The sequence below is a fragment of the Bos indicus x Bos taurus genome, chromosome 7 (assembly GCF_003369695.1).
Source record: "Bos indicus x Bos taurus breed Angus x Brahman F1 hybrid chromosome 7, Bos_hybrid_MaternalHap_v2.0, whole genome shotgun sequence".
NCBI lineage: Eukaryota > Metazoa > Chordata > Mammalia > Artiodactyla > Bovidae > Bos > Bos indicus x Bos taurus.
In genome coordinates, this window is record NC_040082.1 from 86,780,081 (window position 1) to 87,068,438 (window position 288,358).

The 288,358-nt window shown below is 37.4% G+C and overlaps 1 pseudogene; it reads right to left on the reverse strand.

Moving 5' to 3' along the window:
- Nucleotides 1-348: 348 nt before the first annotated feature.
- Nucleotides 349-189,007, reverse strand: LOC113896330 (annotated as a pseudogene).
- Between the last annotated feature and the right edge of the window lie 99,351 nt (nt 189,008-288,358).

Genomic DNA, 288,358 nt, shown 5'->3' on the forward strand with positions numbered 1-288,358 from the left:
AATCTGCATGCCAATTGCTAAGGAACATAAAATACTCAGATGATGCCTGAATTCAAAGTTCTGGCTACTAAAGATTCTGGTTTTGGTTGGTAGGTAGCAGAGTTTGTAAGAGCAAAATTGATAGAGAACCAATAAATTTCAGGAGTTGGATTGTCAGAGAGATCTGAGGCAGGCATCCAAGGCTTCTGATTGCTCAATATCTCTGCTGTTTTTTAGGCCATAAACCAGGCAGCAACAACATCTGGACTGCTGAACTGGCATGGTCACCAGCAGCGGTAGTCTTTATAGTATACCTCTCTCTAGTATCAGAAAGAGATATTTATAGGAAGCAGAGCAAGAGGCAGCCAGTTAGGCAGAATAAGTAACTTGTACTACTTCCAGAGTAGGAAACCTCTGCTTCTCGGGCCCATCTGGATATGATGTAAATCCTGGACCCAAATCACTACTACCAGAACCTATTCCTCCATTTCTAAATGAGAACTTCTCAATCTTTCCTCCCATTGTGGTTTGAATTAACGGGATCCTAAGAAACCATTTCTGAATCTGTTCAATTAGAGATCCTGAATTTGGAACTGGGGAGAAGGCAGTGGCACCCCACTCCAGTACTCTTGCCTGGAAAATCCCATGGATGGAGGAGCCTGGTAGGCTGCAGTCCATGGGGTCGCTGAGGATCGGACACGACTGAGCTACTTCACTTTCACTTTTCACTTTCATGCATTGGAGAAGGCAATGGCAACCCACTCCATTGTTCTTGCCTGGAGAATCCCAGGGGCTGGGGAGCCTAGTGGGCTGCCGTCTATGGAGTCGCACAGAGTCGGACACAACTGAAGCGACTTAGCAGCAGCAGAGGAACATGTGTTATTGGATAATAACTAGATACAACTGGATAGAGAAACTGGTTGTTACCCTTTGATGGGGGAATAACTGTACTTTCATTCATACATTGAAGTTAGTTGGGACATTTTTGAAATTACAAGTATGCCTGTAAGGTTCAAGGAGGAAAGAGAAATTGAAAAGACACAATTTAGACAGTTCAACATTTCCAGAAACAATCAGAACCCACACACAAATTAAGAAAATGGAATCAAAATCATATCAGTTCTTTCTCATATCATGCATCAGTGGAATTCAAATTTAAATTCCATTAGAGATTACAATGAAACTTGACCAGCTGATTTTAAAAAAGAAAATAGTAAACTGTAAGAATGCCAAATTTTTCGCCATTAAAAAAGTTAATAGCTTTATTTAAATATATTGACATATGATAAATTGCAAATTTGAAGTGCATATTTTGATACATTTTGACATAGGTACATACCTGTGAAATAACCACCATCAAGACAATGAACATATTCATCATCCACAAAGGTTTCTCTCCTTTCTGTAGTTTGTCTCCCTCCCAAACCTCCCTGCCCCTTGCTAAGTATAGATTTCTATTAATAAGTTGATTTTTTTTTTTAGTACTTCAAAGATGTTGCTCCACTATGACCAGATTCATATTGCTTCAGATAAGAAATATTTTGTCATCCTTATCTCTATTCATTTGTATGTAATGTGTCTTTTTTCTCTGGCTGCTTTTAATATTTTTGCCTTTATCACTGGTTTTGAGCAGTTTGATCATGATATGCTCTGGTGCCATTTTTAAAATGTTTCTTTTGCCTTTGTAAAACTTCATGCTGTGCACTATACTTTTCATAAAATTAGTAAAAAATTGAGCCATTATTCTTCATATGTTTTTTCTGTACCCCCTGTTTCTTCTCTACTTCTGGGATTTTAATCACACATACATTAGGTTGCTTGAAGTTGTCACATAGCTCGCTAATTCTCCTCATCATTATTTTAGACTTTCTGCTCTCTATTTCATATTTTGTAATCTCTGTTGCTATGTCTTCAAGTTCATCAATTATTTGTGCTGCAATATCCAGTCAGCCATCAATCGCATCCAGAGGATTTTTCATTTCTGACATAATTTTAAGCTCTGGGATTTTGGTTTGGAGTTTTTTGGATCTTTTTTATATTTTCCATGTCTCTATTCAACATGCTCAGTTTTTTACTGAACTTATTAACCATGTGGAATATAGTTATGACAACCAACTTTATATCACTGTTAATTTTAATATCTGTTTTCTTATTTGCTTTTTTTTTTTAAGGCAGAGGTTGCATCCATTTGTTTCACTTTTATTTTTTTCTCTGTGAATGGGTGAAGGGATAGAAGAAGAAGTATGCTGGTGAACAGAAGTAGGTTCAGCAGCTTTGGAAAGATGAGGACATCTTCCTCCATCTGGGTAATGGCCATCTGGTTAGACATGCCCTCAGTTTTGTGTTCTGCGTTAGAGTTGGAAGGTTCCATAGGCAAGTGGAGAAGCTGCAGGAAAGAGCCCAGTCCTTCCACTAAGAGGGCCTCACTGGGTACGGCAAAGATGTGTCATCCCCTTTGGAGGACCCAAAGCAGGATGCCTGCTTCCCCTGCTTTACAACCTGTAGGCTCACCGGAATATCCAAAGATATTATAGCAATCTCCATACCACAGGAGGAGCTCTTGGTTCTGGTAGGTCTCCTTACAGCTTTCATAAAAGATCTGCCCTTGACATAGTCTGGCCACAAGGTTCTTCTCTAGCTGGAAATGGGCACAGCTGACATAGGATGTCCAGTTCCTTGCACCTCCTTTTCCATCAATACAGTGGCTCAAATGACCATCTTCAAAGATCTCCCATGTATTAAGGACTTGTGTCTTGACTTCACTGGTGTTGACCACTTTATGCTGAAAGGTCCCAAACCTGATTCCTTTGGCCCCCAAGCTACTATAGAATACCCCTAAATCTGTGACTTCACCGAACTTCCATCTGCTGGAGGTGGAGACCTTCTGGTAGCTGAAGGGAGTCGTTATTCAGAGTCTGAGGAGGAAAATCAGACCTGGAGCTGTCGGTGGGGATCAGGAGGCTGGAAATTGCATGGTGCAGGTGAGCTGAAAGCTGCGGGCTGGGGATGACCCAGTATAGACCTACGTGCAGGTCTTCCTGGGTAAAGTGGTAGCGGTGAGATGCCCTCCCCTCAGTTCACGAGTTTGGGGCTGGAGAATTCCATCAACAGAGGAGCCTGGTGGGCTACAGTCCATGCGATCACAAAACTAGACCTAAGGACTGCACAGCTAACACTTTGACTTTCCAGAGCTCACTGGGGGACTCAGGTAACAGCAGGGAGGGCTTTGGCCTCTCAGGTAATAGCAAAGCATCCCTGGGCGGCAGCAAAATGAAAATTTCAGGTTCACTGTCCACCATCACAGTGGCCGCCAGTGTGTCCCAAGTCTTCGCTGGTGGTGACTGCCATTCTGGAAGTGTGCCACCTCCTTGGGGAGGTGAGGAATTGGGTACCAAGTTGGCAGCTTGCTGTACCAGGGCAGGTCATAGAGTGGCTCCCTTGGCAAGGTCAGGCCAGTGCACACAGCAAGGAAGATGCTGTCCAGAAGCCTATGTGGACAGGGACTGCAACTGTGAGAAAGGTTGGAAACCCTCCTCTTTGGGGGTCAGGGCGTACCTGTAGTGGCCATAGTTGGGGGTGGACGGTAAAGGTGCATAGTATGCAGCTAGGTGTTGGGAGCTTCTCTGGAGCCAGTCAGGCAGGAAGCACCCCTTGTCCTAGGGTCCAGCCTCCCCTGGTGGCCACAAGGCCACCCTAGACCACCCCAGCATGGCGAGTCCCTGCCCGGAAAGCTTGCCACCTCAGGTGTGCTGGGCTTTTCAGACCTTGTTGTTTGCTTTTTATTAGTATTATTTTTCGCCCCTAATTTGGGGTTGTCTTTTCCTGGGTTTCCCCAATGTCAGACATTGAGAATTTTGCCTTAAGTGCTGGACATTTTTGCATTGATAACGTGTATGATTGAGCTTTGTTCTGAGATGAGATTAAGTTACTTGGAATAGTTTCTACTTTTGAGACTTGTTAGTAACAGAGTAGTGTTTGGGCTAACTATAGCCACTCAGTTCCCATTTCTACCATCTCAGGTCAGGAAATCGCCCAGGCTCTGCCTGGGTTTTTCCTCCCTGTTCTGTTGCCTGGAACATTCAAGGTCATAAACCTGTGACAGTGGTAAGCCTAAATTTGTTTCCTTTCTCTCAGTGATCATTTTCCTTTTTCAATGTCTTAAAGACTATTGTTTGTGTATTTTGTCCAGTATTTCTTCTGGAAGAGTAAATCCAGTCTCTGTTCTAGCTCAGTTTAAAGTAGAAAGCAACTGAGATGATTTACAGCGAAATGTTTGAGACAATTTTCTCTAATATAAAATAATTAAAGCACTGGTTATTTGGTACAGATGTAAAAAACTGATCATTTTGACAGAAAGTGACCTATCTATATGGAAAGTTAGTTATAAAAATAATTTTAACTCTTTTGAATTGACAGAGAACCTTTAAGCTACCTAAAGGTAGTGCTGAAAATTCTGATAAGTATTTGGCAAAACCACAGTTAAAGATCTTCTTCACTTGAGTCGTAAAAATAAATTCTAGTTGAATTAAAGTTCTGAAACATAAAATTACTTTTAAAGAAAATAAATCAAAATAATCTGGGGACTGTGGGTTATGGAAGCTCTCTGTAAACCAAAATTAGAAGCCATAAAGTTAAATTGATAAATTTGACTATATAACATTTTTAAAGTCTCTGCAACCAATACACTTCACTATAAGCAGTGTTAGAAAGCAAGATGTTAGAAAGCAAGATGGAAAAGAATATACAAACAGTGAACACTGGATTAATAGTAAAATATGTAAATGGTAGCCAAATAATGAAAATCACAGACTAATGGAAAACAGGGAAGAAAATATAAACACAATTTATACAATTTCTTGTTATACACCCAGTTTTAATACTATACTCAGAAGAAGGAATAAATGAGTATTTTCATTGCAGTATTGTTTATTACTGTAAAATTGGAAGCAGCCTGTATGTCCATTAGTGGGAAAATAAACTGCAAATAGATTATGGTATATACAGCCATGACATACTATATATCAGGTTTGAAAATGACATGGCAAACTCTCCAAGGGACTTATTGTGGTGGGCGAGAGGGAGAGGGATGGAAGCAATTTTTATATTACATGAAGTGTGACTTTTCTGTGAAAAACACAAAGATATACATGCATGCATCAACATTGTATGTTTCTCTAAAAACTTAAGTGTGTATGTGTATTTAAAGAAAAAAAAAAAAAAGAGCCTGTAGTTATAATCTGATAAACTGGTATAAAAGCAGGGATTGCTTGTGGTAGTTGAGGTAGGTTTTTACTTTCATCTATTTCACCTCCTAACACTGAGAGTGCATTCTTCATTCCTTGTAATAATTGTGTAAATAATGCTGAACAAACACTTAAATGAATTGTATATTTGGAAGGAAGTATGTATATAGCAGTTTGTGTGTGCATGCAAGGGCGCCGGTCAGTGGAACGCAGTGGGTACCTGCTGTTACTGTAGCACAGTATCCCTTCTTTTTCCAGTTTATAGAGTCTTTTAGTTCCCTTTTTGTTTTATTTTTGTTTTACTTAAACTAGTTGAAATTGAGTTTGTATCACTTGCAACTGAACGAATTCTTGATTTTCTCACAAGGGCATTTTTTTGTTCTATTGTTCATTTTGTTTTAAAAAGTACATAAAAACAGCATGTTACTGTATAAACTCCTGCTTCTCTTCAGGAAATGAGTCACTAACCATGTATGGGACATAATTTTAATATCATGGAATTAGAAGGGTAGATTGGGGAAGGAATGGTGCTTTGGAAATTTGCTTTTAGAAATGTATTCATTATACAGAGTGAAGTAAGCCAGAAAGAAAAACACCAATACAGTATACTAACGCATATATATGGAATTTAGAAAGATGGTAACAATAACCCTGTGTACAAGACAGCAAAAGAGACACTGATGTATAGATCAGTCTTATGGACTCTGTGGGAGAGGGAGAGGGTGGGGAGATTTGGGAGAATAGCAGTGAAACATGTATAATATCATGTATGAAACGAGTTGCCAATCCAGGTTCGATGCACGATACTGGATGCTTGGGGCTGGTGCACTGGGACGACCCAGAGGGAGGGTATGGGGAGGGAGGAGGGAGGAGGGTTCAGGATGGGGAACACAGGTATACCTGTGGTGGATTCATTTCGATATTTGGCAAAACTAATACAATATTGTAAAGTTTAAAAATAAAATTTAAAAAAAAGAAATGTATTCATGATTAAATAAGAAGATTTTGTTTCTATATTATGTGGGTGAGGCTACAGATCTGAGCCATATGGAATTAAAATGATATATTAATAAATTTAAAGGTGTTAGGTAGTTAGAATAGGAAAAAGGAGTCCAAAATGGTGGTGACTAAAAGACAAAGAAGGGAGAAGCCTGCAAAAATGGAACAAAGGAAGGTCCGAGGACCAGAGTGAGAACTTCAGGCAAAACAAACACACCCGCTTCTTGGCCAGCCCAGTTTGCATAGGGCAGGCTCAAGGGGTGATGGGGAGGAGACAAACATATAAAAAGAAGGAAGCCAAGATGGATTGAGGCCTCTTTTGGGTCGGTCCGCCCTCATGCCTAAGGTTGTATTTTCCTTTGCTTGCCAAATAAAACCGAGCTGTAACACTGGTCTGCTGCTTCAAGTTTTTGCTGCAGTGAGACCGAACCAAGGAAATTACACACTCCCCCAACATATCTGGTGCCATGACTCAGATTTAACCTGGCTGAAACAACCTCGGTTTGGCCCCTACGAGGCAGAGGCCAAGCACAGCAGAAGCCCAACTTTGTGAAAGCTCCTGCAGTGGAAGCTGATCGCAAAGAAAACCCAGTGCAGTGAAAGTGAGAAGAAGCCCAGCATGCGGGGAACCAGGACTGCAATAACAAATTTGACATCAAGCTCACACAGCTCAGTCTCAGATTCCAGTAGACCTCCGGTTAAGGTAGGAGGTCCTTGCTCATATGGCTGGGAGGACATATGGCTAGCAAAATCTTAATTCCTTTACAATCTCTTGATTCTTGTTTCTTGAAACCCCTGCAGACAGGTGAGTGGCAGTGGGTGCAGTGAGGGACTCTGGCAGGGGTTACTCCCCAATGTGTCCCAAAGGCTCTACTATCTGCTGCTCCTTAGTAGCTGTTGCCCAAGTGCGTGAGGGTTCCTCTTTCCTTAATCTTTGTGCCAAGGATCAGGCCAATGAAAATTGTGAGCACAGGTCAGGTACTTAGCAGATTTTCTGGCAGATTATGAAGGGGTTTCCTCGGCATGTTTTTCTCACTGCATTTTCCTTCAGTCCTTCAGCTCCTCTCTCCATCTATGCCACTGCTTACAAAATATTGGGCAGGTCATCATCTCTCCTGAAGGGGAAAAGTTGTGTTTGAAACTGTTTACCTAAGATTAGGACCCAAACCCACGTGGCAGGGACTCTGTGCTATGCTTAGCCACTTAGTTGTATTCTGCTGGGTCTTGAGCCCAGCCAAAACCCTGGGTGCCTGATTTTAGGATCTAATGAAGCTCAGGTTCTTGATGTCTCATTGCAAAAAAAATTCAGTGAGAAACACAGCAATAGGTAAGAGGTGGATTTGTTCGGATTCAGAGAGAAGCACACTCCAAGAGTGTGGGCCATCACTGAGGGCGAGTGCGATGGACATGGAATGTGGTGAGGTTGGTTTTTTATGGGCTGGGTGATTTCATATGCTAATGAGTGGGAGGTTCATTCCAACTCCTTTTGACAGTGTCTTGGAACTGTCCTGGCACCTCTGGTTGTGTCATTTAGCTTGCAGATTGAGGATCAAGGTTTAGTTGAATTTGCCTGGTCATCTTGGGCCCATTTGATTTTAATCTGTTTATGTTATGCCCTTGGGCTATGTCATTCTTTCAAAAGTTGTGCCCTGCCCTCTTCCCTCCTATTTCATGCTCTTTTCCTGAGCCCCTTCCTGGCCCACAGTGTTTCCTCTACAATCTTCTGGAGGGACAAACATAAAATAGCTGGCCCTTGGGAGGGAAATACTGTATAATATCCAATCCTTCTAGATATTCAGGCCTTCATCTTCCATGTTTCCTACAACATGTGCAACAACAGTATCTCTCAGTGAACCCTCTAGGGCGGGTGTCAGGCACACAGTGCTAGAAGTCCATCTGTTGGTGGCATCCCTTCAAGGGCAATTGGGCTTCCAGGGATAATTTTTGCCACTTGGGAATTAGCCCTGCAGGCCATTTGGGCCCAAACCCTTACTAACCTTCTCCTAAAGTCACAAACATACCCCTCGGATCAAATCGCCACTCCACTTTTATTGAACATCTGGTCTGTTGTCTCTTACTGATTTGTTCCTAAACCACTTCCTAACTCCTACAACCAGGACCCTGCTCCCTTGTAGACAACATCGCTCCACCCTGCTTATTATTAAATACTCTTAATGCCCCTAACAGGACCAAATAACCCACTCCTTTGTCATTACATCTGTTATTACCTAAAGTGGATCTATGACAATAAAATGTTTACCATTGGAAACACCCTAAACTGCTTTTGTGGAGGACTAGGGAAGAAATCAGTTACCTACATTCCCTCAGAGCAATAAGAGGATAAGGCTTATGGCTGTTGCACCAGGTTCCCAGTCTCAGGGCACAGGCTTGGATTGCTTTACATCATGGTTTCTATTCCCATCCATGGTGGACAAACTAGCAATGAGTAAGATTGCTGCTGCTACTGCTGCTAAGTCGCTTCAGTCGTGTCCGACTCTGTGTGACCCCATAGACAGCAGCCTACCAGGCTTCCCCGTCCCTGGGATTCTCCAGGCAAGAACACTGGAGTGGGTTGCCATTTCCTTCTCCAATGCATGAAAGTGAAAAGTGAAAGTGAAGTCACTCAGTCGTGTCTGACTCTAGCGACCTCATGGACTGCAGCCTACCAGGCTCCTCCGTCCATGGGATTTTCTAGGCAAAAGTACTGGAGTGGGGTGCCATTGCCTTCTCCGATGAGTAAGATTACAATCCCTTAATTCTGCCCAGCACTAGTCACACTGGAGACCTTGGGGATGCCCAACTCCAGCGTGGGGGTCCCAGGAGGTCGACCTGCCTTGACCTGTCTAGGGATCTGGTCCTCAGGTGGTTGTCATGCCTCAACCTGCTTGGGGATCCACCTGCCCAGGGGTCCCAGGAGGTCAGCATGCCTTGACCTGCCTAGGGACCCAATTCTCAGGAGGCTGACCTGCCTCAACCTGCCTGGGGATTCGATCTCCAGATAATTGTGATGCCTCAACCTGTCTGGGGATCTGCATCCTGATTCAGGGACACCCAGCTCTCAGGTTGCAATAGTACTGGGTAGGATAAGCTTCAGAAAGACTCACCCCTAAGGAAGCCCACCCATGGAAATAGAAGGATGCCTATTAGTTGTGGGACTGTGCCTGGTCTCAGCAGTAACTCAGAAGCCCAATGAGAATCCCATTGCCTTTCTGGAACATCTAAAAAGGGCCCTTCAAAAGTTTACCAATCTGAACTTAGACTCTTATTAGGGACAGCTGATTTTAAAGGACAAATTCCTATCCCAATGTGCATCAGACATCAGGATAAACTTACAACAGCTACAGCAGCAGGACCCTGCTGCTTCTTTAGATGAGATGGTCCAGACAGCCACCAATACCTTTTATAACAAAGAACAGGAGAGGGAGGCCAAGGGCCCAGGAAAGGGAGAGAATGAAAGAGACGAGGCATGCCCAGATGCTGGCCGCCTTCCAGGGAAGTCCTATGGCAAACCCCAAGTCCTCAAAGGACAGGCACAAGGCAAATGTCTAATCTGTATACAGGCCAAAGAGTGTCCAAACCATGGCTGCTGCTGCTGCTAAGTCACTTCAGTTGTGTCCGACTCTGTGCGACCCCAGAGGCAGCCCACCAGGCTCCCCCGTCCCTGGGATTCTCCAGGCAAGGACACTGGAGTGGGTTGCCATTTCCTTCTCCAATGCATGAAAGTGAAAAGTGAAAGTGAAGTTGCTCAGTTGTGTCCGACTCTTAGCGACCCGATGGACTGCAGCCCACCAGGCTCCTCCGTCCATGGGATTTTCCAGGCAAGAGTGCTGGAGTGGGGTGCCGTTGCCTTCTCTGCCAAACCATAGCAAGTCTCCTTAAATGGCTTGCTACAAATGCCATCAACTGGGACATTGGGCGGCACTCTGCCCTTGGGGCCCAAAAGCCTCAAGGTCAAGCACCAAGCCTTCCCTCACAGTGGTTCAACAGGACTGAAGTGGCCCACTCCAGCCAACCCAACTGTCACAGATAACCATCACAGGGCTGGAGCCAAGGGTACAACTGCTTGTGGCAGGTAGATCCGAGAATTTCTTGTTTGATACAGGGGCTACCTACTGTGTCCTGACCTCCTTCTCCAGAGCCTTCTCCTCCCAAACCTGTACCATTTTGGGTGCTACAGGAGAGACAATTACAAAAAGATGCGCCAGAGCACTTTGTTGTTGGGATGGACAAATATTTTCCCACCAGTTTCTGGTGGTCCCTGAGTGTCCTACTCCCTTATTAGGAAGCGATCTTTCCCTGCCTTCAAAATCTTGCAGCTATTGTGGTCCTGATAGAAGATGCTTTAAAACTCTCTGGGGGCAAACTATTTTTGCCAGCCACCAAGTAAAACAACTCCTGAATCAGAGAGGCCATTTATGGATGTCTGATCAAAGGATTCTCAGATATCAAGTAGTGCTGATGGAAAATCCAGGCCTGACTGTATCCCCTTGTGAGGTTCTTAACCCAGCTATGTTCCTGCCTACCCCTGAGGGGTCTCTCCCCTTTTACTCTTGCCTAGAAACTTTAGGCCACTGTACAAAACCCCGAGAGGGATTGTCAAAAGATCCTCTGACCAATCCTGAGGAAATCTGGTACACTGATGGAAGCAGTTTTGTCCTGGATAGAAAAAGAAGAGCTGGATATGCAGTAGTCTCTAACTTTGAGACCATAGAGGCTAAACATTTGCCACCAGGTACTTCAGCCCAATTGGCTGAGCTCACAGCCCTGACTCGAGCTTTAGAGCTGGGAAAAGGAAAAAGAGTAGCCATTTACACTGACTCCAAGTATGCCTTTCTGGTGCTACATGCACATGCTGCTATTTGGAAAGAAAAGGGCCACTTGACCATGTGAGGGTCCCCGGTCAAATATGGTGATCAAAGCCTTAGGCTCTTGGAGGCAGTCCATCTGCCCGCCGAGGTTTCAGTCTCCCATTGTAAAGGACACCAAAAAGGGAGCACGGAAGTGGCACGAGGGAACCAAGTAGCTGATCAGGCAGCTGAGAGAGCAGCAGTACAGAACAATGACCTAATAGGGTTTGCCACCTTAGTTCCACAGACTAATTTGCTAGAAACTCCTTCATATACTGAAGGTGAGACTCTTAAAGCTATGAGTGAGGGCTTTCAAGAAGATCATATGGGGTGTTCCAAAAGGAGGGACTCCCTTTTCTGCCTGGGAACCTCCAATGGAAGTTGGTTAACTCCTTACATGCCACCACTCCAAAAATTACTAGAAAGGTCCTTCAGAGGAACAAGCCTCCAAATGATTATAAGGCAAATGGTCTCCTCTTTTTCCACTTTCCAGTTAAACAACCTCCAAGGAGCTCGGGAACCCCAGCTAGCCCAGCCCATCCAATGGCATGGACCCAACCCAGGAAAGGACTGGCAGATGGACTTCACCCAGATGCCAGTTTCTCAAGGGTATAAATACGTACCAGTCATGATAGATACATTCACAGGATGGACTGAAGGCTTTCCCACTCAGACTGAGAAGGCTGAGGAGGTGGTAAAAAAAAACTGCTCCATGAAATCATTCCAAGATTTGGTCTGCCCAAGTCGTTATAAAGTGACAATGGGACATCATTTACTTCTAAGGTCACCCAAGGGGTCTCTAAAGCATTGGGCATTCCTTATTGTTTCCAATTGTCTGGAGGCCTCAGTCTTCAGGAAAAGTAGAAAGAGCCAACCAATTCTTAAAATCAGCGATAAAAAAGATAACCCAGGAGACCTCCCTGGGATAGAAGAAGGCTTTACCAACAGCTCTCCTCTTCACCCGTATTGCCCCTAAGGAACAGGTTGGTCTTAGTCCTTATGAGATGCTATATGGGAGACCTGTGGTTTGTGTCAGTGACCTCTTCCTAGATCCAGAGGCTCAGACCCTCTGGTCTTAAACCATGGCCATTGGGCAATTCCAACAGGATATATGCTTGTGTAATGTCAACCAGGACTCAAAAGATTCTAAAGAGCCACCACTATATGCTCCAGGGACTCAAGTCCTAATTAAAGTCTGGAAAGACGGGTCCCCAAAGGCTCAACTCCAGCTCGTGTGGAAGGGCCCCTACCCTGCAATACTTTCTACCCCCACATCAGTCAAGGTACCAGGACACAATTCCTGGATTCACTATTCATGAGTCCAGCCATGGAAGAAAACAGAAGAGGACACTCTACACCTGTGAGCCCCTGGGAGAGCCAAATGCCTGTTCAGAACCAAAAATGAGTGCTATTCTAATGAACACCCCCAAAATTAAGTTTCTAGGGATAGGATTCCTCAGGATAGCTCTAAAGAGCCAACGCAACTTGGCAGGGGTTGCCCTCCAAAATAGGAGATAGATCTGCTGATTCCTAAACAAGGAGGGACTTGAGCCATCATGAATAAGACGTGTTGTTTCTGGATAAATACCTCCAGCTAAGTTAAAGAAAGTCTCACAGTCCTCAAGAAAAACATTTAGATCCTATGGGATCTCAAAGAATGAGCTGGAGAGTTCTCAGTGTGGGAAAACCAATAAATCACACCCTTTTTTGGCTCCATCTTGAATTTAGAACCAATTGAGAAATAAGACATGGAAGAGAGAATGACAGAGATCAAATACTGGTTTTAGTATTAATAAAGCTAATTAGAGGCTATGACTTTCATTTGCTGACCAAAAGATTTGCTAAAACTTACCAAGGGAAACTTTGAGTTAACCAGATATACTGACCCGGGATAACTGTCCTGAGTGGGAAAAAAAGAAAATTAATCCCCAGAGCCCATAGATGTTTAATAGATGAGCTCTGCTAATTAAAATACATGAATCAATGCCCTTGCCCAGTCAACCACAAACACTTCTTCTGTATGAGGTAGAATAAAGGAAGGGATGAGCAAAGAGGATTGGGTATACAGGGATGAAGAAAGAAGACTGGGTATTATAGGGTTATTGTCACTCTGTATGGAAAAACAAAACCAGAGGAATGGAGGTTCCTTCCTAATACTGCATATTAGTCATTACATGAAACCTCTTTAGAGATGAAGTGCCTATCTAAATGTTGCTGTACGCTATAATCAAGATAGTTTTAACTTAGTGGTCAAAAATCTGTGATAATCACTTGTGCCTATATAGAAAGTGGTATAATCATCCTTAGAATATAAAAAATGAACTATTAAGACACATTAATCAGCCGTTTGGTGGTCTGTATAAGCATTGAAGTATTAATCATGTCTGCCTTTCAAATAGACTTTATTTAATAATCTGATCCCAAACTTCCAAAAATGTGCATTTCTCCTACAGTTAATACTGAGTAACTCTAAGGTACTATGCAGAAACAACAACCAAAAAAAGCAGTTCTGATATGTACACTCTGCAAACAAGAAAACTTGGCCTTTTTTCCAGGCTAAAATTTAAAATATATTATTTTAAGGTTGATATGTGAGCAATTGGGAAAGGAAACAGGATCATTAAAGCCAGCATGGCCTCATTAAAACAAGTTATATCAGAGTAACTACAGTTTGTTTTCCTTTTTTTTTTCCTGACAATGTTACAATTGGTTATAGAACTGCTAAGGACAATAATAATAGAAATAATAATTGGAAAGAAAACAATAAAAATTGCAATGTTCACTTTTCTTTGAGTTCTTGTCACATAAATTAATAGATTTAAGCTCGAGAAAAATGCTGCCTAATACATAATAACACCCGGAATAAAATAAGCTATTTTATGACTGTTGCCATTGTTTTAAAAGAAGCTTTAGATAAAATATCCTGGGTGTTTCCCAGGTGGCACAGTGGTAAAAGAATCCGTCTGCCAGTGTAGGAGATGTAAGAGACTCGGATTTGATTCCTGGGCCGGGAAGATCCCCTGGAGTGGAAAATGACAACCCGCTCCAGTATTCTTGCCTGGAAAATTCCAGGACAGAGGAGCTTGGGTGACTACAGTACATGGGATTGCAAAGAGTCAGACATGACTGAGCAACTGAGCACATATACACAGGGTGCTATAGGCTAAATATTTTTGTGCCCCTGAAGTTCAAACATTGAAATCCTACTGCCCAATGTTATAGTTAGTATTAGGGGTCGGCACATTTGAGAGGTGATTAAATCATGGGGGCAGATCCCTCATGAATGAAATAAATGCACTTTGAAAATGAGTTCCCTTGCCTGTTCTGCCAAGTGAAGACAGAGGGAAAAGTTGATAGTCTACAAACTGGAAGGGGGCTTTCACCAGGTACAGAATGTGCCAGCTCCCTGATCTTGGACATCCCAACCTCCACAACTGTAAGAAATAAATTTATGTTGATTATAAGTTACCCAGTTTATGATATTTTGTTATAGTTGTCCAAACTATCACATTTTGGAAAGTTTTCAATATTGTCTAAACTGATTAAATGGTGAATTTGTAACTGAGTTGATATCAGAAGAATTTAGTGTAAAGAAATGTTTTCAGTGACATAGAAAATGTCTGTGATCTAGATTTTTTTTATTAAACATTTTCATTAATGATTTTCTGAAGGCACATCTATATTCATTACTAGAAGAAGTAAAACAGAAGGGTAGCAGATCAGGACCCCAAAGATTTTGTCATTCTAGAATAGGCTAAATGGAATGAAATCAAATACAATAGGTATATTGAAGAATAGTATGCTCAAGTGAAAAAGACACACAGAACACTGTCCATGTGCATTAAGGGGGGAAGCGTTAGTTAGCATCAGTGTCAGAGGCTTAGATACTAGATGAAAAGAAAGCTTATTATGAGTCAAAGTGTCAGATGACTTGTCAGTAAAACAAAGCAGCCCTGTGTTTCACCAAATTCGAATTTGTTATATATGTTAGAGGTACAGAATGAGCATCAGTTGAAAGAGGTTGAGGGAAAACCAATTTTTGCTCAGTCACTAAAATTGATCTTTCTAATGATCAGTTGGAGCTAACCAAAAGGGGATGCTCAGCCTTGAGAAATAGTTTAGTCTCAATGTTTGAAGTATTTTCAGCAATAGCTTGAGATCCTGTAGAATCAGAGTTTCATAATCAGAGATAACAAACAGAAGGGGAGGTTGTTTAGAAAATATGAGTGGCTAGAACCCTCTCCTTTATAATCTGACCCAACAAGCATGGGATGAACCCAGGCATCTCATCTGGATTTTCTTTTTTTATTTTCTCACTTTTCTTCTTTTTTCAACAGTGTTCCTGCTGATAACCCAGGCTTGAGTATTTGATCTTGACTATGGATCAAACACGACTTTCCTAAAGCATTTAACACTCTTGATTGAGATCTGAAACATAAGTATTAAAGAGGAGTAAGACAACTGTTCCAGGCTGATGGAGTAGCACACACTAAAGCTTCGTGATGCAAAAAGCAGAATAGGGCAAGTAATTCAGTGAAAGCCAGGGTGGCCAGAAATTGGAGCATGAAGGAGAAAATAGTGAGATGAAACTGAAGAGGTATATAGGAATAAGACCACCTATGGCCTTGTAGCTCTTAGTAATTTTTATATTTGTCTAACAGTGGGAAGCCACTGAACATTACCAAATAGCAGAGCGACATGATTCTATTATAGTTTTGAATGGATTATTCATATCTTCAGGGTGGTAAGAAGATGAGAGAGGGACAAAAGATGATACCAGAAATTCAGGTAGGAGGCTGTCTCAGAGTCAGAGATTCTTAATCTCAGTTAAGAGATTAATGTTATCTGGCAAGGTAATAGAGGGAATGGGAAGAAGTAGATATATTCAAAAGATATTTATAAACTAATACCACCAGGATTATTCAACATTAAAACAGTAAACAACAGTAAAAGGTTGAATATAGGATTGGAATAGTAGGAAATTTCAAGAATGTGTTCATTTATTTATGGAGTCACTACCATTTGCTGGGCATTCTTCAGTAGCTGAGGATATACCAGTGAACAGGATCGACAAGGTCTCTGCTCTTGTGAAGCTTACAGTCCATTGGAAGAGACAAATAGATAAACAAGAAATGAATAAAATATATGAAAATGATATTTATTTTGAGGAAAATAAAATACAGTGATAATAGTGCCTGAAGAAATATTTTTACTTAGAAGTGTCTAGGGAGTAGGTAAGAGTTAAGTTGACGTATTAATGACAAAAATGACCCAGTCACAAGAAATAGAGTTGGAGTATTCCAGATCACAATAAAAAAGCCAGTGAAGATGCTGTAATTAAAAAAAAAAAAGAAAGAAAACACCTAATATCATCAAGTAAATAAAGGCCACTTTGTCTGGAAACTGGTGAACAAAAGGGTAATAGAAGAAATGAAGTTGGAGAGGCAGGCATGGCTAAATTGTGTCAGACCTGGTGTACCAAGTTCAACAGTTTACATTTTATGCAGTGCCTAGGAAAAGGCATAAAATTGTTTTGAAAAGCAAGGTGATTAGATTCCATTTGCAGATGGAAGATGATGGTCGTGACTAGTATGTCATTGATGAAGATGGAGAAAACAAATACACATTTCGGGTTGTTTTTGAGGTAAACAAGGAAGGATTTACTGTTGGATTAGATATTATCAAGAAAGAGATCCCTCTCTATTTTTGGTTGAACAACTGCATAGGTCATGTTCTTAGATGGAAGAAATAGACCTGGGGAGGAATAGATTTTCCAAGGATAGAAGGGAGAGAAAAGAATTTTTGATCATCCAAAATTGGGTTTGTTGTTTTAAGATACCTATTCAATATCCATGTGTACATGCAATTTTAATGAAGGTTGGGAATATTCTGTCGTTTGCACATCTACATAGATAGTGGTTCCATTTATTCAGAAAAGAAATTCTGTCTAAAGTTTAACTGAATGACAACTTGTGGTCCAGTGGGGTGAAAGTGTTAGCGGCTTAGTCACGTCTGCCTCTTAGTGACCCCGTGGACTGTAGCCCACCAGGCTCCTCTGTCCATGGAATTCTCCAGGCAAGAATACTGGAGTGGGTTGCCATTCCCTTCTGCAGGGGATCTTCCTGACCCAGGGATTGAACTCTGTTCTCCTGCATTGCAGGGAGATTCTTTACCATCTGAGCCACTGGGGAAGCCTAGTCCAATGTGACAGTAAGTAACAAAAGCAAAGTATTATAAGCTACTGAATTCATCAGCCACAGCCCTCCTATAGTGCTTTCCTGGAGAAAGAAGACTACTGTTCCTTTGGAGATGTTAACTTACTGTTTCTATTAATTAATTTCTCCTCTAACCTTTATTAGGGCTTCTCAAGTGGCAGAGAATCCACCTGCCAATGCAGGAGACACAAGAAATGCGGGTTTGATCCATGGGTTGGGAAGATACCCAGAGGAGGAAGTGGCAACCCTCTCGAGTATTCTTGCCTGAAAATTCCATGGACAGAGGTGGGCTACAGTCCATGGGATCACAAAGTCAGATGGCGGAGCACACACACACTCACACTCACATACACACACACACACACACACACACACCCTTTATTATTTCTTTCCTTCTGCTTACTTTAGTCTCTTTGGTTTCTTAGTGTCTTACGTAGAAGTTTAGGTTATTGATTTGGATCTTCCTTAACATAGGCATATAGCTATACATTTCTTTCTAAGCAATGTATTTGTTGTGTCTTGTTTTCGTTTATCTCAGTGTATTTTCTGATTTCCCTTTTGAGTTCTTTTTTAACCCATTGGTTATTTAGGAGTGTGTTGTTTAAACATATTAATGAGTTTTCCAAATTTTCTCTTACTACTGATTTCTAATTCCGTTCCATTGTGGTAGGAGAACACATTTTGTATTGTTCTAGCCTTTTAAGTTTATTGAGTTTTGGATTATGGCCTAGCATATAGATTATCCTGGAGAATATTAAATCTGCATATATCCTCTTGCTGTTGTGTGGAGTGCTAAATAAATATCTGTTAGATCTAGCTGGCTCAGAGTTGCTAAAGTCTTTTATTTTCTTGTGGGATCTTCTGTCTAGTTGTTTTGGCCTAGTTGTCTGTAGTTATAAGAGAGAACTCTTATAAATTACCCAGCCTACTGGTTTGAAAGTGAAAGTGAAAGTTGCTCAGTCGTGTCCCACTATTTGAGACCCTATGGAATACACAGTCCATGGAATTCTCCACGCCAGAATACTGGAGTGGGTAGCCTTTCCCTTCTCCAAGGGGTCTTCCCAACCCAGGGATTGAACCCAGGTCTCCCGCATTGCAGACGGATTCTTTACTAACTGAGCCGCAAAGGAAGCCTAAGGATACTGGGGTGGGTAGCCTATACTGCCTCCAGTGGATCTTCCTGACCCAGGAATCAAACCCAGGTCTCCTGCATTCCAGGCGGATTCTTTATCAACTGAGCTTAAATTTCCTCCCAGTTGCCTTTCACTGCAACTTCCACAGATTTTGAGAATGCCCTTAGGCTTGATTTTCTCCAGCGAAATCAGTTCAGGAAGTGATTCGGTGATTCAGAGCTGTTTTACAGTTTGTCCACCCCAGGCAAAATCTCTAACCTTGGGCTCAAGAGTTAAACTGTGAACAGTGGTATGCTTCTCTTTGAGTGACCCTTCTCCCTCTAGGATTGGAATCCTAAGAAGTCAGGGTAGAGGAGACAGAAGTCCTCAGGTGCTTATCTCACCTAACATGGGACTACTGCTTCATGAACCAGGGCAAAGATAAAAAGAGCCTCCACTTTCAGGCTGACAGTATCATGTAGTAAAGACTTTGTACCATGAGTGAGGGCTGCCCCTCAATGACATTCATCCAGGATATAGCCTCAACAACAGGTAGCTAGGGGGTGGGGTGAAATGTCTTACTCTACCCTGAGGGGAAATTGCTTTGTGACAGGGAGCTGGGGACAAGGAGCCCTGTGTTCGAAGCTGCAGCAGTTTGGAATGGAGTCCCCACCTTGCTCATTTGGGAGGTGTAGTAGTGAGTACTCTTCTTCGAATACCACAAACTCTTGTACTTTCATTTAAACCAAAATTTCAAAATTTTCTTTAGTTGATGTTTCTTCATTTACTGTTTGCCTTTAGGTCCATTTCCATAGTTTCGTTTTTTTAAAAAATGTTTTTGTTCAATATAGTTTTCACTATATTCAATGGGGAGCAGGTCAGCACAGCTTCTCAGTTGTCATGTAGACAGTCAATCTCCAATAATCTCCAAGGTTTTAAGCCCTTTTTAACTGTGGTGTTCAATGTTTATGGCTATAATTCTGTAGGAGTTGTCTGAATAAATGTTGCTTGGCCCTCAGATGAAATAAGAATTCTCTTCTTGGTTAAACAAAGTTAAATTGAATTTGTTTTCAGTCATTTAGCATAAGTCTGGGGTGGTTCATATTATTTGAATTTCTGCCTCATCACCTTAATGGAACTGACACGTATGTGCTTTCTTTCAGTCTTGGTATATTGGCTGGAAAGAGATTTGCAAATTGCAGCCAAAACAGACCTTTCCTTCCTTGATCTAAAATTCTTGCTAAAATTGACTTCTCTTTCTAGATTTTTGTAGTTGATTCTTGCCAAGTGTTTTATTGAGAAAAATAATGCTAAAGTAGGCAAGTTTCTTCTACTTTAGTCCTTGACCATAAACCCGAGGAGTCAATTAAGAATATGTTTGGCTTATTGATAATCAATTGCCCCTACCAAAAATGTGGCTGAATTGCAGGCTCATCTTGCAGGGAGTTAATAGTAGTGTCTTCAAAAAGAAGCCAGCAGCACAATGTCAGAATCATCATGATCACTTGTCCTCTGTCAGGGAGAGTCTCCTCCATACAAGGACCATTGTCACTGAATACATGAGAATGACATCCTGGCTTCAGAGATTGTACAACATAGTAGAGAGAACACTGGAAATCTGTGTTTTCACTCTACATTTGAAATTAACTCTGTGACCTCTAGAAAGTCATTCAAACTTGTAGATCTGTTTCTTCATCTTTGATGTGAAGGTGTTGAGTGAGAGGATCCTGTCAGCCCAGTAGTTTATGATCACATGTAACGTTAGTTGCTGTGGTGGAGCACTGGAAAATAGTACCAATGGCCCCTAAGCACAGACTGGAAAGATATAATATGATAACAAAAGAATATTTAAACATACAAGGGAGTATGGTACATGTTAAATAAACATTATAGAAAATAATTCTCTCATGGACAATTAATTATGTCCTGGATGTAAATCACCTATAAGCTCCAGTTCTCTGTTTAGCTTTCATTACTAACAACTAGTTAAATTATCAGAGAAGTCACTTTCCCAATTACAAAATGTGAGGTCTGAGGAAATCCCCAATTTAGGGGGACAGAGAGTCCTGATAAGGCATAACATTTCAGAATATGCAAGTAAACTGAGGTATGTAATTGTAGTGACTTAGAAGCAGAATTTTAATTCAAGAATCTAAATGCAGTGAAACACCTAGCTACGGCATCATTCAATACCAACACCTTAGCCAATAACACATTTAAAATGAAGCAGCAAAAAGAATTGATTTCTAACTGCAACTACCTTGGGTTTCTCTTTGATTGGTTTAGTGGAGCAGGTACCACAGAATCAAACAGATAATTGCCGACATCCTCAATGAGCAGCTTCCTGTACCTCCAAGCTGTCAGAAGTGGAAATAGTTGCTCTTATGGGTAATGGCATATATGGAACCATTTGATGCTTTGAAAGCTTTATGAATCATTTTCAAGTGCTTTCCTTGATACTTTGTGATACCGGCTATTACAGCTCTTCTCTCCTTGTTGACTTCCTTTTCTGTGCTCATTTTAACATGCGACTAAGTGTACTAAGTGTGCCATACTAAGTCACTTTTCATAATTAGGTTAAGAGGAAACCATTTTAGTGCTTTTCCTGTAATTTATTTTCTGAATAATATGAGAGAGAGATTTGAATGTGGTACAAATTTTTTAGATGTTAAAAGCCAGTGTAGTTGACTCATGCAGTTAGAGGAATTTGATGCTAAGATCTAATATAAAACTTTTTATTGCATGTATACTATAATTTACATAACAAAAACATTTTTGTGGAACTATTATCTATCTTATAATACCCTAAGAGCTTATAAGCAATTAAACAAGGACAGAAATAAATGAGCTAGAAACAATGAGTAAAGCCTATCTTTTAAAATAGAAACTTGCCAACATCTATATTTTGTTTTGAGTATCTGCCCTATATGCTGCAGGAAAAATATCCCACTCATTTGGAAGTAGAATCCTGAGTCAAGTTGATTATTCACTGTATATGTTTTTTTAATAGTACTTTTATTTTTTTTTTAAGTTAATAGTTTGAATTCAGTTAAGTTAGTATGTTCTGAGTATGAAAAAAGAAAGAGAATGAAAGTGAAGTCACTCAGTCGTGTCCAACTCTTTGAGACCCCATGGACTGTAGCCTGGCAGGCTCCTCTGTCCATGGGATTTTCCAGGCTAGAATACTGGAGTGGGTTGCCATTTCCTTCTCCAGGGGATCTTCCCAACCAAGGAATCAAACCCAGGTCTCCAGCATTGGAGGCAGGCTCTACTATCTGAGCCACCAGGGAATCCCATTCTGAGTATGAAGGCACACTTTTTTGTGTCCGCAGAAATTCAAAATATATAGACTAATGTAAAGATACAGTTCCATTGGCCTATAAGATCAAATGTCTAAAAATGGAGTTTTAACATGTTTTATAATAAAGCTCTAGACTGCCTTACTGCAGGCAACTCATTCTAGATGCTTTCAGGAAATTCAGTTCATTTCAAGGATTTCTTGGCCAAATTTAAATTCAGTCCTTCTTCTGTTAAATTTATTCCTACGTCTTTTATTGTTTCTGATGCTGTTGTAAATAGAATAGTTTCCCTAATTGTTATTTTTATTATTCTGGGAGTCATTCTTGGTGGTCTTAGACCCAACTCATTCAGTTCTTTGAATGTTAATTTGATTATTTTCATTAAACCCCTTCCTTTTTAAATACCTTGAGTGATATCTATTCCCAGCAGTGAATTCTAAATGATAAATGATGGCATTGTTGTGTTGTAATTCATGAGTGATATTAGATTAATCTGTAATATTGAGAAGATGTTGACTTGTAGGAATTTGGATTCTATCTCACTTAAGACAATGGGAAAATAACAGCCCATTGATTTCATGCATATGTGTTAAGTATTGCCTGGAAGATGTGACGTGAAGAAACTTATTTCAAGATGCAGACAGTATCATATCATATCAAACCAGTGGTAAAATTCATTTAAATGTTTTTAAATGGACCTATGTTGGAAGAATTTAATCATGTGGCAACTATTCTCATATGTCCTGTGAATACAAGGAATGTTTATACTCTTTGATGTTTAGGAAAAGACTGGATGCTGTAAATTGAAGACACTTGATCTTATAAATAAGCTTAGGAAAGCTGAACTTACTTGAAGATGAAACAGCTGTTTGGCTATATAGGATAATTTCAAATCTTTCACTTTATACTAAGAGAAAAATATAGAATGAAAGGTTAGAAATCCAAAGCTGTATTTTATTTAGTTAAAACATTTTACAGGCCAGATAATTTTAAGCTAAAAAGTTGGATCACATTGTGCTCAGGAGCTTTCCCTACCATGCTTCAGGAGTTTTTATAAGATATCTAGTAGATTTAATGACAGGCTTCCCTTGCAGCTCAGATAGTAAAGAATCTGCCTGTAATGCAGGAGAACTGAGTTCAATCTCTGGGTCAGGAAGATCGCCTGGAGAAGGGAATGGCAATGTACACTCCAGGATTCTTGCCTAGAGAATTCCATGGACAGACAAGCCTGACAGGCTACAGTCCACAGGGTCCCAAAGAATCAGACATGACTGACTATTACTTACACATATGTTTATCCTTAAAATGTGGAAACTGTCAGATTTCATTTTCTTGGGCTGCAAAATCAATGTGGATGGTGACTGTAGCCACAAAATTAAATGATGCTAGCTCCTTGGAAGAATAGCTATGACAAACCTAGACAGTGTATTAAAAAGCAGAGACATCACTTTGCCAACAAAGTTCCATACAGTCAAAGCTACAGTTTTTCCAATAGCTGTGTATGGATGTGAGAGTTAGACCATAAAGAAGGCTGAGCACCAAAGAACTGATCCTTTTGAACTGTGGTGTTGGAGAAGACTCTTGAGAGTCCCTTGGACTGCAAGATCAAACCAGTCAATCCTAAAGGAAATCAACCCTGAATATTCATTGGAAGGACTGATGTTGAAGCTGAAGCTCCAATACTGTGGCCACCTGATATGAAGAGCCGACTCACTGGAAAAGATCCTAATGCTAGGAAAGATTGAGTACAAGAGAAGGGGATGGCAGAGGATGAGATGGTTGGATTCCATCACTTACTCAATGGAAATGAGTTTGAGCAAACTGCGGGAGATGGTGAAGGACAGGGATGCTGCAGTTCATGGAGTCACAGTCAGACATGACTTAACAACTGAACAACAACCAGTTATCCTCTGGTTATAGTCTTCTTTTATTTTTTTTTAATCCTGTCTTCTCATTCATGTACAAATGTTGATAAGATTGGTGAGGTTATCATTTATGTTGCATACTAAAGTTTCTATTAACATACTTTTTAAAGCAAAAAATAACAGTCAAATATCAGTTTTAGGATCTCAGATGTTTCTCAAAGGGAAAGAATTGTATTAAATCTTAAGACAGTTTTTAAAAAGTACTAACTAAAATGGTATGAATATTAGCTTGATTTTTATACCACTTATGACCTGTAAAAGATTTGATTAACCTGCCTTTTTTAACGTGAATCAGAAAAGCAGAGAACATAAACTGTAAATATGTTTGTGTTTACAGAGAACATAATCATGTAAACATGATTTACAGTGTTGTGTTAGTTTCAGGTGTATAGAAAAGTGATTCAGTTTTCATATTATTTTCCCTTATTGTTTATTTCAGAATATTGAGTATGGTTCCCTATGCTATGTAGTAGGTCCTTGTTTGTTATCTATTTTATATATAGTAATATGTATATATTAATCCCAAACTCCTAATGTATTCATCCCCTCTTCTCTCTTTCGTAACTATAAGTTTGTTTTCTCTATCTATGGGTCTATTTCTGTTTTGTATATAAGTTCGTTTTTATGTTTTTTAATATTCCACATGGAAAAGGTATCATGGTATTTGTCCTTGGCTTACTTTACTTAATATGATCGTCTCTAGGTTCATCCATGCTGCAAATGGCAGTATTTCGTTTAGTTTAATGGCTGAGTAATATTCCATTGTGTAAATACACCACATCGCCTTTATTCACCCCTTGAGGGTCATTTAGGTTGTTTCCACATCTTGGCTATTGTAAATAGTGCTGCAGTGAACACTGAGGTGCATGTATCTTTTCAAATTACAGTTTTATCCAGATTCATGCTTGAAGGATCACAGGGTAACTCTAATTTTAGTTTTTAAGGAAGCTCCATACTATTTTCCATAGTGGCTATAGCAATTTATATTCCCATGAACAGCATGAGGAGTTTTCTCTGATACATGTTATGAGATCCTGGTTAAGGACCTGTAAAACTTGCAAAAATGTGGACCCCCCCAACCCCCCAATACTGAGTCCTCCTGGACTTCTAAACTATAAAACTTGTCCACTCTGAGCCTCTCGCAATTTGTCGGCTACAGTTATTTTCCTATCAGAAACTGGTTCCCAGAGAGGTTTCAGCTCATGAGTTCTACTCATGTGAGTTGTGATTCTCTGTATGTTCTTGTTAGTCTCTCCAGTTTTGAGAGCAGCAGTTTGCCTGGTGACCTCACTTCTCTTATGGCTCTAAGAATAAGTTTTGAATTTTCAGTGTTCATCTTTTTACTTCTTATAATGGAGTGGCAAGTTCTAAACTCACTACATGAGAAATCAGAGCCTGTATCATATTTGAAATCCTCAGATTTGGGATCTTTTTGTGAAGATTTGATTGATAGAGTGAGCTCCTGATAAGGTAGTTTTGTTAACCGTAGCCTAAGTTTCCAGGGGAAAAAAAAAGGAAAAAAGAAGCCAAGAAGCAGTGAACAATTATGTCAAGCAGGAAAGGCGTTGCTAGTTTTCAGAATGGCAGAAGGAGTGTGAAGTTTGGGGTTCTCTGAGTAATCCGCATACACCTGCATGTCTCCATTTTAATACCAAGGATGCCACTCTTCCAACCATCGTTCTGATTCTCCCATAAGATCCCAGGTGATATTTCAAATTAAGTTGATATAATTTAGCAGTTTACAAAAAAATATGATTTTTTTGTTTTTGTTTTTATTTACTTAAGCACTGTGAAAGAAAGAAATTCGGAGGTTTGTTTCTTATCGCTCTATTTGTCAGTGTGTTTCTGTACTCTCTCCAGTATAGAGAGGAAGAGCCTTGTTCCTTTTTTACTGTTCATAGGTAGCAATTACAAGGTCTAAAAGTCTTATTACGGGTTGCCAGAGTTGCATGACCAAGTGTTAATTCTCATTTCCTTCAAGTTCTGCTTTCTTCTGAAACTCTTGGTACCAATTACTACATAAGTGAATTTTCTTAATTTCAAATGGCACAACCTGTTATAGGTAGTTCAAATGGAAAATAATGTCATTTTCAGATCAGGCTATATGTCAGGACTGAACAGTTAGATTTGGAGGCATTGTAAGGAGCAGCATGGACAAATTATTTCATGGAGGAAATCCTGCTATCCCATTGAACACAATGTGATATCAGTTGGAGCCTTCCTGCTATCACATAAGAATACAGTCACCAGAGTGTGTCTTTGTATTCTCAGCTCTTGATGTTTAAACTTCTGCTTTTTCTCTCACTGAAGACTGGTGAAGACTGGTCTTCTCTGCCAGCCTATTAGAAGGTTTTGACTGCTTCTGCACATTGTCTATTTCCAGGTCTTATAAGGCTGTATCTGTATGGCAGAGCCTGCATCACATACATGGCTGAAAGGGAGTGAGTTGGGGATTTCTGCTTTGGGGATACAGATTCAGAGACAAAAAACTCTCCAAGCATAAAAGGGATGTACAAAAGGTTTAAAGCAGTTGAAAAGCATAATATTTGTCTCCTGTGTGTACCATTTTCTAACATAAAATTAACTACTCAGGATATTATTCTTCATCATGACTTTCTTGTACAGCTCTCCCCATTCTGCACCCCTGTAGTTTGTAGATGGTGAGAAGAGGAAGATAAGAGTTATCCTCCTTTTTTTCTTGATGAGAAGAGGATAAGAATTTATCTCTAAGACTGTTCACCATATACATCTAATTATTTGTTGCAGTAACTCTACTTTCTTTTTAAAGTATTCTTAAAATTTAAGACTTCCCTCATCGATTTTGGACCAATTATTTTTCAGGCTTATTGCCCAGCTGTCTTTCCTCACATTTCTTCCATTTGCTCTTGTGGTCCTGTGTCTGTCATGTTCCTTTCTGTCCTATCCTGTATCTGTCCTGTTTCTTGGATTTTGTATACCTTCTATCTTGGATATCTGCTTTTATAGAATGTACTCAATAAGTTTCCTCAAAGAGTACTTGGGAGGGAAACTTTCTGAATTCTTAATATGTCTTGAAATAATTTCATTTTTCCCTTTAACTTGATTAAAAATTTGTCTTTTTATAAAATTCTAGATACAAAATTCTTTTCCCTCAGAGCTGCTAGAGAAGAGAGACAACATAAATTATATACATTTATATACACATACATACCTATATATACATATACATATTTATCACAGGTAATTGGCTTACATAATCAGACTGGTTAAATAGTCTTTTTAAAATGGTATCTGTCTTCACATCTATTACTGGAGCTTGAAGTTCATAGTCAGGCAGTTAGGAAGGGAAAATCACAAGTGTGAGGTGGAACCCGGTGAAAAAGTGCTGAAACCCCTGGAAGATGGACTGAAACTCATGTCCATTCTTGTTGTCTCTGATGTTAGTGAAAATTGTATCCTGCAGAAGGGATTATAGAGCTAAATACACACCTGGCCAAAACCCAGAAAAAAACTGAAGATGAATCCAGAAAAAGTAGAGAATTGGAGGTTAAATTCCTGCCTTGTACCTTTGAGATGAACCAGCCAATCAGCTATATGAGTAAGTTACAAAATAGCTGCCTGTGTTCCTAGTTCTTTCCAGTCTTGAAAGAGTCTTCTTCTGGTTTGCCCTAATAGGAAACTTACAAAAAGGAGAATTCTGGGTAATACAGTTTTCATCTTAGCCAAGTGACCCATTACATAGCCATCACAGTTTCCCCCAAAAGATAAATAATTTATCCTGAACTTTTATCCACCACAGGTAGAAAAAAGAACTTAGCAAAAGGCCATTAATATGATTTCTCCACATGTCTAGCTGAATAGTTAATGCCAAAGTTTTCTGTATGGATTTGTTTAATTCTGGCTTTTAAAATATTCATCAATGGAAATCTTTTTTGTTGAATCCTTTTTTGTATCAGTAACTTTTGAATTATACAGCTTCCATTGGTTCAAAACCTTGAGCAAAACCAGGTTGTTAGCATACAAAATTTTTCTGCTTTTTATTTGCTGTGGTAGAAGAGCCATCTTTTGATCTATCTAAAAGTGTCATCACATTATTATCAGATAATTTAAAATCACATTAAATTACAATCTCTTTAGTTAAGATACTAGTCCTGATTTTTCCTGCTCTGATGGTGTCATAAGCACCAAGACTTTGTAGAAGTATTGATAATTAGACTCACAGCTGGGTCTTGTCAACACAATCAAAGACTAATAAAAGTGAATTAAAGCCGAAAGCAATGGTTGGAATGGTTCTGGAATCATTCTGCTACTGCTCATATAGCCAAAACCATTACGTGGTGCTCCAAATGTGTAGTCCAAAATGGAAGGGAAATGAGACTCAGCTGGTTTTCAAGACACACGGGGGGCTTGGTGAAAGCATTGTAAACGAACCAGTGGACTAGTGGAGTCTATCACAAAATGTAAGACATTTTTTACTAAAACAAAGGACCTGGCAGAGGAAGTGCCAAAATTGCTGTTCTTTAATAATGAGATGGAGCTGATAGTTTGTTCAATTTACACATCAATTTGTTCAAAAGCATTTTCTGAAAGGCAAGAATGTTTGAATACTAATCACTACTATTTGGAAGGTGCCTAAATCTTCAGTCAGAGTGTACTGTGAGGAGATTAAAATGTTCTTAATTTGGTAAAGGCTGAATTTACATTAGTGGATTTGGAAAATAAAATGTATTCTCCTATGGATAAGGCTGTCATTGAAATATCAACATGATTATTTTAAGGCCTTGACTTGTCACCTCTTGTGTTGGTTTTGATGCCAAAAAAAATTTAAAAAAAAACAAATTTGAGTTACCCCTTGCCCTGTAGGTTCTAGATAAATTTAATTGTACAAAAAATAACTTGTATGCTTTTACAAAAGTGATTTTATGGCTCATTCTCTCAAGAGAACTATTTTAGTTGGTATTATGAAGCTAAATTTCTTGGAAAGTCTCTGACTATGCTAACATAGTAACTAATACATTTGTTTAGGGGGAAATAGAGCAAACCAGGTGTTAAGCTACATTCAAAATAGCTAGTGGAGAATGGGAACTTTAGTATATTTACCCTCACCAGACTAATTAGAAACTATATTTTATTTATTTCAGTATTTTTATGGGTAACTCTTTTCTTATAAATTTATGATTCAGATGGATGGAGTGTCTCTAGAGGGGGTTCAGGATGTCACCAAATCAATTTGAATTTTATAAATACATTTATACTATTAAAGGTATAATTTAAAACATAAATGTGCTATGTAGCATGGTTTAGCATATTAAAGATGATCAGTATGCTAATTTTATGATAGATTTATTCATATTTATGCAGTTTTCAAGGACAAAAATCTTTTCTTGCCAATTCTTCTTAACTGAAGAATATCCTAAGATTTCAAGATAGATGATTGAAAACATTGTACCATAACCATCCATTTGCCCATGTGAGTAAGTCCAAATTTTAAATGCCTGTGTTCATCAAAAACTCACCTTGTCATTTCATTTACTTTCTGAATAAGTAAGTAGTATCGATATATCCTACATTGTTAAATAATATTAATAAAATTTTGCTTTTTTCTCTTGATTTTTGGGATCCCACTCAACATTTTTTCTAAAATAGGATTTATGCTGGTGGGGACTGAAAATTTATATTTCAAACTCTGTTAATGTTGAGTAAGTCACTTATTCCTTTTTGCGCTCTGGACAAGAAAAAGCCTCTCTTCCTGATTCCTTATGCCTTCATGGCACTGGTTATACCCTCCATAATAAACTATAGCCCTTTACATCCTTTATAGCTATACAGTAGTAGGCCAGCTAACCAGGGCTAGCAAATCAGTTTTGAATAACTGAGAGTGTTAGTGAAGAGGGGAGGCCATATTAACCTGAGAGCTCTTTTGCGTAGGCATAGGCATCCATCCAGTGCCCACAGAAAAGTCAGGAGACTGGAAATTGCCCTCTCTACCATGCAGGTATGCAAATGATTATCAGTTGCCACTTGAGTCACACAAAATATCAACTGCTTTTCTAAATACTACTTTCACATAAATGAAACCATAAGGGCCTTGAGAGAGGATTTCCTCATACCTTTCCAACCCCAGGACCTAGATGAAAAAATACTGCTTCCACGGAACGGCAGATCAGAAGACTTCTGGTTGAGGGAGAAGGAGGAAAATCACTTGGTTTCAGGCTCTGCCATAAACAAAAAAGAAATCTGTTCAATTAGAGCAGGAAATCTTGTGTCCAAAACCCAGCACAAATACAAGAGCTCAGTTCAGTTCAGTTCAGTTCAGTCACTCAGTCGTGTCCGACTCTTTGCGACCCCATGAATCGCAGCATGCCAGGCCTCCCTGTCCATCACCAACTCCCGGAGTTCACTCAGACTCATATCCATCAAGTGAGTAATGCCATCCAGCCATCCCATCCTCTGTCATCTCCTTCTCCTCCTGCCCCCAATCCCTCGCAGCATCAGAGTTTTTTTCCAGTGAGTCAACTCTTCGCATGAGGTGGCCAAAGTACTGGAGTTTCAGCTTTAGCATCATTCCTTCCAAAGAAATCCCAGGGCTGACCTTCAGAATGAACTGGATGGATCTCCTTGCAGTCCAAGGGACTCTCAAGAGTCTTCTCCAACACCACAGTTCAAAAGCATCAATTCTTTGGTGCTCAGCTTTCTTCACAGTCCAACTCTCACATCCATACAAGACCAATGGAAAAACCATAGCCTTGACTAGACGGACCTTTGTTGGCAAAGTAATGTCTCTGCTTTTGAATATGCTGTCTAGGTTGGTCATAACTTTCCTTCCAAGGAGTAAGCATCTTTTAATTTCATGGCTGCAGTCACCATCTGCAGTGATTTTGGAGCCCCCAAAAATAAAGTCTGACACTGTTTCCACTGTTTCCCCATCTATTTGCCATGAAGTGATGGGACCAGATGCCATGATCTTAGTTTTCTGAATGTTGAGCTTTAAGCCAACTTTTTCACTCTCCTCTTTCACTTTCATCAAGAGGCTTTTTAGTTCCTCTTCACTTTCTGCCATAAGGGTGGTGTCATCTGCATATCTGAGGTGATTGATATTTCTCCCGGCAATCTTGATTCCAGCTTGTGCTTCTTCCAGCCCAGCATTTCTCATGATGTACTCTGCATAGAAGTTAAGTAAGCAGGGTGACAATATATAGCATTGACATACTCCTCTTCTATTTGGAACCAGTCTGTTGTTCCATATCTAGTTCTAACTGTTGCTTCCTGACCTGCATATAGGTTTCTCAAGAGGCAGGTCAGGTGGTCTGTTATTCCCATCTCTTTCAGAATTTTCCACAGTTTATTGTGATCCACACAGTCAAAGGCTTTGGCATAGTCAATAAAGCAGAAATAGATGTTTTTTCTGGAACTCTCTTGCTTTTTCCATGATCCAGCGGATGTTGGCAATTTGATCTCTGGTTCCTCTGCCTTTTCTAAAACCAGGTTGAACATCTGGAAGTTCACGGTTCACGTATTGCTGAAGACTGGCTTAGAGAATTTTGAGCATTATGTTACTTGTAGTTTTAGCATTCTTTGGCATTGCCTTTCTTTGGGATTAGAATGAAAACTGACCTTTTCCAGTCCTGTGGCCACTGCTAGTTTTTCCAAATTTGCTGGCATATTGAGTGCAGGACTTTCACAGCATCATCTTTCAGGATTTGAAATAGCTCAACTGGAATTATATCACCTCCACTAGCTTTGTTAGTAGTGATGCTTCCTAAGGCCCACTTGACTTCACATTCCAGGATGTCTGGCTCTAGGTGAGTGATCACACCATTGTGATTATCTGGGTCATGAAGATCTTTTTGTACAGTTCTTCTGTGTATTCTTGCCACCTCTTCTTAATATCTTCTGCTTCTGTTAGATCCATACCATTTCTGTCCTTTATTGTGCCCATCTTTGCATGAAATGTTCCCTTGGTATCTCTAATTTTCTTGAAAATATCTCTAGTATTTCCCTCTATTGTTTCCCTCTATTTCTTTGCATTGATTGCTGAGGAAGGCTTTCTTATCTCTCCTTGCTATTCTTTGGAATTCTGCATTCAGATGGGTATATCTTTCCTTTTCTCCTTTGCTTTTCGCTTCCCTTCTTTTCACAGCTATTTGTAAGGCCTCCTCAGACATCCATTTTGCCTTTTTGCATTTCTTTTTCTTGGGGATGTTCTTGATTCCTGTCTCCTGTATAATGCCACGAACCTCCATCCATAGTTCATCAGGCACTCTATCATATCTAGTCCCTTAAATCTAGTTCTCCCTTCCACTGTATAATCATAAGGGATTTGATTTAGGTCATACCTGAATGGTCTAGTCGTTTTCTCCATTTTCTTCAATTTCAGTCTGAATTTGGCAATAAGGAGTTCATGATCTGAGCCATAGTCAGCTCCTGGTCTTGTTTTTGCTGACTGTATAGAGCTTCTCCATTTTTGGCTGCAAAGAATATAATCAATCTGATTTCGGTGTTGACCATCTGGTGATGTCCATGTGTAGAGTCTTCTCTTGTGTTGTTGGAAGGGAGTGTTTTCTATGACCAGTGTATCCTCTTGGCAGAACTCTATATAGAACTGTTGAAACACAGGCCTTAATGACTCATTAAAGCAGATGGGTTTAATTGACATTTACAGAGCATTCCATCCAAAAGCAGCAGAATACAATATTCTTTTCAAGTGCACGTGAAACATTCTCTAGGATAGATCACATGCTGAGCCATAAAGCAAGCTTAGGTAAATTTAAGAAAACTGAAATCACATCAAGTATCTTTACTGACCACAGTGCTATGAGATCAGAAATTACAACTGTACTTTAAAAACAAAAAACAGAAACACATGGAGGCTAAACAGTATGCTACTAAAACAACAAATAGATCACTGAAGAAATCAAAAAATAACCTAGAGACAAATGAAAATGGAAACATAATGATCCAAAATCTGTGGGATGCAGCAAAAGCAGTGCTAAGAAGGGAGTTTATAGCAATATGATCTTAGGAAATAAGAAAAAATTCCAAATAAAAAACTAACCTTATACCTAAAGCAACTAGAGAAAGACGACCAAACAAAACACACAGTTTACAGAAGGAAAGAAATCATAAAGATCAGAGCAAGGAAAAATAAATGAAATAAGAGACAAAACAGTAGAAAAAGATCAATGAAACTAAAAGGTAGTTCATTGAAAAGATAGACAAAACAGATAAAACTTTAGCAGGTTCATCAAGAAAGCACTAGGGAAGATAAAATCAAGGTAAATATAAAAGACATTTTTCTTCTCATTACTGTGAAAGGTAATTAACAATTTAAAAGTTTAAAAAGAACAATGTATGTGAGGGCTATGTAATGACAGTGAATGGGTATTTTGTTTAGTAGCAAGATTATTAATATGTTAGCTGGTTGCTCCACCTCATGTAATTGCCCCAGATTTCAAATCCTCAGTGAGCCTTTGAATAGTTAAAATTTTATTGGATTTTAGTTGATTTTCAATGTTGCATTACCTTCAGGTATACAGCAAGTGGGTCAGTTACACATATACTTATATCCACTTTTTGATTCTGTTCGCATATAACTCATTACAGACTATCAGGTACAGTTTCCTGTGCTCTATCAGTTCTTATCAGGTAACCTGTTTTATATATAGTAGTGGGTAGGTTTATCAACCAATCTTTATTTGTCATATGAATAATTACAGCCTTAACTACTCTTTGTAGCACTTCTTCCCCTAAAAATTTTGTTATTAAGATATCTTCAATATAGTGTGTTGAATTGTTTTGGATAATTATCAATTGCAAATTGTTGCCTACTTGATTATGATAGCATACTGATAAAGTCAAATAACCCTGTGGCAAAACATACATGTATATTGAACACCATTTAATAAAAATCCATATTGTGTTTGGAGGGACTCTGAGATAGAAATGGAAAAAAAAAGATAATTGTCAAACCTGCTTAGTATATCTACCAACTTGCCCTGTTGTGCTTCTTTTGTAGTCTTTATTATGTGACTACAACTGAATTAACAGGAACCACTGTGATTCATCCCTGTAGTCTACCTCCTGTCTCCAGAAGGTGCCTTGAGTTCCGACAATACAGGACTGTTAGAGAGTTTTTGGAATCAGTATTCTACTTCCAGGCATTTTCCCAGTTAGGGCAGTTATCTGTTCTCATCTGAAAATCCATATTTCGTACACAAGGAACTTGGAATAAAGTCATTAGCATGTTTCTAAGGAGATCAAGTGCCCCTTCTCCATTTGCTACTGTGGAGTAATGCACATATCTCTGCTTTATCCTTGCTTCCTTCCTCCATGTCTCCCCTCTTTACCCCTTCTTCACCTTAATCTTTCCTTTTCTCTCTCTACTCTCTCTCGTTTGCTCTTTCCTCTCTGTGTCTCATCATTCTAGTACAGTGGGTAAACTTTGAGATACCAGTCTGAAGATCCCTGGCAGACACAGGGAAATCTCACCAGTTCCCCCCCACCCCGCCCCGCCCCATATCCAGCTGTTGTACATGCATGAAGCTATGGCTTTGTCCTTCATTCTCTCCTTTTCATCTGTAACTAGAAGGATGAAACCAAATGATGTATTTTTCATATAACAAGGGTACAAATGTTTTTTTTTTTTTTTCCTTTTTCTTTCTCTTTGCCAAACACTAACACCTTTCCTACATGCTAGTGTAATTTTCTTTGGCAAGTTTAAGCTCTGGTTTGCACTTAGCTGCACACTTTCAGATGTATTTTTGTCACGGAAGTGTGGTTTCGCTTTAGAGAGACCATCCATCCTAGTGATCAGGAGCTGAGGCCGGGACCCCGTTTTTCTATTCCAGCTCTTTCTGGAGCATTTTCAGCAGTTTTATTCCTCACTTATTATTTGTCTGCATTCTGCCAAGAGTTTTAGAAACTATTGTCAAAAATTTATTTAACTCCCAGGACACCATAGAACATAGTCTGTGTTGTGATGTCCATTTTGTACTTGGATGAGTTAAGTAAGTTGCTGAAGATCACACAGTCAATAGAAGATTTTAGGGGAAATGGCATTTTTGTCCCCGAAAATCCATTTACCTCTCTCTAGTAATCGAATTTAACTTTCAGATCATGTAATTTTTAAGCTCTGTAAGCCTGTCATCTTCATGGCTGGATTTTACTCTTGGGAGAATATGGAGCTTTAACCATTTTCCAGCAAATAAACAAAATCATAGTGGGAAAGAGAGAGAAACATGCCAAATGGTGAAGAAAATTCAGTCTTGTTAACCCTATTTGATCCCTGAATTCAGCTGACCCTAACTCCCTCCGGGACTTGTTTTTAGCTTTTTGAATATAACTGACAAATGAAAATTGTTTATATTTAACATGTGTAAACATGTTTTGATACACATATCTATCATCTCACATAGGTACCTTTTTTGTTGTTTTTGAGCATTAAAATGTCTTAGGAAATTTCAAGTATATAATACAGTACAGTTAACTATGGTCACCATGCTGTACATTAGATCTCCTAAATTTATTCATTTTGCAGCCAAAACTGTGAAAATATGGTAAATATGCAATGGAATATTATTCAACTTAAAAAAAGAAGGAAATCCTACCATTTGTAAGAATATGGGTGAACCTGAAGGACATTATGCCTAGTAAGATAAGACTGAGGAAGACAAATACCGTATGACTTCATTTATATGTAGAATCTTAAAAAAAAAAAAAAAGCCAGAAAGAAAAACACCAATACAGTATACTAATGCATATATATGGAATTTAGAAAGATAGTAATGACAACCCTGTATGTGAGACAGCAAAAGAGACACAGATGTATAGAACAGTCTTTTGGACTCTGTGGGAGAGGGCGAGGGTGGGATGATTTGGGAGAATGGCATTGAAACATGTATAATACCATATAAGAAATGAATCGCCAGTCCAGGTTCAATGCAGGATAGAAGTTGCTTGGGGCTGGTGCACTGGTATGACCCAGAGGGATGGTACAGGGAGGGAGGTGGGAGGGGGGTTCAGGCTGGGGAGCACGTGTACACCCGTGGCGAATTCATGTTGATGTATGGCAAAACCAATACAATATTGTAAAGTAATTAACTTCCAATTAAATAAATTTAATTTAAAAAATCAAATTCATAGAAGCAGAAAGTAGAACATGCATGCCAGGGCCTAGGGGAGGGGGTGAGGGGTGGAATAAATGTTGACCAAAGGGAATAAAGTTTCAGCTATGCTAAATTTTTAAAAATTATTTGCGCAAAGAGATTTTTTTTTTTAATTATTTATTTTATTTTTATTTATTTTTTTTTGAGTTTATTTATTTATTTTTTTTTTTAAATTTCAGGTATACACGTGCTCCCCATCCTGAACCCTCCTCCCTCCCCCCTCCCCATACCATCCCCCTGGGCCGTCCCAGCACACCAGCCCCAAGCATCCAGCATCGTGCACTGAACCTGGACTGGCATCTCGTTTCATACATGACATTTCACATGTTTCAATGCCATTCTCCCAAATCTTCCCACCCTCTCCCTCTCCCACAGAGTCCATAAGACTGTTCTATACATCAGTGTCTCTTTTGCTGTCTCGTATACAGGGTTATCGTTACCATCTTTCTAAATTCCATATATATGCGTTAGTATACTATATTTATGTTTTTCCTTCTGGCTTACTTCACTCTGTATAATAGGCTCCAGTTTCATCCACCTCATTAGAACTGATTCAAATGTATTCTTTTTAATGGCTGAGTAATACTCCATTGTGTATATGTACCATGGCTTTCTTATCCATTCATCTGCTGATGGACATCTAGGTTGCTTCCATGTCCTGGCTATTATAAACAGTGCTGCGATGAACATTGGGGTACACGTGTCTCTTTCCCTTCTGGTTTCCTCAGTGTGTATGCCCAGCAGTGGGATTGCTGGACCATAAGGCAGTTCTATTTCCAGTTTTTTAAGGAATCTCCACACTGTTCTCCATAGTGGCTGTACTAGTTTGCATTCCCACCAACAGTGTAAGAGGGTTCCCTTTTCTCCACACCCTCTCCAGCATTTATTATTTGTAGACTTTTGGATCGCAGCCATTCTGACTGGTGTGAAATGGTACCTCATAGTGGTTTTGATTTGCATTTCTCTGATAATGAGTGATGTTGAGCATCTTTTCATGTGTTTGTTAGCCATCTGTATGTCTTCTTTGGAGAAATGTCTATTTAGATCTTTGGTCCATTTTTTGATTGGGTCATTTATTTTTCTGGAGTTGAGCTGTAGGAGTTGCTTGTATATTTTTGAGATTAGTTGTTTGTCAGTTGCTTCATTTGCTATTATTTTCTCCCATTCTGAAGGCTGTCTTTTCACCTTGCTAATAGTTTCCTTTGATGTGCAGAAGCTTTTAAGTTTAATTACGTCCCATTTGTTTATTTTTGCTTTTATTTCCAATATTCTGGGAGGTGGGTCATAGAAGATCCTGCTGTGATGTATGTCAGAGAGTGTTTTGCCTATGTTCTCCTCTAGGAGTTTTATAGTTTCTGGTCTTACGTTGAGATCTTTAATCCATTTTGAGTTTATTTTTGTATATGGTGTTAGAAAGTGTTCTAGTTTCATTCTTTTACAAGTGGTTGACCAGATTTCCCAGCACCACTTGTTAAAGAGATTGTCTTTAATCCACTGTACATTCTTGCCTCCTTTGTCAAAGATAAGGTGTCCATATGTGCGTGGATTTATCTCTGGGCTTTCTATTTTGTTCCATTGATCTATATTTCTGTCTTTGTGCCAGTACCATACTGTCTTGATAACTGTGGCTTTGTAGTAGAGCCTGAAGTCAGGTAGGTTGATTCCTCCAGTTCCATTTTTCTTTCTCAAGATCGCTTTGGCTATTCGAGGTTTTTTGTATTTCCATACAAATTGTGAAATTATTTGTTCTAGCTCTGTGAAGAATACTGTTGGTAGCTTGATAGGGATTGCATTGAATCTATAAATTGCTTTGGGTAGTATACTCATTTTCACTATATTGATTCTTCCAATCCATGAACATGGTATATTTCTCCATCTATTAGTGTCCTCTTTGATTTCTTTCACCAGTGTTTTATAGTTTTCTATATATAGGTCTTTAGTTTCTTTAGGTAGATATATTCCTAAGTATTTTATTCTTTTCATTGCAATGGTGAATGGAATTGTTTCCTTAATTTCTCTTTCTGTTTTCTCATTATTAGTGTATAGGAATGCAAGGGATTTCTGTGTGTTGATTTTATATCCTGCAACTTTACTATAATCATTGATTAGTTCTAGTAATTTTCTGGTGGAATCTTTAGGGTTTTCTATGTAGAGGATCATGTCATCTGCAAATAGTGAGAGTTTTACTTCTTCTTTTCCAATTTGGATTCCTTTTATTTCTTTTTCTGCTCTGATTGCTGTAGCCAAAACTTCCAAAACTATGTTGAATAGTAATGGTGAAAGTGGGCACCCTTGTCTTGTTCCTGACTTTAGAGGGAATGCTTTCAATTTTTCACCATTGAGGATAATGTTTGCTGTGGGTTTGTCATATATAGCTTTTATTATGTTGAGGTATGTTCCTTCTATTCCTGCTTTCTGGAGAGTTTTTATCATAAACGCATGTTGAATTTTGTCAAAGGCTTTCTCTGCATCTATTGAGATAATCATATGGTTTTTGTTTTTCAATTTGTTAATGTGGTGTATTACATTGATTGATTTGCGGATATTGAAGAATCCTTGCATCCCTGGGATAAAGCCCACTTGGTCATGGTGTATGATCTTTTTAATGTGTTGCTGGATTCTGATTGCTAGAATTTTGTTTAGGATTTTTGCATCTATGTTCATCAGTGATATTGGCCTGTAGTTTTCTTTTTTTGTGGCATCTTTGTCAGGTTTTGGTATTAGGGTGATGGTGGCCTCATAGAATGAGTTTGGAAGTTTACCTTCCTCTGCAATTTTCTGGAAGAGTTTGAGCAGGATAGGTGTTAGCTCTTCTCTAAATTTTTGGTAGAATTCAGCTGTGAAGCCGTCTGGACCTGGGCTTTTGTTTGCTGGAAGATTTTGATTACAGTTTCAATTTCCGTGCTTGTGATGGGTCTGTTAAGGTTTTCTATTTCTTCCTGGTCGAGTTTTGGAAAGTTGTACTTTTCTAAGAATTTGTCCATTTCTTCCTCGTTGTCCATTTTATTGGCATATAATTGTTGATAATAGTCTCTTATGATCCTTTGTATTTCTATGTTGTCTGTTGTGATCTCTCCACTGTCATTTCTAATTTTATTGATTTGATTTTTCTCTCTTTGTTTCTTGATGAGTCTGGCTAATGGTTTGTCAATTTTATTTATCCTTTCAAAGAACCAGCTTTTGGCTTTGTTGATTTTTGCTATGGTCTCTTTTGTTTCTTTTGCATTTATTTCTGCTCTAATTTTTAAGATTTCTTTCCTTCTACTAACCCTGGGGTTCTTCATTTCTTCCTTTTCTAGTTGCTTTAGGTGTAGAGTTAGGTTATTTATTTGACTTTTTTCTTGTTTCTTGAGGTGTGCCTGTATTGCTATGAACTTTCCCCTTAGGACTGCTTTTACTGTGTCCCACAGGTTTTGGGTTGTTGTGTTTTCATTTTCATTCGTTTCTATGCAAATTTTGATTTCTTTTTTGATTTCTTCTGTGATTTGTTGGTTATTCAGCAGCGTGTTGTTCAGCCTCCATATGTTGGCATTTTTAATAGTTTTTCTCCTGTAATTGAGATCTAATCTTACTGCATTGTGGTCAGAAAAGATGCTTGGAATGATTTCTATTTTTTTGAATTTACCAAGGCTAGCTTTATGGCCCAGGATGTGATCTATCCTGGAGAAGGTTCCATGTGCGCTTGAGAAAAAGGTGAAATTCATTGTTTTGGGATGAAATGTCCTATAGATATCAATTAGGTCTAACTGGTCTATTGTATCGTTTAAAGTTTGTGTTTCCTTGTTAATTTTCTGTTTAGTTGATCTATCCATAGGTGTGAGTGGGGTATTAAAGTCTCCCACTATTATTGTGTTATTGTTAATTTCTCCTTTCATACTTGTTAGCATTTGTCTTACATACTGTGGTGCTCCCGTGTTGGGTGCATATATATTTATAATTGTTATATCTTCTTCTTGGATTGATCCTTTGATCATTATGTAGTGACCTTCTTTGTCTCTTTTCACAGCCTTTGTTTTAAAGTCTATTTTATCTGATATGAGTATTGCTACTCCTGCTTTCTTTTGGTCCCTATTTGCATGGAAAATCTTTTTCCAGCCCTTCACTTTCAGTCTGTATGTGTCCCCTGTTTTGAGGTGGGTCTCCTGTAGACAACATATGTAGGGGTCTTGTTTTTGTATCCATTCAGCCAGTCTTTGTCTTTTGGTTGGGGCATTCAACCCATTTACGTTTAAGGTAATTACTGATAAGTGTGATCCCATTGCCATTTACTTTATTGTTTGGGGTTCGAATTTATACACCATTTTTGTGTTTCCTGTCTAGAGAATATCCTTTAGTATTTGTTGTAGAGCTGGTTTGGTGGTGCAGAATTCTCTCAGCTTTTGCTTGTCTGAGAAGCTTTTGATTTCTCCTTCATACTTGAATGAAATCCTTGCTGGGTACAATAATCTGGGCTGTAGGTTATTTTCTTTCATCATTTTAAGTATGTCTTGCCATTCCCTCCTGGCTTGAAGAGTTTCTATTGAAAGATCAGCTGTTATCCTTATGGGAATTCCCTTGTGTGTTATTTGTTGTTTTTCCCTTGCTGCTTTTAATATTTGTTCTTTATGTTTGATCTTTGTTAATTTGATTAATATGTGTCTTGGGGTGTTTCGCCTTGGGTTTATCCTGTTTGGGATTCTCTGGGTTTCTTGGACTTGGGTGTTTATTTCCTTCCCCAATTTAGGGAAGTTTTCAACTATTATCTCCTCAAGTATTTTCTCATGGTCTTTCTTTTTGTCTTCTTCTTCTGGAACCCCTATGATTCGAATGTTGTAGCGTTTAATATTGTCCTGGAGGTCTCTGAGATTGTCCTCATTTCTTTTAATTCGTTTTTCTTTTATTCTCTCTGATTGATTTATTTCTACCATTCTATCTTCTAATTCACTAATCCTATCTTCTGCCTCTGTTATTCTACTATTTGTTGCCTCCAGAGTGTCTTTAATTTCATTTATTGCATTATTCATTATATATTGACTCTTTTTTATTTCTTCTAGGTCCTTGTTAAACCTTTCTTGCATCTTCTCAATCCTTGTCTCCAGGCTGTTTATCTGTGATTCCATTTTAATTTCAAGATTTTGGATCAATTTCACTATCATTATTCGGAATTCTTTATCAGGTAGATTCCCTATCTCTTCCTCTTTTGTTTGGTTTGGTGGGCATTTATCCTGTTCCTTTATCTGCTGGCTATTCCTCTGTCTCTTCATCTTGTTTAAATTGCTGAGTTTGGGGTGTCCTTTCTGTATTCTGGCAGTTTGTGGAGTTCTCTTTATTGTGGCTTTTCCTCGCTGTGTGTGGGTTTGTACAGGTGGCTTGTCAAGGTTTCCTGGTTAGGGAAGCTTGTGTCAGTGTTCTGATGGGTGGAACTGTATTTCTTCTCTTTGTTCAGTCGCGCTGTGGGGAGGGAGGGAGGGAGGGATGCTGCAAACAAATAACACTGGCGTGCGCTCGCAGTGCCTCAGCCACACTGGGTCTGCCCCCGCTCACGGCGCGTGTAGCCTCCCTGCCCACACTGCTCGGGTTCTAGGTTGTTCCGCCGGGAACAATCCGAGGCTGGCCCTGGGTTGCATGTACCTCCCAGGTCCAAGCCACTCAGGTTCAGGCACTCGGATAGTCCTCAGAGGCGCAGACTCAGTTGGGCCTGAGTATTGTGCTCTTCCCAGGTCCGAGCAGCTCAAGTGATGAGGTGTTTGGCGAGTGCCAATGCTGCGACTTATCGCCTCCCCGCCACTCGGTTATCTGGGCGTAAAACCGGCGCACCTTCTTAGGCAGATGTTAACCGTCCAGACCCCCAAGAAGTTTTAGTTAGCAAAGAAGCCTGCTTACAGTTTTATAGATAATGTCTCTCTGGGGCTGCGATTGCCCCCCTCCGGCTCTGGCTGCCTGTCACCGGAGGGGGAAGGTCTTCAGCCGGCTATCTCTGTTCAATTCTTTGTTCCGTGCGCGGGCCTGGCGGTGTCTTAGGTTGGGGCTGGCTTTTCGCGTGGTAGATATCCCACAGTCTGGTTTGCTAGCCCAAATTATTTCGCTCAGATAGTGCTCAGGGTATTCAGGCCAGATTCTTACTCTAAGCGATGCAGCCCGCGCTGCGCCTCCCTGCCCAGCCCCCGCTTGTTAATGGCGCGTGCAGGCGTCTGCGCTTCTTCTCCGCTGGGGGAGTTACCGTAGGACTCGCAATCTTCGAGTTTTAATTGTTTATTTATTTTTTCTTCCTGTTATGTTGCCCTCTGTGCTTCCAAAGCTCGGCACAGATTCGGCAGTGAGAAGGTTTCCTGGTGTTTGGAAACTTCTCTCTTTTTAAGACTCCCTTCCCGGGACGGAACTCCATCCCTCCCTCTTTTGTCTCTTTTTTTGTCTTTTATATTTTTTCCTACCTCCTTTCAAAGAGTTGGATTGCTTTTCTGGGTGCCTGATGTCCTCTGCCGGCATTCAGAAGTTGTTTTGTGGAATTTACTCGACGTTTAAATGCTCTTTTGATGAATTTGTGGGGGAGAAAGTGTTCTCCCTGTCCTACTCCTCCGCCATCTTGGCTCCTCCGCGCAAAGAGATTTTTAAAAATTGCTTGAGACAGTGCACTAAGTCATGTCTGACTCTTGCGACCCCATGGACTGTAGCCTGCCAGGCTCCTCTGTCTGTGGGATTCTCCAGGCAAGAATCCTGGAGTGGGTTGCCATTTCCTTCTCCAGGGGATCTTCCCAACCCAGGAATCGAACCCAGGTCTCCAGCATTGCAGGCAGATTCTTTACCGACTGGGGTGGTGGGGGTGGTGTAAGAACAAGAAAGCAAATAGAACAGGGTGGGCAAAGAGTGGAATGATTAAGATTAATGGGGGCTCTAACTGGATCCATTCTGCCATGGCTCCCTGGCCCTTGCAGGCTCTCAACAATCACATGAGATTTTAGGAATGCACCACACAGAACTGATTAGTGAAAGGATATACCACATAGAACTGATTTGTTAAATATCAGCCCTCCCTTACCCCCTGCCTCCAACATACTCCCTAGAGTACTACAGGCAGGGAAGACCTAAACTATTGGGAGGAATCCCTAACACTTTTCCAGAGTAGAATTCGGCTAAATCCAAAAAGCGTCCTTCTTTGAAGGGTTTTGGGAAACTAGACACTGCAATTTTATTAGTATCGGCGACGTTTGTTTGGATCAAATTCAGCTCCAGGAGCTGCACGGTTGAATGCAGGAGGGGTTCCACCAATTGCCCCAATTCCTGCTTAGACTCGTTTAAACTGTATTTTCTTTCGCTTGTAATGATCCAGTATTGGAGCCAGAATTTGAACCCAGATCTGCATGGCTCCAAACTTTTACTATAATCCATATGCTATAATACCTCTCAATGAGTGTTATACTGAGGACACTGGAAGTTCAAGGGAATCTTTGCCAATATCTTGCGACTTAAAAGTGAAAGATACTCTATAGTTTCCTTCACTATTAAAGAGAATTTTGTCTTGTACAAATTCAAATGCATCCAGTGTGACAATATGTTGAGGAAGTACAAAATAAGATCTTTCTCAGAGAGAGATGAGTGAATTTTTCATTATGAATGCCATTATAAATTTTCTGTAGATTTGAGGTATATTTTACTTTAAAAGCCTTCCATGAAGAGAGATCTCAGTGTCCTTCTCATCTTTTCCCCAAAAGAATCCTCTGAAATGTCACCATTTTTCCCTAGGTCAAATTATATAAATGTTTCTTAAAAAGAGTTACACATATGGCCCATTTGTTTTACTTCTTTTTTGTAATGCCAAATCAATATATTCTAGTGATGGGACAAATGACTCTAGTGTATCTAGGAAGGTCGTCTTTGTTAATTCACAACAAATAAAAACACACGCCATGACCAGTCAGCACTTATAAAGTCTAAGTAATTGCAAATAAAATTACTGCTTAGCTGAATACTTAGGCCATTTTGGATTGCTGGAGTGAATCAAAGAATACTTACAATGTAAGCTCATTTGGTTCACAAGAGAGGTGAGCTGATTTAATTCGAGTGTTCTCCGATTCATTTAAACCTCATTCTCCTTTTCTTACTTTGGATTACTAGATGCTATTACTAATTCCATTTGGTAAACTGCATCTAGTTTTGTAAATTAACTTTTTTTGTGAACTGTATCTTCTATTAAAAAATCTGTTAACTATAAATCCACTTGAATCTTGGGAAATCATTAAAAATGTTTGGTCCTTAGAAGTATTTCTTATCTCTATCTACAATATCTCACAATCTACAAAATAAGTTAGAAACTTCTGTATGATTTTAACCATTATGATGGTTTATATATGATAGCTTACATGTGATTTTTATATTTGATTATAAAATATGATAAAATTCATTGCAGGGTTAATAGATACCATGACTGAGTTTTAATTTTATAGTTTGGGACTTTTAAGGGAGACAGAAAAAACTTTAATTTCTTATTCTGCCATATAATGTTTCCCTTATTGTGACAAAATATATTATTTTGTATTACAAACACTGCCCTAAGAAGGAGTTTCTCTTTTTTCTATAAAATATATCTAAGTTTTCACAAGGAATGTTGGTTATTACATATGTATCTCCTGGCTTTAAGATTTTCAGTTCCAGAATCCCGTGATTACTCTATCTAAACCCATTTGGGAAAAATACCTAAATCTCCATTTAAGAAATTACTTAGGACTTTACACTAAATGACATTATGGCAGTGTGTTAACTTTACCACTTACCTTACTTCTGTTCTCTTAGATCATAGTTGTGAATGTAGACTGGGATTTTGAGCTCGTTGTTTAGGCGGATACAAGTCATGATCCACCTCTCCTCATTTTGTCTGCCCCTGCCATGCTGAAACCGTGACCAGGTGGTGCAGTAGTAAAGAATCTGCCTGCCAGTGTAGGAGATAAAGAAGGTGCAGGTTCAGTCCCTGATTCAGGGAGGAGTCCCTGAAGGAGGAAATGGCAAGCCACTTTAATATTCTTGCCTAGAGAATCCCATGGACAGAGGAGCCTGGCAGGCTATAGTCCGTGGGGTCTCAAAGAGTCAGCTATTACTAAATGACTGAGCATATACAGACACACCCCCCAAGAGCTTGGTGGCCAACACTTCATGGGTCATTGAATTTGCTACTGCTAAGCAGAGATGCTCTAGAGTGTCATGAGTAGTAACTTAGCATGGTTTACATGTTCTTTTTAATATAGAGGAATAAGAAATATATTATTTTGTGTCCTGAAATTTTTGATTCATATCAAGTAGAAAAATCACAATGAGGTTTGTCCCAGAATGAGGAGCAGTTTTGAAACAGAAAGATTAAAATCCAAAATGTCTTTCTATAATGTAATTCTTTCACAACATCATTTTTTAGGATTTGAAATAGCTCAACTGGAATTCCATCACCTCCACTAGCTTTGTTCACAGTGATGCTTCCTAAGGCCCACTTGACTTCATATTCCAGGATGTCTGGCTCTAGGTGAGTGATCGCACCATCGTGATTATCTGAGTTATGAAGATCTGTTTTGTACAGTTCTTCTGTGTATTCTTACCACCTCTTCTTATATCTTCTGCTTCTATCAGGTCCATACCATTTCTGTCATTTATTGAGCCCAACTTTTCATGAAATGTTCCCTTGGTATCTCTAATTTTCTTGAAGAGATCTCTAGTCTTTCCCATTTTATTGTTTTCCTCTATTTCTTTGCACTGATCACTGAAGAAGGCTTTCTTATCTCTCCTTGCTATTCTTTGAAACTCTGCATTCAGATGGGTATATCTTTCCTTTTCTCCTTTGCTTTTCGCTTCTCTTCTTTTCACAGCTATTAGTAACACCTCCGCAGACAACCATTTTGCTTTTTTTGCATTTCTTTTTCTTGGGGATGGTTTTGATCCCTGTTTCCTGTACAATAACACAAACCTGCGACCATATTTCATCAGGCACTATATCAGATCTAGTCCCTTAAATCTATTTCTCACTTCCACTGTATAATCATAAGGGATTTGATTTAGGTCATACCTGAATGGTCTAGTGGTTTTCCCTACTTTCTTCAATTTCGCTAACTATATAGAGCTTCTCCATCTTTGGCTGCAAAGAATATAATCAATCTAATTTTGGTGTTGACCATCTGGTGATGTCCATGTGTAGAGTCTTCTCTTGTGTTGTTGAAAGAAGGTGTTTGCTATGACCAATGCATTCTTATGGCAGAAATCTGTTAGCCTTTGCCGTTCTTCATTCTGTACTCCAAGGCCAAATTTGCCTGTTACTCCAGGTGTTTCATGACTTCCTACTTTTGCATTCCAGTACCCTGTAATGAAAAGGACATCTTTTGGGGGTGTTAGTTCTAGAAGTTCTTGTAAGTCTTCATAGAACCATTCAACTTCAGCTTCTTCAGCATTACTGGTCAGGGCATAGACTTGGATTACTGTGATATTGAATGGTTTCTGGAAATGAACAGAGATCATTCAGTCATTTTTGAGACTGCATCCAAGCACTGTATTTCAGACTCTTTTGTTTATTGTGATGGCTACTCCATGTCTTCTAAGGGATTCTTGCCCACAGTAGTAGATATAATGGTCATCTGAGTTAAATTTACCCATTCCAGTCCATTTTAGTTGGCTGATTCCTAAAATATCTACATTTACTCTTGCCATCTCCTGTTTGAAACTTCCAATTTGCCTTGATTCATGGACCTAACATTCCAGGTTCCTATGCAATATTGCTCTTTATAGCATCGGACCTTGCTTCCATCACCAGTCACATCCACAACTGGATATTGTTTTTGCTTTGGCTCCGTCTCTTCATTCTTTCTAGGGCTTCCCTCATAGCTAAGTCGGTAAAGAATCTGCCTGCAATGCAGGAGACCTGGGTTCAATTCCTGGGTTGGGAAGATCCCCTGCGGAAGGAAATGGAAATCCACTCCAGTATTCTTGCCTGGAAAATCTCATGGACAGAGGAGCCTGGCGGGCTACAGTCCATGGGGTCACAAGAGTCGGACACGACTTAACGACTTCACCACCGCCACCACTTTCATTCTTTCTGGAGTTATTTCTCCACTGTTCTCCAATAGTGTATTGGGCACCTACTGAATTGGGGAGTTTATCTTTCATTGTCCTATCTTTTTGTCTTTTCATACTGTTCATGGGGTTCTCAAGGCAGGAATACTGAAGTGATTTGGTATTCCCTTCTTCAGTGGACCACATTTTGTCAGAACTCTCCACCATGACCTGTCCATCTTGAGTGATCCTACGTTGAATGGCTCAGTTTCCTTAGACAAGGCTGTGGTCCATGTGATTAGATCGGTTAGTTTTCTGTGATAGTGGTTTTCAATCTGTCTACCCTCTGATGGAGAAGGATAAGAGGCTTATGAAAGCTTCCTGATGGAATAGACTGACTGAGGGGGATACTGGGTCTTCTTCTGATGGGTGGGGCCATGCTCAGTAAATTTTTAATCCAATTTTCTGTTGATGGGTGGAGCTGTGTTCCCTCCCTACTATTTACCTGGGGCCAAACTATGGTGGAGGTTAATGAAGATAAGGTGATCACCCTCAAAAGATCCCATGCATGTACTGCTAGAGTCCATGCCCCCAACCTTGCAGCAGGCCACCACAGACCCACGCCTCCGTCGGAGACTCCCGGACAAACCACACGCAAGTCTGGGACTGTCTCCTGTGGGGTCACTGTTCCTTTCTCCTGGGTCCTGGTGCACAAGGTTCTGTTGTGCCCTCCAAGAGTCTATTCCCAGTCCTGTGTAAGTTTTGGCAGCTCTATGGTGGGGTAAATGGCGACCTCCTCCAAGAGGACTTATGCCATACCCACAGCCAGAGCCCCTGGCCCTGTGGCAGTCCACTGCTGACCCATACCTCCACAGGAGATGATCAAACACAGTTCTGTGTTAGTCTCTGTGGGGTCCCTGGGTCCTGGTGCACACAAGATTGGTTTGAGCCCTGTGAGTGTCTCTGGCAGGAAAGGAGTTTGATTCTAAATGCAAATTCGCCCCTCCTGCCATCTTGCTGGGGCTTCTCCATTGCCCTTGGATGTGGGGTATCTCCTCACAGCCACTCCAGCACCTACCATCTTAGTGGAGTTTCTCTAATCTTGGACATGGGGTATTTCCACATGGCTGGTCCAGCGAAGTGCAGCCGCCCGCTCCTGTTCTTGGAAGAGGAATATCTATTCACGGCTGCTCCAGTGAAGCGCAGGCACTGCTCCTGACCTTGGATGTGGGGTATCTCCTGACGGCCGCTGCTCCTGATCTTGGACACGGGGTATCTTCTCTCAGCTGCTTGCCGCTCCAGGTCGGGAAGCAACAGTGAGAACTGGACATGGAACAACAGACTGGTCCCAAATAGGAAAAGGAGTACGTCAAGGCTGTATATTGTCACCCTGCTTATTTAACTTACATGCAGAGTACATCATGAGAAACGCTGGGCTGGAGGAAGCACAAGGTGGAGTCAAAATTGCTGGGATAAATATCAATAACCTCAGATATGCAGATGACATGACCCTTATGGCAGAAAGTGAAGAACTAAAGAGCCTCTTGATGAAAGTGAAAGAGGAGAGTGAAAAAGTTGGCTTAAAGCTCAGCATTCAAAAACAAAGATCATGACATCCGGTCCCTTCACTTCATGGCAAATAGATGAGGAAACAGTGGAAACAGTGGCAGACTTTATCTTTCGGGGCTCTAAAATCACTGCAGATAGTGAATGTATGAAAATAAAAGATGCTTGTTCCTTGGAAGAAAAGCTATGACCAACTTAGTATAAAGCAGAGACATTGCCAGTTTTCTCAAGAGAAGACTCTTGAGAGTCCCCTGGACTGCAAGGAGATCCAACCAGTCCATCCTAAAGGAAATCAGTCCTGAATGTTCATTGGAAGGAGTGATGTTGAAGTTGAAACTCCAATACTTTGGCGACCTAATGAGAAGAGCTGACTCATTTGAAAAGACCCTGATGCTGGGAAAGAGTGAAGGCCGGAGGAGAAGGGGACAACAGAGGATGAGATGGTTGGACGGCATCACCGACTCAATGGACGTGAGTTTGAGCAAGCTCCGGAAGTTGGTGATGGACAGGGAGGCCTAGCGTGCTGCAGTCCATGGGGTCACAGAGAGCTGGACATGACTGAGCAACTGAATTGAATGTAATTTTTTTTATTATAAACACTACTTTGCCTCATAATAATACAATTGTTTGCTAGGTTCTATAGAAGAGAAAAAAATAAATGTGTAAATGTTAAGATGTATCGCATTTCATACCTTGTCTAGAATGATTTGTTCTCACGTGTTTTTGCTGGCACTCTTTCCCCAGGAGATTGAATTGTAGAGGTAGCACTGATTGGAATGAATTTCCATTTTAACTTAAGGACAGATTCTTCTATCTTGTAATTAATAACTGCCCAGTATGCACTGAGTCTACCCCAAAAATGAAAAAAAAAGGATTTAGACTTAAAATTCTTTCCGTTTCTATCACCTGAAATTTTTATCCAGAAGAAAAATCTTATTAAGACCTGAGTTATATTTGATCTATTGTGTTTTTTAATTTAACCCAAAACCAAACTATGAAAAATAAGCATGTCTAGAGTAGCTTTTACTTTTCTCAGAAATTTTGACTATTCTTTCATGAGATTGGAAAAATTTGAAATACTCTTTCACACCTCATTTCAAAAATGAGCAAATGCTATTTACAAACATATTTTTGATCAATAATCCACTGGCAAATAGAAGTCACTTTTAAATTATGAGGTTAAATGTGAAATTAATAGATGAAATTTTATATTGCAAGCAGTTCATTTTTCTGAAATTAATTGTAAAGATCAACCGAGTTTGAAAGTAGCAAGTGTCTTTTGCCATCTAAGGATTGACATTTTGGAAACCTTTGTTCTTATCTGGTATATCAGAGATTACTAAGGTCTGCAGAGTAGTGTTATATTGAATTATATATTACCTTCACCATTTTCCAGAATTATTGAGATATAATTGACAAGTAAAAATATATATTTGAATTATACAACTTGATGTTTTGGTATATGTAAACATTGTGAAATAATTCCCACAATCAAGTTAATTAGTATGTCCATCACATCAAATAGTTACTATTTTTTGTGGTGAGAATACTTAAGATCAATTTTCTTAGCACGTGGTGCTCATGGTAAAGAACCTGCCTGCCGGTGCAGGAGACATAAGAGATGCAGATTCAGTCCCTGGGTCAGGATGATCCTCTGGAGAAGGAAATGGCAACCCACTCGAGTATTCTTGCCTGGAGAATCCCGTGGACAGAGGAACCTGGCAGGCTACAGTCCATAGGATGGCAAAGAGTGAGACATGGCTGAAGTGACTTAGCACAGCACAGGTTTTCTTAGAAAATTTCAAGTATACAATAGAGTATTATTAATATTCACTGTAGTCACCATGCTATATCTTAGATCCCCAGAATTTGCTCATCTTTTGAACAGTATCTCCCCATTTCCCAATACCCTGCAGCCCCTGACAATCACAATTCTATTCTTTGGTCCTGTAAATTCAGCTCTTTAAGATTCCACATATAAATGAGATGATACAATGTTTGTCTTTCTATGGTTGGCTTATTTCACTTAACATAATGTCTGCCAGGGTCATCTGTGTTGTCACAAATGGCAAGATATTTCTCTGTCTGAATAATATTCCTCTGTGTGTGTGTGTGTGCATGCATGTGCCAGATTTTCCTGTCCCTATTTTTCATTCATCTTTCCAGGGATGCTGATGTTTGCACATCTTGGCTATTGCAAGTGATGTTGAAATGAACCTGGTAATGTAGATATTTTTTGAGATACTCATTTCGTTTCCTTTGATTATATACCCAGAAGTAGGATTGCTAGACCATATGGTGGTTTTGTTTTCAAGTTTTTGAGAAATACTCATACTGTTTTTCATTATGGTCATTCCAATTTACCATCACCATTGAACTTAAAATTGTATTGATTGATTCTTTCTTTGTTTAAATACTAATACTTATATTCCAACTTGTCTGAATATTATTTTAAGAGGAAACATTAATATCAGTATGATTTACATTAAAGTATTTTTTCAAAGTACTTCAGAGGGCTATATATTGGTAAATGTACCCCAAATCTGCTTATTTGATAACAAATATTACTTGAGTACCTATTATGTTCCAGGAACCATGCTAGTTGAAGTAAATGTAGTAGTGAATCAAAAAGGAGTGGTTCCTGTTCTCACAGAATATAAGAAAAAGCATAGTAGCTAGCAAATGAAAGAGACTTTATAAATTGTGGTAAATACTATGAAAGCGATAAAAAAAATGGGTATGGGGTGAAACGGTTACTTATATGCGAAAAAAACTTATTTGAGAAGTGCATGTTTAAACTGAAAATTAAATAGTTAGAAGGTGATAGTCATGTGAAAACTGGAGTGGATGACAACAAAAGAACTCAGGAAAGAAAACTGTGGCAGGAGCATAGTGATCAGGGAAGGTGTATTAAATGATAAGGATGGAGAAATAAATCAGGGTGAATGCAGGAAGGATCAGGAGGTGCAGGAAGTCATTGGAATTTTTATTCCAAGTGTGATGGAAGCCTTTAAGGGGTTTCAAGTAACAAATGAGCAGGATCTTCTTTACATTTTAAGATAATATAGGGAAAGATTACTAGTCACAAAGGGAGCAGCTGAGGGGTGGCTGCAAAAATTCAGATTAGAGATACGATTGATAGATGCCATAGGTATGGACATAGGAAGGTAGAGTTACTCATATTTTCAAGGTAGATTAAAACTTGATGGAAAATTGGATGTAAAAGTAAGCAGGGGTTGACAACCAACTGGACAAAAGTAGACTTCTGCCTTAAAAAACTAGATATATGGTGGAACATTTACTGATATGTGGATATTTGAATGAAAATGAAGGGTTCTCTTATACATATTGAGTTTGACAAATTTGAGGCATTAAATTATAAATAAATGCTAAGAATTCATGTAGAAATTACAATTTCGAACTCAGGAATGATTTGGGCTACAAAAACATTGTTTGGTATAGTAGTAAGTAAGTTGCTTTTTCAGAATTACCTGTTTTCTTTATTTCCAAACAATATTATTATCTCCTGTATCCCACTGTCAACTGATTTAATCAGATAATTGGCTAATATTTGGTTCTCATGAGTTAAAATGTCATCTCAAAGCAGGTATTTGCTTGTTCTGATCTGCATGGCTCCAGTTGTGTTACCTCATATAGGCAACCATGATCCACCTCAAGCCCTGAGTCCTCCAAAGTTCTCTCTACCTTTTACTTATTTAAATCCAGCTTTCAAGACCCACACAAGCATTTACCCTTCCTGAAACCAAATTGAAGCCAAATTGTACTTATGTCCTTCTTCCTAAATTTTCCAAGGCCCTTGCTGAGTACTTATTTAATTATTGCTCCTTTATGTTTTCCTAAATGTGTTTGATTTAATTTTCTAGGAAATCTTTATAATTTGGATAATGACTTCCAACTCATTATTTCTCTTGGAACCTACATAACAAGCACAGTATGAGTTTAGAAAGATGTTCAACAAAGAGTAACTGAACAGAACTTTAACAGATGCTCATTACAAATATTAAATGGAGTGATATTTAGGCAGAAAGTTCACATTATTGTAATTGGTAGAAATAAATATGTAGCAGTTGATAGGCTTCTTGACACTTTTTTCATTAAAACTGTGTTTGTGGTTACTTAACATTTTCACAAGGACAGTTTTACACAGAATTATACAGAATAATGCAAGGCACTGTTTGACGCAAAACAGTACAAGATACGCAAAAATGAAGTTTTTCCATTATTTTTTATGGTAGATAATGAAATTATGCTACCCAGTATAAAGTCTCTATAGAATAGCCTGAAAGATAAACTTCCATTACACCATTGCTTTTTTTTCTGTTATCAAGTATCTTCTTGATTCTGAGGACTTGTTGAGTTCAATAATTAATCAGAATTTTTGGAATTATTAATTTTATCTTAATCTAGCCATATTTTTCTTTTCCCTTGTACTCATATGCCAGTTGAACAAATAAGAGTATCATACCAAGAAAACTCTCAATTATTCTGTAAAACATATTTAGAATAGCAGCTTTCTGTAACAAGGATACTACACAATAAATTTATTTGGGTCACTCACTAATCAGCTGAAATGAGAGTCTTAAATTTTGTTTAGATAATATGTGATCACTATTTAGATCAAAAGAAATCATTAACATCTGTCACGTGATACTTTAGTATATGCATAGGGAAAGGCATGAGGGATACAGAAATGGAATAAAATATTTTATCAGCACTCAAGAGCTCAAAGGGAAAACAGATAAGCAAACAACTGTAGTATCATATAAGTGCAATAATAGAAACATGTATAAATTAAGAAATAAGCAGTATGCCCAGGAAGCTAGCCTTGAAAAGTAAGTCAGAATTCACCAGGAGAATAAGGAGAACTGCAGATGGGGAGCAACATGAGCAAATGTGTAGATATGGCCACATAAGAAAAGCTGCTCCTGGGCCCACTTTCCTTCTTTTCCCTCCCGCACCTATACAACCTTATCCAGCTCCATTCTTTCATACGGTGTCTCTTCCTTAGTCATTCCTATAACCTAAGGATGACCACACTGGAGATGTGATCTACATTCTGGAAGGTGGGCCTGGGGAGCGCTTGGTACAGGCCTTGGATATAGGCTTGGCACCATTTGGGCAGGGTATTCCAGCATCTCAGGCACCAAAAACATGGTGAAGAAGTGGGGAAACATACAGTATCACAGTGAACTTGTCCCTTGGCCTCCTAGCTCTTTGCCCTTATGGCAAGATGAAAGGAAGACAAGGGACGGGCCTTCTCAAGTGCTGTATCCAGGCCTGGGACCCCTCTTGAATTGGTTCAAGGATTGTACTGGCTACAATCATCTATGTATTCTCTGCTTATGGGAAGTGTCTGTGTAAATGCAAATCGTCACCCTGAAGACATTTTCCCAGGTTCTGTCATTGGTATTATTGTATTCTCCAAAACAGTATGGTCAGTAATGGATAGCTTAGTGAGACAGTGAAAAATGAACAAAGTTACTTGAAATAAGTGAAGAAAATGTAGCCCTGCCAGTAGTTTATCTTAATTTTGTAGACTATGTTTAGTTTTCTCTTGTAACTTAATAGGACTAAATAAAATTTCCAAATAGTGAGAGTGTGACACTTTTCTCTAAAATTTCTGATAGTTAATAATACTGTCTGTGACCTTCGTTACAGGAAAACAGTTCAATTAACTGCTGTATTGAAAAGTCATTTGCTGTGCAAAGATAGTCCTCATCTTGATTCCATCCCATTTTCATAATTCTTTGTAGCACCTTACACATAATGGAAAACAAATAAATACACCAGACAATTTACTGAACCAAACAGGAGTTCATCCTCTTTCCTGTCATATATTTATCTTGCCATTCCTGCTTGAACATTTTATCCCTTGGGTGAATGCTTTATTTTTAAATTATTTTGAGGAAAGCTTAACAGAGATAGGAATAATCCAATTAAAATACTCTTGCTCCTGTAACTTTGTTACCTATTGTAGAAATGTAATTCTTGTATAACTTTGGTGGATAAACACATTAATATGAGATTTTACTGAGAAAAATGAAAGCTTATGGAAGAGATATTCCCTATACACAATAGCCTTCTCTATAAATGATAATTTTTTACAATTTGCTTCATGAAAATTCTAACATGTCCCCAATAATTAAATTCTATGGCTCTCTAATAAAATATTTTATCTTTGCTTTAATATGAATTACTAGAGAGGCTCAGCATACTTCTTACCCTTTGAGCTAACGTTTAGTTTTCAGATAATGGCATCTTTTATTATTGGTTTTAAATATCTGAGCATTGTTACACATTGACAGTTAACTAACAATAACAATTAATTGACATTAACTAATGTTTACTGTCCAAATCATTATTTATAAAATTTATTTCTATGTGAAATAGAATTTTTAGATACACTCACTGATTTTTACCTTTGACCACTGATAGTACGATGAAAATGATATACATATCTTGAAAAACTGTGCTGACACCTTTTAATATAAACAGCAAGCACAGGAAGCAGACACACGTGAACCACAAACATGCAGAGGACAGGCTGTCCAAACCAGAAAGTTACCTGGATGTGATTGCTTCTTAAGAATATTTTTGCTGCATTCTTTTGATTTCAGCTATTCATGTGAAAGGCCCAGAGCTGCTGGTAATAATATTCTCTGAGTAGTTGCTGTTATTTAATATAAAGTTGTTGAACCATCCATGAGCTGTATCCTGGCAAAACACACTGTGAGGAACACCTAGTTTATATTTCTTTGGAGTTGTTCCCATATCCTTGATGGAGATCTGCCCATGATTATCAAACTTCATCTGGGGAAATGAACTCTATTTTCAGTTCACATTGTGATGGATTTGGAGAATGAACAAATCTGGAAGGATTTATAAACAGATTCTGTTTTAAATCACGGGCATGTAGCGGGGGATAAAGTGGCAATAAATTCTAAGCTTCGGCATCACATTTGGCATGATTGTGAAAGCTAAAGCAGAAGGAAAGTTTAACATTTCTCAGAGAAGGCAAAGAGAAACAGAAGGCAGAAAACCCAAGGATTAACACCATGTAAAGGACAGGCTGAAAAAGCTCTAGGAGGGCACCAAGACTGAGGGAGGAGAGGTTTATGTGAAGGAAGGCGTGGTGACTGGTGTGAAATGCCATTGAATGATTGAAGAAGAAGGATGGAAGATTTTCCTCTTTGTTTATGAATTTGGAAATTTGAGTGACTTTTTAAAGATATTTCAGTGGAGTGATAAGCCACAAATATAGAATAACTAAGGGCCTCAAATGAGATAAGAGAGAGCCCACAGTCAAAAGACTAGCTTTAAGTTTGAAAAAATTAACTCTTTGAATGAATTAGTTTCATCTTTTTAACACTGACTCTATTATAGGACTTTACATTTTTAACAGAAAATTTTAATTTTTACATGAATTTTACTAGATGTTATATACTTTTTAAAAAGTTATACTGTAAATAGACAACTACTCTTTGTTTCTTTTTCAATTTGCATGATGAAGTTATTTAGCAAAACTTTACTGACACACATACCTTATCTAATTTAACACCACATCTAATTAATTTTATATTTTTGAGTAGGATCTAGCTCTGATTCAAATGTTTTATGATTTGTTTGTTTGCTTACTACAATGGGCTTCCCTCGTAGCTCAGACAGTAAAGAATCCGCCTGCAATGTGGAAGACCTAAGTTCAATCACTGGGTTGGGAAGATCCCATGGAGAAGGGAACAGCTACTCCCTCCAGTATTCTTGTCTGGAGAGTTCCATGGACGGAGGAGCCTGGCAGGTACAGTCTATGGAGTCGGAAAGAGTTGGACACAACTGAGAAATTTTCACTTTTCTTAGAGTAGTATTAGTATAGTAAATATCCTGAAAAATAAGAAAAATGTGTGTCTGGCTAAATCATACTTTTTGGTGTGGAATGTACTTAGAATTGTAGACATCAGTGATCTCTATAAACTCATTAGTGTATCACTTTTAAAAAGATAAAGATGGGTATCAGAGTTTTTCCCATGCCCTCAATGCCAAAATCTCCTACAATTTGATTCTAATGATGTATTATAATTCACACTTTAATTCTGATACTTTTGTCTTAATTTATAACAGTGAAAAAAGCATTGTTCTAAAGCATAAGCTAGACCTTAGGTACCAAACTATTTGTTGGCTCCCATTATAAGCCTCATTCAAATTTCCAGAAATTAAATGATTATTTGATAAAGTTAAGGGCCATACAGTCTTACTTGGTCATTATTGATGTCAGTGATCTGAAAGGTGGAAGGGGAAGGAGGAATCTGTGAATTCATTCAGTCTGTACATGTCTGAGCCCAGAGAGTCTTAGGAGAAAAAAAAAAGTCACTAACCTTCAAAGCAAAGAACCCCAAGTTTTTCAATAACAAGAGTCATCTCTTATTCTGTCAGTGTATCAGATGAGGAAGGAAGCCAGAGAATCAAGATCTGCCATTTTGCATATAAGAATTTGGATAACAAAGTGTTGAAAAGATTTTGAGAGAAATTCCTCATTAAAAAAAATATAAATCCTCAGTCTGTTGCCTGAGGAGCTAGAGCAGACAAAGTCTTGGATTTGTGATGAGTGGACATTGGATTGAGGCTATATGGACAAAATAGAATGCAGATTGCTTGCATTTGAACAGTATTCTGAATAAAAATATGAAAAATAAGTATCTAGGCAAAGCTAAACAGGTACAGGGTTCCTCAGGTATCCTGATTTTAGGTGAAAGAAGGTCAATCCTAGCTCCAGTTCGTCCTAAGTCAAACAGTGCACTCACCAAATGGCATTGATTCTTATGTGACCAGTAGAGCTATGGGATTTTCCAAGGGGGCTTTATATTACATTTCTATATGTTTTAGGACTAATTTTGCTCACACTATCTCTTAGTTTTTTATATGCAACATAAATAGTGCTAGCCACTGTTTGTTACTTCCTACTGATTTTTGTCATTATTTCATCTAACCTAAATGTTTATACCAGTGAAAAAAAGAAGCTGTATCATATGGGGATGAAATGAGAGAACCTCTATATGATGAATGATATGTGTTCTTTAGAAAATATGTGTGTTCATAGAATTTCTAAACTAACAACTTGGTAAGCTTCCTAGAATTTGACTCTGACAACCATATTGAAAATTGTAATTTTATCAGTATTTATTGCTCTTTTTTCCCCTGTTAATTTATCAGAGTGGCATAAAACACTAGTGCCAACTGGTTTTTTTTTTCTTTTTAAATTTTTTTAATGTATTTTATTTATTTTTTGGCTGTGCTGCGTCTTCGGTGCTGTGTGCGGGCTTTCTCTAGTGGTGAGTGGGGGCTACTCTGGTTGCAGTGCACAGGCTTCTCTTATTATGGAGCGCAGACTCTAGGGCATATGGGCTTCAGTAGCTGTGGCTTTTGGGCTCTAGAGTATGGGCTCAGTAGTTGCAGCACACTGGCTTAGTTGCCCTGTGGCATGTGGGATCTTTCCAGACCAGGGGTCAAACCAGTGTGCCCTGCGTTGCAAGGCAGAGTCTTAACCACTGGACCACCAGGGAAGCCCTGTTTTGGCTTTTTTAAAGCCTGTACAAGCAAGATTAAAAAAAAAACAAATGCAGTGCATATGGCTTTGTGTTTCTCTCATTTTTAAGCCTGGATTTATTGTGATACTTCTTAATCTGTCCCCCAAATTAGGACCCTGCTACTTATCATATACTGAAATTTATATAAATAGAACATACAGACTAGTTCTCAATGTTACATCTCCATTTAATAGCAACAGATCATGTGGAAGCTCAAAGCACTGAGTTGTGAAAGAGATGACGTGTTTACCGACAGTGGTGACAAGACCAGTGCTTGGAAAACCATGTGCATGTATTCTTCACATACTTTGTAAGAAAATGAGGATTTAAGTGCCATTATTGTTAGTGTTTTAATTAGAGCAAAGTCTTGGCCTTTTAGTATGCCCTCCTTTCTTTTATACAGAAGAAACAAACTTTTTGCTTTTATTCTCTTTGAAGAAAATTCACTGTAGGAAACCTGTGGAAAATTAAATTTGTTCTCATATACTAAGCTCTCTTATAGTTGTTCATGTCATTCTCCTGAGCATAGCCCAGTGTCCTGTGTACAAACAAGATGATTTTTAAATTTTAAGTAAAGGATGTGATGAGATAGTGTTTTGCATTGAAGATGGGTGGAAATCTAGTTGTAAGTGTGCCTAGGGCTTAGACAACTGGTAGCAGATGTAAGAACATTGACATACTGAGAATTTCTATAGAGTTTATTTTAACTGCTGGTTCTGGTATAACTTCTTATGATGGAAGGAGAAAGTCGCTCAGTCGTATCCAACTCTTTGTGACTGCATGGATTATACTCCCATGAAATTCTCCAGGCCAGAATACTGGAGTGGGTAGCCGTTCCCTTCTCCAGGGAATCTTCCCAACCCAGGGACTGAACCCAGGTCTCTTGCACTTCAGATGGATTCTTTACCCGTTGATTTATAAAGGAAGCCCAAGAATACTGGAGTCAGTAGCTATCTCTTTTCCAGCAAATCTCCCTGACCCAGGAGTCAAACCCAGGTCTCCTGCATAGCAGCCGGATTCTACCTATTTTTACCTATTCCCCCAAAATATAATCTTTATTTTTAAATTAAATAATCTGAAACTTGTTAGGAATAAGAAAATAATGCAAATTCTAATCACTCACATAAAATAATTTATCTTGTCTCAGTACTACTGGTTGATTTCCTAGACCCTCCCCAACTTGCCCAGTAAGCATGTGGTTTCTTCAGCAGGTGTGGTCAATAATCATAATATAAGAATCTACAAAAAAAAAAAAGAATCTACAAAAATAATCCACTGCTCAGAGAAATGCTCCCTGTACTCAGTTTTAAAGTATAATTCCAAAAGGTTTAAACCATTGCACAGCATCAACTTTGCCTAATGAAAAAGAAAGAAGTCAGGAAACTAGATTCTTATGCTTGAAGGAAGCATATTAAGTTGCAATCTAGGGAAATGTTTCTTTTATTTTTAGTGATCATATAGCTATTTCTTTTAAAGTATTTAACTTTTTACTTGATTATGGTTTGTTCTTTACCAGCTATGTTCCAGAAACCTGGTAATATATTGGACATAGTAGAGATTTATTATATATCTCCAAATTCATGTTAAAAGTGTTGTCCTTTTAATAATGGGCTTCCCTGGTGTCTCAGTGGTAAAGAATCTACCTTCCAATGTAGGAGACATGGTTTCAATCCCTGGATCAGGGAGATCCCCTGGAGGAGGAAATGGAAACCCACTCCAATATTCTTGACTGGGAAATTCCATGGACAGAGGAGCCTGGTGGGCTACAGTTCATAGGTTCACAAAGAGTTGGACATGACTTAGTGACTAAACAACAACTACCTTTTAATAATATAATTATCAAGTAAACTTTGTAAGATATTTCAAAGTACAGCTATGTTTATTTTTTTCAGGGAATAACTTCCATATGAGTAAAGATATTTTCTTTAAACGATTTAACATTTAAGGGAAAAAATGGGCCATAAAATTTAACTGATATGCAACTTTAATCTTGAAACATTGTGATCAAATAAGTTGTGATATATGAAGTAAGAGTAAATAGTGAAAATATGGTCACCATATTTGTTGCAGTTGAGTTTTTGGTTTTTTCCCAAAACATTTTTTATGATGGCTCTTCCAGGACATTTTAAGCTATTCTGTCCAGGTGGTGGTATTGGTAAAGAATCTGCTTATCAAAGCAGGAGACACAAGAGATGTGGGTTTGATCCCTGGGTTGGAAAGATCCCCGGGAGTAGAAAATGGCAACCCATTCCAGTATTCTTGCCTGGGCAGAGGGACCTGGCAGGCTACAGTCTATGGGATCGCAAAGAGTCAGACATGACGGAGCACACACACACACACACAACAACAACACACACACACACACCCCAACACACACACACATCTGAAAATACTGATTTCTGGGGTATAGTAATGGTTGTTTAGTAGAGGAATCTGAACTGCCACCTTCATTTTCCACTGAGACATTCATCAAAATGCACATACGTATGTAACATCACTTGGAGAAGGCACTGGCACCCCACTCCAGTACTCTTGCCTGGAAAATCCCATGGACCGAGGAGCCTGGTAGGCTGCAGTCCATTGGGTCGCTAAGAGTCGGACACGACTGAGCGACTTCACTTTCACTTTTCACTTTCATGCATTGGAGAAGGAAATGGCAACCCACTCCAGTGTTCTTGCCTGGAGAATCCTGGGGACGGGGAGCCTGGTGGGCTGCTGTCTGTGGGGTTGCACAGAGTCGGACACGACTGAAACGAAATGACTTAGCAGTAGCATGTAACATCACTAAAGTTCTAAAAATTCAGTTTAATTATCTGCAAAATTTAAAAGGAATTTTTACGCATCAAATCACAAAAGGGCTTCAACCATAGGAAGAAATAGGAGAATATTTCCACTACCCCTTGCAGAGGGGCTTTCAGGAATCAAAAACTTAGATCCTTCCAAATGGAACGTCTGGGTACAAGAGCCAGAAAATCTAGTAACAAAACCTCATAAACAAAGTTTATATATATAAACAGAAAGCTTATATATATAAACATAAAGGTAACAAATAATGGTAAGATATATTATCTGTATATAAAATCCCAGATTTTATTAATGAAATGTAGAGCTGAATGGGTGAGTGAGGTTGAGTAAAATGATGCCTGATTCCTTATCTTATTGAAATAAAATGTAAATGAATAAGTTATTCTTTACATTACTGACTGATAAAATTTATGTATTTTTAAAAAATAAAACCTCTGCTAGGAATTAAGATTTTAAAATATTTATACATACATGCATAGAAACTTAGCTTTGATTTAAATATGAAATCTTAATAAATGTTGTTTCCTGAGGAAAAACTGCATTTAAAAATTGAGCATCAAAAGATGTGCATGAAAAGGCAGAAATTGGAGGACTTTGTAAAAAAACCTCTTCTAAGATAATTATTAGTTTGTTATTTTAATTTAAACATTCTTAATGTAAAACTTAGGATTTCCTGGTAGGAATACTGAAATATCCTTCATTAGTAGTTTTCTACTATAAAAATATGATGTCACAGACCACGTGGTCATGATTCTCTAGTCACTCCAAACAAATGGGGAAAAAAAAACCTCCTTAGGAATTAGGTATTATATATTATGTCATCCTTTTTTCTCCCCCTACCCCCATAACTTGAAAACATTTAGCCAGAAGAAAATGTTTTTATTATTAAAGAAAACAACATAATTATTAAGAGGAACATATCCTCAGTTGTTGCAATTGGGTGCTAGATTTTATTGTATAAAATCAAGAAATATATCTAATATTTCCTTTTGATAAAAGTTTATATGTTTTTCGAAATGAACTTGCATTCCTATATCTTCTTCATGATAAGGCATGCAAATATAGTCAAGAATAGATAAAAATATCCCGTCAAAGTACTTACTATTCATCTTTGTCAAGAGAAAAGAAGTAATGCTCATTCAAATAATTTCAAGGACATAGAGATCCAACTGAGAAATTAAAAGGGCCTTGAATATAACTTGCAGTGATGCACATTAATAAGGTTTAGCTTCAGATTTTTCATGCTACAGTAGAAAAAGCAATATTCTAAATGAGAATTTTGGAATGCTTTTTTGGAAGCAGAAGACAAATTGTTCTACCTTTCCTCTTTCCCTGGTCTCTATTCCAAAGTTGCATGATACAGTGTAGCTCCAAAGAATTATATTTGATTAAAAGTTAAGATTTTCAGTGAAATCTACCATAAGGAAAATTTATAAGCTGATACAAATATGCCATCATGTAGTAGTAAAAACAGTTTAAGGAAATGATATGATCATTCATTTGCAGGAAATTAAGAACTAAAGTACATAAGGTCTTGTGAAAAAATGCCAGATGGTAATATCAACTGTATTTGAGATTCACTGTTAATTTTTGAAAAAGAATAAGTAAGGACTGTTTAGTTACTATAATAAGTATCACATAAAATAAAGACCAAAAAAAGAAAGAAATCTTGAAATTGAAAATAAAGAAAATGTACCTGTAGTATACAGACTGCCAAACTGTGTCCCACAGCCACAGTCCAGCCCACCTCATGGTTTTGAAGTGAAATTTTGTGGTAACGGATCCACTCATGTGTTTTGTCTAGGACTTCGTTCCTACTGCAACTTTAGAATTGAGTGGTTGTTACAGAAACTGGCCCACGCCTACATATTTTTGCTGTATGGTCGTTCATAGAAAAAGCTTCTTGATATCTGGTATAGAAAAAGTCAAAGCCAAAATATTAATTAATGCCATACTAAAATATAACCAGCTGACTCTTACTTTGATCAATGTCTTTAGGCTTAAGTATAAATAAATAAAAACCTCTTATGATTAAGATATTTTGATTAAGATCACCAATTTGGATCCCTAATATGTTAGTAAAATAGTGATTCCTTAGAGATGTAGATGTGGAACAAAAGTGAATTGTATATCATTTTTGTCCCACATTTACAACAGTTTTTCATGCCTCATTTTATTTAAATCATTAAAAGTCAGAAGATTTTACATTATGCGTGGTATAAGATTGGTCTACTTCATAGAAGTTTCATAGTCATAAATTACAGTGAAAATGCATTTTTTTAATTACAAAGTCTTCACTGTTATTTTTTCTCCCATAGAGAAGCCTTCCATTCAGGCAGAATCCTGGTATTTTTAGTGCCTAGCCTGGCATTTAGCAGATGCCCTATACATATAAGTTAAATAAATTTCTTTTGATAAAATTTTATAACCTTTGTCTCATCATCTATGAAGGGAAGATTTTGGTAGCTATTCAGCAGACAGCATTTGGCAAGGAAATAAAAACAAGCCATGTAAATTCTATTAATCATAGCACACAATTTCCAGAGATTGCCTTTCACTTGGAGATAATGAAACAGCCATGGCTGGTTAGCTTTTGATTTACTTGAAGTTTCTATGGCTGACCTTTCTATTTAAATAGATTTGTGAGTCTCTTCCTTAGATATTGAATTTATCCAGAAACACTCTCTCTTTCCATGATATAAAATTAATATTGATTTTTCTTTTAGTTTTAAAAGCCATCAATTGAGTTTTAAAATGTATCAGTGATTATGATGAGAATTAAGTAGCACAAGTAAAATGACCAACTTTAATTAATCTGGTTGAGCAGTTAATGACCACATCTTTCATATGAAGCTCTGTTCCCTTGTTTAGTTAGTCCAGCAGTATTTTGTCAGGAAGAAGTGCTCTTGAAATAGTACAGACTGTCTGCATAAGGAGCTTAACATAGGGACTCTGTAACTAATCTTTTCAGAAGCTGAAAGAATAGAATCAAGGAAGAATGAAGACAGTGGGTTTCCCCTTAAAAATAATTTATAATTCAGGAGGTAAAAAATTAGGTTCTTTGTCTTCCTATCCCAGAGTTTTTACATTTGAAAACTAAAAGGAAATACTAACCAGTCCTTGAGGGAGGTGTCATAATTATTTCCATTTAAAAAATGAAACAACAGTGGATTTTTTTTGTTTGGTTGGTTTTTTAAATTTTATTTTTATTTTTTAACACCAAAAACATTTTGCATTGGCGTATAGCCAATTAACAATGTTGTGACAGTTTCAGGTAAACAACAGAGGGACTCAGCCATACATACACATGCATGCATTCCCCCAAATCCTCCTTCCATACAAGCTGGCACATAACACTGAGCAGAGCTCCATGTGCTATACAATAGGTTTTTGTTATTATCCATTTAAACTTTGCAGACATCCCTTACATGTAAAATCTAAAAAGAAATGGTACAAATGAACTTACTTACAAAACAGAAGGAGACTCATAGACTGAGAAAACCAACACGGTTGCCATGGGAAAGGGATAGTTAAGAACAGTGGATTGTTAATTTTACTTTATTTTCTTATACTTGCTATTATTGATATATTCAAATAATTACCTGTACTTTTCCCCTGAGAATCAGTGTTTCTTGCCTTTTCATTTATTTAAGCATGAAAATCGGTCCATTAAGAGCTTTAAGGGCTTTTATTCCAAAATCTAGTTGAAATCAGATCAAGTCATAGGTGCAAATATCAGACTCTTGACAAGACCCTGATAATTTGAGGTGGCCCTTATAGCTTCTCCGCTAGCAAAGGGGTTCAAAAAGTTAATGCATTCCCTTATAACCTTGCCTTTTCAGCCAGAAGTAGAAATAATCATGGATTAAAGATATATACAAGTGTGGCTGTAATCTAATAGAGTGGATTATAATCTAATATAGAGAAAGTCAACAAAACATTTAAAGGATTTGCTGTATTTTGGACTGAAAAGGATAGAGATTATTGAAAATGAAAAGAGGACTCAGCCCTCAGCCATCTAAGGGGAGGAAGCAGTACTATAGAACTGCTCAGATGGAAATATAAGCCATTTCTCATAGAATAAGAATGAGTCAGAGGACCCAAGATTACAGAGACCAGAGTTAAAAACTCTGGGGAACTAGTCTCGAGAAGCCAAACTAGATTCTAATCAACATTTCCTACCTCCAGCATGGTGGTAGTTGCAAAAAAAAGCATTTGCTTTCAATATATGATTCCATATATAATACAAATAGAACAAACAGTAAATTAGAAATAGATGGGAATTTCCAAAGCCTAATATAACTTTATCAAACATCATCTTAAATAAAATAACAGTAGAAGTAACCCCTTAAAAATAACGTATAAGTCAGATATGTCCCTTACCACCACATCTATTCTGTGTTTTATTGGAGGCCCTAGATAGTATAAAAAGAAAAAAAATATGTTAGGGCATAGGCTAGGAATTTTAAAAAGTTATTTGGAGATAATTTTTATCATTCACATAGAAAATGTAAATAGCTTTGTAACCCTTTTTTAGATTCTACACAAAGCGATATCCTATGATACTTCTCTTTCTCTGACTTACTTCACTCAGTATGACAATCTCTAGGTTCATCCATGCTGCTTCAAATGGCAGTATTTCATTTTTATGTCTGATTAATATTCCATCGTATTGAAGTAAAATACATACGGTGAAATACACAGATTTTTAAGTGTTCGGTTTTGAGCTTAACAAACACATACGCTCATGTAATCACCATCCCAGTAAGAATACAGAATATTTCCATTGCACCAAAAATTTCCATTGTCCCTTTGTCCAGACAGTGTCTTACCCCGTAGAAACAATAGCTTGATTCCCGTCACCACTGATTAGTTTTGCCTGATTTCAACTTTATTCAGATGCAATCATGTGATATTGACAGCATGTACTGTTTTGTATCTTGTTTCTTTCTCTCAGCATAATGTTTTGGGGATGCATGCATTGGTAACTCGATCCCTTGTATTACTTGGTACTATTTTTTAACTCTATAAAGATTTCGTGAATTATCAAATATCTTGTTGAAGGACATTTTACTTGTTTCTAATTTGGTGCTGATTTTAATAAAGCTGCCAGAAACAGTATTGTGAAAGGCTTTGTGAGGGTATATGTTTTTATCCCCTTGGGTAAATATCCAAGAGTTAAATTTCTAAATTACAGAATAAATGTGGGTTTAAATTTATAGGAAAATGCCAAATAATTTTCCAAAGTGTTGTTCCACTTTATACAACCACCAGGAATGTATAAAAATTTCTGTCACCCCATATTCTTACTAACATTTCATTTTGTCTGACTTCTAAGTTTTAGCTTTTATAATGGGTTTAAAAGTACTGTCATTGTGGTTTAAAAAATGTTTTCCCTGAAAATTAAAAATGATAAACAACTTTTGGCGTACTATAAATAGCAAATCTTTATAACTTACAAGTTGATATCTTTGTTGCATATATGCACCCATGAGATCTCAACAACAATCAATATAATGAACGTTTTATTTTTCAGTTGCTCAGTCACGTCCGCACTTTGCAACCCAATGGACTGCAGTGTGCCAGGCTTCCCTGCCCTTCACCATCTCCCACAGTTTGCTCAAACTCATGTCCACTGTGTTAGTAATGCCATCCAGCCATTTCATCCTCTTTTGCCCCCTTCTCTTTCTGCCTTCACTCTTTCCCAGCATCAGGGTCTTTTCCAATGAGTCGGCTCTTCACATTAGGAGGTGGAACTTCAGCTTCAGCATCAGTTCTTCCAATGAATATTCAGGACTGATTTCCTTTAGGATTGACTGGTTTGATCTCCTTGCAGTCCAAGGGGCTCTCAAGAGTCTTCTCCAGCACCAAAGTTTGAAAGCATCAATTCTTTGGTGCTCAATCTTCTTTATGATTCAACTCTCACATCCATTCATGACTACTGGAAAAGCCATAGCTTTCACTATATGGTTGTTTGTTAGCAAAGTGATGTCTCTGCTTTTTAATGTGCTGTCTAGATTTGTCATAGCTTTTCTTCCGAAGAGCAAGTGTCTTTTAATTCCATGGCTACAGTCACCATCCACAGTGATTTTGGAACCCAAGAAAATAAATTCTGTCACTGTTTCCATTTTTTCTCTTTCTATTTGCCATGAAGTGATGGTACCAGATGCCATGATACTTGTTTTTTGAGTGTTGAGCTTTAAGCCAGCTTTTTCACTCTCCTCTTTTTCCTTCGTGAAGAGACTCTTTAGTTCCTCTTCTCTTTCTGCCATTAGGATGGTGTTAATCTGCATATCTGAGGTTATTGAAATTTCTCCTGGCAATCTTGATTCTAGCTGTGAGTCATCCAGCCTCGCATTTCATGTGATGTATAGAAGTTAAATTAGCAGGGTGACAATGCACAGCCTTGACGTACTCCCTTCCCAATTTTGCACCCGTCCATTGTTCCATGTCTGGTTCTAACTGTTGCTTCTTGACCTAAATACAGATTTCTCAGGAGGCAGCTATGGTAGTCTGGCATTCAATCCATCTCTTGAATTTTCCACAGTTTGTTGTGATCCACACAGTCAAAAGCTTTAGCATAGTCAATGAAGCAGAAGTAGATTTTTTTCTGGAATTCCCTTGCCTTTTCTATGATCCAGCCAATGTTGGCAATTTGATCCCTGGTCCATCTGCCTTTTCTAAATCCAGCTTGTAAATCTGGAATTTCTTGCTTCATGTACTGTTAAAGCCTAGCTTGAAGGACTTTGAGCTTACCTGGCTAACGTGAAATGAGCACAATTGTACAGTAGTTTGAACATTCTTTGGCATTCACCTTCTTTGGGATTGGAATGAAAACTGACTTCTTCCAGATTCTGTAGAACCTATCAAATCAAGGCACTAAGATTGCAGAACTGAGAGCTTTGAATTGCCTCATAATGAATAAGAACCAGACATGTGAGCCAAAAGATAGAAATATAATTTCATGACTTATGTTTCACAAAAATGCCAATACTTCATGTATATTATATTGGAATTTCAAAATTACAGCTTTTGTGAACTTTCCTAATTGTTTCAGAATATCTTCATTCAAGTTTATAGTAAAAAAGTACAGTTTATGAATGAAAAGCCAGAGAATATGATTTTGTTGAATCTGTGGCAGCAATGCTATTATCTCTCAAATAAATCAGATGACAGCTTCTTCATTAGCATCTAGGATGTCAGTATTTAAAACTCTTTCATTCTTGGGCCCATGGAGATACCACCCCTTTCTATGATATCATGACTTGTAACCTTGGAAGTAAGATATGTGTATTTTGGTCTTCATTGCAAGAACAATTAGTTACTAGGCAAGTGGTCACATTTGGACTGTTGTTAAAGATGGAAAAGTAAATTCTGCATGCTTTTTGCTTTAGAAATACCAAATGCAAAAGTGTGAATGAAAACAGCAAACTCCATTACCTACGAAAAAATGGAATAGCCATGCTTCCAATCCATCATCTTTGAAATGCTTTTGTCAAAAGGGTAAAAAAGGTAAAGTTGGGGAAGAGCTAACCCAGTAGGATCTTCTTTGAATTCATAGAAGAACTTAATCATTAAAGAAAATAATAATTCTTCCATCATTAAGTCCCTGTGAAGTCAAACCCAGAGATTTAGAATTCTATTAGTCAACAGCCAACCTTTAAACCAGATTTCTGTTGTGCTAAATATGGTATGTTTGACTGCCTTTTTTCCCCTTGTATTTTGTCTTAAGGCATTACTTGGATTCTTGACTCCATAAATGCATTGGTCATGCTTCATACCCATTAATAAAATTACTACTACTATAAAATACAATGTATAAGGTCTCATGTATTATCACTGATCTTCTTGGCCTTCCTATTTCAACTTGCAAAATTGTATGTGGCCACTTCACATGGCTGTATTTTAACTATCTAAAGGAAATTTCTAATAGCTCATATCACTGTCTTCCAATTTAAAATTTTAAGAGATTGACTCTTAAGATTGAATCTCAATTTTAAGAGATTGATTCTCAAGGGGTTCTTGGATCCAGTTTCCTTTGGGGAAAATAACTTAATAGATTGTGGATCCAAGATTTATCATTTGAAATGCATTCTTTTTAATAAGGGTTGACTTTGACTTCTGAGAGCTAAAGTTGCCTCTGAATCATCTCCATTTTTAATTTTGCCACCTAATAATCTTCCAGTTTGCACTCTTATTTTCTGAATTTCAGTTGTATCCTGAGATTAGTCTTTATTCATGTAAAATAATATTTGAGCTCTCTTCCTACTATACTAATCCCTGCTAATCAAAATACTATCCTTAGATTGACATTGTCAGTATTATATGGGCATTTGTTAGAAATTAAAATTTTCAGATCTTTCAGATTAAACCTACTGAATTGGAACCTGAGCTTTTTAGCATGATCTCCAGGTGATTTGTATTTATATTAAAGTTTGAAAAGTACTGACCTAACCAAATCAATTCTAATATAATATTTAAATAATTTATAAGCTTAGTAATTGCTTTTCTATTTAAATTTATAATAATTTTATTCAGTGATTTCCTCCATCTCAGTCCAGTTGGTGGTCATAAATTACATGAGTCTTATAAGCATGTTTCTTACCTTGAGGAAGAAAGAGAAGAAGGAATGGAGATACTAGGACTTTCTGCTACTCCTGGAGTTAGGGCAAAATGCTTTTGAAGATTGCCAACTTTGATATCGGATGAGTGGATTAATACAAAATCTCTGGTAGATGGGGTTGCAATAAAAGTAATATACATTAAAATTGGCTGATTTTTTAGATATATAGGCATAGTACAGCACATCTATCAGCTTAGTAACACATTCACTCATTCTTTCCCCATCTTGTTAAATGATTACATCAGTGTGTGTTCTGAGTTCTTAGCTCCAAAGCAATTTTTAAGATAAATTTCTGAAGCTTGGTGAATCTATTGACACAAATTTCAGTTGTATTAAAATATTTTTAGGAATTTTGCAATAAGAGATGCTGCTGGGGACTTAATTATTAATATTCCCTTGTGCCTAAATCATTGGGTATAAAAATCCATCGTTAATAGGACATTATAAGTAACCTTCTTATCAAAGAAGTGAACAAGAAAAATAGTGTGCATTATAGCGTTAGAGAGAAGCACCTTTGGTTTGTACTTGGGCTTTTTAAATTTTTTTTTTCTGTAATATTTGTGTTTAAGTCAACATCAGTTACCCTGAAGTGAAGAAAGAGTGAGAGAAAAGAGATGGGAAGTACAGACAAATTTTGATGACTCCATTAGAAGTTTAATCTCCATTCAAAACCTTTATACCTTTTAGTAACATGTATAGTCTTGAGTTGGTGAGTCTGGATGAAATCAGAGTTGAAAAGATTTTGCAAGACTTATTGGTAACTCATAAATTATAGGTTAACCATTACATCTATAAACATATGTTCACATTTTTTCAAAAAAGACAAGTTTATACTCAGGCTGAGAAGTGGATCCTATTTTTGCATCTTAATCTTATTTTGAAGTAACTTTTATTGCATAGTTTTTGTGTTACCATCTAGTGTTAAACTTTTTACAAATCTATGTTATCTATATTTTATAGAAGTAATTTCTTATATTTGAGTGTTTAACTCTGGGCTAAGCACTGTTCATTTCATTCTCCTATAACTTTATAAGTTGCAGATAATACCATTAGCTTCCTTTTACAGGTGAGGGAACTGAAATAAAGAGGTTATATCACTTGACAGTACATGATTAAATAAAGATGTTTCAGTTCAGTTCAGTTCAGTCGCTCAGTCGTGTCCAACTCTTTGCGACCCCATGAACTGTAGCATGCCAGGCCTCCCTGTCCATCACCAACTCCCGGAGTTCACCCAAACTCATGTCCATTGAGTCAGTGATGCCATCCAGCCATCTCATCCTCTGTCATCCCCTTCTCCTCCTGCCCCCAATCCCTTCCAACATCAGAGTCTTTTCCAATGAGTCAACTCTTCGCATGAGGTGGCCAAAGTATTGGAGTTTCAGCTTCAGCATCAGTCCTTCGAATGGACACCCAGGACTGATCTCCTTTAGAATGGACTGGTTGGATCTCCTTGCAGTCCAAGGGACTCTCAAGAGTCTTCTCCAACACCACAGTTCAAAAGCATCAATTCCTCAGTGCTCAGCTTTCTTCACAGTCCAACTCTCACATCCACACATGACCACTGGAAAAACCATAGCCTTGACTAGACAGACCTTTGTTGGCAAAGTAATATCTCTGCTTTTCAATATACTGTCTAGGTTGGTCATAACTTTTCTTCCAAGGAGTAAGCGTCTTTTAATTTCATGGCTGCAATCACCATCTGCAGTGATTTTGGAGCCCCCAAAAATAAAGTCTGACACTGTTTCCACTGTTTCTCCATCTATTTCCCATGAAGTGATGGGACCAGATGCCATGATCTTAGTTTTCTGAATATTGAGCTTTAAGCCCACTTTTTCACTCTCCTCTTTCACCTTCATCAAGAGGCTTTTGAGTTCCTCTTCACTTTCTGCCATAAGGGTGGTGTCATCTGCATATCTGAGGTTATTAATATTTCTCCCAGAAATCTTGATTCCAGCTTGTGCTTCTTCCAGCCCAGCATTTCTCAACTAAGTTAATCTCAAGATATATGATATGTGCTATTATTAAAAATAAATTCAATTAAAAGAGAAGTGTAGTAAACTGAACAAATATTCTGTCATTTTCCTTTCCTCAATTCCATTTTCAGTAAGAGAAGTAGGCACTACTAGTTGTTTTGCCAATATTTTAGACCTTTTAAAAACATTTAGACATAACCATATTATAAACACAATTATATATATTAACATTTTCAAATATGATTGATTTTCTGTGATACATTAAATATTCCTGGGAAGCAACATGACACAGTCAGAATAGATGACCCATTTTGAATGTTTTGTATAAATACTAAATCACAAAAAAGTAAAAAAGCCATTTGTAAAATACATGTCAGGTTTAAAGAAACATCTTGGTACCCATACCCAGTTACTTTAAAAGACCATTACCAAAAACCTAGAGTTCCTTGTATCTTTCCCAGTCCCATTTTTCCTCTTCATAACCTAACCTAAATTTTGTGGGCTTTTTCCTTTTGGCTTTATTTATTTACTTTTTTTTTTTTTTTGTAATCTTATTTATTTTTCATTAAAGGATAATTGCTTTATAGAATTTTTCTGTTCTGTCAAACCTCAACATGAATCAGCTATAGTTATATACACACACATATATGCTTGACTTTATATGTTAACCATCCCTAAAATAATATTTAGTTTTGAATGTCCATGTACTGTATGTAAGCACAAAAATACAGTGTACATTTTTTCTGTGACTAGCTTTTCTAAATGATCCCTATGTTCCTGCAGTTCAGTCATATCATCTTTTTCATTTCTGAATATTAGTAGAAAATTCTTTATCCACTCTACTGGGTAAAGTTGAGTGGTTTGGAAATTGTTCCCATTATGAGGAGAGTCACTATAAACCTTTTTATGAATATCGTCCAAACTTATATATAAGATTTTATAGGTTTATAAGCTCTTTTAGGATTGATTAACTGATGAATATCAAGTTATTTTCATAGTGGTTACACCAGTTTATTCTCCCACAAGCAATGGACAAGAAATCTCTGCCCTGTGTAACTACTAACACTTGGTATTATTTGAAATTTTAGTTTTGCCAACTTGGTTGGTGTGAAGTGGTTTTCCATTTTATTTCAGTCAGTGTGTCCCTGATTATTAATTTAGTTCAGAAGTTTTTCTTGGTTATTCATAATTTTGATTTCCTCTTATGTGAAGTGTCTATTAAAATGTTTTACCCTTCTCTCTTTTTTGATGACTTGAAACTTTTATTACATTTAAGATACAAAATATATCTTAAGATACAATATATATTTTATTATTTTCTGAGCTATAAATATTCTCTCTTAGTTTTTGGATTATCTCTCAACTCATTTAATTGTGGCTTAGATAAACATGTTTTTTGTTTTAATGTAATTAACAGATTTTCTGTGTATATATTGATTTTTTGTGTGTAGAGTTTGAATTATCCTTCCTTTCCCCGAGTATCTAAGGATAATCTCCTATATTAATTTTTAAACTTTTACAAATACTGTTTCACAATTAGGTCTTTAATGTTCTCAGAATAGATTTTTGTGTATCCTATGTAGTATGGGATGTGATTTTATTTTTCCCCTATCGACTAACCATTGGTTGAGTAACATTTACTGAAATTTCTATTTTTCACTGATGTGCTTTACCAACTGCATTTGGTATTTGGTCTGCATTTACCCTTGATAAATGTTCTGTCCTTGACCAGACTCTAATCAGGCTCCTCAGAGCTCTTTTACAATTAGGTCCCATCTTTGGGTAACTAAAATGGACTGGAATGGGTGAATTTAACTCAGATGACCATTATATCTACTACTGCGGGCAGGAATCCCTCCAAAGAAATGGAGTAGCCATCATAGTCAACAAAAGAGTCCAAAGTGCAGTACTTGGATGCAATCTCAAAAACGACAGAATGATCTCTGTTCATTTTCAAGGCAAACCATTCAGTATCACAGTAATCCAAGTCTATGCCCCAACCAGTAATGCTGAAGAAGCTGAAGTTGAACGGTTTTATGAAGACCTACAAGACCTTTTAGAACTAACACCCAAAAAAGATGTCCTTTTCATTATAGGGGACTGGAATGCAAAAGTAGGAAGTCAAGAAGCACCTGGAGTAACAGGCAAATTTGGCCTTGGAATATGGAATGAAGCAGGACAAAGACTAATAGAGTTTTGCCAAGAAAATGCACTGGTCATAGCAAACACCCTCTTCCAACAACACAAGAGAAGACTCTACACATGGACATCACCAGATGGTCAACACCAAAATCAGATTGACTATATTCTTTGCAGCCAAAAATGGAGAAGCTCTATACAGTCAGCAAAAACAAGACCGGGAGCTGACTGTGGCTCAGATCATGAATTCCTTATTACCAAATTCAGACTGAAATTGAAGAAAGTAGAGAAAACCACTAGGCCATTCAGGTATGACCTAAATCAAATCCCTTATGATTATACAGTGGAAGTGAGAAATAGATTTAAGGGCCTAGATCTGATAGATAGAGTGCCTGATGAACTATGGAATGAGGTTCATGACATTGTACTGGAGACAGGGATCAAGACCATCCCCATGGAAAAGAAATGCAAAAAAGCAAAATGGCGGTCTGGGGAGGGCTTACAAATAGCTCTGAAAAGAAGAGAAGTGAAAAGCAAAGGAGAAAAGGAAGGATATAAACATCTGAATGCAGAGTTCCAAAGAATAGCAAGAAGAGATAAGAAAGCCTTCCTCAGTGATGAATGCAAAGAAAGAGGGAAAACAACAGAATGGGAAAGACTAGAGATCTCTTCAAGAAAATTAGAAATACCAAGGGGACATTTTATGCAAAGATGGGCTCGATAAAGGACAGAAATGGTATGGACCTAACAGAAGCAGAAGATATTAAGAAGAGGTGGCAAGAATACACAGAACTGTACAAAAAAGATCTTCACGACCCAGAAAATGATGATGGTGTGATCACTCACCTAGAGCCAGACATCCTGGAATGGGAAGTCAAGTGGGCCTTAGAAAGCATCACTATGAACAAAGCTAGTGGAAGTGATGGAATTCCAGTTGAGCTATTTCAAATCCTGAAAGATGATGCTGTGAAAGTGCTGCACTCAATATGCCAGCAAATTTGGACAACTTAGCAGTGGCCACAGGACTGGAAAAGGTCAGTTTTCATTCCAATCCCAAAGAAAAGGTCAGTTTTCATTCCAATCCCAAAGAAAGGCAATGCCAAAGAATGTTCAAACTACTACACAATTGTACTCATCTCACATACTAGTAAAGTAATGCTCAAAGTTCTCCAAGCCAGGCTTCAGAAATATGTGAACCGTGAACTTCCTGATATTCAAGCTGGTTTTAGAAAAAGCAGACGAACCAGAGGTCAAATTGCCAACATCCGCTGGATCATGGAAAAAGAAAGAGAGTTCCAGAAAAGCATCTATTTCTGCTTTATTGACTATGCCAAAGCCTTCGACTGTGTGGATCACAATAAACTGTGGAAAATTCTCAAAGAGATGGGAATACCAGGCCACCTGACTTGCCTCTTGAGAAATACGTATGCAGGTCAGGAAGCAACAGTTAGAACTGAACATGAAACAACAGACTGGTTCCAAATAGGAAAAGGAGTACATCAAGGCTGCATATTGTCACCCTCCTTATTTGACTTATATGCAGAGTACATCATGAGAAACACTGGACTGGAAGAAACACAAGCTGGAATCAAGATTGCCGGGAGAAATATCAATAACCTCAGAAATGCAGGTGACACCACCCTGATGGCAGAAAGTGAAGAGGAACTCAAAAGCCTCTTGATGAAGGTGAAGGATGAGAGTGAAAAAGTTGGCTTAAAGCTCAACATTCAGAAAACAAAGATCATGGCATCCGGTCCCATCACTTCATGGCAAATAGATGGGGAAATAGTGTCAGACTTTATTTTTTTGGGCTCCAAAATCACTGCAGATGGTGACTGCAGCCATGAAATTAAAAGACGCTTACTCCTTGGAAGGAAAGTTATGACCAACCTAGATAGCATATTCAAAAGCAGAGACATTACTTTGCCAACAATGGTCCGTCTAGTAAAGGCTATGGTTTTTCTTGTGGTCATGTATGGATGTGAGAGTTGGACTGTGAAGAAGGCTGAGTGCCGAAGAATTGATGCATTTGAACTGTGGTGTTGGAGAAGACTCTTGAGAGTCCCTTTGACTGCAAGGAAATCCAACCAGTCCATTCTGAAGGAGATCAGCCCTGGGATTTCTTTGGAGGGAATGATGCTGAAACTGAAACTCCAGTACTTTGGCCACCTCATGCGAAGAGTTGACTCATTGGAAAAGACTCTGATGCTGGGAGGGATTGGGGGCAGGAGGAGAAGGGGACGGCAGAGAATACGACTGTGGATGGCATCACCGACTCGATGGACGTGAGTCTGAGTGAACTCTGGGAGTTGGTGATGGACAGGGAGGCGTGGCATACTGCAATTCCTGGGGCATGAAGAGTCGGACACGACTGAGCGACTGAACTGAACTGAACTTGGGTATATCCTGAAGAGGCCTTTTCAGCAAGTATCCTGCTAAGTGAGTTTAGACAGAATCCCGCACTCTGGATATCTGATCACCCTCAGTGGCTGACCAAATTCTTCATCCCCCACCATCTCCCAGGTATTAGCCTGATGATGCTGGTCAGTCTTCAGCTAGAATCCTGTTAGATCAGCTTAGCCAGAAATCTCCCTTACTCCGTGTGTTCCCTCTTAGTAATTATCCACACTTACATACACTCCCCCATACAAATAGACAGACACACACACACACACACACATGCACATGTGTGTGCTCTGCACCTTAGGTGTGAATTTCCATTTTCCTTGTATAATATTTGAAGTTGAGCACAGTCTCTCTTCCCTGTTGCAAAACCCTGTTACAGTAGGTCTTATACCTATATTGCATGGTGGTCTTGAATAAAATCTGCCTTACTATTTTAATGTGTCACTGTAATTTTATCTTTAACATAATCTATGTAGTGTGAATTTCTATAGCAATGTATGTAAGGAGCAGCCTATGGTTATGAATTCTAAAAAGATACTTTTTTCCTGCTACACTCAGTGCCAGAATTTGAAACAGGCAATTTTCTTTAAGCGTAAAATTTAACCACTAAGTTGTAGATGTAACCTTAGGCATCTTGTTTTTAATTGCTATCTTCTTTTACACACCTCAATTTGGATGAGCCCTGGGCTTAGTCTAATAACCTTTGAATTCTGAAATGCTTCAAACTTCAGCTCAAATTAACCCCATCTTGATGAATGTCCTAAGGAGAAAAATCAGTTTTCATGTACACTTTTATCAGCAACATCTGATTATTACTTATATTTTGATCAGTTCTTAGCACATTAAGATGATTATAAAATATATTTTATTTTGCATTTTTAGTTACTTACAGTAGTTATGTCTGTCCAGAGAATGTACTGCCATATAATGGACAACCATCCATAATGATATCTTAACTTTGGACAGGACATTGTTTTATTGTTTGAGTCTTTGATGTAGGGAACATGGCTATAAGATTTATCTGAATACCAAATGTGTGACTCTGTAGTGCTTTGTATAAGTAAAATTTAATGTGATTTGATTACTCACATATATAGACCTTGTCTTTGCTTTTGCATCTCAAACTCTTTTTGTTTTTACCAGTGTCTTGGATATTTTAGTACTCTTAATCAACTCCATTCAAATATAAAGGGAAATAGGGAAGTGAAAGAGCAGCAAAGAGTAGCACTTGCCAGCTTAGACTCTAGGTGTCTTGGGTTTTCTACTTAATAGCTGTGAGATTTCAGAAGTTAGTCATCTGTATATACCTCATTTTCTTCATTTGCAAGAAAGAAAGAATGGAATACTAATGATATCTACGCCATAGGATTTTTCTAAGGATTAAGTAGGTTAATATGATTAATGTTTTCAGAACACTGTCTGGCACATAGTAAGTACTATGTAAATACAGAGTGTCATTACAAAGAAGAGCTATTTAACCCCCAAACATATTTTTCTAAACTTTAACAATAGAAAGGGAAAAAAATAAACTAACAAAGTTACTTATTTATTCTTAGATTTTATTATTCATGGCTTCTCTTCCCAATAATAAACATGATGAGAAAGTTAGCTGCTGGAAACTATCTTGCGTTTGTTTTTTGACTCTTCTCTGGTCATTAACATAAAGGGTCATCATGATTTTGTATTGGAGATGCTACTGGAGGTTATTTCATTATGGAGCTTCTAAATGTGGAGACTGCTTTCAGAACATCCCTGACAAATACTCCCTAAACCTCAGATTTGCTGTAACACTTGAAGAAATGGAAATAACTCTAATTTTAAGGCAGTCTGCACTGTTGTTGCTGGATGGCTGTAATTTTTATGAAGTTCTACTTTATATTGTATCAAAAATAATGCTCCCTTTAACTTCTATGCAGTGTATTTTGTTCTGCCACCTAAATAATGTGTCCACTACATCTTATATCAAAAAGGAAGCATACTACTTCCTTTACAAATACATGAATCAACTATTTTAAAAGCATTTATTTAGCAAAGCTCATTGGACAGAATAGGTATTTAAAATATTATTTTCCCATCATCAACTTTCTGCTTCTTTTTAAAATATGTCTTTCTGCTCATTGCTTTCTATCTCCTGCTCTCCTTTCCTCGTTTTCTTATTCCCATTGAAGTCCTTAGAAGGTATATATTACATACCTTAAAAACTTTCCTCTGTACAGTCTCCAAGCCCTTACCTTTATAGTGTGGTTTCATTACTAATTGCCATCCTGTCCTGACCTTTCCTTTCATCACTTGAATTTCCAATTATATCTTAACATGTAGCTCAAAGTACTATAGAAAGCACTCATCTCGTTTCCTCCATTGTGCTAGCCATATACAGTGATGCTGGACACCGTAAACCTTCACTTAGCTTTTATTTACCTAATTTAGGTTGTACAGTAAACTTGCGGTCCTTCAAAATCTGCAAGGGCTTTTACATCAATTGCTTTCATTTAAGGATTCCAACTTTCAGATTGCAGTTGTACAATTGAATATTTAGCCTAAAGTCAAGGCTTTGTATTTATTCCTATTGAATTTTAATCTTATTATTACTTCTGTCTATAATTTGGGCCTGTCAGGATATTTCCATCTTGATTTGACAATTCTTCCAAAGACATGCGGACAGGAAATTTGAAAAATCTGACTTCCATTTCTTTGTCCAAGTTATTGAGCAGGTTTTCCAAATACACTTTTAGAACCACTCTCAAAATCCCAACCTACTGATATACATTGTTTCAATATATTTATTTAAGCTATTATGCCTCTACAAACTCTGTTATTAATACTATGTGAAAACATTTTGCATGCTTTCAATTAGGATGTATTGAAAGGTTTTACATGTATGGCATTCATCTGACCTGCTAATCTGGAAGCTGCTTTCAAAAAGCAAAGTATTTAAATTTTCTGTGACATTCTAAGTCAATTTATTCCCATTCCTAGAAAATGTATCTTTATTTAAATGTTCACAAGCCATCTGTACAAAAATCTTTGCTAGAATTTTGCCAAAGTATAATTTAGAGGTATTTAGCAGTAGCATATGAAATCCCCCTTGCCATGTCTGAAAATCTGGAGCAACATGTGCTAGTGTTTAGCTATCTGGCAGATCGCCTATCCTCAGTAGATTCCCAAAACTTACTGAAAATGCTTTTATATTCATTCACATCTGATGAATATATTTTCTCAGGACCCTATTACTTAATTCCTCTGAATATAGGTGCTTTGAATTTGTTCAGGAAGGTACACCACCTCACTGTCTCATTTAGAAAGTCATGTTTTAATCAGTCTATAATCTTCATAAAATCTTTTCCCTTCTTCCAGTTTGAAGATAATTCTGCCAGATGGAGAAGATGAAAGCAAATGCATCTTACATAGTCGTATTTCTTTTTTTCTCATCTGTCTTTAACTTTATGAAAAATTGAGGTCATCCCTTCTATTTTTATTTTTTTTAACCTTACTCCCGTGTGTGTAAAATTGTTTTTAGTCTCCTTAGATTTTTCTTCAAAGCTTCAGTACATTGTGGCCACTGGTCTAGTGAACTTCGGCCTCTTAACATTGGTGTTGCTCTTTGATCACGTGCCCTCGGTTTCTCAGTAGCCATGTATGGATGTGAGAGTGGGACCCTAAAGAAGACTGAGCATCGAAGAATTGATGCTTTTGAATTGTGATGGTGGAGAAGACTCTTGAGAGTCCCTTGGACAGCAAGGAGATCAAACCACTCAATCCTAAAGGAAATTAGCTCTGAATATTCATTGGAAGGACTGATGCTGAAGCTCCAGTACTTAGGCCACCTGATGTGAAGAGCCAACTCACTGGGAAAGACCCTGCTGCTGGGAAAGATTGAGGGCAGGAGGAGAAGGGGGTGACAGAGGATGAGTTGGTTTGATGGCATCACTGACTCAATGGACATGAGTCTGAGCCAACTCTGAGAGATAGTGAAAGACAGGGAAGCCTGGCATGCTGCAATCCATGGGGTCGCAAAGAGTCAGACATGACTTAGCGACTGAACAACAACATCAGTTTTCTAATTCTTCAAATCTTAGTTTATTAGTAGTTTTCTTATTTGGGTAATTTTTAATTAATTGGCTACTTTTTATCCTCTATATTTTATAAAATTTTATTTGAAGACTTTCCCACATTCAGTCAAACTATAGAATTTCTTTTCTCATATTAAACATTCATCTGATTTCCTAAGGCCTGGCATCTGTGTACCTATCTGAATGTAATCAACTCAATTCCTTTATTATTAAAAACATTAAAATTATATCTTAATTTTCTTCCAGCTTTCTATACTTTATTATAAGCTATTTCTTCTTTAACTCCAGAAACAAGTCCAGATTAATAAAAACCCTTGATCCCCCTAACTTATGAGATCACTTTTGGCAGAATATTACTGTGTCCAGACAGTTGATATTTTTAAAATCACAGATTTGTTTTGCTGCTCTTCTTATTCTCTATATGTCTAGAATATCTGTAATCTATTAATTTCCTCCAAAGCACTATCCTTTCCACAGAATTAACTTGAATATAGCTTATGAGCCCCATTCATACTAAACCCTACAAGTCTTGAATTTTTGCACAGGTAAATGCAGTATTTTTCCTTTTCTAAGTGACTTTATTAAAAAGAAGAATGAACGTTTAATATAAATTTCTATAGAAATACTTATTTTACCTGACAGTGTGATTGTTTTTAACCTCCACTGCCTGTGTATTTTTGGTTCTTATATTCAAGCCATAAATAGTGTTGCAGAAGTCTCAGGTACACTCATGAGAACATATACATTTTTGTTGTTTTAGAAACAAGTGTATTTCACCTTCTACATTCTTTGCAGTGAGACACAGATATGTATGTATGACATAAGTATTGTGTGTATGCATATCTGTGGCACTCGTCTAACATGAACATACATGAGCATTGTTCCTGACCATCATCTTTAGTTTGCTCCTGATAATTACTGAAATCTTTTCCATAGATTTTTTTCCCTTTTTATCATACAACTTCGTCCTACATAGTATATAGTTGCTCAGTGTAATTTAGGATTGTGTGCTCTTGGTTTTAAATTTCACTTTGATGGTTTAAAAAAAAAGTTCACTCTATTGCCCACCAAGAATACTGATGCTAATTTTCAGAGGAGTACTTTCTGCTTGGCTATAGGCCACCATTTAATATTCATCTATGAAATAACCTTGTCTACAATATCAAATATATATTTTAAACACTACTAATTCAACAAACGATGGAGTAGTTTCTGGCGATGCAATGGTGTCAAGATTAACAGGGTTCCTACCCTCATGGAACTCATGCACCTGTGAGGGAGACATGTAGCAAATCACTATACATATAAAGCAGTTATTGGATTTGATCAGACCATAAAGGACATATGCAAGGTGATGTGAATGGAAGAAACTGAAAAAGGGCGAATTACATTAGATAAGGTTGGGACTGCCAGAATAGGTCTCAAGTAGAAAAAAAGGAGGAGAAAATTAGCGTTCTTATTCGACTCTTATTTCCTTCCAGGGATATTAAAGAGACTAGGGATACATTTGCTACCATGTAAGTCAGCTAAAGTCAGTGAGTTTCAAAATTTCAGACAGGGTTCTTGAATATATTAATAATAAAGACAGCAACCATCATTATTGTATCTACATCTACTTCCAGATCCATGTTAGAGACTCATAGGCAATGAAAACCCATCTTTTCTCCGTGGGGTTGTTAAAAGGATCTAACCATTTGCTTCTTGTTCATTTTAAGGTTATATTGGATGCTTGATGCTGTTATTTCCTCAAAACATTCCTACTTATTGCTCTACTCAGTGGGAAAATATAAAGTTCAAATAGTGTTACTTTCCTCCTCTTTTGTTCTATGTTATTATTTCCTTCATCAGTATCTTGATCCTGGCTTTGGCTTTCTTTTGTACCTTTAGATTCTTTTTCTTTTTTGTAAAATCTCTTCCCCTTTGTCTAATAAAATTCTTCATCTTTATTAAAGAGTGAAGGATAAATATGTGTACCTCAAGATCACTAATTATATGCACAGATAGTGAGTCTCATCTCAATCTAATATGGGAGGCTCACATAGAATCTGTACCTCTGCTTCTGTGCATTCCTACCCTCTGGAAAACAGCCAGTCGGGTAAAGGAATCAGGGCTAATATGGGTCTTTGAGTTCAAAGTTGCATGTTCTTTCCCACACACAACACAGTGTGAAGTGGAGATTTGGTAAGTTTCCAGTTTAGCAGACTGTGTAATGAAACTGGATGGTTAAGATCTCCTCAGTTCACGTTGGGTTCTTCTTCATTAGGTTGTAAACAGATGGATAAAGTACAGTGGGTGATTTCCAAACTTTATAAATTTTTTGCAACATGGAAGAAGTTCATGGCAAAAAAGGACACAACATGTAATGATTAAATGAATAAACTTGGGCATCTGATTAAAGTTCTGAAATTATGGTTCAACAAATTATGATGTCAAGCAGTTAATTATAAGTTAAAAGCCTTATTTTCTTAAGATGTCAACTCTTTTATTTATTCTTTCTTACCATGTATTTGTTAAATATTGCTGGAGGTCAATATGTCATGTGGACCTATGCATATCAAAGCCATGGTGATTTTTCAGTTTATTAATATTATAAAGAACTCTAAAAATTGAACTCAGGATATTTTAGTAGTCAGTTCAGTTCAGTTGCTAAGTCGTGTCCAACTCTTTGCGACCCCATGAACCACAGCACGCCAGGCCTCCCTGTCCATCACCAGATCCTGGAGTCCACCCAAACCCACATCCATTGAGTTGGTGATGCCATCCAACCATCTCATCCTCTGTCGTCCCTGTCTTCTCCCGCCCTCCATCTTTCCCATAATCAGGGTCTTTTCAAATGAGTCAGCTCTTCGCATCAGGTGGCCAAAGTTTTGGAGTTTCAACTTCAACATCAGTCCTTCCAATGAACATCAAGGACTGATCTCCTTTAGGATGGACTGGTTGGAACTCCTTGCAGTCCAAGGGACTCTCAAGAGTCTTCTCCAACACCACAGTTCAAAAGCATCAATTCTTTGGCACTCAGCTTTCTTTATAGTCCAACTCTCACATCCATACATGACCACTGGGAAAACCATAGCCTTGACTAGACGGACCTTTGTTGACAATGTCTCTGCTTTTAGTAGTAGAAATATGGAATTCTGTAGATCCTGAGACAATCATTTGTCCCCTGTAATAAACACTAGATAGATTTATCCTTTTATGGCTTTGGAGATCTGACATAAAAGTTTAATGGCTGTGGTATGTTTTTCTACGATGTATATTATTTTCTCAGGTTATGTTTCTAGATTACTTGTAGGGAATTTTAATCATAAATACAACTTGTAAGTGCAGTAATAAAATAGGTTATTATTGATATATTAGTAATAGAAAGTTAGAAAATTTAATGTTTCCCACCATGAAGAAAAAAGTTAATTATCCCATTAAAATTGTATTTTTTATTTTAATGATTTATTACTTTTGCCTAGAGGTTTCCCACCTTTTAAGAAAATTGGGCATTATTACAGGCAGATGTATGCCTGAAGAAAATTTGATTTATTATTAATATTTGTTTTATATGCCATTATTTTTTTATATCTCCCCATTTTAGAAAAATAAAACAGCACATCAGTATAACTAGTGTTCAAACTAAGTGCATGTCAGATTGTTCACTAGAAAAGAAGGTAACTGAAAACTCTTCTGTCATTTTGTGAAACAATATGCAGGCAATCTTTCTATAGCATGCTGTTTGCAAGTATGTAAGGGCACCTTGTGTGAACTCTAACTTACTTTCCTTGCTCTGCTTTTATTCGAATAAGTCCTACTGTCAGTCAAAAAGCACAAATGTGTTGGAATCACTGGGCCAGTTGATATACTGAACTATAAGGTTTCTTTCTGTGTACTGACAGTTTTCTCAATACTGAATCAAGTGTCAGTAAGAAACCACTTGTATGTATTAAGCTCCATAATCTTTAGAATGTTTTATTATTACATAATGAATGATTCATGTCCATTAAGGAAATTAGAAAATATTCTATAAACAAAATGAAAAAAATTAAAAGGATTATTGTTTTACCCATGAAATATACCATTTTGGTGTATATGCATTTTCATCATTCTATTTTTTTAACTTATGTATTTTTAATTGGAGGATAATTGCTTTACAATGTTGTGTTGGTTTCTGCCATACATCAACATGACTCAGTCCTAGGTATGCATACGTTCCTTCCCTACTGAAGCCCCCTCCCAGCCCATCCTACCCCTCTCGGTTGTCACAGAGCACCAGGTTGAGCTCCCTGTATTAATCAGCAACTTCCCATTAGCTGTCTGTTTTACAAACGGTAATATATACAGTTCACTGCTACTCTCTCAGTTCATCCCACCTCTCCTGCCCCTGCTATGTCCACAAGCCTGTTGTGTATGTCTGCGTCTCTATTCCTTCCCTGCAAATAGGTTCATCAGTACTATTTTTCTAGATTCCATATGTATGCGTTAATATATGATACTTGTTTTTCTCTTTCTGACTTATTTCACTCTGTATAACAGGTTCTAGGTTCATCCACCTCACTGGAACTGATTCAAATCCATCCCTTTTTGATGACAGAGTAATATTTCATTGTATATGTGTACCTCCACTTCTTTATCCATTCATCTGTTGATTGACATATAGGTTGCTTCCATGTCATGGCTATTGTAAATAGTGCTGCACTGAACATGGGGGTACATGTGTCTTTTTTAAATTATGGTTTTCTCAGAGTATATGCCCAGTAGTGGGATTGCCCCCCTCAGTGGTTCTTTTGAAGTTGCCTGGCTGGAGAAGGCGATGGCACCCCACTCCAGTACTCTTGCCTGGAAAATCCCATGGACAGAGGAGCCTGGTAGGCTGCAGTCCATGGGGTCGTGGGGAGTCGGACATGACTGTGTGACTTCACTTTCACTTTTCACTTTCATGCATTGGAGAAAGAAATGGCAACCCACTTCAGTGTTCTTGCCTGGAGAATCCCAGGGACGGGGGAGCCTGGTGGGATGGGGTCGCACAGAGTCGGACACTACTGAAGCGACTTAGCAGTGGGATTGCTAAGAACTATAAAAATGATAGTTTTATTCCTGGTTTTTAAGGAAATCTGCATACTCTTCTCCATAGTGGCTGTATCAATTTACATTTCCACCAGCAGTGCAAGAGAGCTCCCTTCCCTCTACACCCTCTCCAGCATTTATTGTTTGTAGGTTTTTTGATGATGGCCATTCTGACTGACGTGAGGTATCACCACAGTGATACTTCACTGTAGTTGTGATGTCTTTCCTCTAATAATAAGTGATGTTGAGCATTTTTTTTTCTTGTGTTTATTAGCCATACGTATACCTTCTTTGGAGAAATGTCTGTTTAGGTCATCTACCCATTTTTTTATTGGATTGTTTGTTTTTCTGATGTGGAGCTGCATCAGCTGCTTGCATTTTTGGAGATTGATCCTTTGTGAGCTGCTTAATTTGCGGTTATTTTCTCCCTTTCTGAGGGTTGTCTTTTCATCTTGTTTATGGTTTCCTTTGCTGTGCACAAGTTTTTAAGTTTAATTATGTCCCATTTGTTTATTTTTGTCTTTATTCCTTTACAGGGCTGGTCATAGACATTTTATTTTTTAAATATATTTAAAGTAATTTAGAATTTTTATCTTAGAGTACTTTTTCCCTTTATTTCAGTACTGCTCCTCTTTTTCTCTATCACCATCTCTTCCATGTACAAAGATTTTAAAATACCTGAATGCTGGTAAGAAAATGATGTTTAATGGTCAATGATAGAACTTAAAATATTTTTTGAAACTACATAATGGTGACAACATTTACTGAAAATATATTTAAGCATTGCTTTTTGGAAACTTCCTAGAAATAGGCGCCAAGCAAAAGGCCTTGTACTTATTCCTCATATTTGATTAAGTAACCTTAGGAACACAAAAGATGGTGGAGATGACTGTATATACAAGATGGCAGAGTAGAAGGACCTGTGTTCATCTTCTCTTGCGAGAATTCCAAAATTACAACTTGCTGCTGAACAGCTGTCGACAGGAGACTGTTTGATGTTGGTTTAGATGCTAAGTCATGTCCAACTCTTATGACACCATGGACTGCAGCCTGCCAGGCTCCTCTGTCCATGGGATTCTCCAGGCAAGAATACTGGAGTGGGTTGCCATTTCCTTTTCCAGAGGATCTTCCCGACCCAGAAGAATGCTGGATCCCACCAAAAAGAGATACCCGACGTCCAAGGGCAAAGGAGAAGCCCCGGCAAGACTGTAGGAATGGCAAAATCATGTTTAGAATCAAATCCCATACCCGCCAGAGACGCTTGGAGGGCTCAAACAAACGTGTGCACCAGGACCCAGAGACCCCACAGAGCCTGAGCCAGAACTGTATTTGAGTGTCTCCTGTGGAGGTACATATCAGCAGTGGCCTGCCACAGGAGCAGGGGCTCTGGGTGCAACAGAGGTGGGAATGGCATAAGCCCTCTTGGAGAAGGTCACCATTAACCCCACCATAGAGCCACCAGAGCTTACACAGGACTGGGGAAACAGACTCTTGGAGGGCACAAACAGAACCTTGTGCACATCAGGACCCAGGAGAAAGGAGCAGTGACCCCACAAAAGACTGACCCAGACTGGCCTGGGAGTGCCGGAGTCTCTAGTGGAGGCGTGGGTCAGTGGTGGCCTGCTTCAGGGTCAGGGGACTGAGTGTGGCAGCGCGTGCATGGGACCTTTTCAAGGAGGTTGCCATTATCTTCATTACTTCTACCATAGGTTGGCCTATCACAGCCCCGCCCATCAACAGAAAATTGGATTAAAGATTTACTGAGCATGGCCCTGCCCATCAGAACAAGACCCAGTTTCCCCCTCAGTGAGTCTCTCCCATCAGGAAGCTTCCATAAGCCTTTTATTCTTATCCATCAGAAGGCAGACAGAATGAAAACCGTAGTCACAGAAAACTGACCAAACTGATCACATGGACCACAGCCTTGTCTAACTAATGAGACTATGAGCCATGCTGTGTAGGGCCACCCAAGACGGGTCATGGTGGAGAGTTCTGACAAAATGTGGTCCACTGCAGAAGGGAATGGAAAACCACTTCAGTATTCTTGCCTTGAGAACGCCATCAACAGTATGAAAAGGCAAAAAGATAGGACACTGAAAGATGAACTCCCCAAGTCAGTAGGTACCCAATATACTATTGGAGATCAGTGGAGAAATAACTCCAGAAAGAATAAAGAGATGGAGCCAAAACAAAAACAACACCCAGTTGTGAATGTGACTGGTGATGGCAGTAAAGTCCAATGGTGTAAAGCACAATTTTGCATAGGAACCTGGAATGTTAGGTCCATGAATCAAGGCAAATTGGAAGTGGTCAAACAGGAGATGGCAAGAGTGAACATCAAAATTTTAGGAATCAGCAAACTAAAATGGACTGGAATGGGTGAAATTAAGTCAAATGACCGTTACATCTACAACTGTGGGCAAGAATCCCTTAGAAGAAATGGAGTAGCCATTATAGTCAATAAAAAGTCCAAAATGCAGCACTTGGATGCAATCTCAAAAATGGCAGAATGATCTCTGTTCGTTTCTCAGGCAAACCATTCAATATCACAGTAATCCAAGTGTATGCCCCAACCAGTAATGCTGAAGAAGCTGAAGTTGAATGGTTCTATGAAGAATTACAAGAACTTCTAGAACTAACACCCCCAAAAGATGTCCTTTTCATTACAGGGGACATGAATGCAAAAGTAGGAAGTCAAGAAACACCTGGAGTAACAGGCAAATTTGGATTGGAGTACAAAAAATCACTGCAGATGGTGACTGCAGCCATGAAATTAAAAGACACTTACTCCTTGGAAGGAACATTATGACCAACCTAGATAGCATATTCAAAAGCAGAGACATTACTTTGCCAACAAAGGTTCGTCTAGTCAAGGCTATGGTTTTTCCTGTGGTCATGTATGGATGTGAGAGTTGGACTGTGAAGGAGTCTGAGCGCCAAAGAATTGATGCTTTTGAACTGTGGTGTTGGAGAAGACTCTTGAGAGTCCCTTGGACTGCAAGGAGATCCAACCAGTCCATTCTAAATAAGATCAGTCCTGGGTGTTCTTTGGAAGGAATGATGCTAAAGCTGAAACTCCAGTACTTTGGCCACCTCATGCGAAAAGTTGACTCATTGGAAAAGACTCTGATGCTGGGAGGGGTTGGGGGCAGGAGGAGAAGGGGACAACAGAAGATGAGATGGTTGGATGGCATTACTGACTCGATGGATGTGAGTCTGAGTGAACTCCGGGAGTTGGTGATGGACAGGGAGGCCTGGCATGCTGCGAATCATGGGGTCGCAAAGAGCTGGACACGACTGAGTGACTGAACTGAACTGAACAAAAAAGCAGGGCAAAGGCTAATAGAGTTTTGCCAAGAGAACATACTGTTCATTGCAAACACACTATTCCAACAACACAAGAGAAGACTCTACACATGGACATCACCAGATGGTCAAACCAAAATCAGATTGATTATATTCTTTGCAGCCAAAGATGGAGAAGCTCTATACAGTCAGCAAAAACAAGACCAGGAGCTGATTGTGGCTCAGATCATGAACTCTTTATTGCCAAATTCAGACTTAAATCAAATTAGGGAAAACCACTACACCATTGAGGTATGACCTAAACAAATCCATTACAATTAAACAGTGGAAGTGACATATAGATTCAAGGGATTAGATCTGTTAGATAGAGTGCCTGAAGAACTATGGACAGAGGTTAATGACATTGTACAGGAGACAGGGCACGAGACCATCCCCAAGAAAAAGAAATGCAAAAAGGCAAAATGGTTGTCTGTGGAGGCCTTACAAATAGCTGAGAAAAGAAGAGAACCTAAAGGCACAGGAGAAAAGGAAAGATATACCCATCTGAATGCAGAGTTCCAAAGAATAGCAAGGAGAGATAAGAAAGCCTTCCTTAGTGATCAATGCAAAGAAATAGAGGAAAGCAATAGAATGGGAAAGACTAGAGATTTCTTCAAGAAAAGTAGAGATATAAAGGGAACATTTCATGCAAAGATGGGCATAATAAAGGACAGAAATGATATGGACCCAATAGAAACTTGGATATTAAAAAGAGTTGGCAAGAATACACAAAAAACTATATAAAAATGTTCTTCATGACCCAGATAACCATGATGGTGTGATCACTCACCTAGAGCCAGACATCCTGGAATGCGAAGTCAAGTGGGCCTTAGGAAGCATCACTACAAGAAAAGCTAGTGGAGGTGATGGAATTCCAGTTGAGCTATTCCAAATCCTGAAAGATGATGCTGTGAAAGTGCTGCACTCAATATGGCAGCAAATTTGGAAAACTCAGCAGAGGCCACAGGACTGGAAAAGGTCAGTGTTCATTCCAATCCCAAAGATAGGCAATGCCAAAGAATGTTCAAACTACCACACAATTGCACTCATCTCACATGCTAGCAAAGTAATGCTCAAAATCCTCCAAGCCAGGCTTCCAACAGTATGTGAACCGTGAACTTCCAGATGTTCAAACTGGATTTAGAAAAGGCAGAGGAACCAGAGATCAAATGGCCAACATCCGTTGGATCATCGAAAAAGCAGGAAAATTAAATAAAAAAAATCTACTTCTGCTTTATTGACTATGCCAAAGCCTTTGACTGTGTGGATCACAACAAACTGTAGAAAATTCTGAAAGAGACGGGAATACCAGACCACCTGACCTGCCTTCTGAGAAATGTGTATGCAAGTCAAGAAGCAACAGTTAGAACTGGACATGGAACAGCAGACTGGTTCCAAATAGGAAAAGGAGTATGTCAAGGCTGCATATTGACACCCTGCTTATTTAACTTATATGCAGAGTACATCATGCAAAATGCTGGGCTGGATGAAGCATAAATTGCAATCAAGATTGCTGGGAGAAATATCAGTAACCTCAGATATGCAGATGACACCACCCTTATGGCAGAAAGTGAAGAGGAACTAAAAAGCATCTTGATGAAAGAGAAAGAGGAGAGTGAAAAAGTTGACTTAAAACTCAACATTCAGAAAACTAAGGTCATGGCATCCCGTCCCATCACTTCATAACAAATAGATGGGTAAACAATGAAAATAGTGAGAGACTTTATTTTGGGGGGCTTCAAATCACTGCAGATGGTGACTGCAGCCTTGAAATTAAAAGACTCTTGCTCCTTGGAAGAAAAGCTATGACCAACCTAGATAGCATATTAAAAAGCAGAGACATTACTTTGCCAACAAAGGTCCATCTAGTCAAAGCTAAGGTGTTTCCAGTAGCCATGTATGGATGTGAGAGTTGGACTATAAAGGAAGCTGAGTGCCGAAGAATTGACGCTTTTGAACTGTGGTGTTGGAGAAGACTCTTGAGAGTCCCTTGGACTGCAAGGAGATCCAAGCAGTCCATCCTAAAGGAGGTCAGTACTGAATTTTCATTGGACAGACCGATGCTGAAGGCAAAACTCCCAATACTTTGGCCACCTGATGCGAAGAACTGACTCATTGGAAAAGACCCTGATGCTGGGAAAGATTGAAGACAGGAAAAGGGAATGACAGAGGGTGAGATGGTTGGATGGCATTACCGACTCTATGGACTTGAGATTGAGTAAGCTCCAGGGGTTGGTGATGGACAGAGAAGCCTGGCATCCTGCAGTCCATGGGGTATCAAAGAGTTGGACAAGCCTCAGTGACTGCACTGAACCTTAGGAAATCTTTCTGAAATTAATTTATCTTAGTCTTTAACATTTCAAATATATAAAATTTATGATGGTTATAATGGAAACAAATCATCCTCAATTGCACTAAGCATGAAATGTACATGGTTATGTAGTGTGCTCATTGCTGCTGCTGCTAAGTCACTTCAGTCGTGTCCGACTCTTGGAGACCCCATAGACGGCAGCCCACCAGGCTCCTCTGTCTCTGGAATCTCCAGGAAAGAATACTGGAGTGGGTTGCCATTTCCTTCTCCAATGTAGTATGCTTATTTTACTTATAAATAGTAAATGTGTTCCTTTTTAATATAATCATTTTTAGGGGGCCCTCCATTGCCCATTGAGTACACGAAAAGTTTTGTGACGTAGAAGGCAAAATAACCAATAATAGTTTGTGCTGGCCCCATTGCTTCGTGAACATTCAATCAATCTCCTCAAACCTCAGTAAGTTTGAGTTACCAGAATTATGAAAAATGGAACACATCCATGCATTTACAAACTAAATTTCGAAACAGAGAATTATCTATATTCCACAACCCTCACGTCTCTTCCTAGTCACTAATAGCCCTGCTCCATTTCTCAGGTTCATTCCTGTGTTTTGACATCTGATACCAAAGATTAGTTCTAAACTTTATACCAATAAAGTCATACGATATATATATTATCATCCTTCTTTTATTTATATGCATGTATTTTAAACAGATTGCTCCAAGTGGCAGTAGTCTATGCATTTCCATCAGTGAATCATATTCTCTTTTATGAATATAGAACAGTTTATTCATTCCAGTAGGAATAATGCTGTGTTGTATATTCTGGTATTTTTCTTTTCACCACACGTGTACCTGTTTCTTTTGGATATTTACCTAATAATCAAATTGTTGGACTATGAATTATGTTATGTGTTCAACTTTAAATTCTGTAAAACAGAATTGATAGTTAATCATATTAGTTTATGTTTCCAGCAGCAGTGTAGGAAAGATTCAGTTGCTTGATGTGTTTACTAGTATTCTTCAATATTTAAAAATTTTAGCCATTATGATAGATGTAAAGGAGTATTTCATTCAGATTTTAATTATAATTCCTAACAACTTGGTTGAGTACTCTTTCATTTGATCATGTTCTTTTGTAAAGTGTCTGTTCACATATTTTCCTATTCTTCTGTTGGCTTGTCCATCTTTTTTTCATATTAGCTGTAGGAATCTTTATATAGTTGGATAAAAGTTTACTGTGGGTTTTATGTTTTGCAGGTATTTTCTCCCATCATGCTGCTTGACTTTTCTTTCTTAAGGGTAGCTTTTTGATGAGCAGGTTTCCCTAATTTTAATGTAGTTCAGCTTATCAGTCATTATTGTGTGTTTTGTGCTTTGTGTGACCTATTTAAGAACATTTTAGTTATTTAAAAATCAAGAAGTTATTTGTATGTGTGATTTTCTAGATGCATTATAGTTTTATCTTTCTTATTTAGATATATAATCCCCCAGCAATTGACATATTTATGTAGTATAAGGAATGGGTAAAGTAATTTTTCTATTTAAAATATCCACTTGACCAAGGTTTTTGTTTAAAAAAATTACTTGCTTCATTTCTCTGCAATGCCAACTTTATCATAAATTGAATGTATATAAATATGTTAGTCACCAGAATCTATTCTGTTTCATTCGTCAGTCTGACCATCCTTACAGAAATACCAAAAAATTTAAAAATAATGTGGCTCTATTTTAGGACTAGCTATTCAGTAGCATACATCTTCAATTTTGTTCTCCTTCAAGAATGTCTTTGCTTAGCTTGCTAAATGGGAGAAGATGTTTCCAGATGATATATGTCATAAGGAGTTAATATTTATACAAACAACTCACACAATTCAGCATCAAAAAAACAATCTAATGAAATTTTGCCTTTTGTGACAACATGGATGGGCCTAGTGGTTATTATGCTAAGTGAAATAAGTCAGACAGAGAAAGGCAAATATTGTATGATATCACATGTGAAATCTAAAAAAACAAAACAGAAAGAGACTCACAGATACAGAGAACAAATTGTGGATGGATGGTGCCAGAAAGGAATGGGTTCAGTAGGTAGAGGGGATTTAAGCGGCACAAACCTCCAGACATAATACATACAATAAATAAAGATAGTAAGGCATAGGGCTATAATAAACAGCTTAAGGAATATGGCCATAGCATTGTAATAACTTTGTTTGGGGACAGGTTGTTACTAGACTTATCGTGGTAATCCTCACTTCATGATGTATGCAAATATCAAATCACTATAAGGTACACATAAAACTGATATATGTCAACTGTATTTTAATAAAAGCAAATAAATCATAAGTAAATACCTTTTTTAGCCTTAGCTCTTGGTATTTCCATCTAAATTTTAGAAATTTCATGTTAGTTTCCACAAAGAGCCTTGCTAAGATTTTAAATGTGATCTTATTAAACCTGTAGATAGTTTTGAGGTATTTTACAATCTTGAATCTTTTATTCCATGAACTAAGTAGTCTGTCAGGTAAAGCCTAAACATGTTACCTTTACTAATTTTCTGGGCAATCACCCTGCATTTCAGTAGGTGTTAATAATTGTCTTGTCAGAGACATATATCCTAATGATCAGGATTAAAAATATGGCATGCTGAAATGAAGCATCATAAAACTCATGTATTCAATATAATTGTGTTCTTCAGCAAATTTAAAAGAACAAATCTTTCATTCAATGGGGTAAAGGTTAGAGAGTTTTAGGCTTGGAATGACATCGTCATTTTCCCTGTATAAATTTCAAATGTTAAACGTATTTGAATAGTTCAAAGTGTTGAGCTATAAAAAAGCAAACATCACTATTAGGTAATCTGCTGTCTGATTACACAGAGCTTTTGCTCAAGAATTATGGACTCCGCCTTTCTACCACCATAAGCAGTATTATGAGTTCAGTGCCTCTTATCAACTTTGTCATCCATTAAAATGGATATACACAGACAAAGCCACTAAGAAAAAGCAGTCTTTTTTTCAAATGCAACATTTCCCTTAACATAGTTAGTCCCTAATCTTGAAGTTTCATTATTTCATTCATTTATTCATCAAATATTTATTGAACATGTACACCAGTTAGAGCAATATATCATATAATGAAAACATAGAAAAAAAAAAGAAAAGAAAACATTGTTACTGGCTTATAGTCTGGCTGAGAAAATAAAGTTCACAAACATGCTGCTGCTGCTAAGTCGCATCAGTCGTGTCCGACTCGGTGCGACCCCATAGACGGCAGCCCACCAGGCCCCCCCATCCCTGGGATTCTCCAGGCAAGAACACTGGAGTGGGTTGCCATTTCCTTCTCCAGTGCATGAAAGTGAAAAGTGAAAGTGAAGTTGCTCAGTCGTGTCCGACTCTGTGCGACCCCATGGACTGCAGCCTACCAGGCTCCTCCATCCATGGGATTTTCCAGGCGAGAGTACTGGAGTGGGGTGCCATTGCCTTCTCCGTCACAAACATGAACAAATAATAAAATATTTCTTTGATTAATTTACTTCACATTGTTCTCTCCATTTATTATCATTCAGACTTCTTTACCCACAGCCATAGAGGCATGTGGAAATCTTTTCTAGCTCTTGACTTGTATACAGTGCCTCTCATTTTTATTTCCAAAGTATAGCCTACTATCATCTGTGAAAGACCAAATTCAGTGAGTCCACTTACAAGTGTCCTTTTTGTTGAGTTCCATTTCCACATATCCTCATGCTTATCTGTTATCTCTACTGAGGAGTTCCACAGTGACTTTGAGCTCAATAAATGCTATGCTGAACTTCCTGTATTTTCTCTTAAGCCTTCTCACTTCTAATCTCAATGTTGCTAGATAAGAACATACTCCAAATAATTTTGCAAACCAGACTTGGAATTCAATCTGGATTCTTTGTATCTTCTCATTCCTATATCAATGGTTTAAATCTTCATCTTACTTCACTTTATTACTGAGTATTTTAATATGTGTAGACAGAAACTGACACAAGAACTAAAGAGAATCCTGACACCAATTTTTTTTAATAGCTTCTAGTTCCCATTCCTTCCAGAATCCAAACTGATTGTTTCATTTATGAACATTGGAGGTGTCAATCCTTCATTTTTAACCTAAGCTAGCTAAGGCTGATACCTAAAATTTAAAACCAAATGATCCTACCTCATCCATGTTCCAAATGGAATGAATTGCAGTCTTTCTCTATGACCTTATGTTTTTATGCAAATGCTTATAGCAACTATAAAAATGTTACCTTTTCCTTTTCTGTGTTTTTTTTTTTAATCCATAGTAAAATTCTACTGCGATTCTTGAGGACAAAGATTTCCTCTAATTTTTATGTCCCTTGTACCAGCCCCAGGTCTCAAGAAAATATTTCTTTAATTGATAAATGTGTGGATGAATATATAGATAAGTCATTCAATTCAAATTAGTTTTTTCTGGAAGTCTTCCTAACCTTGCCATTATGTTTTTCTCTCTAGTACTTTGAAGAGATGATATTTATTATCTGTGTTCTTCAACAAGTAATACTTTGAAACTTTTTATTATATTGCCTCTTAATTTTTATACTAATTCTGGAACAGATTTAAGCACAAAGTATTTCCATCTTTAAAGCAATTAATACAGTATTATACTCAGGGAAAATATATGGTATTTATAAAATCATTCTTAGGTTGTTAGATAAGAGTCACAGAACTGACATACATAAGCATATAGTTATACTTAATAGTTTTATAAATATTGACAGTGGATTCCAGAAAGTTTTTCAATGTCGTGTCCAAGGAAACAGGTCTGGCTTGTAGAGCTGAACCAACATTGACCATCAGCTAAATGAAGGCAAAACATAGGTTTTTTTTCCCTTAAAGTAGGTGAATTATTTTACATCTTCACCAACATTTTATGTGAATCCAGACACTCAGGAATCCATGTCAACAATCGCTGTTGCCATAGGGATGGTTGTGTAGTGCTAGCTCATTGTCTTTGAAGCATGGGCTTTTAAAATAACAATACTTTTGATATTGCTATACTTGACATTTTAACTAGTGCTTCATGTAAGCTATATCTGATATAACTTATGGCTTGATAGGATACATGAAGTTAAGGTGCTGCTGTTCTGGGGAAGATGGGAGATGATGAGTAGTACAACAATAAATTGCCTCAACTAACGTGAGGGATGGAGACAGAAGGAGAGTGGTGATGAAGGAGGAAACAGAACAGGCTCCCTCTTGAAATCAGTGAGCCGGACTGTGGACTTTGAGCTGTATGCCCAGTATCTATGCAAACGACATACCAACTGGAAAACCAGACCCCCTGGATGGAAGAGCCCAAGGACTCATACCTAGACTCTCCATCACCTAAAAGAATACCATAATTATCCATGTAACCAAATAGAATCACAAATTCTATTATGCTTATTGGGGTATGACCACAGGCCTATTGATAATTGTCCACTGTTAACTACCTAGGCTTAAGGCATACGAATCCCGGGTTAACTTTGTTCAGACTAGTTTCAGGGAATTTGGGGAGGTGGGCTTGGGCAAGTAACTTACAGTATATAAGGTTTTCACAAAAACTGGTTGGGGTCCTTGGCTAAGAGGAGACTCTGCCTTGGGCCCACCCGTGTAATAAACTGCACTGCACTATCTGCACTGTCCTGAGTGAGTTTGTTTCCTGGAACGCGTGGCTACGACAGTGTTTTTGGAGGGCAGAAATCAGAAAACCAAGGTAGAATTCACTAAGATAACAGGAAAAAAATCTCTATGAAATGAATTAAAAATGAGTAGTCCATGGAGATTTGGCAATGGCCAGATATCACTGATCAGCCATACTAGTTCTAGATAGGAGGAATTCAGAGGGTACTGAGGTTGCTGCTTATAAAAATTGAAGTGACTTTCCTAGAAATTAATTACAGTTCATAAATTAATGTAGCCTGTGGCTCAAAACAAGAAAACTTTAGGTCAGTGAGAGAGTTCAAACTGCAAACTTGAACAGTTTTCAATAATAATAGAAAATAGAGTTCGCGAAATGTAACCATTCTCTTTACTGTTGATGCTTGCTTGCTGCCAAATTATCTGTCATTTTTAAAGAACTGAATTTGTTTCTTTTTAAATGAAAGAATTTTTATTTTTTTACATGATGGAGGATAGATGTGTGAGCAAATTTAATTCTTCAAATATATTGAAAAGAAATAACTTCTTTTTAACATTTACTTTTATTTTTGGTATACTGAGTCTTTGTTGCTGCACTCAGGCTTTCTCCTGTGGCGGGGAGTAGGGGTGGCTCTTTGTTAGTATACTCAGCCTTCTCGTTGTGCTGGCTTCTCTTTGGGGCCAGGCTCTAGGTGCATAGGCTATAGTATTTTCAGCATTCAGGGCTCAGTAGTTGTCGCTCACAGGCCCTAGAGTGTGTGCGCTCCAGAAGTTGTGGTGCACGGGCTTTAGTGGAATCTTCCCAGACCAGGATCAAAATCATTTCCCCTGCGCTGGCAGGCAGATTCTTTTCCACTGTACCACCACGGACTGCATCCCTCCAGGCTCCTCTGTCCCTGGGGATTCTCCAGGCAAGAATACTGGAGTGGGTTGCCATGCCCTCCTCCAGGGGACCTTCCCAACCTAGGGGTTGAACCCAGGTCTCCTGCATTGCAGGCAGATTCTTTACCAAGTGAGACACCAGGTAAGCCCCTCATTATCTAGTCATCGAATATAAATTCCATGACAGTTTTGGGAATGTTCCCCTTGATCTTATTCTTTCCTGCATTTAGTAACATTTTTATTTCTTTGCTCACATACAAGAATGCATGCTTAATAGTTTCATTTGTATGAAGTTCAAAATAAGTCAAAAATTAACCTACTTAGAAAAACTAGAAACAAATTCCCAAATTAGGTCATGCAATATATACCTCTTTGCAACTTAACTTTTTCACTTAATAACTCTTAAATTCTTTCCATATTATTCTTTATAGAACTGCATAATTATTTTAATGTTTATTGAGCAATTATATAAAAGAAATCAACTAATTTCTTTTAATTTAAAGTGCACAATGTGGTTCGCTTGATAGAATGTCACTGGCCAAATTAGAGTTAATATTCTAAGAATTATCCAGTAAAATATTTCTCACTTTCATGTAATCACATTTATTTTTTCAGTTATCTCCTGTGATTTTTCTAAACCATACAACTTCTTGAAAAGCATATGTTAAATTTTTAATGTTTATAGTTTTACTTTCTTTTTAAAGTAATTTTTAATTTAAAAGTTTATCAAAGTAAAATAAACATCAAAGAGTACATAAATTGTAAGTATTCAAAGAAGTGACATTTTTGTGTTAATTTTTAAAATGTGAACATAATCATGAAAACTATTATTCCTATAAGAACTAGAATATTACTGGTGCTCCCAGGGCTCCTACCCAATCATCAGAAAGTTTACTTGAAAGTAAAAATACTAAATCAGCCATATCTTCAGTCATTTTTAATTTGAATAGCTGGGAATAGAAAGTAGAAGGAAGCTTCTGGCTGTATTTCTGTTTTGATAAACATGCATTTATTAATGAACAACTTTAATGATTGTCTGAAAGAATTATTCTCAGGGTTCCCTATAAAGTAGGAGAATTCACAGTAGCCAAAGGGACAGAGATATCAGACCCATGAAATACAACCAATGATACAATATTTTGGAAGCAAGAATAGGTATGTATCTAATGATTTTTAAACTATGTTAGTTGATGCATTGTCCTTCCAATGAGATGTATGAGTAGATTATATGAAGTCAGCTAGCTCAAGATGGTGTATAGGATACATCTGTCTCTAATTTCTTCTGAAATTATCTTAAAAATAATAAAAGAATCAAAAAGGATATTAAGAGTCAACTTTTTGGAAGTCTTTTCCTTATCTGCACAATGAGAGTTGTAATAGGTATTTTCTAATAGCCTACTTTGCTTTGGTACTGAATTTTGTTATTTTTTAAAACACTATATGATTTATATTTGCATCACTATGGAAAATAAGTGAGAATTATCTATATTATATGAATAGATTAAAGCATTAGTGACAAGAGGGTAAATATTGTGTTGAATCATTTTATGTGCATGGCCAGAAAAAAATCTTGATATAAATAAGTCTTCTATACATTTTAAAATCAAAATTAAATGCATCTACAGCTACCTGATAATAACGAAAAGATAATTTCTAACTTTAAAACTTCTCTGAATATGTCTAGCCATTTATCCATTAATAGCTGGAAAATTAATTTTAGTGTTCACTGTGTAGGTACTTATCAATTCAGAAAGGGAAGTGAAATGGAGGGTGAGAAGTAGATGAGAGGAAAGGAGGGAGGGAGGCAGGGACAGGGAAAAAGAGGATCCTCCCTAGAATCTGTTTTTCAAAGTTTGAACCAAACAATCTGTGGTTCATCATAGTGGGTGTGTCACAGTCTTAAAAATCCTAAGTCATTCTCTATGCAGTTTTTCCTTAATAAACATATACACTCACTGCTTTAGATGCATTATGTCAGTTTTTTATGGTAAGAGCCAATGAAAGAGGCCTTTGTGTTTTGAAATTGAAGAAGCTTAGGTTTGGAGAGGTTAAATCATTTCCCAGCATCATCAGGATGAAGTGGCAAAACTGAGGATGAAGTCCATGACTGACCTCTGAAGGTCACACTGCCGTCTGCCCTCGTATATGTCTCCTGTCTTCCCAGTTAACAGACCACTCCAAGTGATTACTGAGGAGGGTCAAAGTGAGACTATTTTACAGATACTTTAGGAAGAGATATGAAATACCAATGAAGTGATGTCAGTTATTTCTAATTTAAAGATTATTTCTCCCTGTACTGTATTCTTTTTGTGTTCTATTTGACAAACTAAAAAGTTGGGGAATTTTTCAAAATTAAAGCTATTAGTAATCAGTGATGTTCAAATAACCATAGCTCTCTATCAACTGCATTTGTTCTTTAGTATTTATTAAAAATACAGATTGGTCCAGAAAGATAACATTGCATACATTAATGTGTTTTGTGATTTATAATACCTCTTTAGTGTGAAATCTTTGTTTATAAAGCTTGTTACCCGAATGCAGTTTATTTTAGTGATTGTTATGTTAGTTGTGGTGAAAGTTAAAGGATGAAGTCTAATGGGACTGTTGTATTCTGTCCTGGGCGACCACCTTAAGGAGCAACGTCAGACCATCAGTAAACTTCCCACAGCAGCCTTGGCCTGTTTTCCCCCTTCTGTTTTCCTTTGCAGTGGGGAATTTCTTATCTACCAACACCCACAGTTTCCTTTTGTTTTGGATTATTTTATTGTTGTTATTGTTATTGGAAATAATATCCCTAGTGGCTCAGAGGTTAAAGGGTCTGCCTGCAATGCAGGAGACCTGGGTTCTATCCCTGGGTCAGGAATTGTTATTAGAGTGTATTTGCTGATTGGGTAGGATTCTTTGGACTTACACAGTGTTTTTATTGGATAGATATTTGGGTGTTTTTGTTTTTGAATGTTTTTGTTTTTACTAATTATGATTTTTGTAATATATTTTAAATTCTCCAAAGGCATTAAATGGTCTCTAACATAAAGCCTATGGTTGTTTTATTTATTTATTAAATTGATATTTATTAATGTTGATTTACAGTGTTGTTAGTTTCTACTGTATAGCAAACTGAAATATATATATATATATATATATATTTATCTCCACCCTTTTTTTAGATTCTATTCCCATATAGGTCATTAAGAGTATTGAGTAGAGTTCCCTATGTTATACAGTAGGTTCTTATTAATTATATATTTTATCATTATAGTGTGTATATGTCAATTCCAATTTATCCTCACCCTAGATTTCTCTCCTGGTAACCATAACTTGGTATTCTACATCTATGATTCTGTTTCTATTTGTGAATAAGTTTATTTGTACCACTGTGTTAGATTCCACATATAAACAATATCATATAATATTTGCCTATGGCTAACTTTGAGTGAAAGTAGCAAGATGCTAAATTAGTCCATAATTTCCCAAGGTGTTATAGAATTAATGGTGGTGCTCTGACTTAAATCCATGGCTGTCCTACTCTAAGTGGTCGTACTTTATCATGAGATAACGAGAGCTCCCAGGAGACAAAATCACCAGATGGGCCCCTTGAGTACTGGAGCCTGTGACTGGGGACAGTGTTTAAATTCAAAATCTCCTGTTTTTCTGAAAATGCTCTGAATATCTTTAATGGACTGTAGGTTTTTTGTTCTCAGTGCGGTAAGACAATTGAAAGTATGTTGCAAAGAAGATGATTTTATATCTTTTAGCTAAAACTGTCATACTGAGTCTGCCACATCTAGGATGTCCTGTGACAAAATACGTTGATAAATTCTGAAGAATCTGAAAGTGAGAATGATATCCACTGTCTTGCTTGATTACCTGGGTGACCTGAAGGAGGTCACAGACACTAAAGTAGGTCACAGTTTTCTAACACTTTTAAGAAAAAACTACAAATTTATAATTAACTTCTAAACATTTTTTTAAACTGCTTTCATTGGGTCAGATGCACACACACATAACATACACACTCACAACTACTTACACACACACACACACACAGTTTAATCCAAATTTAATGTATAATGATAGAAAGCAAATCAGTGGGTGCCTGGGGATAGAGGTGGGAATAAGAGAAGGATTACAAAGGAGTATGAGGAAACTTTTAGGGGTGATGAATATATTCATTATCTTGATTACAATGGTGAAGTCACAGATATATGCATATGTCACAACTTATCATATTGTACACTTTGAATATGTACAAAGTTTATCCTTTATCATTTATACCTCAGTAAACCTATTTTTAAAATATCCTTCAAAGATCACATTATATACACTCCCTTCTGGAACAACTACTCTATTTTTTCTCCTTTTAATGTTACCCTAGACCTTTTCATGGGGTCTCAAGGAGTCAGACATGACTGAGCGACTGAACTGAACTGGGACCTTTTCAATGCATGTATCGCAAGGAGTAAATATTGTGTTTTTTTTTGTTTTTGTTTTTGTTTTTTGAGGGGGGGTTAATGTATGAGAACATCTTAATATGCCCCAAATTATTTTTATTCTTTATTATTTTCTATCAACTAATCCTAACACAAATTCTGGCCTATTTTAACATGCTACTTATAGACCAGATAAGTGAAAATTACAGCATTTTCAATGGAAATTTAACCTAATGACTCCTCATAGAGAAGAGGGGAGATTTATAGAAGTTGTCCAATCATCTGACTTCTCACAACAGCTGCTTTTTTGATAAACCAAGTGTCTTGTCCGCTGTTCCTAGTTAAATGAGCAGCCTGCCTTTCATTTTCCCTCTAGCTTCACTCTGAATCTACCTGAGCAGAAAGTAATGCATTTGAGAAAACAGAACATCTAGAAAACAATTTCAGTTCTGTAATAAATTGTTGATCTCAGTAAAACTTTCTATCCCTGTGAGACTTGTTTTCCGTATAGGTAAAGTAGCAATAGTCAAACTTACTCCCTAACTACTTCACTGGTTTGATTTAAATGAAGGTACAAAGAGATAAAGTTTTCCTTCAGAGTTTTCTTCTCAGAGCATTAGGAAAGTCTGGACTCTGCTATTTCTGGCAAATGTATCTTGAGCATATTAATCTGCATTATAATTTCTTTTCTTCCTCCATAGGTAGGTATTTAACATGACTAAGGTTTGGTTATATCCTCTATAATTTTTTTCTTTAAGGCCACATAAACTTCCAGGACGTCTAATATCACTGCTGTACAGTTGAATTAAAGTCTAAAACTCAGACTGTCTAGAATTCTATTCATACTTTTCAGTGCTCTAGATTTTCCTTTGGATATCTTGGTGTCATTTAAATGTGACAAATAATGCATACTTCAACCTCGTTATTATTCTCGACATACTATTTCCACTTACAAAACATAATTTCTAATTACCCATTCTCAGCACCTCAATGTTAAGCATTGTATTAGGCCCGAAAAAGAGTCTCAGTAAGTATCTGTGAATGTTCCACACTTTTTGTCTTCCTTGGGAGCCTCAGCATGGTTTGTTTAGAGCACCACATCACTTTGGATAGAGCTAAAATGCTAAGGGAAATTAAGAGTGAAAATCATGAGTGTTGATGATAAAAGATTATGTCTATGGGAAAGCCTGCATCAATTAATGGAGACACTGGAATGTTGTGTCAGTGTAGACATTCTACAGAGTGGGCACAGTTGCAGAGACATAAATGTTATAGGTCTAGCTAATGTCCACTAAGTATAACTGAGAATTAGGAAGGGCACACTCAGCACTGTGTATTTCACATATTAGTTGCAGAGAAAAAGAGCAACAGACAGCTTAAGAGCAAAGCTGAGGGACTCAGAGAAAGTTGTCAGCTGCAGCAATAGGAAAAAGAAAGCTGAAGAAGTGTGGCTAGGTTTCTCAGAACATAGAAGAAGCTGGAACATCATTGAAGACTGTTAATCTGGCAGGCTAGATAAATTTTGTTAGTTCAAATGATTTTTTAAGGCTATTCATAAAGCTGACTCTTAATATACCTTATACCTTAATAGGGATTCATTAAGGAAATGGCTTGTTACCATTCATGTGTCTAATGATTATGGCTTATTTCCTTAACCAGACACGCAATTCATTGCTTTAAATACCCAGCACTACAAGACTGTTTCTGTACTTTGCTGCACGAGATAAGCTTTCTTTATAGAAATGTTTCTATTCACTGGGAAGTAATAATATTTAAACATCTATAGTTTATGAAATAAAAAGAGAAAGCACAAATTAAACACAGAGACAGTAACTTTTACTGTTAAAGCTATGATTTTTCAGTGGCCTTCTATTTCATTTCTTTATTAACTGATACATATGCATGTCCTGGTGGGAGATGACATAAAAAATTAATACAGACAAAATAAAGATTCAGAGACTTACCAAGGCTCGTCTATTTTTCTGTATTATTATTTTTCCCATCTTAGCTTTATTAATGGTTTTAGCCCTGGTGACTCCACCAGTGAGCCTGTGGTCAGTAGCAGACATCAAGTATTTTCAAACCCCCTGTATGTTATCTGGAACCATCTCCACATTACATGTTGACTTATTTGAGAAACATAAGTGCTAGAGAGAGGCATTGTCATGGAGTGAAAGAAACCTAGACTGGGATTCCAAAGATACCAGCTTTAGCTCCGCTTCTGCCACCTGAGTAGGTTTGGAAAATCACTAAAAACTACCTAAGCCTGTATTTTGCTACCTCTAATATAGAGATAACACTTTCACTATCTCACAGAGTTACTGTAAAAATCATATACATTCATTTTAGCCAGTATTTGTTCTCCTGTGCCTATCATAAGGTCTGGCACTCATGACAGCATATACGATATTTAGTATAAAATTTTAAATATTTTATGACATCATACAAGGTTTGCTGTTTTTGTTTACTTTTTAATTATACCATCTAGGGATCTGGCAGTCCCTTTAATTCTTTCTGGCCAATAAAGGATGTTAATATTTGCAAATCTAAGTTTCTCATGTTGTTCCAGTAGGACATAGGAAGATTGAAAGTAAAAATATGGAAAAAACACCAGACAAATATAAACAAAAATAAAACTGATCTAAATATGTTAATATAAAGAAAGCTTATTTTAAGGCAGAAAAATACGGCTAGAAATTAAGTATTACCATAAATTGTCAAAAGGTTTAATTAAATAGAATATGTAATAATGCTAAATTCATTAACACAGAAAACAAAGCATTACAGATACAAAGGGAAGTGGATAAATCCATTTATAAATAAGTTTGATATCTTCTTTGAAATTTTAAACCTATTTCTCTTGGTAAATGATAGATGGAGAAGACAAAATACTTGGTATGCATATATATTTGAAAATGTCTTCCTAAAAGAATATATAGAACCATGTACTGAATACTTCGAAAATAAAGAGTATTTCTCAAGGCCATATGGAACATTTATAAAAATTGAATAAATATTAGGAGATAAACACAGTGAAAAATAATTTCAAAGAAGCAATACTGTTGATTACATTGTTTTACAACAGTAAAGATGTAAATTGATAGCAAAATGATAATGACCTTTCATATATTTTGAAAAATAAAGTGCCGCATAAGTCCCAAGATTAAGAAAAATTATAAAAGAAATTTAAATTTATTTAAATTTATAAGGTAATTTAAAATATATAAGCATGTCAGCATTGCATTGAATATGTGTTCTGTGTCAGGCAGTGTTCTAGTACAGGGGAACAAAAGGGATAATTTTCCTGCTTTCTTGGAAGTTTACTTGTTGGTACAGAAGAACAGACAGTAAAGAAGATGCCAGAGGGGAGTAAGTGTTAAGGAAAAAAATTAAGTATGGTAGGTGGTGACAGAGTGCTGGAAAAGATGAGGGGAAGAAAACATTCCGTTTTAAATTGAGTGGTTAGAGAAAATGTGGCTGAGAATGTGACATTGAAGCCAAGTCCTAAAGGAGATGAAAGAGCAAACCATGCAGAAGTATGTGAGGGGAAAGTGATATCTGATACACGTGTGTATGTGCATGCACCTTTTTACTTCTGATTTAAATCAAATTTTCCTAGAAGCAGGATAAAGCTACGATGAAAGAGGTTAATTCCTACAATATGTCATGTCCATTTAAACTGAAAATGTCTTAAAGTCATAAATAGTTCACCTTTCTTCTCTTTTAGCATTCTGTGCATGATTCAGCTTATTAAAATGGAAATTTTTATGCATTTCCTATGATGCCGTTTTATCATTTCACATTTCTAAAATAGAATATGCCATTTACTTAACGTTTGAGTTAATATTGACTGGGAATAAAAAGCAGCAATTGTCTGGCTAGCTGCCAAAGCAAAAGCATAGTTAGAAAAGCAATAATTCGGGAATGTACTCATTGTTAAAGGGCATAACAATTTTTTATTAGTACAATTATCTTCTTCTTAATACACATTGTAAAGAACAAGTGAACTGCCTCTTTTGCATTTCATAAATGCAGAGTGTACAGTTTCTCAAATCAGACGTTTCTGTCCGTGGGAAAAAAAAAAGCCAAATACAAAAAATACATTTCACCAAGATCAGCTACTTTGACCCTGAATGTACTAGATTTTTAGCATTCAAGATAGAATTTTAATCTTCAATAGTGCCTATTTAAATATTATGGTGAAATTTAAGGTTATAAATAAAATCTAACTGAATTCTGGTGGTGTAAGAGAAAATTATGTAGGGTTGTTTTCTCTATATGTTACAATGTAGCTTTCTAAAATAAGGGACCTGCCAATGTAGAATTATTGCTACTTGAAAACAAATTAATATAGATTTTCACCTCAGAGAACTGAATCCTTACCATTAATTAGTGTTGTTATTTTAGGCAAATTACTGACTTCTCTTAAAGTCTGTTTCCCCTTCTGTAAAACTGGCATTATAGTACCTACTACTCAAAGATAAATATGAGGATTAAACATGAAAAATATACAGAATACTTAGCATATTATAACATATTCAATAAATGTTAGTGTAACATGTTTTTTTAAATGAACTGGGCTTAATAAAGTGCAAATAGAAAAAACATCTTTATTATTTGGGGTTTTTCAGAGAAACAGAACCACTGGGAGGTGTGTGTGTGTGTGTGTGTGTGTGTGTATGTAAAATTTATTATAAGGAATTGGCTTATGAAGTTTTGGAGGCTGAGAATTCCCAAGATCTATAGTTGGCAACCTGAAGATCCTGGAGAGGTGATGATGTACTGTTAGTCTGAGTCCAAAGGTCTGAGAAGCAAGAAAGGGAGTCATTTAAGTTTCAGTTCAGCTAAGAATAACACTTTGATTTAGGCTTGACTTTTCTGATACCTCTAAATGAACAAAATCCATGAGGTTTATATAAAATATTCAAAAGCAGGAAGGAGACATCACAGGAGGCACAAGGGCAGTATGGGTAAAAGGGATTATGATATTTAATTTTACATGTTAATTTGACTGGACCATGGGATACCCAGATAGTTGGTTAAACATTATCCTGGTGTTTCTGTGAATATGTTTGTGAATGAGATAATATTTGAATTGCGTAGACTGAGTAAAGCAGATTGCCATTCCTAGAGTAGGGATGCCGAATCAGTTGAAGGGCTGAATGGAATAAAAAACGCTTTAGTGAAAAGAGAACCTGGGCCTTTTTCACAATGTCATGCTCCTGGTGGTTGTAATATCCAACTCCTTTGGGTTAGACATGGGAATTAGAGAGAAAGGGTAACATGATTTTATTTTGCCTAATTGATACTGCTTATTGTTCTCTCTTGGTAGGCATCCAAGAAACCATAATGGTAAATATTATTGATACATTTAAATACATTAAAAATAAGTGATATGGATAACTCCCCAAAGAGCATGGACTTTATTTAAATAGCAAATGCCAAAGTAAATAAAAATATTTTTTTCATAATGCAGGAGAAATTTAATCTTTAACATTTAAAGGTTTTTAATATATGTACATATATATATTCATACACATATATATGTATATATAGGTGTGTGTGTATATAGGTATATGTGTGTTTGGTATTGTGTGTATGTATGATCGGTGTATATATTTTCGCTGGCTTTTTCTGCTGGGAAAGCCTAGAAGCAATGACATCCCAGTAAAGATAGGCACAACTAGCACACAGGAATTGTGTATCCCTATTGTAAATATTGGAGGAGGGCATGGCAACCCACTCCAGTGTTCTTGCCTGGAGAATCCCCATGTACAGAGAGGAGCCTGGAGGGCTGTAGTCCATGGGGTTTCACAGAGTCAGACACGACTGAAGCGAATAAGCAGCAGCACCATTGCAAATACTATTTTCCAGTAAAAGGAAACAAGACTTTTTAGATTAGTGGTTGAATCCAGGGCTGACAGAGAAAAAATACTTTATGAAACTGGAACATCTTGTGGGACCAGGAAGTAAGGAAACCCTCAGAACATGATAGGAGCATGTCAAAAGAGTATAGAAGCTGATTTGAACATGTGCCTGATGACCAAATTTGGAACAATTTAAGATAAAATGCAAAACAAAAATGATGAGTTATATCCCATCAAATAAAATAAATGCCCATGAGTCCATACTGATATAAATAATGTAATATATGAACAAATGAGAAGGGGTTGATCCTTCTTCACAGTGTAATTCCAATAAATATAGAAATGATGCTATGCTGAGTCTCTTCAGTCGTGTCCGACTCTGTGTGATCCCACAGACGGCAGCCCAACAGGCTCCCCCGTCCCTAGGATTCTCCAGGCAAGAACACTGGAGTGGGTTGCCATTTCCTTCTCCAGTGCATGAAAGTGAAAAGTGAAAGTGAAGTCGCTCAGTCGTGTCCAACTCCTAGCGACCCCATGGACTGCAGCCTACCAGGCTCCTGGATCCATGGGATTTTCCAGGCGAGAGTACTAGAGTGGAGTGCCATTGCCTTCTCCGATAGAAATGATGAGGAAACTTGAAAAATCACCATTTATCAAACACTACATCAGTTTGATTTTTTAGTGTTATAAGTTACATAAGGTTATTTATGGTTACATAAAATGCTGACATGGGGGACAGCTGGGTAGAGTATAAAGGAATTCTGAGTACAAAGAAAATTTTATTTTTGTAACATTTTTGAAAAGTTAATTCAAAATTGTTTCCCTGGTGGCTCAGATGGTAAAGAATCTGCCTGCAATTCAGGAGACCCAGGTTCAGTCCCTGGGTCAGGAAGATCCCGTAGAGAAGGAAATGGCAAGTCACTCCTGTTTTCTTGTCTGGAGAATGCCATGGGCAGAGGAGCCTAGCATGCTATAGTCCATGGGGTTGCAAAGAATTGGACACGACTGAGTGACTAACACTTTCACTTTAATTCAAAACTGAAGGAAGGATATGCAGGTGAGGAGAAAAAAGATATGCAGGGGGAGAAAGAATGAAAGAAACCACTGTAGGGTAGAGCTGAATTTTGAAGCCTGAGTAGGAGTTAATTTTGGACATGCTGTTTTGATTCAATAGATTCCTAGAGTGGAAAAGACTTGACAGCAGTTGCATATCAGCTGTTAGGATTAGAGACACCTTTAAGAGTCTTTGACTACCAGGAGATAATAGAAGCCACAAAGTCAGACAAAATCAACCAGGAAGATTGTATGCAAGTAGAAGCAAGGAAAACAGAGTCTTAGGGAATACAGACTGAGAAGAAATAGCAAGAAAAACAGTTTTAAAAACCAAGAGAAGTGGTATCAAAGAGCAGAGAATTTTGAGGAGGAGGAAGTTGTCTGCTTGCCAGTGGTTCAGTGTAAGAGGAGGAAAAGGAAGACGGAGGAAGAGGATAGAGGCATGCTCTTCAATATACCATGGCTAAATATTTCAATTTCAATAAGAACAAACAACTAAACATGCAACTCGTATATGATCTGGCAGTCATGTTCCTGGGCTTCTATCCCAGAGAAATGAAAACTTATATTCACACAAATTTTGTACACAAATGTACAGGGCAGCTTTATTTGCAAGAGCCCCAAATTATAAATAAATCATATGTCCTTGAGTGGAATGAATGCATAAATAAATTATGACATATCCCTACCAGAGGATACTTACTCAGCAAAAAAAAGAAACAAACTGTTGATATGTGGAACAACCTGGATGAGCCTCCAGAGATGTATGCTGAGTGAAAAAAGCAAATCCCAATAGGTTACATGCTGTAATATTTCACTTACATATTCTTGAAATGACAAAATTATATAAATTGAGATTAGTGGTTTCCAGGAGATATGGAAGTAGAGGGACAGGAAGGAATTGGGTGTGCCAACAAAGGGCAATTACAAGGAATCCTAGTGGTGATAGAACTATTTTTGTATTCTGCCTGTATCAATGTCAGTATACTATAATATTGCTCTGTAGTTCTGCAATATGTTACTGGTAGGAAAACTGGATAAAAGTTCAGATCTCTCTTATTTCTTATAGCTCCCTGATAATGTACAGTCATCTCAAAATAAAAAGTTTAATTAAAAGAGAAAAAAATAACAAATCACAGAAGAAATCAAAAAAGAAATCAAAATTTGCATAGAAATGAATGAAAATGAAAACACAACAACCCAAAACCTGTGGGACACTGTAAAAGCAATCCTATGGGGAAAGTTCATAGCAATACAAGCATACCTCAAGAAACAAGAAAAAAGTCAAATAAATAACCTAACTCTACACCTAAAGCAACTAGAAAAGGAAGAAATGAAGAACCCCAGGGTTAGTAGAAGGAAAGAAATCTTAAAAATTAGAGCAGAAATAAATGCAAAAGAAACAAAAGAGACCATAGCAAAAACCAACAAAGCCAAAAGCTGGTTCTTTGAAAGGACAAATAAAATTGACAAACCATTAGCCAGACTCATCAAGAAACAAAAGGAGAAAAATAAAATCAATAAAATTAGAAATGAAAATGAAGAGATCACAACAGACAACACAGAAATACAAAGGATCATAAGAGACTACTATCAGCAATTACATGCCAATAAAATGGACAACGTGGAGGAATGGAAAAATTCTTAGAAAAGTACAACTTTCCAAAACTGAACCAGGAAGAAATAGAAAATCTTAACAGACCCATCACAAGCACAGAAATTGAAACTGTAATCAGAAATCTTCCAGCAAACAAAAGCCCAGGTCCAGATGGCTTCACAGCTGAATTATACCAAAAATTTACAGAAGAGCTAACACCTATGCTCAAACTCTTTCAGAAAATTGCAGAGGAAGGTAAACTTCCAAACTCATTCTATGAGGCCACCATCACCCTAATACCAAAACCTGACAAAGATCCCACAAAAAAAGAAAACTACAGGCCAATATCCCTGATGAACATAGATGCAAAAATCCTTAACAAAATTCTAGCAATCAGAATCCAACAACACATTAAAAAGATCATACACCATGACCAAGTGGGCTTTATCCCAGAGATGCAAGGATTCTTCAATATCTGCAAATTAACACCACATTAACAAATTGAAAAATAAAAACCATATGATTATCTCAATAGATGCAGAGAAAGCCTTTGACAAAATTCAACATCCATTTATGATAAAAACTCTCCAGAAAGCAGGAATAGAAGGAACATACCTCAACATAATAAAAGCTATATATGATAAACCCACAGCAAACATTATCCTCAATGGTGAAAAATTGAAAGCATTTCCTCTAAAGTCAGGAACAAGACAAGGGTGCCCACTTTCACCACTACTATTCAACATAGTTTTGGAAGTTTTGGCCACAGCAATCAGAGCAGAAAAAGAAAAGGAATCCAAATTGGAAAAGAAGAAGTAAAACTCTCACTGTTTGCAGATGACGTGATCCTCTACATAGAAAACCCTAAAGACTCCACCAGAAAATTACTAGAAATAATCAATGACTATAGTAAAGTTGCGGGATATAAAATCAACACACAGAAATCCCTTGCATTCCTATACACTAATAATGAGAAAATAGAGAAATTAAGGAAACATATCCATTCACTATTGGAACGAAAAGAATAAAATACTTAGGAATATATCTACCTAAAGAAACTAAAGACCTATATATAGAAAACTATAAAACACTGGTGAAAGAAATCAAAAAGGACACTAATAGATGGAGAAGTATACCATGTTCATGGATTGGAAGAATCAATATAGTGAAAATGAGTATACTACCCAAAGCAATTTATAGATTCAGTGCAATCCCTATCAAGCTGCCAACGGTATTCTTCACAGAACTAGAACAAATAATTTCACAATTTGTATGGAAATACAAAAAACCTCGAATAGCCAAAGTAATCTTGAGAAAGAAGAATGGAACTGGAGGAATCAACCTGCCTGACTTCAGGCTCTACTACAAAGCCACAGTTATCAAGACAGTATGGTACTGGCACAAAGACAGAAATATAGATCAATGGAACAAAATAGAAAGCCCAGAGATAAATCCACGCACATATGGACACCTTATCTTTGACAAAGGAGGCAAGAATACACAATGGATTAAAAACAATCTCTTTAACAAGTGGTGCTGGGAAAACTGGTCAACCACTTGTAAAAGAATGAAACTAGAACACTTTCTAACACCATACACAAAAATAAACTCAAAATGGATTAAAGATCTAAATGTAAGACCAGAGACTATAAAACTCCTAGAGGATAACATAGGCAAAACACTCTCCGACATACATCACAGCAGGGTCCTCTATGACCCACCTCCCAGAATATTGGAAATAAAAGCAAAAATAAACAAATGGGACCTAATTAAACTTAAAAGCTTCTGCACAACAAAGGAAACTATAAGCAAGGTGAAAAGACAGCCTTCAGAATGGGAGAAAATAATAGCAAATGAAGCAACTGACAAAGAATTAATCTCAAAAATATACAAGCAACTCCTGCAGCTCAATTCCAGAAAAATAAATGACCCAATCAAAAAGTGGGCCAAAGAACTAAATAGACATTTCTCCAAAGAAGGCATACAGATGGCTAACAAATACATGAAAAGATGCTCAACATCACTCATTATCAGAGAAATGCAAATCAAAACCACTATGAGGTACCATTTCACACCAGTCAGAATGGCTGCTATCCAAAAGTCTACAAGCAATAAATGTTGGAGAGGGTGTGGAGAAAAGGGAACCCTCTTACACTGTTGGTGGGAATGGAAACTAGTACAGCCACTATGGAGAACAGTTTGGAGATTCCTTAAAAAACTGGAAATAGAACTGCCTTATGATCCAGCAATCCCACTGCTGGACATACACACTGAGGAAACCAGAATTGAAAGAGACACGTGTACCCCAATGTTCATCGCAGCACTGTTTATAATAGCCAGGACATGGAAGCAACCTAGATGTCCATCAGCAGATGAATGGATAAGAAAGCTGTGGTACATATACACAATGGAGTATTACTCAGCCATTAAAAAGAATACATTTGAATCAGTTCTAATGAGGTGGATGAAACTGGAGCCAGAGTGAAGTAAGCCAGAAAGAAAAACACCAATACAGTATACTAACGCATATATATGGAATTTAGAAAGATGGTAACAATAACCCTATGTACGAGACAGCAAAAGAGACTCTGATATATAGAACAGTCTTATGGACTCTGTTGGAGAGGGAGAGGGTGGGAAGATTTGGGAGAATGGCATTGAAACATGTATAATATCTTATATGAAACGAGTCGCCAGTCCAGGTTTGATGCACGATACTGGATGCTTGGGGCTGGTGCACTGGGACAACCCAGAGGGATGGTATGGGGAAGGAGGAGGGAGGAGGGTTCAGGATGGGGAACACATGTATACCTGTGGCAGATTCACTTTGATATATTGCAAAACCAATACAATATTGTAAAGTTAAAAAATGAAATAAAATTTAAAAAAAAAATAAAAAAGTAAAAAATAAAATAAAAAAATAAAATCATTTAAAAGGTTAAAAAAAAAAAGAAGAAGAATAAAATGATACAAGCATCCAGACAGAAACACTTTTTAAAAAAAAAACATTTAAGGTAAGGAATTTGTATCTTTGAAATATACGATGAAAGCTAAGATACTGGGTAATTATCTACAGATTATTGACAGCAAAGGATTGTATTTCAAGAAAACTGTATCCATCTGAGATACAATTTATCTGTCAAATAAAACATTTTGAGCATGAAAGAATTTAGAAGGTCTACCAGCCAAATTATGTATGTGAGAAAATGTTGAAGAAAACCTTGTAAACATTAAAAATTAAACACAGATCTAATGGGAAGACAGGTACAAAGTATGTGAAATAGAATTAGTTTTTTTTTTTTTTTTGCATTCAATTCTAAATGGATTGTAAAGTTAATAGAATTCTATAATACATGTGTTAATTATATGTGAAATTGAAAAATAGATGAAAGAAACAGAATAATACAGAATAATAATAGTATACAGCCAAAACTTCCATACTATCTCTAGAAAGCACAAGATTTGAATAAGGATGAGGATAAAGTGAAATCAAAACTTTCACTGTGAAGGAAGAGAGCAGAGGTACAGGAAGAATAAAACATCGTCTCAAGAGCAGTGCTATTCTCCTTTAATTACATACTTTTTATATAGTTACAGATTTTTAAAAAATTAAATGCCAGAGATGGGAAAATAATTATCAGTGGGACAGAAAATCTTTGTATTAGTGAGAAAGATAGGGACTTCCCTGGTGGTCCAGTGGTAAAGAATCTGCCTTCCAACGAAGGGGATGCAAGTTTGATTCCTCATCAGGGAATCAAGATTCCACATGCTACAGGGCAGGCAACCAAGCCTGCACACCATAACTGCTGAGCCTGTGCACTCTAGAGCAAGTGTGCTAGAGAAGCCCACACATGGATCAACTAGAGAGAAAATCCACGCACTGTAATGAAGACCCAACACAAACAAAATAAATACTTCTTAAAAAAAAGGAAAATAAAGAAAATTAAGATTTTCCCAACTTGGCAAAAATAAAAATGGAAGGAGATACTTAGAATTTGATAGCTTTATTTAATCCATTTCAAAATAAAACTAAAAATATAGATGTAGAAAATGAGTCTTCCCCTGAACAGCAAAAAAGCATTTTGAAGAACAGGGTACTTCTTTGAAATGATCAAAGTTAGATTTTTGTTTGCCCAAGGTCTTTGATGCTCTCAGTGAAGGCATATTTCTTATATTCCCCTGTCCTGTCGACTTTCTTATTCACCAAAACCATGTTATTTCCCATTCTAAGGAAATAAATATTTCCCATGGCTCAAATGTATCAAAAATAGTTATTTGGCTCATTTTCTGCTGCAAGATTACTTAGGATTAGACTTTTCCTGTTTTCAAATATAGACATCCTTTTTTGTATATCATTGCTTTGATTATTTCCCAAATACTGTCTCACATAAATCACTGGAGGTTGATCCTGTCCTTGCTCACTCAACTCCTGCCGTTCTGGTAGCCTGTTAATGGGTATAAGACTCTGTGGAGAGACTCTTCAGAAATGTGAGCTTGAAAGAAGTTTGAGATCTTCGTGATTCTGCTGCTTCTTTGAGGACAGAAGTTTTTATTAAAAATTTTAAAAATGCACATTTGGAAACATGTTGTCTTTGTAGAATATAAACAAGTAAATGTAAAACAAGACTTACACCTCAAACTAGTTATCAGCCCATTTCCCTCATAAATTCGATGCTAACTATCATGCTCATATAAATTTTGCCTAAGAGAAAAATTTTGCTTCTCTTCCTCCAATTTGAGTAGCCAGAACATCTCCGTAATTTCAGCATGTTGTTTTCACTTCACACTTAAAAACAGATATTTTCCCTTACGGAGCTAAAGGGAGCTTAACAGTCAGTTACTTCAGTCACCCTGTCATTCTAAAGCTAGGACTGCTTTGCTTCACACTCACCTATAATAAAGCCACGGATTGGGCATTTCAGCTCACTATTCCTCATATCAAGAAATCGTTCCATAAAATTAAGAGCTCCATGAGAGAAAGTATAATAGCATATTTCACTCAAGCTTCCATAAATTCACAGTGCTGGGCACAGTGCTTGGCAACAGAGAACAGTCAACAAATATTAATTGAATGGTTGAACAAGTTAATAAATGAATAAAGTAATCTTTATTTAATGTTTCCAATCAGAAATCAGTAAGAGCGAGAATAAAAAAAGAGTAATCATTTATAAAACTTTTTTCTTACAATTCTGGAGTCCGTAGTATTCTTGATTTACATTTTCAGTTTACTTTTTTTGGGGTGGGGTGGGGAGGATAAACTCATGATTTCAACTGCAGCCTTGAAAACTAATGTAAAACCTAAAAGTAATACCACTTTGACAGGAGAAATGGCAAAAAAAAAAAAAAAATTGAAAAGGCTATTTATCATACCGCTTGATATTTTCTTATTTTACTTCCTAAAATAGCAACCTTATTTTTCTAGGAAGAGATCATATCTGTTTATTTTGATTTAGTAAATTGTCTTTAAATATGAATCCCACTATATCTTTCCTTGAGGAATGATAAAAGGGATGCCTTGTTGAAGAGGGATTCCTCTTTGTACCCAATTAATTATTTCAGTAAAATTTCTTCACAAACAGCATCACTCATACTGACTGCTTATGAAGCCATTAAATCCTGGCTCTCGGTAACTTTTGGACATTATGCAGAAGTGTCATATCAATCTTCTCTTCTCACTGGGCTTGAAACAGTCCTTTGAAAACCATATAAACTTCAGTGTATTTTCCAAGGACGTGCTTGGATTTGATTAACGAAGAGCATAGAATTGAGATATACTATTTGGCATTGAAAGAACATTTAAAGTGAAAAATTCAAAGCTGAGGTGCCACAGAATGGGTACTATAAAGTCACTTATTGAATAGAAAGCTTAAAGGATTTTTTTCTCACTTATGCTAAGTTGACAAACAAATCTGTAGAGAACATACGCAGGAGAGTGGAGTTCTCCGTTTTTGAGCTTGTTAATTGTGTTCAACAGTGATTGGTGATAAGGTCTTAGCTCCACGGAAATATTGCAGTGTTGCTATTTTCTCTCATATACACAGTTCTTGGGCATTTATTTTGTATTAACCAAACCAAGAAGATAATGTTATTTTTGTTTTCTCTAATAAAAATCTCAAGTCTAATATTGTAGTTATTCCATAAGTAATATGGATAACCTTTCACAAGGATTAGGACAATGAGAGAAGCCTGACTGGTGAAGACAAATAACTATGTTGTTTATATGGACATTTAGTCAATACTTGGTAATAAACAGCATCCCCACAACCCAGACAACACAATGGCTTGGCGTGGAATCAGTGCAGTTGCCCACCTCATTGGTAACCTCCATGATCTGCCAGAGAAAGAGAATAAACTCATCATTCCATTGTGAAACGATGTTGTAAAAGTAACAGGTAATTAACATGTATTTTTATAATATTTTAGTTGCTTACTCAGCGGTTTGAGTACAAAATTTGCCTCAAAAAAGCTCAGCTATAATCTCAACAAATTATCCTGCTAAGTGATCAGATACACCTCTAAAATGCCATCAATTGAAAAACGCTCCAACCCACATGCTTCCCAGATGTGCCCAGGCAATATAATCCCCGAAGGGCTGTATTCTAACTTGTCCCAGAATACGAGCACAGCAGGCTTACCCCTAAAATGTGGAAATGCTACAAAAGCATGGTGAACTTAGTAACAGGGAATGACATGGAAGTAGAAAATGATGTAAGAATGGTGGGTTATGACTTAACTAGTTGTAAAATTTGATAGCAATAAAGTATGGTATTTTAGGAACAAGGAGACTGAGCCATAGCAGATGCCACCAGTTCTGGTACAGGCACGTGGAAGTATTGATAAATATGTATTAAAAGAAATAGAGGAACTTCCCTGGTGTTCCAGCCGTTGACTTCACACTTTCATTGCAGTGGGGCATGGGTTTGATCCCTAGTCAGGGAGCTAAGATCCTGCATGCCAAATATGTGAATGAATGAATGAAGTAGAAATTGCGTCTTCAGACCTATAACACTCCTAAGTGTACAGTTATACAGATTCAAGTATCATAAAGTGATACCTTTGAACTGTGGTGTTGGAGAAAGACTCTTGAGAGTCCCTTGGACTGCAAGGAGATCAAACCAGTCAATCCTAAAGGAAGTCAGTCCTGAATATTCATTGATAGGACTGATACTGAAGCTGAAACTCCAGTACTTTGGCCACCTGATGCAAAGAACTGACTCATTGGAAAAGACCTTGATGCTGGGAAGGATTGAAGATGGCAGGAGAAGGGGATGACAGAGGATGAGATGGTTGGATGGCATCACCGACTCAGTGGACATGAGTTTGAGCAAACTCTTGGAGTTGGTGATGGATAGGGAGGCCTGGCACGCTGCAGTCCATGGGATCACAAAGAGTCGGACATGACTGAGCAACTGAACTGAACTGAAGTATCATAAAGAGATAAAGCTTTATAAACTTGTCCTGGATCATCAAAAGCAGAAGTTGGTCCAAAGTGTTTCATAGTGACATTTTCAAATATAATTCACAGGGGATTACCACTGAATAGACATCTCTTATGGCAGATGAACTCACAATAATGCAAGACAATGAAAAATACTGAGGAAGGATCAACAGATTCAAGAGGACAAAAATTAGCATCCCCAAAAGTGAAAATAATAGGAAATTCTGGAAGAGGCTATGATATAAATATATTTCACATGATTAAAGAAATAAACTGAAAATATAAGTTCTTAACAGAATAAGTAGTTTTATAAAAATAAGGAAATAGAACTTTTTGATTTTTAAAATGTACTGAAATGAAAAGCTTGATAGATTAAGATAGCAACAAACTAGACACACCTAAAGAGATACTAGAGAAGTGGAAGATAGATACAAGGAAATCACACAGAGAAAACAGAACGTAATTAAGAGACATGAAAGACAAAATGAGTAGTTTAACATAAACAAACATACCTACCTTGTTTTGGGAGAAAATGTTGACTATGTGAGATAAAATTAAAGATGTAACATTTAGTAATTACCATTCCATGAAATTTATATACTAACATTTCTTCCATATGTGCACAAAAACAAACAAAAGACATATAAAAGGATGCTCATTGAATCTCTTAGAACAGAAAAAAATTAGAAATATAAGCATTTATTAACTGGGAAATACATAAAACTTAGTGTACATAATGAGTACATTATGACAATCCAAATGTATTTGAATTATATGTATATGTGCATTCAGTTCAGTTCACTCGCTCAGTCACGTCCAACTCTGCGACCCCATGAATCCCAGCATGCCAGCCCTCCCTGTCCATCACCAACTCCTAGAGTTTACCCAAACTCATGTCCGTTGAGTCGATGATGCCATCTAACCATCTCATCCGCTGTCTGTTCGCTTCTCCTACTGGCTTCAATTTTTTCCAACATCAGGGTCTTTTCAAATAAGTCAGCTCTTCACATCAGGTGGCCAAAATATTGGAGTTTCAGCTTCAACATCAGTCCTTCCAGTGAATATTCAGGACTGATTTCCTTTAGGATGGACTGGTTGGATCTCCTTGCAGTCCAAGGGACTCTCCAGAGTCTTCTCCAGCACCACAGTTCAAAAGCATCAATTCTTCTGTGCTCAGCTTTCCTTATAGGCCAACTCTCACATCCATATGTGACTACTGGAAAAACCACAGCATTGACTAGATGGACATTTGTTGACAAAGTAATGTTTTTTAATATGCTATCTAGGTTGGTCATAACTTTTCTTCCAAAGAGTAAGTGTCTTTTAATTTCATGGCTGCAATCACCATCTACAGTGATTTTGGAGCCCCCAAAAATAAAGTCAGCCACTGTTTCCACTGTTTGCCCATCTATTTGCCATGAAGTGATGGGACCAGATGCCATGATCTTAGTTTTCTGAATGTTGAGCTTTAAGCCAACTTTTTCACTGTCCTCTTTCACTTTCATCAAGAGGCTTTTTAGTTCTTCTTCACTTTCTACCATAAGGGTGGTGTCATCTACATATCTAAGGTTATTGAATTCTCCCAGCAATCTTGATTCCAGCTTGTGCTTCCTCCAGTCCAGCATTTCTCATGATGTACTCTATATGTATCAAAATAGACAATCTGTACACTTCACAGATGAGTTTTAAAAAGTGAATCACAAAAGGGTCAGTAAAAATTTGATAGTAACTATGTAATTGTAAAAAGCACAAAAAGTATTTTCTCATTATAAACATAAAATCATAGGAGGGAAATAAACAATGCAGGATACTCATTATACATCAGGGAAGAAGGCACGGAAAAAGGAACAGTCAGATTTCAAACTGTATTGTTATTTTATAAACAGACTTGAAGCAAATAAAAGAAGAATGTTAACTTTAGCAAAAAGGAAAATTGAGAGATAATTCTATGAGGCTTTATCCCCTATTGTTTTAATAAAGAATCCTGCAAAAAAGTCTACAGTAGATTCTAAATGGCAAATACAGTGGTTACCTTGGCAGCCATCTTCTTGACCTCTCAGCAGCAGTGGGCACATTTTACCATTTGCTACTTCTTGAGACTCTTGCTTGTGAGTGTTTTATGTTGCAGTAAACTTTGAAGAGTCGGACACGGCTGAGCGACTGAACTGAAACTTTGAAGTGACTTTCTTTCTGACCAATATATTGGGAAACTCCAGGGTATAGGGCTGTCTGCTCTTCTTTATGTATAATAATTCTTGGGTGATCTATTTACTATTGTGCCTTCAAATGCTGTATTCCCAGATGTACCTTCTAGTCTTGATCACTCCAGAACTCCTGATTCATGTGGTGCAATAGTTTACTCTACATGGGAAATTTTGTGTATCTCCGCCCATACTCCAGATGGCATGCAGAATAATGTAGTGTCATTTCAATGTGGAAATCTCTATTGTTGTACCCTGATGTTAAAACAAAATCTTAATTCCTTGCTATTTTTTCTTGGGCTTCAAATGCTTGGCCTCTAGCTACTTCTGCAAACAGCTACACAGCTGTCACAAATGCTCTTAAGATTTTTGTTAAGAGTAGTTTGTTCTGCCTAGACTTCTCCAAAGGTATTTTTAGTTTAAGCTTTTGCTTAAATATCATCTCTTCGAAGATGCAGTCTCTAATTACCATGTATGATTCTTTGTAGTCTGTACTCTTATGTTGCTTTATATTTTCTTCATTATCACTTTTAACCCAACATTTTATAAGTAATTTACTTGTACATTTTTGTATGTTTCCACTGTGAGAATGTAAGTTCTTCAAGTTCAGAGATTTTTGTCCATCTGGCTCACAGCCATGTACAGTATCCTGAGCAATCTCACACAAAGTTCATGCTCAATAAATATTTACTGATTGATGAATCAGGTATTTCTCTATGACTGTTTTTCACTATGTTTTAATTCTTCCATTAGGAAAGAAAATAGTTGTCTTAAATAGAAATAAGATTTGCTAGCACTTTTTTGATCAAAAATTGTTTTCCATAGTCATTTATTGAATATGTTTGTCTATAGACAGGTAACTTATCATTATACTCTCAATTCACCAATTTCAGCAAACTGTTGCATGAAAATGGGGAGGACATTGTACAGAACAGATGGCATTAATCTTCTTGGGAAAGACTGAGCAAACAGCATTCATCCTCCAAAGCAGTTGGATTATAATTTAATAAAAACCTGACAAATGTATCAAATATTACCTTAGTATATAAGACTTAGTTTAACTCTAAATGGGAAATACCATAGAAAGGGATGAAGAGTCTTTTTTTTTTTTTAGTTATCAATCACCCACGGTGTATGAGTAGCAAGTATTAAAAACAAGCTATACATGTAGGATTTACTTTAATAATCCAGAAAAATAACCAAAAAAGGAGAGGTAGAGTCCAAACAGTCTGATACGCTGGCTAGTAGCAAATTTGTATCTGTGAATGTCTAAAGAATGGTGACATTCAGAGTCAGCCTTAGGAACAATTTAAATGGAACCAGGAGAATTCCAAACCTTGATCCTCCACCCTCATTCTTAAAAACTTCTTGTGACACTCTGGGTATGCAATTATATAAACATGAGAAAATGCTTTTAATATACTAATTAGTTTAAAGCTAAAGGGACCTGTTGGAAATAATCTGTTAGAAGGAATGATTTAGCCAAAGGACAAATAAAAACAGATCCTTCAGAATTTTAATTGATGACAATAAGCATAAGATTAGAAAGGAGCAGTAGTGAATACACATACAGCTAATGTATGGCCGATTCTCAGATGCTAATCCTTGAGTCCCTTCTCTTGCCAAGTGGAAAAGGAGCCAGGAACCTAAAGGATAAAGGGGGCATTGCTGATTGGAGTGTGTGTAAAAGCAGTAACCAAAAAGATGCCATTTTCCTGGGTAAAACAAGTGTGAGTCATAATATGAGTTCTTAAAATCCTGTGTGGCTGAGGATACTGAGCACCTAGTCTGAACTATTGCAATTAAGGCTGTTATTTTTAAAGCTGTCAGTCTCGGTCTAGAACTCTGAAGGTGAAAAGCATGCTGCATTCAGAATTTTAGCAGCCTCCTCCCTCTGGAGACCAAGCATTGTTAATTTTTTTGTTCCTCTATTAAAGGAAAGATGCCATAATTACAGAGGGAAAGGACTACATGCCTGCTTGGATACAGATCTGTGTTTATGGACTTTGAGGTCCAATCAGTCAATTTCTGGCAGAGAAGCTAAAAGAGACTGCAGCTGAGAATTCTTAGTTGAAAACTGGTGGTAATTGTCACCAATTATAACATGCAGTTGCTAGTTATATTCATAAACAATGGTCCCACGTTTGGAGCATAACCAATAATGTCTTGTAGCTTTCCTTTAGCAAACTTCATTGTTAACCTTTAATACTATTTTGAAAGTTGCTAGGCTGCCACCTGACTGTATTTTGTTCATCTTATTAGTTACCTTAAAACAGATGATACATAGTAACATAAAGAAGGCTTTGTGTTATTATATTTCCTTTGTGCATAGCTTAGTGCTTGACTTTCTTCATACTGTTATTGTAGAACAATGTCACTGTACTTGAACATATGCATTCTCACTAGGAATCATTTCTTCTAGTCAGTCCTGGATGATGAATTTTTCTCTGTAAGTCATTTTAACTGAAAAGATTCTAAATATTTTGTTCATAATACATTGTGAATACTTTTCAAAGAGTTTAACAGAAGTGAAAATTTCAGGTAAAGCAATATATCTATTTTTTTATTAATTCTGATTAACAAAATAAGAAGTGTGTGTTCAATCAGTCAGGAGTCAACTAAAGTGAAGTTCTTGGAGGTAGGAGTGTTGCTATCATTTCACTGACTGTGCATAATTAACTGACCCACTTAATTGTGAGATGATTTGGTTAATCCCAGTAGGACTGTAGTGGATGTTATTCCATTGTGGTTAACTCCAGTCCGCCTATTGAAACTCAGAACTTTAAGAGTGCTACTTGATTTCCTGGCATTTCATCAAAGGCTGAAAATTGAATAAAACAAATACTTTCTTAGAAAAACTATGTTACATCTTAACTTCCCCAAAATGAATGCCTTAAAATACAAACAAATGAAGAAACCTAATATTCTAAGGAAAAGTGACTTAGAATAATCTGAGTACCAGCTCATTCAATTCTTAAAGCAAATCACTGAGAAAGGTAATTATTATCACTATTTTACAAATGAAGAAATAAATGCATAGAATTTAAGTGATTTTCCTGAGGTCACATAGGTAATAAGTGGCAAGGATGTGATTAAAACCTGGATCTAATTTGATCTCAGTGCCAAACAAGCAGTGACTGCATGAGAGAAGCAGAGCCATACGTGAAGCTCTAGGGTCTCATTGCCTGGAGGCAAACCCCAGCTTCACAACTGGCTACCCGTGTAACCTGAGGCAGTTCATTTATTTTCCTACCTCTAAAGAGCCTTCAGATGCAAAATAGACAAGATAATGATATAATTTATCTCACTGTGTTGTTCTGAAGCTGTATGAAAAAAGTATGTAAAGTGCTGAGCACCATATCCAGCACATCCTAAGTGATCAATGAATATTATTTATCCCAATGTGCCCAGAATTCGACATTTTCATAGGGAGGAGGGTTTCCTGGATCTTTCTGAGACAGTATTGGTGATAGGGTAAAGGAAGCTACAGTTGGAAAGTTTTTCCTTGAGAATTTAGTTAACATATATTCTGATCAATAATGCAACACATATTTATGGAAAATCTGATATTTTCCAGTTGACTTACAAATGACCTAGTGACACAAAAAAGAAAGAAATTGCATCTGTGTTCAAGTAAATCATGCCAGTTAGGTTGAAAGAGAGGCAAATAATAGAGAAAATTCAAAATAAAAGGTATTACTAAAGGAACTCCTGGATTTTAAACACTCCTGGGTGTTTTCTGAAAACACCCAAGAAAGGGTTTCTCATGGAACATAGACGATTACACATGACTTCTCAGAAGTTTACAGGTCATTTTATTTACTGGTGAGGGATCTGAGTTAGAGAAAGAATAGAAATGGCTGCTGCTGCTGCTGCTAAGTCGCTTCAGTCGTGTCCGACTCTGTGCGACCCCATAGACGGCAGCCCACCAGGCTCCCCCGTCCCTGGGATTCTCCAGGCAAGAACACTGCAGTGGGTTGCCATTTCCTTCTCCAGTGCATGAAAGTGAAAGTGAAGTTGCTCAGTTGTGTCCGACTCTTAGCTACCCCATGGACTGCAGGCTACCAGGCTCCTCCGTCCATGGGATTTTCCAGGCAAGAGTATTGGAGTGGGGTGCCATCGCCTTCTCTGGAAATAGCTGAGGGCATATGAAAGAGTCATCGAGAATAGTAAGTGGTCACCTAAAGAATTTCAATTTTATTTTCTAAGTAATAAGTACTCAATGAAGTATTTTAAGCAGGAGATGGACTCAGTTACATGCACAATTAGAAAGTACCTCTAAGGATGGAGATTTCATTGAAGATGTGCTGTATTATCTGAATTAAGTTTGGCTGCATTTTAAGTTTTCTGCAACAGAAATCATAAAAAAGCAGCAAAGTTCCAAGGTAGTCAGACATGAGATGGCATCGTGGCTCCACCATCATCAAGGATTGAGGATCTTTCTGTTGTCTTTTTTTTTTAGTACACGGCTAAAATCCTCAAGCTCACTTGAAGGGACAACTCGAGATTTACTTATATAACATCTACATTCTAGGCATCAAAAATAAAGGGAAAGGGGAAAAAATAAAGGATGAGCCAATTAGGTCAGCCCCTTTTAAAGAACTTGCCTTATTGGCAATATCACCTTATTGGCTACTCCAAAAGGGAGCAAATTGATTATATACTACTGTATTCAACAAGATAGGATCTCATTTACTGTTAAAAGGGGAAATTTACTGAGTAGTTAACCAAGAGTAACACTGTTAAATACTGTAAAAATAATTGAGTTCTAATAAAAACTTGTACAAAGATAGTATATGTAGAAGTACAAAGAAAATATATTCTTACATCTACTAATAAAACAATCTTTCTAAGAAAATAGCTATTTTCCCCATGTTTTCCTTATTCTTCCATATGAACTAAAATTATTTGTCTAATTCTTCTCCCCCTAAAATATCTTGTGGGAGTTCTATTTGAGATTGCATAAAATTTCTTTTCTAAGGAAAGAGTACTTTTATGATGGTAAGTCTTCTTATCTAAGAATATGATAGAGCATCTCTAAAACTTATTTTACAGTTTTTTTAATTTTTTATTTTCTTTAGTTAGCTCTGGTGGCTTAATATGATAATGTAACATTTCCTAATGTTTTCCTAATTTTCTTATATTCTAATCCAATCTTGCAAATTAACTTTCTCATTATGTTATCTAGGAGAATAGAGCTTTATATAAAGAAACAGTGTTAACTTTTTTATATTTACCTTGAATCCATCCACATTATTAAAATATACTGTTAATTCCAGCAGGGTATTTCTAAAGTCTCTTGGTTTTTCTTGGCATACAAGTACATCATAATAAAAGGAAATCTTCCAGCTCTTTGTTTCCTACATTTTTACTGTTATTTCTTTTTTGTCTTACTGTATTCACATGAACCTACAATACAGTGGTGAAATGTAGTGGGCATATCTGTCTGATGATTTCTGCTTTTTGTTCAAGTATTTTAGCATTTTAGTATTCAAAGTTTATATTGTTTTCTAATTAAAAAAAAAACACTGAATAATCCTTCATGAATATACTTTTTTCTGTTTCTTAGAGATATTCTTATAAGTAGCTGCTAAATTATCCTAAATACCTTAAAGCATTTATTGGATGGATTTCTCAGTTGGCTTGTAATTAAATTCATTACTTTGATGTATTTCTGATACTTAAGCTCTTCTTGCCTTTCTGTAGTAAATGCTGATAGATTATAGATTATTGTTCTTTTCATATATTGATGGACTTTTAACTTAAATTTCTAATCTATTTTCATATGGGATTTGGGGCCTATAGTTACTTTAAAGCTATCTTCACTGCATTTTGTTGTTATTTTACCTTATCAAGAAAACTGGGGAATTTTCTGTAACTTTCTATGACCTAGATTAGTTTAAATAACTCTATAGAGTTGTCTGTGTCTTATGGATTAAATTTGAAAATGGTGAACTGATCTAGTCTCCATGCCGTTTTCAGTGATAAATTTTAGTGATCTTTTCTCTATCTGTGTTCATTGAGCAATTCAAAGGTAAACAAGGGATGGAGCCATTGGGCTTTAAGGAACAAGTGGGCTTGGGCAAGTGAAGACCAGAGCTAGGAATGACTTCTCAAATATCTGTCACTACAAAGATATTTGGGATCTTTCAACCCAGTTGGGCAAAGGCATGGCCAAGAGTCCTAAAAATGGCTAAGATACAATTAATGTCTGTCAGTTTGGGCAGATATAAGGTCAGATTAAGTCAGACAAAGAAATGGTAAAAAGAAAAGTGACCATGTCCATTCTTGAATACTTAAGCTTGTGAAGTAATTTATATACCTGAATTCATTATTAACACTTACCTAAGTTAGATAACAGACTTACAGAACTCCTAACTTTAGTTCTGTCTGCTGAGCCAGAGTTTTTTCCATTTTTTATAAAACCACCACACCACAGACACAACAGCATGCATGCAGCCATACATACATGCTTTGTCAGTAATTCCATGTTATTTTGGAATCAAATTTCTGTTATTAGACCCTAAAGATTCCTAAATCAACAAACTAACATCTCATAATCCCTAAAATATATTGCCAGTGTCATACTTGAGAAATATTTTAAAACTTAGAAATAATAGCCTGTATCTATCTATTTTTTGGTTTCATCTCCTTATTTTAATTCGAATCTCATTTATTTCCTCAGATACTTCTAAAATATTTTCTGCTTGTTTACATTGATTATTACAAGATTTGTATGCATAGGCCATAAGAGACAAAGAATGGGTCTCCACTGTGAATATAACTAGTTTGCTCCAGTTTGTACCAATTGACGAATTGTTTGATTGAAACATAAAATCAGTTCAGTCAACTTGATTATGCATTCAAAGTGTTGAGTCTTTCTGAGAAGAATAAACCCTTACTTTACAGAAAATGGAAGAATTGTCACTGAATACCCCAGAGCTATATACTTCCTAGAAAAAAGTGACAGTGTTTTAAAGGCCTGTCACTACTGTAGCCTTAATGAGATTTTTGGAAATTGACACAGTGGCTGTAGGATCTCTCACAGACAGCAGAAGCCAAATTTTCTAATTTTTTTCCAAATCTAAATCCTTTGATGTAGTCATTAGTACCAAGTCTTATTTCTGTGAAGCATAGTAGTCATTTCTATTTAGGGAAGTTTTTACAACAGTCTCAAAATTAACATTCTTAAATACTCATATTGTGCCAAGAATTGTTCACAGCTTTACATTTATTGACTCTGAGCCCTTGCAAGAATTTTATGCAGCATATATATAATGTGTATTATTAGCATTATTAGTATTCATAATTTATAAACAACTTATAAGAAGATCATTTAGCAAGTGATTTGAACAAGAAGTCAAACCAACTAGTCTGTTTTGAGTGTGTGTGCTTGATCACTATGTTATCATGCTTATGTAGACACTAAGAACTGGTTGAATGACTAAAAGACCTACCAAAACTCAAAAGTTTCTGAAACCTTCCTTTGGATTAGCTGCTAATGTGTGCAATGAAGGCTTCCTTTGTGGCTCAGCTTGTAAAGAATCCACCTGCAATGAAGGAGACCTGGGTTTGATAACCCTGGAAGTCAAAATCTCTACTAAAACAGTAATAACAGCAGCAACAACCAAACCCTGGTATTATAAATGCTTAGTGACGTTGTAGGAAAAGGAGAAAAAAAGACATGCATGCCTAAACTGCTAGACACTTTGGCATAGTCTTGATTTTTCAAGGTGCCTGTTAGAGTTTACATTCTAGTGGGAGAGAATGATAATGAAGAAGTAGATAGACAGTTTAGTATAATGTGGTGGTAAGTGCCAAAAAGGAAAAGTTTGAGATAAAGGGATAGTGAATACTGAAGGGAAGACAGTTAGAAAGTGACTTGTAAGTAGAAACTCAAATTTAAGAAGTAAAGCAAAGATTTTGTAAAAAGCCATTCCAGAGGGACAGAATGACAAACATAAATCAGTTTTAAAATATGGGAATTTATCTAGCTGTACATCAAGTACAGCTGCTTTGAAGGGTACCTCAGCTGCAAAGAAGTAAGGGAGAAGAACAGTAAGAGACGAAGTCAGAGAGATTGTCAGAGACCAAACAGGTGTAGACTTGTGAGACCTGGTACAAATAAGGGTTTCATCCTTCAGTGTATCAGAAGAGTTTCAGTCAGTACCATGATTTGATTAATTTTTAATATGACTGCTATGCAAAGACAGAACCATACGGGACTGTAGGATGTGGGGGAGCAGTCAAGCCGGTGCAGGCATCCAGGCTGGAGATGAAGTTTTTGTACACAAGTGTTAGCGATAGAGGTGAGAAAAGTGGAAAATAATATATTTTAAGGTGGAGAAAATAGGACTTGCTGATGGGTTGAAAGTCTAGTGGGAAAGAAAGACCAAGGATGGTTTCTCTGCTTCTTTCAGTCTGTGTGGAGGATACAGGAAGAATAACCTGAAAGAACACTCAAACAGCCTAACTTCAGATTACATTTATTAGAGAACTGAAAATACAAGTAACTTGTAACCATCATACTGTCCATTTCCCATGAAGTTTTTATTTCCAAACAGGTTTTCAACAAGATTTCCATTGATTTCTCTTCTTTCAATTCAATAATTTCAATATAGTCTACTTGCTTGAGAAGTAACCTCTAGGCATTTGAATCTAACAGTAATTTTTCACTAGTCCATCTGATTTCTTCTTGCTAAAGTAATTTTTAAAACATTTGCTGAAGTGAACAATCTTAGTAATCTTTAATGCATTTCACCTTTTATTTTTCTTTAGCTGGGTGCCTTACCCAATCAAATTTTCCAAAGGATATTGTTAAAAATTTTGAGATTTTTATTATATAGTTGTTGATCTTTAGAAATAAACTGCTCCAATGGAAGAAAAAATCATCTAGAATAGTGAAATTCCTAAAGGAAGCGATAAAATAAGGGATGTGATTGTCTTTAATCCTGATCTCAGAACTGGACTTGTGATTCAGCTGAAGTGATAAGGTCATATCATTTAGTACATGTGACAGTTGAATGAAAACATGTGCCACCAGGAACCTGAGGCTGCCCTCAGACCTTTAATGTACTATTTATACTGTGCCAGAGACTTGGAACTTGTCATGTTTAATCATGCAGCTCAATTGTACTGAGAAGCTAAAGAGCATTTTGGTCTCTTGCATTGGCAGGCAGATTATTTACCACTGAGCCATCTGGACACAGGCTGGGAAGGAGAAGGTGGGACAAATTGAGAGCAGAGCATTGAAACATACCCATTACCATATGTACAACTACATGACCAGTAAAAGTTTGCTGTATGAAACAAGGAGCTCAGATCCGGGACTCTGTGACGACATAGAGGAATGGCATAGAGTGGGAGGTGGGAGATGGGAGGGAGGTTCAAGAGGGAAGGGACATATGTATACCTATGACTGATTCATATTGATAAATGGCAGAAACCACAATAATGTAAAGCAATTATCCTCCAATTATAATAAAAATAAATTTAAATTAAAAGCATATTGGTTTAAGCATGAAAACCTGTAAAACAATTTCAGTGATAATCTCAAAGCAGAGAGATGCTTCTAATATTAATGCAACTGCCTTTTGCATCTATGCCCAACAGTCTCTGCATATTGAATGGGTTTTTACTGCTCATCTCAAGTCAACCAGGGAATTAAGTATCAGATTCTTGTTGCTCAAACAAGGAATTCACTTCAGCTATGGGCTAGATTTCATTTTCTGGGAAGTAAAATCGATTTTTCTAAGTGGCACGACACTATAGCAACAAACAAGGCTGCTGTAGCTTCACATGGTACCTCAATACCTCTTTTAGCTTGTGAGAACTGCATTTCACAACCAGATGAAAGTTATTTACATTAGACACCCACCCCCCACCTCCACTGTTTAGTCTGGAGTCTGACCAATTTGGCCCTCGTCATCAGCTTCTCAAGCTTACTGACCTCATTGTAAGTCTCAAGTCTTCTAGATGTTTGTCTTACCTGACTTATTTCATAATTTTGGCCAAGATCTGCAAAGAAATTTTTTATTTATTAGGTAAGAATAAGGCTTGCAAACTGAGTGAATTTATCAGAAAAAAAGTGCCTCAATAAGGGCTTTATTGACGAAGAGAAATAATTTTGTGGTTTTCCATTACTTGGAGACTGTGTAAGAGCAAGATAGGAATTGCAGGAACAAACAAAGGGAAAGATGAAATAAAAAGAGGAGAAATTGTACCTAACACAAAGGAGAAATATCACCTGTCAAGTGTTTTGATAGTTTATGTACCTGGAGTGTACTTGAATAGCATTAATTGACAATGATGTATTTTATTAAAATAACTGTACAGACATGTACCATTATGCATACATTGTCAATTCAGTTATAAAGTTGCATTGGGATATCTGTTTGAATCCCTTTGTGCCTTATCTTCAAGAGAAGAAATGAAATAAAAATAAATGTATTTGTACTGTCGTCTTTGAATAATTTTAAACTGTGCTAAAATGTTATTATGTTATATATTTACATCAGATAAAAATTCTAAATGAAAATTTCACTTTATATATTAGAGGAAAAATTATTTTAAACAATTCAGTATATAGGTTTTTAATTGAGGTATAGTTGATTTACAACAGTTTATTAGTTTCAGATGTATAGCACAGTGCTTTGGTACTTTTGCAGGTTATACTCCATTAAAAGTTATTACAAGAATATAGCTGTAATTTCCTGTGTCATACAATATATCTTTGTTGCCTTTATATTTTATACGTAATCCCATGCTCCAATCTTACCCATCCCCTGGTCCCTCTCCTTACTGGTAACCACTGGTTTGCTCACTGTATATGTGAGTCTGTTTCATTTTTGTCATTTTCACAAGTTGTTTTATGTTTTTAGATTCTACATATATGTCATAGCATAGCATACTTGTCTTTGTAATTATTATTTCTCTAAAGATAATACCCTCTAGTTCCATCCATGTTGTCACAAATAGAAAAACTTTCATTCTTTTTTATGGCTGAGTAGTATTCCATTGTGTATGTGTGCACGCGAGGGTATGTGTGTGTGTGTGTGTGTGTGTGTCTATTAGTCGCTCAGTCATGTCCGACTCTTTGTGACCCCATGGGCTGTAGCCCCCCAGGCTCCTCTGTCCATGGAATTCTCCAGGTAAGAATACTGGAGTGGGCAGCCATTCCCTTCTGCAGGGCATCTTCCCAATCCAGGGATCAAACCCAGGTCTTCTGCATTGCAGGCAGATTCTTTACCATCTGTGGAGAAGGGAATGTTTACCTACTCCATGGAGTATGGAGTATTCCTGGAGAATTCCATGGACAGAGGAGTCTGAAGGGCTACGGTCCATGGGGTTGCAAAGAGTCAGACACGACTGATAGACTAACACTTTCACTTTTCTTTACCTTCTGAACCACCTGGGAAGCCCATATATATGTATATGTTAACACATACACACTACAGCTTCTTATCTGCTAATGGACACATTCTTTAATATCTTGGCTATTGTAAATAATGATACTATGAACACGGGGTACATGTATCTTTTTGAATTAGTGTTTTCATATTCCTTGGATATATACACAGGAGTGGAATTGCTAGAGCATATCATATAGTAGCTCTGTTTTAAGTTTTTGGGGAACCTCCACATTATTTTCTTTCGTGGCTATACCAATTTCAAGTTCTACCATCAGTGTGCTAGGGTTCCCTTTTATCCACTTCCTTGCCATCATTTGTTATTTATAGACATATTGTTGATAGCCATTGTGACATGTATGAGATTATACTTCATTGTTTGATTTGTAATTTTCTAATAAGCAACATTGTTAAGTGACTCTTCACGTGCCTGTTAACTTCTTTAGGGTAGAACTCTACTGTTAATATATTCCCACATTATTGTAAAATGTTTGCTTGGATGTTATCTAGGTTTGGAAATTAGTTCATAAATTCAAGGCAATTGCTTAGTGATATGAAAGGTGAATGTTCTTCACAGATGGTTTATCAGGTGTCATAAGAATATGGTAATCATGCTAATCATTTACATTCCCACCAACAGTGTACAAGGTTTCCCCTTTCTCCACATCCTTGCCAACGACTATTATTTGGGTTTTTTTTTTTTTTTAATGGTAGCCATTCTGACAAATATGAGGTGATATCTCTTTGTGGTTTTAACCTCTGATGATTAACAATGTTGGACATCTTTTCATGTATCTATAAGCCATCTGTATGTCTTCTTTGGAAGAAAACTATTCAGATTTTCTGCCCATTTTTTTATTTGGTTGTTTGCTTTTTTGATATTAAGTTGTATGAGCTATGTAATTTGGATATCAACCCCTTGTTGATCATATGCAAATATTTTCTCCCACTCTATAGGTTATCTTTTCATTTTTTTGGTTGCTTCCTTTGCTATGCAAAAGCTTTTAAGTTTAACTTGGTTTAATGGGACAAATAAGGTCCCATTTGTTTATTTTTCCTTTTGTTTCTTTTGCCTTAGTGGACAGATACAAAAAACTATTACTGTGACTAATGGCAAGAGTGTTCTGCCTATATTTTTTTCGAGGAGTTTTGTGGTTTCTGACCTTACATTTAGGTCTTTAATCCATTTTGAGTTTATTTTTGTGTATAGTGTTAGAGAATGTTCTAATTTCATTCTTTTACATGTTGCTGTCCAGTTTTCCAGGCACAACTTATTGAAGAGACTGTCTTTTCTTCATTGCCTATTCTTGCCTCTTTTGTCATAGATTAATTGATCATAGGCACATGGGTTTATTTCTTGGCTCTCCTTCCTGTTCCATTGACTTGTGTGTGTGCTTTTGTACCAATACCATGCTGTTTTGATTACTGTAGCTTTATAATATAGTCTAATATTTTGCTTCTTTTTAAATTGGTGAATAGGACGTGTTGAATACTAAAGTAACCATTATTTTCAGTCACTTAAAAGTAAGGATCCCTTTTAGAACAGAGTAAACACATAGGCTGGCATTTTTAGTAAGAGGATTAGTAAGCTTAGCTTGATAAAACCTGGGTAAGTATAAAACTAATGTGAATATAATAACCATTCATTCACATTTTATATTCTCTGGTAGATAGTAATATGAGTATCTATAAAATGTTTTAAGTTTAGTCTTCAGGGAGAATTGACTTCTAAGTATCAGGAACAAATCAATCTTGTGTATTCCCATTCTCTTGTACATGGTAATATAGCCCTGGTAGTATGTTTGCTCCACTTTGACATGCATGATGGAAGCGGTGATCATTCTGGATACCCAGATTTATATAAGAGTCCTTTCCCTTTACTGCTTCCTCTTTTTCCTATGGCCCTTACCTCTTTCCTGCCACAGTCTATCACTCTATCCTCCTCTTATTTTCCTTAATCTATTCCTCTCTCTCACTTTTATCACTTTGAGATGAAATACAGCATAGCAGCAATGAGTTCAAATAGAAACATGAATGTGTGCCATCAGAGCACTATGGACAGGGAGATTTTTTTTTTTCTGGATATGGGATTTGAGGTGTGCTTTGAGCTATCTTTAAAAAAAGAGGAGAAGTAGGAAATTTATAGGCAAAAGCAACACTTTTTACATTGATAGAGATGAACACAAGAACATGTTATTTGCTGGAACTGGCAAAGACGAGTATGTGTGTGAAGTCTGAGTTTCAGTGAATAGGGGATAGATTTTATATCATAATAATGTATTTGAATTTTTTGATGGTAACAGTGAACTGATGGAGTTTTGGGGTTTTGTTTTGTTTTTTGTCTTAGGTTGGAACTTAAGTAATCAGAGTTGCCATTGGGAAATATAACTCTGATGGTGGTTTAAAGGTATACAGGAGAGACAGTCCTGAGTGACACCTAGCATAATATATTAATATTTAGTGTACCAATTTATATCTGTTGCATAGATACTGAATATATGCGTGAATGGATACATAGTTCATTAAGGAAGTTATTGACACACTGAAATACTTAGCTCCTGTAGAAGAGAATATTCATATATTCCCAAATTATTGTAAAATATTTGTTTCTATACTATTTAGATTTTGAAATTAGCTCATAAATTTAAGATAATAAGTCATATGAAAGGTGGACATTTATCACGTAAAATCTAGCAAGTATTATAAACATGTGGTAATCATGGAGTATGAATCAAGTCAGAATATTTTCATGGCTCAGTGTCAGTAAGAGAGCATGTTAACCCACTGGAACCGCTTTGTTTAGAGTCAAGTCAGCTGTGGCCTGCAAGGAACTACTCACAGAGAAATTTTGAGGATTTCTTTATGTTGCTAAAGGTAGCAGTAGCATTAGTAAGGAATTCTCAAAGAAGCCTCCTGAAGTCCTACCGCCCCAGCATAGTTTCCTGGGCCACTCATGTAGTCAAAACTGTTATGCATTTTATAATACCTGGAGCTCCAGACAAGAATGTGACCTCCAGCCTAGGTGCACGGCCTCTCTATCAGATGTGGGTGCTACCTCATGGTGCCATTTGGATAGCCAGTAATGGCTACCATTTTGTAACCAGTAAGTGTCCATCAGCCTCCTTGTTAAGTGTGTGCTTAGCAAACCTATTTTTATTTGAACTTCACATTACTCTGTGAAATATCTATTACTACTCCCATCTTATTGAAGCTTGAAAAGGTTAAATGGCTTGATAATTGTTTCAGAGCAACAAAGAGGTGAAGTAGGAAATAAAAACCCAGGTCTAACCAATTCCAAGTGCCTTTCTTTTGGAGCACTCTTACAATATGATAGATGTGTAAATAAAATTTTAAATGTCAAATCTTGGGAGTGAAAGATATGCACATCTGGGCAGATAGGGTAAAGCATGAAAGTGTGAGCTATATCTCACCGTTCAAAATATGAAATAGCAATAAAATATATAACAGTACATTCCTACTTTGCCTGTCATTCCCCACCCACACTAAAAACACTCACATACGTTCCAGTAAAACATGTTTCATGTGCAGAAAGAAAGTCAGCCTTCAGGGTTTCACTGCTGATATGAAAATTTGTTTTGTGGGCATAACCATTACTCTGACAAGTGAAACTGCCCATATGATTACAAAGCAGGAGCTTCAGCAAACATCAGAAGAGATAATCTACTTGTTTAGGCTACAAAAATCCAGACCACACAAATTACTACTTGTAAAGCGATGGAAATTTTGTTTTTCTTTTAATATAGCATAGGAAACATTAAAAAGCAGGTGCATAGCAGCAAAATAACTCATAATTTTTTAAATGGTAGCCATATAAGAAAACCCTGTAGCTTATTCCAATATGTAGGAAGACTTCAGGAAAGCATATGGAAATTTATAGAACTTCTTTAACATTTCCTGCCTTTTAAAAAGTAAAGAAAATGTACTTTCAAAAAACATGATGACAGGCTAATGTTTTATAGATGACAAGTAGGTAAATACTTACTCAAGACTGTTTTGATGCTGAGAAGTGAGGCTACTATACAGAAACTCAAAAAGCTACTACAGAATTTATTTGTATATCTGTAAAGTAAAACGGAAAACTTTATTTTCCATGAATGTCATTTCAACTGACTAAAGCATCAAAGTGTTACAAGTAACCCCGTAGTTCTGGATAAACTTAGCAATCAGAAATTAGGAGTGTAAAAATCAGCAGTGAGATTAATTGATGGTAAGTAAGTGGTTTTATTGGTATTATTAGAATTAATATCCCATTAAAATGGCTTGTGATAGTCATACTCAGCTGTTTCCTTTTGTTTCCCAATAATAGTAAACACAATAAAATTTCTTCAATGATTTATTCAGCTTATATTTACTAAGTGCTTATCATGTGCCAGGCTTTTTTCTGGGTCAGGAATGTGGGTAAATCAGTGAATGTGAAAGAAAACTCATTGACCCCTTGTGGCTTACATTCTAACGAGAAAATACAGAAAAACACTTTTTATCAATAAATACTATGATAGGTGGAGATAAGTGCCATGGAGTAAAGAGGAGAAAGAGTATCAGGAGTGGGTGCCATTTGATATAAGATAGGCAAGGTGAGCTTCTCTGATAAGGTGATATTTGAAGAGAGGCCTGAATTAGGTGAAGAAGCAAGCAAGCTATGTAGATATCAGGGGAAAATATGCCAAGGAGAAAGAACAAAAAGCACAAAAGCCCTGATTCCTTAGTGAGTTCCAGAACGAGCAAGGGAATCAAGTGTTGCTGGAACACTATAAGTAAGGGAGCAATTAAATGAATGAAGTTGAAAAGGCAGTGGGGCAGATGTCATATATCCTCCTAGGTAATTGCAGAAGCTTTGGCTCTTACTCTGAGTTTAATAGGAAGCCAAAAGAAGTCTGGGCAGAGGGTTGATGGGATCTGAATTATGCTTTAAAAGGGCTTTCCAGCTACTCCTGTGTGGAGAATAAATTATATTGGAGCAGAGAGGCCAGGGAAAATGGCAGTAACCTGTATTACAGTTATAATGTTCTATGCTAAGGTAAGAGTCAAGGCAGTGAGAAGTGATTAGATTCTGGATATATCCTAAGGGCAGGGCCAGTGAGATTTGCAGATGTATTCAGTACTAGGGGTGAGCAACAGAAAGTATGATACTAAGCATTTTGGCCTGAGAAACTGGTTGAATGAAGTATCTATTTGCTGATACGGAGCAGACCATGTTGTGAAGGTAGGAATATCAGTGTTCAGTGTTGGGGATTTTAAGTTATGTCTTACACATTCAATTAGAGATGCTAAGTAGGCAGTTAGATATGTGAATCTGGAGTTCAGGAAAAGTCCAGAATGAAAATATGAATATGGAAATAATCAGGAAAATGGTGTTTAAAAGCAAGATATTAGATAAGGTCATAAAGGGAGTAAATATAGACTTTCATCTAAATTTATACATTCTTGTTATTAGAAATTTAGAGTATTACATATGAAGTGATACTCTGGATATTTACTCAAAGTTACTAATATTTAATATTGGTTTTGATAATATACTTAGTAAAAGTTACTTTTAATATTCAAACATTTTTATTACTTCTGCATGTCTTAGCTTAATGAATGAATTTTAAGATCCATTATGGTACTGTGATACCTGATTCTGCATCTTCCCATATGCTTAGTAAAATACTTAACATGAATTTCAATAATGTATTAAATTCATAAACTTAAGGATATGAAAAAAATCAAAGTAAGAACCCAGGTAATTTATTATAACAGACTTAAGCTTGGTGCTCTTATTAAAATACACATTTAAAAATATGATACCACCTGCACTATAGGAGTTTCTTGTTTCTTACAATCCATTGCAGATTCTATTTAAAAACAGAGTAATTCAGTTTCATGATAGAATTCCAGCTGCTGCTGTTGTTGCGACACTAAACTGCTGTTGCTGCTTCGTGTTAGTCTCCTAGTCATGTCTGACTCTTTGCGACCCCATGGACTGTAGCCTGCCAGGATCCTCTGTCCATGGATTTCTCCAGGCAAGAAAACTGGAGTGGGTAGCCATTCCCTTCTCCAGAGATTCTTCCTGACTCGGGAATCAAACCTGGGTCTCCTGCATTGCAGGCAGATTCTTTACCATCTGAGCCACCAGGGAAGCCAACCTTATAATTGAAGTGAACATTTACTGTGTATTTGATTTGCATCTTTTCTAATTTTTATAACAATCTAACAAGAAAGGTTGTATTAGGTCCATTTTACCATTTTAAATTTGAAAACTAAGAATAAAAGAAGGTAAATTATGTATGAAGACTAACAAAACTGCAGAGTCTGGATTCAAACCCAGATCTGTTGACCTAAGAGAACAGAATTTTATTTTCATTCTACCATCACTCTGATCTTAGCAGTCTGTATTTAAAACATATACTAATAGATGTGTGAGACTGTGATAGAAAACACATTTATTTTGAGGAAATTCAAGGGAAGAAACAAGAAAGAAATTCAACCATATAGACCATGTAGAAAGTTGTCCTGATTCTTGGAAACATGAGAAAAGCAGAGTGAAAAGATTTCCCTTTGTTCCTTAAGATTTTGGAGATGCCTCAAATTTATAATGGATTCCCTGATAGCTCAGTTGGTAAAGAATCTACCTGCAATGCAGGACACCCTAGTTCAATCCCTGAGTTGGGAAAATCCCCTGGAGAAGGGATAGGCTATCCACTCCAGTATTCTTGGGCTTCCCTTGTGGTTCAGCTGATAGAGAATCCACCTGCAATGAGGGAGACCTGGGTTCGATCCCTGGGTTGGGAAGATCCCCTGGAGAAGGGATAGGCTATCCACTCCAGTATTCTTGGGCTTCCCTTGTGGCTCAGCTGATAGAGAATCCACCTGCAATGAGGGAGACCTGGGTTCGATCCCTGGGTTGGGAAGATCCCCTGGAGAAGGGAAAGACTACTGATTCCAGTATTCTGGCCTGGAGAATTCCATGGACTGTATAGTCCATGGGGGTCACAAAGAGTCAGACACGACTGAGTGACTTTCACTTTGAAATTTATAATAGCCAGGTTTACAAAATGAAGTCAAGTCTTCGCTTTTATGATTCACATCTCACATATCGATTTAACATTTGCCAAATATCTAGTATGTAACCACCTCCAGTGCTGGATGCTGACAGCACAAATATATATAAGTCATGGTCCCTGTTCAGAAGGAGTTTCCATTTTATTGAGGGAGACAAATGAGTTAACAAAAATTATAATAAGCTGAGAAAAATGTTTATGTAGGAGGCATATGCAGTTATTATATTACATAGTAGAGGGAACTAACACTTCCTTGAAAAAAGTGAAAGTGAAAGTCACTCAGTCCTATCCAGCTCTTTGCTACCCCATGGACTATACAGTCCCTGGAATTCTCCAGACCAGAATACTGGAGTGGGTAGCCTTTCCCTTCTCCAGGGGATCTTCCCAAACCAGGGACTGAACCCAGGTCTCCTTCATTGCATGCAAATTCTTTACCAGCTAAGCCATAAGGGAAGCCCAAGAATACTGGAGTGGGTAGCCTATCCCTTCTCCAGGGGATCTTCCCAACCCAGGAATCAAACTGGGGTCTCCTGCATTGCAGACAAATTCTTTACCAACTGAGCTATGAGGGAAGTCCCTAGAAAAATGTGATGCCTGAGTTAAATCTTGAAGAATGAAAAGTGTTAGCCAGGCAGTCAAAATACTGCTGGAACAAGGATGCACAACCGAATATCTGCTCGGGTAACTATAAATGACTTACTCTGGCTGGACCAGACATCCAAGGAATAGGGCTAGGAGAGAGAGAGGGGGGAGTTGATGAGTAATCAGGAAAGGTACTGGACAAGTAAATAGGTGATAGATTATGAAGGTCTTTGCAATTTATGCTAAGGAACTTAGACTTTGACCCTGAAGAATTTCTAGCTTAGAAATGACATGATAAAATCCATACTTTAGAAAGCCACCCAGCTATAGTGTACAAAATTTATTGAAGAAAGGACAAGGCCCTTCATCAATAGGAGGACTATAGTCTACTGCAGTAATCCAGGTGAGCAAAGATGATGGTCTGCAGCAAAGGAAATGGAACTGCTCTTAACACTTAGAAAGTTTAGAATTGATCAGAATTGTTGACTTGGTGGGTATGACAGAAAGGATACAGATCATTTTCTAGACTTTGGGGAAAGGTGGTGCCATGCTGTAAAATAGGAGGTCCAGAAAAACAGCCATTTGGTAGGTAATGATGAGTTTCATTTTTGACATGTTCATATTGAATAATATATGAACTGATTGCATAAGGCCCTTAGCAATTGTATATAGAAGAGATATCTGAGCTAATACATATACTTGATAGTTGTAAGTATTTACATGGCATTTGAAACCATAAGAGTAGATGAGATCACCTCCTAAGGATGATCTGAAATCACCTTTTCTAAGAAGAGGAGAAAAAGAAGATGAAATGGAGAGGAAGGGAAAGGACAGTTAGTAAAAGGGAAGGAAAGAAAAGGAAAGGAAGAGAAAGGAGGAAGATGGAGACTTGGGAAGTCCCAAGTGGAAGCTGAATGCTAGAGGCCAGAGAAGGGAGGTTGGAATGATATATTTGAAAATTCAAAGTGTGGTGTCAGCAAATCTGGAGAGGAGATGATTTCAAAAAGATAAGAGAAAGGTGAGAGATATATTTTTCAAAGATTTATTAGTTCCTCAACTTCAGATTATATCAACTCATCCTTAAGAGCTGATAATATATGAAATTATCTATAGTAAGTTATATATACAATAAAATCTCTGGAGAGGAAGGCACATAGAGGAGTACTGAGTTCAAAAGATAGTTTGGACTGAATTCAGTAAGCCTCTGAAACATCTGAAAATCATGAATTTAAAGTTTCAAACCAGGTTCGATGCACGATACTGGATGCTTGGGGCTAGTGCACTGGGACGACCCAGAGGGATGGTATGGGGAGGGAGGAGGGAGGAGGGTTCAGGATGGGGAGCACATGTATACCTGTGGCGGATTCATTTTGATATTTGGCAAAACTAATACAATTATGTAAAGTTTAAAAATAAAATTAAAAAAAAATAAAATAAAGTTACAAACCAATTTGTTTTTAATAGAGCACTGAGGCTACTAGTTATTTCTGATAGTTTCCACTTCTTGAAGAACATTTTTCCATACTGACATTGATCATTGCTCTCAGTTTGGCCAAATTTTAAACCTCCACATTTTCACCTAGAAATATCCTAAAGTTTACATAGCATTTTTATATCAGAAATGGACTGACAGAAGAACATGTTGTTAAACTGGCATAAATTTTTAAGGGCAAGTTAACTCCTCCTGTTTTATCTTATGTTCTCAAAGATTTTTACATTTCTTTTCTCTTTCTCAGTGCTAGGGTGACCAACTCTTTAAGACTGTTCAGAATTTGACACTGAAAGTCTAGTGTGTCCTGGGAACCACTGAGCACCAAGGAAAGTAGGTGGTCACCCTAGTGGAGTGCTGATAAGCTATACCATAGCAGAAAATACCATGTCTAAACAATAGAAATCTGTACTGAACACTTAATTGAGTGAGCATAAAATTACCACCAAAATACAGTCCTCAACAAAGACAAGATTAAAAAATGAATGAATTAAAAAACAGGATTTCAAAAAATAGGATTTCATCATTTTATTTGGTGAGAGCCCATCATGCAATGAAGCTACTGCTAATTATACCAAATATTTGTCAAAATAAAGGTTAGAAAAGTAGAGATTTTTCCCACAAGAGAGTAAGAAAGTAGAATCAAGATTTATCGTGGTGTTTAGACTAATCTTTCCTTTGTAACATACATGTTTTTTTAATTCTTTTTCAGCTATTGGTATATCTTAAATGATTACTTCCATTCTCATGTCAAATGGTTATTTAATCTTTAAAATTCCCTTCAAATCTCAGTCAAGTGCTTCACATAATTTTATTAGTTTTCTAGTTTTCAACTCATATTCTAGGTGGGACAGTAGAATACAGTGATAAGACTTTCCTCATGTCACAAGGGACTTGGCCCAAGGTGCTCCTGCTGAGCTGGCAGGATAATTAGAGATACATCTCTTTCCTTTGAGGCTCTAGACACTACAATATAGACTAAGTATTTCCATTATAATAGTAAACAAATTGATTTTTCCCAAATGTTCATAACCTCTCAACACTTGACTTTAAATCTCTAACATTATAAGCAAAAAAATCATTTTTATTAAAAGATACTCAAAATTTTCAGGATGGGGAACACAGGTATACTTGTGGCGGATTCATTTTGATATTTGGCAAAACTAATACAATATTGTAAAGTTTAAAAACAAAATAAAATTTAAAATTTTTCAATGAATAGAAAATATCTTCTCAATCATCATGTATCAATAGTTTAATCTGATTCCTTTTAAGAATTATTATAAGATAACCCATAACTCCGTGTTTCCTTGGCCTACCTGAATGAGTGGCCTTAGCCTCCCTGTAAAGTGTTAGATTTCTTGATAAATGTTACAGAATACAGACACATTTCATTCCTTAAATTTATAGCTAAGTAGAAATGGAGTTGTTTGGGGTTTTTTTTTAATGTTCTTTCTGAGTGTTCATCCCTGGATTCTGACCATGGATTCATGATTCATTGTCTTCTAAAGTTGAGAGCCTAAATAATGTGCTAACAAATTGCTTTCCTGTAGCAGCTTGAATTACTGCCCAAACTTAAATTACCCCCTTTAAGTACATACAGATTTCTAGAATTAGCATCCAAAATTCAGTTTCTTGTTAATACAACTAATTAGACAAAGCACATACCAGAGTTTTAGGACAAAAACTATTAGAGGTGAAATTGTATTTCTACTTCAAGTTCTCCCAAATAAACTGAAATGTCGTTATTTTCATTTCCATCTTCCCTATGTCTGAGCTAATTTAATTGCATGTTCAGTTCAGTCTAGTCACACAGTCGTGTCCGACTCTTTGCAATCTGATGGACTGCAGCACGCCAGGCCTCCCTGTCCATCACCAACTCCCGGAGTTCACTCAAACTCATGCCTATTGCATCGGTGATGCCATCCAACCATCTCATCCTCTGTTGTCCTCTTCTCCTCCCTCCTTCAATCTTTCCCAGCATCAGGGTCTTTTCAAATGAGTCCAGCTCTTCACATCAGGTGGCAAAAGTATTAGAGTTTCAGCTTCAGCATCAGTCCTTCCAATGAACACCCAGGACTGATTTCCTTTAGGATGGACTGGTTGGATCTCCTTGCACGCCAAGAGACTCTCAAGAGTCTTCTCCAGCACCACAGTTCAAAAGCATCAATTCTTCAGCAGTCAGCTTTCTTTATAGTCCAACTCTCACATCCATACATGACTACTGGAAAAACCATAGTCTTGACTAGATGGACCTTTGCTGGCAAAGTTATGTCTCTGTTTTTTAATATGCTGTCTAGATTTGTCATTGCTTTTCTGCCAAGGAGTAAGCATCTTTTAATTTCATGGCTGCGGTCACCATCTGCAGTGATTTTGGAGCCCCCAAAAATAAAGTCTGACACTGTTTCCACTGTTTCTCCATCTATTTGCCATGAAGTGATGGGACTGGATGATCTTAGTTTTCTGAATATTGAGTTTTAATCCACCTTTTTCATTCTCCTTTTTCACTTTCATCAAGGGGCTCTTTAGTTCTTCTTCACTTTTTGCTATAAGGGTGGTGTCATCTGAATATCTGAGGTTATTGATATTTCTCCCAGCAATCTTGATTCCAGCTTGTGCTTCTTCCAGCCGAGTGTTTCTCATGATGTACTCTGCATATAAGTTAAATAAGCAGGGTGACAATATACAGCCTGACGTACTCCTTTTCCTATTTGGAACTAGTCTGTTGTTCCATGTCCAGTTCTAACTGTTGCTTCCTGACCTGCATCCACATTTCTCAAGAGGCAGGTTGGGTGGTCTGGTAATACCATCTCTTTTAGAATTTTCCACAGTTTGTTGTGATCCACACAGTCAAAGGCTTTGGCATAGTCAATAAAGCAGAAATAGATGTTTTTCTGGAACTCTCTTGCTTTATCGATGATCCAGTGAATGTTGGCAATTTGATCTCTGGTTCCTCTGCCTTTTCTAAAACCAGCTTGAACATCTGTAAGTTCATGGTTCATGTACTGTTGAAGCCTGGCTTGGAGAATTTTGAGGATTACTTTACTAGCGTGTGAGATGAGTGCAATTGTGCTGTAGTTTGAGCATTCTTTGGCATTGCCTTTCTTTGGGATTGGAATGAAAACTGACCTTTTCCAGTCCCGTGGTCACTGCTGAGTTTTCGAAATTTGCTTGCATATTGAGTGCAGCACTTTCACAGCATCAGCTTTTAAGATTTGAAATAGCTCAACTGGAATTAATTGCATGTAGTCAGGTTTTAATTCATCTTTTTGCTATACAGTCTTTATTCTTAATTTATGTCTGCTAACACAAGGTTTTAGAGCAGTAGTTCCACAATGAAAATCTTATATTTGGAACAATGGTTTCATGCTCATTTACTGAACATATATTTTTGGCATTGGGAATACAGTAATGAATAAAGATGACAAAATTTTATTCTCATTTTACTTGCATTTTTATGCATTTAGTGGTAGAAGGGTAAACAATAAGAAGCAAAGTATTAAATGAATAGTACAGATTGCAAAAAAGTGACCTGAAGAGAATAAAATTTCACTCTGTAGTAAAGATGAGAATCACTATATTGCTTGGTTGGAAAGACTGAGACCTAAAATGCCAGAAGGAACCAGCCATGCACCCATTTGTATGGTTAGAGAATTCCAGTTAGAGAGAAAAACAATTAAGCCATTCTTAAGTTTAGAACAACATTTATGTGTTTTTAGAAATAAAAGAGAATAAAGGATAGCCAGAGCATAATATGAGGATGCTGCTGCTGCTGCTAAGTCACTTCAGTCGTGTCCGACTCTGTGCAACCCCATAGACGGCAGCCCACCAGGCTCCCCCGTCCCTGGGATTCTCCAGGCAGGAACACTGCAGTGGGTTGCCATTGTGAGGATGAGAGGATAAGAATGAGCAAGATCCTCTCATCCTCCCTTAGCATTCTCTAGTTATCCTCTTTTTTTCTTCTATTTCTAAAACACATAAATGTTGTTCTAAACAAAGAATTTGGACATTATCCCAAGAGCAATGCAAAGTCATTGGGAGGAGACAGGAGAGAGGTCTAAAGAAAAGAATGACAAGAAGTAATTCAGATTTTAATGATTACTCCCAGTTGTGGTGTGGATATTGGACTGTAAGGAGCAAAAGGGGCACCAAGAAAATCATTCGGAAGATATTTTATAGCCAGGCAAAGACAGCTGTGGATAGAACTGTGGTGTTTTTAATGAAATCCAATAGATTCAGTATGGTGTATTTTTGGTTAGTGAGTAGTTTTGTTTTTGTGGTTTTCTTTCTTTTGGAAGGTGAAACCTGTAGAGTTTGCTGATGACTTGGGTAGAGGTGATTTTTCAAACAAGGAAAAAGGATTAGTCTCATTTTTCTGCCTGAGCAAGTGATGGAAAGTTGTCTTAGCAACAGAGATAAGGAAGTTGGGTAGAGACCAGAGAATCAGGATTTCTTCTTTGGGCCATTTCATTGTGAGCTGCCTAGTAGATGCCTGAGTAGAGGTGTCAAGTAAGCAGTTGGCTACATGATTTCTCACTTGAGTGAAGAGGGTGGGCTGGTGTTACAAAAAGAAGAGCAAAAAGAAGAAAATACTTCAAGTTGGAAGGAATGAATAACTTCTTGAAATTCTGCTGAAAGTTAGAAACACTGGGCACAGAGAAATATGCACTTTGGAAACTGGTTATCTTAACAAAAACATTTTCAGCGAGAGGTGGGGATGGAATCCTGATAGAGTGGATTGAAGGAAGAATAGAATTTGGGAAAACTGGTTTTAACTTGTGATTTCCTGACACTGAGTGTCTTTTCAAGTGCTTTTAATAATTTTTGTGAAGGATCTATTCAAATCTTTTGTTTGTTTTGAGGGGTTCAGTTCAGTTCATTTCAGTCGCTCAGTCGTGTCCAACTCTTTGCGACCCCATGAATCGCAGCATGCCAGGCCTCCCTGTCCATCACCAACTCCCGGAGTTCACCCAGACTCACGTCCATCGAGTCAGTGATGCCATCCAGCCATCTCATCCTCTGTCGTCCCCTTCTCCTACTGCCCCCAATCCCTCCCAGCATCAGAGTCTTTTCCAATGAGTCAACTCTTCGCATGAGGTGGCCAAAGTACTGGAGTTTCAGCTTCAGCATCATTCCTTCCAAAGAACACCCAGGGCTGATCTCCTTTAGAATGGACTGGTTGGATCTCCTTGCAGTCCAAGGGACTCTCAAGAGTCTTCTCCAACATTTCTCTTTATTACTGAATAGTTGGAGTTCTTTATATATTCTAGATACAAGTCCTTCATGAGATATGTTTTACAAATATTTTTCTAGAATTTGACCTTTTTATTTCACTAATGATGTGCTTTGAAGAACAAAATGTTTTATGTCAATGAAGTCCAATTATCAAATGTTTTCCTTTTATACTTTTTGTTATAACTGTCTAAGAAATCTCTCCTACTCTTAGTTCATAAAAATATTCTCCTGTTTTCTTCTAGGAAAAGTCCTATATTTCTCTCTCTATATACACACACACACACACACACACACACACACACACACACACACACGCATGCTAATTGTCTTATCCATTTATTTCCCTATTTCTTACGCTGTATATGTTCTTTGGTCATACAGTTCTTGAAACAATCAGACTTAACTTTCAAAAAGGAAGTTTGGGGGGCTGTAACCTACATGAACCGTGAACTTCCAGATGTTCAAGCTGGTTTTAGAAAAGGCAAAGGAACCAGAGATCAAGTTGCCAACATCTGCTGGATCATGGAAAAAAGAAGAGAGTTCCAGAAAAACATCTATTTCTGCTTTATTGACTATGCCAAAGCCATTGACTGTGTGGATCACAAAAAACTGTGGAAAATTCTAAAAGAGATGGTAATACCAGACTACCCAACCTGCCTCTTGAGAAATGTAGATGCAGGTCAGGAAGCAACAGTTAGAACTGGACATGGAACAACAGACTGGTTCCAAATAGGAAAAGGAGTACGTCAAGGCTGTATATTGTCACCCGGCTTATTTAACTTATATGCAGAGTACATCATGAGAAACGCTGGGCTGGAAGAAGCACAAGCTGGAATCAAAATTGCCAGGAGAAATATCAATAACCTCACATATTCAGATGATACCACCTTTATGGCAGAAAGTGAAGAGGAACTAAAAAGCCTCTTGATGAAAGTGAAAGAGGAGAGTGAAAAAGGTGGCTTAAAGCTCAACATTCAGAAAACTAATCATGGCATCTGGTCCCATCACTTCATGGGAATTAGATGGGGAAACAGTGTCAGACTTTATTTTTGGGGGCTCCAAAATCACTGCAGATGGTGACCGCAGCCATGAAATCAAAAGACACTTACTCCTTGGAAGGAAAGTTATGACCAATGTAGATAGCATATTAAAAAGCAGAGACATTACTTTGCCAACAAAGGTATGTCTAGTCAAGGCTTTGGTTTTTCCAGTGGTCATGTATGGATGTGAGAGTTGGACTGTGAAGAAAGCTGAGTGCCAAAGAATTGAAGCTTTTGAACTGTTGTGTTGGAGAGGACTCTTGAGAGTCCCTTGGACTGAAAGGAGATCCAACCAGTCCATTCTAAAGATAAGTCCTGGGTGTTCTTTGGAAGGACTGGTACTAAAGCTGAAACTCCAATACTTTGGCCACCTCATGCGAAGAGTTGACTCACTGGAAAAGACCCTGATGCTGGGAGGGATTGGGGGCAGTAGGAGAAGGGGACGACAGAGGATGAGATGGCTGGATGGCATCACCAACTCGATGGACAAGAGTTTGGGTGAACTCTGGGAGTTGGTGATGGACAGGGAGGCCTGGCATGATGCAATTCATGGGATTGCGAAGAGTCGGACATGACTGAGCGACTGAACTGAACTGAACCTCAATTCTTTACTAGCACTATTTTTCTATTCATGATATGGCTGGGATAGGTTAAACATGATAGTAAATAGTTCACTCTTTATATAGACCATTCAATTGATAAGGAAAAAAAAAATTTGTCTCAATATTTGCATCATTCTCCAACATAGGAACAATCATATATTAATCTTTCATACAGCACATCTTCCATTAATTATCTTCACTAATGTTCTTCTATTTTGTTGTGCCAGAGACCACTAGTTATTAACCAAACACTTATTCTGCTTCTTTCTTAGAATTAGAACTCATTGATTTTCAATATGTGCATGCATGCATTTAAAACCTATATTCTCCAGCTTCCTTAACAAATGAGGTAGCCAATGATACAGAAGCAGATACTACATTGTAAGCCGGTTTTTACAGGTTTTTGCAGAAACTTGTAAGCAGGTTTTTACAGAAAAGTTTTTAAAGAAAAGTTCTTTACCTTTACTCTTTCGTTCATGCTTCAAAGGAGAGATTACTGTCACTAGCATTCCTTAAAGCTATTTTGAGAAAAGAATAAAGGCAAACAAAAGAGAAGTTGGATAATTGTACTGTAATAGTATACTCTGAAGTTGCCAACAATAGCATCCAATTTGATTCTCAAAACTTCCTTTCACAGCTATCTACATTAATTATAAACGACTAACTCTGTGCATTTGCATAAACAAGTAAAGTTTATGTTTTGAAATATAAAAATTAAAAATGCATGTTATTCTAAAAAGATAGTTATGTTAATAATTTTGTTATTTAATGAGAAGTGCTAAATTATAATAGTTCATTTGTAATATAAAATCACAGTTAGTCTCGTTTTCTTCTTGGAACATATACATTGGCTTCAGGGTTTTAAAATTATTTTTGATTTGCCTATGTTCCAGAGAACACTTGGTTTACAAATGTAACATGTAACTACTTGCAAACCAGAAAGCAAGTTGTTTCCTTCTTTACTCTATTGTTTGCAGTATTGTCAGCATTTTCACTCCTGCTTGGTTTTTAGCTACTTGGTGTTAATCTTTGCCAAGGTTATATCTTATGATATATCAGACTTTGGGTAATGTAAACAAAATAAAACTATTAATATTTAAACTTGTGCAATAATCAATATTAGTGAGAATATTTTCCTTTTGCATTAAAAATTTGTGAACTTATTCTTTCAGGGACTTATAATTCTCCATAGTAGAATTTTGAACTATGTAAACTTCTTCCAATTCTCAAGTATTAGAAGAGTTAAGTCTCATTAATATTCATCCTTGGCTTGAGAAAATTAATACTGTTTAAATGTCCATACTACCCAAACTAACCTACAGGTCTAATACCGATGGCAAAATACTGTCAAAATACTCATGACATTTTTCAAAGAATTAGAACAAATAATCCTAATAGTCATAAGGAGCCACAAAGACCCTGAATTGCCAAAGCAGACTTAAGAAAAAAGAATGAAGCTGGAGGTATAATCTTCCCACATTTTAGACTATACTAGAAAGCTGCAAGAATCAAAACAGCATGGTACTTAACAGCATCCATTAAGTATATGGATGGTAAGTCCTGGTACCACATAAGTATAAAATTGCATTTTTATGAGTTTGACACCGTTATAATTCAATTGTTAAAATATAAAAACCAAAACTCATTGAGTTCATAGGTTTATTAAAAAAAAACTGTAATAAAATACCAGGGAAAAGAGATATATTAGAACAGAAGCAAAAAAATAACATTTTCCCCATTGCTCAAACAGTAAAATCATTCAATAAAGCCAATATCATCTTTTTTAAAAATATAAGTACAGTTTTTGCAAACTTAAGGAAAAAGGAGAAAAGAAAAATTGATGATAGCTCTAAAAAGGAAGTATAATACTAAGATGATAAAGGAAGATTATTGTAATAAAAATACCTACTTACAAAAATAAAATGGCAGAGACTATGAATAGTTATCAAAAGAGAAAATAAGTATGCCATGATGTTAGCCCAATGATGGATCAAGAATTATGTGAATAAACTCCAAAGTGAATTTAATAAAAATTGAAAATGTATACCAAGCCATTAAATATTATATAGTCATCAAAATGCTATACTGTTTAAGGATAGTTTTTAAAACAGGGAAAATACTTACAATATTAAAACATAAAAATTAGCAAATACATGATCTAAATATTTAAAAGTTATAGATAAAAAATAAAAAGCAAATATGCCTGAGTACTGACTAGATTCACTTTCAGTTGATAGGATCATTGGTACTTTTCCCCTTCTTCTTTATAAAATTTTGTTCTTTCTTTTTATATATTCAAAAATGTGTTGAAAATTCTAAGCCCTGTCTATACAGCATAAAGTCTTATTACTGTTAATTTTTTAACATTTTTATTATAACTTGTATAAAGTCATCAAGCTAATTAGAGCATATTATTGGTGGGGGAAGAGTTGTATGATTCAGACTCATCAAGTGTGATCCAGATGTTCATCTGTGAAATGATGTCCCAGATTAGCCACAAAATATATGACATGTTCATTACAAAGCATAATTAGTATAAGTAATGGAAAGTTCATCTTCTAGAACAGAGAACCACTTGTATTGAGCAGAAACTAAGCACTGGTACTCTGTGGTAGAGTTTTAAAAAACCTGTCATTGAAATAAAGACTCCTGCTCGATGACTAACCAGCTGTAATGAACTGTGTAATCACAGCTGGGAGCCACTGGTATAATGAATGACCAGCAATGCTGAAGAAGCTATTTTAAGGCAAGAGCAAACTGCTGTTCCATGAGCATGCAGACCATACTTACTTCATACTAAAGTTCCATAATCCTGAGAAATAGAGCTGGACAATAGACAAAAATAAAGCTACTTTGTCACAAAGTCAGGGTGAGTCACTGGAAGACGTGACATATATTTATGTTTTCTTACTCTGGAAAATTGCCCAACATTAGAAACTGCATATTAAAAGGGAACTTAGCCCATTTATTGGGAATATCACAATATCACATACTTGGTTTGTATGTGTGCATCTGTTCAAAACTAGTCAACCATTTGCTCCTTCAGGAATTGCTCTTCCCTTGATTTTTTTGGCTTTGCTTGATCTTGATTCTTTTGTCTTACTGTCAAACCATATTCATTTTCTTCACCGTATCCTCTTCTTCTGGCTATCCAATATGTCTATCCCTCCACAATAAAAAAAACATATCTTTACTCTTTTTCTCTCTCCATTCCCTTTCCTGCCCTAGCCTCATTTTTTTTTTGCCACCCCTCTTTTTTCCACATATTGTTTCAACTTATATCTGGGTTTATAAATATTTATTAGAGACTCATAGTATTCTCTTAATAAACATTTTTCTAAGTGCTTTATAAGTACTATAAATTTCATTATCTCACTTAACCCTCCCAGAAACCTTATGAAATAAGTATAATTATTTCCTCCTTTTTAAGTGAAGAAACAGACACAGAGGGATGAAGTTACTTGTTCAGGTTATAGAGCTGAGTTTAAGTGAGATACAAAACTGTGGACGAGTAACTTTCTTGTGGCAAAAATACATGGTTTTCTTTTCATCTGATTCTATGATTCTGATGTCAAAGGTAGTAATTAGTAGATTTTCTTTTCACAAGGAAAAAAAGTGCTGCAGATCTTTTCTTTTGATGTGTTTGGCTCCCTTATCTCCCATCCGTTGTCATGTTTTTTGGCCACAGGTCTGAAGTCAAGATCCTTAAGCTGGTTCAGTAGAGTCTCTTCAGTTTATAACTTAATCTGATGCAGCATCACTAATGTCCTTTATCACAGTACAGCAAGAATCCTTGCCACCTCTATAGAGATAAAGGGTTAGTATGCTAAACCGTGGGCTTCCCAGGTGGCACTGTTGGTAAAGAATCTGCCTGCCAATACAGGAGACATGAGAGATGGGTTCAATCCCTGGATCAGGAAAATCTCCTGGAGGAGGACATGGCAACCCACTCCAATATTTTTGCCTGGAAAATCCCATGGACAGAGGAACCTGGCAGGCTACAGTCCATAGGGGCACAAAGAGCTGGACATGACTGAAGCAACTTAGCACGTATGCCTAACCCATACTCTGCTTAGTTAAAGAACAGCTACAGTATATGACAGCGACTGTTTATGATCTATAAATTATTGATTCTAGTTTACCCTTTCGAACTTATAAGAGTTACTCATTTTCTAAACTTCAGCTTCCAAAAGCCTAATTTAGTTCACTTCAGTCACTCAGTCACGTTCGACTCTTTGTGACCCCATGGACTGCAGCACCCCAGGCCTCCCAGTCCATCACCAACTCCTGGAGTCCACCCAAACTTATGTCCATTGAGTTGGTGATGCCATCCAACCATCTCATCCTCTGTTGTCCCCTTCTCCTCCTGCCCTCAATCTTTCCCAGCATCAGGGTCTTTTCCAATGAGTCAGCTTTTCACATCAGGTGGCCAAAGTATTGGAGTTTCAGCTTCAACATCAGTCCTTCCAATGAATATTCCGGACTTATCTCCTTTAGGATGGACTGGTTGAATCTCCTTGCAGTCCAAGGGACTCTCAAGGGTCTCCTCCAACACCACAGTTCAAAAGCATCAATTCTTCGGTGCTTAGCTTTCCTTATAGGCCAACTCTCACATCCATACATGACCACTGGAAAAACCATAGCCTTGACTAGACAGACCTTTGTTGGCAAAGTAATGTCTCTGCTTTTTAATATGCTGTCTAGGTTGGTCATAACTTTCCTTCCAAGGAGCAAGTGTCTATTAATTTCATGGCTGCAGTCACCATCTGCAGTGATTTTGGAGCCCCCCAAAATAAAGTCAGCCACTGTTTCCCCATCTATTTGCCATGAAGTGATGGGACTGGATGCCATGATCTTAGTTTTCTGCATGTTGAACTTTAAGCCACCTTTTTCACTCTCCTCTTTCACTTTCATCAAGAGGCTCTTTAGTTCTTGTTCACTTTCTGCCATAAGGGTGGTGTCATCTGCATATCTGAGGTTATTGAAAAAGCCTAATTAGTCTGAATGTTATCTGCAGGCTGACTTTGCTAATTACTCGTGGAAAGAAAACAAGAGTAGAAAGCAATTCCTATCCATAGGCAATTTCTGTTTCTCAAAAGTTGGTATTGTATGTCTTTTTCAGTTTAGCCATCCTATTGGTTGTACATTTGTATCACATTGTAGTTTAAATTTTCGTTTGGTTTGTAACTAATGACAGCAAACACTGCATGTGTTTATTGCCATTCGAATATGTTCTTTTGTAAAAATATCTGTTTCAAACTTTTTCCTACTGAATATTTTAACTTACTGATTTCCATCATTTTGCATATTCTGGATATAATAAATAATTCAAACATCTTTATCCACCCTGTGGTGTGCCTTTTCACTCTGTTAAGAGTATCTTTTGCTAACAAGTTCATTAAAAACATAGGTTATTAAGTTTAATGTAGTCCAAATTGTGTTTCCTACTTGCTTAGTTGTTCTTATGTCCTATGTTTTAAAAATATAACTCCCAAACACAGTTAGTGTTTCGTTTCAATAACGTTACTGTTTTACCTTTTACTTTTAGATCTATACTCCTATAAAATTGATTCCCGTGTATGTTATAAAGAAAGGACTAAAGTTCCCTCCATATATTTATTGAGTTGAACCAACAAAATTTATTAAAAAGATTCTCCTTGCCTCTACAACACTACACTGTTGGATTTGTAATAACTCAAGTGTCTGTATGAGTGCCTTTCTACACCATCATTTCTATAATACTCTTGTTAAGAACACATAACTTCAAGCAAATAATGAGAAAGCATCAAACAAAAATTAAACAATGTTCTACAAAATAACTAACCAGTATGTTTCAAAAGTGTCACAAAAAAATAAGGGAATACTCAGTAACTATCAGGGCTTGCCTGGTGGCTCAAAGGTTAAAGCCTCTGCCTGCAATGCGGGAGACCTGGGTTTGATCTCTGGGTCAGGAAGATCCCCTGGAGAAGGAAATGGCAACCCACTCCAGTATTCTTGCCTGGAGAATCCCATGGACAGAGGAGCCTGGTGGGCTACAGTCCACGGGGTCACAAAGAGTCACACACAACTGAACGACTTCACTTCACTTCACTTCACTTCACTTCAGTAACTATCACAAATTGAGGGAAACTAAGGAAGGAGACGTAACTAAATGCCATGGGGGATCCTGAATTGGATCTGGAAACAGAAATGATGTTAGTAGAAAAGGCTGTGCTGTGCTGTGCTGTGCTGAGTCACTTGTCATGTCCAACTCTTTGTGACCCCCAAGGAGCCCACCAGGCTCCTCTGTCCATGGGATTTTCCAGGCGAGAATACTGGAGAGGGTTGCCATGCCTCCTCCAACATCTCCTGCATCTCCAGCATTGCAGGTGGATTCTTTACCCCACCAGAAGACTGTTACAATCTAAATTAAGTTTGTATTTAAATGAATGTATTGTACTGGTTTTAATTTTTTATTGTCAGAAGTTTGGAAACCCATTTTCCCTTTTTTCAGGGAAAGGAACAGGTGCAGATTATAGCAGGAGGTCTGAGCCTGTAGCATAACTTTAATGTTTTGTAGTTAATATGATTTTTTTTTCTGGAGGATACACATTCTACACACCTCTGGTAGTATTAAATATCTGGAGAATTTATCTGACTTTTTTCCTCTTCTAGTTTTTGTTGTTGTTGTTCAGTCACTAACTCGTGTCTGACTATTTGCGACCTCATGGACTGCAGCATCCCTGTCCTTCACCACCTCCCGGAGCCTGCTCAAACTCATGTACATTGCTTCGGTGATGCCATCCAACTATTTTGTCCTCTGTCATCCGCTTCTCCTCCTGCCTGCATTCTTTTCCAGCACCAGGGTCTTTTCCGATGAGTTGGCTCTTTGCATCAAATGGACAAAGTATTGGAGCTTCAGCCTCAACATCAGTCCCTCCAATGAATATTCAGAATTGATTTCCTTTAGAATTGACTTCTAGTTTTATTGAGATGTAATTGACATATGGCACTGTGTAGATTTAAGATGTACAACATAATGATTTGACATGTATACATTATGAAATGATTACCATAATAGGTTTAGTGAGCATCCATAATCTATCATATAGGTATAACATTAAAGAAATATAAAAATAAATATTTTTCCTGTGAGAACTCTTAGGATTTTCTGTCTTAGAAACTTTCATATATAATATACATCAATGTTAATTTTATTTATCATGTTGTACATTATATCCCTAATACTTATTTATCTTGTAACTGGAAGTTTAAACCTTTTGAGTACCTTCAACCAATTATCCTTCCCCAAACCCCCACCATTGGTAACAAAAAGTCTGATTTTTCATTCTATGAGTTTGCTTGTTTTTGAAGTATAATTGAACTATAATACTATATTGGTTACTGGTACAGAACACAGTCTTTCAGTATTTTTATACATTTCAAAATGATCAGCATGGTAAGTCTGGTTGTCATCTATCACTAACAAAGATATTACATAAATATTGGCTGTATTCCCCATAATGTACAATTTATACCTGTAAATCATTTACTTTGTAACCAAAAGCTGGTGCTTCTTAATCTCCCTCACCCATGTCTCTTCTCCTCCAATCCCTTTCCTCTCTGGCAACTACATGTTTATTCTGTTTCCATAAGTCTCTTTCTGATTTCTATTTTCTTGTTTTGTTTTTAGATTCCACCTAAAAGTGAAATCATACAGTATTTCTCTTATTCTGCTTGACTTATTTCGTTTACCATAATACCCTCTAGGTTCATCCATCTTGTCCCAAATGGCAAGATTTCGTTCCAGTTTATGGCTGAGTAGTAGTCCATGGTGTATATGCACTGCATCCTCTTTATCCATTCATCTGTTGATGGGCATTTAGGTTGCTTCCCTATCTTGGCTTTGGTAAACAATGCTGCAGTGAGCATAGGGATGCATATATCTTTTTGAATTAGTATTTTCACTTCCTTAATATAAATACCCAGGATTTGAATTGCTGGATTGTGTAGTGGTTCTGCTTTTATTTTATGGGGGAACCTCCATAGAGTTTTCCATAGTGCTTGCAGCAATTTACATTCCCACTCAAAGTGTGCCATTCCCTTTTCTCCACATCTTTGTAAGCACTTGTTGTTTGTCATCCTTTTGCTAATAGCCATTCTGACAGACGTGAAATGATACCTTATTGTGGTTCTGATTTACATATCCCTGATGGTTAGTGATAGCATCTTTTCATGTGCCTGTTAGCTATCTGTGTGTCTTTTTGAAAAATTTTATATTCAGATCCTTTATCTATTTTTAATTGGATTATTTGTTTTTTTTATGTTGAGTTGTGTCGGTTCTTTATATATTTTGGATATTAACTCCTTATCAGATACATCATTTGCAAATACCTTTTCCCATTCAGTAGACAGCCTTTTTGTTTTATTGATAGTTCCTTTCATTGTACAGAAGCATTTTCATTTTATGTAGTCTCATTTGTTTATTTCTATTTTTGTTTTCCTCCATTGAGGAGAGAGATTCAAACAGTGTTACTAAGACCAGTGTCAAACAGCATATTAACTGTGTTCCCTTCTAGAAGTTACGTGGTTTTAGGTCTGACATTTAAGTCATTAATCCATTCTGAGTTTACTCTTGTTTGTGGTGTAAAAAAGCAATCCACTTTCATTTTAGCTGCCCCAATTTTCCAGAAAGCCTTGCCAGGTAGAATGTTCTTGATTGTAGGTTTTCTGTTTCATCACTTTAAATAGATAGTCCCACTCTGTCTGGTCTTCAGTGTATCTGCTGAAAAGTCAGCTGATAGCCTAATGGGAATTTCTTTTTAGGTAGCTTGTGCTTTTCCCCTTTCTGCTTTTAATGTTCTCTGTTTATCTTTAATTTTTGACATTTTAATTACAGTGTGTCTTTGTCTGGGCCTTTTTGGGTCGATCCTCTATGGGAATCTGTGCTTCCTGGGCCTGGATGTCTGTTTCCTGTTCCAGGTTAGTGAAGTTTTCAGCTATTGTTGCTACTGCTGCTAAGTCGCTTCAGTCATGTCCGACTCTGTGTGACCCCACAGACGGCAGCCCACCAGGCTCCCCCGTCCCTGGGATTCTCCAGGCAAGAACACTGGAGTGGGTTGCCATTTCCTTCTCCAATGCATGAAAGTGAAAAGTGAAAGTGAAGTCCCTCAGTCGTGTCCGACTCTTCACAACCCCATGGACTGCAGCCTTCCAGGCTCCTCCATCCATGGGATTTTCCAGGCAAAAGTACTGGAGTGGGGTGCCATCGCCTTCTTCTCCGCAAATGTTCTCTACCCCTTTCTTTTCTCCTGGGACTTCTATAATGATAATGTTAGTGTGCTTGATATTGTTCTAGAGGTCTCTTAAACTGTCTTCTTTTTTATAATTTTTTTTTTCTGTTCAGTAAGTTATTTCCACTACTCTGTCTCCAAGTTTGCTGCTTTATCTGTATCATATAATCTACTGTTGATTCATCTTAGTGTATTTTTGGCTTCAGTTATTATATTATTCAGCCATTTGGCTCTTGATATTTTCCAATTTTGTTAAAGGCTTCTAACTTCTTACTCTGTTCATCCATTCTTTTCCCTAGTTCTTTGAGCATCTTTATGATCATTACCTTATGTGTTTAATCAGGTAGATTGCTTATCTCCACGTCACTTAATTCTCCTTTGGGGATTTTATCTCATTCTTTCATTTCAAACATATTCCTCCATCACTTCATTTTGTGTGATTCACTATTTTTATTTCTATATACTAGAAATAAATAAGGGAGTCATGGTCTTGGCGGTAGCCTACTGTTCGATGGAGTTGAGTCATGTGTGGTAGCTGTCTACAGAGCCCCAGGGGATCCTGGAACTAGTGTGGGCCCACTGGTATGCAGAGCTGGGTCCTGAGTTGGCTTGCTCTGAGACCAGGGTCCTAGAGCTAGTGTTGGCCTGCTGGTGGGCAAGACCATGGACTATGGGTGTCTGAGGGTTGTTGTTGGCCCAGTTGTGAGTGAGTTGGATCTAAGGACACCTGGCTGAAGGAGCCAAAGTGTCCTGGAGCTGGTGTTGCCCTGTTATTAGCACGATGAGGGCTCAGGATGATCCCAGCCTGCTGGTGGCCAGTTCAGTTTTAGACACAGCTGATTGCAGGTTTGTGATGATCCCCAGGGCTGGTGTTGGCCTGCTCTTGTATGGGGCTTGGGCCGTGGTATTCCAGGTCTGGTATTTGCCCACTAGTGGATGAGGCCAGGTCCTGGAATTTGTGCCTGTCTGCTAGTGAGTAGGGCTGGCTCCATCACCTGAGTGTGGGACCCCAGGGCTAGTGCAGACCCACTGGTGGATGGGGCTGGATCCTAGTCTCTCCGGTAGGCAGGGCTAGGTTATGGGTTGGCTAGAGGCTCAGATGTCTTATGGTAGCCAGCTCACTGGAAGGTGGATCTTTGTCCCCACCAACCTAGCTGGGTGTCCCAGGACTGGTGCTGAGCAGCTGGTGGGCAGGGTGAGGTTCCAGAACTAATAAGCCAGAGTGGGGATTCTAGAGTAGTGTTTGCCAGCCCCAGGGTCCTCGTGGTGGGATGAGCTCCCCATTATGGCTGCCAGTAGCTATCATCCCAGTGTGTGTTTCATTGTTTCTTGCATCTCCATGAGGCTTTCCAAGATCATCAAATGGATCTGATCCAGGATTCTTTCAAATTACTGCTTATGCTCAGGATCCTAGAGCATGTGAGACTTTGTGTGTGTTCTTTAAGTAGAGTCTCTGTTTCCCATAGCTTTCTGGCTCTCCCACTGGCCCTGAAAGCCAAGCCTTGTGGGGGCTTGTCAGCCCAGAGTAGGACTACCAAGCTGGGGAGCCCAGTGTGGGCCTTGGATCCCTCGCTCCACGAGGAGAACCTCTACAGTCATGCTTGTCCTCCACGTTGTGGGTCACCTACTGCAGGATTATGGGTCTTTACTATTAATATATTGCATCTCTACCCCTCCTGCCTATCTTCTTGTGATTCTTACCTTATATCTTTAGTTGTAGGTAATCTTTATGCTAGTTTTGGGGTCATTCTTATTGACAGTTGCTCCGGAAATAGTTACTTTTGGTGTTCTCATGGGAGGTAATGAGCTCAGGCTTTTCCTATTCTGCCATCTTTGCAACTCCCCCATGAGTCTTTTATCTTTTTTTCATTAATCTTACTCTTTTAATCTGCAGATTTGTGTTTCCTTCACTTTTTGGAAATTGTATCTCTGCACTTATTTAGCACTTTATTCACCTCTGACTTTCTTTTCTGTCCTTTTTGAATGTGTGGTTGTTTGCATTCCAGGATTGTCTCAGCTTGTTTTCTTGCATAGTTGTGTCTTTGCATGATTTGTTCACTTACTCAACACATATTTATTTATTTATTATTAAATGTAGTTGATATGTACTTGTTATATGAATTACTGGTGTACAGTGTAGTGATTCACAATTTTCAAGGGTTATACTGCATCTGTAGTTATTATAAAATGTTTGCTATATTCCCTGTGTTGTACAATATATCCTTGTAACTTATTTTACACCTTAAAGTTGTACTTCTTAATCCCCTACCTCTATATTGTCCTACCCTCCTTCCCTTTCCCCACTGGTAACCACTAGTTTTCAACACAGAGTTATTAAATGTCTTCAGTTTTAAGGCCTTGTTTTAGGAATTGGGAACATGGTAATAAGCAAAACAGATAAAAATGCCTACACTTGTGAAAATGATCTAACATTCTTGCACAGTGTTTTCTATAAATTCATCTTCTTAATGAGTTTAATTTTTTTGTCAGTGATTTGTTCTTATTTCTTGATCTTCCCTTTTCTTTACATTCTGTTATTATTAATTACTGAAGTATGTCCTAGAATCCTGTCTCCTGAGTAATCTGTTTTCCCTTTATAGTTATTCTTATTTCTGTTTTTTATTTCTCATAAATTATTCTCTTCCTCTCCATTGATCTTGATTTTCTGTTCACATTATTGATAAAGTATAGCATAATTATTCTTGAAAACGGGTATGATTTCCTCTCTTGCTGTTGTATGGCTAGAGTTAAGTCCATGGCAGACTTTTCTCCTTTGGAAAGTTACCTTAAGGATACATATGCCTGGAGCACAATTTGAGACTCAGCACTTTCTGAATTGCAGAGTGAGGAAGGATTTTCTCTGGAAACGTACCAGTCTCCATATTAGAAGCCATTAAAATAGAGTCCTCAGGCTTTCCTTCTGAAGATAAAAGTGAATCTACAAGAGAGTCTGGTAATAAGGGTATGGGGATGGGGGGAAGAAAGATGTGGCAACTGATTTATATAACTGTCATGCAGAAAGACCTTCCACTAATGACTACCTTTGTTCCTCTTCTCACTCTTGAAACCATACTCATAACTAGGATTCTGCTTGAAATAGTTTCTGTCACCTCTGACATGGGCTCTGGCTTCCTTGCTCAGATTTGCCGGTAAACCAACATTAATTCACTCGTCTTCTTCCACAAATATATTAAAATTACTTCAATGATTATTTTCTCTTAATCCTCTTGCTATTATAAGCTAATTTTCTTTGTTTTTCTATTTCCATAAAGTGTTTTCAAGAGGGACACAGAAGGGTGGAGGAGAGTATTTGTGTGTTTTAAATCCATTCCCTAGCTTGCATGTGTGTGTATTATGTGCAATATACTAGAAATCAAAGCAATAAATAATGTAAATGTATCAGTTATAGTTCCATTGTGAAAACCAACATATATAGGACTCTGATGCAAAGACTAATATGAAAATATAAAACATTAAGGAAATGAATCATATAAATCAAATATGAATTCTAAACAGTAAAACATGGAGGTGACAAGGTGAGGTTTTAACTTTCTTTTTTAAAGATAGGCTATGTATGTCTTTCCAACATATGTGTTCCAGCAGAGTATTGAGCTGGTTACAGAGTGCCACACACTTATCATAAGGCAACTCAAATCCCTTGTAAGTTATCCATAAACAGATGTCACTGGAAACATGGACCAGGAAGTTTTTATCATCTATTCTATTTCCATTCCTTTTCTCTTTTGCCTGTTAGCTTGTTGAAGGGGATAAATGAGTGAAAGTTGGTGCCAGCTTAGGAATATTTGTGTTTCATTTCTTTTGACGCTTGGCAAGGAAATTGTCATGTTGACCTTGAGATGTTGTTACAGTCATTAGAAGTTGTTACACGCGTCAGTATGTTAAATACCTTTAGCATGATGAATATCTACCACTTCATAATTAGGTAATTCAGATGGCAGAAGGTTTTCATTTAAAAGTAGTATAATTCGATAAGATAAATGAGGAGGCTTGTAGAAATCCATCCAGGGATAGGTCTCAGACCAAAACACACACACCCACATAATAAATAATAAATGAATGGATCTCATACTTAAAAATATATGCATAATATATGGAATTCAGAATGACATCATTCATTAAGGGGAATTTTTTCTTCAACAATCTCACAGAAATTATGTATTAAAAAATTCAGTTCCAGAATCAGCATTATTTATGTAAATGTTTTGACCAGAGCCTCTATTGAGATTTTTTTAATGGTCTATTCAAAATGCCTTATGAAAAATAGATATAGGATGGCTTTATGAATCTTGTTAATTTTCTCGGCCTTTGATTGCTCTCTAGCACTCTCTACTAAACTGGATCCATAGCGACCACTGAGTATCATAGCAAGAATAATTTCAGACATACTATTTCTTTGGTCATCTAAATGTTTAAACACTGACTAAATCTTGAATTTTTATTATTTGATTTTAAATATTTATCATTTTAACTCAGGTGAGCCCTGGTGATATTGCATGGTAAAAAAACAAACAAAAGCAATATAGACTAAAACTTCCAGTGTTGATCTTAGGAATAGAAATTCTGTGTCATAAAACTGCTAAGAAAATTTCTACAGAAGGCAGTTGATTTTTGTTCAGCATTGTCAGTTCTCTACAATTAAAATATGTAGAATTATTTAGTAACAGGTTAATAAAGATATTATTAATATTTTATTTATAGCACTCTATAGTTTTAGGACTTAATATTATTGTCTCTGTAAGATTTGAGTAAAACTCTGAGGTAAATTTAAATAGATCCATTGTAGACATGAGGAAGGAGAGTTTAAATAACAATAGAAATCATACCTGAGTTTCTAAAACAAGGAATTTTTTTTATTAATTGACAATCAAATACATTCCCTGTTAAAGCTATCTTTATATGTCATATTGTAACTTGGCATAAATACATCTCAAATTTATCTTAGTTTCCATCTAAATGTTTGATACAGTTTTTAGATAACCCTTCTCATCTTGTTCTGCGTTAATGAACACGGAAAGCTTTGTATCATACATTAGCATGGTTTGTGCCATACATATCTAATATTCATTAGTAGTGCTCATATCGGAGAAGGCAATGGCACCCCACTCCAGTACTCTTGCCTGGAAAATCCCATGGATGGAGAGGCCCCGAAGGCTGCAGTCCATGGTGTCGCTGAGGGTTGGACACAACTGAGCGACTTCACTTTCACTTTTCACTTTCATGCATTGGAGAGGGAAATGGCAACCCAGTCCAGTGTTCTTGCCTGGAGACTCCCAGGGACGGGGCAGCCTGGTGGGCTGCCGTCTATGGGGTCGCACAGAGTCGGACACGACTGAAGTGACTCAGCAGCAGTGCTCATATATCATTTATGCCCAACTTAAGCCACGACTTGTGGCTTTAATTCTTTAACTTCCAGATGGGTTGTACGAAACAACTCCCTTCCATAGCTTTCCCCAAGTTATCTGAGGATGCATTTTCTGGCCCTGTTATCTTGCTTGGACTGTCAAGATAGAGTCCTGCTCAAAAACTAAACAGTTTATCAGAGACACAAACCATACCTCCTTTGTGGTAACAGAAATAGTAATATCTGTTCCTGAAATTTTTCTACTATGAACACTTTTTATAGTTTTTATTAATAGTATAGGTTCTGGACATTTAATTTAACCCATGTTGGGGATATAGGAACTTTGAGAAAAGTCTTGACATTATATATGTTTTTGCAGCCTGTCCATGTGAAGAAATACCAGCTCAGTAACAAAAGTTAGTCTTTTCCATTTTAATTTTTTAGAAATTTGTCTTTACTCTCTACAAACCTTTTACTTAACATATATAAAGCAGTTAATATTGTAGAATGTTTATAATTCACTACTTGGTAAAGATCTCATCATTCAGTTGTCTTTACATAGTTCCTATAAAAATCTCCTTAAGATGACTTGTCTTCAGCAGAGATAATGGAGAAGATATGATCACTATTAGTTCATCCAGATTGTTTCTCTTTGTAGGCAAGATAAAGTTTATGATCATGACTGTGTGTGTGTGCATAATTAGTCATGTCTGGCTCTTTGTGACCCCCATGGACTGTCTGTGGCCTGCCAGGCTCCTCTGTCCATGGAATTTTTCAGGCAAGAATACTGGAATGGGTTACCGTTTCCCACTCCAGGGAATCTTCCTGACCCAGGGATTGAACTGATGTCTCTTGTGTCTCCTGGTTTGGCAGGCGGAGTCTTTGACACTGTGCTGCCTGGGAAACCCTACACTCCTAATTATGGTGTAGCAATGTTTTCCTTTTAAGTTTTCCAGCTGGATCTCTGAAAACTATTCTCAGCTAAAGAAAATTCTCAGACTCTGTTTACTTGTGTTCTTTAGACATAATGTTCTATTTTTCTAGCATCGTCTTTCTTCTCATCTTTGTAAGATTGAACCTAAGAATTTGGGTCCAGAAAATTTATTGGTTTTACTCAAGCAGGCTCTCTCCAAATGGCAACAAAGATGGCAATGGACAGCTCCAGGGAAGCAATGTCTTTTTAGTACTCAGGCTCTCAGAAGGATAGCTAGGTTCCTTCACTCTTTCATGCATCCAGAACACTTCCTGAAAACACTCTCATTGTCCTTACCTGAGACATGCCAACTTCTGGACTGAACCTGTAGGAGTAGGATATTCTTATTGAATCTGTAGTTTCATAATGCCTTTTTTGATGGAGACATAGTGATTATCAGTCTAACAAGATGAAACAGAAGCAGTTCTCATAAGGAATAACGAGTTTCTCTTACTAGAAAATGGGGGAATGAGAGGTGAACAGCCAGAAACATTTGTCTCCTCTATGCAAACATCTTTCAAGAGGCAAGGAGTAGCATTGTCTGTTTTTAAGTCTTCCCCCCTGAGGCATGTAAAAGTCAGTCATTTGTCCTCCTGAGATGCCGATGGAATATGTTTGATTAAACATTCATCACAGCATAGTATACCACTTTTCTGCTGCTCTCCCTCCCTCTCTAGACTGTGATTCCTTGAGGACACAGGCCAGCTCTTAGCCATTTTTGTATGCTCAGAGTGTTGTAGTGTTTAGGACAAAGTATATCCTAAAATTGTTCCTTATATTAGAACAGGATAAACACAAATTCTTCTGTTGTCTTCTCTTGCACAGAGTTCAAAAGCAGACATGCAAAAACAATCATTTCATCTGTGTAGGGAAAAAAAAAAAAAAAAAAACCTTTACAGAGATTGATTTAAATGTAATGAGTTTGACTTTAAACAGTAGATGATATGAGAAATATTTCTTTATCTTTTGTAGACTAGCTCCTGATAACACAGTACATTATATTCATCAGTGTCCTTTTTGAAAGCTTATATGGAAGTATTTAAAATCTGACAGAGAAAAATTATGCTTCAAATTCATTGCTCATATATAATATGCCTCTATCATTTGTTATACCTTCTACTTCTAAATAGAAGTTCAGTATTAGTTGCTTCTATTTTGACTATCAAGAAACAGAAAAATAAAATTTAAGCCTAATTGTTTACCCTGATTTAAACTATTGGCTTCCCTGATAGCTTAGTTGGTAAAGGATTCACCTGCAATGCAGGAGACCCCGGTTCAATTCCTGGGTTGGGAAGATCCACTGGAGAAGGGATAGGCTTCCCACTCCAGTATTCTTGGGCTTCCCTTGTGGCTCAGCTGGTAAAGAAAGTGAAAGAAAGGAAAGTGAAGTCATTCAGTCGTGTCTGACTCTTTGTGGCCACATGGACTGTAGCCTACCAGGCTTCTCCATCCATGGGATTCTCCAGGCAAGAATACTGGAGTGGGTTACCATTTCCTTCTCCAGGTGATCTTCCCGACCCAGGGATTGAACCCGGGTCTCCTGCATTGAAGGAAGACACTTTAACCTCTGAGCCACCAGGGAAGCTCCACCTGCAAAGGGGGAGACCTGGGTTTTCCCCTGGGTTAGGAAGATCCCCTGGAGAAGGGAAAGGCTACCCACTCCAGTATTCTGCCCTGGAGAATTCCATGGACTATATAGTCCATGGGGTCACAAAGAGTTGGACAAGACTGAGCAACGTTCACTCACTCAAGCTATTTTTTAGTATAATTGTTTCTTAATCTGATTCTCAAATTAAATTACCTTGGGTGATTCACAGCAAATCACCCAAGGATCTTGTCAAAATACATTTCTTTACCCCACTCCCTGTGATTCTGATACAATCAATTATTACCTTGCTTGTTTTGACGTTAGGTCAATTCAAAAATTGGCAAATAAATATATGCATGTTTCAACTTCTAGGATATTCATTAAATATAAAGGAACACAACACATTTCCAACAGAGGAACAAAAAAGGAATGATTAAAAAAAAAAAAAGAAAACATGATTCAACCAATCTAAAAGCTATCCAGAAAAAAGAGACAAAGAAAATAGACATCCCCCATTGGGTGAATGGAAAGAGATATGTAAAAACGTATGTAAAAAGGTTTCCTCTAGAATACTGAGCTGAGTATTAATCAGTGAATGCATGTAGAGAAACTACCAGAAATTGGGGAAAGAATAACTAGAAAGAAATGAAGATAAAACTGCCTCCATATTGAAATATGAGAAGGGAGGATTTTTAGCAAGTCTTATTAAAGAGAATGGATTCAAAAATTGAAAGCAAAATAATAAGAACTCAAATGTAATAGTGTGTGAGAATGAGAATAATACCAGAAAAATAATTCTAACAAATATTAAGAAATAATTGATAAAGCTCAACCCCCATTCATGATAGAAATGTTTGACAAATTAGGTATAGAAATTATATTCTTTATCCTGAAAAAGTATCCTTAGAAACTATTACCAAAAAAATCATCTTAAATGGGACCATGTTAGAAATATTCCTTTTGAAGGGAAAAATGAATTAAACAATTTTGTAAATTTCTGGCTTCACTTAGATAGCATATTCAAAAACAGAGACATTACTTTGCCAACAAAGGTCCATCTAGTTAAGGCTATGATTTTTCCAGTAGTCATGTATGGATGTGAGAGTTGGACTGTGAAGAAAGCTGAGCACTGCAGAATTGATGCTTTTGAACTGTGGTGTTGCAGAAGACTCTTGAGAGTCCCTTGGACTGCAAAGAGATCCAACCAGTCCATTCTAAAGATCAGTCCTGGGTGTTCTTTGGAAGGAATGATGCTAAAGCTGAAACTGCAGTACTTTGGCCACCTCATGCTAAGAGTTGACTCATTGGGAAAGACCCTGATGCTGAGAGGGATTGGGGGCAGGAGGAGAAGGGGACGACAGAGGATGAGATGGCTGGATGGCATCACCGACTCGATGGACGTGAGTTTGAGTGGAGAAGGGGACGACAGAGGATGAGATGGCTGGATGGCATCACCGACTCGATGGACGTGAGTTTGAGTGAACTTCAGGAGTTGGTGATGGACAGGGAGGCCTGGCGTGCTGCGGTTCATGGGGTTGCAAAGAGTCGGACATGACTGATCAACTGAACTGAACTGAACAGAGAGTGAAGGGAAATAGGATGTAGGGGAAAAGTATAAATATCTTTCTGAATACATCTTTTAAAATACCTTCAGAGTTGTGTTAACATACTTTATGTTTTTTAAAGTATAATTTTATGAAAAGATATGTGAAAAAATATATATATATACAAATAGGAACAAATGACTCTACATATATATCAAAAACATAATATAACCACATCTTAAGCAAGATTTGGTAAATTTTGTTGGTTTGTTGCATATGTGTGTGTCTGACATATATGTGTGTACAAAAGAATTAACAGAAAAATTCCTGGATCTCATAAGTGATTATAGCTATATTGTAGGATATACAGTTAATATACAATAGTTATTTACTTTCTTATATACCAGCAGCAAAGATATGGGATATGAAATTAAAAAACAGGACCATTTACATTAGCATTTCTCCAAAATGAGAGTATTCATTTTGGAGAAGTATTTATATATAAATACTTCTTTTAAGTATACCAAAGTATTCAGATATAAATCTAGCAAAATATATGGAAGAGGAAAACTGTAAAACTTATAACATCAAAGAAGAACTAAGTAAGTGAAGAGATACTCCATGTTCTTGGATGAGAAGGCTCTGTATTGTCAAGATGTCAGTTCTTCCCTACTTGGCAGATAGATTCAATGCAATCTCTGCAAAACCCCTACAAGTTATTCTGTGGATATTGACAAGCTGATGTCTAAAGTTTTTATAGAGGGGAAAAGACCACAAATAAACAACACAATATTGAAGAAGAACAACGTTGGAGGATTGACACTACCCAACTTTAAGACATACTGTAAAACTACAATAGTCAAGACAGTGTAGTTCTGGTTTTAAAAAAAGACAGATCAGTGGAGTGGAATAGTTACTCTTATAGTAACTGATTCAGGCAAGGATCATCAGTAGCTGTTAAATAACTAAATGAAAATTTATGGGCAACAATATAATGAAAAGGTCTGAAAATATCTCCCAACTTTTCACTTATAAACTATTAAGGGGAGAGATATATTTTGTAATGGAAAAATCTGACTGATAATACCTTAACCAAGAAACGCAAGTTAACATAATCAACCTGGCTGATATCAAATGCCTACTAACATGATGCACTATGACAGTCATAATATTACTTAAGTAGAATTTCTTTCAACATAAATTAGAGGACATTGTAAAACAAAATAGGAACTTTATCCTATAAACCTTTAAAATGTCAGTATTATAAAAGACAAGGGTAAAGGTAGTATCCCAGATTTTAGAAGACTAAAGAAATGAAAGAAGACTTTCATGATGGCTCAGACGGTAAAAGTGTCTGCCTACAGTGCGGGAGAGCCAGGCTCAATCCCTGGGTTGGGAAGATCCTCTGGAGAAGGAAATGGCAACCCACTCTAGTACTCTTGCCTGGAAAATCCCATAGACGGAGAAGCCTGGTAGGCTACAATCCGTGGGATGCCAAAGAGTTAGACACAACTGAGCGACTTCACTTTCTTTCACTTTCAAAGAGATGAAAATCACATTATATGTCTTCCCTTGTACTGGATCTTAAGAAAAATTTTTATAAAGAACTGTACAGTAACCATGGAGAAATTTTTAGTATGTATTCTATATTAGATAATAGTATGATAATACTGTTGAATTTTCTCAATATGATTAATTATTTTGGTTATTTCTTAGAAGTATTTAAGAGTGAGAAGTCATGACGTCTGAAACTTATTCTCAAATGGTTTGGCAAAAAAAATTTAAGATTGAAAACTGTACTTACTCACACATTCTTCAGATTTTATGTTTGAATTTTTTCAGACATAAGGGCTTAATAATAGTCTAAAATATAACTGACAAAAGGAGGATCACACCACTGCCATACCTGTGTATTGTTTTTATCATGGTCTTATCAAGTACAGTTTAAAATATCAAAGTGTTAGAGATCAGAAGAATATAAAATTCTCATCATTTACAGATGACATGATTATCTAGATTAAATATTAGCAATGATATATAGAAAAGTACTATATTCTCATAGTCTTAAATATTATACTTCTATGTATCAGCAGCAATTCAAAAATGTAATCTTTTAAAAGCATCATTTATAATGGCAACAAAGTCACAAAATACCTAAGGTTAAATTTAACAACTATGTGTAAGACCTAAATACATAAAATTGTAAAATTTCCTAGGAAGGGACTGTAAGTGCTAAAGAAAAACAGAGAGTTATCACATGTTCATGGGTGGGGACACTTGTAAAGATATCAGTTTTTCCTAATTTGATCTATACAGTCAAAGTATTTCCAGTAAAAAGCATATGAGCTTTCTTTTTTTCCCCCCTCTTGGAACTTGAGAGAGCAGTTTTAATGATTACATGGAAAAGTTAAACAGCCAGTACTAGGAAAAAACACTCCTGATAAAATAAGAGAAGAGAGAATGGAGAAAGGCAAGATGAACAAGAGAATGAGGCAGAAATTCACCTATTATATATCAGGACTTATCAAGATACAGTTAAGTTTGACACTTGACAGAGTTTGCGTGACTGATCAGTGGAGAATGGAGGAAAGCATTCAGTAAACAAAGGTTGAAAAAATGATTTTCTACTTGGAAAAGGGGAAATTGGATCCCATCCTCACATCATGCACAAAATCAAATCCAGATGGAATATAAAATTTAAATAAAAAAGAAAAAACTTTAAAGTTGTTAGAACATATAGTTGAATATCTGACTTTGAGGTAGAGAATAGTATTTTAAGCAGGACACTAAAAAGCAATAATTCTAAAAGAAAAATTAACCAATTTAACTATGTTTAAGTTAAAATATTCTGTTTATGAAAAATACCATAAATAATATATAGAGGAAACTTCTGTTTTTTAAATTTTATTTTATTTTTAAACTTTACAATATTGTATTAGTTTTGCCAAATATCGAAATGAATCCACCACAGGTATACATGTGTTCCCCATCCTGAACCCTCCTCCCTCCTCCCTCCCCATACCATCCCTCTGGGTCGTCCCAGTGCACCAGCCCCAAGCATCCAGTATAGTGCATCGAACCTGGACTGGCAACTCGTTTCATACATGATATTATACATGTTTCAATGCCATTCTCCCAAATCTTCACACCCTCTCCCTCTCCAACAGAGTCTATAAGACTGTTCTATGTATCAGAGTCTCTTTTGCTGTCTCGTACATAGGGTTATTGTTACCATCTTTCTAAATTCCATATATATGCGTTAGTATACTGTATTGGTGTTTTTCTTTCTGGCTTACTTCACTCTGTATAATGGGCTCTAGTTTCATCCACCTCATTAGAACTGATTCAAATGTATTCTTTTTAATGGCTGAGTAATACTCCATTGTGTATATGTACCACAGCTTTCTTATCCATTCATCTGCTGATGGACACCTAGGTTGCTTCCATGTCCTGGCTATTATAAACAGTGCTGCGATGAACATTGGGGTACACGTGTCTCTTTCAATTCTGGTTTCCTCAGTGTGTATGTCCAGTAGTGGGATTGCTGGATCATAAGGCAGTTCTATTTCCAGTTTTTTAAGGAATCTCCACACTGTTCTCCATAGTGGCTGTACTATTTTGCATTCCCACCAACAGTGTAAGAGGGTTCCCTTTTCTCCATACCCTCTCCATCATTTATTGCTTGTAGACTTTTGGATCACAGCCATTCTGACTGGCGTGAAATGGTACCTCATAGTGGTTTTGATTTGCATTTCTCTGATAATGAGTGATGTTGAGCATCTTTTCATGTGTTTGTTGGCCATCTGTATGTCTTCTTTGGAGAAATGTCTATTTAGTTCTTTGGCCCATTTTTTGATTGGGTCATTTGTTTTTTCTGGAGTTGAGCTGTAGGAGTTGCTTGTATATTTTTGAGATTAGTTGTTTGTCAATTGCTTCATTTGCTATTATTTTCTCCCATTCCGAAGGCTGCCTTTTCACCTTGCTAATAGTTTTCTTAAACTTCATACCATAATCTTTTTAACAAATATGGTCAACAAAGGATGAGTAACAGAAATGAACATAGAAGACAGTCAGGCATGCCCAACCACTGGCCTTCTGGGAAGTGCCCCCAAGCCTGACCCAAGTCTGAACAGGGACTCCCCATCCACTGGAAACCCACGGCTCTACTATAGTTGCAACCCGCATGCTGGACCAAGTCTGTTTGGCTTCCACTGCCTCAGCTAAATCCTGAATGTCATATATGTGTCCATTTGTTAAGTTTGAGGAAAGGGAACTTGGGGTGACCAATGTGTTCTAGAAGAGAGCATCTAGACTCACAGATAAGATGCTAAACATATTAGCAAAGTGATTTTGATTGTTTGTTGAAGACCTTGCAAGCAAACATTACATGTTTAAGCACTCTTCATTCTTCAGATGCCTTACTGCCAAGATTACATGAAGACTGACTGGCCGACCTCATCATCTTTTTCGAACTGAGACTCTTTAAGAGGTAACATGAATGGTATCACACCCTTTTGAAAACATAAACACTTCTTAGCCCTTTTTTAGTATCAAAGTCAACTTGAAATCTTCAAACTGAAATCCATCCCCCATTTGCTCTCTGTGACTGCCAAAATGTCCAGCAAAGGATAATCCAGGGCACATGGTGAGGCTTCTTCCATATATGCATGTTTATGTAAAAACATGTACCGATAGTCTCCAACTTGCTGTGCTCAGTCACTTCAGTCATGTCCAACTCTTTGTGACCCATGGACAGTAGCCCCCCAAGCTCCTCTGACCATGGGGTTCTCCAGGCAAGAATGCTGGAGTGGGTTGCCATGCTCTTTTCCAGAGGATCTTCCCAACTCAGGAATCAAACCCATATCTCTGGCATCTCCTGCATTGCAGGCAGTTTCTTTACCCACTGAGCCACTTGGGAAGCCCTTTAGCACACCAAGATCCCCTAAACCTTGTTCCCATTAGCTCATGGTGTCAGAATGTGGAGAAGCAAACCTACAGATCTGTCTCCTGACTGCCTTCATAAAGCATGGAACTGGTCTGTTACCAACTGCACACAGGCCTGCTGAATGCATGGTTTCTCCAACCCTGCAGAACCCCTTAAACTGCTGCTATATGTGAACAATAAGCAGTAAACAAGGGCACTAGTATAAAGACTTATGCTAACTGAACCGTGTCGGAGCAGCATTTCACATACTCCCATCAAGCACAGGATATGAAGTAAGCAAAGAACAGAACCAGGAGAAATCCATGTCCTAGAGCAGGGCTGGTAGGCATTGTAAGTCCCCAACTTACCATGTTTCAATTTAAAATATTTTTGACTATGATGGTGTGAAAGAAATACACATTAATTAGAAACTGTGCTTTAATTTTCAAATTTTGCTCTTTTGTAGGCTAGTGGTATGTGGTATGGGGAAGTACCAACAATCCGAAACTCCCAGTCACATGATGATGAGAGTAAACAGCTGATATACTTATAACCATTCTGTACCCATACAATATTCTAATTTTCACGTTCAATTCACTATTTAATAAGCTACATGAGATATTCAATACTTTATTATGAAATAGGCTTTGTGTTAGATGATTTAACCCAATTGTAGGGTAATTCAGGTGTTCTGAGCATTTAAGGTAGGCTTGGCTAAGCTATGATGTGTGGTAGCTTAGGTGTATTAAATGCATTTTCAACATGGTATTTTCAAGTTACAATGAATGGGTTCATTGGGATGTAACCCTATGGTAAGGCAAGGAAGAGGTGTCTCTGTGTGTGTGTGGGGGGGTGTATTTTAAAACTTAAGTTTCATTTAGTAACAGCTACCAAAACAGTAAAATTTAAGTATGCAGAAGGATCTCCGAGGACTTTTCCAAAGACAAAAAGTGGTGGCGGTGGGGCAGGGAGTCTATAAGCTGAATGATATAATAATCAAGGTCATGGAGCTAAGGAGGTGCTCTGTAAACTGACATGGGCCAGATAGATGAAACAGATATTCATATTGCGAGAAGAACCCTGCTCCCAGACTTGGCTCAGTCCTAAAGTATTTGTCTACCTGTGGCAAGTTTCAAAAACTCCTAGGGCCTCTGTTTTTGCATCTGTTAATTGACTGAGATCAACTGGACAGAATACAGTTGATTTCTGCTTCAGATATTCAGTGTGCTCCGGCGGCCTAACAAACTAGCTTTAATTTCCTCTGGGTAAATGAGGGAATGACAGTGAGCAGTTTTCAAAGTTCTGTGGCAAATATATTGCTATGGGTATTGCTTTATTGGAAATTTAGTTTTATTCATATTAAAATAATAATCATCATTTTCTGCTCCCCTAATGTGCTAATAATAATCTTGTTACATCATGTTACAGTACCTCATCCTTATCTTTACTGACCTGCATTTTACATATGAAGAAATCAAAATTAAGGAACATTAAAGCAAATCAACCAAAGTTAACTTTTTTTCTGGTTTTATTAGATTTATTAGTGGTAGGTCTATGTGAATATGTAGAAAAAGCTTTTGTAGTGGGTGAACAAAACCACACTCCATTTTAGAACTAAAATTTTGACAATAGAAAAAAAATTCTAAATGAGAGTTTGCAGTATTTTTTTTAAGAAATGAAAGTTTCTTTGAGTCTACTGGAAATTTTTAAGTGTGCTAGGTCACTGCCTGTGGGAAAAACTAATTAAATCCTGTTTTGGGGGGGAAGGAATATAAAATTCCTACAGAAAAAGTTTTTTAAAAAAGGGACAAAATACACAATCAGCCATTTCATAGGAGAAATATATATATAATCAAGGCAGAAAAAGATGTTCAATGTCACTAGCAGTAATGGAAATGTGAATAGAAGCACAATGTGATACCATTTTGCACTCATGAAAATAGTATTGAGAAGTATGAACAGTAATAAGGTTTTGTGAGAATTTGAATTACCAGTCTTTCTTTTAAATTACTATTAGAGTATAAATTGATAAAATTCTTTGGAAAGCACGTTTGGTCTTTTCTTGTAAAATTAATATTTATATATTTTCTGACTTAGCAATTTCACTTTTATGTATATATCCAAAAGAAACTCACACATGTATATTCCAGGAGACAAGGAGAAGAAAGTTCAGAGCAACACGGTAAAAGCAAAAATCTAGAAATAATTCAAATGCCTATCAATAGAAGAATTGATAAATGATAATATATTCACACAATGGCATGTTATGCAGCAGCAAGAATGAATTAACTATATCTATATGCACAATATGGATAAATCTTAGGAATTTCTACACTGTAATGTTTTCTGATATAGTCCATTCTTTGGCATAATGAATACAGTGAAATTAAGGGTGCTTAATATTTTAGACATCTAGAGTTTTTATATATAGGTGTTTTTAGCTGACAGAAAATGACGTTATGATTGGTTATTGTGCCTTGTCAGGTTGGTAAAGCTAGAATCTCACAGAACTTAGACTTCTTAGGAAAACAAAAACAAATACCAAGGAAGTGCAACTTAAGCAAAATAAACCACAGCATTCACTTAAGGAGTGAATCTTAGCAGAAGATAGGCATTTTTAAAAGACATGTTTTATTACATATATGTGATACATTAAATTTTACCCTTTAGGACCTTATTTTAGCAAACATTTGTAAATTAAAATAGCTTCTTTTAAGCGATATTCCTATTTGGTTTTTATGAAAAAAAATCTAGTCAACATAGTCATAAGTTTAAATATTATAATCAGAATATCTTTCAATTTCAGTTAGCCCTTTCAAATGCCTTGCAAAATATGAGTAGGAAAAATTAAAATATCTTTTCTTGAACTAAAAACTGCTTATTCCAGTGGTTTTCAAAGTTCAGTGTACCTCAGAATGAACTGCAGGGCTTATTAAAACACAGACCCCTGGGCCCCCATCCCAGAGTTTATGATTCAGTAGCTCTGGAATGGGACCTGTGTATTTTCATTTTTAGCAAATTCCCAGGTGCTGCTGATGCTTGGGCTAGGGGACCAAATTTTAAGAACAAGCATCTATAAGTTTTTGGAGTCACATACTACTCGGCTCTTTTCCTGGAGTTATAGAAGTCATATGTTGCCCTGGAGGCCATGCAGCCTGAGTCCTGCCCACTGGTGTGCTCAGGCTGTGAGATCCACAGTATCAGCATCTACACACACAAAAAAGAAGTTGGGTCCAGTGGTCTCTAAGGAAATTTCAGTTCTAAAACTTTATGAACCTACTCTCTTTCAGAAAGTCAGTGAATTTTCTTATTTATTGATATTTGTTGTTATGCCATAGCCAATATGAGTTTATAGAAACTTTGGTAACAGGTAATAAGACTTGTGAAAATCAATGTCCAGAAGAAAATTCCACATTGCAAATTTTATTGTTTTCCTATAAAGTCTTGGTCAAAATAAGTGGTAGATATTTGCAAAAATACACTTGGACATTTGTTAAAGGCCAACTTTAAATTTTTAGGGGTCATCATACCTCATTATGATATGGGAAGGAGTTCACCCTGTCTTAAAATGTGTCAAGTAACTTTTAGTTTATTTTCCAGCATAAATTTCTCCCAGATGTTGACATAAGTGATACTGAGCCCACGGTCAAGAAATTTTCTAAGTCTCAGAGATGAGGAACTGACTTTCAAAGGCGATGAGAGTCTCCTTAGCTCTTCCACTGAACACGTACTGTAGATAACCTGAAGACAGCAGTCTAACACTAGCTTTTGTAACCTGGCTTCACCCCATTTTGTGTCTGTTAAGGTAAATGAACCTAAAGGAATGGGTATCTTCTAAGTGGGATAAAGTCACTTTGGAGGAAAAAAAATGTGCAATAGAAATAATATATGTAGGATGTTTTTACAAACAGTTTATATTACCTCATAAATATGCTCCCTAAGAATCTATTAACATCTTTATATTTATAGATAACATCAAGGGAAGATGAACTACTAGGTCCCCTCATAGGTGTGATAAATGATAACTCGAGCAATGATGAGAATGCAAGACAGACTTTAGTCATTTATTTCCAGCTTTACTGCTTAGAGATTTCAGTCAACAATCTTACTAATGTCCCTTGGTGATTAAAAATGTCTGCAGGGGACTAAAGATGATTTGAGGCTTGAGAGTTCAGAATACTGATTCTTGTTTAACTGTATTTCTTGCTCCTTTCTTGTATTTTGTAACAGATTTGACATGGAACATTGTATACGACTGGGGTGCCACATGCAGGCACAATTTCAAAATTATTAGAGTAGAAAAAAATTTTCCAGTGAGTAGTAATTCTCTCCAGATGAGTAGTGAATTTTTATTTTGTAAAAGACTAATTTATAAGAAAAAACACTGCCTAGTAAAATTTCCACTCTTAAAAATGCACCAAATTTTTTGTATATCAGGCTTCCCAAGTTATAAAAGGAAACATCATAATTTTGTGACTTGTTTTTAGGGCTACTAATTGGCCCAGAATAAGCTGCAGGAAATGAAGAGTGTGTTCAATATCTCTACATCATATTATCATTTACTCCTGAATCATTTCTTCTCAGGTGAGCAATCTGCTGACTATAGCTTATTTTTGCATCCAATTTCAGGCCTGGCTAAGCATCCAGAAGAAGAATAAACATACTTCTGACTCCTAGTGTTGTCATGTGTGGGTATATGTGTATATGTGTTTGTACATGTGGGTATATGTAGACGTATATGCCTGTTTGTGTGTAGTTGTGTTGTATCTATGTATGTATATGTGTCTGTGTGTCTGTCTTTACAGAAGGGCTGTGGTCATGTATGGATGTGAGAGTTGGACTGTGAAGAAGGCTGAGCACCAAAGAATTGATGCTTTTGAACTGTGGTGTTGGAGAAGACTCTTGAGAGTCCCTTGGACTGCAAGGAGATCCAACCAGTCCATTCTAAAGGAGATCAGCCCTGGGATTTCTTTGGAAGGAATGATGCTAAAGCTGAAACTCCAGTACTTTGGCCACCGCATGCGAAGAATTGACTCATTGGAAAAGACTCTGATGCTGGGAGAGATTGGGGGCAGGAGGAGAAGGGGACGACAGAGGATGAGATGGTTGGATGGCATCACTGACTCAATGGACGTGAGTCTGAGTGAACTCCAGGAGTTGGTGGTGGACAGGGAGGCCTGGCGTGCTGCGATTCCTGGGGCGTGAAGAGTCGGACACGACTGAGCGACTGAACTGAACTGAACTGAACCTTTCTCTGCAGTAGACTGAGTCAGTATCTGTAGATTTCTGCAGCCTACAGAGGATCTACGGATAGAGGTTCATGACATTGTACAGGAGACAGGGAGCAAGACCATCCCCAAAGAAAAAGAAATGCAAAAAAAAGTAAAATGGCTCTCTGAAGAGGCCTTACAAATAGCTGTGAAAAGAAGAAAAGCAAAAAGCAAAGGAGAAAAGGAAATATATACCCATTTGAATGCAGAGTTCCAAAGAATAGCTAAGAGAGATAAGAAAGCCTTCCTCAATGATCAGCGCAATGAAACAGGAAAAGAATAGAATCTGAAAGACTAAGATCTCTTCAAGAAAATTAGAGGTACCAAGGGAACATTTCATGCAAAGATGGACTCAATAAAGGACAGAAATGGTATGGACCTAATAGAAGCAGAAGATATTAAAAAGAGGTGGCAAGATACGCAGAAGAACTATTCAAAAAAGATCTTCATGAGCCAGATAACCATGATGGTGTGATCACTCACCTAGAGCCAGACATCCTGGAGTGTGAAGTCAAGTGCCCCTAGGAAGCATCCCTAAGAACAAAGCTAGTGGAGGTGATGGGATTCCAGTTGAGCTATTCCAAATCCTGAAAGATGATGCTGTGAAAGTGCTGCACTCAATACGCCAGCAAATTTAGAAAACTCAGCAGTGGCCACAGGACTGGAAAAGGTCAGTTTTCATTCCAATCCCAAAGAAAGGCAATGCCAAAGAATGCTCAAACTACCGCACAATTGCACTCATCTCACACGCTAGTAAAGCAGTGCTCAAAATTCTCCCAGCCCAGACTTCGGCAATACATGGACCGTGAACTTCCAGATGTTCAAGGTGGCTTTAGAAAAGGCAGAAGAACCAGAGATCAAATTGTCAACATCTGCTGCATCATTGAAAAAGCAAGAAAGTTCCAGAAAAACATCTATTTCTGCTTTATTGACAATGCCAAAGCCTTTGATTGTGTGGATCACAACAAACTGGAAAATTCTTCAAGAGATGGGAATACCAGTTAGCTGACCTGCCTCTTGAGAAATCTGTATGCAGGTCAGGAAGCAACAGTTAGAACTGGACATGGAACAACAGACTGGTTCCAAACAGGAAAAGGAATATGTCAAGGCTGTATATTGTCACCCTGCTTTTTTAACTCCTATGCAGAGTACATCATGAGAAACGCTGGGCTGGAAGAAGCACTAGCTGGAATCAAGATTGCCAGGAGAAATATCAATAACCTCAGATATGCGGATGACACCACCCTTATGGCAGAAAATGAAGAACTAGAGCCTCTTGATGAAAGTGAAAGAGGAGAGTGAAAAAGTTGGCTTAAAGCTCAACATTCAGAAAACAAAGACTATGGCATCTGGTCCCATCACTTCATGGCAGATAGATGGGGAAACAGTGGAAACAGTAGCAGACTATTTTTGGGGGCTCCAAAATCACTGCAGATGGTAACTGAAGCCATGAAATTAAAAGACGCTTACTCCTTGGAAGAAAAGTTATGACAACCTAGACAGCATATTAAAAAGCAGAGACATTACTTTGCCAACAAAGGTCCATGTATTTAAGGCTATGGTTTTTCCAGTAGTCATGTATGGATATGAGAATTTGACTATAAAGAAAGCTGAGCCTGTGCTTTTGCACTGTGGTGTTGGAGAAGACACTTGAGAGTCCCCTGGACTGCAAGGAGAGCCAACCACTCCATCCTAAAGGAAATCAGTCCTGAAGATTCATTGGAAGGACTGATGTTGAAGCTGAAACTCCAATATTTTAGCCACCTAATGCGAAGAGCTGACTCATTGGGAAAGACCCTGATGCTGGAAAAGATTGAAGGCAAGAGGAGAAGGGGATGACAGAGGATGAGATGGTTGGATGACATCACCGACTCAATGGACATGAGTTTGAGTAAACTCCGGGAGTTGGTGATGGACAGGGAAGCCTGGCATGCTGCAGTCCATGGGGTCGCAAAGAGTCAGACATGACTGAGCGACTGAACTGAACATAGAATAAGAAGCTAATGCTACTCAGTAATATATCCAATACCAAAGAGATGTAGTGCCAGGTGTAATACTAATAATCCTTAAGACAAAATGTTTTGGTGTTTGTTAAACAGAAATGAAATGTTAGTTGCTTGGTCATGTCTGATTCTTTGTGACCTCATGGACTACAGCCCACCAGGCTCCTCTGTCCATCGAATTCTCCAGGCAAGAATACTGGAGTGAGTTGCCATGCCCTTCTCCATTGTTAAACAGAGTTCCCCATCTTTTCCAAAAAGAAAAGAAAAAAAGTCTAGATGTCTGTTGGAACTACATAGGGAAAAAATCTGTAAAACTAAAGGTTCATATTATCATTTACTTCCAATAATGCCTTTTCTCTTTAGCTGTCTTCATTGGTTATGTCATTGAATGAGGTATATATGAATTTTCTGAGCTGCTGTGCTCTACTGAATGTGTGAGCTTGCAATTCACTGTTAGTAAATTGAATCACATGTCCCTAGATTGCACACAGAGACATATACACAAATCTATATACAGTATTAAGGTGGGCCATTCTCTGTAGAAATTAGTTAAGAGTTCTGAGCAAGGTTTTGAAAGTGGTAGCCATGCCACTGAAAACATAGATTTATCACACGTGCATGGATTGCTGTATTAGAAGCTAATGATGTTACTGACTGCCTGTACCCAAAACTTAAAATATTAATTGCATAGATATGTATTTAGGAATTTTTACCATAATCTGAAGACAGAAAGGAAAATCTGTTTCTCGTAGAACGATGGCAGAGGTCATCTCCGCTCACATCTTGTGCAGTGAGTTGTATAGGCATAGTTTCCCAAATCTTATGATTGTATAAGAATCTAAGTTAGCACTCTTGCAGTCATAGTCATCACCATCGTCAGTTCCAAAGTAAAGCAGCACTTTCTTCATCGATATCCTCATGACTTCATTTGTGGCAAGCCCCCATGTGAGACCTTTCTACCACTTCCTTGGGTTGACCATTAGTACCACTAATCACTTAAAAACAAGATGTGTTCTCTTACTTCACGAAGTTTGGTTCACAAGATTTCTCACATATCCACCTGGAAAGAGAATTCTTTCACTTTATGTATGACAGTCTAGCTTTACCCTCAGAAATTTTACACTGAGCTTATACTAGATTATGAGTAAATATCATGGAACATACTAAATATAGTTGAATTGCTTAGACTTTAATAAGGCTTTCACAGTGTGTAAAGTGTTCAACACTCCCTTTTATACATTCTTTAACAGATTTTGTCTTTATCATTTTGTAAACCCCTTATTCCGTGTCCAACTCTTGACATTCCAATTCTATTATTCTTCTATATATCTACCCCTAAATGTTGCCGCTGTGTACATACTGTCTAAAACCCCAGGCCTTGAAATATTAGGAAGTTTGGACCTGGGCCTAAAATCTTCACCAACTAGAAATGATATACAGTTAACCATTCACTTGAAAGCAGTTTAAATAGTAAGTAAACTTAAAAAAAAATTTTTTTTTCACATTCAATGGTGGGTCAGTCTTAACTCACATAGTACTTGTTTTGAATACTGAGTGGTGATGTTTATTTTCACTACCATGGGATCATCAATTTTATACAGAACCATTTACTGCTGAGGTGAAAAGAATTTGAAAATTACTAATCCAATTTTGTACTTTAATATGAGTCATAAAGTCAGGTGAGAATTTTATTTTAAATGGACACCATTAAAATGGCATTCTGTCTTCCTCAGTCAAATGTTAACACTGTTAGTAGTTGAGAAAGAGAGGGGATTAAAAAGAGAGATAAATACCTCTTGCTTAATAGATTTTGCTTTGGAAAAGTGGAACACGTCACTCAGCTCTTTTTATACTCAGAGACTAGTACTTACTGCTGAATCATTTCTCCACCATCTAGAGAAACAAAGACAGCATTACAGGCATCCAGCCATCAAAAGCTGATTTGATTCATCATGGCTCAACCAATGAGACCTGAGACTCTCTAAAGTGCAAGAGAGGTGTCAGTTCTGAATAAATGTAGAATCACTTGAGGCATGTCAGTTTTCTTAAGAGCCTCATATTACATGGTGGATGGGCAGCACTGATACCATTACTCTTTAATTGTTCCCTCTGGTAGACAGGTGTCACCTCTTTGCTTGAAATAACTCTGGAGATTATAGATCCCTCAGCCTCTCTCTTGACAGTCTCATATTATAAAAATATTCATGTAGCTGAATGGATTTTTAATATTTCAACTGTTTTCTCTGCTTCACTGTAATTACTTAATATTTTCTACTGATGACAACTTGTGCTTGTAAACTCAATTCCTATGTGCTTGCCTGTTGCTGTTCCCTTCTTTGTCAAAGACTTTCATTTCATTTTGCCATTTATGTGTGTGATTTATGATGACACATATGTTCTCTGATGATTATATTTCAAATTTTAAAATTATTTTAAGGACTTCCTCTTTGGGTTTTGTGAATTCTTTATGCTAGATAGAATGTTTTATCAGATATATGAATTGAAAATCTTTCCTCAGTCTTTGCCTTATATTTTTGTTCCCGTAACAGTTTGTTTCACAATGCAAACGTTTTTAATTTTGATGATGTTCCATTTCTCAGTTTTTTTCTTTTCTGGATCATGTTTTTGGTGTCGTACTTAAGAAATCTTTGCCAGAACCATGTCACAACGATTCTCTGCTGTTTTCTTCTAGGTTTTTACATTTACATCTGTGATCCGATTTTGAGTAGATTTTTGTATAGTGTTCAAGGTATGGGTTGAAGTTCTTTGCATATAGATGGCCAACATATGCAGCACCATATATTGAAAGGCTATTCTTTCTCCGTTGGATTTCATTTGTACCTTTTAAGAAAATCAGTTGTCCATCTATGTGTTGTCTATTTCTGAAGATTATTTTCCTAGAGCCATTGGTATATTTTCGAGCTTGACACAAATACCATACTACCAGATGTCCTGAAATCAGGTAAAGGTCAGGTTCCAACTTTGTTCTTTTGAAAATTGTTTTAACTAATTGTAGGGCCTTTGAATTTCTATATAAATGTTAAAAAAGCTTGTCAGTTTTAAAAACATCTTGCTGGCATTTTTGTTGGGATTAAATTGAATTTATTGAATAAATTTGGAAAGAATTTATGTTTGATAATATTGAGTCTTCTGACCCAGAATATGTCAGTGTTTGGTACTTTTAGTGTTTAAGTCTTAAACATCTATTGTCCATTTTATCCCACAGGGTCTCATACTCTTGATGTATTATAAATAATACTATCTTTTTATTTCTATTTCTGATTGTTGTTAAAATATAAACACAATTGCCTTTTAAAATTTTGATCTTATATCTTGAACCTTTACCAAATCACTCATTACTTCTAGTAGCTGTTTTTGGTCAATTCTAACAGATTTTCTGCATTGTAGTCTTAGCAGTTATAGTCTGCTGGTTTCAGAGAAAATGCTATGACAATTCAGAGGTGGAATGTGGCATTCTTGAAACAAGGTTAGTCTTTAAACTGGCAGAACTGAAATGAACTCAGGTAGAGCAGGATAATTAAGAACATCATTTACATTAACCTAGGTGTATAAAGTACTCTTGCCTGGAAAATCCCATGGACAGAGGAGCCTGGTAGGCTGCAGTCCATGGGGTCGCAAAGAGTTGGACACGACTGAGTGACTTCACTTTCACTTTTCACTTTCATGTATTGGAGAAGGAAATGGCAACCCACTCCAGTGTGCTTGCCTGGAGAATCCAAGGGACTGGGGAGCCTGGTGGGCTGCCGTCTATGGGGTCGCACAGAGTTGGACACGCCTGAAGCAACCTAGCTGCAGCAGCAGCAGATGTATAAAGTAACATAATAGTAAGAAAGTTAGATTAGGACCAGTTTTCAAAAGTCCTTGATTACCCGTCTAAGAAAGATATATCACAAATATTCCTTTAATAAGTGACTAAAAGTCAAGCATTATAATATTTTTGGCAATTAGAAGCTATGATTTGTTGAATATTGTTTGGGGCTAGTGGAGATAACCATGGTAGATTAAATGATTTCTAAAATGAGTAAACACAGCAAAAAATGGTTCTTCCTTATGGTCCTACTACTGCCAGGCATGGAAGAGTCATTATTCAACTGCAGACTTGCTTGACGTCGATGATCAATCACATGGATAGGACCCACTGTGAAGAAGAGTGACGTATGTTCAAACATTGCTCATCCGTCCTACTCACTTTTACAGACCTGGGGTTCTAGTCAGATAATGACTGGTGGGTATTCCTTTTGACTTTGTCATATAATTCTATAAAGAAATACTGTGGACCTGTGAATTATCATTTTTGAATTGCAGTTTGGTCTCTGTCCTCTGCATACCCACCCCCTGCAACCTACCACTTATTGCTCTATGTATTGATGAAATATAAACTTATTATCACATAAAAGGCAATTTGAACCTACTAGATCATGAGACCAGAACATGAACTCTCTACAGATTTGGTGTATGTCATATATCTGTGTCTTCAGATAATACACTACTGTTTTTATCACTGTCACAGAAGAAAGCAGCTTAGGTTTTACTCTTTGGTCTGAAAAATCCTATTCTTTTTCCCCTAGAAGAGACTCTGTCTCTCTCTTGGTTTTCTGTGAGTGGGCTAAAAGTATTCCACTTGAGAGAAGGGATTCTTTGGGAGAGTCAGGTGAGAGCTTGTAAACTTTCTTTGCCTTTGAAATAGGGGTTGATTGCATCTACAATATCTCTGTGTTTATAGAGGTTGGATTATTATCATGCTATGAAGATTATATTTGGCTCTTATGCGGTTGTTAGATTACTCTGTTTTGAAATACAAAAAGCTCCTGTCTTTGTATTCATGAGCTCCCTGCCATGCAATCACACTACTTCCCTGTAGATGCTGCTGCTGCTCCTATTGGCCAGCATTTATTAGACTATATGCCAAGTATTATGTAAGTGGCTTTATATAAGGTATCTGTATTATTAAATCCTGTGTAGCAAGTTACACCAAATTTTAGTAGCTTAAAACAATGAATGTTTACTTTGTTGTTCAATCGCTCAGTTGTGTCTGACTCTGCGACCCTGTGGACTGTAGCACACCAGGCTTCCCTGTCCTTCACCATCTCCCAGAGTTTGCTCAAACTTAAGACCATTGAGTTGGTGATGCCATCCAACCATCTCATCCTCCATTATCCCCTTTTTCTCCTGCCTTCTATCTTTCCCAGCATCAGGGTCTTTTCTAATGAGTCAGCTCTTTGCATCAGGTCTCCACAGTGTTGGAGCTTCAGCATCAGTCCTCCCAGTGAATATTCAGGTTTGATTTCCTTTGTCTCTTATAATTTCTGATGATCATAGATCTGGGAGTCATTTAGCTGGGTGGTTCTGGCTCAGGTTCTGTCACAACTGGAATAAAACTGTCCATCAAAGTCTGGAGGATATGGCTCCAGGCTTATTTACATGGCTGGGTATCTGATATAAGACTCCAATAACTTATTAGATATGAACTATTAATGTTCTCATATTACAGAGAAGGATGCAGAGGCCTGTGAAGTAACTCACCCCAGGTCTAATGCCGTTGTCTTTGGTTTTAACCATAATGGTTAAAACTACTTGTAATTGGAAAACAAAATTCTTGGGTGTTTATAACAATTATTTCTTTTGTTAGATAAAATAAAGTGTAAATTTACTGTAAAGGGGGATCTGGCTTCCATTATCCATCAGAAAAAATTATTTGAGTACTTTTGAATGTTTAATATTGATATGTATTCATTTTATCCTGAATACATATGTGTATATGTAAGAGGTATTCTGAATCAGGGATAGATTTATTAGTAAATACATGGCACTAAATAATAAATGATTCATTCTCCCATTGCCCTAGTCCCTACCTCTGGAGTGACAAGATGAGAACAAAGTTGGTTGTCTTATACAAGTGGATAGACTCATCCACGGGCAAGCAAGGGGAAAAAAATTAAATTTCTATGCTTGTAAAGTGGTAGAAGTTAGATGTCTACTCATTTCCTGCAAGAGTTTTCTTACTCCATCCCTTTGGTATGTAAATAATATCTTTCTAAAAGCCAGACACTGACTCCAAGTTCCTCAGCCTCATTCTTTCTTTAAATGAAAACACCTAGAAATTTCAGTCTTCTGGCATGTTTGGGATTTAACATAGGAACCTCTTGTCGTGGTTTTTCTTGTCAACATAAGAGTTTTATTATCCTTTTGAATCAAAGCAATTTACTACATGAATGGCTACAGTTCTAATTCTCACCGTCTCTAAAGAGTCTCAGAGGGCTAGTGTGTTTACGAGAACACTGAGAGAGCAAGAGCAATTTTATTTCCCTACAGGGACCTACTGAGAGGCTATGGGGCCTCTGTCTTCTGAAAAACTATGTTTTTTCCCCTGTGTTTTTTTTAAATGATAGATACTAAAAGGGCTTGTAAATTTTTACTTATGTATCACTTTGCATACTATTTATGTTAATTAGTACATATGCCTGTGTGAAGTCCATCATTTATCATTAAAGCATTTCACAATATTTTTGCACATTCAGTTCAGTTCAGTCGCTCAGTTGTGTCTGACTCTTTGCCACTCCATGAATTGCAGCACGCCAGGCCTCCCTGTCCATCACCAACTCCCGGAGTTCACTCAAACTCATGTCCATCTAGTCAGTGATGCCATCCAGCCATCTCATCCTCTGTCGTCCCCTTCTCCTCCTGCCTGCAGTACCTCCCAGCATCAGGGTCTTTTCCAATGAGTCAACTCTTCGCATGAGGTGGCCAAAGTATTAGAGTTTCAGCTTCAACATCAGTCCTTCCAATGAATACCCAGGACTGATCTCCTTTAGGATGGACTGGTATGATCTCCTTGCAGACCAAAGGACTCTCAAGAATCTTCTCCAACACTACAGTTCAACAGCATCAATTCTTCGGTGCTCAGCTTTCTTCACAGTCCAACTCTCACGTCCATACATGACCGCTGGAAAAACCATAGCCTGGACTAGACAGACCTTTGTTGGCAAAGTAATATCTCTGCTTTTTAATATGCTATCTAGGTTGATCATAACTTTCCTTCCGAGGAGTAAGTGTCTTTTGATTTCATGACTGCAGTCAACATCTGCAGTGATTTTGGAGCCCAGAAAAATAAAGTTAGCCACTGTTTCCACTGTTTCCCCATCTATTTCCCATGAAGTGATGGGACCAGATGCCATGATCTTCATTTTCTGAATGTTGAGCTTTAAGCCAACTTTTTCACTCTCCTCTTTCATTTTCATCAAGAGGCTTTTTGCACATTGGTCACTTAAATATTGGTGTTATTAGTTAATTAGAATGATTGATACTGAGTGAGTGAAAATGAAAGTCACTCAGTCGTATCTGACTCTTTGCAACCTCGTGGGTTTAGTCTATGGAATTCTCTAGGCTAGAATACTGGAGTGGGTAGCCTTTCCCTTCTCCAGGGAATCTTCCCGACCCAGGAATTGAGTCGGGGTCTCCTGCATTGCAGGTGGATTCTTTACCAACTGAGCTATGAGGGAAGCCAGCTATGAGGGAAGCTAGCTATGATTGATACTGGTATCTCTAAAATGATCTCCAGATCTATAACTTGGTGTCTTAATCTCATTTTGTAATTAATATGAATAATAAGAGCAAATATTTACCACTTACTATGTTGCAGACACTGTTCTAGATTTTTTACAGAAATTTATTGGTTTAATGGTCATAATTGCACACTAACATATGAGTGATGGTTTATTGTTATTTCTGTAATGAGTAAGCTGAAGTATGGAAAGTTATAAACTTGCTTAAGATGGCATACCTGAAAAGTTGCAGTCTAGATTCAAACGCAGGTACTTTGGCTCCAGTTTGGAAGCTCTTGACTATTGTATGAGTTATATATGATTCATTATTTCATAAACAGATATTTAACATTTTTTATAAAAGAAGCACTGTTTTAGGTACTATGGACACATCATTGAACAAAATACTCACAGCTTTTACATACATGGAGCTTGTTTCCTGGCCATTGCTAGGATAGGCAGGTAAAGAACAAAAATTAAGCCAATAAACATATTTATAATTTAATATTAAACTGATAAGGGGGGAAAAATTAAACAGAGTAGGAAAATAGAGACTAAAGAAGCTACCCTTTTAGAGTTGTCTGAGAAGTCTTAAGATAATGTTTTTGAAATATGAACATCCAAACTGTGGATGGTGTGATAAATTTAGTAAATCAAGAGCAACATTTCTAAACAAAGCATAGACTAGAATTAAATCAATTTAAAAAGAGGGTATCCGTGTTCATTGTTAAAGGAAATGTAGTTTTTCATAAGATATGCCCTTCACGGCATGTAAGTGTGTGTACTGGCTCATGATGTCACCTGTATTTCTGTGCATGTGCCATAACCCCCCCCCCCAAAAAAGGAATATTTTGTTTGTTTGACATCCTGGGGAGCCAGCAAGGAGGGCATTGAGGCTGGTGCTAGGATTGAGAGTGAGTGAGTGGAAATGAAATCAGAGAGGTGAGCGTGCACCAGAACACCTGCAGAGCTCTGTGAGCTGTGCATGGTAAAATGTTTGGCTTTATCATAAGTGAGGTAGTAAGTTATTTGAAAGTTCTAAGCAGAATAGACATCTGATTTACATTTTAGAAGGGTCATTTTGGCGGCTGGGTGAGAAATAGGTTTTGTGGGAACAGAAATAAATTGAAAATGGAGCATAATTTCACACAGCTGAGTTGATGGGAGTACAAATGCAATCGAGAATTCCTGACTCTTGAAATCACCAAAATTATTTTAGACTCAGAGTAACCTAAAGAATATTTATCTACCCTCCAATTCTCTAACGAAAAGCTTTTCCTAAAAATGACTAACTGTGCCTACGTCATTTTACTGCTAAAGATGAAGGTATTCTATATCATCTACTGAAAAAGAAACCCATCATAGCAATAAAGTAGTATGCCTTGAAGGTCGGGATCAGAGCTGCAGAGGGAGTAGTAGTTTGAAAATTATCAATGTGCTTTTTCTTTTGCCTCTAGGAACATCCATATCTGGATGGAGATTACAATCTAGAAAGAATATAAAGAAAAAGCTAGAATATAATTTTGGTTTCCAATTCTCAAAAACATCATTTTGAAGATAAGCAAGTTTATTGTGGAAGAATTGTTTTAAAATCCTTGATTTCTTGCTTTGATACTTTGAAAGAAGATATGGTAGGCAAGCGAAGAAGAGAAAAGGGGAAAGACCATTTTTTTCAGTTATAGTGAAAAACAAAGGGAGAGAGAAGAACAAAGAACATAAACTCATGCCTGAAAGTCCCATAATTCAGATTTTGACTCAGAGAGGGAAACATGTGTTAGGTAAGTGAGGGTGACTGAAGGGTAGGGAAATTTTTAACTCTTCAGTTCAGTTGCTCAGTCGTGTCTGACTCTCTGTGACCCCATAGACAGCAGGATGCCAGGCTTCCCTGTCCATCACAAATTCCTGGAGCTTGCTTTAACTCATGTCCATTGAGTTGGTCATGCCATCCAATCATCTCATCCTCTGTCATCCCTTTCTCCTCCTGCCTTCAGTCTTTCCCAGCATCAGGGTCTTTTCCAGTGAGTCCATTCTTCACATCAGGTGGCCAAAGCATTGGAGTTTCAGTTTCAACATCAGTCTTTCCAATGAATATTCAGAACTGGTTTCCTTTAGGATTGACTGGTTTGATCTCCTTTCAGTCCAAGGGACTCTCAAGAGTCTTCTCCAACACCCCAGTTCAAAAGCATCGATTCTTCGGTGTTCAGCTTTCTTTATGGTCCAACTTTCACATCCATACATGACTACTGGAAAAACCATAGCTTTGACTAGACAGACTTTTGTCTGCAAAATAATGTCTCTGCTTTTTAATATACTGTATAGGTTGATTATAACTTTCCTTCCAAGGAGCAAACATCTTTTCATTTCATGGCTGCTGTCACCATCTGCAGTGATTTTGAAGCCCCCAAAAATAAAGTCTGTCACTGTTTTGTTTCCCCATCTATGTGCCATGAAGTGATGGGACCAGATGCCATGATCTTAGTTTTTTTGAATGTTGAGTTTTAAGCCAGCTTTTTCACTCTCCTCTTTCACTTTCATCAAGAGGCTCTTTAGTTCCTCTTTGCTTTCTCCCGTAAGAGTGGTATAATCTGCATATCTGAGGTTATTGATATTTCTCCTGGCAATCTTGATTCCAGCTTGTGCTTCATCCAGCCTGGCATTTCTCATGATGTGCTCTGCATATAAATTAAATAAGCAGGGTGACAATATACAGCCTTGACGTACTCCTTTCCCAATTTGGAACCAGTCTGTTGTTCCATGTCCAGTTCTAACTGTTGTTTCCTGACCTACATACAGATTTCTCAAGAGGCAGGTCAGGTAGTCCAGTATTCCTGTCTCTTGAAGAATTTTCCACAGTTTATTGGGATCCACACAGTCAATGGCTTTGACATAGTCAACAAAGCAGAAGTTTTTCTGAAACTCTCTTGCTTTTTCTATGATCCAGTGGATATTGGCAATTTGATCTCTGGTTCCTCTGGTTTTCTAAATCCAGCTTGAACTTCTGAAGTTCTCGGTTCACGTACTGTTGAAACATAGCTTGGAGAATTTTCAACATTTCTTTGCTTGTGTGTGAGAAGAGTGGAAACAAAAAGTCCTGTCATAGGCTACAACTGCCCCAGCCTGGGGCATAGCCACATGCACTTAACAGAACAGAGGTCAGGCAGAGGCAGGAGACTTCCCACCACACTTGTTTCCCATGTGGCAGAGAAGCGGCTGAGAATCTGTCTGAAGCACTTACCAGAGTGTGTCTGTACTGGGCTGAGGAACAAGGAAGGTGACAGGGCAAGCCACTTTGCGGCCATTGAAAATCTCAGCCATAATTCAGAATTGCCTGTGGCCCCAATGGGAACTAAGACCAAGGCATATGTATAATGGCTACCAGGTCCTATGACTAAAATGGGATAGCCCAGATCAGGACTGAACAATGATTGTCCAGCAGGACAAGCACATCCAGGTGGACCCCCGTATTCCAGAAAACCGGAGAATGCTGATGGCATCATTACCAAGACTCAGATTCTTCTCTACCCCTTTGAAACCATGCTATAGGGATGATGAAGGGGATTCTCAGAGAATCCAGGAGTTTTTATCGGAAAGAGTTGGAACACTGCTATTTAAAGCATCTTTCTAAATGACCAGACAGAACTTGGACTAGTTTTAGATAGGGATATCCTCACTAACAAGAAGGTAGTGGCTTAAGAGAAAGGATCAGATTGTTTTCTGATATAGTAAACAAAGTACGTTTTTTCTTCATATCCAAGGTGCAGTGTAAGTTAAATATCATAAAAGCATTACACAGTTTGCTACCTTTTATTGGATGTTTAATATAAGCCTGGCCTGATGGACCCCAAAGTCAGTAGCCTTAAACACCACACCCCATTGCCTGTTTAACAACAGAAAACAAGAGATGCATTACAACCCAAGAGCTGTAGGAGTACCTATGCTGGATTCATAGAAATACCTTCAGTGACATAGACTTAGGCATGGGGACAGGGGAGTAAAATAAATGTGTCTTTAAACACAAACATCTGGAAAGATATCAAATACATGTCTGAGAGTGTCCAAAGCAGGAGGAAGTTCAGAAGAGTTATTACCAACCTTCCACATGCTATCCCTGGAGCCTGGAATTCTATCTGGAGGGATGGGGCATCCTGGGGGAGGCATCATGAGGTTGAGGTACCCAGGTCTTCATGGAAGCCCACGGCAGAAGGACCTGCTTTTTCTGCCACTGACAATTCCCCAACACAGCCTTCTAGCACCGTAGCCTACACTACGCTTCTCACTCATGCAGAAATAGAGTCACTCTGAAAAAACAGATTATTTTTATCTTTAGGAGAATACATGAGAGCAGGCCATTCATGATTTTAGAATTGCTATCCCTTAACTCTCTCAAATAGCTCCCTCTCTACCAATTAAAAAATATTATTAAATTAAAAAAAGAAGTTTCATTCTACAAGTAGGGTTAAAAGACTTACTATGTGAATTCCAGATTAATATATAAAGTGGGGGAAATCACACTGAAATATAATCAGTATATAAGCATAAGCAGGTTTCTCATATTCTGTCTCTAATTCACTGTGGTAGAAAGAGTGAAGAGAGTAAGATGCTAGTGGGAATCCTGCAGAGAAGAGAGGAAGGGTGGTATCAAGAAAGCAAATATTTCAACTTTATTTTCTTTTCCAGTGCTATTCCCAGCTTACTTTCAGTTGAGCCAAAGCAGAAAGAAACTGCCACAGTCACATATTTGGAAGACTCAACTATGCTTGATTTACTGGTTTTGTTTTTTAACATTGAATCCCATCATTCAAAGGAAACTGTAATCCCAGAAAAGTATCACAGTATTTAAAAGTAATCTTTTAACTTCCTCCTTACTTTTTCTATAACTTTACTTAGTATCAAATTTCCTATCAAGTTTTGGAGAGGCACATAAGACATCATCTCAAATGTCAAGGGTTTCACTATGACAATATCCAAGAACCCAGTGTTCCTCCATAAATGTGAAAGACTGTATATGGACCAAGGAATTGTGGAAGACAAACCCACGGGATTCAATTCAAGTCTTCTTACTAGAGGAAGAATGAAGAAATCCAAAACCATTTGGAGAAAGTACATCTTTCCAGTTTAGCTGGGATGCATTCACAGACTGGGAAGGAAACACGGAATTTTCCTTTTGATGCTGTGACCTCCCATCTGTAACTAGTTTCATGTTGGGTAACATGTTTTCCATGGGACTGGTCATCTCTCTTGCCCTGCCAACTTCTCCTATTCACCTGGGATTACATCTAGAAAAATATGAAGAATAAGCTCGTCATTAATAAGGTAAACACTATAGCTACAAAGCAGGGAGTTTTAAACAAGGATTTTTAACGAACAGAAATTTCATATTATTTCTGTGTTAAAGGATGATGGTCGGTTATATTCATTATATTTAGTTTCCTTTAATTACATGTTTAATTATATTAATATATAAATTATTTTTATTTTTTGCAATTAAAAATTTTCTGTTTATAACATAGAAAAATAATCCCTAATATGGTCAGGAAAACAATTAAAACATAAAATGGGAAAACAGAGAAAAGTATAGTTATATGTCTATGGGAACCCTGAAATAGAACCATCACTCTAACTAATCATTAAAGAATAAATTAATAACACCTTCTTGGCCCTGAAAGGAGATTTTAAGAGATAGATTCATCAGGTGGTTTTCTGACTTTCGGGGCTTCCCTGGTAACTCAGACAGTAAAGCGTCTGCCTGCAATGCAGGAGACCTGGGTTCAATCCCTGGATTGGGAAGATTCCCTGGAGAAGGAAATGGCAACCCACTCCAGTTGTCTTGGATGGAAAATTCCATGGATGGAGGAGCCTGGTAGGCTACAGTCCATGGGATCACAAACAGTCGGACACAACTGAGTAACTTCATTTTTTTTTTTTTTGGTGGCTCAGATGGTAAAGAATCCACCTGCAATGCCGGAGACCCAGATTTGACCCCTAGATCAGGAAGATTCCCTGGAGAAGGGAATGGCAACCCTCTTCAGTATTCTTGCCTAGAGAATTCCACAGACTAAGGAGCCTTGTGGACTGCAGTGCATGGCATTCCAAGGAGTCGGACATGATGAGAAACTAACACTTTTTTGGCTTCTAAATAGCTAATCTTTATTTTCCATGCAACAAATGCAAAATGGTATATATGTGACCTGGTAATAGTCTGAGGAAACCATGACTAAACTGCACAGATGTGAACTTTCTATTTAAAAATGTATCAGCAGACGTTACTGTTTCCAAGGGTGTTGGCTTTCAGTCATTAACATTACTTAGGAACTATTAAAGTGCTGATTTAGCATTCTGTTTAAAATTGTCAGTGGGTTTTTCAGGTGTGAGCATAGTGGAACACTCTGAACTATACCATGATATGTTTAACAATAGCCAACAAATCATACATTGTGCATGAAATCATGACTAGCAACGGCTACATATTTTTAATATAATTTTTTGAAATCCTAGATGCCCTCTGTACCTAACATATACCATATTACTTTCCAAATATGAAATACTCTTCTTTGAAACTAGAAAACTGACGAAATAGTTTGTAAGGTTTGCCTTTTAAATTAATAGAAAATTTCTTTTTCTGAAGTTCACTTTCTTATCAGCATTTTAAATTTAAGATGTATTTCATTTTCCATGGAAAAAAATTTAGAACATTCTCTATCTAAAATGTCAGTGTATTGGTATAAAGTATAAATTCTTAATTTAAATTACCTTATAATTCACAAGATTATCAGAACTTCAGTGGTATTTTTTAAATTAAGACTAAATGTACAAGGTAAATAATCCAGAAACAAACCTGATTATTTTAAGGCACATATTTTAAACTTCAGAGCAATAGTTAATTATATTTTACCTTCTAAGTATAACTAAAATCATATTTTAGCATAATTTTGAAAAATAAATATTTTACATTAGAATTATTTCACATCTATGCCTATAGAATAGCTCTTTACAATGATTTTCATAACACGGTAGAGCTTTTCAAAAATCCTGTTAAGATTCTAGTTGTGATAAAAGAAATTCAAATCTACTCTTTTATCTAAAATATAGTTTATAATTTTAACACATTAAGGAACACTAGAAGTTTAAGGAAATATTTTGTAATCTCCAGGAATCTTATTTTAAACATATTTAAAACACGGTGGGGGGGGGGGAACAACTGCAATTGGTACATTATTTTTTTTTTCACTATATAAATAATAAGCCAGTCAGGATTTTTTGTTTGTTTTGTATTGTAAGTATCTCTGAAACACCAGAGCTTCTTTAATGTATAAATATTAGGAAGGATTAATAACTATTAAAATTGTGTACTTATTTTTGTTTGTTGGTATTTATCTACAAAGCTGGAGAGAAGTAGATTTCTTACTCCTGTTGAGAGTGGAAATGTTCTTGAGAATGAGAAATAGTTTACTAAATGGTTACCACGGAAGATCATTTATTTTAAGAATAACCTAAATCCAGAATGCTTCAGGATAGGGCAAAGGCAAATTTTGAAAGGAAATAGTCACAGTGTTAATTTAGATCTGGTATTTAAGTGTGAACACAGAATCAATTTCTGCCCATACCTTTTACTGATACTAATTAATGATCATCACTCTTCCTTCAATAAAATTTGAGGGAAAAGCTGATGCATTCCTTAGTATTTGAGGTTATATTTATTATCCAACTGCTTTGTGTTGGATGAGTGGGAATTCCTAAGAGGCTTCATCTATCTGCCTGACTTTCATAAAACTAAACACAAGCTTATATTCTAAAATTTTGATAGACTCCTTCAAAATATTTCAGCTTTATCTATAAAACAATAGGAATGATGTAATAATATTTACCTTATAGAGTGAAGATTAAATGAAATGACTCAGTGCCTGGCATAAAGACTCAAAAACTGTTAAGCTGAGTTTTTTCCCTTCTATCCTATAAGAATTGGAACATGTTACAGTAGATACTACCTTATCTCAAAGCCTAACACAGCACACCATTAACAGGCATTTTATTGGTATTTTATATTACTTAATAATATGGAGAAATTATATGGAGAAAAGTATTTTCACTGTTTGCTGTTAGTAGGATCAATAAACACTCTTTGATTCAATTAACAGGAATCCTTACAGAAGTAAAATGACTTAGAGATTCTATTCATTACCTAATAAATTTATAGTAGTGATAATTTACAAGATTAATGTAATATTTTCCAAGTTTCTAATATCCCAAGTTAATACATACTTTCCTAGTTTGTGTTTATAAATTCTGGATTTGTTTCTGAAGAATAAAAAATGCTCCTGTAAAACAGATGACATACCTATTTAGAGTTATGGACCCTAAATTCTACAACAAATTATTTCATAAGTTCATATAACTGTAAGTAGCAACCCATGATTTATTAGGGGCAGTTTCTTCTAGTGCGCCTTCCCATGCAGCTAAAAATTTACTGCTCCCTAACCCAGACATTAGTTTTCACCCTTGGTTGTTAGGACTTTTCATAAGCTTGTGCTTTTCAAGAAAGAGAGACAGAGAGGGAGAGAAAGAGAGGTGGCAGGGGTGTAGGGAGTAAAGGAGGAAGGAAGGATAGAAAGAGCAGTTTCTCCTTTATCAGTTCCTCTCAAAATGTGTGCCTATGGCTTGGGATTTCTAGTGAATCTGTTTCAAGTCCCAGATATCCTCTCTAACAAAATGGATTGATCTCTGTGCATTCTCCAGGAGACTAATATACTACCAAGTGGGATTATACATATAAAAGTATAGGAAGAGAATTAAAGACAGGAACAAGTACTTTTAAAAAATAAAGAATGTACAAATACAGTAGTTCTCTGGAGGGCAAAATACCATTTGTAGTTCCAAATAAATGTGTAACTCAGACCATGCCTACACTTGACATACTAGTATAATTTTCTCCCTGTGATTAATTCTTCAAGCCTCCATTTTATCCAGATAACTTTCTATAATCTCTAGTTTAACCGTGCCTTAGAGAATTTTCTGCTGCTAAACTGTCACTTGGCGAACCATTGGCATATAGCCAAACATCCCAGGTTATGCACTAATGCGCAGAACGCCTTCATCTCTGTACAGCACTGTATATCCTTGACCAAACCACACTCTCCAACTTCCATTCTTCCTAAGGCTTCCTCTGTCTTTTGGCAACTTGGAATGTATCTTCAGGTAACGCTGTGTTATCTCTACCTTCTGAATGGCATACTGATTATCTTGCACTAACTCTAACCAGTGTTCTCTGATGACATGATTTCCCTTTCATCTCTCTCACATGTGGGCTGCTTTCCCAATACCTTACAGTTTTAGGTTGAACTTTCCATGTTCCAACCATTTCTCCCCCTACACACTCCAAAAACATCATTAATTTGAATCTTATTGCATGAGTTTTTGCCACAAATTAATGCTGCTTAACTGCTGTTTTCTGCTGACCTCCTGCTCAGCCTTTTCAATCATTGATGACTTTAGTATTGACTTATTCTTTCTCATTAACCTTGTCCTGTTTTTCTGCTTGGTAAATTGAACATTCACAAGGAGGACCCATCTGACCTCTAGTGTCTCTTTTCTTAATTTCCTCTCAATTAATACTATTTTCCTATTCACTTCATACCTCAGCCACTCACTCTCATGCTCATCTCTTCGTTTTATCAACAACTATATGTTGATTTCAAACACCCTCATTCTCTGTTATTTCTTATCCTTCTACCTCCCTTAATTAGTCAAAAATGCATCAACTTTTTTCGTCAAGATTTCTGTTGGTCCTGTCACTTTCCCCACTATTCATAATGTCATGTCCTGACATTTCTCCTTAACTAGGCTATATTTCAAAGTCCATTATTTTAATGAAACTTTCTGAATACTTTAGACTTACCTCCTTGTCTCTCTGTCTGCCCTCCTTACCTTGTAACATCTCACCTCTAATTGAATGCAACAATCTGTTTTTCCCCATCTGTATCTGATTAATGATTAATATGGACAAAATTACAGAGACCTGCTAACAAGTTTCATGTAGATTTAGGAACACAAATAACTACTCAACACTATTAACTAATTCCATCATATTCTCTATCTTCGAACTTCTAAACCCCATCTTAATTCAACCTACCTAATTACTTCATTTCAGTAATCGAAGGTTAAATAGAAAGATTCAAATGTGAGCTCCCTCACTTTCTGAAACCCACAGATAAAACATCCTTTTTGTATCTGTATCCACGTTCTCTGCCTTTCACTTGCTGATGTAGTTCGAAACCCTTCCATGTGTATTCCCTTCCAAGAAACGAATTTCCACAATGGTCCCTCCTAGCGGTATATCATAAATTTCTCTGCTCTATTTTAAAATTCTTAACGTATAATTCTAGTGTCTTTCTTCTGGCTCTGCACCATTATTTTCAGCCTCTCATGGCAAAATTTCTTGAGTCTGTGTTCACTTAGTCCAGATCTTTCCTTCCTGTTTTTTCTCAGCCACCCCAACTAGACTTTCACTCCCTTCATTCCATGATTATAGAAGACATTGTTGGCGCCACAGTCACACTGGTCGTTTTTATGCTTTCATCTTCCTTGGATTTATAAGCAGCATCCAAGGCAGATGACCACTCTCTTTTTTAAAATCAGTTTTTGGGTTGTCCAAGATTCTGAGAAGCTTCTTTCTCCCAAATTTATTCCTATAAATTTCTCTTTCTTAGCGTTCTGAGAAAGTTGGTTCTTCTGCCTAAGACTAGCTTGTAAATGTTGGAGTGCCTGAGGATAGGTTCTAATTTAACCTTGTTCATCTGCGCTTATCTCCCTAGAGGATGTCATCAGTGACAAAGAATTAGACTTACATTCTTGGAAAATAGGCACTCACTTTTGCAAATAAGTTTTTTTTGCCCTTTTTTATTGAGGTAAAATTAATATATAACATTATAAAAGTTTCAGATGTACACCGTTGTAATTAGTCCTCTGTACATTACAAAGTGATTATTACTTTTTAATAATTACCATCCATCATCATACAGTTGACCCCTTCCTCCGTTGCAGCCATTCTCCCCACCATTAACTACTACTACTACTGCTGAGTCACTTCAGTCGTGTCCGACTCTGTGCGACCCCATAGACGGCAGCCCACCAGGCTCCCCCGTCCCTGGGATTCTCCAGGCAAGAACACTGGAGCGGGTTGCCATTTCCTTCTCCAATGCATGAAAGTGAAAAGTGAAAGTGAAGTCGCTCAGTCCTGTCCGACCCTTAGCAACCCCATGGACTGCAGCCTTCCAGGCTCCTCCGTCCATGGGATTTTCCAGGCAAGAGTACTGGAGTTATTACAAAATGATGGCTATATTAACCCTGTGCTGTACAATATATCCTTGTTGCTTATTTATTTTATATATGGGAGTTTGTACCTCTTAATGCCATGACCCTATCTTGCCCCTTTCCTCTCCCCACTGGTATATCCACTAGTTTGTTTTCTGTATCTGTGAGTATGTTTCTTTTTTATTATATACATTTGGACTTTTTATTTTTTAATTTCCACATTTGAGTGATAACATATAGTATTTAGCTGACTGGCTTATTTCACTAAACATATTATCTTAGGTCCATTCATATTCTTGTAAGTAGCATTTCATTCTTTTTATGGCTTGGTAATATTCCATTGTATGTGTGCATATGCATATACCAAAATATATTCACACAAGAATTGTATATAAATATAGTATATACCTTTACACATATTGTATATACATATACAGTATACTGCATCTTCTTTATCCATTCATCTGAAAATAAACACTTAGGTTGCTCCCATATCTTGTCAATTGTAAATAATGTTGATGTAAACCTTGGGTAGATGTATCTTTTCATATTAGTGTGTTTTTTCAGATATATACCCAAACGTGGAGATTTCGGGTCAAATGGTAGCTATTTTTAGCTTTTTGACGAAACCTCCATATGGTTTTCCACAGTGGTTGCACCAGTTTACATTCCCACCAACAAGAGTGTACAAAGATTCCCTTTTCTCCACATTCTTGCAACATTTATTACTTGTGGGGTTTTTTTTTGGGGGGGGGTGGTGGTGATAGCCATTCTAACAGGTGTGAGGTGATATAGTTTCGTTTTGCATTCCTTTGATAATTTGCGATGTTGAGCATCTTTTCATGAACCCATTGGCCACCTGTATGTTTTCTTTGGGAAAACATCTGTTTAGATCTTCTGCCCATTTTGTGGGGGGGAGGTTTCCCTGATAGCTCAGCTGGTAAAGAATCCACCTGCAATGCAGGAGACCCCAGTTCGATTCCTGGGTCAGGAAGATCAGCTGGACAAGGGATAGGCTACCCCCTCCAGTGTTCTTGGGCTTTCCTGGTGACTCAGATGGTTAAGAATACGCCAGTAATACAGGAGTCCTGAGTTCGATCCCTTGGTTGGGAATATCCCCTGGAGAAGAAAACGGCTACCCAATACATTATTCTGGCCTGTAGAATTCCATGGACCCATTTTTTAATCAGACTTTTTTTCTGAGCTGTATGAGTTCTTTACATAATTAGGAAATCAATCCCTTATTGGATATATGCTTTAAAAATATTTTATCTCATTTTGTTAATAGTTTCCTTTGCTCTGCAGAGGCTTTTTAGTTTGATTTAATTCCAGATATTTATTTTCTGTGTCCTTTGGTGTTTGGTGTCAAATCTAAAATTGTTTCCTTTAAAATACACAGATGTATTTTCTTTTATCAAGAATTTAACTTTTCAGAATAGTTTTAAAAATAGCTGTGTTGAAATATAATTCACATACCATAAAATTTACTCATTTTAAGTGTACAGTTCAATGTACCCTCATAGAGTTGTACAGTCATTATAATCTATTTATAGAATATCTTCATGTTCCAGAAGAGAAACTGAGCATTGACTGTCACTCCTTACTGTCCCCGACCTCTAGCTCTAAGCACTTGCTAATCAACTTTTTGTCTGTATTGATTTGCCTATTTGGACACTTCATATCAGTGGAAACATATGAGTTGTCATCTTTTGTGATTTTTTCATTTAGCATAATGTTTTCAAGGTTCATTCATGTTTAGCATGTATCAGTACATCATTCCTTTTTATTGCTAAATTATATTCATTTGTCCATATATTAATATATATTTGGCCATTTGGGTTTTTTCCACTTTTTTACCCATTATGAATAATAATGTTATGAAAATCCATGTGTAAATTTTTTGCATGGACATAGTTTTATTTTGTCTTTGGTCTGTATGTAAGAGTGGAATTGCTGGATCATAATAACTGTATGTTTAACTTTTGAGTGGAAGTCAAACTGGTTTCTACAGCATCCAAACCATTTTTACATTCCCACCAGCAATGCATGAAGTTTCCAATTTCTCCATATCCTTGCTAATACTTATTATTATTTGTCATTTTGATTTTTGTCATCCTAGTGGAAATGAAGTGTTGTCACATTGTAATTTTTATTGTGTTTATTAACGGCAAATGATGTTGAACATCTTTTCATTGTTTTTCTTTTTCAAAAAAAATTATTCAAACTGTTGGACTATTTAAAATTTGGGTTTTTTTTATTATCAAGTTTTAAGTTTCTTTTTTATGTTCTTTATACAGGTCCTTTATCAGCTATATGATTTACAAATATTTTCTACCAGTCTGTAGTTTTGCTTTTCGCTTTCTTGACAAGAATTTTAAGTAGAGCTATTTTATAGTTTTACCAGTGTCACCATCAATTTATAGGCCAGTAAACAAACATTCCAAAATATACTGTACTAAAACAGAAAAACGATTATTTTTCTTTGTATACCTCATGTTACTTTTACAAGGTTACAGGGCAATAGCTAGGAGTAGAGGGTTGCTTCATGTTCATACTCAACTAGAGAATATCTGGGTGTTGAGATTTAATATGAGCTTTGTATTTGTTTTATGTTTCACTGAATTTCCTAGTAAGAAAAGGAAAGACTTCAGAACTGGTGGTAGTTTTTCACTTATAGTGAAAACTTGAACAAATATAAAAGCAGGCATAATCTGTTGCTAACCATGGGGGAATTCCTATGTATGTACTCAGTTGAACATGAGGCCAGGGGACGAAAAGCACAAAAAGACTAGCTCACTGTAAGTGTTCAGTAAGTGACGGTTACGTGGATGAATGAATCAATGATAGTATGTGATTTAGATTCCTTAGGGCCCTAGGATTCTACTAGGTGAAACTGCGTGACCTTGAAAATACCTATCTAAAATTAATGTGGACTTGGGGAACAAAAGACATTTCCATGGCAACCTGGAGTGTCATAAATGAGTAAGTTGTTTAACAGTTACACAGAATGAGACTTTATTTTCTGAAAACTTTGGTCTGGGCACTTAAAAATTTTTACCTTTTCTCCCATTCTGAAGGCTGTCTTTTCACCTTGCTAATAGTTTCCTTTGATGTGCAGAAGCTTTTAAGGTTAATTAGGTCCCATTTGTTTATTTTTGATTTTATTTCCAGTATTCTGGGAGGTGGGTCATAGAGGATCCTGCTGTGATGTATGTCAGAGAGTGTTTTGCCTATGTTCTCCTCTAGGAGTTTTATAGTTTCTGGTCTTACATTTAGATCTTTAATCCATTTTGAGTTTATTTTTGTGTATGGTGTTAGAAAGTGGTCTAGTTTCATTCTTTTACAAGTGGTTGACCAGATTTCCCAGCACCACTTGTTAAAGAGATTGTCTTTAATCCATTGTATATTCTTGCCTCCTTTGTCAAAGATAAGGTGTCCATAGGTGCGTGGATTTATCTCTGGGCTTTCTATTTTATTCCATTGATCTATATTTCTGTCTTTGTGCCAGTACCATACTGTCTTGATAACTGTGGCTTTGTAGTAGAGCCTGAAGTCAGGCAGGTTGATTCCTCCAGTTCCATTCTTCTTTCTCAAGATCGCTTTGGCTATTCGAGGTTTTTTGTATTTCCATACAAATTGTGAAATTATTTGTTCTAGCTCTGTGAAGAATACTGTTGGTAGCTTGATAGGGATTGCGTTGAATCTATAAATTGCTTGGGTAGTATACTCATTTTCACTATATTGATTCTTCCAGTCCATGAACATGGTATATTTCTCCATCTATTAGTGTCCTCTTTGATTTCTTTCACCAGTGTTTTATAGTTTTCTATATATAGGTCTTTAGTTTCTTTAGGTAGATATATTCCTAAGTATTTTATTCTTTCCATTGCAATGGTGAATGGAATTGTTTCCTTAATTTCTCTCTCTGTTTTCTCATTATTAGTGTATAGGAATGCAAGGGATTTCTGTGTGTTGATTTTATATCCTGCAACTTTACTATAGTCATTGATTATTTCTAGTAATTTTCTGGTGGAATCTTTAGGGTTTTCTATGTAGAGGATCATGTCATCTGCAAATAGTGAGAGTTTTTCTTCTTCTTTTCCAATTTGGATTCCTTTTATTTCTTTTTCTGCTCTGATGGCCAAAACTTCCAAAACTATGTTGAATAGTAATGGTGAAAGTGGGCACCCTTGTCTTGTTCCTGACTTTAGAGGAAATGCTTTCAATTTTTCACCATTGAGGATAATGTTTGCTGTGGGTTTGTCATATATAGCTTTTATTATGTTGAGGTATGTTCCTTCTATTCCTGCTTTCTGGAGAGTTTTTATCATAAATGGATGTTGAATTTTGTCAAAGGCTTTCTCTGCATCTATTGAGATAATCATATGGTTTTTATTTTTCAATTTGTTAATGTGGTGTATTACATTGATTGATTTGCGGATATTGAAGAATCCTTGCATCCCTGGGATAAAGCCCACTTGATCATGGTGTATGATCTTTTTAATGTGTTGTTGGATTCTGATTCCTTCAGAATGGGAGAAAATAATAGCAAATGAAGCAACTGACAAACAACTAATCTCAAAAATATACAAGCAAGTCCTACAGCTCAACTCCAGAAAAATAAACGACCCAATCAAAAAATGGGCCAAAGAACTAAATAGACATTTCTCCAAAGAAGACATACAGAGGGCTAACAAACACATGAAAAGATGCTCAACATCACTCATTATCAGAGAAATGCAAATCAAAACCACTATGAGGTACCATTTCACACCAGTCAGAATGGCTGCGATCCAAAAGTCTACAAATAATAAATGATGGAGAGGGTGTGGAGAAAAGGGAACCCTCTTACACTGTTGGTGGGAATGCAAACTAGTACAGCCACTATGGAGAACAGTGTGGAGATTCTTTAAAAAACTGGAAATAGAACTGCCTTATGATCCAGCAATCTCACTGCTGGGCATACACAGTGAAGAAACCAGAAGGGAAAGAGACACGTGTACCCCAATGTTCATCGCAGCACTGTTTATAATAGCCAGGACATGGAAGCAACCTAGATGTCCATCAGCAGATGAATGGATAAGAAAGCTATGGTACATATACAGAATGGAGTATTACTCAGCCATTAAAAAGAATACATTTGAATCAGTTCTAATGAGGTGGATGAAACTGGAGCCTATTATACAGAGTGAAGTAAGCCAGAAAGAAAAACATAAATACAGTATACTAACGCATATGTATGGAATTTAGAAAGATGGTAACAATAACCCGGTGTACGAGACAGCAAAAGAGACACTGATGTATAGAACAGTCTTATGGACTCTGTGGGAGAGGGAGAGGGTGGGAAGATTTGAGAGAATGACATTGAAATATGTAAAATATCATGTAAGAAACGAGTTGCCAGTCCAGGTTCGATACACGATACTGGATGCTTTGGGCTGGTGCACTGGGACGACCCAGAGGGATGGTATGGGGAGGGAGGAGGGAGGAGGGTTCAGGATAGGGAACACATGTATACCTGTGGCGGATTCATTTTGATATTTGGCAAAACTAATACAATTATGTAAAGTTTAAAAATAAAATAAAATTTAAAAAAAATTTTTTACCTTTTGTAAAATCTAGCTGTGGTAATTAATCTTCTGGGTAGTTCATGCAAACTAAAAGACTTCCTTGGTGGTGAGAATTTCCAGAAATGCTGCAATTCAGGGGGATATTGGAGCAAGATGAAAGTGGTATGAATGGTCTTTGTGAGGTCTCAAGGCCAGGTTAGAGTCAGGGGCCAGTTTGGTACATGTGGGATGCTACTGAGTGATACTGCATTAATTAAAGGGATCAAATAAATACTTTCTGTGCATATTCTTAAACATAATACTTTCAATGATACAAAACCTCCACTGGTAATAATGTAGTAAGAAAAATGGTCCTCGTACATTATATCCATTCCTTAAAGTCTTTGATGTTCCATACCAAATGTCCCTTGAGAACATAGTATTTGGGAAAAAATCATCTTCTAAAGTTATTTTATAAAAATTATCTGTTACTTTTGGTATCTTTTAGTGAATCTTAGATAACATGTAGTTATGTTGCTGAAACACTGATATTATAAGAAAAAATGTTTTGAGGAGGCTTGCCATCCTTCTGAGACTGATGTGAGTAAAACGAGTAACAGAATATCTGTTTGTCTTTGTTCGAAACCATTTCTTATAACTTTTCTTAAACACTGCGAATTTCATTCTATACTGGTCATGTTTCTATTGATTGCCTGGTCACAGACCAAGCAGTGATAAGTTCTAACTAGCCGATGGCATTCCTGAGCATGTCTGATGCAGGGTGAAACAATTCTAGCTCTTTAGTTCTCTAAGAGCTTTGCCCTGAAAATACCTCGGGACAGAAAGACATGAGGCCAAGGCTAAGATAAAAATTGAGGAAGTAATGGGTGTTTTGGGCAAATTAATGCCACCATGCCAATAGACTGATTTTGTTTTTCCCTGACCTCAATAGGTCCTGAAGCTCTGTTCCAAGAGTGTATTTTTGTTGTGCTCAACTGGAACCATTGAAATGTCAGGCTAATAAATGTCACCTCACTAATTTGTCTGGATGTAGCTATAAAATTCATTGAAACTGAGTCAAATCAAGAATTGTTGAATTTAACTGAAGTGTGTACATTATAGGATTTAAATTGTTATTGCTCAAATACATTTTCCATTAGTATAGTTTGCTTTATAATAGGGTCTCAATTTATATTGTGTTAGCCTCCCTTTTATAAGGGGATTTGATTTTAGTATTACTGGGAGGAGACAATGTCAATTAAGAAGGATATTTTTTGTCTTCAGTTTTTGGAAATTTTGATGGCAAAAAAAATTGCTTTTAGTGATATGGTTCTTACTTATGGTTCTTATAGTTACTCAGTAGATTAACTGAGCTAATACTGAAAGCAGACAGTATTGATACTAACACTATTATAGTATATTTAATATTATAGATATACTATTATAGAATATTAGTAATGTTATAAACTGTTCCCTTACTAAGGGAATAGTATCTTTATCCTCTCCAATAATATGGAAATAAAATATATTGCTACCAAAAAAAAAAAATAGAATGTTAGCAGAAAAAGTCTTAGAGCTCAGGGTTAATTTAGCTTTGCATATATATGTGTGTGTGTGTGTGTGTGTATTTGTATTTTCAAATTAGGTTAAAAATTACATAAAGTGAAATGCTCAGATCTTTACTGTAATCTTTCAGTCTATTTGATGAGGGGATATCAATAAACAGAGTATTTCCATAATTTTGGAAGTCCCCTCTGTCCGTTTCACAGTCAGTCCCCTCAGGAACAACCACTGAATTGACTGCAAAACCCCTGATGTTGGTTTTGATTAATCTAGAATTCATATAGTTGGAATCATACATATGTACCTTTTTCTGTCTGTTTATTTCATTTAGCATAATATTTTCACAGCTCCACTGTGTGTGTGTGTGTCAGTAACTTACTCCTTTTTATTGCTGAAAAGTGTTCCATTATAGGAATATCCTATAGTTGTTTTTTTTTTTTTTTTAAATCCCTTCTCTTGCTGGTGGTCATCTGGGTTATTTCCAGTGTGGGACTGTTATTAATAAAGCTGCCATGAACATTCATGTATAAGCTATTTTTGTATATATATGCTTTCATTTCTCTTGGGGAAAAAGTTAGGAGTGGAATAGTTAAAGGAGTCCTGGGTCAGAGGATAAGTGTATATTTAACTTTTTAAGCAAATGCCAAATGGTTTTTTGAAGTAGTTGTAGCATTTTACCTTCTGACCTGAAATTCAGAATTCCACTTGCTCCAGGTCATTTCAGACTTGGTGTTGTCAACCATTCTTTGCCAGTTTTACCTGTTATGAATATTTTCTTCCAGTTTGTGGCTTTTTATTGAGTCATGCTTTTTTTTAAGAGCAAAAAATTTTAGGTTTTAGATAGTTTAGAAATAAAGCTTTTTTTGTTCTTGTATATAAATCTGTTATTCATCTTGATTCAATTTTCAGTATGATATGAGGTAAATATCAAAGTTTTTTAATCCCTAATGGATAATCAGTGTTTCCATACCATTTATTAAAGAGATTTACCTTTCTCTCTTAATTTAGTTCTATTTTCAAATATCAAGGCTCTGTTTCTAGACTGTTCAGTTCCATTGATCTATCCTTTTGCCAATACCATACCCTTTTGGTAACTATGAAAAGTATGTAAGTGAAAGTCACTCAGTCATGTCCGACTCTTTGTGACCCCATGGACTACACAGTCCATGGAATTCTCCAGCCCAGAATACTGGAGTGGGTAGCCTTACCCTTCTCCAGGGGATCTTCCAAACCCAGGGATCAAACCCAGGTCTCCTACATTGCAGGTGGATTCTTTACCAGCTGAGCCACAAGGGAAGCCCAAGAATACTGGAGTGGGTAGCCTATCCCTTCTCCAGCGGATCTTCCTGACCCAGGATTCCCTGATAGCTCAGCTGGTAAAGAATCTGCCTTTAATGCAAAAGTTACCTTGGTAACTATAGCTATATAAAGAGGCTTAAAATTAGGTGGCATATATTTCTCCTTTTATTTCTAAGGCTATTTCAAGCTATTTTTCTTTCTTTCTTTTTTTTTTTTTTTTTTGCATTTTTTGAGCTTTAGCAGGTTATAATTGTTATTTTGTCAATGGTTTCTTTTGCTCTATAGGATCTTTTTAGTATCATGTATTTTCATTTGTCTTTTTTTGTGTTTGTCTTGCTTCTGTTGTTAAATACTATTTTAGTTATTTTTCATCCTTTACCTTTTAATATACATTTTTAATTGCCTTGCCAACTTAAAAAAATCTTTAATGGATTTTAATTGTGATTGCATTTAATCTATAAATATATTTGGAGGGACCAGATATGTTAACACCATTGAGTCCTCTGATTCATAAACGTAGTATTTATTTATTTGTTTGTTTGTTTAGTTTTCTCTAATTTCTGTCAGGAATGTTTTATAGTTTTCAGTGGGTCAATCTTGTTCATCATTTGTTAATATTTATAAATTTAGGAAAATATTTAGAAATATTTTTAAATATTTGGTGTTTTGATGCTATTATAAAATATTTAAATTTTTATTTTCAAGTAGTTTATTTTTAACTTACTTATTTTGGATAGTGAGTTTATGCTTTGCCATATTACTAAATTTGCTTATTACTTTTTGTGGTATTCTTAAAGACTCCTTAGGATTTTCTTTGTATACAATTATGTCATCTGAAAATAAAGACAGTTTATGTCTTTGTAATCTCTATAAGCTGTTTCTTCCTCTTGTTTTACTGCAGTAACGGGGACCTCTATTTGAATATTGTTTTAGATCTTTCTTTTATTATGGGAAGAATATAATTTTCTTCTCTTGGGTCAACAGTAGCAGAGACTATTGTCAGTTGGGATGGGGGGAGCTTATGTCCCTTATGTAGCGTGGGAAGCATGGCCATGTATATCTGAGATTGGTAACATGAAAATCCTATGTAATCCAGCCAAGTGCAGGGAATGATCCGTTTTTCTTTCTTTTCTCTAGCTGGAGTTAATTCTTCTTTCTTTGTTTTACAGATATAACAAAAAACCTAAAGTAATTATTCATTTAGTTGTACATGTATACTTTTTCCCTCAAAAAATAAAAGTTTTCCATGTGAAGGTCTTTTTGTGAGATTTGACTTTTTTGTGAGATCTATCTAATTGCTAAGCTTTTCCTTCATTGGAAGCCTTCAAAAGTCAATTAAGTCACTTTGGTCAATGACTCTGGAAGTTGTCATCTCAAATACTTATATAGGGCAATATAACCTTTGAAAAATTGGCCATCTTTGAACCTGTTTCCTCATCTCTCTGAAAAAAAGAAAGAATAATAGAATACTTTCATTAAGTCATAATATTATAGAAATATTTATATAGTTAGTGCTTTGATGGAGAACAGAGTTACAGAGAGTTATCTTCTGGTATTTATCTGGTTCAGTACCTATGTCAGAGAGACTTAAGTAATGGTTTGTATGACAGTTATCTCAATAATCAACTTCTAAGATGTTTATTTGTAGTTTTAATTTGTGTGAATTTAGTTATCAATTGCTACATTTGCTTGAATAGAAAACAAAACTTTTTACAAAGCTATGTAAAGGCATAGCTAGAAAGGATTCTTATAAATCTTTCTCAAACATATTTTTAGTTCAAATTCATAGTGTATTTATTTGGATCTTTATAATATTGCTACTCTATGTAGAAGTAGGTTTAATGCTTTACCTGTTTTTGTTTCAGTATTTTCAAATTTAGTTTAGACATTTAAGTATTTGAACTTGCTAAAGTGGAGTAAATTAATATTTAAGTATATAATTATTGTTCGTCAGTCTTTCTAGTCAATAATTTTAGATGAGATACTTGCTACTAACTGTAATCTAGTACTGTGGGTTTGTTTCCTTTCTATTAGTGACATTGCTGTTTCATATGCCTCCAAAGCAGGGTCCTGAAGTGCTATTTAGTGTTCCTAAGCACATAAAGGCTGTGCTGTGATACACAGAAAATGCATGTGTTGAATAAACTTTATTTGCCATGAATTATATTGCTATTAGCTATGAATTCAATGTTAATAAATGAACAATATATATTAAATAAGGTATTTTCAAAGAGAAGCATAATAAAACAAGAATATGTATTGATCAGATGGTGAAAATATTGTGACCAGAGGCTTACAGAAACCAAATTCTTTATTTCCCCTAGGAGCAATGATTCATTGTTTGCTAATTAGTGTTTGCAGCAACTTTATAGGTTATAACTTCCATGGATAACCAGAATTGACTCTACAGTTGACCTTTGAACAATGCAGGTGTTAATCTGTGTATAATTTATAATCGGCCCTCTGTATCCTTGGATTCAACCAACCATGGACCCCACAGTACTGTAGTGTATGCTGTTGAAAAGTATCTGCACATAAATGGACCCATGCATTTCTAACCCACATAGTTCAAGGGTCAACTGTATTTCAGTTGTGATGGTAACACAGCTTCTGTCTGTAACAATTTACACTGTAATCAAAATATGTAAGTGGTTATTTATTCACACTTTCATCAGCAGTGTCTATAAGGGAACTTTCAAATCTTTGTCATATAGGTTCAAAAAGGTATCTTACTGTTGTTTTAATTTCCTGTCTTGAGTTATATACATCTGTATTGATATGTGTAAATATGTTTGTATGAAGGGTTTGCCCATATCCTTTCTCCATGTTAACAATTACATTATTGGTGTTTTTTCTGGTAAATTTCTAAGGGCACTTAATATACAGTGGAAAATTATCCTTTGTAGTGTTAGTTGAAGATATTTTTTCCTCAGGGTCATGTGTCTTTTATCTTTGAGTAAGGTTATTTTTCTTTGTGTAACCGTAACGACTCTAAGTTTTTGCATAGTGAAGTTTATCAGTCTTCTTTCTGATTTTTGTGCTTTCCTTAGAAAGACTGTCTCTAATAATGGAAATAAATTTTTTTAAGTTTTAATATTTTCTTCCAGTCCTTTTAAATTTTATATTTAGTGTTAAAATACTTGATTCCAGCTTATTTTTTTCTCTTTTTTAAAAATGGCTAGCTGGTTGAAACAACCACTTTTAAAAAAATCTATTTTCTCCATCAATTCAAAATGCCATTTTGGTGTCAATATATCAACTTTTCCTATATACTTAAATGTATTAATTTTGTAAACATATTTCCAATTTTGTAAAGTATACTCGCACAGAAGAGACCAGAAGAGAAATATGTCAATACATTTATACAAAATAAATGAGGTGGTGCCTAAAGAGTGAGCCCCATTGGGCTGGCATATGTTGTTTTCCAAATGTTTTAACCTATCATTTCTGTGGGAGATTCTGAAACCAGTAGAAAATTAATATCAGATGATACCTCAATTCTTAGAGCTTTTGGTTGAAAGTAAAACAAAAGTGTCTTAAATTTACCAGTAAAAGTTTTGTGAATTCTCTGTATGCCATTATTCCTAACAGGTCAGTATGGAGAAAAATCATTCAGTACTACATCCCTAACATTCAGGTCCAGTGAAATGGATTCACTTTCCTTAGTTAAGTCTCACATTGTTTGGAAATGCTAGTTTATTACACGAAAATCCTACAAGGCCAGTAATAGCCTGCTAAATATAACAGACCCCACACATCCCTGTAATTCTACAAATTAATGGTTTCATACATGGAGAGAACCCCTACCATGGTCAAGAAACCCAAATTAGTTATTCTGCCTGCCTTTTCCAAAACTGAGCCATTGAGGAGGTGACAAAGATTAGTGATGTTGAGCACTAATAATGATGATCCTGCTGACAGCCCTCCAATTTTAAAAATAATTAGGTGTTTTTTTAATCCAGTTTTCTGTGCGATGTTAAATGTTCACAGCTTCTTAAATAACTATGTGACGCCATTCTTGGGAGACATTTAAGACATTACCCTCCCTACTCCCCAAACCCCAGAACCTAACCACAAAGGAAATCGTAACAGAAGTAAGATCTTATGGAAGGTTTTACATAGAGGCTTCCTTAGAACTAAAGTTAGCAATATTCTGACTCATTTTCTGCTGAGCAGCTATATAGTTGTTGAGGAAACTTAGATTTTCCATACACTTAGTGAGTTCACCAGCATACACAGCAAGACTGAAAGCAGTTCATCACCCCAAGTGTTCTCTGTTAACACAACTGGGAGGGAGAATAATTAAGTAGATCTCTTTTTAGAAATCAACTCCAATTTATAGAGAATAATTTGTTTATCAAATTCTGGTTGATTTTACTACCAGGTTTGTTGGAACTTATGCACCAGTACTTCTTAGTTGGAGACCTGGTGGTTACTTGTGGTTTTGTTAATGGCAGCATCTTTACTTGCCTTGTTATCATACGTATCAGAAAAAAACTTGATATTGACTGTTTGCCACATTACATTAATTTAGGTCTTCTCTTGGGTCAGTTAACAATCTGTCAGAAGCTGCTGAAGGTATTTGCTATTGAAAGCATTTACTGAATCTATATAATGACTGAGATGTTCTCTTTCAAAGTCTCTGAACACTGGATAGAGAAATACCATGTTCTACGCAAATCTTTTCTAGTGTCTTTCCCTCTATGGGATTTGGTGAAGGATGATTAGATGGGGTTGAAGGCTATGCACCTTCTTCTCCCAAAGATGGACTCTACGTGGTATTTCAGTTATATACTGCTTTGTTATATAGAGCCCCCAAATCTGGTTTTAATAAATTCATTATTTACAATTTATTATTTTACAATTTATTATTAGCTGATGTTTCTGCCCATTGATGGTACTGGACATTTGAAAATCTAATAATTTTTTACTTGCCGTCTTTCATGTGGCTATAGTCAGATGGTGAGTGGGCCTGAAGTCATCTGAGGGTTCTACTAGACATTCAAGGACTTCTCCCTTCACACACTGAAAGCCTCATCAGTGATGATTGGAACCACGTGGCATTGGTCAAGCAGATCTCTGGGCAGATTTATGAAATCAAGACACGTGACTTAATCCATCTTTAGAAACTTTCTTCTTATCTAACTGTGATTTCAGTCCTGTTCCCCCTGCCCTGAAGTTTTGTGCACTTAAAAGCTAAAACCTATTCTGTAAGACCTTTGATGCCTTTTAAATAGGTTGGAAGCGTCACTCTAGAAATTCAGTGTGCAAAGTCTTTCATTTTGTTTCAAATTGCACATGCACATTTTTACTAATGCTGCCAACTGAAGCCTTTGACACAATGTTTTTTGAGTCTTTAGAGGTTTATATTTCTTTTTATGGAGAATTAACAAAATTTTCTCATGAGCTCCAGATGGACCTACCCTTTAAAAATTCTTCTAAAAATAAAAACTGCTAACTTTTCTTTTGGTATACTGATAGAAATTAGATTGTAACTGAGTTGAACTTAATTTTTTTATATTCAGTTTTTCTTAATTGTCTCAGTTTTTGCTTGCAAGGAACTGTTACAAAGTCTGAGCTCACTCTGCTCACAGCAGGACAGGCCAATAAATCCAAGCCGAGGTGTTGGGCAAGGAAGGGACTTTATTCAGGAACCAGCTGACTGAGAAAATGGCAGGCTAGCACCTCAAAATAACCATCTTGTCCAGTCCTGGTTGCCAGGTTCTTTTATGGATCAGAGATGGAGGGAGGTGAGGAAACAAAGTAAAAAGACTTATTCAGTCTTTACAAATGTCCCCTAGAATGGCAAAACTCAGGCAAGAGGATGTGTTAGTTTTATTTCCTTACAGTCCTTCACAGGTTATCTCCCTTGAGGCAGGCCATTATGTATGCCTACAGTTAAAAAAAAAAAAAAAGGCAGCAAGATGAGGGTTAAAGTCTTAGAAGCAGATCCAGCATGAATTCAAAATTAACCCGTCTCGGTTACAGAACCATGTGTACAAATTATTTGTGTCCTCTGAATCTTGAAATCTTGGGTATTTCTATTCTTTGAGACTCATTTGTTTTTGAAGAATTACTGAAAGGCACACTATGGTTCTGACTATAATTTTTTCTTCATGACACCAAGACGACTACTACCTGGAGTAATTTTAAAATTAGATATAAAGGTGCTGCATCTGTACAATGCAGTATGGGTTTAGTGTCGTTACTGGTTCTGAATCATCTGGAAGGAAGGATTTTTGTATGAATTAAGCTGTATGTTTTACCTTTGGGCTGATCATGTCACCTTTGCTACCATTTGGTTTGATACATCTAGCATGTCAAATCTTAACACCTGAAAGTTTAAGGCACTTAACTAGAAAGACAAATGGTATTTCATCTGCCTCTCCAGGCTTTGTCAGATGGGGGAATACATAACGGTAGAAAATGTTTACCAAAGGAAGAATGAAAAATTTCAAGGATGTATTCCCAAACTAGGTTCTAGTGATCACTTTCCTTTGCTAGTTCATTTGTGAGAGTTTTCCTGGATTTGAGCACTTTGGTTAAAAAAAATTTATTAAAAAACTAAAGGCTGTGTTGTGCCAAACTCACTAGCTATTCTATTTTGTGACTGACATTTCCTTGGCCACTGTGTTAGTGCAAGCATGATTTAAGTTAGGCAAAATAGTATTATTTGCAGAAACTATCTCAATGATGACACACTGGTAGTGAAATAATGGTTTTGAATATAGGCAGTGGACAGAGTTGGATGCGATATGACTCTTTTACTTAGTAACCATCTGACCTTGAACTGGTTAATCTCTCTAGACCTCAATTTTCTCATCTGCAGAATGTAGATAATAAGAGTTCTTACACAAAGTAAGAACTTTGGGCTTCCCTGGTGGCTCAGACGATAAAGCGTCTATCTGTAATACAGGAGACCCAGGTTCAAACCCTGGCTGGAGGAGCCTGGTAGGCTACAACCCATGGGGTCAAAAAGAGTTGGACACAACTGAGCGACTTCACTTTCACTGTTTCACACAAAGTAAATGAGACACACGTGTGCACTGATATCCTCATTTGCCCCTCCAGATCCATTCTCTACCCTTCTCCTCCCTGCTCTCTTTCTCAGGAAGCTGACCGGCATGCACCACAAGAGGCTTCCTTGTCCTTGCCTCAGTTGGTTTGGACAGTAGAGAGCCCAGACACAAGAGCAGGGAGAGGGCTGAAGTGAGGTTGGGCATTTTTTCTGAACCGTTGCCCTGCAGCATTCCCTTAGGCTTACTGTTTCTCCCCAGAAACTCAGTTGGTAGAGTGTGTGCTTATATAGTTCCTTATGCATTGTAAATGCTCCACAACATGATATTTATCGTTTAAAAGAGTTAACAGCCTGTAAATTAGTGTTACAATACATACAAGCCGTATGTTGACGAAGCGCACTGCTCAGATTGTGGTAAAAGCACAGCATTATTTTATTTACCACTGCGTGTTTAAGCTTCACTTCGAGGAGATATCTTCCTCTTTCCCCAGAGGACAACTCCAGCAGTCTGCTGATCTCCAATTTCTCTGCTCACTGTTAAATGGCAACCCTGTGATCACTTTAGGCCACAGGGTGTGCTTAGTCACTCAGTTGTGTCTGACTCTTTGCAACTCCATGGACTGCAGCCCACCAGGCTCCTCTGTCCATGGAGATTCTCCAGACAAGAATACTGGAGTGGGGTGTCATATCCTCCTCCAGGGGATCTTCCCAACCCAGGGATCAAATCCAGGTCTCCTGCACATTCACAAATTAATAATTAGAATGCCCTGGCCATGTAGCAATAAAGATCTGACCTTGGTCAATTCCTCTTCCATTTTGCCGGTTGTATCTGGCTCTGGGCTGGTACCTGATATTGGTGTGAGACAGGGTCCTGGCTCTCTCCCATCTCACTCCTCTGTATCTCACTAATGCTATTTTAGAAATGCTGGAGTATTAAGGGTAGGAGAGAACACTGAATGCCGGAGTATTAAGGGTAGGAGAGAACACTGCTTGGTTAGGAGGGTTCACTCTCTGTGGACTTAACAGAGCTGGTGCCCCAGGGTGGGCCTTGAGATGGATGAAGCTGATTCTTCTCTCATGGATTCTTTTTGAGTTCATCACAACTAGAGAACACTGAATGCCGGAGTATTAAGGGTAGGAGAGAACACTGCTTGGTTAGGAGGGTTCACTCTCTGTGGACTTAACAGAGCTGGTGCCCCAGGGTGGGCCTTGAGATGGATGAAGCTGATTCTTCTCTCATGGATTCTTTTTGAGTTCATCACAACTTTTCTGCTGGGGCTTCTCTCTCACAGTTCCCTTGGCCAGGACACAGGGTTACCTCCCACTCCAGTTTGTTCTGTCTTAACATATATCTGATATGAAACATGGCGGTATCCCTCCCCTGACTCCTTCTCTTGGCTTCCTCAACCAAGCTCTTAGTGTATAAAATACCAGGCAGGAGACAGACCCAGCCCCTAGCCCACTTGAGCTTTGAGGCACTAGGCATCTTTGTCTTCAATGGCTGGGTGCACATTTCAAAGCTTTAGTGCAGCTGCCCTGAAGCTCCCCAACCAGGCCTGGAGATAGAAGGCAGCACACCCCAATCCATCCTCAAAAAGTGCTGAAGGTGAAGCTGCTGCTGCCGCTAAGTCGCTTCAGTCGTGTCCGACTCTATGCGACCCCATAGACAGCAGCCCACCAGTCTCCCCCGTCCCTGGGATTCTCCAGGCAAGAACACTGGAGTGGGTTGCCATTTCCTTCTCCAATGCATGAAAGTGAAAAGTGAAAGTGAAGTCGCTCAGTCGTGTCCAACCCTCAGCAACCCCGTGGACTGCAGCCCACCAGGCTCCTCCGTCCATGGGATTTTCCAGGCAAGAGTACTGGAGTGGGGTGCCATCGCCTTCTCCGGAAGGTGAAGCTAGTTCACTCCAAAGAAAACATCACTATATTCTTAAACCTGCCAGCTTCTCTGGCCCCTTTTGTGTCCATGGCTAGACTGAGGGATTCAAGAGTCAGGAACAGATTCTGGTAGAGTTCTTGCTTAGTAACTCTGCATTAAGTAATTATTTGGTGTATGTTGAGTGTTTCCTTGGTAGCTCAGATGGTAAAGAATCTGCCTGCAATGCAGGAGAAAATGAGAAAGTGCTAGTCACTCAGCCCTGTCCAACTCTTTTCAATCCCATGAAGCCTGCCAGGCTCCTCTGTTGATGGAATTCTCCAGGCAAGAATACTGGAGTGGTTAGCCATTCCCTTCTCCAGGGGATCTTCCCAACTCAGGCATATTCATTACAGTCTGAGCCACCAGGGAATCCCCCAATGCAGGAGATCCACAGTGAATCTCTGGGTCGAGACAGTCCCCTGAATGGAGTCGCAAAGAGTCAGACACAACTCAGAGACTGAACACAACAACAACATCATCATTTATCATATCAGCCTTATTGTAGAAACACACATTTTAATACATTTAGCAACTTTGTTTAGTGTTTTTTTTTCCTTTAATTTTTATTTCTTAGTACAAAACTTTAATAATCAGGACCTGGCTAGAAGATAAAGAATTTTGTAGTTGGTAGTTTGATGGTGTTGTTTATATTATTTTTGTTCTGCATGTGTTTGAGTCTTTTCACTATGGGTTCCAACTGGAGATAGAGAGCTAGGTTGAGACAGAAATAGGAATCATAATACTGCAAGTACATAGAGTGGCTGGTACTGACATCTGGTGCTAGATCTGTGGGTGAGGCAAAGGCACAGGGAGGCATCTTGCACCCTGGAATTTATAATGAGATGAGAGAAGTAGAGAGGAATCAGTGTCATGGAAAGTAGGATAAAGTGCCTTGGGAATTCAGAGGGAAGAAAGTACTCCTACAGTCTGAGGGTCTGTGGCCAGAACATACTTTTGCAAGTTTTTAGGTCATAGAAGATAAAAGGAAGCAGTCAAAAGGTCCTAAACCTAACTCTTTTTTGTGGCATCTGTGCTTAGGTTAGCTGATAAAAAGTCCTCCAACTCAAACCCCTTCGAGCCAGCAAACACGGTCTGTGACTAAACAAGGATGGGTCTTTCCTAATCACCGGATATGGCAAGCATCCGTTTCACATAGTGGACTGATAAAAAGTTGAGCTTAGACCCCAGTCCTGATACTTCCTGAGTGTGTTTGCCACTCCTAGATTTCAGTAGTAGCAACAGGGTGTTTCTGTGGGGCAAGAGGATAAAACACAAGGATGGCAGCTCAGAACTCTTGACATTCTTTGAAGGTGATGCTCAGATGTTCTGGGAATGCGAACGCTTTTAGAAAGAGATTGAAGGCTGCATCAATTAATATTAAGAATTGATATAATTGATATTATATCAATTCTTATTATATAATTGATATAATTCTTAATATAATCAGATTTAAGGTCTGATTTAGCCTTGTTTACAAAAAAGAGGGTGTTTTCTATAAAATAAAATTATGTGTAAATTTTAAAATATGCACAAAATAAAGACAATGAACTAATGAACTCCCATATAGTCATCATCCTGAGAGCTCCAAAACAGTTGATATAATTATACTTTGTCCTAGGTTTTTTACTCTTCAGAAATACATACTGTAAAAAAAATACATAATCTAAATGAAAAATGTAAATGACACTGAAACAGAAATGTAAGTATTCTCGCAAAGATGACCATTTTCATTTCAAAGATTAATTTATGATCAATTGCTTGTACAAAATTTCTTTTGATGAATTCAACATGATGGCATGATGTCTGATAAATCCGATGGCATGGCTAACTTTATTCTTCTCTTTATATATTATAATTTTTTAAGTATATGGAATTAGTAAGTATATATCATTCTCATATTTACAACACTTTTGTTGAGTAGTCATTAGATTCCCAGCTTAATTCACCAAAGGACAAACAAATGATGTACTCAGACTTGACATTTGGTCAGCCTGTGATGTCTTTTCTTAATTATTCAGCAGTCAGTTGCCGAGATTCCTCATTCTCTACTCTGCTTCCTTCTGGCCCTTTACATTCACACTCACTCATTCATCAAGCCTCAATTTGTAACAGTGCCTCCTTAGTTGGCTGACCTTTGGCCTTGTCTATCCTTCTTTTTCCTTAGACCATCATTTTAAAATTTAAATATTCTAGTCACAGCCTTCCTAGAGTGTATAGCGTGAGGGGAGGGCTCTACATGGCTTAAAGAAATAATGTTTCATTACTCAAGGTTAACTCCTCCCCACAAAGCAAAGACAATAAATTTTAGAAATAAAGCCCTGAGCTTCTAATATAGGAGATTAACATTAACTGTCATTGCCCCAATTTCCTGTGGGTCTTATTATAAAGAAAGCAGCAGTAGAATAGTCTCATCTCGGACTGTGACCTGCCAATTAGGCATTTCTTCTCATCTTTAAAACTGTTCTCAGTACTCATTCTAAACAGATTTCACCTCTGTAATGTTTTATGATTTGTGTTAGTCAACAGTGTGTGATTTACCACTAAATTCACATTTCTTCTTTTATTTTTGAGAGGCAGAAATGAACAGTCTTGATTTTGATAGTGAGATTGGCATCTTTAATTAACCACCTTAGAAAATTGTAAGAGTCCACAATTTCCATCTCCCCGGCCAAGGTGGAAGACAATGTTTACAATGTGATGAAAGATCAAGAAAGAATGATCTCAAGTTCATTTTAACTCATAGAAAGAACAAGTTATTGGAATAATAATTTGAAGTACAAGTAATCTAGAGAATATGAACAGATTTCCGTGACGTTTTTGTTTTTGAAAAAACAGAATTGCCCTGGACTGAAGCAGATTGATTCACTTTGTTGACTTACATGTTGGAAAAACCTGATGTAGTTAAACTATTTTGATGATGTTAGTAATTCTTAAGTCAGATACAGAATACTAACAGTTTGGTTCTTGATCACTGTTATAGGGGGGGAAATGCAGGACATCAGAGGAATGGCAAATTGTTAATGTTGCTTAGACAAGACCATGTGATTATATACATATACACAGTTGGAAGGGAATGCTTGTAGGTATGCTGTGTGGATAAAAAAGTTTTCTAAAGTCTGGGGAGCTGTAAGTAAAGTGAAAGAGTTTTCAGAGATCAGTCATACAACAACAAATGAAAATATTTTAATTAGCATTTTTAATAACTTGCATTTGTCTCCTTCATGTGTACACATTTTAAGTGGAAGTAAAACTTTAAACATTACTTAGTAAAGCTGTTACGTACATTTTCTCTGCTGGATTGAACTTTCCCTTTCTGGAATGCCTCTGTCTCCATTATAACTAGTTGTAATTATTCCTCTGCTGCATTTCAGGCAGTGACACGTTTATGCTTCCTATATATGCCATGTATTCTCTGTACCCAGCCCCGTGCATCGTATGGGATGCAATTATTTGTTCTCATCAAAGGGAATTGGGCAAAAATGATGTGTTACTTTTTGTATGAGAACACACTCTCACACCACACACAAAAATAAACTCAAAATCGCTTTATGACTTAAACATAAAACATGACACCTTAAAACTCCTAGAGGAGAACAGACAAAGCGTTCTCTGACATAAATCATACCAATGTTTTCTTAGGTCACTCTCTCAAGGCAATATTAATAAAAACAAAAATAAACAAATGGGACCTAATCAAACTTACAAGTTTTTGTACCTCAAAGGAAACAATAAAACAGATTATACAACTCAATAACAACAACAGCAACAAAAATCCAGTTGGAAAATAGGCAGAAGACCTAAAGATTTATCCAAAGAAGACATACAGATGGCCGACAGCCACATGAAAATATGCTCAATATTGCTAATTACTAGAGAAATGCAAATGAAAACTGCAGTGAGGTATATCACCTGACACTGGTCAGAATGGTTATTGTTAAAAAGTCTACAAATGATAAATGCTCGAGAGGATGTGGAGAAAAGGGAACTTCCCTGCACTGTTGGTGGGAATGATAATTGGTTCAGTTCCTATGGAAAACAGTATGGAAGCTCCTCAAAAAAAACTAAAAATCGAGTTGCCATATGATCCAGCAATCCCGCTCCTAAGAAAATATCTGGAGAAAATTATAATTCAAAAATATACATGAACCCCTAAAACCCTATATCCATAGTAGGATGATTCATAATAAGTAAGGCATGGAAACAATCTAAATACACAAACACAAATACACAAATGCAGTATTATTCAGCCATAAAAAAGAGCAGCAGCAACGTGGATGGACCTAGAGATTGTCATACTAAGTGAAGTAATTCAGAAAGAGAACTACCATGTGATATCCCTTATATGTAACATCTGAAATATGACCCAAATTCATCTTTGACACAGGAACAGTCTCACAGACACAGAGAACAGACTTGTGGTTGCCAAGGGGGATGGGAAAAGCGGAGGAATGGACTGGGAGTTTGGGCTTGGCTGGTGCAACCTATTATACATGGAACAGATAAACAGCATGGGCCTAATGTTTAGTTCAGGAAACTATATTCAACATCCTGTGATAAGTAAGCCCTAATGGGAAAGAATATGAAAAAGAATGCGTGTGTGTAACTGAATCACTTCACTGTAGGGTAGAAATTAGCACATAGTAAGTCAACTCTACTTCAATAAAACACTTTTTTTTTTTTTTAAGAGTATTACAAACCTTCCCCTTGCTACTTCAGGTAACTGGGGGAAAAAAAAGACTCAAGATGGCAAACTTGCAACAAGTTGGGAATATTAACTGGTCCCTGATTCACTGGTAAAGGCAAGCCACTTCACTACCTACGTTTGTGATATGAGTGAGAAAGAAACCTTTATTATGTTGAGTTGTCAAGATTTATTTGTTACTGTAGCATGATCTATTGTTCCTTGAGTAACATGCAGGCACATTATTACATTACTGTGCTCAGTGCTAAGTCATGTCTGATTGTATTACTAGGAAGGGTGTAAAATGGAATTACCTGTTTTGAAAGTAAGTTATCATTTGATACACTGGTTCTTTTATGTTTATTCTTTTCTGATCTTGAAAATCGACTCCTAGAACTATATCCCAAGAAGATATAAATGTGCTGCTTTCATTCATCAAACTTGTATTTACTATAAAATTCCAATTTTATTTTAAACAACCCATTACATGTCTATGCCCATATGAATTTTTGCAAATACATATTACAAAAATTAGAAAGAAATACACAGAGATTGTCATTATGGTTTTGTTACTGGGCCAGAAAAATGTAATGGAAATTAAGGGATTTTTTTAATTAGAAAAATATTCTATGTTTTTAAAAATCCATTTAAAAGCATTAGTTTTATAATAATGATATAAAACAACAAATGTCATAAAAGAAAATGTATAGAACAGTCTTTTGGACTCTGTGAGAGAGGGAGAGGGTGGGATGATTTGGGAGAATGGCATTGAAACATGTATAATATCATATATGAAACGAATCGCCAGTCCAAGTTCGATGCATGATACTGGTTGCTTGGGGCTGGTGCACTGGGATGACCCAGAGGAATGGTATGGGCAGGGAGGGGAGAGAGGAGTTCAGGATGGGGAACACGTGTACACCCATGGCAGATTCATGTTGATGTATGGCAAAACCAATACAATATTGTAAAGTAATTAGCCTCCAATTAAAATAAATAAATTTATATTAAAAAAAAAGAAAACTGTTTAAAGGTAAACTGAAATATATACCAAAGAGGATATATAAATGACAAATAAGCACAAGCAAAGATATTCAACATAGTTAGTCATTAGAGAAATGCAAATTAAAACCATTATATAATACCACTATATATCTAAAGTGTATAATATATACTCTATATAATGTATAGTGTATTATAGTGTATAATAGGTACTGACTTTGTGAAATAACTAGAATTGTTTTACACTGCTGGGTAGGAGTATAAAATGGTACAGCCATTCTGGAAAATTATCTGGCAGTTTCTTGTAAAGCTCATGCTGGGTTACTTAACCATATAGACCCAGCAGTCTTACTCCTAGGCATTTACTCTAGAGAAAGGAAGTTATGTTTACACAAAAACCTCTTCACAGATTTTTGTGATTGTATTCATAGTATCCAAAATGTGAAAGTGATCCAAGGGACTTCAGTGGGTAAATGGATCAATCTACTGATCCACAGAATGCAGCCCTTCTCAGCAATAAAAAGGACTGATATATCGGTACATGCAATAACATGGATTTATCAAAGGCATGTTGATTGAAACAAGCTCATCTCAAAAAGTTGTGCACTCTATGGTTCCATTTATATAACTCTTGAAAAGGCAAAGCTATGTGATAAAGATACTGACAGAGGACATATGAGTGATTACTAGGGGTTAGAGGTTAGCGGGAGAGTGTGACTATAAGGGGTAGCACTCAGAGGTGTTCTAAGGTGATGAAACTGTTCAGTACTCTGGCTGTGGTGCTAGTTATACAAGTCTATTGTTATTTTTGTTTAGTTGTTAAGTCATGTCTGATTCTTTGCAACCCCGTGGACTGTAGCTGCTAGGCTCCTCTGTCCATGGGATTTCCCAGGCCAGAATACTGGAATGGGTAGCCTTACCCTTCTCCAGGGGATCTTCCCCACCCTGGGATCAAACTCATGTCTCCTGCATTGGCAGGTGGATTCTTTACTACTGAGCCACCAGGAAAGCTGATACAAATCTATACATGAGTTAAAAACCATAGAACTGTGTACCAAACAAGTTAATTTTATTGCATGTTAATTAAAGATAAAAATAAAAATCAGAAACAAACCAATAAATAATGCTTATCCTTCAAGCTTCACTGCCTTCATCACACCTCCTTTTCAAGTTTGGTCTAGTCCACATGAACTCCCCTTTTATTCCTTTAAAGGGTATTGATGATTACATCGTTTATCATTTGGTTCTTAACAATAGAATTCACTTCCTAGATCAATAATTATACTTAAAGTAACAGTATTTACTGTCTACATCATTTATCAATGGGCACATCAGTTAATTGGTTTTACACTATTGCTTAGTCTTAAGGTGTTTGAATACTTTAGTTGGGCTGTACACTTGTCCCTTAGACTCAGTGTTGAACTCTGATGTGGCCAATTGCAATGTGGTTAAGCTGAAATAGCTGGGAAAATGATGTATGGACTGTAGGGGCCAAGGCTAGGCTTGTTTCTTGATAATTGTATTGGAAGTTGGGAATCATATTGAAGAACAGAATAGAATAACAGACCTGAGAACTATGAGATTAGGCTCTAATGCCCTATGTCATTCATTGTATGTAACAAATTAAATTCTCTCCTGTGATTTTGGAATGTGACTAGTTGGCACCATCCTTGTTAGAACTGAGGAAATAATCACTCAAATTATTTTTCTGAGTTCTGTAAGTTCAAATGAGGATTCTAAATTGAGAAAGACTAGAAATATGGAGTTAGTAGGAGTGGAGTTCACGCTTTTCCATATAAGGGAAGGAAATTGGGGATAGATAGAAGGGGAAGGTTCTCTTGAGTGAAAGGAGAGGCCAGTACCACCCTGAAACCCACATGTTGGTGAGCGGTGGTGGGCGGTACTTTCATCTTGCTCCATCCACTGGCTGGTCTGCCCAGTGCCCAAGTGGGATTAGGAATATTCTCCTGGGGTTGGCATCCAAGGCTTGAATTTATTTTTCATAAGCTCTGAGCAAAGTTCTTTGGTCTCAAAGGTGTCATCTTTCTTTTCTGTGGTATACTGTATGGTAAAGGATAAAGCTAAGTAAAACCACCTAGAAAGTTGTGCTTCTTTTAATAAGCCTTTACCAAGGTGTAACGACAAGGTTTTCTCTGAAATCTTGCCTCTTATTTTTGCTGCTGCTGCTCAAATGTTCCAGAGTCCAAAACAACAGACCTGTGTGATTTAGAGTATTATAGATATGGACATGTCACTGTTAGAGGGCTTTTGTTCCCCTCGTCAGCTTTGGTGCGATTTCATTCACGTTGCAAATAGCTGCTTTATATCACTTTTCCCTTTCCCCTCAGCATCTGTCGTTCTGTGCTTAGATTTCCCAGATTTCCTTTATATAACTTTATGTTTTATACTGTGTGCTATTTTGTCCACATAGTATAAAATATCGTCCCATAACCATCCTTCTGCTGCCAAAGCCCATTTTCTTTTTCTGCCTGTATTTTCAACCTAGACCCTTTGCATTCTTTTTCCCTCTTCATGCCACTGGTGCCACACCTTAATCTGGTATCATTGACACGTGTAATTAATTTGCTTCTTATATTTTGTTAGTTCAGTAACAAAGACATGGAACAAATATATCATATGTTACATCTTATTCTGTAACTGTTCATTTTTATTCTTTTGAACTCTTTAGGCATTTTCTCTAACTATTCACTCTTAATGACTCCTGACCTTTATACCAGCTGTAAGTATGGAACTAGTCTTGTAATGGAAGTTGCAGTCCTATCTATGCTATTTAAGGATGTGGGGAGAAATCTTTCACCTTAAAATAGCATTCCCTTTAGTATTACCTTTACTTTTAAGACCTACCTGGGATTTTATCAACTGGGGGACTGGATATATGTAGATAATATACCCTTTATGTATAAAGTACTCCTGGAGGACCAATGTAGGAAATAAATTTAATGATTAACCAAGTTGAACATTAGCTTGAAGTTTCAAGAAGACCTGAGAATAAGGAGAGTTTTGATAAGAGAAGGAGAAATGAACATTACTTCTGGAATTTGGGCAGGGTGCTGCTGTGTAGGGGAGGCAGGGGTGCATCTGCTTGGAGAAAGGAGAGAGCAGACATAAAAGAGGAGAAAGGAAGGAAGATACCAGGTGATGGGGAAAATGGAAAAAGAGGCTACAAAAAATGAATGTTCTGGTTATTCTTCTTAGCATTCAGAGTATACTCATGGCCAGGTATAGAGGAAGAGAAAGTTGTACTTTCCATGGTACATATCAAAAGGGTTCCACCTCAGCCTACAGAATAAAAATCTAGTGAGTGAGAACTTTCATTTTCAGTAGTATCGTAGATTGAATAGTTTATGAACTCTGAAAATGCTTCACAGATATACATACCGTCATACATGCACATAAATCTCTTTACATGCATAGCTGGGTCTACAAGGATGTCAAGGTAATTGAATTCAAAATGATAGGTATATATTCTCACAACTGGCCAGTACTGAAGCTGACAGCTGCCCCAGTGGCCTGGAGCTTTAGTTTTAATAAGTAAAGGATGGTACACAGAGATCTGTGGGTTTATCAGAGACTCCAGGAGAAAATCAGAATCCCTGAAAAATGATCCTTACCAAAAGAGAGTACAAGAAAAAATTTTCTGAAGAGAGAGATAGTAAGGAATCTTGCCTGTCTTGACTGTGGCTCCAGTGGAGGGAAAACGTCCATGAATATTTTGTAACTACAAATTGGCCTTCATGATGATTTGAAAGCCAGAATTCACTTCACCTATGTGGAGTAATGCACCTTAAGCCACATATTTTGTTTAACCTGGTTATGTAAATACAGATCCTCTCTAGAGGATTATACACTCAACTTACACTTCAAAAAATCTAATAGAAAGGTCTCAAATGTGAACTACCTAACCCTCTATCTCCTCTGGAGTTAGAAAAGGCAGAGGAAATAGAGATCAAATGGCCAACATCCGTTGGATCATTGAAAAAGCAAGAGAGTTCCAGAAAAACATCTACTTTTGCTTTATTGACTATGCCACAGCCTTTGACTGTGTGGATCACAACAAACTGTGGAAAATTCTTCAAGAGTTGGGACTACCAGACCACCTGACCTGCTTCCTGAGGAATCTGTATGCAGGTCAAGAAGCAAGAGTTAGAACTGGACATGGAACAACAGACTGGTTCCAAATTGGAAAAGGAGTACGTCAAGGCTGTATATTGTCACCCTGCTTATTTAACTTATATGCAGAGTACATCATAAGTAATGCTGGGCTGGATGAAGCATAAGCTGGAATCAAGATTGCTGGGAGAATTATCAATAACTCCATATATGCAGATGACACCACCCTTATGGCAGAAAGCGAAGAACTAAAGAGCTTCCTGATGAAAGTGAAAGAGGAGAGTCAAAAGTTGACTTAAAACTCAATATTCAGAGAATGAAGATCATAGCATCCGGTTCCATCACTTCATGGCAAATAGATGGGGAAACAATGGAAACAGACTTTACTTTGGGGGGCTCTAAATCACTGTAGATGGTGACTGCAGCCATGAAATTAAAAGATGCTTGCTCCTTGGAAGGAAAGCTATGATCAACCTAGACAGCATATTAAAAAGCAGAGGCATTACTTTGCCAACAAAGGTCCATCTAGTCAAAGCTATGGTTTTTCCAGCAGTAATGTATGGATATGATAGTTGGACTATAAAGAAAGCTGAGCGTCGAAGAATTGATGCTTTTGAACTGTGGTGGTGGAAAAGAGATCCAACCAGTCCATCCTAAAGGAAATCAATCCTGAATATTCACTGGAAGGACTGATGCTGAAGCTGAAACTCCAGTACTTTGGCCACCTGATGCAAAAACTGACACATTGGAAAAGACCTTGATGCTGAGAAAGATTGAAGGCAGAAAGAGAAGGGGACAACAGAGGATGAGATGGTTAGATGGCATCCCCGACTCAATGGACATGAGTTTAATAACCTCCAGGAGTTGGTGATGGACAGGGAGGCCTGGAGTGCTGCAGTCCATGGGGTTGCAAAGAGTCGGACACGACTGAGCAACTGAACTGAACTGAACTGTCTCCTCTCACTCTCCTTCCGTCCCCCTCCTTCCCTCCCTCCCTCTCTTTCTCTCTCACATACACACAAATCACAAAGCACATGGAGAAACAAACAACTATAAGTGAGAGTTAAGTGTAAACAACCGGTTGTAGAATTAAAACATTCAAGACCTTAGATATTGGAATTAATGGAAATAGATTATAAAATAATGTTCTAAGTTTACTCCTGTTTTTCTGCTTTCTTAGGTTGTAAAGTTAGGTTGTTGCTTTGCCATCTTTCCTATTTTTTTTTAGTGTAACCATTTATAGCTATAAATTTTTGCCCTTAGCATTGCTTTCACTGAGTCCCTTAAGTTTCAGTATATTGATTTCATTTTCATTCGTCTCTAAATATTTTCTAATTTACCTTGTGATTTATTTTGCAATGGCACCCCACTCCAATACTCTTGCCTCAATCCCATGGATGGAGGAGCCTGGAAGGCTGCAGTCCATGGGGTCGCTGAGGGTCGGACATGACTGAGCAACTTCACTTTCACTTTTCACTTTCATGCATTGGAGAAGGAAATGGCAACCCACTCCAGTGTTCTTGCCTGGAGAATCCCAGGGACGGGGGAGCCTGGTGGGCTGCCGTTTATGGGGTCACACAGAGTTGGACACGACTGAAGTGACTCAGCAGCAGTAGCAACTTTTTTTAAAAAAATATATATATTGTTGTAAACCAATCACCAATTAAAAATATAAATTAAAAAAAAGTAGATTGTTAATTTCCACAAATCTGTGAATTCTCAACTTATACTGTGTTATTGATTTTTTATATTGAGGTATGGTTGATTTGCAATATATTATCAGTAGTTTCAGATATTGAACATAATGATTCAAAATTTTTATTATTTTTAAAATATATTTATTTTAATTGGAGGCTAATTACTTTACAATATTGGATTGGTTTTGCCATACATCAACATGAATCCACCACAGGTATATACGTGTTCCGCATCCTGAACCCCTCTCCCACCTCCCTCCCTGTACCATCCCTCTGGGTCGTCCCAGTGCACCGAGCATTCTGTATCCTGCATCCAACCTGGACTGGCGATTCATTTCTTATATGATATTGTACATGTTTCAATGCCATTCTCCCAAATCATCCTACCCTTTCCCTCTCCCAAAGAGTCCAACAGACTGTTCTATACATCTGTGTCTTTTGCTGTCTCGCATACAGGGTTATCGTTACCATCTTTCTAAATTCCATATATATGCGTTAGCATACTGTATTGGTATTTTTCTTTCTGGCTTACTTCACTCTGTATAATAGGCTCCAGTTTCAACCACCTCATTATAACTGATTCAAATGTATTCTTTTTAAATTTTTATAGATTGTACTCCATTTATAGTTATTATAAAATATTGGCTATATTCCTTGTGCTGTACAATATATCCTTGTATTTCCCTCTTATTTCCCCATCCCTATCATGCCCCTCATCACTTCCATCTCACCACTGGTAACCATTATTTGGTTTCTGTATCTGTAAGTCTGTTTCTTTTTTGTTATATTCACTTATTTGTTTTATTCTTATCAAAGTATAGTTCATTTAAAATGTGTTAATTTCAAATATATAGCACAGCAATTCAGTTTTATATATATTTATATTATATATATATATTGTTTGCATATACATATACTTTTCCAGATTCTTTTCCTTATAGGTTATTATAAAATATTGAGTACAGTTCCCTGTGCTGTACAGTATATCCTTGTTGGTTATCTGTTCTATATATGTATGTATATGTTAATCCCAAACTCTTAATTTATCCTCCCCACCCCCGTTCTTTTCCCCTTTGGTGATCATAAGTTTGTTTTCTTTGTCTATGGGTCTGTTTTGTAAATAAGTTCATTTGTTAATTTTTTCTTGATTCCGCATGTAAGTGATATCATATGATATTTTGTCTTTCCCTCCCTGGCTTACTTCACTTACTGTGATAATCTCTTGGTCAATCCATGTTGCTGCAAATGGCGTTATTCTTTTTTATGGCTGAGTAGTGTTCTGTGGTGTGTGTATGTGTGTGTATCCATTCATTCATCAATGTGCACTTATGTTGCTTCCTTATCTTGGCTATTGTAAATAGTGGTATAGTGAACATTGAGATGCATGTATCTTTTCAATTACAGTTTTCTCCACATCTGTGCCCAGGAGTAAGATTGCAGGCTCATATGGTAACTTTGTTTTTAGAGTTTTAACATTGATACCATCAAAATACAGGACATTTCCATCACTACAAAGATCCTTTGGGTTGTTGTTTTACGGTAATACCTGGTTTTCTTCTACACCACTCCCTTCTTAATCCCTAATAACCACCAATATGTTCTCCATTTCTATATTTTTAATTTAAAAAGTGTTGTATAAATGAAATCATAAAGTATGTAAACTTTTGGGGATTTTTTTCCACTCTGCATAATTGCTCTGGATATCCATCTGGGTTTCTGCGTGTATTGGTAGTCTGTGTATCATGTAGCAGTGTTTATGTTGCATGTACCCATTGAAGAGTCCTTTTTACTGCTGAGTAGTATTCCATAATATGCATGTACTACAGGTTTTAACCATTCGCTTGCTGAAGGACATTGGGGGAGCTTCCAGGTTTTCACTATGAATACTAAAGGTGTTATAAACATCTCATACAGTTTTCAGAGTGAACATGTTTTCTTTTTTCTGGGTAAATATCCAAGAGTACAGTTCCTATGTAATATGGTAGCTACGTTATTTAGTCTTTTAGATACTGCCACTGTTTTCAGAGTGGTTGTACCATTTTACATTCTCACAGCAATGTATGAGTCATTCATTTTTTCTGCATTCTTAGCATTTGGTGCTGTCATTATTTTTTTATTTTAGCAGTTCTTATGGGTGTGTAGTGATGTCTCTTTGTGGTCTTATTTTAAATTTTCCTAATGAATAATGATGTGGAACATCTTCTCATGTGTTTATTTGTCATCTGTATATCCTCTTTGGTAAAATGTCTCTTCATGTCTTTTGTTTATTTTCTTTATATACATTTATATGTGTGTGTATGTATGTGTATATATATATACATATATACATACATATATATATACAGTGGGATTTTTAAAATTATTTATTTTGCTGCATCAGGTCTTCGTTGCATACAGAATCTCTAGTTATGGCACACTGGTAGGCGCCAGAGTGCTTGGGCTCAGTAATTGTGGTGTGTGGGCTTAGTTGCTCTGCAGCATGTGGGATCTTAGTTTCCTGACCAGGAATCAAACCTCCGTCCCCTGCATTGCAAGGTGGATTCTCAACCACTGGACCACAAGAGAAGCCCCATGTTCATTTTCTAATTAGATATTTTTACACTGTTGAGTTTTGTGAGCTCTATATAAATTTCAGACACTAGTCCTTTTTTGGATACATGACTTGGCAATTTTTTCCTAGTCTGTAGCTTATCTTTTTATTCTTTAAATAGGGTCTTTCATAGAGGAAAATTTTTTTAATTTTGGTAAACTTTATCAGTTATCAGTTTTTCCTTTTATGAATCATGCTTTTGATTTAAAGAATCAATGAACTTTTTGCTTTGCTCCTAGATCCAGATTTTTCTTTTCAGTTTTTTCTAAAAGTTTTATGGTTTTTACGTGTAAGTCCATTTTGAGTTCATTTTTTAAGGTATGAGACTTGGGCCTGGAATGCTTTTTTAAATTTTTTTGCATGTAGATATCCATTGTTCGGGCTTCCCATGTGGCATAATGGTAAAGAATCCGCCTGCCAGTGCAGGAGAAACAAGAGATGCGGGTTCAATCCCTGGGTCGGGAAGATCCCGGGGAGGAGGAAATGGGAACCCACTCCAGTATTCTTGCCTGGATCCTTGGACAGAGGAACCTGGTGGACTACAGTCCTTGGGGTTGCAAAGAGTCAGACACAACTGAGCAACTGAGCACGTTGTGTGTGCACATCCAATTGTTCATACACCAGTTATTTCCTCCGCTGAATTGCTTCTGCCCCTTTGTCAAAAATCACGGGACCTTTTTGTGTGTATCTGTTGTTTGGTTCTCTATTCTTTTTATTGATCTATGTGTCTAACCCTCCTCCAAAACAGTTTGATGACTAAGTCTTGAAATTTGGTAGACTTATTCATCCTACTTTATTCTCCTTTTCCAGAATTGTTTTAGCTTTTCTAGTTGCTTTATGTTTTTATCTGTGTTTCCGAATAACCTTGTTCATATCTATTAAGAAAAACCTTGTTAGCATTTCTGTAAGAATTGAACTAAATCTATTATCAGTTTTCCTCAAATTGATATCTTTTCTGTACTGAGTCTTTCAATTCATAAAAATGGTATGTCTACATTAATTTAGATCCTCTGTTTCTCTTGACAGCATTGTCTTTTTCAGCATACATGTACATGGTCTTTTAGAATTATGCCTGTCTTTCCATTTTTTTGAGATTGTTAATTGTATTTTTAATTTTGTAATCACATACTCATTGCTAATATATAGCAATGACTATAATTTATTTTTATATCTTTATCTTGTATGCAGTAACCTTGCTGAGCTTACTTACTACAGTTGACCTTGAACAAGATAGATTTGAACTGCACAGGACCACTGACAAAGGAATTTTAAATATATATATATATATACACACACACACAGACTATAATACTATTGGGCTTCCCTAGTGGCTCGGACATTAAAAATCTGCCCTGCAATGCAGAAGACCTGGGTTTGATCCCTAGCTTGGGAAGATCCCCTAGAGGAGGACATGACAATCCACTCCAGTATTCTTGCCTGGAGATTCCCCGTGGTTAGAGAACCCTGGTGGGCTACAGCCCATGGGGTCACAAAGAGTCAGACATGACTGAGCCACTAAAAGTAGCATAGTACTCTATGATCTGTGGTTTGTTAAATCCAAGAATGTGGATTTGCACATAGGGAGGACCAATTCTAAAGTTACATGCAAATTTTTCAACTGCATGGGTGTCAGAGCTCTTACCCACAATGTTGATAAAGGTTCACCTGGAGTTTGCCGTGTTGTTTGTGGATTTCTTAGAACCTTTTATGCAATCATGTCATTCACAAACATGGAGAGTTCTATTTTTTCCTTTCTAATCTGTATACCTTTTATTTCCATTTCGAGCCTTGTGGCACTAGCTATAACTTCTAGCTCTAGTATGAGTAAGTGGGGAAATCAGAAATCCTTACCTTGTTTTCCATCATAGAGGGAAACATTCCACCTTTCATCATTAAGTATAATGTTAGCTATAGATTTTTTGTAGATGCTTGTTACTAGATTGAGGAAGTTTTGCTCTATTCTATTTTTTTGGATTTTTAAAGTCATGAATAAGTATTGAGTTTTATCAGATACTTTCTCTGCATCAATTGATATGATCAAGTGTTTTTCTTTTTTAGCTTGTTAATGTGGTGGATAGTGAACCAGACTTGCATCCCTAAGATAAACCCCTTTGTCATGGTATACAGTTCTTCTTATATATTGCTAAATTCTATTCCCTAATATTTTTAAGGCCTTTTTGTGGTCTAAATAATATGGAGGAAATTGGTCAGTAGTTTTCATTTTTTTGTGCTTTTTCTGGTTTTGATATCAAGATAACAGCCTCACAAAATGCTTTGGGAAGTATTCTTCCTCTTGTGCTTTATGGAAGAGATCATGTATAACTAACAGTAAGTTGACTTTAACTATATAGTAGAATTCTTTGGTGAAACCATCTGAATGTGGTACTTTCTTTTCTGGGAGTTCACAAATTATGAATTCAACTTTCTTAATAGCCATAGGGATTTTCTAATTATCTATTTTATATTGAATGAGTTGTAGTAATTAGTGTTTTTCAAGTTATTAGTCCATTTAATTTAAGTTGTTGAATGTATTAGAGTTTTTTGTAGTATACCCTTGTCTTTTTGAGATCTGTGGAGTGTGTACTGATATGGGCTGTTTTTATTCTGATACTAGTAATTTGTTTATTTCCTCCTTTTGTCTTTGTCAGCAGTCTTAAAGACTGGATTTTTGTTTTATTGGTTTTTTTCTATTTTTCTCTTTTCAATTTTATTATTCATTTCTGTTTTAAAATTTTTAGTCGTTTTAGAGTAGATATGCTTGCAACAATTCTTTTTTTTAGCTTTTTTAAAATTTATTTTTATTGAAGTATAGCTGAATTATAATGCTGTGTTAATTACTGCAGTATAGCAGAGTGATTCCGTTATAAAAGTATACATTCTTTTTCATCTTCATTTCCATTATGGTTTGTCACAGGATATTGAATATAGTTCCCTGTGCTCTACAGTAGGGCCTTGTTTAACAAATTATTTAATTTAATTCATCTGAAGATGTCTTGATTTCTGCTTTATTCTTAAAGTATAGTTTTGCTGAATATAGTATTCTGGGTTGATAGAATCTTTTCTTTCATCTCTTAAAAAATGTTGTAGCATGTTCTTCTGGCCTCCATGGTTTCTGATGAAAAATCTACTGCCCTTTGAATTGTTTTTCTGTATATAGGTGTTATCTCTCTCTTGTTATTATCAAAATTTTGTCTTTGTCTTTAGTTTTCTGAACTTTGACTATGGTGTGTCTTCATGAGGATTTCTTTAGGTTTATCTTGCTTGAGTTTACCCAGCTTCCTAAATCAGTAGATATGTCTTTTTTTTTTTTTTTTTTTAAGCAATTCTGAGGATTTTTCAGATGTTCTTTCTTTGAGCACTTTTTAAGCCCTATCCTCTTTCTCCTCTCCTTTTCGGATTCTTAAAACAGGAATATAGACCTTGGTGGAGAAACTTGGACTATTTTAACTTTGCTTCCAGTACTCAAAATTGACCGTGTAAATTCCAATTCAAAAGTTCAGTGTAGTAAATATATTTCTGTTAGTGTATGTTCTGTTAGAGGGAAGAAGAATAGTGCCTTTTCACTACAACAGCTCTGAGTATTTACAACTGTTTTATTCAAGAGCAGAAAGATTGGAAAACAATTACATATATCATTCAAAATTTGGAGAATGAAGATATTTCCATTAGAAGAAGAAATTGGATTTTTTAAAAACTTTTCATTGTTAACCTGACTCATCTGAAGATGGTTAGAAGCTATTAAAATCTGTTCTCAAACTTTATTGAGAGTCTTAATCTTAGGAGTGGGATGCACGACTTTTCAGCCAGCTAGGACGAATGGGCGAAATTTAGCAGCAGTTCCAACTTCTGACGTTTTATTGAAAAATGAATACCAAATTCTGGCACTGCCTTTTTGCAGCCCCTCAGATTAGCATACCAGTTTTGATGTATTATAGCACATATACTGTGACTGATATAAGGGACAAGAACACAACAAAGTTTCCTTTGAAGATAATATCCTTGAAAAAGTCACTTTGAGATTTAGTTACCTTATTTATAAACAAAGTTAATAATATCTGCCCATTCCTTCTATGAGGAATGAAGAGTAGGGGTGGATGCTGAGTAATACATCCTGGGAACAGCTTAGCACTTTGTCTTAGATATAGCCTTGAAAGAAATGCTTTGTATGTATTACAAACGTTTCCCTATTTTTGTGACAGCTCATCATTAATATTGCTCTCCTAACATTCATTTCTTTTCCTCAGATTTATGTTTGACTACAGTAACTACTCTTTACAAAGTTTGCTTTGTAAATCACAGTTTTTGGAGAGATTGTTCACCATTTATACAGAGAATAACGTTAAAGAGTTTTGTGTGACTTATCCTTTAGTTTTGTGGTCAAATTCTGGCTAACAGAATTAGCAGGAAAAAAGTGTAAACTTTATTCCTCAATAACGCTTTAAATACTAGTCAGTCTTAAGCATTCTCTGAACAGTATGTGAATATGAGCTGGATTAGAGAGTGTGATGAAGACTGGGAAGGGAAGAGTGTTGGCAAGTAATATGGTGCACTTTTATCAATATAAAAAATACTAAAATAAACCATTTGGAATAAAACAGCATAATAGTAGTGTTAGAAATAGTAGTAGTAGTAACAATAATAGCAACAACACTTTGGAAAAGGTAATTTATTATTACATTTGTGTTTTTCACCCAAGCATGGCCAAGATTATATTTCCTGCTTATTCCAATGGGATGAGGTTTAGAAGGAAATTAAATTGGTGCAAAGAAGAATAAAACCGTGTTATTTTTTCCTGCATAGCTAAACTTGTAGACCAAGTTCATACTTGCTATAATTTACTGAATTTACCCAATGTCGGGGAATGTGCTTGTTGGGAGGCGCAATCGCCATGGCCCCAAGTGCTCTTGCATGTTCTTGCTGGAGATGTCAGAGTGCAAAACCCTCTTTACCCAGGTCATTTCTCAGGGTTATGTTTGCAGCAAGTCACCTTGAGGGATGAAGTAATATCTTTCCCTAGACAAAGAGTAGGGTGGCTTCCTCTTACCATAAAAATAGTGACTGTGTTAAATTCAGTGTTCTTCTTCTATAATGCAATCAAATGAGACACAGAGACAGAGAGAGGTAAGTGACATTATATGTTTATCTTTCTCTGTCTTACTTACTTCACTTATGATAAGCATAATTTTATTCTTTTTTTATGGCTGAGTAAGTATTCCATTGTATGTATGTATATATCTGTCAATGAGCATTTAGGTTGCGTCCATGTCTTGGCTATGATAAATAGCCTTAGCATTATTTTTAAGTCACACTAAGGGTTTTGTTATTAAGTTGTAGGAATTCCTTAACATATTTTGGAGACTGACCTCTTATCAGACATTTGTGCAGATATTTTCCCCATTCTGTAGGTTGACTTTTCACTCTGCTGATTGTTTCCTTTGCTGCGCAGAAGCTTTTTAGTTGGTGTGGTCATACTTGTTTGTTTTAGGTTTTGTTACCTGTGCTGTTAGCGTTATATCTGTGTAAGTACTGCCAAGGCCAAGGCCATGAAGCTTTACTTCTATGCTTTCTCCTATGTTTACCTCTAGAACTTTTTAACAGTTTCAGCTCTTACTAAGTCTTTAATCTAAGTCTTTAATTCTGTGTTGAATTTTGTGTCTGATGTAAGATAAGGGTCAGATTTAATTCTTATTTTTTCATGTGAATATCCTATTCAGCTTTCCCATTACCACTTGTTGAAGAAGTTATCCTTTCCCTTTTGTGTATTGTTACCACTCTTGTCAAAGACCAATTGACCATACATTTGTGTATTTATATCTAGGTTCTCTATTCTACTCCATTGATCTGTCGGTTTTTATGCCAGTACCATATTATTTGATTACTGTAGCTTCATAATATATTTTCAAATCAGAGAGAATGATACATACGGCTTTGTTCTTATTTTTCAAGATTGATTTGTCTACTCATGGTCTATTGTGTTTCCATATTAATTACAGAACTGTTTTTTCTATTTCTGTGAAAAAAGAACTCTTCGGGATTTTGATAGGAATTGTGCTGAATATGTAGGTTACTTTGGGTAGTGTGGACCTTTTATTAACATAAGCACAATGTCTTTCCATTTTCCTCTGTCTTGTTTAATCCCTCTTATCAGTGTTTTCTATGTTTCTATATATAAATTTTTCACCTCCTTAGTTAATCATATTCCTAAGATTTTATTCCTTTTGATACTATTGTAAATAGGATTTTTAAAAATTTCCTTTTCGAGGAGTTTGTTGTTAGTTAGCTGTAGTTAGTTTGTTGCAGTGTATCGAAATGCAAGTGATTTTTGTTTGTTAATGTATTCTGCAAATTTACTCCTTTTGTTTACTAGTTAAAAAGTATTTATGGAGTCTTTTGGGTTTTCTACATATAACCATGTCATTTGCAAACTGAAACAATTTATTCTTCCTTTCTTTTTTTTATTTTATTTTTTTAACTTTACAATATTGTATTGATTTTGCCATATATCAACATGAATCTGCCACAGGTATACACGTGTTCCCCATCCTGAACCCTCCTCCCTCCTCCCTCCCCGGACCTCTTCCTTTCTAATTTGAATGAATTTATTTATTTTTCTTGTCTAATTGTTTTAGTTAGAGCTTTCACTGCTATATTAAACAGAAGTGGCACAAGTATAGATCCTTGCCTTATTTCTGATTTTAGAGGAAAAACTTTGCTTTTTACCAATGAATATGGTTTTACCCGTGGACTTTTCATCAGTTCAGTCGCACAGTCGTGTCTGATTCTTTGTGACCCCATGGACAGCAGCACACCAGGCCTCCCTGTCCATCACCAACTGCCAGAGCTTACTCAAACTCATGTCTATTGACATGGGGATGCCATCCAACCACCTCATCCTCTGTCGTCCCCTTCTCCTCCTGCCTTCAATCTTTCCCAGCATCAGGGTCTTTTCCACTGAGTCAGTTCTTCACATCAGGTGGCCAAAGTATTGGAATTTCAGCTTCAGCATAAGTCCTCCCAATGAATATTCAGGATTGATTTCCTATAGGATGGACTGCTTGGATCTCCTTGCAGTCCAAGGGACTCTCAAGAGTCTTCTCCAACACCACAGTTCTAAAGTATCAATTCTTTGGCACTCAGCTTTCTTTATAGTCCAACTCTCACATCCATACATGGCTACTGGAAAAAACCATAGCTCTGAGTAAATGGACCTTTGTTGGCAATGTGATATCTCTGCTTTTTAATATGCTGTCTAGGTTGGTCATAACTTTTCTTCCAAGGAGCAAGGATCTTTTAATTTCATGGCTGCAGTCACTATCTATAGTGATTTTGGAACCCCCAAAAATAAAGTCTGACACTGTTTCCTCATCTATTTGCCATGAAGTGATGGGACCAGATGCCATGATCTTAGTTTTCTGAATGTTGAGTTTTAAGCCAACTTTTCATTCTCCTCTTTCATTTTCAAGAGGCTCTTTAGTTCTTCTTCGCTTTCTGCCATAAGGGAAGGGTGTGTCATCTGTGTATCTGAGGTTATTGATATTTCTCCTGGCAATCTTGATTCCAGTTTGTGCATCAGGCAGCCCAGCATTACTCATGATGTACTCTGCATATAAGTTAAATAAGCAGGATGAAAATATGCAGCCTTGACGTACTCCTTTCCCAATTTGGAACCAGTCTATTGTTCCATGTCCAGTTCTAACTGGATAGATTTCTCATTCCAGAAATCTGGACATACAGATTTCTCAGGAGGCAGGTCAGGTGGTCTGGTAGTCCCATCTCTAAGAATTTTCCACAAATTGTTGCAATCCACACAGTCAAAGGCTTTGGTGTAGTCAGTAAAGCAGAAGTTGATGTTTTTCTGGAACTCTCTTGCTTTTTTGGTGATCCAGCAGATGTTGGCAATTTGATCTGTGGTTCCTCTGCCTTTTCTAACTCCAGCTTGAACATCTGGAAGTTCATGGTTCATGTACTGTTGAAGCCTGGCTTGGAGAATTTTGAGCATTACTTTGCTAGCATGTGAGATGAGTGCAATTGTACGGTAGTTTGAGCATTCTTTGGCATTGCCTTTCTTTGGGATTGGAATGAAAACACCTTTTCCAGCCACTGACCATGGAATTTTCCAAATTTGCGGACATATTGAGTGCAGCACTTTATCACAGCATCATCTTTTATGATTTGAAATAGCTCAACTGGTTCCATAACCTCCACTAACTTTGTTTGTAGTGATGCTTCCTAAGCATCTTTTCATGAAAGGACTTTTCATGTATAGCTTTTATTGTATTGAGGTATTTTCTTTATATTCCTAGTTTGATGAGAGTTTGTGTCATGAAAGATTATTGAATTTTTCCAAGCGTTCTATCTCCATTTAGATAATCCTGATTTTTAATCTGTATTCTGTTAGTATGATATATTAATTGATTTTTGTATGTTGAATTGTCTTTGCATTCCATAAATTTCAAGTGATTGTAATGTGTGATTCTGTTAATGTGCTTTTGTATTTGAGTTGCTAGTGTTTGCTCTGTTACGTCTTCTTGCAGAATTGACCGCTTTGACCCCTTTATCATTATGTGAGTCCCTTCTTTATCCATGATAGCTTTCCTTGCTCTGAAGTCTGCTTTGTTTGAAATTGATATAGCTATATCTGCTGTCTTTTAAGTAGTGTTAAACTGGACATGGAACAACATACTTGTTCCAAATAGAAAAGGAGTACGTCAAGGCTGTATACTGTCACTCTGCTTATTTAACTTATATGCAGAGTACATCATGAGAAATGCTGGGCTGGAAGAAGCACAAGCTGGAATCAAGATTGCTGAGAGAAATATCAATAACCTCAGATATGCAGATAACACCACCCTTATGGCAGAAAATGAAGAGGAACTTAAAAGCCTCTTGATTGAAAGAGGAGAGTGAAAAGGTTGGCTTAAAGCTCAACATTCAGAAAATGAAGATCATGGCATCTGGTCCCATCACTTCATGGGAAATAGATGGGGAAACAGTGGAAACAGTGTCAGACTTTATTTTGGGGGGCTCCAAAATCACTGCAGATGGTGATTGCATCCACGAAATTAAAAAACGCTTACTCCTTGGAAGGAAAGTTATGACCAACCTAGATGGCATATTCAAAAACAGAGACATTACTTTGCCAACAAAGGTCCATCTAGTCAAGGCTATGGTTTTTCCAGTGGTCATGTACGGATGTGAGAGTTGGACTGTGAAGAAAGCTGAGCGCCGAAGAATTGATGCTTTTGAACTGTGGTGTTGGAGAAGACTCTTATGAGCCCCTTAGACTGCAAGGAGATCCAACCAGTCCATCCTAAAGGAGACCAGTCCTGGTGTTCATTGGAAGGGCTGATGCTGAAGCTGAAACGCCAATACTTTGGCCACCTCGTGCGAAAAGTTTACTCATTAGAAAAGACCCTGATGCTGGGAGGGATTGTGGGCAGGAAGAGAAGGGGATGACAGAGGATGAGGTGGCTGGATGGCATCACCAACTCAATGCACATGAGTTTGGGTGAACTCCAGGAGTTGGTGATGGACAGGGAGGCCTGGCGTGCTGAGATTCATGGGGTTGCAAAGAGTCGGACACAACTGAGCGACTGAACTGACTGACTGAACTGACTGAGCATGGCCCAACCCATCAGAGGACCCAGTCAGTCTCTCCCATCAGGAGATTCCATAAGCCTCTTTTCCTTCTCCATCAGAGAGCAGACAGACCGAAAGCCACAGTCACAGAAAACTAACCAATCTGATCACATGGACCACAGCCTTGTCTGACTCAGTGAAACTATGAGCCATGCTGTGTAGGGCCACCCAAGATGAACAGGTCAAGGTGGAGAGCTCTAACAGAATATGGTCTACCAGATGGAGAAGGGCTGATGCTAAAGCTGAAACTCCAGTACTTTGGCCACCTCATGTGAAGAGTTGACTCATTGTAAAAGACTCTGATGCTGGGAGGGATTGGGGGCAGGAGGAAAAGGGGACAACAGAGGATGAGATGGCTGGATGGCATCACCGACTTGATGGACATGAGTCTGAGTGAACTCCGGGAGTTGGTGATGGACAGGGAGGCCTGGCGTGCTGCGATTCATGGAGTCGCAAAGAGTCAGACATGACTGAGCGACTGAACTGAACTGAACTGAACTGAATTGAATATGGTATTTTTCTCTATCAATTTACTGTTAATCTATGTAGGTCTTTATATTTAAAGTGGGTTTCTTGTGTACAGCAAGCATATAGTTGAGTCTTATTTTTTGATCCACTATTAAAATGCATGTTTTTTAATTGGTGAATTTAGACCAATTACAGCTGCAGTTGGTAGTAGAAAGGGAGATTGGGAGTGAGAGTGATGTTCATATTTCTATTCTATAACTCTGCTGCTGAATTAAATTTTTGACTTGAAATTAATCTTTACATCTGTTTCCTCATCTCTAAATGGAAATGATAAAAATTGTATGTACCCCACAGAATTGCTGGAAGTATTATCTGAGTTAATATTTTAAGAACACTTAGAATATAGCTTAATACGTAGAATATATAAATGGTAAATATTAAATTTGAAATGTCTTTAGCTTTATGTACTTCCTCTATTTTTTTATATGAAAAGATTTGAGAGCTTTTTTAAACAGATAAAGAATCATTTAATGGACTTGGGGGAACGTGTATATAACACTGGAATTATAGTTTTGGTAGGAATTTTTGTATTATCACACAGGTAATATTATAAAGGTTAGACATCCGCTTTTTCGTTCAAATGTAATGTTTGGTTCTTGGTATTAATTTGTGTTTTCTGAAGGTTTTGCTGTTTTAGGGTGATTTAGGATAATGCCAAACTAAAGTGACAGATCTGCATTTATTTTTGAGCTTCTAAGAAATTAGAGTTAGGTTAACAATTCTATCATGAGGCATTCAATGTCCTAGAAATAATCTGTCTCTGATTCATATTCTGCAAAATCTTCAGGAATTGAGTAGTGGCAAACTTATTTGAAGAAAGAGAGCATTTGAAACTTTATAAAATATCCTTCCTTTGAATTGATATGCAGATATCAAAGGTTGCAGATAGGACTCTGACAATGTGAGTCAATTTTTTTAATGGAATATACCACTTCCTTACTATATTATTTTATTCTTCTTTCTACATGTATTAAATTTTAGATACAAATTTCTTTCGTTACAACTTTTTAATGAGAGCTATGAAAATACCCATAAAATATTTGGAAACAAAAAAATGTGTTCAGTTTCTTAAAATGTTTCACTCAAGGTGTAGTAGCCTATGGAAACACTGACATGTTATATTGTATTGGCATAAAAAGAAAGTTTCCAAGAAATCTCCTGATAAGAGATTAGCATGCCAAGATTTTGTCAGTGTTAAGATGAAAAAGATGATATTGGCAAAAAGTAAAACCTCAGCCTGTGAAAATGGCTTCCAATACTGAAGCTGCTATGCCTTTGATTTTATTTTCTAGGTCATTGTTTCCCAAACTACATGTTGAACTCCTGTTGGGACTGTGAAGATTTTATGAGTGTTCTTGGTGATCAGAGCAGAAGGGATCCAACAGTGGAAGGTGGCAGTGAAGGAATGCAAGCTGTTATATAAACGAACCAGATGCCCTGTCTCCTCTCGTCCCTCTCGTTAACTCCAAATCAGACTTTTTTTCTAGTCTTCTCAGATTTTCTACCTTCCTCAAAGAGAGATGAATATTGGTAACTTTCCATTTATTTCTTTCTCTTTCCTTAATATTACAGCTAACGACTATTGAGTAATTGCTTTGTGTCATGAGATGGTGTACTGGGTGCATTAGATAGCTTATTTCATTTAAACTTCAGCAGAATTCTTGAAGATAGGTACTATTTTTTTTAATCCAGTTCATAAATGGAGAAGCTGAGGCTTGGGGAATTTCAGTGATTTGTATAAGATCATTTGGCAAAGAAGAGATGCTGCCAGTTTTGAACACAGGCAGCCTGAATATAAGACCCACAGTCTTTTCTCTCTCTTCTCCTTTTGTTTATGTCACTGAATCTAATTGGATGAAACAGTCTGGGGACCGTTCCTCTCTCATTATTAACTATTTCTGAGGATGGAGAGCAAGCCCCTTCAGTGGGGCAGCTCAGACAGCATATTCTGAGAAGATTTTTCAAATGGCAAAAATGCTTCCTACAGAGATTAAGAAATGTCCTCTAAAGGACATAAAGAACCCTTAAGTTCTGCCTAAGAATTATTTAGTCTAATGGGAGAAAGAGAAATTAATATTTTAAAACTTCAGCAGAAATGAAGGGCATCAGTTCAGTTCAGTCACTCAACTGTATCCAACTCTGAAACCCCATGGGCTGCAGCACACCAGGCTTCCCTGTGCATCACCAAATTCTGGAGCTTGCCCAAACTCAGGTTCATTGAGTTGGTGATGCCATCCAACCACCTCATCCTCTGTTGTCCCCTTCTCCCCCTGCCTTCAATCTTTCCCAGCATCAGGGTCTTTCCAATGAATTAGTTCTTTGCATCAGGTGGCCAAAGTATTGGAGCTTCAGCATCAGTCCTTCCAGTGAATATTCAGGACTGATTTCCTTTAGGATTGACTGGTTTGATCTCCTTGCTGTCCAGGGGCCTCTCAAGAGTCTTCTCCAACACCACAGTTCAAAAGCTTCACTTCTTCAGCACTCAGCTTTCTGTATGATCCAACTCTCACATCCATACATGATTACTGGAAAAACCATAGCATTGACTAGATGGACTTTTGTCAGCAAAGTAATGTCTCTCCTTTTTAATATACTGTGTAGGTTCTTCCAAGGAGCAAGCATCTTTTAATTTCATGGCTGTAGTCACCATATAAAGGGCATAGAGATTGACAAAAGTTTAGAAAACTTATTAGTTAATTCTCTAGTTTCTCAGACTCCTTTTATGTAGTTACATATTTTTGGTGAAGATGACATCATTGTATAAGAATACTTCAGTCTCTCTTTTGGAAAAAGTGTTTCCCTCTTGCCTCCTCATTGCTTCCTTCTGCTAACCCCTGCTTCTCAAGAAGATAACTGTGTGATACAGTGGTCACTATTAAGAATTAAGGGACACATTTAACAGCTGAATTCTTCCAAATGAATTACAAAGCTAAATAGAAATGGGAATTCCAATAACGATGGCAAAAATACCTGGGTCAGTTCCTTTCATAAACAATAGTTTAAAACAAAACTGGAAAATATTATTAAAAGCAATTGGCTAAAGGCTGATAAATGTCCAAAAGCAAATAGAAACTGAGAAAAGGAAATTCTTTCGGAGGACTATTATTGCATTGGTAAAAGTTGCAAGTTTGTGGCTTTCTCACCTGGTATGCATGCCTGCTCAGTCGCTAAGTTGTATCGTATACTTTGCGACCCACATGAACTGTAGTCTGCCAGGCTCTAGTTCTACCTAAACTGAATTCTAGCACAAGAAAAACTACACTTTGCTAGTATAAAGAGGCTAAGTGTCAGAGTTCAGAGCAGGATTCTAAAAGTGAGAAAGCCATGTTTATCTAACAAGTGTCTCATTTTTCCCCTCCAGTAAAATTTTGGGCTCTTTCTTCCTGCTGATGGCCATTCTCTCAATGTTTGGAGATAGTCTGCAATCTCTGTAATTTTTGTGCTGCATGCGTGCTAAGTCACTTCAGTCATATCCCGACTCTTTGTGACCCTATGGACTGTATGTAGCCTGCCAGACTTCTCAGTCCTTGGGATTCTCCAGATAAGAATACTGGAGTGGTTTGCCATTTCCTCCTCCAGGGAATCTTCCTAACCCATGGATCAAACTCGTGTCTCCTGAGGTTCCTGCATTGCAGGCGGATTCTATCTCTTTCAAAATCACAATTTTCTTGAAAGATTACATGCATGTTAGGATTTTTAAGGCAGAGCAGGCATGTCTGACCTTTATGTTTAACTTTGGTAGTGGGCTAAAGCTTTCCTTTGAGAGGTAAAAGTTGTAAGAGTATACACAGATACATTCTCTAAAGGAAAAACTTGTCTGTAGCCACTGTGACCATACTTGTGGTTGTTCATATACAAAAATATCCACCAGAATCCATTGGGTACACACGTGTTATGTCTTATTAATTTGGATAGTCCCAGAATAAGCTGGGATGTCATTTATGCTTAGGAAGGTCAGTGGCTTGGAAAACTAAGATGTTCTTTGGAGTTGCATCAGTTTGGGGGCATTCTTCTGACTTAGATACACTTAGAGGATGAGCCTGACCTGGGCTCTTTACTCACCCTCGGCACTTCACGGCCATCAAGTTGGCTAGATCTACACACACATCACTACACTAGAGATAGAGATGCCAACTCAGTCTCTCTGGATGAAGGTATTAGTTAGGGTTCCTCAGAGAAACAGAACCAATCAGATAGATATATAGATAGATAGGTATGAAGGAGGGAAGGAGGGAAGGAAGGAACAAGAAAATTTATTATAAGGAATTAACTTTTGCAATTATGATAGCTGAGAAGTCCCAAGAACTGCAGTTAGTAGAGACCCAGAAGAGCAGATGGTTTACTGCTAGTCTGAACCTCCTGAAAACCAGAAGAGCAAATAGTGTAAGTTGTAGTCCAAGTCTGAGACTAAAGGCAGGCCAAGAACAAGTGTTCCAGCTGGAAGGCTGGCAGAGAGAGAGAGAGAGAGAGAGAGAGAGAGAGTTCTTAGTCAGCCCTTTTATTCTGTTCAGACTTTCAAGATTGGATGAGCCACACCCACATTGAGGAGGGCAGTCTACTTTACTCAGTCCACCAATTCAAACCTTAATCTCATCCAGAAACATTCACAGACACACCCATAATATGTTTAACCAAATATTTGACCATCCCATGGCTCAGTCAAGCTTATATTATAAAATTAAGTATCACAGTGACTCGGAGTGAACTGTCTAATCACTTTGGCCAAAAAACTGACCTTAGTTAGAAAAGTACATCTCATAACCTCCTGCTTATACTGAAACAAAGGTTGAAAGTGAAAGTAAAGTCGCTCAGTCGTGTCCCACTCTTTGGGACCCCATGGACTGTAGCCTATCAGGCTCCTCCGTCCATGGGATTTTCCAGGCAAGAGTGCTGGAGTGGATTGCCATTTCCTTCTCCAGGGGATCTTTCCAACCCAGGAATCAAACCTGGGTCTCTCGCATTGCAGGCAGACACTTTACCGTCTGAGCCACCAGGGAAGCTGGCCTGGACTAAATCTTGTTACCTGATGGTTCAGTAACTACAGTGAGGATATTACAAAGCCATCCAGGCATAAAATAAACTAGCTAATATTCCTGGTTAATACTCAGCCAGAAGAAATATGTTTTAGATTTAAAGGTCCTTGAGCACATTATAATCTGCTTGGAGAAATACCAAGTTACTATACCACAGGATACTCTTGATAAGGACCATAAGAGAGAAAAGAGTATTACAGGAGTACAGGGTAGGGGATAGACAGATGAAGGCATTTTTTAGGTCTGAATAATTTTATTATTTGTCTTGGCCTTTGCTTGCTCAGTTGGGGCAACTTTTTAAAAAATTGAGGTATAAATAACATACCATGAAACCCACCACTTCAAACTGTAAAATTCAGTGACTTTCAGTGTATTCATATAGTTTTGCAACTATACCACTGTCTAATTCCAGAACATTGTTTTCATCCTCAGGGTAGCTTTTTGCAGCAGATAACATTTTCTTAAATTTTTCACCATCATACACAAATCTTACAAATGCTACAGCGTGAATTTATTGATGAAATATTGATATGTTGACTTCTCAACCTGGGGAAAGAAGCAGTTGCTTTCTAATATATACACAACCCCTATCTCATGTGGTATGTTTTCAGTAAGTCATTGGGACTTATCCAAGTATTTGGGAGTGGAACCTTTTCAGCCTCTCACACTACTTCTTTGCCCTAACATTTTTACTATAATTTTGCATATTAGTGTTATGTTCGCATCAATTCTGTGACTTCTGCTTTTTAAGGAAGTAAATTCTATCACTAAATAAGTTGCGCCCTGAGCGTTTTTACTGAAAGCTTTACCCTGTTTTGAGTTTCCAGTTGTCGTTTAAAATAATGGCATCTTTACTTATCAAATGTCTGTAATCTGTGGTTAACTGTTTTTTCAATTTTCCTGGATCTACCACAGGAGATGCAAGCTCTTTGCCCCAGACCACATGCAATGGAAAAGAGCAACTTAACCCATTTAAAACCTGTGGACAAGTAGCTTTCATTATAAAGATAGAATTTTTTTCAACCGTGTCTCTTACTATAGTAGAGCAGCAAAATGACTCAGAAGATTATAATTATTTATCACTAATTTTATCAGAATTTTCCATTAACATAGGCCTTTTTCATCTCAAAACTTGTCTTCAAAATTCATCACATGGGACTATCATAAATGTCTGCACAACACAAATACTATATAAAACAAGAAATTTTCAAAAAGCACCATGCAGTGCAATTTACTTCAGTTGTCTTAATCTATGATTCACACTGTTTACAATAGCAAGGTGTCGAGGGAGGGAGTTGAGCATGTGGAAGATTCCTTCTTTAGACTGAAAATTTCTGTTTGATTCTCTATTACTCGGGCAGTAACTGTTGGCATTGGGTAAAGGGAGGCTAGGGGAAGCTATGAGTGAGAGAGGCTACTATCTATTGTCCTCACTTCTGGGCAATATTCACCCTTTGTTACTTACTGGTTGTCCCTTTCTTGTGTCCATGTCGGAAAAGGCCACACCCAAGAGTCCTGTCTTACCAGTTTCTAATACTTTTATTATGTATTTATTTAATATTCAGTGCTGATACTTTTGAACCAGTATCAAATATATTCGAGTTATTTTTCTCCTCGTGCTAATAAGTATCATCTGAGCTGCTGAGTCGTCTCGCCTTGCATGCTGTGTGCTTGGTGGTGTGTGACCTAGATGGAATCACTGGGCCTCTGAGGCAAAGATCAGATGAGTAAAAACCTCATTAGGACCTGGCACTGACTTTCCTTTAGCACTTACCAACTCTAAATGTCTGTTTACTTGTCTCTCTCTTTTCCCCACTGAATTGGATCTTCCATGAAGGAAAACTATTTGCTTATCTACTATTAATTTCCCAGTATGTTACATAACATCCCGTAAAAGGTAAATATTCCATAAGTGTTTACTTTTGAGTAAATACTGAACTCCTTAAAACATCTGCATCTTCCTGCTTCATACTCATTTGTGAACTATTCTAACAAAATGTTCATAATAATTTTATTTTAAGTGCAACAAACCCAGGTAGGCACTGAATAAGAGCCTAACTCTGAAAAACATGTTAAAGTCTCAGTTGCTCTGTGGATGGCAGAATGAATATAATTTTTCCTGGTGAAACAGAGGCAACTCATTGTTTTGTTTTGTTTTTAAGTAGTTTGGCCTGTGGGCTACAAACAAATGAAAAGTAATTTTATCCCAAGTAAACAATCACCTTTGGGGAATCCCAGAGCCTGTGGTATCTTGAATTGCTGAAAATATCTCAACTCTGTTGTCTCCTTAAGACATACATCTGTAGATGCTGCTCTGCCGATGGGGATTATTTAGTTATTTGTGACACTGCATCATAGAAAGGTCACAGAATGTTGTCCTCTCTTGCCTTAGACTCTGGGGATATTTGCAGGAAATTAGATACTTTACCTCTGAGAAAATTCACTGGCTCTCGCTGTTTGTTTCTTAGTTCAAAGCATTCCTTTGCCTCTGCTGTGGGATGTTGTGGCCATCCCCAGGGCTTTTTTTTTTTTTTTTTTTTTTAATCAGAGCTACCTGTGTTGTCTTTTACCCTCAAGAATAAGTCATGCCCTGGAGGGGTAAGAGTTGAGAACCAGGAGAGCCTTTCCTTGTCCGTGTAACTTACTCTTCACTGAACCAAGATGTGCTGCAACTTGTCAGGGCTTTACTTTAGTACAATTTGGTCCATTTGTCTTCCTTAGTCTCTCTGATGTCTTCTTGATCAGATTATTGCTAATCATCTTGTAAATGTCTGTTACCATTCCTTTGCTGATACTTCTTTTTTAACCTGTTTTGTGTCGATCATCTTCCAGGTTTACTATTTCTATTCTGATATCAAATTCTTTTTTCCAGCCCTTTTTTCTTTCCTAATTTGTGAATTTTTCCTTTTCAGAATTATACTTTGCACAAACTCTCGGGTCAGGTTGTCTTGCTTCTCACCTGAGCTCTTGTTTAAGATGTACTTGATTAGGCATTTCGTCGACCACATTACATCTAGATCACATGGATCACTAGAAAAAATATTTCCTGAACTTAAAAAAAATTAAAGGTTGACTGTGGCTTTTCTGTCCCTTGAAATCGCTCAGCGTTTGCCAAACCATTTTCGTAACTCTGTGTGAACTTGGCCTCCCTCAGAATGTTAAGGAGGAGAAGGAAGGAATAACCCATCTTTTCTCTTATACCAAAAATGAAGTGAATAATCTTCAAGAAATCCTGTGACGTGGCTGCTATAAATAACACCATTTTATGGCAGTAGAGATACCCAAGTCCTAGAAAGAAGCTTAATTTCCAGTCTATGTGGCTAAAAACTAAAGCAACTGAAATGCTAGCCAGGCAATAGAATTTCCAGTCCCAAACCCTACCTATTAAATCTCCAGGGTAGGTTTTAAACAAATACATTTTCCAGTGATATAATTTTAGAAATAATTGGGAGAGGAAATGGGGAAAGAACTAAGTCAAATATTCATATATGAATATCTTATTAAATATTAATTGAGTCCTACTAAGGGCCAGAAGTCCTAATGGATGCTAGGAATAGCTCAGTGGACCAGCTTTGCCCTATGGGACTTTACATTCAGAGAAAAGAGGCAGATGTTAATAGACAAGTAAACCAAGTAGCAAAACAAGAAAGAACCAGATGGTGGTCAGAGCTTTGAGGGAAATAAGACAAGGTGATTTTACAGTATCTCTGGAGTAATGCTGTGGCCTGGAAATAGCTTACAGAGGACGTGACACTGGAGCTGAGAAGTGAATAGTTGGTGTTTTAGTCATTGTTGTTAAGAATTAGAAATAAATGTTTCCAAATGTGCCAAGAAGTTTTTACATAAAATGAAATCCTTCCAAAGCCAAAACAAAGCCAAACATTGCTGAAACATCTTATTTTACCCCAGATAAATGGAGAAAAGCAAACTTCAAGTCTCTTTTCTCCTCAAGTTTATCTTTCTCTATCTCTGTCTCTCTCTTAGAGGATGACGATTCAAAGTCACATGTATTATGTTCAATTTAATACAACAAAGGACATTTATTTTTCTATTTCACTTTTATAGGTAACATATATACAAAGTTTAGGAAGTAAGAAAATTCCAAAAGACCTTAAAAAAGGAAAAAGAACTGTCTTCTGTTGCACCTGTCCCCACCTAAGATTCCCACATTGCAGTGATAATCACATTCAATCTTTGTTATTTTCTTAGATTTTTGCATCCATTACTGTAAAATAATGCATTTATACACTGTTTCTTTCTTTTTCAGTTTTATATATTATATATTGATTTGTTCTTTTGAAAACTATATTTTTATGTTATTCTTTCCTCCCAATCTCTTCTCTCCCACTTTCTTTTAAAATAGTTGTACATTTGTTTTAATTATATCAGTTAAGATCTGTTAATCTAAATATATTAAATCTGTTGTCAATTAGATCATGATTTAATGACTCAGAGCTTAAGTATAATGATGAATGATACAAATATTATTAACATATAGGCCATATTATTTACAATGATTATATTTCCTTTTTTACACATCCTTTCCACTAGTGTTAATACTCTGACTCATTTTAAATTTTTTTTGTTTTTTTTACCAACCTATCATTAATTCATACCCAAACTCTTCCTCAGAACTTTAAATCTCCTTTCAAATGTTCAAAGATCAATATGTTAGTGGTTTATCAGTTTCAGCTTCTTGGAAACATTTCTCTGTAAGCTCTCCATCATCTTGCTCTAATCTGAACTGGTTGACTCTCCATCATTCAGAGCCCCTCACCCCTTTACAATTTTTTTGATTGGAGCTCTGCTTCTTGGGTTTAATGTCTTCCTTTTTTTTGGGTATGGTAAGCCAAATAATGCCCCCCTCAAAGATGTGCACATCCTATCTGTTAGAACCTGTGTATACACTACTTGACATGGCAAACAATACTTTATAGATGTAATTAAGAACTTTGATATAAGGAGTTTATTCTGAATTATCCAGATGGGCCCAGTGTAATTACCTTAGTCTATAAGAGGAAAGTAGCCAAGTTGTGTCAGAGCCCAAGAAAGAAGATGTTATGCTTCTGCCTTTGAAGATAGAGGAGGAGACCATGAACCAAGATATTCAGGTGGCTTCTAGAATCTGGAAGCAAGGAGACAGATTTCCCCTTAGAGCCTCCAGAGGAACACAACTCTGCCTACACTTTGAATTTAAGACTTCCAACTTCTGGAACCGTAAGATAATAATTTTCTATTGTTTTAAACCACTCAGTTTGTGGTAAGTGTTACATCACCAATAGGAAGCTGATATGGTGGCTTATTCTCTAATTTTGGCAGTCATCTAACATCTTGAGAAAGAATGCATGGAAGATATCTTTTTGATGCTCTATATATCAAAAAATGGGCTTCCCTGTGGTGCTAGTGATAAAGAGCGTACCTGCCAATGAAGGAGACGTAAGTGATGCAGGTTTGATCCCTGGGTTGGGAAGATTCCTGGAATAGGATTGGCAACCCAATCCAGTATTCTTGCCTAGAGAATTCCATAGACAGAGAAGTTTGGTGGGCTATAGTTCATAGGCTTGCAAAGAGTCAGACACGACTGAAGTGACTTTACAAACACACACACGCACACACACACACATATCAAAAAATATCTTTACTTTTACCTAAGAGTTCATTCAGGATGGAAATAGTTTTCTGTCAGCATTTTGAAGGAATTTCTGTTTTGTATTCTTGCTTCCAGTCACAAGTTTGATGCCATTCTGATGCCTGATCCATTGTTTTGGCCCATTTTATTTATTTTTCTTTTAGGAAGCTTGTAATATATTCTTTTTGTCTCCAGTGTTGAGAAATTGCCGAGGGTATGCTTTTGCTTTACTGGGAGTGTCATCTTCTATCTGTTGTATTAAGCACTAGAAATATGGAAACTTAACCTTTTCATTCTGGAATATTTTCTAAATTATGTATTTGATAACTTTCTTCCCTTCTTTTCTCTCCTCTCTCTTTCTGGAACGCCTGTTACTTGGCTTTTAGACATTCTGGACTGATCCTTGGGGTTTTCTTTTACCCCTTAGGTTTTCTGTTTCTGGCTTTGCTCTGCTTTCTGGAGGTTGCCTTATCCATATCCTCTAACTCTTCTGAAGTTTGTCAGTTCTTCTATCTGAGTCTTCATTTTCAAGAGATTTTTCTTATTGTAAAGTAATTAGCCTCCAATTAAAATAAGTTAATTTTAAAAAAGATTTTTTTTTAATCTTTGAGTTTTCTTTACAATTTGCCATTCCTTTTTCATAAAAATAGGATTTTCTCTTCCCTTTGAAAAGAAAATAATTAAACTATTTGACTCTCTTTATGAAATCAGTTCTACCTTCCCAGTAATTTTGGTTTTTGCATCATGTAGGAGGCTTTTCTAAAATGTCCGGTGTTCCTTGTCTACCTAGTCACATTTAAGACCAAGGTACTGGAAAACTGATTGGGAATTATATGCATCAGTTTGTATGTGTTTGTTTGCAGCAGAGACATAGGCTGCTGATCAGAGGTCTTTGCTAAGGCTTCTTTGCCTTGGCTCTTTCAGGAATGAAATTTTTACAGTTATAATAGGTCACCCTATCCTCCCAATTTTTGTTGCTCACTTATTTCAGAGCGATCTAAATCAAATCCCTTATGACTATACAGTGGAAGTGAGAAATAGATTTAAGGGACTAGACAGAGTGCCTAATGAACTATGGATGGAGGTTTGTGAGAACTAGATTTAAGTGATAGACAGTGTGCCTGATGAACTATGGATGGAAGTTTGTGACATTGTACAGGAGACAGGAATCAGGACCATCCCCAAGAAAAAGAAATGCAAAAAAGCAAAATGGCTGTCTGAGGAAGCCTTATAAAGAGCTGTGAAAAGAAGAAAAGTGAAAAGCAAAGGAGAAAAGGAAAGATATACTCATTTGAATACAGAGTTCCAAAGAATAGCAAGGAGAGATAAGAAAGCCTTCCAGGGATCAATGCAAAAAATTGAGGAAAACAATAGAATGGGAAAGACTAGAGACCTCTTCAAGAAAATTAGAGATACAAAGGGAATATTTCATGCAAAGATAGGCACAATAAAAGACAGAAATGGTAGGGACCTAACAGAAGCAGAAGATATTAAGAAGAGGTGGCAAGAATACACAGAACTGTACAAAAAAGATGTTCATGACCCAGATAATCATGGTGGTGTGATCACTCACACTCACCTAGAGCCAGACATCCTGGAATGTGAAGTCAAGTGGGCCTTAGGAAGCATCACTACTAACAAAGCTAGTGGAGGTGATGGAATTCCAGTTGAGCTATTTCAAATCCTGAAAGATGATGCTATGAAAGTGCTGCACTCAGTATGTCAGCAAATTTGGAAAACTCCGCAGTGGCCACAGGACTGGAAAGGGTCAGTTTTCATTCCAATCCCAAAGAAAGGCAATGCCAAAGAATGCTCAAACTACCGCACAATTGCACTCATCTCACACTGGTGGCTCAGAGGTTAAAGCGTCTGCCTGTAATGCAGGAGACCTGGGTTCGATCCCTGGGTCGGGAAGATCCCCTGGAGAAGGAAATGGCAACCCAGTCCAATATTCTTGCCTGGAGAATCCCATGGACGGAGGAGCCTGGTGGGCTACAGTCCACAGGGTCGCAAACAGTTGGACATGACTGAGCAACTTCACTTTCACTTTCACACACTAGTAAAGTAATGCTCAAAATTCTCCAATCCAGGCTTCAGCAATATGTGAACCATGAACTTCCAGATGTTCAAGCTGGTTTTAGAAAAGGCAGAGGAACCAGAGATCAAATTGCCAACGTCTGCTGGATCATCGAAAAAGCAAGGGAGTTCTAGAAAAACATCTATTTCTGCTTTATTGACTATGCCAAAGCCTTTGACTGTGTGGATCACAATAAACTGTGGAAAATTCTGGAAGAGGTGGGAATACCAGACCACCTGACCTGCCTTTTGAGAAACCTGTATGCAGGTCAGGAAGCAACAGTTAGAACTGGACATGGAACAACAGACTGGTTCCAAATAGGAAAAGGAGTATGTCAAGGCTGTATACTGTCACCCTGCTTATTTAACTTATATGCAGAGTACATCATGAGAAATGCTGGGCTGGAGGAAGCACAAGCTAGATCAAGATTGCTGGGAGAAATATCAGTAACCTCAGATATGCAGATGACACCACCCTTATGGCAGAAAGTGAGGAAGAACTAGAGCCTCTTGATGAAGGTGAAAGAGGAGAGTGAAAAAGTTGGCTTAAAGCTCAACATTTAGAAAACTAAGATCATGACATCCGGTCCCATCGCTTCATGGCAAATAGATGGGGAAACGGTGGAAACAGTGGCTGACTTTATTTTTCTGGGCTCCAAAATCACTGCAGATGGTGATTGCAGCCATGAAATTAAAAGACACTTACTCCTTGGGAGGAAAGTAATGACCAATTTAGACAGCATATTAAAAAGCAGAGACATTACTTTATCAACAAAGGTCCATCTAGTCAAGGCTATGGTTTTTCCAGTCGTCATGTATGGATGTGAGGGTTGGACTATAAAGAAAGCTGAGTGCCAAAGAATTGTTGCTTTTGAACTGTGGTGTTGGAGAAGACTCTTGAGAGTCCCTTGGACTGGAAGGAGATCCAACCAGTCCATCCTAAAGGAGATCAGTCCTGGGTGTTCATTGGAAAGACTGGTATTGAAGTAGAAACTCTAATACTTTGGCCACCTGATGGGAAGAGCTGACTCATTGGGGAAGACCCTGATGCTGGGAAAGATTGAGGACTGGAGGAGAAGGGCACGACAGAGGATAAGATGGTTGGATGGCATCACCGACTCGATGGACATGGGTTTGTGTAGACTCTGGCAGTTGGTGATGGACAGGGAGGCCTGGCGTGCTGCAATTCATGGGGTCTCAAAGAGTCGAACTCGGCTGAGCAACTGAACTGAATTATTTCCAAGACAACTCCTTTAATCCCTCGTCTGGGAGATATAAAGTGTCTGCTGGCATTCTTAAAGACAAATGGGAGAAAGGACCCATACATTTCATTGTTCAGTATATAGACAATCACTAAATCCTTCTGGTTTTCGATTTGCCTGGGGTCCTATAGAGTCTCCCTGATTTAATTTCTCCAAGTCATCTCTGAGGATCAAGGATAGAATCCATGTTTTCTACATCTTCTTTACAAAATTTCTTGGCAGTCTTTTTATATCAAATCCAATTGTACCCCTATGATTCCTCTCAGTGTCTGAGAACTTCTTGGGTTACGAGGTCCAAAACAGCCAGATTCTCGTTTCCTCCGTTCAGAGGTTTTCTATCTCACTTCCCGAATTAGATAACTGTCATTCCTTCCTCTGTTCACTTTATTCTTATGGATTTCGTTAAATCTTTTCACTGGATTTCACTAAATTTCACAAGAGAGCAGTGGAAACAAAATGTGTTTAATCTTTCATGTGTAACTGAAGTTCAAGAATTTATCTTTTTTTTTTTTTACAATCATATTGATTTCTAGCAAGCACATTTCTGTGGGCTCCAGTGCTTGGCTTCTAAGTCAGAAAGTTACTCCCTTGTTTATTGAGGGACATGACAGAGTAACTGATGAGCCTGTAAAATTATATAGTCCTTCTACCAATTTTCTGGCTATGTTGACCATTGGTAATTTAAGTGCCTGTGGCAGCACCAGGGGCATCTTGTGCCCTGTCATTGCCATATCCATGTGTCATATAACAATGGTTTAAAATTGATGATTCAAAAATTAGAGAGTTTTTCTTAAAGGTATATTTTACTCAACAACTGCAAAAGATACAATTTATTTTAGTAGCATTGAGAAACCATTTCATTGTTTTCTTCTTTCTTTAGTAGAATTTTTTAAGGTGATTTCTAAGAGAATTTCCCTGATACTCCAATCCAGTTTCTTCCTTTTTAACTTTTTATTCCACAGTCTTCTGAATTTATATTTTCTGATTAAGAGGATACACTCTTCATATTGGGCCGTTGGATTTAGGATCTGTCCTATAACCACATTTTTAAGTTTCAGGAGAGGTCCTACTTCTAATACTTTGGGATAAATTAAAGTCTTACTTAACTTTGGAGAAGGGAATGGCACCCCACTCCAGTACTCTTGCCTGGAAAATCCCATGGGCGGAGGAGCCTGGTGGGCTACAGTCCATGGGGTCGTGAAGAGTTGGACACGACTGAGCGACTTCACTTTCCCTTTTCACTTTCATGCATTGGAGAAGGAAATGGCAACCCACTGCAGTGTTCTTGCCTGGAGAATCCCAGGGATGGGGGAGCCTGGTGGGCTACTGTCTATGGGGTCGCACAGAGTCGAACACGACTGAAGTGACTTAGCAGCAGCAGCAGCAGCTTACTTAACTTACTCTTGTTTGGAGGATATTTATCACTATGGCTCCTTAATCTTAACCTTTTTACAATGGAGGATCTTAATTCCTTTAGTCTGTGTTCAACTGATGATATCTTTTGTCATTTTAATTTTGTGTCTTTGAACCTTCTCCAGCTTCATTACATTTGTTTTAAGGTTCGTTAACCAGAAAGTCACATGGTACTTCTGGTGTGAATGCTTTATGAGTTTTTAATCAGGATAGAATTTTGTTTTCTGTTTGGCTCAGTATATTTCCTGATGAGATTCAGAGCTTTTTTTTTTTTTTTGTCATGAACTTCATTTAAAAGTCTTCAGAACATCTGTAATGGTAACTGGATTGACTTCCAGAACAAAAGTGGGATCTTTAGGTCTGTCATTTTTATTTAGACTAAAAATGAGAGACTGGAAGGCTTTTTAGAAGTCCTATCACACAGTTCCATGTGAGGGAACAAAACATAAGGAGGCTAAGGATGAGCATAAGGATGTTGTGTTAGTCACTCAGTTGTGTCTGACTTTTTACGACCCCAAGGACTATAGCCTGCCAGGCTCCTCTGTCCATGGAATTCTTCAGGCAAGACTACTGGAGTTGGTTGTCATTCCCTTCTCCAGGGGTCTTCCTGACTCAGGTATCAAAACTGGGTCTTCTCCATTGCCAGCAGATTCTTTACCTTCTGAACCACCAGGTATAGATAGGTCACTCAAAAACTTGGACTCTTGGATCCTAACCAGGAATTTTCTCACTGCATACTTCTGCCTAGTAAATCATTGGTGGCTCAGACTGTAAAGAATCTGCCTGCATTGCAGAAAATCTGGCTTTGATCCCTGGGTCTGGAAGATCTCCTGGAGGCGGGCATGGCAACCCACTCCAGTATTCTTGCCTGGAGAATTCCATGGGCAGAGGAGCCTGGTGAGCTACAGTCCTTGGGGTCACAAAGAGTTGGACATGACTGGGCAACTAACACTTTCACTTTCATGAATGAATTCAGAGTTCCATATACTGTTCTTTCCTTCCCTAATATTACCTGCATTATTTCTATTCTCTCTAGTTTCCTTTCCCTCTCATCTGTTTATAGTCCTTACAACTTCTCATACTTCCACCTATGATTTCCATACTTCTCTCAGTCCCGCCTCCTCTGAATCTCTTATCCTTCGTGAATTTTTGTCCTCTCTGAAAACAAGAGGATTAAAGATCAGAGCTCTGATCTGCCTGATTTCCATTTTTGCCCCATTATTGTCTGTGTTCCATGCAGCAGTTTGAGTGTTTATAAAAGATAAAAAATCTAAAGAGAAAGAGCAAAGAATAAGGCAGATTCACTAAGATAAGCAGGGACTAGAGTTGGAGAGAAAGCCAGTGTGTGTTAGTCACTCAATCATGCCCGACTCTTTGCAACCCCAAGGACTGGAGCCCACCAGGCTCCTCTGTCCATGAGATTTTCTAGTCAAGGATACTGGAGTGGGTTGCCATTTCCTTCTCCAGGGGATCTTCCCAACCCAGGGATCGAACCCAGGTCTCCTGCACTGAAGGCAGATTCTTTACCAACTGAAAGCCAAGATGACTCTAATTCTTCCCAGGACTCAGCTATATTCTCATGTCTTACAGTTGCATAAAACATCCCTCTCTCCTTATAATATATTTTGCTTCTGTGCTTGTGAAAGTTCATTTCACTACTAGTAGCTGAATCATACTACTTAACACCCTCTCTTTAAAGAAAATGATGAACTGTTTGAATGTTTGTATGTTGAAAATTGGAGAAGGCAATGGCACCCCACTCCAGTACTCTTGCCTGGAAAATCCCATGGACGGAGGAGCCTGGTAGGCTGCAATCCATGGGGTCGCTAAGAGTTGGACACGACTGAGCAACTTCCCTTTCACTTTTCACTTTCATGCATTGGAGAAGGAAATGGCAACCCACTCCATTGTTCTTGTCTGGAGAATCCCAGGGACAGGGGAGCCTGGTGGGCTGCTGTCTATGGGGTCGCACAGAGTCGGACACGACTGAAGTGACTTAGCATAGCATGTTGAAAATCATTTTATGAGCTAAAACACCACCTATAATGTTGTTTCTGTGGGGAAAATGTGTGTCCCCAATAATGCAAATGACTCTTTGGAATTGAAACCTAAATTCCAGATTTTGGATTGCTGATTTTATCAACTGGGCCTCCCTGGTAGCTCAGCTGGTAAAGAATCCCTTGGCAATGCAGGAGAACCCAGTTTGATTTCTACGTCAGGAAGATCCCCTGAAGAAAGGATAGGCTACCTACTCCAGTATTCTTGGGCTTCCCTGGTGGCTCAGGCAGTAAAGAATCCTCCTACATTGTGGGAGACCTGCGTTTGATCCCTGGGTTGGGAAGATCCCCTGGAGGACGGCAACCCACTCCAGTATTGCCTGGAGAATCCCCATAGACAGAGGAGCCTGATGGGCTATTGTCCACGGGGTCACAAAGAGTCGGACACTACTGAGCAAGTAAGCACATTTTTATCATTTACACCTTTAAAATCACATGTTAATGTCTTTTCCCCCTTTACTTTCTGTCTGTAATGGGGGCTAGGCCCCTCGTTCTGATCCTCAGAGGCAATCTTTAGCTGTTGTTGACTGTTAAAAATTCTGCCTTGGCCATCAGTCTATCCCAGTGAACTTATTAACATTTTCAGCAGAGTTTTTGAAGGAATAAGTCAGTATCAGTTAAAAATTTGTCATGTGAAGAAGCACAGCATGATACTGAAGGAGAAAAGGCTTTTGCAGCATCTACTACCCTCTTACCCAAAGATCCGCTTTGCCATAAAGTTTAAAAAATGCACAGTGAAAAAAAAAGAAAGTGGAAAATCTGGCCTTTAAATCAAATTGGCTCAGTTAATAAATAGTCTCTGAATGTTCAGCCTTGCTTTTAGGTATGCATGAGTTTTACTGCATGATACGTGTGTGTGTGTGTGTGTGTGTGTGTGTGGCAGAGGGAAGGGGACTGGGGGTAAGCTTTGAGTTGCCAGTGAAGCATTTTAAGTCACATAAGGAAAAAAATAGATAACCACTCTCTGTTATTGCTGAGGCAATATCCAGTGAACATCAGTTAAAACAGAAGGTTTTGAATCAGGGAAAAATAATTTTAAAGAGAGCTGTTGTTTTTCTTAATTATAGGGTAAGAATGAAGCTAATTCACTGCTTCCCACGCATCCCCCAACCATAGATAAAGGAATTTCAATAGCATATCATTCAGTACAAGAACTTTACCATCAGTTTTATTCATCAGCAAAACCGAAGAAACAATTGCAGGATGTTCTCTATTATTTAGTAGGGAATGCCTTTATCACTTTATGTCCTTGTCTGACATTCCTGTTGTTTGTTTCCATTAGATGTTTGGCTTTTAGTTCCATAGTGCAGTGCCAAATACTTAAGTCAGCACACAGGAGTGTATATTACGTAGAGCTTTACGGCAATGTCACCTCTTGCTTAAAACAGTTGGCCAGCACCACCTACTAAGTTGAATACAGTGGAAACCATAGAAGGCCCTTATTACTTTGGAAAGCAAAATGAATAGTTAACTATATTAAAAGTATTATTGAGAAGGAATTGAGTGGCAGACAATTTGATACCAATGATGATTTCATTTTTAAAAGGTATAATAAAATCCTAAAATTATCCATATGATAACATGGTAAAAGTTAACCACTTTTTTCTCCTTTTGCTACCTGTACAAAAGTGAAGGCAAATGCTTTTGCTGATAGCCAGGGCTGGAGGGGGGAGGACGTTTCAAAGAATTGCAAAGCTAATTATTCCGATGTCATTTTTCTAAATTATTCTAATGTGACTTTCAGAACATGCCTTCCATAGATCATTTATTCATTTAGTAGTACTGCTTATGAAAGTAGATAAGCCAGATTTCCTTATGTGATTTTATAATTTATAAGGACACTTTGGCGATGATAAGTTTGGATGCTTCTCTAAGACACTTTGGCTATTTTCCTCTAACCATATGACAGGCCTCATTTCACATACCTTTCAAATCACTCCTCTAAATCTTTTCCTTTGGGGTGGTTTCAGCCTACAGTAAGAACCATCCGCTTCTGAAAGTGGTTGTTGGGGACTAGATGCTGCTTGGGAGTTCCTTTTCTTTCTTTCTCTGTGGACTCTTAAGTGGGATGTCCTTGAAATTATAATGATGCATAATTCTTTTTTCTACCATGTCCAGGATATCCCTGATAATTTTTGATTTACATTATTTCTAGATGCATGTACCAGATACATTTGTATTAATTGCTCTGCATATCCTTCTTAAGTTTTTCCCACCTCTAAAATTCACAGATGTAGAGAACAAACTTCTGGTCTCTACATCCCCCATCTCTGTAATGTAGAGGGGGATGGGATGAATTAGGAGATTGGGGCTGACATATATACATACTATGTATAAAATAGATAACTAATGAGAACCTAGGGTATAGCATAGGGAGCTCTACTAGATGCTCTGTGGTGAACTCTAAATGGGAAGGAAATCTAGAAAAGAGTGGATATGTGTATACGTTATGACTGATTCACTTTACTGTATAGCAAGAAACTAGCACAATGAAAGTATATTTCAATAAAAATTAATTTTAAAATAAATAAGATTAAAATAAAGCCAAATTATAGACACAGTGAAGTTTGAATCTAATGTGGCTTATTTTAAATAAGTCCCTCCAAATAATTACTTTGTTTTTAATGTGTTTTTATTTGCAAGCCTGTATCATGCTTTATGTTCTATGATTCACTGGTTTCCATTTCAGTTTTAAATAATCAATTGGGGTGCCTTTCGGTTGATGATTCTTCTGTTTATGTGACTTCTTTGTTTTTAAAGTTTATACAAGACTGTATCTAGTGTTTTATATCTTGGAAGATTATTTCTTTGGTTTCCAGTACCAGAAACTTCTTTTTATTTAGAGCCAATTATCATGAGTACGGGGCTTCCCTCATAGCTCAGTTAGTAAAGAATCCACCTGCAATGCAGGAGACCCTGGTTTGATTCCTGGGTCAGGAAGATCCACTGGAGAAGGGATAGGCTACCGACTCCAGTATTCTTGGACTTCCCTTGTGTCTCAGCTGGTAAAGAATCTTCGTGCAATGCAGGAGACCTGGATTCAATCCCTGGGTTGGGAAGATCCTCTGGAGAAGGGAAAGGCTACCCACTCCAGTATCCTGGCCTGGAGAATTCCATACAGTCCATGGGGTCACAAAGAGTCAGACACAATTGAGTGACTTTTGCTTTCACTTTCATCATGAATACAGATTTTTGTCCCACTTCATACTACTATATTTTATAAGTTCTCTTTTTAAGACTAAAACTACGTCGTTTTGGCTAGATAGCAGTTTCCAGAGCGTTGCACCATTGTTGAGTCAGTATTTCTTGAATCTACATATAGACTGTCCAACCTAGTCTACTCACTCATCCACCCTCTTAGGTGATAATTTCATACAGCACATCCTTCCTGAATATCATTCTTAGCCTCTTATTTCACTGAGAAAAATAGAAGCAATCAGAAGCGAGCTTGAGCCAGCCACTACATCTATTCACTCACTTGTGTCTTTCCCCATATATTCTGCCCTCTCTGTTTATCCTAATTAACTCTTTATGTTCCAAGGAAATGTCAACATCTCTTGTCTTGTGAAGATCCTTTTTTATTTTTCTTGCCTACTTCAAATAGTTGCTCTAGAATTCTTTGCTGTTTCTCACTCATTCATAAGCTTTCCCCCCTCAAGTGAATTGTTCTTATCAGCCTACAAGCATATAGTTATACCTTCTATCTTTTAAAAAAACTCACTTGTCCTACATCCTCTTTCACTTACCATCCTGTTTCTATCTTTAAATTTTTTTTTAATTTATATATGATAAAGTTCACTCTTTCAGTCTGTTTTCTAGAGTTACTGTATCATTTTGCATTCCCACCAGAAAGATTTGCAGCTGCTCTGCTTTCTTGCTAGTACTTGGTATTGTCAGCTCCTTTTCCTTTTATCTTTCACCCTCTTGTTTTCTTCTTTCTCTACCTCATCCTTCTTTTTAATTTCATATATTCTAATAGGTATATAGTGGTATCTCATTGCAGTTTTAATTAACATTTTGCAAATTAGCAATGACATTGAGCATCTTTTTGTGTGCTTGTTTGCCATCATATATTTTCTTTGATTCGATATCTGTTTACATTTTTTCTCCATTTTATGTTGTTTGTTTTCTTATTTGTTTTCTTACTGTTGAGATTTGAGAGATTTTAATATACTTTACAGACAAGTCTCTGTCAAATATACGATTTCAGAATATTGTTTCCCAGTCTTTAGCTGCTCGTTCTTTCATTCTCTTATTATTCTTTTGTTAATTTTTTCTCAGAGGGAAAAGGTTTTAATTTTAATAAAACCCAATTTGTCTCTTTAAAAAATAATAAATCACATTTTTGGTATCAAACCTAAGAATTGTTTAACACAAGATCAATACATTTTTATTATCTATTTTCTCTTTAATGTTTAACAGTTTTGCATTTCACATTTGGGATCATGATATATTTGGGATTAATTACTGAACAATAGGTGAGGTATAAGTTGAAGTTTGTAATTTCTTTTCATATGGATGTTCAGTTGTTCCAGCACCATTCGTTGAAAGCATTTTAGTTTTTCTATTTAATTCTGTTTGCATCTTTATTAAAAGCCCATTGTATCCTAATCTGTGCAGAACTGTTTCTGAATTGATTTGCCTCTCCCTGATGATCAGTGTGATGTAGAGCATCTTTTTGTGTGGCTACTGGCCATCTGTATGTCTTCTTTAGAAGTGTTTGTTCAGATCTCGGGTCCATTCTTCACAGATTATTTGTTTTTGTTGTTGAGCTGTAAAAGAATTATGTGCATATTTTATTAACTCTTTGCCTGATACATCAGTTCAGTTCAGTCGCTCAGTCATGGCTGACTCTTTGCGACCCCATGGACTGCAGCACGCCAGGCCTTCCTATCCATCACCAACACCTGGAGCCTACTCAAATTCATGTCCATCACGTCGATGATGCCATCCAACCATATCATCCTCTGCCATCTTCTTCTCCTCCTGCCTTCAATCTTTCTCAGCATCAGGGTCTTTTCAAATGAGTCAGTTCTTCACATCAGGTTGCCAAAGTATTGGAGTTTCAGCTTCAGCATCAGTCCTTCCAATGAATATTCAGGATTCAGGACTGATTTCCTTTAGGATGAACTGGTTGGATCTCCTTGCAGTCCAAGGGACTCTCAAGAGTCTTCTCCAACACCACAGTGCAAAAGCATCAATTCTTCAGCACTCAACTTTCTTTATAGTCCAACTCTCACATCCGTAAATGACGACTGGAAAAACCATAGCTTTGACTAGATGGACCTTTGTTGGCAAAGTAATGTCTCAGCTTTTTAGTATGCTGTCTAGGTTTATCATAGCTTTTCTTCCAAGGAGCAAGCGTCTTTTAATTTCATAGCTGCAATCACCATCTGCAGTGATTTTGGAGCCCCCCAAAATAAAGGCTGTCACTGTTTCCATTGTTTCCCCATCTATTTGCCATGAAGTGATGGGAGCGGATGCCATGATCTTAGTTTTCTGAATGTTGAGCTTTAAGCCAACTTTTTCACTCTTCTCTTTCACTTTCATCAAGAGGCTCTTTAGTTCTTTACTTTCTACTGTAAGGTTGGTGTCATCTGCATATCTGAGGTTATTGATATTTCTCCGGGCAATCTTGATTCCAGCTTGTGCTTCATCCAGCCCAGCATTTCGCTTGATGTACTCTGCATAGAAGTTAAATAAGCAGGGTGACAATATACAGCCTTGACGTACTCCTTTTCCTATTTGGAACCAGTCTGTTGTTCCATGTCCAGTTCTAACTGTTGCTTCCTGACATGCATACAGATTTCTCAGGAGGCAGGTCAGGTGGTCTGGTATTCCCATCTCTTGAAGAATTTTCCACAGTTTGTGGTGATCCACACAGTCAAAGGCTTTGGAGTAGTCAATAAAGCAAAAGTAGATATTTTCTGGAACTCTCTTGGTTTTTTGATAATCCAGCAGATTTTTGGCAATTTGATCTCTGGTTCCTCTGTCTTTTCTAAATCTAGCCTGATACATAGTTTGCAAATATTTTCTTCTATTCCATACATTGCTTCTTCATGTAATTAACTGTTTCTTTTTCTTTGTAGAGTTTTCAATTTGATGTAGTCCCAACTGTTTATTTTTGCTTTTGTTGCCTATGTTTTTGGTGTCATGTCCCAGACATACAGAATAGGTTGGAAGTGTTCCTTTCTCTTCAGTTTTTTGGAAAAGTTTGAGAGGAGTGGCACAAACTCTAAATATTTGGAAGAATCACCAATGAAACCATCTGGTATGGGATTTTTCTTTGTTGGGAGGCTTTTGAATACTGCCTTCATCTCCTTACTCATAGATCTATTTAGACTTTCTGTTTCTACATGATTCAGTCTTGTCAGGTTATATATTTCTAGAAATTTATCTATTTCTTCCAAGCTACCCAATTTGTTGGTGTATAATTTTTCATAGTGGCCTCTTACAATCTTATGTATTTCTGTGATGTCAGTTGTGATGTCTTCTCATTCATTTATAATTTTGTTTATTTGAAACTTCTTTCTTGGTAGTCTAGCTAAAAGCTTGTCAGTTTTATCTTTAAAAAAAATATTAGTTTCATTAGTATTTGTCTATTGTTTTTCTTATCTCTATTTCATTTATATCCTCTCTGACCATTGTTTCTTCCCTCCTTCTCCTAACTAGGTTTAGTTTGTTCTTTTTCTAATTCCATGAGACATAAAGTTAGGTTGTTTATTTGAGTTTTATTTTCTTAATGTAAGCATCGGTCACTATAAACCTTCATCTTAGAATTGTTTTTGCTGCATCTCATAAGTTTTGGTATGTTGTATTTTTTTCATTTATTTCAGGATACTCTGTGATTTCCTTTTTGATTTTTCCTTTGACCCATTAGTTGCTCAGGAGTATGTTGTTATATTCCACATACTGGTGAGTTTTTCAGCTTTCTTCCTGTTATTGATTTCTCATTTCATACCTTTATGGTTGTGAAAAAGAAACACAATATTATTTCTATCTTCTTAAATTTGTCAAGGCTTATTTCATGGCCCAGCATGTGATCTGTCCTTGAGAATGTTCTATGAAGAGATGCTTTAGAAGTATTTTGATTACTTTGTAAATATTTGTTGGATGAAAGAATGAATCTACTTTTATTTATTTATTCCTAGGTCAAATTCCCCAGTAATCCATTCCCCATCTAATAGCCACAGTGATATTTTATAAATACAAACTCAAAGATTTCCCTGATAACTTGGAATGAAAATAAAATTTTTAACCAGGCCTGAAAAGCCTTAAATGATCCGACCTCGCTGCTTACCTTGAAGACTGAGTCACCTTGCTTCACTCACATCCTTTTTTGCAATTCCAGCCACCTGCCTTTCTTTTTTACTTGTTTAATGTTTATTGGAGCACAGTTGCTTTACAGTGTTGCTTATTTTCTGCTGTGCTGTGTGCTTAGTGCTGTGCTTAGTCGCTCAGTTGTGTCTGACTCTCTGCAACCCCATGGACTGTAACTTGCCAGGTTCCTCTGTCCATGGAGATTCTCCAGACAAGAATACTGAAGTGGGTTGCCATGCCCTCTCCAGGGAATCTTCCCAACCCAGGGATCAATCCAGGTCTCCCACATTGCAGGCGGATTCTTTACTGTCTCAGCCATTAGAGAAGTCCTTTTCTGCTGTACAGCAATGCAAATCAGCTATATATTTACATATATCCCCTGTCTTTTGAATTTCCTTCCCATTTAGGTCACTACAGAGCATTAAGTATAGAGTTCCCTGTGCTATACAGTAGGGTCTCATTCGTTACTGTTTTATACATAGTAATATATATATATATATATATATATATATATATGCCATTCCCAATCTCCCAATTCATCCCACTCCTCTTTCCCCCTTTTGGTGTCCACACTTAAGGTTCCTTGTGCTGTGCTGTGCTGTGCTTAGTTGCCCAGTTATGTCCGACTATTTGCAACCCCATGAACTGTAGCCTGCCAGGCTCCTCTGTCCATGGGGATTCTCCAGGCAAGATACTGGAGTATCCTCCTCCAGGGGAATCTTCCTGACCTAGGGATTGAGCCTGCATCTCTTAATGTCTCCTGCATTAGCAAGCAGGGACTTCCCTGGAGGCTCAGATGGTAAAGTGTCTGTCTACAATGCGGGAGACCCCGGTTCGAGCCCTGGGTTGGGAAGATCCCCTTGAGAAGGAAATGGCAATCCACTCTAGTACTATTGCCTGGAAAATCCCATGGACAGAGGAGCCTGGTAGGCTACAGTCTATGGGGTCGCAAAGAGTCACGACTAAGCAACTTCACTTTCATCACTTTCACTTTCTTTACCACTAGCGCCACCTGGAAAGCCCGAGGTTCCTTGAGGACACCAAATTCTTCCCTGCCTAAGGGCCTACCCTTGCTTCCTGCCTGGAATACTCCCACTCCCTACTTGTCTTTGCTGCTGCTGCTGCTGCTAAGTCACTTCAGTCGTGTCCAAATCTATGCAACCCCATAGACAGCAGAGCACTAGGCTCCCTCGTCCCTGGGATTCTCCAGGCAAGAACACTGCAGTGGGTTGCCATTGCCTTCTCCAATGCATGAAAGTGAAAAGTGAAAGTGAAGTCGCTCAGTCGTGTCCGACTCCCAGCGACCCCATGGACTGCAGCCTACCAGGCTCCTCCGCCCATGGGATTTTCCAGGCAAGAGTACTGGAGTGGGGTGCCATTGCCTTCTCCATACTAGTCTTTAGGTAAGTTTATTTTCAGTCAGATCTTAGTTTCAAATGTAAGAACTTTATTGTTAATACTGTTTTTTTCTAATGTTAGAAAGTAACACTCAAAGCATCAGAAAATCTAGTGACAGAGAGTATGGTGTTTCCTAACTTCATTCATTTTATTCAATGTGTTTAATGGTTTTCATCTTATTGAGGATTGCAGTGTATTATTTAAAAATACTATAGATTTTCACTTTAGGGTAATTATAGATACATTGGAATATCTCTATTTGTGGACAAAAGATTGAGAATAGGAGGAGGAGAGGGTGGGAGAGATGGTAAGATTGAAAGAAGCAGATGCCGTTTTAATCGGTCTCCTGTTTAAGCTAACAATATAAAGTGGAAGATGGTGCAATTTTTTACAAACAAAAAGAAGTATCTTTTATGCTCTGATCTTAAAACTGCCATATAATATTACTTTATTGATCTTTGCAATGTCAGTAAAGTAAGTAGGTGTTAGGAATTGTGACTTGCAGCTAAAAAAAGGCAACTAAGAAGAAAAAGAGACCTTTGGAATTGAGCTTGCTGTGAAGACTGAATAAAAGATACTTTAATTTCTAACTCCTGCTGTGGCACTTCTTGGGTCTATTTTCAACTCTATTTGATCAAAGTATGAATTTTTTTTTCTGCTAGTATTTGGGGGAATGCAACGCTAAATAAATGAGTTCAACCTTTAAGGACATCCTAATCTAGGTGAGGAGACAAGCACCTATAGCTAACCACACGTATATTAAGCTCTTTAGTCAGTGAATGTTGGTAGCAAACATGATAGAATAAGGATTTAGAAGCAATTCACTTGAACTGAGGAGAATTAGGAAGTATTTTATGACAGAAGTGGTATTGAATCTTGGCCTAACTGAAGAGTTTGACAGATGGGGATGGAAAAAGAGCGTTTTTTACCCTCTCAAAGTATATGGAGTTACTCACAAGGATGATGCATTTTATGGAAGAGAATAAAATCTGGTGCTACTGAAGCATGGCGTGTGTAGAAAGAGATGAGTTTTTCTACTGCCTACTTTGTTCCTCAAGAAAAATTCCCTAGGCCGGAATATTCCTCCTCCTCTTGTTGCATGGGACATTTTCTGTAAAATGTTTTGTTGACTGTGTGTGTTCATAGAACCTGTGTTTCCTCTTTCATTTATTTTTCAGTCATTCACTCATTCATTTTGTAACACATTTAATTGAAACTTGTCATGTACAGATGATTTTGCTAAGTTAGCCTGTAGACACAGTGTTAAAGATGACAGACATAATCTCCTCTGGAGTTCATAGTCTAGTCGAAAAAGATAAGTAATAGATGCTATTCATTTATTCAGCCAATATTAATTGTTGATCACCTACTATGCACGATAAGAGCTGGAGATACAGCAGTGAACAAAATGGACAAAAGTCCCTGCTTGATGGAAGCAGGTGATAAAGCGATCTGACCTAATGTGAGAATTGATGGAAAGTAGATATTACTTTGCCAACAAAGGTCTGTTTAGTCAAGGCTATGGTTTTTCCAGTGGTCATGTATGGATGTGAGAGTTGGACTGTGAAGAAAGCTGAGCGCCAAAGAATTGATGCTTTTGAACTGTGGTGTTGGAGAAGACTCTTGAGAGTCCCTTGGACTGCAAGGAGATCCAACCAGTCCATTCTGAAGATCAGCCCTGGGTGTTCTTTGGAAGGAATGATGCTAAAGCTGAAACTCCAGTACTTTGGCTACCTCATGCAAAGAGTTGACTCACTGGAAAAGACTCTGATGCTGGGAGGGATTGGGGGCAGGAGGAAAAGGGGATGATAGAGGATGAGAGGGCTGGATGGCATCACCGACTCGATGGACGTAAGTTTGAGTGAACTCCGGGAGATGGTGATGGACAGGGAGGCCTGGCGTGCTGCGATTCACGGGGTCGCAAAGAGACACGACTGAGCGACTGAACTGAACTGAACTGAACTGAACCCTCTGAAAAGACCTTTACTTTGAAACTTGATTGTTGTGTTGTCTCCCCACTGTCTAGTATCTCACACTAGGGAAATTGTTATACAAATGAATAAGAAGAATTATACTACTACATACACATTAGCTATTGATAGAAGTCATAAGAGTAGTAGTATAATCCTTATTGTGAATTAGTTTACAAATGTACTTTAATACAGTTTATCATTTATTCCTTACAATTACCTTATAATAAAAGTATTATTATTCTTCCAACTTTCCAATGCAGAAAATGAGTCTTAGCATGTGAAGTCTTTTCCCCTAAGATCCCAAAACTTGTAACTAGAAAAGCTAGAAACTTCACCCACATTTAGGTGACATTACATCAACATGAACCTTAACCACTAGAGTACATTCGCATGTTTTGCATGTTGTATAAAGTCTGCATTGTCATCATAGCGCTTGTCAAAGATCTCACAAGTGTCCTGAGGTCCCTTTGATGATATGAAGTAAGGGTTTAGAGAACACTTGATGAGAAATGTGTGTGCTGTGTATCTTCCCCACCCTTTAGAAGTTTCTGAATGTCCTTGCCCAGTTAGGTTTTTAAAGGGTAACAGTGTAATGCTTTAAGTTTTGAAATGAACTGGGCTTAGAATTCCTGGGATTATGAGTAAGCTGTGTCTTCTGATATCACTTAATGGACAGGTGCTAGTTTATAGCTCTGTGAGAGCAGGAACCATCTCTGTTGCATTCATGACTGTTGCCCAATATCAAAGTCACTGCTCAGTAAGTGAAGCCCCACTACCATAATCTATAGCCTGAGAAGAAAGCATGCCTCATCCTGGGATTGAGTGTTCTTCCATGAGGCTTTCAAATATACTTAATGAATCAAAAGAATACCATGCAAATATTGCTTTACTTTAGGTTTGAGAAGCGTGTTCCAACCTATTCTGACCATGAAAAGGGGAAATTAGAAGTGGCTTCTATTCAGCTCATTGTTTTCTCCAACTGATCTGTAATCTCTTTTAATATCCATGGCACCTACAAGTTGCCTTTCTCTGTCCATAGAGAAGCCTCCTCCCTTTATAGTTTCTCTCTTTTCCACATGCCCCCTCTGTAATTTTACTCTTTCGATATTCTCTCTTTCCCTTCATTCTGCTCCTTTGAGACTTCAGGCTCTTGAGGAATTGTCAGATATTGAATTATATCTAGTTCTAATAAGGAACAGGGTTGTAGAAAGATCAACAAGATAAACCCTTACTGGGACTTATCTTAAGAATTTTATATAAAAGAAAGTTTATCATGCTTATCAGTCTATAAAGGTTAACTTTCTTTTAATATAGCTCCTGTATGTTACTTAAAAAAAAAATTCTGACCCATGTGTATCTCCGTCCTCAGTTGTAATACTAAGGATCCCTTTCCTAAATTTGACATGGGCTAGACATATCTACAGAGAAGGCAATGGGACCACACTCCAGTACTCTTGCCTGGAAAATCCCATGGACGGAGGAGCCTGGTAGGCTACAGTCCATGGGGTCGCTAAGAGTCAAGCATGACTGAGCGACTTCACTTTCACTTTTCACTTTCATGCATTGGAGAAGGAAATGGCAACCCACTGCAGTGTTCTTGCCTGGAGAATCCCAGGGACAGGGGAGCCTGGTGGGCTGCCGTCTATGGGGTCGCACAGAGTTGGACACGACTGAAGCGATTTAGCAGCAGCAGCAGCAGCAGCAGCAGACCGATCTAAGAAACAAGAGGAAGATGGATGAAACAGACTTATCCCATCACAAAAATAAGCATAAAGTGGAGAAAGCAATCCTCAAATATCTAAGAGAAATTAACATTCTTTATTCTGTCAGAATTAAGAGAGAATAGGGAAAGTATTAAATACAGATGCTTCAAATTTGGAAGTCCTAAAACTGAGCTAAATTGTATGCAGAAGTTAGATTAAGCTAAAGAGTCAGTGTTTATTTTACTTCATTGAGTACAGATGGCATAAAGATGAAGAGATCATTCATGGCCATGCTAATTACAGTCTAACTGGGAACAAAATGTGTAAACAGATAACTTCCATACAACACGAGAAGAACTAATATAAAATTATTCTCAGGAACTCCACACTAAACCTCCAAACTAAATCAAGAAATCATTCCTGGAGAAAGTGATGGTGAAGTGAGTTCTAGCCAAGTGAAGAAGTTATGGAAAAAAAGTGAGTTGTAAGCAAGGAAAATGAGGTAGACAAAGGCAACAAATTGTGAGCAGGAAAAGTATGCACAGGAAACTATTATTAGACATAAAGTTTAAAGGAAAAAGTGACAGAAGATGAGGATGGACAATGGACAGGGGCAAGTTCACAGAGGATCTTGTGTGTCGTTCTAAGAAGCTTGGACTTGTAAATGATGAACCATAAATCAGGAATGGCAAAGTTTTGCTCTGGTTACAAATAACTCCCATTTTCACTGGCTTAAAATAGCACAAGTTTATCTTTCTTTCACTGTATGTCTATCACAGGTGAGCAGGGGGTTTCTACTTGTCACTAAGGAACCCAGGCTATTGAAGTATCTTGAATGGTGGAAGTTACCTTGTTAGAAGGAAAAGAGTATTCTGGAGGGTTTCACATTAGCAACTAAATGTTCTTCGAGGTGACACAGATCCCTTCTCACAGTCACCATGTGTGCAGAAGGAATAAATTCTGTATGTTTCTAGAAAATAGTACTAATGACTACCACAGTTTGCCTTTCTAGTCACCAAATATTTGATTTGTCCTCCATCTAGTATGCAAAATGTGTTGACCTCCTCCCTAAGGGAGACACATTTTGTCGTGGCATCAGCTGAGTCTGGGGCCTTACAGTAGCTTCTGCATTGGGGTATAGTGCCTAGAAGTTTACCTGACTTTGGTCCAATGACTTTGAGGTAAGGGGACAAATTATCAGCTCTAGTCTCCAAACCCAGTATCCACTGTTGGAATAGAAGTAAAACAATCACAGTACATAAACACACACAGTGGAAAGAGAGAGATGCACCACAGATACTGATTAGATTTCATGAAGTTCTGCTGGAGTAAGAGAAGAAACCTGTGCCCTGAAGATGATGTTGAGCTGGGGGATGGGGAAGAGTGCGCCTTGGTTAATTCCTAATTCTGACCCTTGAAAATGTCTTCCCAGTGATTTCTCTGTGGCTCTATTCTCCACCCTCATAGTTTCTTCCTCTTCATTATTCTCTTTGGATTATGGTTCAGTGACAGCTACCTCAAATATTTAGTCAGCTTCTTACCTGTTTCATTTTAGTTATCTCATCGTGCCATTAGCCATTCCCACAATTCTTTTTGAAACACAGTTCTGTCTCTCAACATAGTCGTGGGTACTTTAGTACTTATCCATCTTTGGAGAAAGGAGACATAACTTCTGTCTCTTTTCCTTGAACCATTCTTGTCTAGCTGGGAAAATGTATTGGGCACACCTTGAACACATGGTTTTAGCAGTCACGTCTTTGTTTTGCTTGCAAGGCTGACTTCTAATCACCTTTTGCCACCCAAAGCCTACTCAGTTTTATATTTTACCAATGGAAAGGATAACACTTGCTTCTTCCAACCTGAAAAGTCCCCTGATATTTTCCATTCTCCCTATTTATTTTAGGCTTGCTTATTGTTGTTCAGTCGCTCAGTCACATCTGACTCTTTGTGACCCCATGGACTACAGCTCACCAGGCTTCCCTGTCCTCCACTATCTGCCAGAGCTTACTCAAACTCATGTCCATTGAGTTGGTGATGCCACCCAACCATCTCATCCTCTGTCACCCCCTTCTCCTCTTGCCCTCAATATTTCCCAGCATCAAGGTCTTTAGAAGCTAATTTTTTAAATTAATTTTTATTGGATTATAGTCGATTTACAATGCTGTTAGTTTCTGTTGTGTGGCAGAGTGAATCAGATATACACACACACTCTTTTTTAGATTCTTTTCCCATGTATATTATTATGGTGAATACTATTGAGAAGAGTTCCCTGTGCTATATAGTAGGTCTTTATTACTTATTTATTTTATATATAATAGAGTGTATATGTCAATCTCAGTCTCCCATTTTGTCCCTTCCTCCTTCCCCCTTGATAACCATGATTTTGTTTTCTACATCTGTGACTATTTCTGTTTTATATATAAGTTCACTTGTGCAATTTTTTACATTCCACATATAAACAGCTTCATAGAATATTTGTCCTTCTCTATCTGACTTAATTCACTCAGTATGACAATCTCTGGGTCCGTTCATGTTTCTGCAGGTGGAGCAGCCAATTTTCAAAGGTTGTTTTTTTCTTATAATACCTGATCAAATGTAACCAATAGCAGTTAATGTATGTTACTAATGTTCATATGTTTAATCCTTGCCTCTAAGCTGCTAGTTCATTAGATCCATTTTCTGTACCTATCAGTGTTGCCAGTTGTTTTATCACTGCATTAACAGACTATCCCACTTTCCATTTCTTCACATCCCCTCTCTGGGCCCCCAAACTAATTCTGTTTCTCAATGTTATTGTTCAGCAGCATCCTACTTCTGGAAACCAAGTTTCATTTCAATCAGGATAAGATAGGTTGTACTGTGTTAACAGATCAATTAACTCGGTGTCTTAAAAACCACAAAAGTATAGTTTTTTGCTTACACTACATATAGATCATGAGTCATCATTCAGAGATCTAGGGATCAAGGACCACCATCTCAAATATTATATTACAGTAATGGGAATAAGAGAGCCCCGCTGGTCTTTCCTCAGCTGCTAGATGCTGTGGTTAAAAGTGCCGAAACTCACTGGTCAGAAATAGTCACATGGACTCTCATTCCAACCATAAAGAAAGCCAGGAATTCCAATCTTACTATGTGCCCAGAAGGGGAAAGAAGTGGAAATATCTGCTGAAAACGTGAGCAGCTCTCACAGATGGTGAATCCCTGAAAGGTTTTATAGCAAAACCTTAATAGCAAAAAGTAGCACCTGGCAAGATTTGTATGTTATACGATTCTCTCTGGTTTTAATCAGAGAAAGTATCTGTAGAGAGCAAGATGGGAAATAAACCATGCTAATTATGAAGCCACACTGTAATTTGGTAGGACTTAGTGATTAAATAAACAAGGATAAAAATGATTTCTGTGTTTGTGGACTTCAGTGACTGTGTCACGATTGGTACCATTAATCAAAGAGGTACAAGCAAAGCAGTAGACACGAAACAACAGAACGACGCTGCATCAAGCTGGAGGTGCCCTTAGTTTTAGACATTTGGAGTAGAGACAACAAGCATTTGGTGATACGTTTCTGATGTTCAGGTAGAGGTCATTACTGGATATAAATTAGATTTATTCTAATATTGGAAGTGTTAGATTTTAATTACAAACCATGAAAAGGAAATAAAACCCCCAAGGGAGATCCTGGGAGAACCTAAATTTAGATGCTGGGAGGCGATCCAGAGAGAGCTGTGCCACAGCTTAAAGGAGGGAACAGAGCTCCAAGGGGAGGATAGTCCACAGGTTAAATGTTGAAAGGGAAATTCAAGATAAAAGATAGACTGAAGCATTGGGTTTGGCAATGAGAAAGTAGAAGTTTTGCAAGCATAGTCTCATTGATGTGTGTGTGTATGTTGAAAGGGATACCTTACTTCAATGAATTAAGGAACAAATGGGGAAGGTGAAGAAGTAAAGATGATAGATCATCTTTCAAGAATATGACCTAGAGCCAATTTTGTGACTTCTCAGTAATGCAGTATTGCCAGTAAAGGAAGGTGGTGATTCCTCTTTAACAGTTTCTAACATAATATCCTTCACTGAGTGACTCAGGAGATCAGTGAATTCTGCCACTTGCCAAATGTGTCTATTCTGGGTTTAAATTCAGGAACTAGGAAATACCACTGGGTGAGTCCATGACCCTAGTTGGCCCAACTATGAGACAGTCTCGGGGCAAAACTCCATTTATTACCTGAGTACTATGAGTTTTTTTCTTTGGCTGCTGGACTGCGCTGATATTTTTGGTTCACAAAAATTAGTATCAATTCAGAGTTAGTGTCTAACTCTGAAAGAATCTGTAGACTTTCTTCCCCTCGATGCACAGTCTCCCTCATTTGTTAATGGCCTCAGGTACATTTGGAAAAGGCTTGGAGGAAGATTCATAGTTATTACATATGTCAGTGCTTCAGGATTTTGTTTCAAGGAGACCTTGGGTCCTTTTGGCTTTCCCTGGTGGCTCAGACGGTAAAGAATCTGCCTGAAATGCGGGAGAGCTGGGTTCGATCCTTGGGTTTGGAAGATCCCCTGGAGAAGGGCATGGCAACCCACTCCAGTATTCTTGCCTGGAGAATCCCCATGGACAGAGGAGCCTGGCAGGTTACAGTCTTTGGGGTCACAGAGTCAGACACGACTGAGCAACTTTCATGTTCACTTTTTTCCACTTGAGTCCTTTCAGTCAAGAGGCACTGTTAAGAGGCTGATTCTCATCATGGAGGCTCAAGGCAAGTTTCTGGCCCCCAGATTTTGGAGGTTTTTCAGTTAGATGGATCACATAATATTTTAGTAGGCTACTTATCTATTTCATTCCTAGGATACCATAATCAATTAGCCACTGACAAAGATCCTTGTGGTCAAAACTTTGATTAACACTTTGTGGTAATTAGTTTCTACCACTTAGTTTCTGTCACTGGGACTCCATCATCCCTACTGAAATCAAAGAGCCTCCTCAGTGGCATTTTTGAGGTTTTAAAGTGTTTTGGTGTTCCTTTTTAATTGTGTTTCTTAACTCTTTGGTGAAAGGAGTGTTCTTTGAGCCTCCTGGGGCGGTGTGGTTCCTGGAAGACAGCTATAAGTCATGCATCATAAATTCCTGCCAACATTCCTATCTCCCTGAGGCTTTAGGATTCTTCCTTTATAATCTGGGGGATTTGTGGCATATCAGTCTCACATTAAATACATAATCTCTGGTGAATGTACTCATATCAATAATTTAGACCCCATTCAAAGTTATGTCCCAGCCTCCTCAACCTACCACTCTTAGAATCCAGGTTCACATAGTGTCCAGTTTCTTTGGCAAAATAAATTAGCTAAGTTTTGTTTATGCTCTTGGAGTGTAAGTGATCTGCTACCTTGTCAGGCATACATTTCCCCCCCGAACCATTCAGCTCCAGTTATAGGAGGAGACGTCCTAGGGAGGAATGGATGTGAGCATCCTCTTACAAGGTATCTGCTTCAGAAGGGTTATTACAGGGTCTTAATGATCTCACCTAATGAGAAGGTGCATCTTCTCAGAAGAAGATCACAGACTTGGGAGTTAAGGAGTCTCATTTTTATCTGCGTCTACCTAGATGTCCTCACATCAGAGACGCAGGACCCACTCTTTTATCTGCATCTACCTAGATGTCCTTATGTCAGAGACGCAGGACCCACTCTTTTCCAGTGGATGCTCTGACTTTCACACAGGAGACTCCAGGACTCTGTGAAATAAATTTCATTCTTCAACCCGCAAAATTAAATTCTGCATCTGATTTTAAGCAATGCTTATTCTACAGCTATAAAAAATAAAAGATTCTCTTAAGACTGCCTTAGAAGTTCTCTTTTTTCTTAAACTGAAAGTTTAAAAGTTCTGAACTTACTCACCTCTTCTGGTAAATCCTCCAACAGGCATAAATAAAAAATGGTAAATTCTATCCCACTGTTTTGGAGTTATTGCTGTTACCATAAAGGTCAACAGGAGTCCCCTGGCTTCCCAAGACACTTGCTTTAATAGGCACCTTATTTTACTTACTGTAGTGATAATTTAGTAATTGTGATACCAATACATGGCAAAGATCCTATTTTTAATTTGTATAAAGCTTGACACAATAACCAAATTGGTCATAGAATTTTTTTTTTTTTTTTGAGGCTTTGTTTCACTACCTCATTCATGGTACCATTTGCCTTATCCATTGAGTCCAGTTAGGAAAAGAAATCACACTGGGAATTTCTACACCGTGGGTTTAACACTGCTGCTGCTGCTGCTAAGTCGCTTCAGTTGTGTCCAACTCTGTGCGACCCCATAGACGGCAGCCCACCAGGCTCCCCCATCCCTGGGATTCTCCAGGCAAGAACACTGGAGTGGGTTGCCATTTCCTTCTCCAATGCAGAAAAGTGAAAAGTGAAAGTGAAGTTGCTCAGTCATCGACCCCATGGACTGCAGCCCACCAGGCTCCTCCATCCGTAGAGTTGAATAAATAGGTATAGGAGATTGATAAACAAAATGATAACAAGGAGGTCACAAAATAAAACAATTTGAGGAAGCAGGTGCCAACCCAGAGCCTGGGTGGGATGGGAGGAGTTACCATAACCTAGGATTTTGGATGAGCAGCCTTATAGATCTGAATTTCAGACCTTTGAGGAACAGGCCCGTCTGGCTGCTGCTAGTATGTCTGAGGTTGGTTCCATGAGTGTTCAAAGTGGTTGGTGTCTGGAGCCAACTGCTGCTACCGAGATGAATTGCCGCTGCTGTGACAACACAGACAGGAACAGCAAATAAACGGAATAAAGACCCTTCTCTATCCCTGCTGCCTTCCAATCTCTCTCTAATGCTTCCTATTGACAGAATCTAATATGAACTGGCTAGCAAAAGATTCTGAAAAATGTAATTTGCCAAGTCCCAACCCAAGCATTTGGAGCTGAGCTGCAGTAGATATATAAACAGCATGCAGGATGTCAGCAAAGATGTTACAGAAGCTGTGATTTTTAAACTGTCACCTAGAGGCTGAGAAGGAGTTAGGTCAAGAGGAGGGGAAAATATTTCAGTCAGAGGGGATGATATATGCTTAAGGCCAGAAAAAAGAGAGAATGGAAAATTAAGGCAGGTGATAACAACTCATGCCATTTTCTGTATATAACCCCAGAAAACTGGTTGATGAGCTTTCTTACTTAAAGATTAACATCAAAACAATGGTTCTTACATTATTAGTGATATATTCCTGATATGATTACAATACCAGAAACTTATACGTTTGCAGACCTTTTACATTTCCCAAATTTAGCTCCTAAAGAAGCTTTAAAACAATTTGGCTGATATATGTAATTTTGTTCTTACCGCTATTCTTTTCCTTTCTAATAAAGGAATCACCAGTCTGTTCTCTGTGTACCGATGGGCTTGGTTTTTTTTTTTTTTTTTTGCTACTGTTGTTGTTTTTAAATTCCACACATAAGTGAGATCATATGGTATCTGTCTTTCTCTGTCTCAGTTATTTCATCTGGCATAATGCCCTGCAGATCTGTCCGTGTTATCACAAATGGCAATATTTCTTTCTTTTTTGTGGCTAAGTAATACTCTGTTGTTGGTTTTGTATACCACGTTTTCTCTATCCATTCATCCATCAGTGGACAGTTAGGTTGTTTCCATACCTTGGGTATTGGGAATAATGCTCCAATGAACATAGAAGGATACATATGTTTTTTTGAACTACTGTTTTCATTTTCTTTAGATAAATACCCAAAACGGGAATTGCTGGATCATATGATAGTTCTATTTTTAATTTTTTGAGAAACCTTCATACTGTTTTTCATAGTGGCTGCACCAATTTACATCTCTGCTGACAGTGTAGGAGGCTTCCCTTTTCTCCACATCTTCCCCCAAGCTTGTTATTTCTTGTCTTTTTGATGATATTCATTTTAAATGGTATGAGATGATATCTCATTGTCATTTTGATTTGCATTTTCATGATCATTAGTGATGTGGATCAACTTTTCATGTACCTAAAGACCATTGGAAAAGACTCTGATGCTGGGAGGGATTGGGGGCAGGAGAAGGGCACGACAAAGGATGAGATGGCTGGATGGCATCACTGACTCAATGGATGTGAGTTTGAGTGAACTCCGGGAGTTGGTGATGGACAGGGAGGCCTGGCGTGCTGCGATTCATGGGGTCGCAAAGAGTCAGACACGACTGAGCAACTGAACTGAGCTGAACCGAAGGACCATTTGTATATTTTCTTTGGAAAAATGTCTATTCGGATCCTCTGCCTTTTTTTCACTGGGCTATTTGGGTTTTTGCTATTCAGTTGTTTTCTTTATGTATTTCAGATATTAACCCATTGTCAGATATATGATCTGCCAATACTTTATTCCATTCTGTAGGTTGCCTTTTCATATGTAATGGTTTCCCTCGCTGTACAGAAGCTTTTTAGTTCGGCATAGTGCCACTTGTTTATTTTCGCTTTTGTTGCCTTTGCTTTTAGATTCAAATACAAAAAATTATTGCCAACATCAGTGTTGAGCGTACTGCCTGTTTTTTCCTAGAAGTTTTCGGTTTGAAGTCTTATGTTTAAGTCTTTAATCCATTTTCAGTTGATTTTTTGATGTGGTGTAAAATAATGGTCTAGTTTCATTCTTCGGCGTGTGGCTATCCAGTTTTTTCAAAGAAGCTATCCTTTGCCTTCTGCTCTTACTCCTCTCTTTCCTTTGACTTGGGAATAGAAACTTTAAGCAAATCAATAAAAATAAGGTTCATATACATTTTCACTGTTTTTGTTTTGTTTTAGAGATTTATTTTTCATAGGGAATATTCTATGAATGGTTAATACGCCTTATATTTCAAAAGTTTTCATCTGTTTTTTTCTCTCCTGATAAGAAGTGCCATCTTACCCACTTTCAGGATATAAAATGGTTTCAGCTTATGTGACTGCATCCCAGTGTTTTCAGAGGCTTTAATCACCACACACTTTTAATTAAATCAAAGATTACCTATGCAGGGGTGAGCCCCTGAGAACAGGGGATGTATTAACTCATGCACTTGATCTCCTGTACCTGCATACTTGAGGAAAGGGGAGCAGTGCCCTGACTGGTTGTCTAACTTAGGTCACTATGTTCTACCACTTAAATCTGTGCCTAAATAGACTTCTAGAATGAATACTTTGGTAGCAATATCCTATGGCTAGTAGTGTCAGGCAAGCCATATCTAAATTTTACTGTCTTTAGAAATCATTGAAACCTCAAATTTATCAGAGCTGGTTTGTGTACTGCATACATGATACATGACACATTAGCCATAGAATGGTGTGTCATTTTATGACTTTATGACTTTGTTTAATCATGTATCATTGCTGACAATCAGAGATAATGGTTTAATGTGGTTCTATGACCTCTTGGCATCTGTGTCTCTTTGTTTTTAGGATTCTTCCCCCAAAATTGACATTGATCTTTTTTTCTTTCTTTTTCTTATTGTAACCTTGTATGCATTGGCTATGTTTAATTAATAAGAGCTTTTTGAACTTTACTATTTCCTTTCTTCAAACAATAAGAAACTAAGGCATCCAGCTTATCTAATTTTCTCCTTTATTATAAAACAAAAATAAGTTCAATTAGAAAAAGGAAAGAACCCATCATGTTCCTTCCCAAACAGAATTGGGAAAGAGAGATGAAAACACATATTTTTGGATGACTGGGTTAGGGGCTTAGTGAAAGTATGACCATCTATTCCTAGACAATATATTAAAAATCATAATTGTTCATTATTGGTTGGCCCTGAATAATTAAAACATCAATTAGGAGGAGTAGGCATGTGTTGAAATTCCAGTGAAGAAAAATTATACTAATGAATAAACAAATATCTCCTGATGAATAAATGAACACATTCATGCTTTACTACATCTGAATTTCAATGACGAGTTTCATAGATAGTCATCAAGCATTTATTAATAGGTACATCATGCATACTGTGCTCAAAGCAAAACACTTTGTGTTGTATTCTGTATAAAAGATTGTGTTGAAAGTGAAAGAACTGCCAAGTAGTTCTCTACTGTAAAGCAGGTCAATAGACATATTCCCATAGAACTTGATATGAAAAAGCAACATCAATTTCCTTACTAAACCTGTCAGACCTCTTTGCATGTCCTTATCAGTCTCCCTAAGTCTAGACCAGAGAACAACTGTGTTAGCAACCTGTGAGAGAATGCTCTAGATTTTCCTTTTCTTCTCTTGAAACAAGGCAGGGATTATTTTGCTTCAGGTCAAGTGAGGAGGGTAGACACTTTAAGAGATGCACTCACAGAAATGAGGAATATCTGAAGAAGATGTGAGTCACATCTGAGTTATAGGCTGGATTTTGCTTAATGAAGTGGATTTATTAATCTCCCTGTGTGTCTATTTGAAAACAAATATGGAAAAAGTAAGAGTAGAGGGAAGAGGGTTAAACACTGGGAAGTCACACTTTTACAGTTCAGTAGATAAAGGATGATGGTCCTTCCATGAACCAGGTAGATACCGGAAGAGGAACCAGGTTTCAACCATGTTGCTAGAAGCCAGAGGTTACAGAATGTATCACCGAGTGAAGGTGGATTGGATGAGGTCACATTGGGTAGATGGTCTACATCAAGGAACTGGCTGTCCTCTGCAAGGCTTCCCAAATAACCCATGTATACTCCTCACATGAGAGAGGGAGCTCTTGAATGTCAGTAATCAGGATGCATTCACAGTTGAGGAGGTCCAGCAATGATACCAGTGAAGTCAGACTGCCCCCTTGCCTCCTGTCTTCCCCAAGACTTCAGAACCCTTGTGGAATAAAGACTAGAAGAGGGAGAGGGAGGAGGTGGACAAATGAAACTGCTGATAGGTGTCCATCAGCCTCTGCTAGGGAAGAAACAAGCCACTGAACTACATTTGAGGGTTACGTTTTAGATTGTACTTAATTCTACTAGACCGGTTTGTTTGATGCCTGAGATGAGTTGTAAAGCTATAAATTCTGCCCGAAATGTCACTAAGGAAAAGGAATAGGGGCTTTATATAATACATACAGGAGCAAAGGTTGGAGACAGAAATGCTTTCCCTCTCTGCACTCCATTGATTCAGATTCTTCAACACAGCCGTGGGGAACTGCATCATCTTATTCCTGACCATTTCTCTGGCTTCATCTTCCTGCTCTCCTGAATTCAGATCACTTTAGTTTCACTGGTGCCAAGGTCTCTCTCACCTTGGGACTTGCTGTTCTCTCTGCCTGGAATGTTTTTCCTGGATCTTCACAAGGCTGGATCCAGGTCAAACATTCCTTCCTCAAAGAGGAATTTCCTGACTGTCCTATCTAGTATTGCTCCCCTCCCTTATTGAGTTACTTTATCCCATGCTTGGTTTATTTTTTTCATGATATTTAAACCATTTCTAATTATGTTAATTACTTATTTGTTTACTTGTATATTGACAATCAGTCTGTTTTAGGTCTGCATATCCCAATGCTTGAGCTATAACCATTCAATAAACATGTATTAATGAACAAATGACAAAGGCCTCAATAATTCAAGAGAAATTTAAGGTTACCGGTAAACAGTCATAATTACCATGTCACCCTCTCACAAATGTAAACTGATGTCTAACGACAGAAACTAATTAGAGCTGTTTTCCAGGGCCTTTCAATATAGGGAAATAGGTGCTTCAATCAGCTCTCTTTTCCTTGTGGTAAAATCATTCCCTGAGAAAAGCAAAATACAGTAATAATTTATATGTACTATATACCAGGTGCTTTAAACATTTACTCATTTAATTTCTAAAGCTCTTTAAGGTCAGTAATGCCATTTTATAGATTCAGAATATAATGTTTCTGATGGGTTATGGGACTAGAAATTCATTGTGCCAACATTGCATTCAAGTCTGTTTGGCTCTGAAGTCCATGGTCTCCCTGGAACATCATATTACTTTCCATCTTAAAACTCTCAGGTCACTGGCGATAACATATATAACTTCATTAATGGCTTTATGGAGTTGAGATGCTTCTAACTCACTGTTTATGACTTTGACTGTGGAATCAGGGACCCATTATAACAAAGTCTTGGGTTTGATCTTTTCTACATGTATTGTTTGGACAGAACCATAAAGACCAAAAGAATATAAACCATAGATTTGTCCTTCACAGACTGAAACAAAGATTGTCTGTCCAAGTAATTTACTGGTAAGTGTTCCCAGGAGAAACTGGTAGGAGAGTGTTGGGGTAGGGGGAGAGTGGGGAGCAGGACATAGCGGAGCAGAAGTCAAACCAGGAACTAGACTCAGGTCAAGTCCCGAGGAGGGATTAACCAATTCCTGCAGGTCAGGGTTGTCCTGACCTCAGGTTAAGAGATTGGCTTCTCCAGTCCCCTGCCAGGCATTGGCTGGGGGAGGAAGGTGGGGAGGTGCAGATGTGAACTTGCGGGTGCTCTGGCTCTTTCTTTCTTCAGCCCAGCTATGCCAGACAGTCCTGTGTCCAGGCCTTTGGAAGCAAAAGCACAGCAGAGCCTGAGGAAGGCTGTGCAGCAATGGCAGAAGGGATCCCAGGAGATCTGAGTGAAGCACTGACCAGTGTCCATTGTACTGATCTTAACTGTCTAATGTTTAAGGACAGTTACGTAAATCCCTCCTGTACAAGGAAGAATTGAGGGCTTATTTTTCACCAAGACTGGACTGTTTAATTTAAGCTCTAGTGATAATTCATCTCAGTGAGTATTTTGAAATGAAGATGTAGGGTGATATGGTGGTTACCAAATTGGATTTCACCAGAAAAGGCATATGGTTGTAGTTGAGACATGGGTCTTCAGGAGCAAAGGATCAGAAAATGCATCATCACCAATTTATACACAATTGACTGCACTCTGACTCTGTCCTTATTGTTTCCTCAGCCCTAAACCTCAGCACATTATTGCTTCAGAGGCCAAATGCCCTTAAGGCAGTCCACGGGATGCCTCTTTCCAGTGTCTTCTTTGTAGCCTGAAAATCTTTACAGTCCATTCACTACTCCCAGTTTGACTTCATTTCTGTTCTGTAGTCTTCTGATCTTCCCCAGCAGTTTTTCCTTCAACATGCTGGAAGAACCTTTGGCTCTCTTATTGCTTAGCTCTCTCTGTTTTGTGTCCATTAATGTGTTCGAATCGCCTTTGTGCCTTTATTTTTAGTGAAAGAACTTAAAATGACAACATGGATAGTGCCACAATTAACCTTTATTTCTTTATATTCTTCCCCAAATAAAATACGTGCATTTTTCCTCTGAAGTGTGAGTTACTCTCTAATAATTTCAATTTAATTTGCTTTCTGTTTTTGTTGCAGGTCAAATTAATTGATGTTAGGAAAGCCTAAAATTAAGTACAGTGGAATTCAATGGTTATTTGTCAGAGCTGAGTTCAATTTATAGTTATTTACCAGTGGTAATTTTTTATCTCAAAAAGAGATAAGCATATCATTCAAAGTATTTTCATGTATATTTTGCAAATTTTTAATGAATGCTTAATGAGCTTGCGATATTATTAAGTATACTACTATAGTGGTTATTTTTACATGTCAACTTGTCTGAGCCATAGTGTCCAGATATTTGGTCAAACAGTATGATTTTGTGAAAGTCTTTTTTGAATGTGATTAATATTTAAGTGATGAACTTTAAATAAAGCAGATTACCAAAAAAAAAAAAAAAAAAAAAGCAGATTACCCTCCATAATGTGGATGGGCCTCATTCAGTCAGTTGAAGACCTTAATTTTAAAAAGAGTGACATCCCTGAGCTAGAAGGAATTCTGTCCCTGGTGGTGAGCAGACATTTGCTCTGTCCGAAATGTCTGTAACACATTTGGCCTTTGCCAAAATGTCCCTGCTATTTGCTCCTGTTCAAATCCATATGGCATAGACCAAATGTCTTATGGACGTTTTGGACAAGACCAAATGTCGTGCAAGGTCCCTGGGGCTCCAGCCAGCCTACACTGCACATTTAGGACTTGTATGTCCACAATCACATTAGCTGTTTCCTTAACATAAATCTATCTATCCACACCCTGCTGATGGTGTTTCTGTGGAGAACCTGACTAATATACCTATCTATTTTAAATGGCCCTGTTAAAACCCCATCCTTTTATAAGGGAAAATAATTTTATGTGTAAGAGCTAAATCACCAGTAAAATTACTAGAAATGATAAATGTGAGTGTGGTCTATTTTTGATGACCTACAGGCACACACAAACTATAACAAAGTAGTGTCAAAAGCTATTCCCTGCCCTTCTTAGCCCTGACTGATGGAGTTTTATGCTGTGTCACCATTCAGCTCTCTCAAAAGTAAACAGACTATGGACCATTTGTCCAACTTCTGAAAAAAGGCTTTACGTTGATTTTTTCTCATATTTATTTGAGTAATGTATAGGATTTTGCTAAAGAAAACTCCAGTGTTGAACTATAATTTTTTAACTAGAATAGTACTTAACGGGAATAGTGTCCTTCATCTTCAGTTGTAATGGAGAACCAGGTGGCTACATCTGTGCTTATATTTCTACTTTTATCTGTATCTGTTTTTCCTCTTCTTGATCTAAGTAGGTTGGAATTTCTGCTTGAGGCCTGTACTTTCACACTAGTTAGAAACAACTACTCTTTGGTGACAGGCTGAGGAGGAATTCAAAGTGAGCACCACAGTGGGGTTGGGATGGATCATGTTAGAATTTTCCCTCAGAACTGTTTCTGTGGTGTGACATTGATAACACACAATTACTTTTAAATAGTATTCCAAACCGGCAGGATCCACCTATGGATATGGCTTCAATTTGGAACCAGTAACTTCTGAAACATTTTACATGGCTTAGCTCCTGTGTGCTCCCATGGAGTATAGAGCTAGAGAAAGAGGTCAGTATTTCTCTCAAGTCAGAAAGTGTTGCTGCTTCTTGAGATCACAGCTATATTGTTGCAGTTTTATGAGGCTGCAACTGCTGTACATGTTTTATGCTCCTATTTTTAATTTTGGAAGGTAGATTCTCTAGCTACTGCTGTTCTACACTCTAATCCTGATTTTCTCTTTTTAATATTTCACACAGAGTGATGTTTCTCTACGTTACACAAGTAACTTAAAATGAAAGCACTGATCTCCAGAGGTTTTAGATCTTCTGTATTTTCCCCCTGTTTCGAACAAGAAATCTGTTCATGGAATGCATTGGCTTATTAATGAAGTTTCCTGGGGCTTTGGACCATGCTACTTTGAATTTCCTGCATTCTTTCTTTTTTGACTGTGTGTGTTCTGTGCACCTTGAATATAGCATCAAGCTAAGTATTTTGGAAAAAAACAATGCAAAGAATGTACCTCTCTGGAGAAAGGAAGTATGGATAAAATGGTCTCTAGTTTTTCAGGTGCGTTATTGTCTTGTACTCCCTTTGTTGAAAACATTTACTTCCTAATAGATTGCCGTTCTGTGTTGTGCTTAGTCGCTCAGTCGTGTCTGACTCTTTGCGACTCACTGGACTGTGGCCTCCTCTGTCCGTGGGATTCTCCAGGCAAGAATACTGGAGTGGGTTGCCATGCCCTCCTCCAGGGGATCTTCCCAACCCTGGGATAAAACCCAGGCCTCCCACATTGCAAGTGGAGTCTTTACTGTCTGAGCCAAACAGGGAAGCCCTAATAGCTGACCTCTAATAAAATATTTACATGGCATTAGCTAAAGCATGGCATTTTAAAAAATCACCCATATGAAATTATTTGAGGGAAGCTTATTAAAGTGAGAATGATAGTTAAATGATCTCTAAGTGATTCCTAAATCCTGAGCTAATATGACTCCGCTTTGCTGTGTACTCAGCAGTTTGAATTATTCGAGTGAGGTAAAAGCAACGTGAAAGAATGATTAGCACGGGCAGTTGCGGACATGCCGAGCTCACTTAGGCCCAGAGAAACAGAACAACAAAGTGGGGAAAGCTCTGGCTCTGAGCTGGACATTCCCAAGTTTGAATTCCTAGACCTTCCTAGACCTGCACTTAGGGCTGCCTTGGGCATATTACTTAGATTCTCTGGGTCAGTTTCCTCATCTGTACAGTTGGGATAGTGATTCCTAGTCCACCAATGAAATACAAGCTTTCGCATTTGGGGTAGCTGATACATTTTTGTTGCTGTTGTTAAAAAAAAAACCCACAAGTTATTGATTTCATTTGAGTTGTAGTACGAAGTTTTATTTTTCTTAATAGGAAGGCAGGAAAAGCAGAAGACAACTGAGTTGAGAAGTACAGGGAAGTACAGGACAGGGAAGCCTGGAGTGCTGCAGTCCATGGAGTCGGAAAGAGTCGGACATGACTGAGTGACTGAACAGCAGCGACAACAAGCTGATGCTTTAAAGTGCTCAGTAAATAAATAAAGGCGTATTTCCTCAGGAATAACACCAGTGAGTGCAGGGGTGCAGGCTGACCTTGCAGTACTTCTCAACTCAGTTTTCTTCTGCTATTCCTTTCTCAGTATTAAAAAAAAACAAAACTTGGCACTACAATTCAAATGAAATCTCTTAGAAGTCTGATTCTTTACCAGCTGAGCCACAAGGGAAGCCCTAGAAGTCTGAGGATTATTTAAATCAATAACTTATGTTGTTCTTTTTTTTTAACATTTGCTCATAATGCGTATACCCTTCGAATAGTTGGAATTGCTTTATTAAATAAAATACCCCCCCAAGAAAAACTACTGCAGACATCCAGAATTGCATAAATCTACATAATGCCTATTTTTGTTACCAAGAAGCTTGCATACTACTCTCAATATCTTTAAAGGTCCTATTAAATAATTGATTTGTTATAAATAGTATTAATATAATTTTATTTGTTTTAATAACAGTAGCTTGCATGCAATGCAGTGTGCCAGGTATAAATGCATCATAAGAATTGCAATCTCACAACATTATTATTTTATATTACCCCATTAAATTTGAGAAAATAATCTAAAAAAGATCAAGCCGTGGAGCTGGCATCTGGCTGGCATTGGCTTTAGAGTGTTCCCAATGCTGAAGAGGCAACTATACCAATCTGCCCAAACAGTGTAATTTATGGCAAACACTAGCTCTCCATCTGGTAGCCTAGGATTTTAGTAACTGAAGCTGGGCAGTGAGTACATGCAGGACCAGCCCCCAGTTAAAAGTAGTGGGATCTGAGTCGTACACAGGCTTCCTTGCACAGAAACACTGCAGATGAATAGCTGCACGTCACTGCTTGGAGAGAATGAGGTGTGTGTAGCCCCTTCAGGGAGAGCCTAAGAAACCTCCAGATTCTGCCTAGTTTATCTTTATTCCCTACTGATCTCCCTGTGTAGCTGTGCTGTGTTGCTGTATGTCTTGCCATGAGTGCAGCCACATGCTGAGATCTGTGCATCCTTCTTGGGAAGGACCAGATATGTGGGTGGTCATGAAACTGCTGAAAAAAGTGGCATCTGAAGTGCTGACGTAGGAATTGATATAACTGCTGAGGAGAAACATTATCTGTGAGTCAAGGAACTGGCTTTAAATTATCCTCCTGGAACCTGGAAAGGTGTTAGTTAGTAGGTCAGATGGAGAAGGCAATGGCACCCCACTCCAGTACTCTTGTCTGGAAAATCCCATGGATGGAGGAGCCTGGTGGGCTGCAGTCCGTGGGGTCGATGAGGGTCGGACACGACTGAGTGACTTCACTTTCACTTTTCACTTTCATGCATTGGAGAAGGAAATGGCAACCCACTCCAGTGTTCTTGCCTGGAGAATCCCAGGGACGGGGGAGCCTGGTGGGCTGCTGTCTATGGAGTCGCACAGATTCGGACACGACTGACGTGACTTAGCAGTAGCAGCAGTAGGTCAGAAGTTGCAGCTCTTCTAGAAGTTTCCGTCCCAATGTCTTATCTTGGATCAGTCTGTGGCGTATAATCTGTATCTTGTAAAACATATGCATATGGACACAGTGGTTAGAAGATACGCCAGTTTGTTTAACATCTGTATACATTGTGTGTTCTGTGTTTTTATTGTTTTGCAGCAGAATGCCCAGTACTAAACATAATTTCTAATGCTCAGCTATACAAAAGGAGGTGGGACCTAAGTACAAATGGGAGACGTGATTTTGAAAAATAAACGAAGCTAGTGTCCTGCAACACATGGTTAATACGTCTTTGTAGCTGAGCTGACTCACCTGTGAGACCCCAGTTCTAATCAGGATATTTCCCTCCTCCCCACTATAATTAGTACATGAAATTCAGGGGGCCAGTGGTTGAATGTGTTCACACATTTCTAGAACTTTCCCTAGCACTTTACAGACAATTGTCTTTTTAAAGAAATTAGATGTTTTTGTTTTCTTCTTTGCAATTTCCCTATTATTTTCTAAACCACATACAATGTGTGTACATTGTTCGTATAATAAGAAAACCTGACATTTAATTATCAGTGTTATAGCATTTTGAACATGCCAGATGATCACAACTAAATTTATTTTTATATATACCAGATTGTGAGAAGGTAAACAATAAAAAGTAACAAATAAAATCTCTAAGTCATAAGATTATGAAAAACCTGTTCTCACTTCCTACTTTTCAATTTTTCACAATTTTCATAAATGTTACTTTCACAGTGAAAAATCTTATATTGTTATTGTTATGAAAGCTGGAAATCTGCTTTGATCTTATGAAATTTATGCACATTTATCAAAATATTTCTTTTGTGGAAGAAGTTTTCAAGATCGTAGGTCCAATAACATGTGGATATTAGAGTGTGGAAGGAGATCAGAGTGGAGACTCATGCCCATAGAGAAGATAGCAAAGGATGCCCACACCACAGCATGTGAACATCCAAGTGGACCTTTCGGTGTGTGCTTTTAAGATTGGTTTGATTGAGAAAGTATCAATCAAGCTATTTAATAAACTTGCGTTTTCCAGTCACTAGTAAAGTGCTTTTATTTTGTAGGTTTTTATAATAGAACTTTAGGAAATATTTATGCTGATAAATATTTATTTTCCAAGATGGAAGGCCTTATACCCCGAGATCAAATGCTTTTCCCAGTGAATAATGAAAGTGGCAGGATCAACCTAGAATCCCATTTGCCTGAATCCTCTATGAATGTTCCAAGCACTGCATGTGATCATGCCTTGAGTAACACTCTTCACTAACAAAATGCCTAATTGACTTAGCTACCCTCTAGGCATTGCAGACCCAGCACAGTGAAGTGTTTCTTATATTTGCTTCCAGTTGTCAAACCATCTGAACTAACTTATTCTTTTTGTAAGAGGCCACAACAAATAGTTAGTTCTCAGCCTCAAGCCTAAAAATGCTGAAGCTGGACACTTGGGGAAAATAGAAATGGAAAATGAATCAGAAATAACTCATAAATTTTAGAGAAGTAGATCAAAACTCAGCAGAACAATTGCTGTGTGATGTGAATTGTTCAAGTCAAGCATATGTGAACCCCAGTCGTTCCCGGTCATCGTGAGTTCAACTATACTGGTGTTCTGTTTGCAGAACTGTTTTTGCACAATGCAAGCTGCCAATGCCCAAGATATTAATGGTGTTAATAAAGAATAAATTCTCCCTATAGTGGGATTAGTGATAAATTATTTTTAATGATTTTTCAAATTATGAATGAATCAGAAAACCATCATTTGACTTGTCCTGCTGACTAAATGTTAAATGAATTACAGTAAATGTGTGTCCATATTTGCTGAAACTTAAGAGTCAAACACATTTCCTATTTCTGTCCTTATTTTGGGTGTAAGGAACTTATGTGGCAGATTCCCTGGAACTGGACTCTCTTTTCCATTTCCCCTCCTCTCCTACCTCTTGATTTGTTAGCTATTTAAGTATTTAACAGGCATTCTTATTATAGATTCTTTAGTTTCTAAATTCCAAAGAGCCTTGGACTGCTGAAAAATTTAAACCAACACAGTTAAATGAAT